At 38.8% G+C, this 271,763-nt stretch overlaps 10 protein-coding genes across 16 annotated transcripts; 4 read left to right on the forward strand and 6 right to left on the reverse strand.

Annotated features, from left to right (window-relative positions):
* Positions 1-29,865: 29,865 nt before the first annotated feature.
* Positions 29,866-75,072, reverse strand: igsf9a (immunoglobulin superfamily, member 9a). The gene is made up of 21 exons (XM_088435829.1): positions 74,941-75,072; positions 66,863-66,957; positions 66,286-66,486; positions 59,983-60,129; positions 59,163-59,311; positions 58,903-59,014; positions 55,738-55,879; positions 52,507-52,652; positions 50,808-50,950; positions 48,904-49,044; positions 47,750-47,866; positions 45,842-45,992; positions 43,643-43,754; positions 41,611-41,801; positions 39,905-40,122; positions 37,565-37,649; positions 36,008-36,175; positions 35,700-35,736; positions 33,292-35,472; positions 33,082-33,152; positions 29,866-31,795 (listed from the first exon to the last, which is right to left on the reverse strand). The coding sequence occupies exons 2-21, from the start codon at positions 66,921-66,923 to the stop codon at positions 31,632-31,634; spliced, it is 4,737 nt and encodes a 1,578-aa protein (XP_088291955.1). The 5' UTR covers positions 66,924-66,957; positions 74,941-75,072; the 3' UTR covers positions 29,866-31,631.
* Positions 75,073-75,869: 797 nt separating this feature from the next.
* LOC148411679 (transmembrane protein 230-like) lies at positions 75,870-81,723 on the reverse strand. Of its 2 annotated transcripts, none has more exons than XM_088434098.1 (4): positions 81,629-81,723; positions 80,787-80,900; positions 79,562-79,684; positions 75,870-76,831 (listed from the first exon to the last, which is right to left on the reverse strand). In XM_088434098.1, exons 2-4 carry the CDS (start codon positions 80,883-80,885, stop codon positions 76,691-76,693), a joined length of 363 nt encoding a protein of 120 aa, XP_088290224.1. In that variant the 5' UTR covers positions 80,886-80,900; positions 81,629-81,723; the 3' UTR covers positions 75,870-76,690. The 2 variants fall into 2 exon arrangements, with proteins under 2 accessions (XP_088290224.1, XP_088290225.1); XM_088434099.1 differs by lacking the exon at positions 75,870-76,831 and adding an exon at positions 76,841-78,776.
* Positions 81,724-94,105: 12,382 nt separating this feature from the next.
* Positions 94,106-98,597, forward strand: LOC148411680 (alpha-1A adrenergic receptor-like). Its single transcript, XM_088435266.1, has 2 exons — positions 94,106-94,997; positions 98,137-98,597. The coding sequence occupies exons 1-2, from the start codon at positions 94,106-94,108 to the stop codon at positions 98,571-98,573; spliced, it is 1,329 nt and encodes a 442-aa protein (XP_088291392.1). The 3' UTR covers positions 98,574-98,597.
* Positions 98,598-107,487: 8,890 nt separating this feature from the next.
* On the reverse strand, positions 107,488-139,723 carry LOC148411681 (dihydropyrimidinase-related protein 2). 2 transcript variants are annotated; one of them, XM_088434832.1, is made up of 14 exons: positions 139,127-139,723; positions 123,393-123,481; positions 122,542-122,726; positions 121,136-121,300; positions 120,806-120,867; positions 120,195-120,275; positions 119,911-119,979; positions 118,461-118,581; positions 117,272-117,428; positions 117,060-117,201; positions 116,069-116,239; positions 112,550-112,729; positions 112,264-112,432; positions 107,488-111,111 (listed from the first exon to the last, which is right to left on the reverse strand). In XM_088434832.1, exons 1-14 carry the CDS (start codon positions 139,400-139,402, stop codon positions 111,020-111,022), a joined length of 1,959 nt encoding a protein of 652 aa, XP_088290958.1. In that variant the 5' UTR covers positions 139,403-139,723; the 3' UTR covers positions 107,488-111,019. The 2 variants fall into 2 exon arrangements, with proteins under 2 accessions (XP_088290958.1, XP_088290959.1); XM_088434833.1 differs by lacking the exon at positions 139,127-139,723 and adding an exon at positions 137,002-137,276.
* A 3,448-nt stretch (positions 139,724-143,171) lies between these two features.
* On the reverse strand, positions 143,172-151,252 carry bnip3lb (BCL2 interacting protein 3 like b). Of its 2 annotated transcripts, none has more exons than XM_088435705.1 (6): positions 150,800-151,252; positions 147,944-148,175; positions 146,537-146,615; positions 146,181-146,284; positions 145,047-145,196; positions 143,172-144,748 (listed from the first exon to the last, which is right to left on the reverse strand). In XM_088435705.1, the coding sequence occupies exons 1-6, from the start codon at positions 150,852-150,854 to the stop codon at positions 144,700-144,702; spliced, it is 669 nt and encodes a 222-aa protein (XP_088291831.1). In that variant the 5' UTR covers positions 150,855-151,252; the 3' UTR covers positions 143,172-144,699. The 2 variants fall into 2 exon arrangements, with proteins under 2 accessions (XP_088291831.1, XP_088291832.1); XM_088435706.1 differs by lacking the exon at positions 150,800-151,252 and adding an exon at positions 150,361-150,473.
* A 297-nt stretch (positions 151,253-151,549) lies between these two features.
* ppp2r2ab (protein phosphatase 2, regulatory subunit B, alpha b) lies at positions 151,550-159,071 on the reverse strand. Its single transcript, XM_088435636.1, has 10 exons — positions 158,799-159,071; positions 157,428-157,496; positions 156,767-156,864; positions 156,428-156,593; positions 155,349-155,461; positions 154,547-154,724; positions 154,273-154,437; positions 153,409-153,578; positions 153,110-153,201; positions 151,550-152,975 (listed from the first exon to the last, which is right to left on the reverse strand). The coding sequence occupies exons 1-10, from the start codon at positions 158,803-158,805 to the stop codon at positions 152,696-152,698; spliced, it is 1,338 nt and encodes a 445-aa protein (XP_088291762.1). The 5' UTR covers positions 158,806-159,071; the 3' UTR covers positions 151,550-152,695.
* Positions 159,072-160,423: 1,352 nt separating this feature from the next.
* Positions 160,424-177,725, forward strand: gsna (gelsolin a). 2 transcript variants are annotated; one of them, XM_088434415.1, is made up of 17 exons: positions 160,424-160,599; positions 167,182-167,379; positions 167,926-168,080; positions 168,584-168,745; positions 168,857-169,006; positions 169,274-169,363; positions 170,902-171,034; positions 171,386-171,690; positions 172,474-172,607; positions 172,749-172,839; positions 173,038-173,064; positions 175,081-175,251; positions 175,361-175,535; positions 175,923-176,044; positions 176,366-176,443; positions 176,531-176,591; positions 177,088-177,725. In XM_088434415.1, the coding sequence occupies exons 2-17, from the start codon at positions 167,187-167,189 to the stop codon at positions 177,255-177,257; spliced, it is 2,217 nt and encodes a 738-aa protein (XP_088290541.1). In that variant the 5' UTR covers positions 160,424-160,599; positions 167,182-167,186; the 3' UTR covers positions 177,258-177,725. The 2 variants fall into 2 exon arrangements, with proteins under 2 accessions (XP_088290541.1, XP_088290542.1); XM_088434416.1 differs by lacking the exon at positions 173,038-173,064 and having other exon boundaries at positions 160,425-160,599.
* A 37-nt stretch (positions 177,726-177,762) lies between these two features.
* stom (stomatin) lies at positions 177,763-190,615 on the reverse strand. Of its 2 annotated transcripts, XM_088434417.1 has the most exons (8): positions 190,456-190,607; positions 189,203-189,232; positions 187,517-187,626; positions 187,305-187,377; positions 185,120-185,202; positions 183,825-184,028; positions 181,161-181,295; positions 177,763-180,283 (listed from the first exon to the last, which is right to left on the reverse strand). In XM_088434417.1, the coding sequence occupies exons 1-8, from the start codon at positions 190,508-190,510 to the stop codon at positions 180,095-180,097; spliced, it is 879 nt and encodes a 292-aa protein (XP_088290543.1). In that variant the 5' UTR covers positions 190,511-190,607; the 3' UTR covers positions 177,763-180,094. The 2 variants fall into 2 exon arrangements, with proteins under 2 accessions (XP_088290543.1, XP_088290544.1); XM_088434418.1 differs by lacking the exon at positions 189,203-189,232 and having other exon boundaries at positions 190,456-190,615.
* Positions 190,616-227,895: 37,280 nt separating this feature from the next.
* barhl1b (BarH like homeobox 1b) lies at positions 227,896-233,229 on the forward strand. The gene is made up of 3 exons (XM_088434120.1): positions 227,896-228,766; positions 230,925-231,147; positions 231,911-233,229. The coding sequence occupies exons 1-3, from the start codon at positions 228,307-228,309 to the stop codon at positions 232,209-232,211; spliced, it is 984 nt and encodes a 327-aa protein (XP_088290246.1). The 5' UTR covers positions 227,896-228,306; the 3' UTR covers positions 232,212-233,229.
* Positions 233,230-267,504: 34,275 nt separating this feature from the next.
* On the forward strand, positions 267,505-271,478 carry gtf3c4 (general transcription factor IIIC, polypeptide 4). Of its 2 annotated transcripts, XM_088435186.1 has the most exons (6): positions 267,522-267,594; positions 267,685-267,819; positions 268,782-270,473; positions 270,668-270,798; positions 270,894-270,982; positions 271,289-271,478. In XM_088435186.1, the coding sequence occupies exons 1-6, from the start codon at positions 267,568-267,570 to the stop codon at positions 271,357-271,359; spliced, it is 2,145 nt and encodes a 714-aa protein (XP_088291312.1). In that variant the 5' UTR covers positions 267,522-267,567; the 3' UTR covers positions 271,360-271,478. The 2 variants fall into 2 exon arrangements, with proteins under 2 accessions (XP_088291311.1, XP_088291312.1); XM_088435185.1 differs by having other exon boundaries at positions 267,505-267,819.
* Positions 271,479-271,763: the final 285 nt, after the last annotated feature.

Below are 271,763 nucleotides of genomic sequence, written 5' to 3' on the forward strand. Positions count from 1 at the left end.
GGGCTGCTATTGGTCAGACTCACTTGTTTAAAAATGGTGGAACGGTAAAGTTTTGTTCTATCATGAGAGGTTACAAAACCGTATAGCACTTACTATACTATTTTGGAACCAATTTTTAATATGTATGTACAATGTTGATGTTTTTACCTGGGGTTCGAAACGCATTAGCTATTTAACATAGGCTTGGATTGCCCGCCATACGGTGAATTTGATTTTTGAGCCCAACCGTGAAATTGATTCTCGTAACATGGGGGCCCACTGTATAGTTAAGTCAAGATTATGCTATTTAAGTCACAACTTGTGACTCACGCACAGCAAGAGATTGTGCTGTGCAGGGATGAAAAATATGGTGACACAAAAATCTCAAAAAATCTCATCCAATCCCTGATGGACACAACAAGTCAAAAATGTTGATCCCCACATCTGATTTCATGACAAAATGTAGTTCAAGCAGTGGGAAAATGGATTTTGAGTGAATTTTGATCATTTTGTAAAGACATTTTTACCACGTCATAAGCAGCCACTTGCTAGCTGCAATTCATAGCATATTCTCTGACAAAGTGACCATTCATATAAAAAAAAAATGTTATGATAGTGGTGACGCTTGTTATGATATGGCAAGAACTACTGTGTTTGGAAGTTTCCACTTGGCTTAGTCCTCATTTTGCCTCAGTGAACGCAGGTGTGACGCACGCTCACAGAGCTGTTGGTTGCGTGACAGCTTTTTACAGACAGTAGGCCACAATTCCACTTTGACTCATTTTGTATATTTAATAATCTGATAAAAAGACAGCCTTGATCTTTTTCAGACCAGCAGAATCAATAACATACGACTTTCAGTTTCAAAACAAGCATGTGAGCAGAATAATTAAATGATTGCAACCATTGGGCTGGTCTACATCATTCTATCAAAGATATGTGACATCCAAAATAGGACTAAAGAAAATTATTTGTCATCAGCAAGCAGGTGCCAATTTGCACTGTGAACAAAACGAAAAAAAAACAAGCAGAAAAAAGGTTTGGCACCAATGCTGTTTTAAAGTACATTTTTGGGGGCCTAGAATCGTATCCCAAATCCAAAATGATGTTCACTGACCAATAAACCTGGGAACCCAAAATCCATTCAAATCAGAGTACTATAGCCAAAAAACATGACATGGGACCAAAAATGAAAAATCCAACTTGATCATACCAACACCAGCCAATACACTTATGTAGCTAAGTCAACCTATGGAAATGCTTCCATTTTTTTTTTTTTTCTAATTTATAGTCACTTACTTGAACATACAGGTCCCCTTGGTGAACACTGGGTACCTGCAGAACCCAGTATGGTTTGCACTTTAAGTAAACCTTTATATCGATCCCTGTTGTGTGCGTCTTGTAAGTTGGCTGGCGCTAGCTAACAAACGAGCGTCCAGCATCCAACTTTGAAAGCTCCCTTTTTGCAAGAACATCAGAGGCCAACTTTTAAGTAACGTGAAAGTTGTTGATACACTGCCAAGATGGGCTTCATTGACTAATTGCTTAACATATAGTGCTCATTGGCTTAAAATTCCAAGGCTTGTACAAAAACCTCGAAGTGTCTAGTGTCCTACTCAGAGGAGCATACGTGTCACAAGACGCAGTGCCTTCATTTGTCACACATGATGCCATCCAAACATTCCGTCCTGACAAGAAATTGCTTTGACGCATTTGGCACGAATGAAAACATTCTGATATGGCGTTCATTCCCCATAATCAATTTGCTTCCTGGTTCTAGTTAGTGCCGATTTGTCCCATTAATAATTGTGTGTGTTGATGTGTTGTGTGTCAAAAATTTCCCTGCATTTAATTGTAATACATAGTTATAAAGTATAAAAGTATCCAATCTATACTCAGAACAGATTTTGTGGAAATAAAAGCTGCTAAAATACGTTAATGTTGAAGATGCCAAATTTAGTCTAGATTTTTTGAACAAAAGGAAAACACCAAATCTATTTCATAATAATCATGAACCTGATGCACTTTACTTTGTTTAACGGGCCACATAAAATAATGTGGCAGGCAAGAGTGCTGCGGGGTTCTGAGGCTTGAGTTTGACACCACAATAGTGCCCTTGAGCTTTGAGTGAGTTTTTGAATTATGAAGCTATGAATGTAGAAGATATTCCATGTGTTGCCTCTGGATCAGGGTTTCATGATTCTGCTGTGTTTGATATATATATATACTGTGAGTTGCGATCACATTTTCAGGTCATTTATGCATGTGGCAGGCAAGCTTTGGTTCATGATTGGCAGGTAGCCAAAGGCTGAATTACAATACAGGCATGCAAATGGAAGCAATCAAGTAGGATTTATTTAACCCAAAGAGCACAAGAGCACGAAGCAAAACAATCAACTAACTAAACTAAAAAAATGAATGCATTGGTTGTACTATGTAAAAAAGAACCAAAATAGGGACTCAGTTTCAAGTATAAATACAAAAACGGAAGCTGCCTAATTAGATCATGGAACGAATTGGTGTTGACTCGAATGAAGTAAGGAAAACAGAATCACAATTTTCTGACTCAAATGCGTCATGGCATGTTATCTTTGTCAGGGAAGAAGTGCTTGTACACATTCAATCTGGCTAACGGGCAATATAACAAACTGTTAAGCACTCAGTGAAGGCCTTGTCGTTGCTTTGCCCTTGGCCTCTTTTGACAAACTACTCGAAGAGTATTCGCAAATTTGGACTCAGGACTGTACTGTAAAATTCTTCTTCTGTTAGCTTAGTGCTAAGATAGCTAGTATGATGGACAACACTCTGATGGATTTAGAAGTTTATTCGAAGCAAAAATTTACTCTGGGTTCTAGTGGTGGTCTATATGCGGCGGGGGGGATGTTAAAGTAAGTGAATTTAAATTAAAAGTGAAACCTTTTCAAATGTTGACATTAGCGCTTGGCCCGTGTTACACTACGAATATGTTTTCAAAACATGAAGATGATGGCATCCAAAATGCTTGAAACAACATTTGGTGTAAATGAAGCGCATTATTTATGAGTGGTTTTTGTTGTTGGATATTGATGTGTTTTTCGGAAAAAGTACACAGATTGAAATTGTTTCAAGATTTGTTAGTTAAATGGTAAGCCAGTCCCAAAGAGGCTTTGGAAACAAGCAAAAATGACTTCACCAATTATTAATTTAAAATTAATAACATATGAGCATGATAGGGCAGCTCGGTGGGGCAGTGGTTACCACATCCGCCTCACAGTTCAGGATGCTGAGTTCAAATCCACCTCTTGCTGGCCTTCCTGTGTGGAGTTTGCATGTTCTCCGCAAGCCCGTGTGTAAGGCAGGTGAAATGGACATACTGGGCATCCTTAAGTGGGATTGGGTGCTTGAATATTGTTCGTCTCTGTGTGCCCTGCAATTGGCTGGCAACCAGTTCAGGGTGTCCCCCTCCTACTGCCCGTAGTCTGCTGCGATAGGCACCAGCAAGCCTGCGAACCTTGTGAGTCTAAGTGCCTCTAGAAGGATGGATGGATGGATGAGCATTGCAGTACATATTTCTTTTGCCTGTGATTCCCATATCCAAATAGTATTATGGCTTTTCTTTCCTTTTAATTACCATAATGTAAGTATTTTTAAAGCATACTGACCATTAGACAACTTTTACTTATTCATAATGCATTTAACTTTCCATCAATAATAATTTGGAGAAAGTTCAATATCGGGAAGAACATAGTTTTGTTTTAATTTTTTTTTTTTTAATAAACGTCAAAATCGACTTTTAATTAGTTGGACATATGAGTTCATGTTGGATAAAATACTGCGTGGCACCTCGAGAAGTTGATCATTTGTTCTTGTCGGCATTATGCTAATTTCTTTAAACTATAAATGCAATTAAGGCAAAGTCAGTCAATGGAGCTGTGCCGTTCTTGAACCAAAATGACTCATGTATCTGGCTGGTTCTCCAGGGAGAAAGTATGTGATCTCAGCTGCGACTGATTTGATAACTCTATTATATACTCTAGCACACATACTCCATCCTTGTAAAACGATTTAGAAAGGCTTCTCTCTGCACAATGGAAGTTTTGTGGAATTTGTTTTAGTGATGAGAATCTCAGCACACCACAAAACACACTACAATTTTTCCATTCATTAAATTGCTCCTGATTGTTGCTGCTGAAAAAAGATGTAAATAGAACAAGCCTGGAAAGCACTCATCCTTCCAGTTAACTTCGTTCTAGCGTTTCTTTACATAGTAAATGCAAATACATCCTCCTGCTGAGTGATAATGACTGAGTCAATCAAACATGGTTCAACATAATAGCTTGTGATCTTGTCAATCGTCAGCTTCATTTATAGTGCAAGGTAGTTGGCAGTGAGTAATGAACTACTCACGAGGCTTCAAAGAAATAAAAGATTTTTATTACATGCGGATCTAGAGACAATGTTCCTCTTTTGTGTCATTGCCATCATTTCATGTTCCCCTCACTGCTCCAATACATTTGGAGAATAGTTTATTCTGAGGCCTAAAATGAATACAGCCTGGTTCCTATGCACGACGTCGCATTCTTAATCCCCCCAATCCAACAATGTCTCCATTCTGAAATTTGTTGCATAAATGTTCCAATGCATAGCATAATCTGCTGCAGCCACAAAACTGATTAAATGTCTACCGTATGTTAGCAAATACTGTATCTAAACCAATTCATACAGATAGCAGGATCAACAACCTCTCATGTGCATATTAATGTGAAATGCAGCAGAAATGTCTGCCACATTTTCACTTTGCTAGATGGTTACTATCGATCATCTCTTGAAAGGTTTGCATATGGATGTGTCCTCCGTGACTCATGCAAAAAGTCACCGTATCCCATTACCCCAGATTTGCTGAGTTCAATATTAAAGAGGTGATATCATGGAAAATTGAAATAAAAAGTGCTGTTCTTTTATTACAGTTCATTTTGTCTTGAGAAAAGGCAGATTGTACATTGCATGTTTTTTCCTCTGTGCTACCAATGTAAACATTGTAGACTTACAAACTCATTTGACCGTGCTTTCAAGTACGTTCAAACAATTAAAGTAAAATAAAATCATGGAAAAAGTTTAATTTTGAGAATATTTTGGCATGAATGCGAAAAACGTTTAATGTTTTTCCATAATTCTATGGGGTGTCAAATGAGCAATGCCTTTAGCATTGTGGGGAAAAAATAGTATGTTTTCAGTGCAATGGTGCAAAAGTATTGAGAAAAAATATAAAATTTTAACCATTAGTACCCATATCTAGATGTGTTGGAATTACAGTAAAAGCTTCTAGGACAGTAAACTTTTGGTTTCAGTATTAGTAAAAAGCTCTTAAGGCATTTTTTTTGCCTGTAACTCCATGTCTTTAATGCCCCCCACGAGCTTAGTAAGTAATGGCCCACCCATTTCTCAGCACACAAACACACTACTCATCGCTGTCTGTCCCTGATGGCTGATTCAGAAGTGCACAATGCCTACTTCGTTAGATCAGCCATATTTTCCATGATCAAAAACCAAGTAATAAAATCACATAGGTAAGCTAACACACACACACATAGATAGATAGATAGATAGATAGATAGATAGATAGATAGATAGATAGATAGATAGATAGATAGATAGATAGATAGATAGATAGATAGATAGATAGATAGATAGATAGATAGATAGATAGATAGATAGATAGATAGATAGATAGATAGATAGATAGATATGTTATTATTTTTTTTTAGGATTCAGGCAAGATCGGTAAAATAATATGGAAAATAAATAGTCTTTTTGGATTTCTTTATAGTTGAATCTTCAGAGACACAACTTTTAACAGAGCAGTTGATCAATTATTCTTTCTATTAGTAATTGGATGCAGTTTTACTTTTCATAAAATCTGTATTTGAAAACATTTTTCTCCTAGATTACTGTTTATTTACTAATTATTGGTGTTGATTCAGTTGTGGCAAAAACGGTGAAAGAGAGGTTAGCATGTCCACCTCAGTTCCGTGTTCACTTCCAGTTTGCTCCTGCCTTGCTGTGTGGCGTTTTCATGTTCTTTCCTTGGGTTCTTTCTGAGGATCATTCCATATTCTCAAAACATGCATGGTAGATGTGTTGGACACACTTATTTGGATCCTTGGGTGTGTCTAAATAATAATAATAATAATAATAATAATAATAATAATAATATTAATAATGATTCAAACAAACCAAGCTATATTCTACTCGTTTTTTGTTGTTTTTTGGACTAACTCTCAGGATGCTACCAAAATGCAAGACCATTTTGTCTCTTCAATAGCAGAAGGAACATGCAGCTGTACAAAAATTGCAACCTTGCTTAATAAGACAAATGAGTGGTGTTGGTACGAATGCCATAGCAACACGAATGGGTGTGGATATTGCCTTCGGCGGTGATAGAATAAACAGAAAAAGGCTTAAGCTCAGCTAGGGAAATTTGAAATAAATGTAAACAGCCACATGGCTAATGAGAGAATACTGTACGTTTAAAAAGCCTAATAGGGTTCTGTTTTAATTTGAATCTGTTAGCCATCCTTCTGCAGCCATGAATATTCTTGTGAATACAGCTGTCTGTTCCTTGGAGAAAGCAGCCACTGTTTATCTGCATCTCAGTGGAGGAGGCAAGTTACTGTCAGCTTTCTAATACCTGCCAAAGAGTATCGAGCGCTGACGAATTAATGCAACCCAAGAACCAATTAGTAGGAGGCATAGGTTAATATTGACTCTCGCAAAGGGCCAACATGTAAACGGAAGCAAATGTCCTCCTGATTTTCGAATAAAATTCTGCCCTTTAGAAGGGGATGACATGACATTTAAGGCTAGAAATGGAAACCCATCATGCCGGTGTTTTGGTAATTGTGTCGACCCAAGCTGAGTAAAGGAACGCAAACATGACAAGAAGGAAATGATGTACGAAAAAAATGATTCTGTTTTTATTTTATTACAGGTGAATTTAACTAGGTGGCTCGGTAGCGCAGTGGTTAGCACGTCCACCTCACAGTTCAGAGACCCGAGTTCAAATCCACCTTGCTCTTGTGTGGAGTTTGCATGTTCTCCCTGAGCCTGTGTGGGTTCTCTCAGGGTACTGTGGCTTCCTCTCGCATGCCAAAAACATGCACGACAGTTGTATTGGACATACTAAATTGTCCTTACGTGTGATTGGTTCGTGAATGGTTGTTTTGTCTCTGTGTGGAGTTAATCGCTTGATAAAATAAGACCCCCACTTGCCAACAGCTTTCCAAATTGGAGATAAATGACCAACTCAACCTTTGATGCTTTTTGGGAGACTCTATGTTGTTTGTCTTTTTGGGAGATGCCAGTACTTTATTTTATTTTTATTTTTTTATTTTTACATTATTCAATGTTTTAACCCGCATTTACCATGAGTAATTATGGCACAGGAGAAAGTCACAAACAATTTGTCTGAGTTACTTCATCTTCAAATTCAATTAGCATAACACAAAGCCTGTGAGCTTGTTTCCACACTTACATCACTGCATTATGCATGACAATTACTGGTTTCTATAAATTAAATGTGAAGGCATTATGCTTTACTCGCAGGGCAAACTGGGGGTGGGGGGCAAAAATATTACACAAAATTGCAACCCCTTTAGAATTAAAGGAACTATTTCAATTCTACTACAATACTTAGAGGTCACAGTTTTGTTTTTTTGTATTGTTTTTTAACCCTTGTTTGGTATTTTGTCCAATTCTTTGGTTTTTACATCAAATGCATTTCAGATCAAAAGGAAAAAAAAAAAAAAGAAAACACCAGGGAGCTGAAAATTCACCCAGATGGTCATAACATGTCTAAATTCAACATAGAAGGACCACTTGGTCATCTGACAACCAGAAGTATGTCAACCCTTGGCTAAAATACTGGGAGAATGCTGTGGAAGAAAATGATCCCAAAATAGCTTAAAAAAAAAAAAAACTGTGCAAGGCTTTAACTGAGAAATACTGTGTGTACTTCCTAGGTGCTGATTAATGTGAAGGGCAATCAGTGTGATACACACATCTGAAATAACTAATTTACTAAATTGATCATATTATTAATGATAATTTTGGTTCATTATTATGAGGACAAATAAGAGAAATATTTTATTTATTTATTGAACCAACGGCCTGCTATGTGATATAAACTGAGCTAACAACCTGCGGATAATACTATCTTCCATCTACCTGCAGGAACGAATGTCGGCGAATATTCTCTATTCCCAAAGCCGTTACGACATGATATTGGTTTGCTGGTGGTTTTAGCTATGCTCTAGCTAGCTGAGGTTAATCCTTTCAGGCTTAAATTAAGTTTCTTTTTTTTTTTTCAAACTTTTAAAAAAAAAAAAAAAGCCTTAATCAATATTAATGTGGAATACTGAGGGGCAAATTTGCAACGCCTGCCTGTAGAAGGTAATCAGTGACGTTGGCATGTGACTTTTCAAAGACTTTTCAGAGACGTCCTTGTTACAAAGGAGTGGGAAGAAAAATGTAAAGTTGTAGACACCAGCACCAGCAAGGGGTGAAATGGGGGCTAAACTAATGCGTCATAAATTATGAACATCCTTTTTAAAAATACGTTTTCCAACATTATTTTGAATGAATAGAATCTGCCTAACCTTCACAAGTTTTTTTGTTAGATATTCGCTAAATATGGGATGTAGATTGGAGGGTTGCCAATGTTTTGTGGTTACATTTTTGTTTCATTTACTTCCCATTAGTTCGTAGAAGACTGTCTGTCCGTAGTCATTGCCGAGTGTAATGTATTCATATTTTGAATCAATCAAGCATGATGCAGATTTTTTTTCTAAGCGTGTTTTCAGAAAAAGATTTTGTTGCCTTTATTTCCGGAGCAAAGCAAATAAGCGTAAGAGCAGCAGCTGGATCACAAAAGTCTCATCATGAAGTGAGAGGAAGCTTTGCTTCACAGGCCACAATTTATACAATACATTCCCCAATGAAGTCAACACAAATATTTTTTGTCACAGATGCTCATGCCGCTGGCTTGCAGCTCCAGCTCGTTGCTAGCTTGACGTCCCTGGTTGCCGCTGGCTTGCAACCAATCATATAAATAAAATTTGATTGATTGATTGATTGATAGTGCGACAAAGATATAGCAATCAGCTATAAACCTGAGGAACTGCACTCAGTCATTCCTTCTAAGGTCTTTAGGTACATGAATTGATATGCAGATACGTATTCTTATGTGATTTTAATAGGATGTAGGACGAGATATGTTTTGTATATCTATCTTCCTACCACTTTTGAAAATAAAAGTTGTACTCAACTCTAAGTAATTAGACTGTCACTATCAGATATTTTTAGAATCAAATATTCTATTGATTATTCCAATGCTTAAATGAATAAGCTGAAAAAAAATGTTTTTCATTAAAGTGTACTACAAAATGTTTTTTTTTCCCAGTTTACCAGTTCATTTAATGATTATATTTTATGAAAATGATTATACAGTACTAACAAATGTGCCACCAATTACTAACCTAAGAAAAAAAAAAATATTTAAGGTGTATGACGAAATAATTGCCTTGTTTACCCATCATTTCTTGTTTTTGAGTGTTATTTAGTGATTATATTTTCTAAATGAATCTACTATTATATTATTACAACAGTCACTTGAATAATATAATTTAATTTTAATTTTCTTTAATGTGTGTAACATTTGTCTTATAGTTTACTTATTAATTATGGTCGTTGAATTTTTTGTGAGAAATATATATATATATATATATATATATATATATATATATTTTTTTTTTTTTTAAAGCTGAACTCTCAAGCTGTTGAGAAACTTTTTCATCTTTTGTATTTTGAATGGCACATTGATTTTCGATCAATGCGAAACCTAAAGGAGGAAAAAGGTTAACGTTTTCCCTCGTATTAATCTATGGAACACCTGCTGATGGTCGAGACAGGGATAATTTAGCCACCATTGAGTCTCTCTGCATGTCTGTAGTGTGACACACACTGCGGACTGTGGAGAACCGTTATCCCAGATTTTTTACAGCTTGTGACAGCTTTCACTCGTTTGTCTGTTGACAGTCTATTCTTTCTCAGGAAGGAATGAATAGAGTCTACTGCAGCTTTCACCTCCTCCATCTAAACCTGCATTATGGGACATCATCAAATATGTCAATCTCATCATGTGTTTGGTTGTATCCCCCGGAAATCTGGACCATATATTGCATACATGAGTAATGAGTGATATATCCTTTTTGTTACACATTATATAAAAATACCACATCATAGCCAATCCACCGCCATGGTTTGTTTGGTTTATTAGTCAAACATGTCATTCTCAAATAACATAAAAGTTCAATTTTCATGGTTTGCTTTGTTTCAAAATGTCGCAAGAAGGTTATAGGAGTGGACCTTGCGCTTTTTCACCTCACGGATCGTTTCAGAAAAGTACATGCTTTTTGATTTATGAGGGTGTAAAAAAATGTTTGGAAATTAATTTTTTTTGTGATTTAAATATGCAAGTACATTGAATCTAACCAAATGTTTCTAATTTGGGCACTATATCAGGATAAGTAACGTACATTTTTTATTGGAAAAATACATTTTAGAGGCATTATTGGTTTATTCACAGTACTGACAAGTTCCTTCGAATTTAAAATGAAAAAAAAAAACATCCCCTCTTGATCAAAATCATACCATATTGAATCGAATCGAGCCAAACTCAATCCTTCTTTGTGAAATTGCACACCTCTAGCCGACTGCCAACCATTCACTGAATTTTTTGTTTTGTTTTTTTTCGTCGGAAGCACAAAAAAAACGTGCTGTGATGTCAGTCATAAGTCAAACTGAAGGGATGCTTATTTTCCGAGATCAAACTTAAGGAAACCATCAGGATGTGTGTGCATATCACTAGCTAAAATATCAGCACAAATGTGGATGCTTTAGATAAAATAGTTTGAAAATTGTTTAAATAATTTTTATTCTTATTCTTTATTTTTATTCATTCTGAAAAAAATCCTACGTTAAATGGCGTTTGTGTAAACTATTTCAAATCAAATCCAAATCAAAGTTTCAATAATTTAAAAGTAGCATAAAAAGATTATTAAAACGGTTAGTCCAAAATCCAAATACTTATGGGCCTTTCTCTATTTACCTGCAATGAAAGAATATGCTTAACACCTTCTTTTGTTGAAAACAATAGACTTGGCGCAGCCCCCACAATGTTCCACCTGCCGCCATTGCTCATAACCATTATCATTGAGTTTCACTCAGGGCCATAGTTTTCAGAAAATATCTTGTGAAAAGCTTTCTTCTTTTGCTGGCACTAATGCCCCAGCATTTAGTTTTTTTCAAGCTCAGAATATTTTGGGATCCCACAATTAAGTGCCATGGGTTTGATGCTCCGCTCAGAGCATTTTGTAAAGAATTTGAAGTAAATGGAGTAAATGATCAGTTGTCAAGCATGACTGCTTTCAATTTACATTCTTAGGTATTCATTTTGACAGTGCAGCCTTAGTGCAAAACTGTGATGAAAATGATTTGATACAGAACACTGACAGCAAGAAGAAGAAAAAAGACTTTAGAGATCTCTAAGCTGGGATTTTGAATCATTTGAGTTGACAGACTGAGGTTCAGGTTGAAACTGGACAATCTCAGTAAACCTGCATATTCCCAGAGCAGATGGGATCTGCTTCCGGAGCCTTCCAAATCTTTGTTTTCCTGATCCCCCTCCTAACCTGATGGTGTTATGGACATGATGGTGATGGTTCTTTAATAAGAAACTGAGTTGACAAAATCTGCAGGTCTCAAGAGGTGTGAAGAAGTAGGGCCATGTTGATTGGAAGTTGGACAGGGATCAAATTTCATTGTAAAACCTGAAACTTTGAAAACCTTGTTATGTCCATAGATTACATTTCCACTCATCTGATGGAGTTCTGCTCTAGGCTAGTCAGTCCCAAACAAGCCTTCTAGTATGAACTGATGAATGATTCTTGGAGAAGCAAAACATCTTCTGTGAAAACCAGATCCGTTAGAATCAAACTCCTCCTGTACAGTACTTTTTTGTAGCTCCTCGATTCAGGATCACTCAAGGGTTTGTTTCTGGGAAACACTTCACCTCTATGGATGGCGCTGTGCTATCCACACACAAATTAATATAGTCGATGTGCACCATGTCAGATCCTTAATGTCATTCCAAAACCAAATCTTCATGATTTTTTTGCGTGACGTTTTTTTCTGCATCATGTACTGTATGTTGGTTGCAAAAGGACAATGTTTGATCAGCGTGTCCATGAGAGGAAAGTGGGACTGAATGCATGCATTAGCATATATTAGGTCCAGCGTTCAATCGGCTCTTTTGTGTGGCAAACCACATGCTGTGTGAAGCTGGGGAGATTGGCCGAGAGAGATGCAAGATTGAGGTTTCCAGATGTTCTTGCCTTTTTCTGCCAGTTTGAAGTCTGCACAAACAAGTTCCTGGTGTCTCCTGGTGCAGCCACGTCTCAGTGACACTTTCTTACTTCCTCCATACTCCCGCTGCAACTTGATAAATGCCGACAGCTCGTCTATCTTATCTGGCAGAGAGTGGATGATTCCTATAATAATAGTTTGCCGGCATGTAATACCTCCATGCTCTCTCTCGCGGCTTTACAATGCTCCTTATGTCCGCAGGGATCTCAGGTTCGCCGGCGTGGAGCTGTTCATTGTGTCTGAGAGCCAGTGGTCGCTCCTGAGACTGCGCAACAAAGCCGTGGTTGAAGCGGATGGCTCACAAAAGGCAAATTCAAAAAGCTCCAAAAGCATGGCATGTGGAAAAATATGGCAAGACTTGGCAGATTTGAACTTCTTGTTGCAGAAATATATAGCAGGTTAATAGGCAAGGAGATCTACAAATTGTTTATGTTTACATGAGATGCTTTTACAATTTACATGGAACAAATATTGGAAATACATTTGTAAAAGTATGCCAGTGTTTCTGATAGTGTTCTGATTGAAGTTCTGATAGTGTTTTGGTCCGCAGGGCCTTTCAGACGATGGCAACTGAACAACTGAAAAAATGCTATACGATTTAAGATCATTAGGGAATCTTTCAAAAGCATGCCACAGATGGGTTTGTGATACATCTAGGAAATAATTTAAAATGCATAATGTCTTTTTTGAGTGCACTGCGAGTTGCGTCATCTTCAGAATGATGCAAGTTACATTGCACTCGCTTTCACCTGATAGAATAGTTTGTTTTGATTTCTGTTTTCTCTGAGCAACTCTCAACAAAGGACTATATTTGATGCAGAGGAAAATGTCATTTTCCTGTGTCAGATCAATTGAAGCATTTCACGTATAGCTGTGAAATTTCCAACATCAGCATCGACTCATCTACAGTACTAAACCAAACGTCAAAGTATTCATCCTCCATACTGCACAGCCAATGATGTGGTGTTAAGCTACTAGAAAGCGTTTAAAGAGAAAGTAAAATGGAGTCATCAACACCACGATTTAGTTGAGTGGAGCCGCAGAGCAATGTTTTTTTTTTTTTTTTTTGAACTAGCTTTAAGTTAACACAGAACTTTGGCAAAGAAATTATTAACTCTGTGGCATTTTTTGTAGCCGGGGAACTCAAAGCTGCTCAAAAAGTAATGAACCCTGAGTGCATTGTCTTGTTGTGTCTGCCTCTTGTTGGGGTAAATCGATGCTCTCCATCGCTCATTCGGAATAAATCCGATCCCTTGTTTGTTTCTGTCAAGCACCATCAAAAACAACACTCACGCGTTGGCAGAATATAAACCCGCAATACTTGAAAGCTTCTACACTGGTTCATGTTTGTAATTTGGGAATTTTCTTTCAGGCGCAACCCTTCGTTACTTTCTCCAACCTGACGGTTACTGCCGTCTAAATATTGTAAGCAATTATCACAGTCAAGCAAGCAACATTAGGGTTGTCAATGTCATTTTTGTTGTTGTTATGCAGTTAATAATAAATAAATAAATGCAAAGTAAAATTTGTTTACTTGCACAGGTTCAAATATTAAGCAGTTTGAAAAGAAAGTTTCTTTTACATATACATTTGCTCACTAGCTTATTAATTTTGTTGCAGTCTGCTCAGTAAAACCAAAAATGTATTGAATAGGCGAACATTTGTTAGGCGTTATTTTATATTACATATCTTGCAAAAATGTCATCTCATCGCATTCTCATGATCCTGAAACAGAATGCTTCGTGGGATTTGTGTCTCGTCCCATCCCTACACCCTAGCATTGGCAGCGCTTCATAAAACACAGGGGGACATGAACTGTTTTTGAAAATCAATGTACAATATATAATATTAATTTTATAATCAATATATATATTATCCCTCTTTGGGTATTGCAGTTAAAAATGATACTAGTCTTCAAAAATAGATTTTGAATAGCTTTGGAATCACCGCACATTCGTTACCATTTCTACTCTTGACCACATTTACAGTATTTGCCAAAATGTACTTTTGTTCCCACCACACAAACATGTTTCCCGCAAACAGGAAACAAGTGCTGGCTCTTTGTTGTCTAAGAAACATAGCTAAATGCACAACAACCTCTCGTTCCCTTTGAATGTTAAGCCTGTTTACTTGGTGGCTCCAATTTTTCAAACAAAAGCTCTCCTACATGCAGCTCACATTTCCACATGAAAACCATAGGAGGCTTAACACATTTCCATGTATGTGTTTACCCCTTGTGATGTTCTTTGGAAAAAAATCAACTGAGGAGCAGAACTCCCAGTATTCTTGAGAGGATTTACGTACAGCTTGGCAGAGACACTTTCTTGGCTGAAAAAAAGTAAATAATCGTAGTATTACTACATGCTTTAATCCGAATGTCGTAATTTGGCCTGTGTGCAACAGGCCTTTTCCATCTTCAAAAGGTTGAATTATAGTCGCACTTGGTTATTTATGTACTTTTCATTGTTGTGTATTACACCAAATCTTTTCAATCTTACTCATCTTAATTATTTTGGGTGTTCTTAATCTTAAACTTTAATTTCACTGTCTGTGACTTTGATGCAATCACGCCATACTGAAGAGGCAACACATTTTCAGAATGACAGTCACAGAGGAAGAAGTATGTGACTGTTTATAACATAGGAGAAATTTGCCGTGTCAGGGGACAAACTTCAGCAGAGCACTTTACTGGGAGGATCATCCAAGGGACACGGCAAAAGCACTCATGAAGAGAGGTCAGGACATGGAAAGTGCTGCCTTAACAGGTTATGCCAAAATGTCAACTTCCGAAAATGTGACCAAGCCAGATGCTCCATTGCCGGGTGTGTCACGATATAGTATGCAACCCTCTTGAAACTTTGTCTATTTACTCAATAGAGGTGAAATGGCTTTATATACCAAGTCATTTTGAAATGTTTTCCAGAGATGGGTGTTTTACATTCTTTTCCTGAATTTGTTCAATGATTGCATTCCGTCCTTCTAACCACTTTTTTAACTGTTAAATAAAACAAAATTCACATTTTACCACATGTCAACTGTCACATGCACTACAAGTAAAAAGGAACGTGTTGTTCATCTTAATTTATTAGATATTGCCTTTTGGGGGTACTTTATAAATGTCTATCTATCTAGACTGCAATATCTACTTTGCTGTCACACATTTGCCTGCAGAAAGACATCCCAGACCGCTTTGGTCAACTAATTGCAAGGGATTTATTCATTCAAATCTGATTCAAAAAGCAAAATGACACAAAGATCTCTTATTACATCATTCTAAACATTGAGTTTTACTTTAGGTCTGAACAATAGATGCTCTCAGCAAGATTGTGTGTGGTATGCAGTTCAGTTCATGAACCCATGACTCTGAAACGCAGTGCAAACAATGACTTACAAGTCTGCTAAAATGACCACGTCATGCAATAGCCATTCAAATTATGACTTGGCCACACGTAAAATCTTGTGTTGAGTTTCAGCTCATTGCTAAGTGTGCGGCAGTCTTTTGGAGTTTACAAAGAACAGATAAAAAGAAAAGTGATTGCCATTGTCTAAATTGTGTTCAAAGTCAATTTCTCACAAAGGCCCGTTTTGAATCTGATTGTAATTGCAATAATGAAATGCAAGACACATTTTACTGTTTTGGCCACTCATTTTATTGACTATAGAGGGACACTATGAAGTCATAAAGTGTAACAGTATCAATATATGTTATTACATCAACTATAAAAAAATGATACAGTTCCCATCCCAACCGTTCTGTGTTGACAAAACGAGCTGAATAATAAGGGGCCGTTGTTAATTGTCTACTTTTAAATGTGTCATCATTCTTCACCACCGAAGGAGTAACAACAGTATGTTGAGTCAGCATATTCTGAGGAAGGTGACAAAGACATGAAAGTGATCGTTTGCGCCCTCTGATATTAGCAAAATTGTTCACTCATGCATTGCACATACATACAAGTGATGTGCTGCAAAATTGCTTCAGTAGGATAAGGCAAAACCTTCATTTTTATTTTTAACTTTTTCACTTCCATTGACAAGATAATTGTCAATTATGGTACATTATTTTTTCAAAGGAGATGGGTGGAGAGTATCTGATTCTGCTCCAGTGTAAATCTCTAACATGGAAACAACTCCATGCAGACCCACCAGTAGATGAAAACAATGCCCTGGTGTTAGATATAAAATCAACACAGTTTGAAACGCCTTTCGGAAAAAAAAATGGAAACCTACCTTCTTTCTACCGCTGATTATAAAAGAAGGGAATCAGGCAGAAAAGAGTCTAAGCTTTCATATGGTGGATTTGATGTATAATCACTCAACACAATATCTTGTGGATATGGAAAATGTCAAAATTCTCTGTGAATGCATTATTAAACGACCCGGAACAGGTTACACAACCTAAAAAAAGAAGAAATCAATAGATGGGTACTTTAATCTTAAGGCAGCCGAGAATCCTCAGATGCACTGAAAAAAGTAATTGGCGGTTTGTTTATTTCATCCATGAGTTAGAAAACGAGTGAGAATAGTGTGTTTCATGGATGTTTCACCAGTGCAAATGATACATTTGATGAAAAAAAGAAATCTTTTCAATTAGGTCATAAATTTTGACCATGGATAGATGACCCCTGCTGATCGATAAATTTCCTCTCCACATGGGCGCCCAGGCATGCTTTGTGTGTCTCAAGGCCTCCCACATCGCCGGCGAGTACATTTGTTTTGATTTTTTTTTTTTTTTTTACCAGTCGATTCTTGCAAACGGCACATTATGCACAAATAAAACAAGATGGATAAGCTCCAAGAAAGAGTTCAGGAAGAAAAACATTCCTGTGGTGGGCTTCTGCCTGAGAGCTGTATTAATGTATTAAGTATTAATTATTTTCCGAAAAGAAATTGTTAAAGAAATTCTTGTGTGAAGATCTAAGGGGCTGATTAAATTTTAATGAGCCCATTTGTGCATTAAAATGAAAAAAGGAAAACAAAAAGGACATGCGGTACTACTAACACATGCAGTTATGTGGGTGTTTTTGATTCCATATTTATGCAAAAGATGTTAGTAATGTCAAACATTGGGACTACTTTCAGATGTACCTGAGGTAAGGCCAAAGATAAAACGAAATCATTATTTTCCTCGATTTAACGTTGGTAAAAATGTAGCTTTCCAATTCTATTTCATCCAGTCTGCTGTAAGACCTGTACTTTTTTTTAAAATCACATCACATGAATACAAAAAAGTTGCCTTATTGGAATATAAAAAAAAAAAAACATTTTAATGATGCGCCTGTCAGCCCTCAGAGATCAAAAACTAAACAAGACTGAACTCATAACAGTTCAAAATGGTGGGATTTTATTTGGGCAAAAACATTTCAGAATCAAAAGAAAGAAACTCTTGTATTAAAGGGGAAGTCAACCTTTAGAATATTATATTCTATGCAGTCCCGCTGGTCTAAATATGTGATTTTGATTATTTTGCTTTTGTGGAACATGAATTAGACAGTTAAATCCATTCCAGGTGCCGGCCTTTTTGCCACTTGCTGTCAACTGACAATGACATCACTGTAAGTAACCAGGGAGGCTCAGGGTAACAGTTCAGGAACCCAAGTTCAAATCTACCTGTCTCCAACTTTTCTGTGTGGAGTTTGCATGTTCTCCCCGAGCCCGTGTGGGTTCTCTCCGGGCACTCCGACTTCCTCCCACAGTCCAAAATGCATGGCATATGAATTGGACATACTAAATTGTCCTTAGGTGTGATTGGATGCGTGAATGGTTGTTTGTCTCTGTGTGCCCTGCGATTGGCTGGCTACCAGTTCAGGGTGTCCCCCGCCTACTGCCCGAAGCCAGCTGAGCCTGCAACCTTTGTGATATACTACAAACAAAAAAACATTGAGAAAAAATAATGTTTCAAATTTGTGACAAAATACAAGAAAAATGAGGCATTAGAAAAATCCTTGTTGCTAGCTTGATGCTGAATTGACAGACCAACAGTACAATAAGTACAGAATATGGTTGGATGAATACATTTAATTATAGTGAAAGTTGCAAGTGACAATTAAGCTTATTATTTCATGCCATAATCCGGATGTCGCCGACGTGATTTGAGTACCAAACTGAGTATATCCATCTTCGACACATTTTACATTTAGCTTTTGCCCCTGTCTAGCAAATTGGGTTTTCGTGTCTTGCTCAAGGATGCTTAAACAAAGATTTAACGCCACATTGATTTTTGTGTGAATCAACTTGTGAGACACTGAGAAACAGCCACAAACTCTGCTGCCAATTGTTTTGGCTGTAAGGTAGATTTAATTTAAAGATTACTCTCACTGTTTATTTCTGGCACAATTAACATTATTGACCCTCATAGTGGACCGTGAGCTGATTGTTTTACACAGCCTATTGTGGTGTACATGATGCAATGTTGGCAGGAACAGTCTCTTACTAATAAAATGCAGTTATTATACTGGTAATTTTATTAAGAAGAAGAATATTCAATGCAATGTGACCCTGTGTGTGAATGTACTTGGCCCCTAACTGGTTGTGACACGCTCAGCAGCAACCTCCACATTTAAGTGTTTTATAAAACTGACATGCCGCTGTCACATCATTAGTCTGTCACATCAGTGTGGAGATATTTTGGCCAAATTTAATTCCGTAACTCTGGAAGATTTCTCGGCATGAACTTCCTTTTTAAAGTTAAACCATGCATTTTAATCCGTTCCAGACAAGTTCAGACTATGACGAGACCACTCCAAAGTTTGTTTACGTTTTGTTTGTAAGCCTTTCTGACATTGACTCGGTGTGTTTTAAAACATTTACTCCCTCATGGTTCTTTCAAAGTAAGTTGTCCAGGCCCTAAAGAAAGAAGCACACCCAGATTTTTTTCGAGGGTTGCTTAATGCAGTGTTTCTCAATTATATTTTGCAGAGCCTCCCCCAGGAAAGAGAACATGGAAAAAGATATATATATATATATATATATATATATATATATATATATATATATATATATATATATATATATATATATATAACTATTAACTACTTTTCTTTTTTTTTTTTTTACAGCAATTATATAGGTTTTTCCAAGCCAAACATATGGCCGGTTCTGTGTTTAATGTGTTTCATCTGGCCTGCAAGTATGAAAATGGGCTGAATTTTTTTAATAAATGACAAACCTGAAAGGTTTTATGATAATAAGTAATGTTGAAGTTTTATATGTTGTTGTGCTTTTGCTATTTTGGACAGTAATAAAATAGTACTAATAAATTTGAAGATGTTGTTTTAAAATTATATAAACTTATACCATGATTTTATTGGTCCAGCCCACTTGGGAATAGATTTTCCTCCATATGGCCCACAAGCTAAACCAAGTTTGACAACCCTTGTCTAAGCAGGAAACAAACCCCAAGTTCATCAAAGTGCCTGAAAAAAAGATGTCAATCCTTATTTTATCACAATTAAACACCACACCACTTTGGCATCAAAATTGTAAATTGTTTTTACTATAATCATGGCAAGTTTATTTTGTAAAAGCTTAAGATTTGTTCAAAAGTTTGTGCACCGTTGAGGATTTTAATATTGGCTTCCCCCAGCTAGTGGCAGTAATTCTTCGATAAATGTCCATTTTTTTTCCACCGACTTTTGCTCCGCATGCCCCAGACTCAATGAAGATATGACGTTCATGAGCATGCATCATGTCTTTAAAAAGAAGTCATTGTGTGTGTGAAGTCACAGCAGGATGGGCTAAGGGTATCTTGAAGGTGAAACTCTACTCAACTAATTACTTTGAAAATTCAAGCTTCCCATGGGAAAGGGGAAACAACCCGCACTTTTATGTAGACATTTATTAAACCGCTATAGCCAAAGGGTATAATTTCTTTCATTGTAATTTCTATCTAATGCGTCTTTCCTACGGCTAGGACTGAAAGCCGCATTCGTTTTTGTGTTCCTCCATTTGAAACAAACAAGAAACACATTGCATGAATAATAATAGTCTTTTAAGAACACAACAACAGCTTCTGCCTGTAACTGAAGTTCAACCTCCCATTCAAACTACAGAAGAAATAAGAAGACTTCAGTGTGCTCATTAGAGTCAAACCCATCAACTAAAGTTCAGTTATTAGTCATCTACTGCCAGCTTTTCTTAAATGATAGACTGCTATGTTCACAAAGTGAGGTGCCGCCATTGGCTGTTTGTGTCATGTGCAATATGGGCCATATTCTCTCGTTTGCACATGCAGCTGTGCGTTTTTTCGGGGGGGCTGAGCAAATGTTCTTGTCCTCTCAAATATGTAATCTACACAAAATCACACCAGTTATATATGCTGGATAGAACAAGCACGGGGCATGGGGAATCACATTTTGCAAGAAAGCTTGGTCCATATGATACCGCAACACCGTTGAAGAATAGTAATCGCCACATGTCTAGGAATATTATAAATCCCGAATTAAAAAACGCACCTGAGTTGGTGGATATACAGCATGTGTTCCCTATGCACATGAAACTCTAAAAATATCTAAAAATATTTTCAGTCGAGTTTAACACAAAGAAGTGAAACTCTATTGAACTTATGTTCAAAATCCAGAAATAAGGTTTACTTGTTTTGGGGAACTTTAATTTTAAGCATGCTTTATAGTTTGAAAAACATGATATCTTAGCCAAAGAGAGAGGATCTTGCACTTGATGCACTCAAGCCCTGTGAGTATTATCACTGGACAAAAGTTATTTATTTATTTATTTATTTTAGTTCCTTTGACATCAGACATTAATGTGTGAGAGAAAATTCATAAGAAATGCTCCATGCCATTTACTATGGTATCCTTTCGTGTGAGAATAAGTTCAAGGGCGAACTTTGTATCCAGAAAAACAATATCAAAAATATCATGTTTTATTTGGCCATAAAATTTTGAGTTATATAAACCTGCATCTTACAGTAACTCCAAGGTTAACATAAATTTCTTTAGAAATTGGAATGTCCAATTAAAAATGTATTCAATTTAAATTCTTTGAAAATATGAGCGACAGCCCAAAATGCTTTATGATTTCAATATCATTACATTCATCATAGGTTTCCTACTGTTTAGGTTGAAAGACTACATATTGTATGGTTCTTATTCATGTACACGCAAGGACTGGGTAATAAATGGAATTAGTTACGACATTTTAAAAACTGAAGATTTGAAAATTGCTGTATCATGAAATTGAGGTTTTACAAACGTATCAGGTTGCAAGCTCACAGAGCCCCTCTGGTTTCATGAAAAAAAAAAAAACACAAACATATTTGCACTAATCCATACCGTCCGTTGACTAATCTGTACCCTAATTGGTTCGCTCAGTTTAACAAACCTTACCCTCAGTGGACTAATCCGTACCCTTAGTTTAGTGATCTAAAGTAACCTTAGTTAAGTAAACCGTATGTATTGAATGGAGGAGCGTTTTGGAGTGAGCGTGGAATAAATGGGTGTCCGCTGTTCCGAAGTTTTTTGTGTTTCCTTCGCATCAAACGAAAAGTGTTTGGAACACCTCACGCGGGACACGCTACAATACGAATACTTCAGTAAAGATGGAATGATGGTGGCAGATTCACATTTTCATTCAATACATCTCAGTCAAAACGTTGTCTAACAACAATGATGGCTCACTCCCTCAACGACAACACGGACTACTAGCTGCAATGACAAAAACAACATTTGTAAAATATTTAAACCTTCCTCTTTACTGAGTAGACAACATTCAATGTGCAGCGGGAGCCAAAGTGCACGGGGACAGTCTGCAAATTGCAGGTTATTAATGATAAATAGGAATAAGGCTTCCCCCAAATAAAAATATATCCAAAAGAGATATTGTAATAATAATAATTTTTGATGTGTTCATTGACTTATTAGTCCCACAAAATGGTGTTATTTTTTTTGTTTGTTTGTTTTTTTACCTCTGAATCTTACAATTTGCAGACAATCCCTGCGCTTTCGATTAAAGATTTTGCTGTTCTTGTTTTGTGGTCACTTGTATCAGGTTTGACTAGAGTATTTTAAGAAATATTCTTTGGCCAAAGTCATTTAAAAGTATATATATATATATATATATATATATATATATATATATATATATATATATATATATATATATTAGTGACATATCTGCAAAAATTAATGTGACTTTTTTTTTGGGGGGGGGGGCATTTCACAAATATTTACTGGTGTCAAAAATCCGTTCTTTCTGTCACCTCATTTTTTTTGTGCCTCTGCATCATGGTTTTACACTGACGTTTGCACCTGCCTGTCAGATGAGCTATTAAAAGATGCACTAAAAGTCATCGCATTCCTGGTACATCCCATTGTGCATGCTAAACTCCCCTGTTTGAAAATAGTCCTCGCAAAATGTGCAAATACTTTAATGATGCGTGCCAGTTTTGGCAGACACAATCCTGGGTGCATTGTGATAGTGGGTTTAAGATGGGTTTAAGAAAAAAAAAACTAATAATACAATAATTCAATATTTCCCACAATGGGAAATGTGCAATGTAATCAAGGTTTTACTATAGGTAATTCAGTTTAATTAGAGAATGGCTTTCTTTTAGGGCTGCAATTAATTATTATTTTCATAATAATAATAATAATAATAATAATTTGCATCCGTTTGTTTAAAGACGGCATCGTTTCAAAATGAAAGTTCAGAAAATGTTGAAACCTTATGATTCAGTAGCTGGTTAACATTTTGGGAAAAAGGTAAAAATGTTGATTGTATTTTCCAAAGTAAAAATATTTTATTGTAAATTAGGAAAAACTAAGACAATCAGTTTGCTTTTTGTATGCTACAATTTGGGCATACAGTGTATTATTACCACTTGTTTTTGCTGTACAAGAGATATTCCTAGTAATAACAAGGCGTTACGAGACAATGCCTTAGGTGCTCTAAGAATATCCTCTGATCCACAACAAATAAACCCTATGTCTACGTGATAGTAGTATTTTGCCGGCAGCAGGTGATGGAAAACTTTAGTACCCTTCCACTTGAATGTCTCCTCACAGTCTTTCACCTTGGGCAATCCCTGAAAATGGAAACCAACCCTCTAGGAATAGAACCTGCTTTCAGAGATTGCTGAATTCCCACAGTCATATGTACTTCTTACCACTACACTTTCAGCATTGGAAAAAGTGTCATTCAATTCCATCATCCCAGAAAGTTGATTATGTCACAAGAACCTGTTTTGTTTGTACCCACGGTGCACGGTAGACGAGTTAGATTCATGAAAAAAATAGATACCATTCTTATTTTCGTGATGTACTTGGAGGATTTTCCAACAGTTTCAAGATCCAAAAAAAGGCTAAACTTTAATTTGACCTCTCCAAAGTTTGATTTTGTGTATGTGTTCATGTCTGTTACGGTGCACTGCTAATGTGTGAGCGACACAAAGAAGGACATTGACATTGTTGGAAGGACATTACTGTTTTTACTGAAAGAAAGGGTGCACACCCAATACTTGGTACTCATGTGAGTAACCCATGACAAGTGTTTTCATGCTGTGAGAGGCATATAGCCTAAATATTATAATGATATTACCAACATTTTCCTTGTTTTTACTAAACCGCAGCATTCCTAAAACCGCAACAAAAAGCTGTTTTTTTCCTATGTATTGTATTGTGCTGATTGATAGGGGAACAAACCCAATGACATTGAGTATGTTTACTTACATCCCGGTTTGGATTACAGACCTACAGAGGGCATTGCTAGCCTTTTTGTATCACAAAACATTCAGCACACCAACAGAGAATGAGTCGCTCTCCGCATTAGTAAGAGATTTTAAATTGATGTGTAAATGACTGCAAGAAAGCATCCTTATGTCAGCTTTCTGCTTGTTAACCAGCTTCTATAGCCGAACAACATGCACATTCTTGTAAGGAGCCTTCTCTTTCAGGAAAAGAATTTAAATGGAAGCCTGATATTGAGTGCATGCAATTTTAGTGCTTCTCATTTGAGCCAAGTTTAAAAATAAAAAAAAATGACAGGCTTTCTGTACCAAAGTACTTGAGTTGGTTGGAAAGCAGCGTTTTGAAAATGTTGCCTGTCGAGCCATGGAAAATGTTGAATGTGAGTAGTATACAATGCAATACAGACCTGAAAGCTTCTTGTTCTGCATGGTAATTGAACATCCATGCACTCAGTGAAAATGTCAGTCTATGAGCAAATGGGACATGGAACCTCAAATTAAAAACAGCCCTAACAACATACGAGTAGGGAAAGGGCAGTATTTTTTTTTCCAAAAGGATCTTGTCTTGTTTTTTTCAAAAGTTGTTAAGTTTAAAGCTGCAATGATTGACTTAGAGTGTGGAGTTTGCGTGTTCTCCCTGAGCCTGTGTGGGTTCTCTCTGGGCACTTTGGTTTCCTCCCACACTCCAAAAACATGCATGGCAGGTGTATTGGACACTCTCAAGTATCCTTAGTTGTTATTGGGTGCATGAAAGGTTGTTCGTCTCTGTGTGCCCTGCAATTGGCCTGAAATGCAATACTCTTTTTTGTGTAACTATTCCCTGTACAGATGCTTTTTTCATACCCCCCCCTTCAAGACAGACAACTTAAACAACTGGTCCCTAATTTTTGCTCAAACGCCTTCAAACTCTTGTGGCACAACCTACACATTTGTGCCCACATCTGAGTCAATATTCTCTCCGCAAAAAAGAGCATAGCATCCCACCCAAACACATGAGACATATCAAGTCAAGTTTATTTGGGTAGCCTTGAATCACCAGTCTCAAAAGGCTTCACAGCCGAACAGAAATCACAGCCAGCTATTATAAAGATATCTGTAAAGTATGTAAAATATAAGATATATAAAGACAGATGATAGCATAACCCAGACCATCATAAAAACTGTACACCACATCCCCTGAACAAAGCTCCCAGAAGAGGAAGGAGAAATTCAAAACCCCCATCTAGGGAAAATAAGAAACCTTCAGAAGGTACCGCAACTTGGAGGAGCCCTTTTCCAGACTCGACAGGTTGAACTCTAAACTGTCTTCTTGATTCGTTAAAACATTCTTGGCAAATCTTTTATCGAGTGCCAAAATAGCACATTGTGCTATATTAAGTAATTACTAGTAGTAAGTGAAGGTCCAGTGGGAAGATGCCATGGTGCCCGGAGATGCCATCGAATCAGAATCTCCTCATAATTTGGCTCAGTGAGTCCATCCCAATAAAAGCGCCTCATTGGAGGTGGCCCATCTGAAAACGTGCACCGGTCAATTTCCATTGATTGCTCTATTTCCAATGAGACATCATTGGAAAAGTCAGGATGTCCTCTACCAAGCACACTAGGACTTTGTAGCATAGCCCGAATAAGTCAAAAGGTATAGTGCAGGGTTGTCAAACTTCTTCTCATTAAGGGAACACATGGAGCAAAATATATGGAAAATCATGGTATGTAGGCTACTGTTCTTTTTTTTCTTTTACTATTAATACTACTTTTGTTTTGGTTTTTGTTTTTGTTTTATTTGGGCTTTACAAATCATCTTGTGAGTTGGATGAAGCCTCATTGTGGGGCAGAATCTGCTGTACATTTGGCACCCCTTGTATAGAGCAAAAAAAAAAAAGTCCTCTACAGCGGATACAAATAAATAGGTTGGGTCTCAGGAAATGACCCTTCAACGGTGTGAATGCTAAAGGAATGATGAAGGGCTAAACCTGAAATTCAAAACACAGAAATAGATTTTGTCAAGCTCAGAGTACCAAACAGTTGTTAACACAACCCTCTTAAAATTATTCAGTGATGCAAAAGACCGATGACAAAAGAATGTTTGACTAACTTGGCTATGTGCATCAAGTTCAAAAAATATCCCTGCGCGTTTTGAGTCTGCATGCCCTTGATGAATTTCTTCTGGTTCCTGAAATCCCATTCAGATGCCCAATGGAGTTCTAATAATTAATTCTGTCTCAATAAGCTCGTACCTAATAGATGATGCAACTTCTGACTGAATGGGCTCCAAAGCAAGGCCAACCACTCTTCACTGATTTACATTTTATCCTTGTCTTACAGATAGATATAATTTAGTGTTGTGTAAGATCCAAAGATGTGAAAAGGTAATTAAATGGTTAATGCTCCCCAAACTCATCTATTAATTATATGCTAATTGCTCATATCTCAAGGTCATTTCCACAATAGCATTTAATTAGTCATCTGCCCACTTTTATTAGTGGATCCTGATTGGAAACTTATATCGATGCACCAGATGAATAATTTTGATGCCGTGCAAAATGGTTTGTGTTCCTGTTTCAATGAGAAGCTAAGTGCCACCTTGCTACAATATCCCATGAAGAAAGCCTGGAGGGGGGTGAAGTTAACTGGAAGCTTTCAGACTCTCATGAGCACTTTTTTACCGAAATAATAGACGTTTCTTTGAATTTACAATCGCCTAATAGAGATTACACACATTTCCAATGACCACTGAATCCAGACTTATAGTTTATAAAATGTTGACGTTGAACTAACTGTGTTTTGATGCTGTGGTCCCCACGCCAAATCCCAGCATCCCCATGGTGTCATTTACCTTCCGAGAGGTAATGTTGGGATGACTGGAGGATAACATGATTGCGAGTTGTGATATTATTACATGTCCCGCTGTGAGCATATTTTCTTGTACTTAGACACGGCTTAAATGCGTGTGACTGCAAGTCAATTTCCTTCCGACGTTCATTTGCAGAATCTGCTTAAAAGAAACGAAAGACGCAGTGAGCAAAAAGTAGTAACAGTAATTGAACGTGCAGCTGTTGGCCTGTCATGACGTGCCATCATCCTCGGAAGATGATGCCATTTTGGTGAGTGCCTATCCCTCGTTTGTGTGGCAACATCTCCAGAGCAATGAAGTTGTTGTGCAAAGGCATATCAAAAACAAGGCAAGAAATTTGAACAAGTAGCACCCAAGTGGAAATCATGAAAATGCAAGCAGGGCTTGCGCACCTTTTTTCCGTGTTGGTTAATTTTTTACGCTCTCTTCTATGGAATTCGCTTTTGTGAAGTTTGAAATACTTTCTCAAAATAGCATTTTGATCATTTAGATTTGCAGTAGCACAGAGGTTAATGCCGTATGTCAGAGCATAACTTAAAAATATATTTTATGCTGTATTTATTATCTTGAGGGGTCTATTTTTAGTAGTTCTTTGTTTTTATTTATTAATATTACTTGTATTATTGAATATAAACTATTCCAATAATGAAATAAAAATGTACATTTTGTATAAATTTACTGCCTATGGTTATAAGAGGCTACATTAAATGATAAAAGGCAACATGTATTTGTTTGAGTTACTTATGTTTTAAATCTGGCAATTTAAAACCTATAATTGTTAGCTCTACGAAAAATGACCAGTTCATAGAATTGTTTCCTGTAAAGTAGGTGTGATATAAACAATACAGTAGGGTCAGCAACATGATCTCTTATTGCAAAATAGAACAAGGCAAAAATTGCATTAAAACAAGATTTTAATACAAGTTAAATTTGGTTGGTGCATTGCAGCCATTCTTGCCATTTTCAGTCTCAGCCATGTTCCAAGTATTAAAAAAAAAAAAAAAAAAAAAAAAAGTCAGACACAAAACTACCAGCTTTTGTTGTATATAAAATTGTTTGTGGGTTCATAAAACACAAAAGGTGCCTGAAAGGAATGACAGATATTGACAACTTGCATTGTACCAGCAAATACTAAAAACAACCTTGCCTGTCAAATTTTTTTCCACTTAAAAGCAACAAATACTGCTGCAGGAATCGAAGTGTATGGGCATCACTCCCACTGTGAGCCCTCACCAATGGAAAACAAAAGAAGCCTGAGCCAGACAGAAGAAAGACATCCAGACATCCCTCCCAATCGTTGCTCAAGTGCGATAAAAGGTAAAAGAAATTGAATTGCAGAGAATTAAAATAGATGACTGTGACATTCCCTCACTTTTTTTTTTTTAAACGGCGGGTGTCTTTTGCTGCACTTTTAATACCATTAGTATGGTTGGGCGCTTGACCAAGTGTAAGACAAGTATTTTATAAGACAATGAACTCAGTTGCCCACTTTCTGTCAACAAAGAAAAAAAAAAAGAGTTGAGCTGTATATCGAGACACCATCACAGTTAGCAATGGAGATAAAAGAAACATTGCTGCACAAAAAAAAAGAAGTAAAATAAGCGTTTGTAGCCTGAAAACGCAATTCGCGATGTTTGGTTTTAGGCACTCAACAATGGTGAACAGTGCTGACAATTAAAAATGGATTTTAAAAACAACCTTTTTGAAAAGTGTGAAATCAGTGCATCCCAACTGCAACCCTAAGAGCCACATGAAATACTGCAGCGAGGCAAAGAAACAAAAATATTTTTTTAGGCTGTCGTCGCATACATAAAATATGCTTTTCAATCAATTATTTTTCAAAAGCCATCTGTTCAAATATGAAAATGCATAAAAGGATGATTGTCAAGATGGCTGTAAACTACTAAAGTGGAACCATTGTCCCATGCTAGTAAACTAGTAAAAGAAAAACATTTAAAAAAAATGCTCAGTTTGTATTCTTGGAAAACACACATTATTCTTTGTTATGTGTTTTGGACACTCAGGGTTTGGATTATAAACTTAAGTAGTGCTGACTACAAATCCCCAGAGTACCACATGTGGTTTTCTCTTTTATAGACTTGTAATATGTGAACAGCAGAAAATGAAAATACTCCACAGGAGGGAAACAATGCATTGCAGCAAATGTATCCAATGTCATTTTCAATTAGAGGAGGCACACCCAACAATGTTCTTCCACAAAATGGCATTCTGGTCTTAATTATTTGGTTGACTAATGTAAAGACCCACAGCTATATAGCAGGATGCCAACCGCTATCCACCCATTTCACTTGGAAAGTTAATTTTCTACATTGCGCACACGCAAACCGAATGCACCACTACTACGCTCTAACACCATTACAACAATATCCTCCAAACCTTGTCGCCGCAGTAAAATATTTCACATTTAAAAACGTCGTGAAGGTGTTAACATATTGAATAATAATAATAATACCCCACAAGACACACTCAATTAAATTGAGACAAGAAGATTTCGCAAAACTGTGTTGAAAAGTCGGATATTTGTCAAACCTTTGCACTAATATTTGTGATGTCCCTCCAAAGTAATTGTTTATCAAAAACCCTGAAAAAAGCATGTTTTTTCAACTATTAAAATTGTGTGTAGATGAAAAAATAAAATACGACCTATATGTTGCCTGACATATAGCAAAACGTTTGGAAACATATCATGCAAACTTGCACATGACTTCTTTTTTAATCATTCTACAAATGCGACTTTAGCTATTAACACTGCTTGCAATACAACAGAGTGTCACGGGGGAGTACGGCGGTTGAGGAGGCCGGCATGGTTGCAGAGGAGGAGGACCCAAAAGCAGGGGAGCGTCGGGACAGGGGGTTGATTAAATCCATTTATTTATAAACGAACGGGAACAAAAGCGAGAAAAACAGGACGGCAAAAAACTCGAACTAAGGGCGCAGGCAGGCTGGCAAAACAGAAAGCAAAACACTATGGACAGGCTGGCAGGAAAACACGGAGCTGAGGGACTCGGGGCAAGACGGGACTACGAGACAACAATACGATAGAGACAATATGACATGACGTGACAGAGACAATTTTCCGACGCGGGCTGTAACGAAAACCAGGTTTAAATACATACAGCTCTAATCAAACAAACACACGGCAGCTGGGCAGGGACAACAGGCAAAGGGAGCGGATTGGAGGACACGAGGGGCGGGTAACACGGACAGGTGGACTACATCAAAACTAAACGCAGAAAGACGCAACCGGAGCGGGAACAGGAACTATATACGGAAACAAAGGAACAGAACCCCTCAAAATAAACCCACAACCCAAAATCCATGACACAGAGGGATTTGTGATCTTAAGGGTTAAGATGCATCAATGGCTTTTTTTATTCACATCACAACAGACAGCAAAACATATAAAGTTATTTTATGTATGAATTTGTGAAAGTTTCAGAATGACAGAGCAACGCGTCAATTGTGCATGTTTGTCCAAAATTAAGCCACCTGAAGACAGCCACAACAAACAGCTACAACAAAAACATACATATTCTCCAAATATATTTACATGAACATTAATCTGATAGGCACTGCCAATCTTTTACTTAATGCTCAGATGAAGAGTAAAATGTGGCCCTTCTTACAGGAATAAAATGACATCAGTTTAGATGGGAACGCTTGATAATAATCTCTAAAAGGCATTAATTTCTTTCACTAAAACTAAATCATTCTGCTATCCATAACCGTAATTATATACTGTATTAAAAGTTTTATAAAGACAATTCACAGGTTTTTGGTGATCTTCATGCTGGATTTACATTATCTACAGCAAGAGTCCTTTTCTGATTTAGTACCGACACCCATTTTTTAAAATCTTTTTATATTGACTTTCAAATGACCCATGTCAGCATCATCGTGCTTTCATTTACTGTACACATAAACACTTTGCATGTCACACATCAGGTAGCAACAACACAGAAGGAATAACAAATAACGACAAGAATAAATGTTACAATCTGTTTAGTTACCCTGGGATCAAAAGAGGTAAGGATGGTTAAATACATCAATAAGAACCCACTGGCTGCGTCGACAATTGATTTTCCTATTTATTTTGCTCCTTTTGGGTAATCGGGTGTGTGTCTGTGTTGTAACAGTCAAAATAGCAGACAAATGATTCTTACTTGATTATCATTCACCTCTGGAAGAGGCCTGAATCATATCTGAGGATATCAATTTTCACGCAATTTAACCCATATCACAAATGTGCCACTTGGAAAGAAGCAATCCGACTTTTGTCCCTTGAACTATGGAGTGTTTGAAATCGTTTTTACAGACCACTTTACAGCACAGCCAGAAACCCAAGATGATGATTGATATATTTTTGACTGGCATCTGGTCAATGTGGAACGATATTGTCAATGCACACTAAGGACGTGATGGATCAGCCAGCACAGTAAACTGTTTAGAAATTTATGGCGTGGCAGATTGTTTGAACCCAAAACAAAACAGGTAGTCCTCAGTCCCAAACAAAAACAATGTAAAAAATAAAAATAAAAATACACAAGATGAATCAGGTCAACTCTCGTGGCGCAATCAATAATTGAATGGCATCACCTATTGAGACATGGGATGGCGTTTTCAGAAAAGCACGGCGTCAGGCTGAGGCAATGCAGAGCGGCTGCTTTGATGGCCCTCAAGGAAAGAGTTTTGACTGAAGTTTGTCAGCGCCTGAGTTGAAAACGTCATGCTGGGAGCGCTACAAAGTGCTGCAGCGTTCTGTCGGTTCAATGAAGGAAGAAGCCCTGTGGGTAGCGAGACGTCAGATATTATCTCTCACTTAATGACACTTTCCTTAACACGCAACATCATTAACTGTATTTCATCCAGAATTTCCACTGATGAAAAGCTTTTAGAGCGTAAGGGCTAGGTTTGTACATTAAATCAAATAATCAAGAGTAAACTATCAGGCTTTTAATGTGATTCTGACCAGCAAAAATTACACTTTATTTCATACTGACCATAGTCAATAGTCATATAAAAGTCATTTATAATTCAAAAATTTTGGGCTACAAAACAAAAAGAAATATTTGCGAGTATTGTCAAATGCACTTGTAACCTAAATCTTGAAAACAAAATGTATTCCCAAAATGCCACAGGGTATTAAGGTTACAATGTACTTGCAAATACATTTGAACCTATGTATACGTTTGAATGTATTTGAAAATACAATGAAACATTTACAAGTATTTCTAAACTAATATGTCATTCAAACGTATGTGAAAGTATGTTCATAAATATTTACGAGTACAATCAAATGTATTTGAAGGCTCAATGATGAAAAGGCATTTTTTCCCCATAATGTCACACTGTATTGATGTTCCAATGTACTATGAACTACATTGAAAGATATTTAGATACGTTCAAATGTATTTGTAAGGATGTTCAAACGTATTTGAAAGTAAACTCAGATGTACTTTCTGGCTACATGCGACAAAACAATTTTTTCCAATAATGCCACGGGGTACAGACTTTTCAACAAATACGTTCAAATAGATTTGTAAGTATATTTGAACATGTTACAGTACATTCAAAGATATTTGCAAATACGTTCAAGTGTGTTAGTAGGCCTGTTGATGAAAAAAAAAAAAATCACTTAACCCGGTATTGATATGTGAACATACTTTCAAACACTTTTTATAAACATCTAAATACTTTCAAATAGATTTGCAAATATAGTCAAATGTATTTACATGTTCAAACGTACATACAAGTACGTTCAAACATATTTGTAGGTATGTTCGGATGTACTTCTAGACTAAATGCTAAAAACAGAATTTTTTGCTAATGTTGTTTACCATAAAAGTGCGCATAGTTATTGTTTTTCTGGATAATTGTCTCATAATCTTTTGAAAGCATTCATATTTTCTTATTTCATTTTCGTCTTTACAATTCCTTCTGGTTTTTATGCCAATAATCCAAAACGTCTTTCATTAGTTGATTATTTTGAAAAAGACTTTTTTTTTCTACAATAGATATTGTACACAGACAAAAAAGAACAAAGAAAAATAAAAGTTGAAAAATGACCCACCATGGTGGTCTGCTGATTGTGAACAGATATCGGCCTCATCCCACTCATAGTTCTCATCAACTGAGGGCTTTCTGCCATAGAGAGAGAGAGCATAGAATCTTCTCAAACTCATAATTGTTGCACTACATTTGAACTTGTACTGAACATTTGAACTTGTACTGAGTATGTTTCCAGTATTTTTTTCCAACCATATCATTTAGTAGGCTTTACCTTTGAGCTTTTTTGATTTGTTGACCGTACATAGCCACTGTGCTAGATGATCCATCCTCCTGTACAGTTTCAGGTGAACTGTTAGTGTTTGTGGACAAATGACACAACGACAAGCGTCCATTTGCGGGCTCCATGCTCCCTCGGCCACTGCTTGCAAAACTACTGTAGCTGCTTCCACAATCAGGCACTTCCTCGTAGACATCTGCCTCAAACTCCTGCGTGCTTTGCTTATTGTGGGGTTTGTTGTCACCAGATAGTAAGCTTCTGGAAGAGTCCATAGCAGGCCCCGAGTAACCCGCTGCATTTTTCATGCTGCCCTGGTACTCATCTGGACATTTGGCTGGAGTGGGAAAGATCGAAATGTATCTTCTCAGCTTTTGGTCAGTAGGTTTCTGTATAGGCTTGCTCATGGGGGAGTACATACCAGGGGGTAAATCGCGAGCAGGAACATTCCCAGGGGGTGAACTTTGGTTATCTGTGCTCCAAGAGTCTGGATTAAAGGAGGAGGAATCCAAGTGTTTTTCTTGTCTTAAAGAATCTATCCATGCTTCAGGGGTCAGGAACTCTTTGTCGTTTTGTCTTCTCGCTTTGTGAGCCTGCTTTTGCTGCTTGGAGTCCCCCAGTTTTGAACCTTGGCTCATAGCTCTTCGCAGTTGCGGCTCTGAAGCTGTATCTTGGTAGTAAAAGCTTGTGCTCCTCCTCATTTCTTCATAGCGGCCTTTGCGAGGGCATCTTTCTTTAACAGGAGACGCGATTCTGTGTCGTTGCGATGGCTTTTTTTCAGCCTCTGGGACACATGTTTCAAAGAGTGGCTCATCCACACTCATCTCAATCCCCACATTTTGCTTAGTGGGCTCGGGGAACTCGTCCTCCGCATCTTTGCAGCCTGGCTCCGCATCAAGAGTCAAATTGGATCTTTTGCCATTTATCTGGCAATGAATAGAGGCATTGCTTTGTCTTGGTACCTTAGAGCGAGATATATTTGTTTGCATTTTGAAGAATGTGGCTTGCAGTACATCATCGTAGCCCTGTGGTGTTTCCTGTATGCTTTCATGTCTCATTGTCGGGGAGAGATGTGTGGGTGTTAATCTGTTATTGGAAGAACCGTCTGCTCCCTCATATTTGAGGGGGATCTCTCCGGTTAAGGATCGAGTAGGATGTTGGTTAGGAGCTTTTACAAAAAAGGAATTTGGAGGGCAGGAAGGACTAAAGCAAGTCCTGTCTGTGATCATCGTGGGAAAATCATTCCAGTGAACAGAAGATGACAAGAAAGGACTTGGCGACTGACCAAAGTTCTCCCTGTAGCTCGGTCGGTGTCTGCATGGCAAGGTGTGGCTTTTATATCCCTGAAAAAGCTCATTATCATCATTCTCTCTTTTCTCAGACACTGGCTTCTCTCTTATTATTTCTTCTTCAGAGCATCTGTACAGTCTGTATTTCTGGAGTTCCTTTGCCAGCGCTTCCCTTTCCTTAGCCAATTTTAGGCAGCGATTCAGGTTTCCCCTTTCTCGCTCGTGCTCCATTTGGAGGACCAGAGTGCTGGCTGTCGTCGAAGGCAGGCCGAGGCCTGACCGTATATGTGGCAGCACTGGGAAAGTGGGCGAGATTGCACTCTTGTGATGACAAACACTGGATGAACGACTGTGAGAGTACATACTGCTCAAGTCAAGAAAGTCATCATAATTTCCCTCTTGATCTGAGAGGTCTCCATCCTGATGCCGGGTGATGTCACCGGTTTGCCTGGATGTATTATATTCAGATTGTTTGCAGGGTGGAAGATCCACAGAGAGAACGAATGGTACATTTCTACTGCCTCGCGGCTCTGAGCAGAATGACGCAGACTTTCGGACTGTTAAAGGAGAGTTGTGTTTTGTGCTTTTCTCGCTTTGAACATTCAGCGTGTCATATGGCGGGATTACAAAGCGCCCATCTGGACCTCTGGTGATCAACTCAACAGAAGGAGAAACGGGACATGATTTTAGATACTGGAATTGATTTTGACTTCTTCTGTGGTTAGAGAGGAGATGCTCTTTATTATGTCGATTCTCATTGTGGAAGGAGGAACAATCCATCTTTGAAGAGGAGGAGGAGGTGGTAGAGGAAGTGGTAGGATACAGGGCACTGGCTGGAAGTAGACTTTTCTTCAACACACTGTCTGTACTGCCGGAGTCTGAAATCTTTCTGTGAGTGAGAGCAGGAACGAGGGGTGGAAAAAAAAAACAGTTAGAAAATGCGGAGGTGTCAGATGCAGAGAAAATAACGAGGTGAGAGGAAATAAGTCGAATAATAGTGGATATAAAATCAAATGTGCTGAAGCTGTGAACATATATTTTTAGTTGAAGAAACAAGCAAAAAAAAAATGGAAAGGTCAATCGGGGGAAAATTTAGGATATGATTGATGTACTTACATTGATGGGGAGAGCTTATAGATGGCAGGTGGGGGTTCTGGAAGGGACAGAAAGGGGAGAATGGTATCTAACTTATTAGAGGGTACACTCATACTGACCAAAGTATAAACACAGTTCTTCCTAAAATTATATAATTTGTTACCTACACTACATTTTTTACAGAGCATTGCAAGATAGCATACACACCCTTTATGGTATTGGAATAGAGCCACTGTAAGGAGCTATGATTCAATATTTTTTTTGTTTTTATTGAATTCACAATAATACTTATGACGCACTTAATGAACAACTGAAGAGAAATGGTTTACCATTCTGCTTCTTTTGGCTTCGTAGGTTCCTCTTGTAACTGATGAGGCAGGCCGTTCCCAAAAGCAAGACCAGTGCCAAACACATAAAACCAACTCCACCTAGAATACCGGCCAGTAATGGTTCTCGAGCCTCAAGCAGTCTGGATGAAGAAGGGTAGCTCTCCATTCCTGTCAGGGCGCATTAATTGGGAAATGCAGATCAGAGCGAGTTTATATCGATAGTACTCTTCTGAAACCTGGTTAGACAGTTTGTAAATCTATCTTGCTATGCTTTGAATTGCTACGATTGTGGTTGATCAAAACCTGATCAGACAAATCCATTTCCTTTGAAGGATTAGAGGTAACAGCTACAAACACTGTTTCAATGTATCGATGTCAAAAAGGAAATTAGTGTGGAAGATGGTGTCGCAGAAAAAAGAACTGAGCAAAGCTTTACTTGATGAAAAGTACGTTTGGACAGCAAATACGATTTAGTTTATGTAAATTGGGCTTTTCAAACTTGAGCACAAGTTGGTCAACTCACTTTTTTTATTCTGGGTCAATAAAAAGAATGCTACTCTTCTAATAGTAAGCTATTAGTTTGAGGTTTTAAAACAAAATAGCATCCAGATGAATTCTGGTTGTCGGGCGATTGTTTCATATATATTTATATACTTCATACATAGATATAGATCCCAATAGTTATTGATTTTTGCAACGGAAAGCAAACTTGTTGTGTTTGTACAATTGATTGGTCTGGATATTAAAATAAAAAACAACAACAACTAAAAAAAATCACAGGTTAAAACAAGAAAAAATATGTTGCTTGACAACTGTGATACTGTACGTTTGTCAACACACCAATTGTTGCCACTTTTGGCGCAATGTTCTCTCAATAGTTTGTTTTCCTTTTGCACCACTATTCAGGGGTATAGTTTTTTCTCTTTTCAGTAAAATGCTCAAATGCTCATGTTTGTCACAGAGCAGGGCTTTCCCAGCTGTATCCCAGCTCTATATATATATATATATATATATATATATATATATATATATATATATATATATATATATATATATATATATATATATATATATATATATACCAGGAGACAGCAATGCACATAACATAGGCTCACATATCAAGAGCTTGGTCATCATCTTTACTGTGAGTCTAATCAACAATCCATATCCTTGAGGATGATTATCAGCAAATCTCTCCTCATCCAAAATGAAACAGATGAGCCGCTATGTTAAATAATGTAACATACAAGTTATGGTTCTGATGAAACAAGTGGGAATGTGTCAATCACTCCAGTTTTGATCTCTGAAACATGTATAATGAAACATTGATGGCACACGAACACCAAGATATGCACCAAAGCGGCAGAAACACTTGATTCAGTAAGTTATTAGCATCACAATTTCTATCGTTGAAGCTTCTAATGGGCAACATTCCCTGGAGCCTTGCTCCAATTTCTAAGGAACATAGGGACAGGAATAGAAATTGAACTTGATTGAGTGGATTAAAACACGAGGTGGGAACGAGAATGTGAGGGGCAAGGTTGCTCCAACACCTACCCATGGTGGAGACAGTGAGTGATGGACTGGGCTCGCTCAGCAGCTCACCGCATCGACTTAGCAGCCTCAGCTCATACACGGAGTCCTGAGATCAACACACACACGCACATACACACACGGGATGAAACCTCACTTTGTCAACACAACTGTGCTTGCAATGCTAATGAAGTTGATTTGAATTTGACTAGGGCTATATAAGAGCGCAATAGAAGGCGGCACAGAGAGGAAAAAACGGTGCACAAAGATTCATAGAAGACAGAATAGTGATTGATGCCTCCTTGTGTTGATAATTGAGAGACTAAAAATGAAAAATCCACAGCAGGACTATGATACAATACATCAAGGAAAGAATTGTGTCCAAGTACTTTTGCTTCCAAGTAGTTCACTGTCAACCAGTCAGAGATGGCCAATAGCAGCATAATTGGTTAAACAGAAATGTTGGTTTTGGTGAGGTGACAATTATCGTTGCTACAGTTTATACTATTCTTATGATGGGGAAAAGATATACAAATGCTGTATAATTAAGTCTGATGAGGAACATTCCTTTAAAAATTTGAATTTCACTCAATATACTGTTACCAAACTTTTAGCCTGCAATTTATTGTCCTAATTGTATGCAGGATTCTATGCTGTGTATAATTTACAACCATTTAAATTTCATGTGGATGTACCTTCCTTACCATATTTCTTCGAGTTCAAGTCGACCTCGCTTATAAGTCGACCCCCCCTTTTTTTTCTTCAATTGTCGTATATTTTACAAAAACACGATTAAAGTCTACCCCTGAGTCTTTTCCTTTTCATAATGCATCAAGGCAATGTTCTGTGCAAACACTTTAAAATGGATGCAGACTATATCGAATTAGAGGTATATATAATAATTTAAAGCTTTGTAACTGAAATTTTACTTGTTTTGCATTTGAAATAATGTTATTCAAAAATTGGTCTGTATAGAGTTATGCGATTTTAAGTCCCTAATATGGGGGTTGAAAATTAGGGGAAAAACTCAACTTGTACTCTGAGAAATATGGTACCTTATTTTGATAAAAATGGGCTATTGACATGATTTAAAACAACACTTAAGAACCCTTAGTTTTCATTGACTTTCGTCATAAAGGCAAAGGCGGTATGGTTTTGAGTAATCGAAGACTACATTTCCCGTGAGGATCAGCGAATAGAGTTGTGAAATGCCGAGCTTCAAGAAGAAGAATGAATGAGATCATGAACCTAATCGTGTCTAAACAATGTCATACATATGAGTTTGTTGCGTGGCTGGTTGTGTCAGTATGGAATTGCAAAGTATCAAGATGATTACTATTTATTGTTATCACACAAATTTCTGATATCTAACGTTAGCATGAGCATTTTGTTTTGAATAGCTTTCAAGCTATTCACTGATCCGCTGATCCACTATGAAAAAAACCAGGGCAGTTTCAGTTGGAAATCCATCCTCATCTTTGTACTCAAGCCAGTGAGTGAAAGCCCGGCCAATGATGACGTATGACTTAATCTGGGTGACCTCTTTTTGTTTTTTTTGTCTGCTTAGGCAAAACTTTTTGTTTGTTTGATTGTTGTAACAGCTTTTGTCATTACAGCAGTCAACACTTGGTATTTTATTTTTTATTTTTTGCGGCTGGGTTCTTGTCACCCTTGCACTCCTTACTTAGTGCTAGTAATAAAAATTAAAATTTAAAATACAGGAACCCTCACACATGCCAACAGGAATAATCAACCAGTTATGTGTCTATGCTTAATCGAAAATTATGAAGATAGTTTATGAAGGTTGAAAAGTTCTTTAGCATTGAATAAAAGATGAAAATATTGATAGTTTAGTTTGAAAACTTTGGTGTGTGTGTGTGTGTATCATTTAAAAGTTTTTAAAAGTTTTTCATATCGTTTTGATAATTGACAGCATGGTGTGGCTTTTTGATATACATATTTAATTGTATTTAATGCGCCACGATCTTTGTGGGTGTGTTAAACTGAGAAAACCATGGAGTGGCACTGCATCTTTATTTGTTCTATTCAAAGTCAAAGTCAAAGAGAATTATTATCCACTCATTAGTTTTTTAATTAACCAGTGAAAATGTTGAATAATTTAGAAGATAACTATGGAACCAACAAGAGTATGAGATTTTTATTTTTTTTTTTTGCTGTTACCATGGATGAGGAGAGAATGATTAGTTTGGTGTACTATGTATTCATTAATAAGTAACTTCCACATTTATTTGCTAGTTTCAGCAAAAATAAATTCATTCATCAAAATAAAAACTCGCTTTAATTCGAAACATGAAACTATCAATTTTTAAAAAATGAAAAAAAGAGACAGACATTTGTTTTTACCTTGTGCAGACCTGGAACAATTATTTTGCTACAGTTGGCACGAATATCTTCATCCAAATTGATCCACTCCCCTTGCTTGACGCGAGACTGAAGAACAAACCCTGTGATGGCTCGGGGTCGGATTTGTGGAAGGGACCATTGTAGAACAACCCCTGCCGAGCCCAAAGAGGCTGACAGCGAGGAAGGGGGCTCTGGCTGACCAGTGTTTGGTGCAGGATCTGATAAACGGAATGTTACAACACAAGAGCTGCTGATTAGCTGGATGCACATGGCGGTAAATCTTAATCAGGGAACAGGAAATTGCCCTGATGTGAAATGTTGGGTTTTTCAGCTACAGGCTTCCAATAAAAAGCTAAAACAGATCCATTCATTTAAAAAGTGATAATTGGATGATGATTGATCATGAAGTTGTCCATACTAATTACTGAAGACTGTAGCCCAATATTCCATTCAATAAGCCAACTGCAGAACTGCACTTCATCATACTGAGAGCTGTTTGTGCCTTTTTCGTTACCCCATGAGCATATTTAAGCAGGAGACAAATTACAACTACAATGACATGCACAATGGCTGGAAAAAAAAATACTGAAACGCTGGCAAATTGAGGCTAAAATAATGTCAGGGAATGTGACGCCAGCAAGAAAGGAATGTGAATTGACTGACAATGAGGGAGAAGGAAAAGCCCAAAGCACCGGTGAGCTAAAAAACATCTGACACGATCATTCGCCTTTGTTGTTGTTGTTGGCAGTGTTAGCTAACAGTCACACCAGAGTCCACTGCATCACCGTCACAGGAGAGATGCAAATGTGTTGTACACGTGGAAACACAAGGCCAGCATTTTCGAATGTTTTCATTCTTGAACCCAGTTATAAAACTGATTATGTTCGGTCCACAAAAATGCTTGTTTTATGTGAACTAAATGTTAATCATTCAGAATTTTCATGACTAGAGTGGAATTAATTGTGAGAATCATATTTTCTAAAACAATTGTCAAAGGGTTTTCCATAGTTTATCGGGTTCTGTGACTTATACTCATACTACAAAATTAAAGCTTGGACCATTATTCCATTAATGAGAAAAAAAAGCATGCAACGCTGTTAGTTTAACCAAGTGCTTCTTAATTATACTTTGCAAAAATAATCAACATAAAGCATCATACCTGTTCTCCAAAAAAAAACATATAATGCGTCTTTACATTGGGATTACATTGGAGATCTGTTAAAAAAAATTAATCATAAACTTAAATATTAATAAATATTTGTCCACATAAAATAATCGACAAAGTGTCAGACCCATTCTCAAAAATAAATAATTATAAATATTTGGGAACAGAAAAATATAAAATATGAAGCATCCTCTTTTGCATTTACAGCAGGGATCTGTTCACAAAAACAAATCAGCAACGTAATTATTAATAAATATTTGTGCCACAAAGAATAAGTGTCAAACCTGTTCTCAAAAAAAATTAAAAAAGAAAGAAAAAAATTAATATATATATATATATATATATATATATATATATATATATATATATATATATATATATATATATATATATATATATATATACACACACACACACACACACACACATGGTCACGAATTTAAGACCAAACAAGACGCTATGCAACCTTTTTCCAGCACAGACTCAGAAAATCTGTTAGAATTATGCTATAAAAAGACAAAAAGATGAAGAGGATACTGACCCAACGTTCGCACCGTGACAATTTCACTAAAAGGTCCTGTCCCAACTTTGTTGTGAGACAGGATGCTGAACTGATAGTCAGTAGCAGGAGACAGGCCTGTCACCAACAAGGTGGTGCCGGAGATAGAGGGAACAGGCACGGAGAACCACTCCTGCTTCCCTTCATTATCACCCGCTGAAATCTTTTTTACCCTGCAGAAGGAACAAGAGCGAAGAGGCGAGATGTGAAAACAAAAAAGGGGAGGGGAATTCTGGGAATCTGCTTTTATGAAACATGACAGAAAAGTGGGTTTCGTTAATCATTCATATTCATCACCAGCTCAAAATTTTGTTTCAAAGACAGCACTGATGTATCCGACTAATGCACAAGGAGCGTGCCACTCCAATTAGAGTGATTGTCGTTATCTTCGGCAGAGCAGAGGTCCTGCATATCTATTTTATACAGAGCAAATTTTTTGACTCCCGGGGCAAAAAAAATGAAGATCATTCACCTATCCACAGCTCAAAGAACTTTTGAAAATTATTCATGTAAGTCTGGAAATAAGGTTTGAAGCTCCTGGCTTAAGTGTCATCTTCGTTCATCAAAATATTCATTTATTAATGTGGTGGAGTTAATTGTACCGCCTTGGTTTAAGTGAGAAAAACCGGATGGATTGCCATTAACTGCCACAGAGCTCCCACGACTACACATTCATTAATATTTAATTTCTCCGACATTGGCATTATCTCGACACATCCATTTTATGGCTGCAACGCAGCTCTATTTTAGGCGGGTCTTATCTTCATGGCGCATGATCGCAGTCATATGTTCACATTTAAATACGTAAAACCCAACATCCATTTTATGCGTGACTTATCATTTGGGTCATGAATCTATTGGGCTTATCCATAACCAATCAGTCGGCCAAGACCGTATCAACCCAGTGGATCGTCATTCACGTCATATCATCCTCACAGTTAGCACTTACTAATTGTTTTAATAATCATTGTACAGTAGCTGTTAATTACTTAGTCAATTATTCAATTAATCATTATTTTTTAATTAAGATTCACTTATTATTTATTATCATTGCCATGATCTACTCTAGTCTGCTTTGCAAGACACAATGACAAATGTTTCGATTCGTTAAGATACCGCCCACTAGAATGGAGGCTTAGTTATTTGAAGTATTGTAAGTATCGTAAACCTAGGTTGATGGACCATTTAATGTGATCAAGTAATATATCCAAGTAAATTCACCCCATTATTCTTCTTAACATATGTCAGCTTTTATAGATTGATAGAAAACCCACATTTAGACTTTTGCTATCTCATGTTGAATGCATCAAATGACCTTTTTTGTCTGAGTTTGAAAATATCCACTTGCATTTGCACATTAGCGGCTAGCACTGACAATCCACTATTGGTTTTTTATCGTCCTTAAACAGCAATTTAATATGATTCTTTTTTTTTTTCTTTTTTTTAATGGTGGTGCAAACACAATAAAAACAAGTCACGAGGAGGAGTAATGCTAGCTGGTAGCAACCACCATCAATGTGAAGGCTAATTTCAGAATAAAAGAATACTAATGCCATTATATTGACACCACTGTTATTTGGAATGTTTCTTTTGAAGTTGGCATTTGTAACACACCATTTATGTATGACCTAATATTGTTATTTCTTCCTTGGCAATGTGCATCCAGTGTAGTTACACAATTGCCAAAAGAAGCAGATTTGTTTTATTTTATTTTTCTTATGCATAAAATCAATTTGGCGAGACGGTGGACTGTAAATGAATTTTTTTTATTCTTTTGTGAATTAATTCCATTTTTTTTTCATTCTCATAGAATCATTCTCTTTTCAGAACCCTCTTAACATTGTTACAGTACTACCACTGATTTATAAAACTATGCTCCGCACACACTGTAGCCGCTGTGACGTTAGAATGAATAAATGAATTCATCATCGGAAAGATCAATAGAGTAATACCAGAGCTGTCAATAGCTGCCATGGTTACGGCCCGACCAGAAAGTAGAAGGATTTACACATACCAAACTGAAAATGTCTGTGCTGAACCGCCATCAAAGCCTGCCTCCCAGGATATATTGGCCTGCTTCACCCCTGGAGAGACGGACAAGGATGTAGCTACATGGGGGCTGGTTCCTGTAATGTGAAGAACAGAGAGTTCATGTAAATTGAGGAGAAAAAGCCCATCTCAGACTGGACCCTGTTTACCATCTGGAGGCAGAGTTAAGGCGCAGGCACTCGGCTTGAGAAGTGCTTTCATAGGCATGTGCCCTCACAAAAAAAAAAAAGTCATTATATCTAATACAGCGGAACCTATAAGTCTAAAGTCCCTGAGGTTATACGAGAAAAATATGTCTTTAAGTCTCACAGAACTTAGAGGAAAATTGCCATCATGTACAGTACTGTACAGCATACCTCACAACAGCTCAGTTCAGTGATCATCAAACGTTATACATTTTGTTTTTGCTTTTGAAGCAGGTTTTCGGGAGGTCTCATGGCATGTATTCTGAAACATAGACCAGCCTCAACAGTGATGTTAAGAGAAGGACAATTTGAGAAATACCTGATGCCAATGTAGTAAAGAAAACCAGGTTCATCACATATAATGGCTCTTGGTATTTAATGTGAAAGAAAGACTTAAATGACATGCCCAGAGTTCGAATGGTGTGCAAAAATTATAGGCCATAAATAGAATGCCTTCTAGTCAGCAATATTAGCTTGGTTCCTCGATGAACAGCGGCCTGAAAGCATCACCTAGCAACTACAACGTGAAACCAAACCCATGCTGGAAATCGCTAGTCAACATAAACCAACTACCGGTAGTAATTGCATTTTATTGCTTTGATGCTTTAGAATACAGGAAGAGAAATATTTAAACATTCTTGCTTGGCTACATTGGGAGTGACTTTCACACATGCGCATCTGCAGTTAGCTTTTAGCCCTGTTGCTTGTACCTGTGTTTTTGTTGCGTGATGTCTTGCAATTTACTAATACGAACTTTGCGATCGACCGGTCCACCGCAATTGACGCATTCAGCATCCATGGTTATAGGTTAAAGCAGGGGTCCCCAACTATTTATCAGCACGGACCGGTCAACGCTTGAGATTTTTGTTGTGGACGGGTGGGAGGGAGTTAATCAACACTTAGCAATTTTATCATCGATGAGGGGCAAATGAAGAACATAAAGTGCACATAAAATATGAACTCACCATTAACGGCAAACTAACGGGAGCCCTCAGCTTGTTTCTCATTTCACACAGATGGGACGTCGGGAGTAACAAAAATACTTTTGAGGCTGCCGCCATCTGCGAGCTCATCCATTCCATGTCAGTTTGTCCTTCCTTTTTGGACCAAGTAGAGCTTACCATGAGAAGTCATTATTTCAAGTCAGACTCCTGCTATTGCCTGTTACAAGCTTTCTTTTTTTCGAAGTTGTGGGCTCGTCACCTGTCTCTTGACTGAGCCTTTTCCTGTTCCCAAAAACTTCTGTTTCTTACTCATTTAACTTACCAGTATTTATGAGTGAAATTTTGGCGCTAGTTTTAAGACTCGGATAATACATAAGATGGAAATAGTTCATTATTTTGGGTGCGGCCCATACGGCCTGGTACCAGTTGATCCACGGACTGTGGATGGGCGGTTGGGGACCTCTTAGCTGGAGGTTTCATATTGGTACCTTGAGTCCAAAACGAATTAATTGACTGCACTCGCTTTGATTTCACTATGTATGTTTGTGTATGTAAAGATGCTGGTAGTTGGTTAAAAAATGTCTATCACACTGTCGACTGAAAAAAATATAACAAGCTGAAAGCTCATTTAGCAACCAACAAGAACTTATTTTGTTAATGTCACAGGGCCAACGTATTTTTAAATGTAAAAAAATGTACATAAAAAAAGAAATTATCAATATCATTGTAGACCAAATTTTACTGCTGAAGAAGGGCAAATATACTATCCCTGTGGGTACACTTAGCACTAACACACACACCTACACACACTGCCACATTCAGCTTTCTGCCTCTGTTGCACATTTTGGCCAGTCACTTCACTGGTAAACTGTATTATTGAGGTTGTAATCTGCAGTGATGCTGAACTGCATTCCATTGTTGGAAGGTAGCATCTATCCTGAGCATGATAAGAAACAATGCCATTTATATATATATATATATATATATATATATATATATATATATATATATATATATATATATATATGCACTCACCCAAAACAAAGATCTGAGTGAAGGCTTTTACAACAGCTACACGGTTTGAAACACTGCATTCCCAAATCCCATGGTGGTCCTTAGCAAGCGGCCGCAGCAACAGCGAACCATTGGGTGTGACAGAATAGGTTACACGGCGAGCGAGGTCAACCTTAAAAAAAAAAAAAAGAAGCAATTGAGGAATGAAAGACCAATCCAGTACAATTTTTAGTAACCTAAAACTGCTGTAAGTTATTGTTTAACCAATTTGATCCGGATAAAGAACTATTAGTGATTTGTGATTTGAAATAAACCTCTCTTGTTTCAGGTAGAATGATGGCTTCACCATGACCAGAATTTGAATGGCCTGACCAGAGCCTTGACATTAACACCTATCGGATGAACTACAACTGAGACTGTGAGTCATTAGTGACTTCTCACCCCAGAAATCTTCTTCTGGGTGAATGGATCTAGACATCCAGAGTTTGTATCACCAAGAATGGCACAAAATGTTTGGATAAGGCAGACAGGTCTCTCTACTAACCAAGGATCCATGGTACCCCAAACAGCAAGAGAAAATACATTTCTGACAATATATAGATTTTGATATTTTCTAGAAGACACAGAAATTGTTCCAGCAATGTTTTTGGAGCCTAATTTCCAGGAACATAATTATGGGTCATTAGTTTTGTGGGGGGGACTTATGTTAACACCAGTACATTATGACATAAAAATCTGAAACATCACATTAATAAAAGTTGTACATAAATAAAGGTAATACACGAATAAACATGGTTGTGAAAAGGCTGTATTACCTTTATTTATAAATGTAATACAGCCTTTTCACAACCCCTTGGTGTTTGTAAAAGTCTAAGCAATGTGACGTTAAATGTTTTTTCCCCAAACCCAAATAAGCTACCGCTGCCTCAATGTTTTATTAAAACATCCACATCCTATTAAGAGATGAACATTGTCGAAGGTAGAAGCTCTTTTGACTTTGTTCAAATGTTCAAATGGTCTTGATTTTCTTTGAAAAGATTGATGGTCTTTGATCGTGTTCATAACATCCAGACAGCATGAAAATCATTTAAGACCAGTCCAGAATGTCTTAAAAATGTCATAAAAACAATTGCAAGATTGCGAGAACTCTGACGAATGCCTGACATGAACGTGTGTTCACTGCCTTTTCAAAACTTGCTAAAAATGTTTGCATCTGAGTGGGATAGGGGTTTAAGACTGTTTCAGAACGTCTAAAGAACAATCGCGACTTTAAACAAAGCTTGACGAATCCCTGACGTGAAGACGCATTCACTTTGTCCAAACTCGCTGCATCTCAATAGCATAGTGTCTTACAAAAAGTGTGTTATTCGTGAGCGATGATTCTGCTGAAGCAATAGCTAATAGTATCAACAATCTTATTTACTATGAGCACCAGACTGGATTGCCATCGGGTCATGAGATTCATAAATGATAACTATCATCGAAGCCCTTCTACCTCATGCACTAAATTCCAATATGATCACTTTGTTACAATGGCTATTAAATTCACTCCCCGTAGCATGTGTTAATTAGCGCAAGGCAGATTCTGGCGAAAGTGGAACGTCGAGTGCTTGTAATGTGCCGAGTTCTATTATGGCAAATTGACTTTTTAATTCTTTGTATCCAAATATTTAGGTCTCAGAGTGTCTGCCCACCCATCAAGTGGGAAATTAAACAACCCAGTTAGTCTTTCGTTATCCGCCTGTTTCAGAAAATTTGTCTGTGAGCAAGAGATTTTTGCCTCATTACATTCAAATTTATATAGTCCCTGCCTCCATACCAAGTTTCTCTTTTGATGGATGAATGTCAGAGACCTTTTCTTAAGACCTGGGAGTCAGCATATTATGTCCGTTTTGAAATATGTCTATTGCCTTTTCAGTTTCAGTTTACCTTGGCCCAGCTGACTTTAACTGTGGAGTCGTCGTTGCCTTCACACGGGATGAGCAAGGTTCTACCAACCTTTTGTTTGTACTGCTTCTCTGGAGTGATGCTGAACGCTGGTGGGTCCTGTGAATTGTCAAGGCAATACTTCTGAATCAAGGCATTTTGCGCCAATGCCAACGAAGACTATGAAGATAGAATTAATGCCTCATTGGACGAGATTATCTTAATAACAGAAGGATTAGCCACACAATTAACTCTGTAATAGTGCCACTATTGTTCTGATTCAGAGTCGGCTTCCGTTAATCGCAGAGGGCACCAATGTTAAAGTGACAAAGTCAATAAAATGTCGGTGACAGATGCCATTTAGGCTGATTACAGTTCAAATGGGCAACGAGATCAAATTTGTAAAAATATAGGGACGCATTCACTGCAACAATATACTGTCATTATTTCATCCCCTATTTTAAAACTACATATACTGCACTAAAGACTTATTACATGGTGATCCGTGGTCTTTTTCTTTGCACACATCACTTGAAAATAAACTAGTTGAATATTCTTACACGAATCCCTCTTTTCAGTCCAACTGATCACGCTCATGCGGTAAACTGAAGATCACCAGCAAAATGTTGATTTTACAATGAAATGCTCCATGCATCCCCATTAGTCGAAACACAGTATTATGATTAATATAGTCGTCTATTTGAATTCTGCAAAAAAAATCCACTCATTTTTATCCATCTTAGAATGAACGGCATTCATTTTACCTCTTGCTGTTAACTGAAAATGACATCACGGTTGCTCAGGTAACAACCAATGACTCAGTCACTGCCACATGACCAAAACTAATGAGCAGTGAATGGTTGTTAGCCAGTCCCTGAGCAGCTGAAATTTTCATTAGACAGCAAGTGGTAAAATGGCTGTCCACCTGAGATGAATAAAATCAGGACTTTGTTGCTTAATTTCTATTCCACAGATGCAATATTAATCAAAATTCCATATTAAATCTAATGCTTGCACATAGAATATATTATAATAAAGAACATTTCTGTTGACTGTTATATTGAGTCATCACTCAGGAAAGAGATGGTCACACATTCATATTCAAAAATGCAAATGTCTAAATACAGCCATTATAACACCCTAGTGTGTACACTAACCTGCAAAATGACCTGGGTTGGTCCAGATTGTCCCATGCTGCCATATCTATTGAATGGGGTGCACATATATAATCCCTCCACATCATCATTGACTGTGGCCATTAGTAAATGGCCTTCCGGTGTAAGAGTCCATCCTGGATACTGTGTGGTGAAAAAAAATATCAATGGAAGGTTTTTTTTTTTTTTTTTTGGTAAACATTCAAAGGGTTCTCTTTGTCAAACATCTATTCATGAAAATATATATACTCATCAAAACTAAAGCGTGCAAACAATTTACGAGATCACACACAAATTGACACATCATCCAAATTTGACAATACATTTATTCTTATATAGAATATATAAGTATATAATATATATATAATATATATATATATATATATATATATATATATATATATATAAGTGCAAAATATATAGAATATACTGAATCTGTTAATATTAGCTTCATATCGTAATTATTGCTTGGTATTATCATTTGGATAAGTACATCAATTTGATGCGAATTCATTGTTGTTTAATGGCCTTGTGTCTTTGGATAGAAAACGAAAGACTGAAAAAGCTAGTTTGTGATTATGATTATTTAAACACAACAATTCAGGGAAGGGTTGAGTTTCACTTTCACTAAGTCATTTTTGTTGTTGAGTGAACTACTGACATCACTGTGCTAATACAGCATTATATGGCCGTCAGAATATGCCTTTCACAGTGTGTTACTGTGAAGGTGAGCATTTGTGAGAACAGTGCCAGTGAAATAATTGGCATAAGTATGACCCAGTATGCCTCCTTTCCACACTGCAGGAAAAACATTAAATTTTATGTGGAAAGTTGTCCGTTGACATGAGGCTTTGTACAAAATATGAGCTTGATTTACTAAAATGCTTGCAAACTTGATTGCGAGCGCAAACGGATGAAAAAGCTGATCTACTAATAGAGGCAACCAGGACTAGGTCTGCCAAATGCACTAAATTTCTGTGCAGTTTGTTTTGTTTTGTGATGGGAGTATACAGTATGTGCAAATACATTAATTTAGCATCCGCAATGTGATATCAAAACTGAGATTAACAAGAATCTTTTGCATATATCAACAAAGCCAGTGAATTTTAGGGCTGCAACATTTTGGAAAAAGAAGAAAAATAATGAATTCTTTCAAAAAAAAATCTTGCAAACCTTTCTTCACATATTATTCCACTCGTAATATCGGTATTGCTCACATTTAAAATGTGCTAAAGTTACACCTATGCCAAATATATTATTCTTCTGCCATGATTTACAATGATTTGGAGCTTCTGGTACCTCCTGGTAAATAAGACTTTCAAGGCGCACCTTCAAAGCAACACTGAAGGCAAACTCATTGCTGAACAAGAAACAAGTGGTAATGCCATTTATCTAGTCTGTGACCAAACATCATCCATCGAAGTGACAGCACTCACCCCCACAGATTGGTGTTTAATTTGGGAGGTGAGGGGAAAAAAATGGAGTCGCTTGACCAGTGTGGGCGTGTTGCCCCTGCTCTTGTGCGCAACATACGGTTGGCTGACATCTGATGCCTCCTGTTTGAGGGGTGGAATGTCATCCCACAGCAGTGTGTGACCAAGATGGTGACGAGCATGAGGAGGATGTGCCAGTGGGTTGTGGCTATTTGTGGTTCTTCCATATGCTACCGAGGCTCTAGGCAGTTAAATTGTAACAATTTCCAATGTTTTATTTTTTTATTAGATTACTTCAATCATTCTAGCTAGTAAAGACAATTGGCAAGTGCTTGAAATCTGCTCAACAAACCAATGCATGCCAGTCTCCATTTTAATGTATAGGTGTTCCAATAGTATATAATGTATTGGTAAACTGTATAGGTCAGAAACTGTAGAAATAGAGCTTTCAGGAATAAATTTGTTATCCCTTACCAAGGACAGGTCAAGTGGCTCTCCATCCTTGAACCATTCCACACGGAGAAGAGGAGGCTGAGCTATTGTGGAGCAGTTAACCATGCCGTCCATGCCCGTGGGGAGATAGGTTTCCTTAGGCATGGGAAGAGCTTGTGCAGGATCTGAGAAAAAGAAAGCATCGAAATGGCATTCATGATTTTTTAATAACCTCAGCAGGCCGGTTCGTCCACACAGGAAGTCACACATACTGGTGAGACGCCGCTGTGACTTTCTGATTAATTTGTGGAACAGATTGTTTAGTCACACTCCAATTTTACAAGTGTTATAGTAACTTCCCACAGGAGGTTTCAACAGGTCCAAATAAAAATACGATCTATTTAGGCCAAGAGCATCTCAGAACAGAATAACTATGCCATTAAATATACATGTGTTTTTCCTTTCCGTTGGCTTTTTTTTCTGGTCGTAAAAAAAAGGACAAGCCTCAACAAGGCATTAAAAACGCAATGGGGAGAAAATAAAAAGGATCATACAAAAGCTACATGATTGAATGTGATTCTCATATCACAGCAATACTATTCCAGCATCACCATATTCTACTTAAGTATTTTTGTCTAAAACCTCAGTTTATTTTTACTAAAGATATTGATTCTCGAAACAATTTAAAAGTTGGTCTTTCATAAGTAAATAGAAATGTATTAATTGATCTTCTGTGTTTTGTTTTCCACCAAGCAAAAATATATGAACGTTTATTTCATTTAGTTAGTATCTAAAGTGTCAATATCTGCAGTCCTACAGGAGAAATGCAGAGTTCTACGATTATTTTCAAATCAGCTGTGGCAATATTTTGCTTGTGCATTTGAAGAAAAGATTGTTAAATATTGGCAGATATGGCAACGGTGGCTGCCAAAAAAAGGCAATGCACTGCAGCTAACAGCAGTAGTGTGCTTTATGTTATTTAAAATTCGGAAAGATCTTAGCCGTAGCTCTTGAGAGAAAAATTTAGATTTGCACATGAGATTTTTTTTTTTTTTTGTAGATGGAGCACATTGAAATGAGTCCCACGAGGCGTTGTGTGAAATAAGTTATTTTTTTCCGGTGTTTTGGTTTTTTTCCGGTGTTTTGGTTTTTGGCCAAGCGTTTTTCATTTTTGGTTTTGTCCAAACATTTTGATTTTATTGCATCCCTATTAATGAGTACACATTGAGTGCTTTTATTTATACCCACCTTGACATTACAGTGTTTCCTCACCACATTGTGGTTCAGTTGTTACATCTTCATTCAATTGACTATTAGGTCAGACCCGTTAAAAATGGCAATTTTATTCATAAAAAAAAAGAAATCACCTTTACTACACGGATTTTCTTTTACCAATTCTTTTGCAGTTTTACCTTTTTGTTTTTCTTGATATTTTATTTTGGACCAGGCAAAAAGGATTATACATTCTATGTATTTGTTTATTTTTTAACAGAAGGGCAAAATAAACCAACAAAAGAGGAACGAAGCAAAAAAAAAAAAAAAAAGATCAATCTACTTTGCAGATTTGGATTTCTGTGGGCATTTGGGGTAATGTAACTCACACGATAAATGAGGGAACAGTTATTTTAAATCAATTATTTAATAATACTAGGTTTAAAGTGTTGTTTAAAATTCAGTGGAATAAATGAGATTTCAAAGTTTTCAATGACAAGTTACAAAACCTACAACAACATAGACTTACGCATGACCGTAAGGATGGCAGAGGCAGTGGGCGGTGTTAGCAGGCCATTAGTGGGCGCGCAGGTGTAGTTCCCAGAATCCTCTGGGATGAGACTTGAGATGAGGAGAGTTCCATCAACCATGATCTTCACGCGCGATTTCAGTGACCTTCAGTAGGAAAAACACACTTCAATATGCAAAGGACATAGCAGCTGCTTCAGAATCACAATGAGAAACAATGCTTGTGTGTGTTAGCCAAGGTTCTCAACAATGTAGTTTTTATACTAACATGACACTTATATAAGGTACACACAACAGCTTTTTAGCATCATTTCACAACAAAATGAATGTATGATTCTGACTGGGTGCTCACATCAAAATGGTATCTAGCGTCAGAAATCTGTTTCCATGCTATAATCTCTGATAACGTCTCTGTGCACAAACAATTCCAGCACAGGAGCACAGGAAAATGTAATGAAAAAATGTCACTATGTGGTTAAGTAATTCTGAATGTGCAGATATAGGAGTGTGTTGGAATTATGTTATGTTATGAATCATATTATGTTACTTTCATTTCTTCTTTTTCTCTAATTGCTTCGCAATAGTACACATACAAAAGTGTGAGCAAGTATGTGAAATGAAGCTTTATTGGAATAACTGTAGCGAGATACTACAACTGTGAACAAAGGAACAGAGTGAACCCCAAAAAAAATCATGGATTACAACTTTTTTCCAGTTTAAAATGTTTACCGGTTTCTTCCAACCATTTTGTTGACTACAAACGTTATTGTAAACTGTTTAAATTCATTTCGCCGTAAAGTGATTGTGATATATGTGAGCTGATCTGGTTAAATGCAGTTTACATTTGATTAAGTGAGAAACAACCACTTTAAATTTTGAGATTTGCCAAATCCCCCTCCCGAGTCGCTTTTTTTCCCCAGCACCCCAAAAGTTGAAAGTTATAGTCAAAGTGTATGAAAATAAGTGACTAGTGAACAATGTTGTTGTAGTGCATGTTAGTCTAATTCAGTGCTTCTCAATTCATTTTTGCAGGGCTCGCATGACGCACTGCATCACTCCCACGCTCAATTGTAATGTGGAGTCAGAAGCAGTCTAACAGCCCTACTACACAATCTTGTGCAGATGAAGGCACTGCCAGCAGGTACAAGCTTAAAAGGTAAAAGCAAAATTTAACAAGAGATATTGTTGTAAATTTTAGATATGATTTGAATGAACCGTTCTTTGTAGAATGCAAAATTGAATCAGTGCGTGAGGAATACACTATGAGTTTGTTTATAGTGGATACTGTAAGTGAAGCAATCGTGAAAGAAAGTGCTATTATCGAGTGTATTATCTATTAAAGCTCAGCTAAAAGATGCTTATTGCTTGTAGGTGAATTTTATTCGACGAAAACCCTGACTTTGGATGATTTGATAAAGAATGACACATGCATACTGTGGTGTTATGTCACCCGGTCCACCCCACTGAAAATTGTCTCACCGTGCTCCTGTGTGAATTTTTGTCCACATACAGAAATATACGCAATTTCCGTTCAAAAAAAGCTGCTTTTCTCCCCAAATCCTCCTCCCAAAAAGGAACCTCCTTCTTCGCAAGAGATTTTATCCCAACCCCAGCCATCACTTTGTGGAAAACTGGTAGGTAGGTAGGTGCTGTGCTAGCAATCATGCAGAATGCCAAGGATCTTTTTCATGGCACTTAAAAGGGCTATTGTGAAGAAGAAAAAAAAAAAAAAAGCTGCCCTATGTGTAGTTTGGTCCACTGTGATTTTAAGCCAATTTGGTTTCATGCTTTTGATGTGACATGAGCCAATGACATTTTGGTTGTATTTTGTGTTGTAGGAGAGTGTTTGGTGGGAGTGCCTGCTTGTCACAATCATTTGGAGTGTGTGCACTTAACCACAACAACCTGACACACACACAATAGAACACAACTATCTGTTGATACACAGGCAAACACATACGCATGCGTATGCACGCAGTTGCTAGAAAACACAAAAAATATAACTGCCTGGTTAAAAATCTGTGTTTAAATGATGTTCACTGAAATGCATTGGAATTATTTCTGTTGTTTTTGCACTGATAAACATCCAATGTGCTGTTTTCACAGAAAAGAGATGCCCCCCAACTGTAGTAGAGGAGACATAACATTGTTATTTTACTATAACAATACGACCAAATCATTCATTACACAGTGAAGTAACTACCTCTAATATATATATATATATATATATATATATATATATATATATATATATATATATATATATATATATATATGTGTGTGTCATATGCCTTTCTCTTTTTGTAAAGCCACACGCTGTTATAATCATGTTTTTGTTGAATATATAAATTGTGACATGGTGGTATTAAGAGGTGGATTAGGTCAGTTAAATCCAAAATGTACCACCTCCCACTGGTATGTTTAGTTTTCATAATTTACTCTCATCATTGGGAGACAAATGTCATAATCCCTGAAATATTACTTATACACATCCCGCTCTTGGACCCACACTGAAAGATTAAAGCATCCTCTCATCCCTTACTTGATTACAGCAAAGTGTTTTGTGGTCTCGCCCAGGCAATTTAGTCTGCAGTTGCACCATCAATTGACTGTGGGGTGTTTTTGTACATCTAAATTTATCAAAGCGCTTGTCATTTACTTCAATTTATGCAGCTCAGTCCTGAAATGTTTTGTTGCTACACTGCGCCAACTAAAGCATGAAAGACTCACAGGAACACAGGCATAGGTACACACATACACACACAGTAACCCTTGAGTGAAACGGAATACATGATACATTGAATCAGGCCTTGAATTTTTTTTTTTTTTTTTGCTTACTAGCCACAGTGGCTAGCAGTTTTCTAGGAGAAGCAACTCAGCATTTTCACCAGCCACAATTCTCTTGTCGGATAATAGGCGTACACAAATTTGATTTGATTTCTATGTTAGCCTTAAAAATAAAATTAACCCACACTTGGCATATTGGTAAGTGTGATAGCCAAAACCAACAAAGTCTTCTGACACCTAGCCTATGTATTTGCACCAACTGTAGTGAACATTTGTTTACGGTTTACGGTTTCCCTACTAAGTCTCGTGTGATCTTGTGCAATGCAATTAAAACAGTAGTGGTAATTTGCATTGTTGCAAAAACGTGCTTTTCTTAATACCGCAGAGAAAATAAAGAATACAAAGTAAAACTGTACACTCAATGAAATGTGATTTGAAAACTTACTCTAAGTGGTAGACGTTGTCTCCTCCTTTCAGCCAAACATACGTCATATTTGAGGGGTCAGCAACTGCCTGGCAGTGAAGAAGTGCATCCTGAGATACATTGAGAGAGGTGCTTTGGGGAGGTACAATGATGACAGGGGGTCCTAGAGAAAGGCAAAAGCGTCACATACAGTGCATTAGAGTCACTGAAGAAATTTGTCACAGTTGTAATTAAGTTCCATTTAAACCTGTGTCATGCATTAGTTCAATTGGTGGCTGTACTTCTACTCTATTACACTAATAAATTGCACTTTTTATCAACATAAGAAACATTAAGACATTACAGTTCAAGAAAATCTCCAAAATATATTTTTAAAAAATTCCATTTGAATGCTAAGTGCTACTGCCAAAGTGAAATACAATTGAAGTAAATGAACGGAGCACTACATGACACTATACTTTGCAGATGTTGCAATTCCTAGATACCATGAATATAGAGAAGCTGTGAACAGTAGAGGAATATGTTGAAAATTTAAACCACATAAAGGAAGTGAAACATTTATAATAATGTAATGCAATATTTAGCATTACATTATTGTTAACACTAGAACAGATAATATGAAATAATTGAAATCACTGAAAAATCGCAAAATATACAATACACACACACACACACACACACACACACACATATATATATATATATATATATATATATATATATATATATATATATATATATATATATGTATATATATATATATATATATATATATATATATATATATATATATATATATATATATATATATATATATATATATATATACAGACTGACCATATACTGTAGCTCGTGTTTAAATATATCCATCAAAAGCACAGCAGTCATCAAGTATTAGTTTTATACCCTAAATGCTTGATGGCTGTACGCATACGTTTTGATTTAGTAGTTGCTTAAGGCTTAAAGACTCGCTGATCAGCTCATCAAGCAAACATAATCCATTCCTGTGGCAGCACTCCTAAATCAAGCATCATAAGCACAGATGATATAACTTAGCCTACATTTCAGACAGGATATAAGCGGTTACATTTGGCAGACAACTATCACTCAAACGGTGATTTGAAATACAAATGGTGAAATGAACTTGACTGAACTATTCCAGTGCCCACCAGCTCGAGCACAAGAAGCCTCATGTCATGTAAAATACTTAGGTTGTGTGCCAGTGACAAGAATTCAACTAGATGTTTTTTTTTATTTTTTTTTATGAATGCATAGATGACACTCATGGCCAGCCCTCCTCTTATTATCAAGCCAATCAAGCACTGTCGTACTGTACTTTTACACAGACACGCACACACACACATGCACACACACGCACATACATATACAAATATATACACACACACACATATATATATACATATAAACATTTTTTCACCAAAAGCTCATTTTCTCCTTTAGTCCAAAATACAGGTATAGGTATAGTACTGAAGTAGATGATTACTTTAAGTAATTATGTATTTTATTAAAAACATTTAATAATTATTTTAGAACTTTAGTTAGCTAAAGTTTATTTCTTAAAGTAATTGATTACTTTATTACTTCATTGTGCAATGAGTTACTTTAGTACATTCATTTGGAATTATCCATTTTTAGACTCTTCTTTAACCAAAGCATGAAAAAAAGTGCCTGGGATTGAAAGTCTGGACCTCATAAAAAATATATTTGGGATATATTCAATTGGACTTTATAGTGTTGACAGGACAGTGTATGTAATAGAAGAAATTTCAATCGCCATAGCAAGCCTAACACTTAACACAATAACACAATACACAATAAAACAATTAGAGCCACAAAATGCATGTTGTTACACCATGTGTGCATGCAGGCCCTTCACCAGTGCCCATATAATCTTACTTGAGCAAGTGTACAATGTACGCAGGGATGATAGAATTTTTAAACATTTTATGCAGTAATCCATTTATATGGAATGCACCATAAAATGTTATGGTGAAAATCTTCTCTACGATACTACGTTATTGCAAATCTGAAACATTTCAAGACATTTGGCAGCAAGTCAGCGTTTAGCAAAGCATCTTGAGCGACTGCAGCCAGACCCAGCACACAAGCGGCAGAGCTACCAAAGCACTTGATAAGCCAACTGGGCCTTCCAATGTTCTCAGAAGATTTTTGGGAAATTGTGGCAGGTAGCAGATGGAGGAAGAAGCCTGCAGTGACTGAATCAGACCACCTAATGTATACAGTACATGACAGCGTCTAAGTGCTAAACAATTCAAAAAAGATTTTCATTTGATACTTCTTCTTGCCAGCAAGATGGATGGATGGATGGATGGATGGATGGATGGATGGATGGATAGATACAATCACAAACTCATTGTTCTTCTTTCAAATTATTCTTTGTTAAGTTTACAAATTTACCTGTAAATATGAATTCATAACGATTAGTTCTGCTATTTAAAGTCATACTTAAATTGTGGTTAGCGGCTCGGTGAAAAAGTGGTTAGTACATGTGCCTCACATTTCATAGTACCCAATGTCAAATCCACCTCGCTCCATGTCGCCCTCCTATGTGGAGTTAGCATTTTCTCCCCAAGCCCGCATGGGTTCTCGTGGGCGCGCCAACTTCCTACGACACTCGACAATATGCATTACAGGCGTACTGGACACTCTAAATTGGCCTTAGTTGTGATTGGGTGCAATAATTCTTGTTTGTCCCTCTGTGCCCTTTGGTTGGCTGGCTATCAGATCAAGGTGTCCACCACCTACTGCCCAATGAAAGCTGGTATAGGCACTGGCAAGTTTGTGAGCCTATTGAGGATAAGCGACTAGAAATTGGATGGATGGATAAATTGTGGTTAACTGGCTTTTTTTCAGCAGTGAGAGTAAAACATTTAAAAAAAAAAAAGATTTTCTTTGGTTAAAATAATGACGCCAGGTAACTGATGACAGCTTGTGAGATATTGTGCTATCAATGTCGGATACTAATAAGACTAGTGTTCAGCTTTAGCTCCTCTATGATGATGCAATAGAGGGAAACTTCAAATTGCCTTGGCTCACAGCCGCTCGAGTAGAGCCGTGAGACGTCCCAAAATAAAGTGACGCACAAACATGAAGAAAGACAGATAGACAGGCGACAAAGTGACTGACAGACAGGGTGTTACCGACCTTTGATCTTTACTTTTGTCTCGAGAGTGGCGTTTCCCTCAGAGTTGGAAGCGTGACAGGTATACTGTCCTGCTGACTGCACGCTTAGTGCTGTCAGAGATAAGGCTTTCTCCTGGTAAATGTGACATGACAGATACAGTACATAGCGGTGTATCATGCAAGCACATTCAAGCAAATAAGTAGATGGTTGGTATACACAAAACTGAACTGATGGCGGAAGAATAAAAACACAGAGAGAAAATTCTTCTGCGTGTGTGTACCTGATCATTTCCTATTTGAATCACACTGCCATCCTTCAGCCAGGTGATGGTTGGAAGAGGGTTGCCGACGGCAGCACAGGCAAGAGATAGCTGACCTCCAACCATACCCTCCAGGGCAGGAGGTGGGGTTTGGGTGAAAGTAGGGGCCGCTGGAGAACAAAACATCAACTTTAAAGTTCACTTAAAAACGAAATGAAACTGGAAAAAAAAAAGGATAAAACGTATTCCTTGATTTTAATTGTTTATAGATGCATATATTAGACTTGAATATACTCATGTATGCATGCATGTTCTCAAAGCCAACATTCAGCCTGTTTTCCATGTAACCCACCTTCAAGAAACAATTCAAATCAGACTTGAGCGAAGATTTGAGAATTGAGCGATATTGAGACTGTTCATTAGTCATTTTGTTTTTTTCTGCATGGTGAAAAACAAATATAAACACAGAAGATCAAATAGCACATTTCCAATTAATTATGAACCAACTTTGAAATTATTTTTGATAATTAACTTCTTTTGACAAATATATAACGAGATTTTCGATAAATCTCTCTCCATACATTTTGGCCAAGGCAAATTGACTTCAGAACCACAAAACACATATTTGAGTCAGCCTATGTGCCTACATACGGCAAATGTCAGGCTTGTCAGCATCAAAGCAAGTAAAATTTTCTTACATATATATATATATATATATATATATATATATATATATATATATATATATATATATATATATATATGAGATCTCATCCCATCCCTAGTAACCACTACGATTGAGCAGCCAGTAGTGACATGAAAATAATAACAACAGCCTCACCAATTACAGAAAGCATAATCCAGGTGCCGTTTTGACGCTCCTTTGTGGGTTTATCTAAAAAAAGGATCCGGCACTCATACGAGCCCTGGTCATCCAGTTGCAGACCCTCCAGCTTTAGATTTGTGACATCCACTAGTGACACGCGCCCTGCAGAGACATGAGTTCAGGTAAATAGAAGAGAACAGCAAGTGGCAGCATGCAACATTGGTGTCACTGACCTCCAAGGTCTGAGGATTGTCAAAATGTAACTGAAATTGGTGCTATTTGTGTTAAAACACCATTATGTTCTGAGACATTGTGTTTAACTGACAAATACACAGACACTGTATGTGCAAAACAACACGTACACATCTGATCTCACGGTTGCCAGGTGATGGATCCCTCGACTAGTTAAGTCAGCACCAATGCGTGTTCTTTTTTTTTTTTTTTTAACTCCGCTTAATGTCGCAGTGCATGCTGTATAGAAAGCAAGAGGTGCACTCTTTGAAACATCCCCACAAAACACAGACAAAAGATGTGAAGGTCAATAAAGCATTGGTGCGTGATCCATAAAAAAAGGTTCAAAGTTCTTGTGACTGCACAAAGTGTTGGGCCTGACTGTGAGAGAAAAGCAGGAAGTTAAGTATGTTATTGGCGATAACACACCCTATTTACTTTTCCAGGCTGCCAAAGGGGACTAAATCCACAGGGAATAGAAGAGAGGGCTGAAGTTAAAACTGTGTAGTCACAGACAGGATTTCAAAATCCAACCTTTCGACACATGCCAGTTGACAAGCCTCTCATGTTTAGTAGCTCAGTGTGATAAATAGGTCACCATAGCACCAGAGTGGAAAGGTTGGGCTAGGGCAACAAACGTGACTGGGAGTTGTGTGATAAAAGGAGAGGAAGTAGGGAGGTGCCACACAGTCAGGACCTAGGAGGAAAGCCGTCATTCGAAAAATGTATTATTGCGAGAGATTTGAATCAAAGGTCGATTGAGAATGAAGTAGGTTAACAGAAACACGAGAGATACAGGTCAACAAATGCATAATTGATTATAGTTGTTTACTGTATTTTACTTTATGTTTCTTTTTAAAACATCAAATATATACCGGACTCTGTACCGGTCTGTCGTGGGGAAGGAAGTGCTCTCTATTTAAATAATGAGATTCCGGATACAAGCGGCCGAAATGAGTTTCTTCCGCAGGGTGTTCGGGCTCTCTCTTAGAGATGGGGCGAGAAGCTCGGTCATCCGGGAGGGACTCCGTGTCAAGCCGCTGCTCCTCCGTGTTGAGAGGGGTCAGTTGAGGTGGTTTGAGCATCTGGTTAGGATGCCTCCCGGACGCCTCCTTGTGAGGCCCCGGGGACGAGCCAGGGCACGCTGGAAAGACTATGTCTCCTGGCTGGCCTGGGAACCCCTGAGGATCCCCTCGGAGGAGCTAGACAAAGTGGCCGGGGAGAGGGAAGTGTGGACTTCCCTCCCGAGGCTCCCGCCCTGTGACCTGACTCTGGATAATGGATGAACGGGTGGATGATAAGGCGCTATAGGATTTTGTGTGCTTTCCAGTTTGAAAAATACAGTACAAGAACATTCTGTATAAATCTACTTTTCCAAAGGAAATGCAGATGTTTGCAATTGTTTTATTCTGATTCAACACAAGAAACTTGAGAATATTTTTAGTAGAGGGACTGAAATTCTGAGTGGACAATTTTAGGTTAATGAATGTTTAATTGATTTCTGAAAGTAATTGTTCTATTTAAAAAAAAACGTGTTGCAAGGAGTTAAGCTAGGAAGAGGCAACCACAGCTGTGAAGGTCAACTCCAAAATTAAAGCATAATGTGACAGTTGGTTTGACGTTCATGTGTTTATTTTGAAGTTGGCTTTTGCATCATGTCATTGGCGTGAGATGTAATGTTGTCTCTTCCTTAATATTGCATGTCTGGATTAGATACACAGATATGGACAAGAAGCAAATTTATATATTTATTTTAATTTATTAATGATTTTTGGGAAATTTTATTAGATTCTGATACATCCTGAATGAGAATCTTGATTCTCTATTGTGGAAGCTTGACTATTCAGAAAATAGTTCTGGACCAGTACATTCAACGAGCAAACATTGCCTGTCAATGTAAAAAATTCATCAGAACCTTTTTGTCTGCACTGTTTACTACAAGAAGACAAGAAAACCGATTTAAAGTCTTCAACAAAGAATCATTCAATTTCAGCCCTGCTGTCTTCTTGTCTTCCATTTCCCTCCTGCTCACTGGCGCCATTCAATTAGCTGACTGGTTGAAAACAATGTCTTCCATCAGGTGAATTCATGCGTGTGCACACGAGCCCCACATAGCCTAAAGCATTTATTTTCCGCACTCTTTCCAACTGGGGGTTTCTTTTTTCTTATATTCTTTTCAATACTCTCAGTTGAAAGTTTATTTTGTTGATAAAGGACAATTCTTAGTTCTGGCTTTCATTTACAGATAGGAACTATTGATTGATGCACATGTAGGTTTAGGTTTCAACGACACAAAAGCATCACACCATTCCGCTGTTAAACTGCTCTACGTTGACCATTTGGCATTTAAATCAAGCCACTCGCCGAGGTGGGCTGAAATAAAATAAACATGAGTCATCCCAGCGCATACACTCATGTGTGTTCGTGTCAGAGAGGAAGCATATTAGCCCACAGTCTGTTCTCGCTGATTGTGATGAGATTTTAACAGGAAGAGTTGACTAAAAGCACAGATATACAGCTGTATTTATTTTTCATCAAGTGTGGATGCAGGGGGACTCGGTCCTGTTCACACAGCTGACACTAATCCTCCATTTTTTTGCAGCTCTATCAAAACAAATACACAATCTTTTGGGGCTTTTGTGAGCAATGAGTTATAAATCTGTGTAATCCTACTCACTGGCAGGTTTAAATAGCTAACACAAAGATTAATAATGGACGTGATGAAAAGCAATACCAGCCATTTATTTATGTATTTATTATGAGGCGACGTAATAAATAAATAAATAAATAAATAAATAAATAAATAAATAAAACAGTTGCACAGTGGATCCCCAGGCCAAACCCCTTACGACACATGAGTACATGACCTGAGGTGAAATCCACACTTGTTGTTGTTTAAAGCGTCAGTTTCCCATGATGCACCTGTTACTCCCACAGACAAGTGGCTGTGTGAAGCAGCAGATTACAAAGCAACCCTTTCAAACCTTTTGTGTGGCTACAGGAGAGTCGTTTTTGTAGTCACTGGAGCCCAGGGAGATAAGTTTACTGTTTTTTTTCTTGTTTTTTTTTCTGGATGATTTACGGCTGGTGCAGCGGTAGACGAGCGTTGCAAAGTAAATTACAAGACAAAGGTTAAAGAAATTTAGGGGGTCCTGAGTAACCGCATGTTTCCCAGCTTTATCTGACACTGTAACATCTACGGATATAAAATGTGACCTCAAAGTATTTTTGATGGATTGTCCTCAGAGAGCCAAAAAAGGGTGACTGTCCTTTACTGGCCTTGGCTGGAACTGAATTCAGCTGCACCCCCACGTTCAGTGATTTATCAGTCAAAGTCCATGCTGATTTTATTGCTATGTAAATGACCGTGTCATATTTCCTGGTCAAGTAAAGTGAGGGAGCGGCATCTCACTCGGATGAGAAAGGAGCTGATCCTTGGACAAACACAAAATTCCCCTATTGTTGTTTTGGTGCAGCCTATGCACTCATCCATCCATTTTGCATAGCAGCTTATCTTCACTAGGGTCGCAATTTCTTTTAAATTAATGTCATGCTGATGTAGTAATTTCAAATAACAATAACTTCGAATACAGCATTTATTATATATTTTTTTAAACCTGAGCAGTTTACTCCATGGTATTTAAAAACACCCGTTACAAAAACCACACCGAGATTGCAAAAGCATATCATTTTGACTCATTCCAACATTCCCTCGGGAAATCTCTATCTGACATTTAAATGTGCCACCCAACGCTTTCTCTTCGTTTCCTCAAAGGTGTTGACAGACACAGCGAATACACTCATGTCGCACCAGCATGGAAAATATTTCAGTCTTATCACGAAGATGGAAAACATCGCTTCCATATGTGTTGAGCAGCAGTGGCATACAAAAACAATAAATCTCCAGACCTCAGGGAAAACACTTAGGAAGACCAAGCTACAATTCAACTATAGAATACAAATATAAACCTGAGTATCTCATCGATTAATCTTTTTTTTGGCAGTCCGTTAAGTGTGGCGGAAGATGCTGGCCGCTATAGTAATAATTGTTTCTAGTAATAAAAATAAATAAATATCTAGCATTTTTGTTATAGACTGGCAAACAATGCTCATGCAGTCAACAAAATCTGTGAACTTAATGGCACTTTTTGCCTGATGCTCGCTTTAATTTTGCAGATGGTAGGCCTTCACTTAGCAACATGTTTCAGCTAGCAAGCTGGCTGTGTGCTGTTTAACAAATATACAGTGCACTCAAAAACCAGTTGGGTTAAAAATGACTCAATTTGTGAGTCAAAAAAGGACCAATTGGGGTGTTTTTGACCAAACGTTTTGGGTTGCTTTTTTGTATAAAATGACCCAATGACCCAAAACAAAGCAGATATTTGCAGACCCAAGTATTGGGTCAAATCTTTTTGATCCATTTTTGGGTTATTTTAAACCCATCTGTATGGCTTGAAATTGACTGATTCACTGCCAGCTAAGTAAAAATGGATATTTGACATCTATAACCAACAACGGTAGTGAGTGAGTCAAAGAATCGATTGGTATGATAAGTGTGCAACTGCTATGTGAGCAATTGTTTGGCCACTTACAATAAGACCTCGGAGTTACATTAATCTGCCAAATTTTCATGAACACTGATTCTAACGAGAACAGTATTATGATGGTATCAAATGTTTAAATGTGTCCGTGAGTGAGGCGTTCTGCACAACTGCACACTCCACTGTTAGGACAGAGTGGAGCTAATTACCATAATAACTGCAATCACTGTGAGACTCTTAGCCAGTGACTTGGCAGCTAGGCTGTCTGAAGTTCCAGCCTTGTCACTCTAACAAGGGCTGGACTCATCATAGTACATATGGAGTAAGAGAACATCTGGTGAATAGAGTTTTGCTATCTGCCTTTGAGGTACTCAAAAGGCACTTGGACACCCTCTCCTCATTAACTTACCAAAAACACAGCAACAGGAGCAATTGGGGGTTAAGTATTTTATATTGCTCAAGGGTACATTTCTGTGCCATGCTGCGCAGTGTGTGTGTGGGAATGTGTGCGTTTGTGTGAGAGAGAAGGGAATTTGCAAGGGCGTATATGTGTTTATGCGTAGACGGGAGTTGTGAGTTCTTGTATATTTGTTGCATTAAATCTGTTTGAGCCAGAGCTTCTCAGTTATATTTTGCAAAGCCCCCTCAAGGAAAAACAAAAGTTCGCACACTCCACTTGCCACGCTGACCATAAATAAGATTGTTATCTATAAATATTGTTTATATAAAACGGTATCTTTTTTAACACAATAAAAAACACAATAAAGAAATACCCCCCCCCAAAAAAACTGTTAACTACTTTTTTTTACTGCATTTTTACTGGTTAAAGGTCAACGTTCCTGGAAAAAAAAAAGATGCAAATCCTTACTTTATCAGAATTACACAAGTCAAATGCAAATCATTTTCCCTGTAGTCATCTCCACCCACCCACCCACCATTGCCTTGCGCCCCCCCGGTCCGATGATAAATTTAAACATTGGAAATGTTGTACATCCATTTTTGATCTACCACAATAACGCAAACTAAATTAACTAATTTAATTATTTAAAGAAAACTGAATGAGGGTTCTTCTCAGTTTTTTTTCAGGCGAGATAGAAATGAGATTGTTTTGATTAATTAATTACAGATCTTAATTATTGTCATTTTAGAAATCTTTTGACAGCAGGACTTACACAGACTTTCCAACAGGGATCCAAATATGTGCTCAGAGGAAATTCATGTAGCAAGGTGGCAAAGAGAACTACTCAAACAAAAGGCATATCTGAAACACGCAGTCATGATTTTCTTTTGTCCATTCATCGCTGGTGAATTTAACGGATAACTACAGCTACACAAAAGTACTCCCAGTGTATTGATAATCTCCGGAGAAGACATTCTTTGTTTTCAAGGCTGTGGGCACAAAAAACGATGCTGCACCGAAAGGAGGATTTTTAGAAAAGTTGCTCCTACAGAGGCTTGGTTTTGAAATGCCAGGAAGGTGCGCTTGTGTCTTTTGCCTAAGAACGGCATTTTGTACATGGAAGAGTTCAGCTGCAAATTTGCTCACCCTCATATTGCGGATGAACACGGGGCGCGTGGGATCCAAATTTGATCAATACGGAGATGTCGAGGCCTTGTCGCACCCATTCAACCACGTGAGGGGACCCAGATGACACATCCGCTGAGTAGGATGGACGTACACTGCAAATCAACTCCACCTCGCCATTGACCTTTCCACGCACTTCCGGCATTTCCCCATCAATAGTCCCTGTTGAGTTATGAGAAGTAAATTAACACGCGCAGTATGTTAATGCTTTAAACCTCGAGAGACCCAACCTATTTATTCATGTCCACTGTTGTGTCTATTTTGTCACAGCAAGACAGCAAAATTAGTAACATTCCACCCAAACACATGATACTTCATTGGAAAGGCCAGGATATCCTCAATTGAGCACACTAGGACGTAGTAGGGAAGCTTGAATAAGTCAAAAGATGTAGACCAATTTTTAATATCCACTACAATGGACATAAATGAATAGGCTGGGTCTCAGGATGGAATCTTTCTAAATATAAATACGCAGTATTCAATAGCCGCAAAAAAAAAAAAAAAAAAAACACAGACATAAAGTTGCAAATGTACTCACAGACTAAGCCAAAAAGAGTCACCACTGACAGGGTCTGCAAATAAGATCTTCTTGACCCCATATCTGTCGTTCAAGCAACCTGAAGCATCCTCAATCTGTTGGCAAAAATCACACAATTGTCACACTCACATTAATAACTTGGCAGCAGATACGCAAAACGGCCATCTGGAATACCACTACAGCTTGAGGTCCTATTTCTGTCATGATTTTACAGACACCGGGAAGGAACGTTTTGATTTTTTATATAGCTTTCAATGATTGGACCTCATCCCATATCATTACACAAATGGGAATAGTGGCCTCCGTAGCCAGAAAGCACCCCAGCCTTATATCTTCCTGTGAAAGTAAATGTCATAAATGTCATGTAAATCTTCCGAGAGTCATGTGCATAATGGCATCTTAGTGTTTTATTTAGAGCGCATCAATGAAGGCATTTGGCCCATGCGGCACTCAAAGATGAAGATAAGCTGAGCTCTTTGTGCCTGATACGAAAGCATCAACAGTTAAGTTCACACTCCCACTCCCAGTGTTCAACTGGGACTTCTTTGTGTGCATTGTATGCACTTGCACTTGAGTATAGCTGTGATATATTAATTATTCACATCCAACCTGCATGTGTATGAGGGTGACAACGTTGTCACTTCAACACAAAAGCCGAAGGGGATTGAGTGAAGTCGGTTCATGTGCATTGTTTCAAAGCATCGCAAGTAATGCAGGCAATGTAAGGCAATAGAGATACAGCTACAGTTTGCAAATCGTTTCTGAGTGAGTGAGTGAGTGAGTGAGTGAGTGAGTGAGTGAGTGAGTGAGTGAGTGAGTGAGTGAGTGAGTGAGTGAGTGAGTGAGCGAGCGAGCGAGCGAGTGAGTTTGAAAGTTTTTTCCCCCCAAGATCCTTTGTATTTGAAAGACGTTTCCCTCAAAGATCCCTGGCATTTCCCGCATCATTTGAAGGGCAGCGATAGAACGATGAGAAACAATATAAGAGGGCTTTCACCGCATTTTTCTAACCCAACTCTAAGCAAAGGTTCGAGCCACTAAGCTATTGTCACAGCTCTTTGTAAATGAAAGTCATATAGAGCAAAGCCCCACAAAGAATAATCTCAGATCAAGAGACATCCTCCCCTGACGAGTGCGATTCCCATAGGATTGACACTTTGCTGACAATATTGTCATTCTACAGCTGGTAAACAAAATAACCTTTTCACAAAGTTTAATATAGTCCAATCCTTGCTTGAACAAAAGGGCATTGACTTTATGCTGCCAATAGCATTCAAATGCAAAGGTTCCGTAACCCAACAGATATAATGTCAGCTGGGTTTTTCATCAAAGCAATAAGGGCAAAGAGAGAGATCCTGAGTGACACGCTCGTGGCCAATGTTTAGAAGACCTAAATTGATACTTGTGTTGTTTTTCAACAGCTGAGTTAGCAGATCAATCCAAGCCAACTTCACACATTGCAGTAGATTTCACCACCCAGTGTCCCATGGCGATTGTCAAGCTTAGGGCCAAATTGACTTTATTGATGTAGTGACATGTCACGACCGTAATATAAAAACAGCTAGGAACTTTTGTAGTTTTACGCTAATGATACGTATTTGTAGGTAACTTTGAAAACATATGAGTTGAGTACATTGTTCTGTTCATCTGCAAGAATCTGCTTTCATAGGTTGAGAAAAGTCAAAATACTACGTAAAAGGTGGCCCATCCCTCAGAGCTTTCCTGAAAGAAGGGTAGCAGCGTCAATGTTTGCTTTGACTGTCAGAGCTACTCTCATCTTATGTGACCCGAAAAAGAGCAAAATGTTCTTCCAAAAGAGCATTGAGCATAAAAGGAAATAACCAGATGAGAAAATACCGAACGACAGCCGTTGACACATGACTGCCTGACGGACCCTTGTCATTTCCCTCGACATCATCAAGTATATGACTGACTCCAAAGTCTCAACTAGGACAAGAACAATGTAAAACTCATGTCAGTTGATGATCTAAGATCATGGGTCATGGGCAGATGAAACCTCAAGGAAATCAACCATGGTAAATTTGTTTTAACACAGATGGCACATATACTTATGTAATTCATTTACAGGTAATGTTAGTCTGAAGTGTAAATAAAGTGATTAATTTGTAGTCAATTCTGCCGATTTAGGAATGCATGTTCAATGAGACAAAAATGGGTCGACTTATGACTCGGTAAAATAGTCAAGTCAAGTCTATTTGTATAACCCTGACTCACAGTAGTCTCAAAGGGCTTCACAGGTGAAAAAGAAGTCATACAGAACTAAATAAATACACAACAGCATCCCCTGAACAAAGCTACCAACTGGGGAAAATAAGAAACCTTCAGAAGCATCCGCAGGTGGGAGGAGCCCCCTTCCAGGCTCAACATTTTGCACTCAATGCCGAGTGCTAAAAATAACACATTGTGCCATATTAGGCAGTAAGTGACCAGTGCAAAGATGCCTTGACAGCAGGCGAGGCCATCGGGTTAGATCCTCTTCACATAAAATAGAGAAAAAGAAAGAAAAAAAGATTGTCCCTGGAGTGCTTCTAAGTCAATAGCAAGGCAAAAAAAAGGAAGAAAAAAGATCGTCCCTGGAGTGGCTTTGAGTCAATCGCAAGACATACATTAGCAATTATTTAAAACTCACTTTGACATCTTCCGTATGGGTAATTTCAAGTTTTCAGTTTACTTAATATGCATAATTTGGGCTTGTGGGAGGAAGTTAGTATACACGCGTCAGAAAAGTACTGGGAGAACATGCAAACCCCATGCAGGGTGCTGAAGCTGAGATTCAAATAACTATGTGGCAAACATGCCACCCACTGAACCGTCACCCTGTCCATGTAAACAGACGCCAAATGTTGGTGTGAATGTCAGACACAAGACTAGCATACTGTATTTTAAATGGAATGTACTTTTTACAGGATTTTCCTGCTACAACTTCTGCCAAGTGCTGTAGCCAGCCAAGACTTTCCATTTAGGCAAGGTGGCCATGTGGATAACCTGTGTGGGTGACGTAGTCTCGTCCATGAGGATGTGGGACGAGAGTTTATCGGTATGAGAAAAGTACAAGTATGAAATAATGAATAAGGAAGTCATCCAAACAGACTTGTGGCTGTTTTCACAGTGGAAAAGGGCAATCAAATCTCGAAGCATTAGAGATCTAATCTACAAAATTCCAATAATAACAGAAAAAAATGACTGCATGAACCAAAGATAAGGTGATTGTGAAAGTGCCTCAGCAGCATTAACACAGCATAGTGGCACACCCATATTATTTACCGCTGGCCAGTGAACGATACTCAAACCAGGCAAGTGCTGAAGCAGCAAGCCACACTATACAAGAAAAAGTAAACACCACAATAAAAAAAAAAATCCTCCATTAAAAGTTTGGATGTCAAAAAATACTGTTCCAGGCTTGCCATAAAACAAATGAATCCGCGAAATGGTGTTGTTTTTTTTCCCTCACAGTTACAGACTCTCCACATGGCAAGAGTTTGCTGAAATATCATAAGTCATTTTAGCAAAAAATTGAAGGTGAATTTGCCTGATAGCATACCCTTTTTTCTCTCTACCTCTATAGAATCAGTTGATAACAATCCTAAAGAGAACAGACTTTCCTACACTTTCTGACACAGCCAATATGCATAGCAATGATGTTTAATTTGTGAGCGTGATGTTGATGGACACTTTTATTCCACTCTGCGAGACATAGCGGAAATGAAAGAGTTTGCTTTTTGCAGCAGAAGTGAAAAAGTTGTCAGCAGAGGTAGTCCCTCCGAGAACAAGAGCAACTGGAGGAGGTTGGGTAAGTCATAAATCTTTGGGAAAATAATAACTCACTTTTTGTCAAATATGAATTAGGCAGTTGAAGTTAGATTAATGATGTGTGGCATATTTTCTTGATTGCAGGCTGCCACGGTGTCAGTGTGAAAAATATATCACAATCTGGTTGCAAACTTTCTGGAATCCTTCTCGAACTGCCTCTCACCATTTATGATGCACCGCAACATAATCATTTAAAGCCATGGTGACATGTAAATAAATAATAAGATCAAATGCAACAAGTCTCGATGTGCACATTGTGCATCCTTTAAAGTCGGATTTTGACGTATTGACCATTTCCAGACACTTGAATAAAGCTTATTTTCATTTTACAGGATATAAGTCTGAAAAATACAAAGAATTGGACTATAATGAACATACAGCACATTTGTAACGTCACATAATTTTCAGTGACGTCCAACAAAACACACTATATTGGTACCACGCTAATGCTGTATGCCCGTATTGTACTAAGTACTCCTTGAATGCTCCGATAGTACACATCTGTAGTGCATGACAGATGTACTGTATGTTTTACTCAGTGTTTTATGTTTAACAGACAAAAGTCTTCTATGTGTACAGCCGCCAATTCACACTTTTCTTCATCTTGTATTTCTTCTTCATCCCTTATCTACCATTTATTAAAATCATTGATAATTCTTGCCACAACTCTGTGCTAATGTTTTGTAACAACCTGTTTAATGTTTGGTCTTTGTTAGCTACCCCATAAAATCAAAACAACTTCAAACTAATCCTTCCTTTTCACAAGGCTCGGTTTTGATTGGATTGTAGAAAGGTATTCATTTAACAATATCTTGAAATAAAAGAGAACAAGACCGCATAGGCAGACAGGCAAAGTGAAATGCCAGTGATGTATCGTTATTTGGCCTGCAGTGGGACTGAAATTGTTCTGTTCAAACTGCAATTTCAAAGCCCAAGTCCTTATGGATGAGTGACTGCTGATGCTAATTATAACCGTAATGTACCATACGGAGAGTGGTTTCATATTGACCCCCCGCTCAAGTATCGAAATGGGTTAACCAAAACATGAGAACACATTCCACATAGCAGTATCAGAAAAACAGCAACGAAAAACATTTTACCTTCTTAAAACATCTCCGGCAATGCCAATCAAAGCTGACTATGTTTATTTTTGATCTTGTAGCGTAGCCATTTTCATTCTAATTTCTTCACACGTGAATTTGGTTATGCATTCGGAAACACTGTGACAACAGTGGGTTAACACAGATTCATTCATTAACTCGGACTGATGATAACCTTCTCCTCCTCTCAACCGATATACTTTGTGTGCTATATGTTATTTCGCAAATATGAAAAAAAGAAGGCTTTCATAAGTGTTTTCATTTCATGGCTGGGCCCCAGTCTGAAAGGATGAGAAACAATTACACAGGCTGTCAACAGCTGCAGAGTGTCTTCCCATACACTCCCATGGTTCAACAAGCAGCACAACATTCAAACATTTTCACAAAGTCAAAATGAATGTGAATGGTGAAAATCCACAGTAAAGCACCTGTTTATCGCTGTCTGACTTGAAATGCTGATGTTTCTATCTTCCCCGCATTCACCTTTGTACAAACATTTTGAAGTGTGTTCACAATTGCATAAATAGATCCAAATGGAGACTGTCTGTTGCAATGATTAAGCAGCCGGGACTTTTGTTATTGAGCACATAATGATGACTTGATTATGTAGTCCTTTCTAGTTGACTGCCCCTTGATAACTCATCAAAATGAAGTTGATTGGACGGGAATCGAGTAAGCCTGCAGAATACCTTCTTAAGACATCTTAAGATGCATGTTAGGGTGCGTGCTACAGGTAGACAAGATATTTTCCAAAAACAGCAAGAAGATGTAAGGAAAATTCATTATGTAGCAAGAAAATAATTAAATCAGAATTAATAGGTGTGAAACAAACCAATGTGACAAAGCGAAACACATGGCATGGCAACGTAGCCTAGCTGCTCCCTTGACATTTGCTTCGACAAGCTCTTACGCCCATGTTGACTAACACATGCATAAAAATAAACAGGGTGACAGCAACAAGAAAAACATCTCAAAGAATCATAAATGAGAATGTGGTACGCAAAAGAAAGCCTCCTGTCTCGTGTTGATTCATCAACTGGAACAAATAGGGCCGGTGACAGACAAGCGGCAGTAAAGCGCCAGTGTTGCCTTTTTAATCTACATAAAGAGAGAAATGGAGGGCCAGCTGATTGATCGTGGTTCTGAAACATCTATCAGCAGTTCTGGCTCCTATAACTGTGGTGGTGGCAATAAAGGGGATCCTACGTTTGTATTTTGATTAAATTCCATTTCCCCTAGTATGAATCTCGCCACTGTCGGTTCTTGTTTGAGTCAAAGCATACAAACGTCCTTTAATAATGTCCTAGGTATTGATTTAAACAGTGACTATAGTGTATTCTAAAGGGGAAATGAATCACAGTTTGTTCACTGACTTTGGACTTTTTTCAAGGCTGCTCCCGACAGCAAGTTCAATTGGACATTAACCCCTGAGTAAAGTGAAACGAGGAAAACAAGAGAAAAAAAAGAAAAAACCTGTATGTGATGGAACCAAAACAGAATCAACACTATTTGATAATCCTCTAATTGTCTTTTTTTTTTTTAACTCATCAAACACAACAAACTCAGGCATTGAAGCAATTGCTGCCTCTTAATTCATTTTGGCTTCTAAGCAGCATACAGACTTTAAATAGGAGTAAAAATTCATTCATGAAGAGAATGGGGTTTTTTTCCAGTTTAGGTACAAATATTTTATTTGCAACATATGAACAAAAGTTCAACAGTTTAAAAAAGGAAGTAGCAGACGTCATTTTAAGTGTATTGTGAGGGCTACTTAAGTATAGATGGTGGGCCGCAATTGGTCCCCAGGCCATATTTCCGACACCACTGCGCTATACTGACGATTTTCAAAAGCGAGTACGAGTATCCCTGGGGGTACATGAAGACACTACAGGGGGTGTGGGTTTCTGCAGGTAGCAGCAAATCGAATTGACTGCTTCCAATGCAGTGTCAGCAGATTTTTCCTTTCGGTTTAAGAGCAAATTCATTGGAACATGAAGCAATTTACTGCTCAACTGCGTTATATTGATTTACTTGCAAAAGGTAGTATGCACCAATTTTAGAGCATAGAAAAGATGTCTGCTTGAATAAAACTGAAATTTAAAAAGCTTCAATCAATTGTTTTGCTCAGTGTTCATGTTGCGAGTTTTGTTATGACTACTGACTCATGTTAATTGTAAATACTGCAAGTGAAACTACACACAATCAAATTAGCCTCCAAATAGAATTTAAGATTTTTAATTAAGATTAATTAATTTTTTAATTAACTTTTCAATGCAGTTTTGTGGGCAATGACAAGAGATGTCGGTGAGCACTCTCACAACTTTAAGTTCCTGCCACTTGAAAATAAGTCAGTTATCCCAATATCAGATAATATTTTCAGTGCTGATTAAAAATCCCATATTAAAAGTTCTTCGAGGGGGAAAAACCTGAGACGCTCCTTATGAAATCTCAAGCTTACAACTTACTTTAACTGTAACATATTGCACTGTCTCTACTGTTCCTCTTTTGGAGATTCTTTAATATCGACACAATTTAAATATTTCTGAAAGCTTAATTAAGTATGCGCCAGTTATACTGTTCACAACCAAAACAAATACAAGAAGGGTAGCCTATAACACAATCACTAAAAACTGCTTTTAGAGAGCTGCACAGAAAGGTTATTACTGTACATGGTTGAGACAGTCCAATTAAGGACAATTTTTTTCTCTGGACAATTACTCAATTACTTATCCTTTTTCCGGTTACACATTGTTCGAGTACATTTTGTTAAAGAACGTATTTCAAGCGGGTTCAGCATCTCGTGCAGCACTCATTTACTACCTGCACCGTATATGTAATCAAAAGGCATATTTTGACGTAAAAGAACAATTAAATTGAAATACAAAGAGGGCAAACACGTTTATATGTACTCTTTGTGTTTTACTGAGTAGTAACTGAGTTCTGTGCAGTATATGCATGTGAGTACATGTATGTTAGTAATGAAAGTGAACGTATAACAGGAAAAGAACGAGCGATACAGGTGTCTTGAATATATACCTTCCGATTTCCAAGCACTTTTCAAACTTTAAAAACATAACAAAAGTGAACATTTACAACAGAGAAAACTTCGTAAAACAAATATACTCCGGGATCGCAGGCATTTAAACGTACCTGCAGTTTGATAAGTGACGGCCTTCTTCCTTTTTTTTCTTTTTTTTTTTTTTTTTTAATGAATGTATCCTTCGTGTGTTCTGTTCAATCCAGGTGGAAGTGAGTCATCAGGAGCATCCAGCCTTGGGTTTTTGTTGCTCTGAGAAACCAGTTGGAACGTGATACCTGCGGTGAACAAGAGCAGGTAACAGGTGTCTGTTTCACATCCAGGTGCGGTTTCCACATTAGTGCTGCTCTTCTGTCCTCAATTCCTCCTACGGACATGCACGCCGCCCCTTTACCAGTATTCCAAAGTCCTCGTCTACATTTTCATTCAAAGCACGTCCAATTGACGAACCAGAGGGATACGCTTAGCTTGTGTGCACGAGTAATTAAAAAAAAAAAAAGGTTTTTTTTTTTTTTTTTTGCATTAAATCCCCCTGGATGGATGGCGTCCACTATAGTAGCCACCACAAGAGGGTGTCATTGCCCTTGCACTCATGGTCTAACTGGGTTGTGTCACACGTTGTCTGGGCAAAAGTATTGGTACACTTACCAGTGGTGATCTTGCACTGCACAAAGGGAGGGGGGAGGGGGCTGCATCATCTTCAGAGGCAGGAGATTCTCCAAAAAATTTGAGTGCTGCTGTCGACGTTTCATACAATTGTATGGGCCCGCAGGGAAAGATTGTGCAGTTTAACTATTAAATCGACTATCAACACAGGAATGCAATTAATAAAACAGTAAAATAAAGGCGCCATTTGAAATAAACTGTTGAACGTTGTCTTATTTTTACAAACACGATATCGATGCATAATATAGATAATACAGATACTGTATAGTATACGTCATATGTATGCTAAATCTATGTAATGAACCCATTTTATTATCTCCACAAGGGGGCGCAAATTCCCCTTTCCAATGATGACGCGACGATGTGTCAGTTTCTAGTCGATTCATTTTTTTAATCAAACAACTTTCCAACAAATCTTTTTCAGTTATACAAGGTAAAATACATAAAAATAATCCTCTACGTATTATATATAACAGCATCATAAAAATACATTACAATTTGCTCAAACATTGAAGCTTTGCATTGTGTAAATACTTTGTATATTCAGCTGCTCAACCAAAAGGGCAATCACAATTTCAGAACTTTTTCGGCAAAAACATAAATTCTAAAAACATATTGGAGCGACCCTCCTCTTTGTTTGTAGCTACTGTCAAGTTACCCTGAAGCAAGGCACTGAATTCCTACCAACCTGTATTTGACTTGATACTGTGTGGTCTCCAAAAAATAGCACAATGTAAATTGAATTACACAATTAAAATAATGAATTATAAAAAAATAAGAACAATCAACAATTGCCTTTACACCAGCAAGTTGTGTGTAACAGCGTGCAATCTAGATTTGCAGAAACAGAACAGCAGTATGAGTACAGTAAGTATTTCAAGTCATCTAAACATGCATTCAGTATTTATCCTGGATTTTGCGCTTTCTAGAGGCCGCGTTTTAATACAGCACATTGTTGCTGCTGTGATGCAGGCAAGAAGCTGTTCCTCTTTTGTTCACTCTCAGTACAGTTTTCCAAGCTTGTAAAGCAAAGCAGACAGAACCATAGAGATTAAGTTTAAATCTGGCGGAATCCACCTCAGGATAAACATGGAGTGCCACTTCTGAATTGCGTAATACTTTTCTCTTAAACATTACAAGCTTGAAAACAGCAGGCAATACTTTATGGATATGCATTTGGCAAGGGAGTCAATCCAATCAATCACCGAAATCTGGGATGTCATCAAAGGAGTAACCTCGGTATCCCTTGGCGGCGTAGTAGGCGATTCTCAAATGGTAAAATCCAGGAAGGAACACAAGAAGCCCGATGATGATGACAGGGACGGTGCGATCTGGGTGCTGAGGATTTGCAAAGAAAACAAAACAGACCATGCTTCAGTAACACAGTGGTTGGTGATCAGAGTAGCCCGCCGGGTTCCATTTATAGCCATTTTTCTGCTTGCCCAGAAAATGTAAGCCGCGAGGCTTAGCACAACTGGTTTGGTTTTGGTTTCGTGTTTACAATGTGAAACGACAAACCACAGGCAGTTGAGTGTTTTTCACCATCTGCAATCTCAGCTCAGTGGTTCTCAAATGGAGGTTTGAGTACACCTAGGGCTGGGTGAAGACACATCAGGGGGTACATGAGTTTCCAACAAGGTTTCTGCAGGTATCAGCAAATCTTTGTTTTTTTTGTTTTTTTTAACGTCGCAACAGGAACAGTAGCTCTCTTTTCAAGTTAATAGATAATTAATTGGAACATGAATCAACTTAATGCTGAATTGTTATATTTTGACTCAACTGCAAATCATTATATGCCTTTGTTTTATCAAGTTTCATACAAATGTGCATTGTCATTAAGTGCTTTTTTTTTGGCAACAAATAAATAATGATACATGATACATCTTTTGGAATTGCTGAGATGCAACTAAAACTACTTGGTTTTTTTTTGTAAATCAGGTGTGAAACTTTAAAAACTACTGCCTTATTTTGCTACTCTTCCCCAAAACTGTATGTCTTGCTTGACTTTTAGGGTTTTGATGTTGATTTTTTTTTGTCATAGTTGCTGGCGCATAGATTAGCATGAATGGCATCCATTTTCTAATGCCGCTTATCCTCACAAGGATAGTAGGCCGCGGACAGCCAATTGCAGGGCACACAGAGACGAACAACCATTCAAGCACCCAATCACACCTAAGGACAATTTAGTATGTATCTCCAATACACCTGCCATGCCTGGAGTGAACCCACGTGGGCGTGCTATTCACTGCGCCACCAAAGCGCCCCATTAGCACGAATGTTCTAAATTAAAATAAATTATTTATCATGTCAACATAATTGAGTGTAAAGCAATACCCTGTGTCACATTTAATGTTATTGCGTTACCCCTTTTTTGCCCTCGGTTGCAGTCAACTCTAAACACTTTCTCCCATAATCCATTGTCTAAACTCAAAGATATTGCTGATGTGTTTTTTAAATGGCTTTGCCTCCATGTCAGAGCACATTTTCTGCAAACACAATCTGCAGCCTGGAAAACAGTCACATGAACCTCCTACTGATAATTACAAATTTGATACGTTCCGACTGTTATCTCCCACACAGAGATGTGAATTTCGGAAGTGGAAGGCACAGTGGGGGATCCACATTGGTTGGCACCCTAGGGGATAAAACATCAGACTCATATTTTAACATACACTAAACTGTGTAGCCTAGAAAAGAACATCGACGAAAACTGGCAGGAGGACAATAAAACAGAGGCAACTTGTTAATTACATCTATTTTTGAAGCAGGATTAACTGTGGTGGGAGTATTTTAATTACCACCGTGTTTGAATTCTTGGATCACAACGTTGTAATTAACACTAAAATTAAAAATAATAATTGATAGAAAACATACATAGATCATTTTACAGACATCTATGGATGCTTCGATACACACTAAAACATAGATAGAGATAGATAGATAGAGATAGATAGATACTTTATTCATCCCCGTAGGGAAATTCACATTTCCAGCAGTATCCTCAAGTCGAGATATAAAATATGAGAAATAAAATACACAAGATACACATAAGTCCAGTACAGAAGTATACTTAAGGTGCTTGTTAACAGTGTAAACAGAATAGTGTGAATCGTTGGAGTCTAGTGCAAGTATAATTAAGGTGCTTGTATAAAGTGAATAGTGCAGTGCAGAGTATGAGGTTTTGAGTTTAATGTGAGCTTTTACTGCCCCGGGTGGAGTTGAAGAGCCTCATGGCATGGGGGAGGAATGATCTCCTCAGCCTGTCCGTGGAAATGAGGTGCTGCTGTAGAAAGTAGAAAGACGCAAAAAAAGTAAAATAATCTGACAGCACCTCCACCCTTATAAATAGGAAAAATAATCTGTGATTTGCTAACATGTCAAAACAATGAATATACTGTACAAATGGGCACAGTATTAATAACAAAATACACGTATGTTTTATTCTACACATACAACAAATATTCTAAAAACAGATGAGTTAAAACTAAATCAATTATGGGTCAATCAAGGACCAAGCCAATACATGGGTGAATTTGTCCCAACTCTCTGGGTTATTTTACCCTAACAACCCTTCAAAAGAGGTTGTTTTGTACAAAACCTCAAAAACTGAAAGTTGCGTCAAACGGACCCAAACATTGGATCACTCTTTTTCTGGCCAATACAACCAACTGTTTTTAGAGTAAAGGATTGGATTTTTTTGCTTCTGTCAATATTAAAATTTAGCATGCTTTACAGTATTAGTCAAAAGTTTGGAAACATCTTCAATTCTCTCAAAAAGCAACATATGACCACTGGAAAAATTCACAGTTGTGAACTGAAAGTCAAGCACCACATCATACAGCAAAAATCCATAATACACACATATCACATAATAATATGTGGGGGGAATTATAATTTATAAAAATATTCTGTTTGCTAAATATTTTTTACCATATAATCCCATTAAAATGTCATCACAATGTTAATGACATAAGTGATTAATTTACAAATCGTGACGCTTTTAAACAAAGAATAAAACCTCTAATTAAAAGATGTTTCAAAACTTTTGACTGGTAATATAGAACTCACCTCCACCTCAATGGTACCTGACAGGAGAAGGGCCCCAAAGATGATGAGTAAGGAGCCAACCAAAAACAGGAAAATTGCCAGTGCGATTGCCTTGTAGGGGACCTTTGGAGGACTTTTCTTAAACTATACAGGGAAAAAATCCAAGTGCATCACACACTTATCAGAACAAATTACTCCAGTCTGAAAGACTCACAGTCAGAAATGATTTTAACGTTTTTTCTACTAAATAAGAAATCACTGAATGGTTTGGCTAATGCTAATTGAATATAAAGTGCAATAGGGTGATGAGTTTTGAAAAATCCCAGGTTTTAAAGTAAACATGGTGAAGCTGCATTTCAGTGCAAATGGAATAGGTTGCCATCAGAAGTGGTCATTCTCTCGTATAAATGCTTTTAAAACCACACATGTTCAGAGCTGGAGCCTATTAAACTCAGTGCAAAAAAAAAAAAAAAACGCAAATGACTTATTGCCAGTTAGTCACAAAGCAATTACGACTGGGGCTCCACGACATCCACTCACCAATTTTTGAAATTACTACTTGTCTTTTTGAGGGTCTCGGGTGCACTAGAACACAGCGTATCTTAGAAATCCCTCGAAACCCTGAAAATATGCCCCGAGGAGCTGTAAAAGGTAAAGATATGAAATGAAAGCAACCTAAATTGATGTTATGTAGGTCATGATCTTCTAGTGGTACCATGACATCAGTGTGGCTTTATTGTCTATGATTGCGCCTATTTTACTGAGTGGGGAAATTATACCTCACTTTTACCAAATTAATCACATGCTGCTCTTTGACTGAGTCACGTTTGCTGATAATGGTGATGCTATTGTACAATTTTGCATCATTCACTATTATTGTTGTAAAACCACTGTGAATGCTGGATTCAGCATACAAATAATAATTACAGGCCAATTAACTGGCTGGAGGCAAGAGAGCACAAAATAAGGGAAGCTTGTTGCCCTATGTTTTATATTTCTGCTTTTAGACTACTTTTTGGTGAGCTGTTGACAAATGAGTGGTTGGTTTGTGAAGCAAGAATTTAGATTACGGTAGGCAAAAATCACAGGTTCTTTTTTGCAAATACAAGTTCAGATGATGCGTGACCACTTAAAGAACAAATAAAAACAGACGGCGGTAAAACTGAGAGGGAGCAACAAATATAATATGTCTAGAGGTCATAATTGATGAGAAGATTAAAAAAAAAAATGCAGCTCAGAATAATACCTGTAATTCAATGTATCCATCATCATCTGCTGCAAGACGGGAGTATTTGACCTTGTTGAACAAGCCAGCATCAACCGTGTTGCCTCTGCTTGCTTTCATTGTGGTGAAGAAATTCTATGGAGAAATGCACACAAAGAATTAACAACAACTTTGATTTATTCACGATCATACTATTTGTTGAGTATACTGAGATGAGGCGTGTAGGTGTGGATTATATTATTTTCTTCAGTGACTGATGGATGATAAATGTGATAAGGTCATTATTTTAAAAGTAAAACGAATATGCATTAAATTAAGTTTTTTTTCGTTGAGTCTTTTATTAGCTAGTTCTACATGTGCAAAATAATGGGAAAACATTAGGATTATTTTTATTTAATTAATCAATTGTGTTACGTTCTCCTTTTGCAGAATCATCAACACGTGTGAGTGCTACTTTGGCAAAAAAAATGTTTGGGGGGACAAGACAAAAAAGGGGGAGGCGAAAGGGACCTTAGATAAAAAAAAAAAGTTCAAAAAGAGTAAACATTTTACTTTGAAAGTTCATTACAAAAACACGGGCTCGCCTTTTATAATATTGTTGTGCTTTTTCACTCTCACACCTTGAACTTAATGTCTCCGTTTACTTTCTGATGGTTACACGATTTGCCATACCGACCAGAAATTTAATTTATACTCATAAAGATGCTTATATCATCACCGTTGAGTTAGGAAATAATTACTCATACCTTGAAATTGACGATACATTTACGCCATCACTTTAAGTAACGCTAATTTGTAAGTTAAAAAAAATAACTTTTATTTGTCAACATTTGGACATACTGACTTTTGTTTTTCTTTCATACCTTTCAGTTGCGGTACATGGGCCGTCATATACTCAGCTATATTTGTAGCACCATGTTGACAATCCTGAGATTGAGGTCCACTTCCTGATTGTCCCAGTGCGCATGCGCGAGAAGCATATGCGCGTTGATTCTGGATGTTAAAAAAACATACTGAAGAAATTGATGAAATCATTATCTACCGTGAAGATACATTGTTAGAAAAACATGAATGCTAATAGTTTTTGTGATGCTAAGCATGTATTGAACGATTTACATACAGACTTCCATTTAAACTGGTTTTCCACAGGTTTTATTTATATCATCCAAAACCCCCGTTTGTTTTCATAAAATCTGTATTTTTAAATCACACATCAGTACCTCCTTGAAAAATAAAAAAGAAATGACCAAATAAATAATGTTATGGAAAAAATAAATAAACAAAATCTGCAGTGGCCTCCAGTTCAAACAAATGTAGGAAACCAAAATGCTTCAAGCACTGAGAAATTATTCAAGTTTGGTAACTGAGTCAGGCGTATAATTGCATGCTTTGGGCACACTTTTTGTCCTTGCTCTTCCTAACTGATGATTCATTGATTTTGTTTTAGGGGGTGATTTTAATGAAAGAAAAGTAATCTTTTCAAATGTGATTTGTTCATATGTAAATCCATTTGACGATTAATCCGATAGCCATCCTCCCCCACCACCACCGCAAGGCCTCCAGTGCTGATGAACTGGACCAAGTTTTCTGAAAATTCGAGTTATTTTTCTCTTTTTCTCTCTTGGTAGCCGCATAACATTGTTCAGATAATGGATGGATGAATGATGAGACTGCTTTAGAGAAGCGACATGCAGCTGTGTCCTAAAAGTATGACAATTCCTCTAACACCAGGTAATTACGACTAATATTTGACATGCAGAAAACGCATACCTTTACCTTCTAAATTAAGTCAAGCCCTTTGAGACTGCGGTGATTCAGGGCTATACAAATACACTTGACTTGACAAGAACAACCTATTAAAAGGCAAGGTGCACTCAGTCATTACAGAACTCTCATGACAGCAATCAGTTTTTGTTTAGATGTTCTCATTAAATAGACTTGCTTGTGAAGCTTTATAATTAGTTACTATTTCTTGCACAAACGCATCACTCTAGATCTTGCCATACAGTACATTAAATGGAATGCAGCTAAGGACATACAAAGGTGAGTTATAATTCTCTGATGGCACAAGCAGTTAATTCCACATGCAGTATATTTTAGCTTGAGCTGGCATAGATACAACTGCGGTAATGCCTCTAATTTTTGGTTTTGTGAACTGAACATTTGAAAGGTGACCTACCGAAATGGCATGAGGGCAGTTACAGCTGACCAAGCTGAACCTTCACTGTTTAAGTATAGTCCATTCTTCCATTAAATTGGAAGCTGGCGCCTGAGTGGAAAGTGGCACATATAGTGTATCATGGAAGGATTGCCATATCGCAACATTTAAACACTTTGCAATTTCTTGTTCCATGAGTCTCCGAGTGCAGGGTTTATGAATGTGATTTGAGTGAAATAAGTAAAAAAGCAAGGGGATCAAAGTTATTGTTTCTGGGGATTTAAAAACTGGTTAATTGGTTTGCTAAACATGCATGAGGCTAAAGTGGTAAGAAATTATTTAAATGTATTTTGACTTTATGTGATTATGTAATTAAAAAAAAAAAATTAAACTTGTTTTAAGATATAGTTTAAAAAAAGCTCAGTTTATTTCCAAATAATACGCTTCATTATCTCATCATACTAAAATGGCATTCATCCTCACAACTACAATTTAGGAGTCAACCAGTTCAACAATTAAAAAGCCTAATCTCACAAGTAGTTAACTAACCATGAATAATTTAACATTTAAGCAACCAAAGCTTATAAGAGCAAAATGCAATTCACCCCAACAAATGGATTTGGGGTGCCTCGTGTGCTTGCATTTCTACGGCAGAGAAAATTTAAGAAGGTCTTCCCAAATAATTATCAATGCAATTCACATCAACAAATGGATTTGGGGTGTCTCGTGTGCTTGCATTTTTACTGCAGAGAAAACTTAAGAAGGTTTTCCCAAATAATTATCAGCGCAATATAAAAACTAGGCAAATGCAAGAGAACATGAGGTATGAGATGATGCCTGAAGAATAATGCAATTTTGGAAGCTATTGAAGCATTTGTTCCATAACCTTGAGATCCATGTGAAGATCTCTAAACTACTATTTCCCTTCTCTTCACAGGTGAGCCAATTCAACACAGTAGCAAACCATAGCAATAGTTGTGGGTGAACAAAAAAAAAGTAAAACACAGTCTAGTACACCCGAATCATTTGAACTGTCTTACTAGCGATGACAAATTACATATTAGCATATGGACCACGCCATCATACTTTACTTTATGTACCATTCTAAAGTAAGTCTTAAAATGTGTTATTTTTTTTAGTTTTCAGTTATAAATCAGGTAATACACGCATCTAACTATATAAAATGTGTCAATAAAATGTTTAAATGTAGTGATATTTCCGACACTCAGGCTTTCACGGCACTATGTGTTGGCCCTCACTGGAAATGTAGTCTTCTATTACTCAAAACACTACCGATTTTGTCCATGTGGTGCCACCATAATCAGTCAAACATGAAAGTTCTTAAATGTTGCTTTAAACTTGCACAGAATTCATGTGAGGCCATAAAACCTTCACCCTTCAGCAAAGTGCCTCAACTTGCCAATTGCATCATTAAATGTTCATATGCAAAATATGAGCTGGTTTTGACCTGTGCACTTGCCAAAAACTAAAATTTGTGTTGTGTCCCCATATTGGACTGAGCAATGAAGTACAGTACATACTTTTATGTTTTATTTCTCCTCTATATTTATAGTTTTTAATTACTGATATATCCAGTTTGGCTTCATTACAGCCCTTGCAATTAAACACTGGCAATGATGGTGTATGCTACTTCCAATGTTCGAGCTCTTTAATGTTTTTATGTTTCGTTACTTAAAATAGTTATCGCAGTTTTAATGGTTTGATATTTCAAAACAAATAAAACCATATGTGGCCGTTGAGCAAAAAAACATAATGTTAAGCCCTCATGAGCCGGAAATGTTAAAATAAACGCTTCATTTGTTTCGATGAGATGTGTTTATTGTCCACCAGTTGTACATTAGATTAACAACACAAAATATTAAGTTGATCTAACATTACCATAATTTTTCATGTTTATCTAGCATAATCCAGTTGTTTGGAGGCAGTTGACAAGAAGGAATTAATTAAAGTAACTGTATTTGTTTTGAGTGATCAGTCCAATATTTGTGTAGACCGAACCCAGAGGCTTTTCAGTGGTCGGTCTAGTGGGTTTTGTCTTGAATTCGGCTTGCCTACCAAGACAAGCTTCATAAGTTAAAAACAATGGGTTTCAAATGTGTGAAGTGTGCTCGAATTAGTTTTGAAAACAGATGTACGTTTGTAAATATGAAAAGTTATGGTTTAAATGTCTTCCTCATTGGCGTAATCCTACCAATAATAAGGTACTTTGACAATTTACTGAATACAGGGTTCCATTATGAAAGATATTATAGTTCTACAAGATTGCTTAACATGTTGTTTTTGCATTTTCAGCTCAAATCAAAAAATAAAACCACGTAAAACCACCCCCGCATATATATATATATATATATATATATATATATATATATATATATATATATATATATATATATATATATATATATATATATATATATATATATATATATATATATATATATATATAGTTGTTGTTGTTTTTACACCTTGCACAGCCTCTGCACTATGAGCTTTACAGACAGATGCGCAGGACGGCAGATGAGTGCAAAAAACATACAGCCAAAATGTGGTCAGTATAGAAAAGAAGCATGCAGGCAAGGGGCGGGGCTTGCTAGGTCAGGTGGGTTTGTCCACAGAGGTTCCCTCATCAGCAGTATGGCAGGATAGAAACACTCTTCTCCGTCAGTGGTGGACAGGATAGCGCAGGAGAGCTGAAAGTTGCAGCAGCGAGACATGTGCCCCATGAGGAAGGTAAGACTGTTTCTTCTCCCTCCATCCACCCCACTTCTGACATTCCTGGCATAGTGGTATCTCATTGACAATATTTGAATTTTTCTTCCTCCCATGGGCACACTATGAATGCAACTACAGGCTATTTACACAATCAGTCCATACTATTAATTTCTGCATTCATCTTCAGTATGTAATACAATTATCTCATTTAAGTCAAGTCATATTTGGCTTGCTAATACACATTAGGCATGCTGCTTTTTGTAGCCTCATTTGAAAATGTAATTAGAACATTTTTTTTAAACTCAAACTGAGCACCATTTTAATGATGATTGAAAATGATTTTAGCAAGGTTTGAAATGCAAAAGCTTAATTAATTTATTTAGCTTGTCAAGACACGTTTGCCATTTTGGGACATTTCCTGAGATCAGTGAAGGAATACGGGCGAGAAGGTCATCAACTAACTGGTGATCAGTTCAGGAAATCGTCCGCATATCACCAAGAGTTTACTGTGATAACCCTGAAAATGATACACAGTATAGGAAATGGATGGATGGATGGATGGCTCAAAGTACGCATTGCGCTACAGAAGTGGACAAAAGAGGCAAATGTTCAAGGTTGATGAAACTTAATGATTACAATCATTGCAGAGTTGAATTATGACCCAAGGCAAGGACTTCCTCCCGCGGAGAGAGCCGCATTCCTCAAACGGACCTCAAATATGAAGCAATTCATCACACTTTAGTTGGCAGAGGGTGTGTGTGTGTGTGTGTGTGTGTGTGTGTGTGTAAAAAAATAAAATAAAATAAAATGGAAGACTTCATTGGACCATGAATATAGGATTATAATGCAGCACTGTAATAATTCAACATTGTGAATGATGTTATTATTTCTTTAGTGTTGCTAAATCAGAAAAATCTCCCCAAAACTTGATCTGCCTAGAGTGTAACTGAATAATTCATGAGATATTTGAAGCAAAGTCAATATTCACCAAGGGAAAACAAGCAGATGTTTGTTTGTTTAGGACTACCGTATTCATATTTTGTTACTGTATAATTTGACCGCAAAGATCTAACGCAGTATACAATACTGCTTATAAACACACTATAGAACATCATAGGTGGCAAAAGGAACCCTGATGTCTTCAGAATCGTTTCTAGTCCATTAAACTGCAGTTGATTAATTAGGCACAAGATCGGCCACATTGCGATTCAGAGCATAGATTATTAGGCTATCAGCGAGACACAGAGCTTTTGTTTGGAAGATATGAAATCTTTGAATCTTAATGAAAAATGCATGAATCTGAATTTAAGTGCAGGAGGTAAATTAAGGTACTTATCCAAAAGAGGACTTTTTTCAGCTTTGTTGCCATTCTGCACTCTCCTGAGGCCCATTATAACGTTCATGAAGTCACCATGTTATATAAATAAGCACTTTGGCACTCCAACACGTTACATCAACGGTTTAATATTCTTCTAGCATGGATAACGTTTCTATGATATGCCACCTTTCCAAACTAGCTTTCTACCTAGCTACCTGTCTACCAACTTACCTATCTATTAGATCATTTACTGAATATGAGTAGCAAAATGACCGGGAAAACAAGCCCCATATCTGAATTTTCCCATTCCACTGAAATGAAAAGTGTTTTAGCTTAGTAATGTGCATTATATTACATTATAACAGCTAGTATGACACGTATGGCATGGAATAAAAAAAAAAAAAAACCTGTATGTGATTTTAAATTAAAAATTAAAACATTTCTATACGTTAATATAATCTCTCTCTCACCCCCCCCCCCCAAAAAAAAAGGCCACTAACTACAAAAGATTAAAAAGTAATTTTACCATTGATCAATTCTGTCACTTTGCTCCCGTTGCATTTCTGCTGTATTAAACATGAGCGTGAATGAAACGTGAAATGGAAAGTCATGTGCCAGAAATTTTATGACTCCCGGATGGCAAGAGTTGCATTCTCTCACCTTGAGGCACTGACTTTATATGGGTCTTATGCATCCACTTTGGCCTCTCATACAGTGCCCTCAAAAATTGGAACATATCCCATAAACGCATTAGTAGGTGATTATAAGCGGTCATAATTACGGATAGAATTATAGGTCAAAGGTTCAAATTTGGCCTTCATTATGCAGAGAGGACACTCCAATATTTTCTCTTTTTTATTATTTTGTCAAATATATAATTTAACAGTGTGATGCAGTGCAATGCATTTGAAATAACCACAGTGAAACAAAAATTGAGTGATACTGTCAGGAGGAATGGTGCTGTTTTCCTTTGTCAATCAGCAAATAATTCGAAATAAACATTTAAAAAAAAATCTTCTATCTGACCATTCCAGACTTTGTCATCTTTGCTGCTTTCATTAATTCGCTGAGGCTGCAGTCTTAGCTGAATACATTGCATTTATGGCGGAGGCAAAACTTAAACTGTTGAGTGCAATGTAGACTCACACTTGCAGACCACAGTCAAATAATACTTTTTAAAGATGGAGTCAAGAAATAAACCTTTCAGAGGCTGACAATATCTTCTGTAACTTGTTTTTCGATGCTATAAAATCCCATTATCTTAAATATCCCTGATTTTCGATCTTCCTCAGAAACAATACAAAATAGTGCATCAGTTCACTTCCTGTTTTTGCCCTTCGGCAACAAAGACGGAAATCCTAGCATCAAGTGTTTATGTGGGAGAATTTTGTTCAAGCGCTTGGTGGGATGCTCAGTGAGCAAATTCCTTTGATGTGCACAAACATGTGACAAGCATGACTCTGCCATCCGCCTGCCTTATCTCCAACGCTCTCTCATTCGTCTTGCCTCACCGCCATTTATCTTGCCCTGTGATGTCGCAGATCGCCAGTCGAGTGAGACTAAGTGAGAAAAGCATCTGCTAGTGGATTATAGTAGTGGTCTCCTCTTAACGATTTCTTTACACGTCTTAGGAATGTTTTAAAAATACTGGTACTGTACTTTTTTTTCTGTAGGGACATATGCAAGAGTGAAGTCAAGTTTACGTACGAGTTCTTGAAATTATTAATTGTGGAAGCCAAGTTGACCATATCAGTAAGGAATATGATTTTTTTGCGAGATGTACTGGGAGGCTTTTTTTTTGGGGTGGGGGGGGTATCTTGTTTGTTTCACTTAATTTACTTAATAAATAAGCATATTCATGAACAAAAAAATCTGAAAATAGTTAAGAAAATGAAAATGAACTGTCACTATCATCATATATCATATATCATATGATATATGATACATGATATATATATACATACTAATCAAAACTAACTCTAGTTATGGCAATAGTAAGTAATGCAAAAGAAATGTCAGCTTTTTTTTTAATTTACTCTTATGACACAATACGTCATGACATTTTTTTGCACTTGAGAAATACACTATACATTAAAGGGACGAACGGTATCTACAAATGCAAAATGAACCTTGCAAAGAGGTTTCTGACCGCCAACAGCAGTCCTTGGGTGCAATCACCCTCATCAATATTCCATCCAGCTGAATGAAGCAAAGCATACAGTAACCTCAAGGGAAATGAGGTGTATGTAGGATATCCTTTTTTTTTTCTCTCATTCCACGTTCAAAGATCACTTTCCTGTCCAGAACACAGTATACATTTTTTTTTTTCCTCAAAGGAGTCAGACTGCACTTTGAGGTAAAGGTACACAGCTGCACCTTGAACTGAAGACTTTTATGAATGACATTTTTTCCCACACAGTCTAAAGTTCAATTTTCAGCCCGTCATCTTATGCTCGAGTTAGAGCTTCGCTTGCAGACATAAAACGGTCAAAAAGGCAATCACACAGAGCGACTGTACGTCTGCTCTTAAAGCAAATGATATCACGCTCACATCTGTCTTTTTTACAGCCTGTTTGGGTGATGTGGGTCCTAAGACGAAAGTGGTTTATTTTTTTTTAACCTCCAAGAATCACTGCCACTTTTCTGGTGTCCGTGTTTATCCACACTGACTAAATATTGCACATAAAGTGCAAACAGCTAGTTAAATTGGAAAAAAAAAATCATACACAATATGAGCAATAGCTTCTTCATATTGTGGCCAACAGGATCATTATCCTCCTACATGTTGTTGTTTGATGAGCCTCCTTCCAACTGATGTGTTCAATGAGGCTCAGATTTAGCACTTTCCTGCATAACAAAACCAAAGTAGGACAATTTCAGCTGAACTGATATTGTGCAGTGGAAAGGAGGCTGAAAAATGACAATTCTGCAAAGTAGCTGTAAAACTTTTCATTATTAATTAGATGTTTTGTTGCTGAAATATAATATTTGATCTTCTTAGCTTTTTAAATTACGAATCGTTTACAATTTAGGCGGCTCGATGGCGCAATCGTTAGCACGTCCGCCTCATAGTTCTGGGACCCAAATTCAAATCCACCTTATTCCGGCCTTCCTGTGTGAGGTTTGCGTCTTCTCCACGAGTCCGCATTGGCTCTCTCCAGGCATTCCAGCTTTAAAATTATCTTTAGGTGTGATTGGATGCGTGAATGGTGGTTTGTCTCTGTGTGCCCTGCAATTGGCTGGCAACCAGCTCAGGGTGTCCCCCGTCGAATGCCCATAGTCAGCTGGGATAGGCACCAGCAGGCCCACAATGATAAGTGGCTCTATAAAATGGATGAATGGATGGATCATTTACACTTTGTCAAGTTCAGTGAAAATATTATTCTCCAATGATGTGTGATTGTCTGCTCCTTCAATGACTACTACATATTTTTCCACACTGGTGAAAAACAAAGAACATTTAAAATCCATATTAATATGCAGGAGGGGGACCAGGAGCAGACTATTAGGACAAAAGCTGAGGAGATAAAGTTATGATGGATGAAAATCAGAAGAAACTTTATTTCGCAATACTATATATGCGGTTATTCTAAATGTCACCATGATTGACGATTCTACTTTTTTCGTACTTATTTTTCATCTCTTAATGAAACCTGATCCGAATGTCCCACAAACATATAATAAAGATTTCATTTATTACTGCAGTGCAGCCGCACTCATTCAGCAGATGGTGCACTGCACCCCACAGGATTTTTATGGGCCATGATATGATGAACACGGTTTCATCCTCACCCTGTTGGCCAATCAAAAAAGCAGATTTTTATGCAATTATAAAACACCAAAACAACATATTAACGTTGCTGTACTACAAAATATGCAGACACTAAACTGAATGCTTATAGAAAAAATAAATCTCTTTCTCTCGCTCTCTCTCTCTCTTTCTCACTCTCTCTCTCACTCATCACAATATTAGGCATGCCTGTACTATTTATACCTATAATTTTATTTAAAAGTGTGTGTGTGTATGTACAGTATATACATACATGTATAGATGTACTGTATATACATATGCATCCACTGTATATAATAGTTTAGTAAAGCAATTACACATTGTATATATTAGTATAGTCAAGCAATTACATTTTTTTTCCTAATTCATCAAAATATTATCCATAATTAACCATGTATAAATCCCATTCGTTTTTCAACAACTATTGTGTATGGCGTATGATCGCTGTCAAAAACATGTACGCGTGTTTAACCATCTGTCTTCGTTAAAGTTATAACTTGTGACTACAACTGTAAATTGTGTGTCTATGAATGGTTTTCGTGTGAGTATGACTCTTTTTTTTTTTTTTTACCGGGACGATAGATCAAAACCCTGGGAGTGCAAAATCTTTTGAATCCAACTTTCATTTACAGGACTACAACTTTTCACTGAACACGACTTCACGTCTTGTGCACAAATCTCGTTTGGATTTCCGTCTGTGGAAACGACTCTCTGTTCTGGGCACGAAGCTATCATTTATAACATTTACATGACATATTACACTTGATTTACATATTTACTACAGAAATTTAATTATCGTGAGAAATAATTGTCATGATCATGTCTTCACATAAAGGATGTAACATTAATTAACATGTAATAATAACATTATGACAGACACTTGGACAAAATTAGTCATTTCAGAAGTCTGTATCAAAACTGGTAGCCCTTCGTATTACTCAGAACCAAAGATGTAGCTCTCAGTCTCAAAAATGTTGGTAATACCTTGAGTTATATCAACAATTGTACTTGGCAAGGATTTGGGCCTAACCTTAACCCTAAGGTCTCAAATACTGACTAAATTAAACTGCTAGCTGTGTTGCGAGATACAAGTCCCTGCTGTGTATGTGAGGGCAGGCAGACAACTCCAATTTTGAGGTTGAGATGGGTTCAATGAAAACCGCAGCACAGTAAAAGAGGATAAATGTCACAGCTGCTTCCACACTGGCTTCCTGCTAAATTGACGTATCATAGGAGTAACATTTGATTTATTCACCTATTCTTTTCAGAGAACTCAGCAGGATTTTAGTCTTGTTCGAAGTGTGTGATCACACATCTGATGCGAATCTGTGCAATGAAATAATGAGATGTGCAGTGTAGAAGTTTTAACTTGCTTATTTTAGGATTTGGGACTTGTTCGATTCAAACTTTACAGATGGAACATGACTTTTGACAAGTCTTGTCTGTTTGCATTTTAAACTCTGCATTTTCAGGGGAACAATTGGTTTTATTTTTAAATTAAGTAACTTTGTGTCCTCTCGTCACTCATCCAAACTGAGTAAACAAGATTAAGACAGAATAACCTAATCATAAACCACGTCTAGTGTGTGTTTCCTATACTTCCACCCTTGGGTGCCGTGCCACGTAACAATAACAATGAAAAAAACCTACGTAACCATGGGGTGTATAAATGTACAGTATATGCAACTGTGATTTTAAAATGTCAAGAAAGTGGATGTAAACGGTACTTCATAAGGGAACGTAAGAAGGTAGTAGCAGAAGAAAAATGCCACATCAATGAAGTTTTTATGGAGTATGAATAAATTCTGTATAAATTTCTCCTATGCACATGGTTCATTTCCATACAGAGAAGCTAATGTGTTCTTAGTGCTATAGCCTCTCCATGAGGTGCAATTGTGCAAAATGTGCCAGCTTTTGTTAGCAATTTTAATCCATTCTTGTATAAGCAAGTTGGACCATGCATTTCTCCATGAAATTATGACAACAATAAACACCTGCTGGTTGTTTGGCCGTGTGCTCCTAACCACCCATTTGGCCCATTTGGGATGTTCTACAGTTAAAAAATAAACAACAATAAGTAAATAAATAAATGAAATGTTGGTGTTTACTTGTCCAACTATGCAAAATCTCTTGGAAGTAAAAATTGGCATCAGATAAAGGTTGTGTTTTTATTCTGCATGGGCAGTACGGAGGTGGTGTTAGACAGTATGTGGGACCTTCGTCTTCATTGTGATGTTACATAGAAACTCAAGGATGGAAGTCGCTTATTTTCTGCTTTTCAGCTGTGAATAAGTAAATCATTCTTAGAAATGCAGCAATGAAGGAAAATAACACTTTGGGGGTGTAACATGGACATTGTAACATGGACAAAAGCTCCAAAAGTTGAATTTCCATAATAGAGGCTATTTATAATAAATTCAAATATTATATTGTCAAATCAGGAAAAAGAGAATGACAATAACTTAATGTTTGATACTCTAACATGGGAGACACAAAAATGATATGTACATTTTTGGTCACTCTATGTAAAACCAGCAATGCAACAATAAGTGTACAGTTTAGCTAACTGGTAAAATTTGAACTAAGTTTCATGTCAGTTATGCATTTAAATGGGACTATAATAGAGAAAATCACATTTTTGAGTATTTTTTTCATGTCCAGAGAAGAGGATTAAAAAAATCTTGACTCAGTCTTTCATAATCCATTCACTAGAGCTCAATAAAACCATGTTGCCTCCGCATCATTAGCCCTGCACGTTATTGTATTTTTTTTTCCTATTATTCTAACAACTATCCTTTTTTAACAACCATCCTTAATGGTGATTGTCGAAATGTCATTAAAAAATGCTGTTATTGCACAAGTGGGTCAATCGCAGTCCAGCCTGCAGCTCCCACTTGACTTGTTTTCAAGCATTTGTCATTTCTATGTTCATTTAATCCATGAAAACGTTGTTACATTTACTTTATGTCTTCTTCTCTGTTGTTTGAACAGGTCTCTTGCCTCTAACTCTTGTCAGCATGGATGCACACAAGATGCAAAAGCCACCGGTGATTGCCTCGTAAAGTACGAATATTTGTCATTTCTACACTGCCGCCACTGGAAGGATTATGACAAGCCATGGCTGCGTTTGTCTCCAAATATGACAGTCTGCCAGGAGGAAAAACCTCCAGTTCTGCATTGTGATGAAAGCAGCTGCATCTGCAACTTCATTAGAGGGACAAGATGAAAAGCTTGAGCCACTGCATTAAGTGGAGCAGGTGGGTACAGGTGGAATATTTATGGCACCAATTTGATATGACCTTTTCAAGCAAAAACTAAAGAACCCAAAAGCTGGCCAGAGTATGAGTGTTTTTTCTCCCGAAGAGACTTGTCATAATTGTAGTTCCACCGCAGAGCCAAAGGTGGATGTGGCCAAAGTGGTATCATTGGGAATAGTGCTGGTGGTCTTTGTTCTGTTCGGCGTCCTGGGCAACATTCTGGTCATCCTCTCTGTGGTGTGCCATCACCACTGGCGCTCTGTGACTCATTACTTCATTGCTAACCTGGCGGCGGCCGACCTACTGCTCAGCGCCGCCGTCCTGCCTTTCTCTGCCACCTCAGAGGCTCTTGGTAGGTGGGTGTTCGGCCGCTCTTTCTGCAACGTATGGGCGGCACTGGATGTCCTCTGTTGCACCGCCTCCATCCTCAGTCTGTGTGTGATCTCCATTGACCGCTACGTCGCCGTTAGCTACCCTCTGCGCTACCCGGCCATGGCTACTGGCCGACGAGGCTTGGCTGCAGTGGCTGCTCTCTGGGGACTCTCGGCAGCCATATCTGTGGGCCCTCTGTTTGGCTGGAAGGAACCTGACCCAGAAGACGAGACAGTGTGCCGAATCACGGAGGAGCCGGGCTATGCCTTGTTCTCAGCCTTGGGATCTTTCTACATACCGCTGGCAATCATTCTTTCGATGTATTGCCGCGTGTATAGCGTGGCCAAGAGGGAGACGGAAACCCTCAAGAAGGGTAGTGATGGAGTTGAGACCGAAGGGGTCGTTCTGAGAGTGCACAGAGGGAACGCCACTCAAACGAGTAAGCAGGAAGAGGACAACGGCACCGGAAGGCACAAGCACATCACCAGCGCTCTTCCGAAGATGCTCAAGCTGCCAAGAGAGGAAAAAGCAGCCAAGACCCTTGGGGTTGTCGTCGGGTGCTTCATTCTGTGTTGGCTCCCTTTTTTCCTGGTTTTACCAATTGGTAAGTAACTCCTAACACAGCGGTGCCTCTCTTAAATAAATTCTGCAAACTGAATCAGTTGAAGTGTTATCCGAAACTGTGCTATGAAATGCAGTTACACAAAGGCGAGATTTTAACAGGATTCTCCAGGTATTATCATAACTGCTTCTTGATAGGGTCCGACCAATCACTAAGCTGGTTGATTAAATCAGCCGATTATGGCCCTTCAAATCTGAAAATAATCGGCAAACACAGACAGGTAAACACAATCACGTTTTCAAGGACAGACACAAGGGGAACAAAAGAGGAAAAAAACACATGAACCAAAAAGCCCACAACTTGAAAATACAAAAAAAAAAAAAAAAACTGAAAAAAACAACACCAACCCACAACAAACAATAACAGAAATATGATCGCAAGCAGATACCTCTACGACTGCAGTTCCAAAGTTTACCAAATCTAACAGGTGCTGCATAATATTGTTTTAAGTCTTCTTTTTTTTTTCTCATTCAAACATTTGCGCTGGTTAGGAAAAACTTGGCTAAAAATAGATATATTTTACAGGGGGTGCATAGTAGAGCAGGACAAAACTTCAAATTAATTAAATAATGTCATCATTTTAGAAGATCCATCCATCAATTTTCTAGAGCTGTTTATCTTCAGAAGGGTCGCTGAAAGGTAAAAATGTGCCAAATCATGAAAATGAGTTCTACACATGCAGCATAATATTGATTTGGTGCAGGGTTTACAAAACTTAGTTTTTTAGTCCCTTACTTAATTGTAGCATTTAACCAGGAGCCATGAATAGGTTTTATTTTGCCAATGCTATGAATGCAAAATAATGTTAAAACTGAATTAAAATCAAAATACATTATTGTTGTCAGAACGTTTTGAGGGAATTTATTATTTTACAAAATCAAACCTTTAAATAACTTTTTATTGGGTTTATTACTCAGATTTATTATCACTTTGACTAAAACCGATTAAAATCGTCATTGCCCAGAATGACAAAAAAAAAGATCTTAGAACATAATTGAAAAAAATTGAAAACAACTGATCTAAACCACAGAAGCTCGTTGGCCAAGGGTCACATTATTAGCTAATCTTATTCTCCCATAAAGCTATTAAATCCAAGGCCCATCCAGCACAAAAAAATGATGCATAAGCATTAACACGATTGTCAAACATCAGTAGCTCGATCTTGTTGGAGATTACAATTAGAATCTTAACTGAAGTTTAATTCGAATGTGCTTCGCTATCTTTGAGATTAATCAGATAATGTCGCTAAGAAGTTGCTTTGATTTCTGCAGTACTTTTATCACGATGTTGTCATTTATGTTAAAAGCGAGTTAATTATAGAATTCTTGAAGTGGTGCTGCTAGAGTCGGTCATGTTTAGTTAACATCTCCATTCAAATACTGTTAATCAATCTGTTAAGAAAAGATTGTCCAAGGGAACACTATTTTTACTATGATTTCAGATGTTACCCAAAAAGGAATGTACAAAATCAGTCGTTCATATGAAGGCGGTAATAAGAACGGACGTAAGTTGTCGTAGCCCCTATGGACAATTATAATGGGAAAATTGTCAGTCACTGTTGATCCATGAACTATTTGCATAATAATTCATGTTTCTTCTGTCATGCGAACCCACCATCATGTTTAACCTTGCCCGATATGGCACCCCTTTTTCCAAGAAGACCCATCAAGAATTCAATCACAAGCAGTCAACTAACTAAATAAAAAAGCACATTGGAGCAGAATGGACTTTGACTGCGAGATGAAATTGAATGAGCGTCTCTCCAATGAAAGCTATTACAGATAACAAGCATGAGGTTTAATGGGCTGTAATGCTCATAGGCATCCTCAGTCACCGGCTAGCCTCTCAAGGCAGTAACGTCATCACAGACAAACTTATGCATTTCAATCGAGGCAAACCTTCACGGCTCACAGCACTGCGCTCATTCCAGCTCCCAGGCAATGATAGCCCGGCATTCCCAGTATGACAGTTTTGAAAAGTGCTGAAGTTTTGAATTTATTCCTAAACGCACCATGGGGAGGCTTTTTGTTTGCCTGCCTGTCACCGCAAACGATCACTGGCAACTCTCATAGGTGAAATGACTCATCACCATGAGTAGACTGGAACGCTTGAGGTAAAAGCCTCTTTTATTTTTAACATGAAAACTTGAACAACAGCACTTTTGATTTAGTAACATATAAACCACATACAGATTTGACTTTTGTGACCGTTGTGATATCAGTTGCAATGTCACTTTTTGTCATTTTTATGTATTTAGCACTTTTTTCATATCCTTCTGAGACCCATCTTAAATCCACTATTGTGTCCATTTTGTTTCAGCAAGACAGCAAAGTTAATTGCATCCCACCCAAACATATGAGATACCATTGGAAAGGCCAATATGTCCTCTACTGAGCACAGTAGGACTCCAAATCAGTCAAAAGTTGTAGAGCAAAAACGAATGCCTAACTCTGCCTCTGGGTCCAAATTCGCTCCTCATGTGACACAACCAAACCATTGGTTCTTTTAAAATGCTGTTTTAGTCTATAATTATTACATGAAAAATAAAGCACCAAAAAGATCAGGCAATGATGGAAAAATATACAAGCTATCTTTTTATAACACTCATTGGATAAAAACTGTGCATTCTATTATCAAAATTTGCTCAAGGGATGGTAAATATATTGGAACGTTGACTGTATATGAGGTGGCCTCTTATTGAACCAAAGGTAGACACACTTCTCTAGAGAGTTGGGGAGATGAATAATCTGCCTGCAGGCAAACTTCACGGGACTAAGGTTGTAAACCGCACCCTTCTAGAGAAAGAAATAAAAAGCCAAAGGAGGGAAATGATCCTCAGAACTAACTTATGTGAAAAGGCAAAGCCCTTCTCCTTTTATAAAAAACAATTTGACTCCGGTTGTATTATTTGGCCTCCAGTCTCTCTTATTGATAACTCTGACAATTAGTCAAAAGGCACCAAATGTGAGCTACTGATTATGTACATACATTGCATGTACATTAAGAATTTAGCAAGATGTTAATTTATTTTTTTTATGCAATTTTTATCTTGTACATTTATGGATATTTGTGAATCTCTGAGTAACTATCAAATGTTGATGTATGTTTGGGAATGTTGTAGGATCAATCTTCCCATCCTTCAAGCCTCCAGAGACGGTATTTAAGATAACCTTCTGGCTGGGGTACTTCAACAGCTGCATTAACCCCATCATCTACCCATGCTTCAGTCAGGAGTTCAAGAAAGCCTTCCTCAATGTGCTCCATGGACACTGCTTGAGAAATACCAAAAGCCAAGGACCTCACAACACCACCCACTCCACTATTCCTGGCCCAGTATCTAACACCCCTGATTTCTTTAACCCCAATGGTGTTTCTTCATGGGGCTGCTGCAGGGCATTGTGTACATCCTCTGCAGGTTTTTCAGATGATGCAAGATCAGCAATCCAAAGGAAGAGTCTAAGATCATGGTGCTTCTCAACTCGTCAAACTCCGATACCGAAGAACTCATCTGCAAAGGTCTTACACCTTTCCCTTAATGTTGTGGGAGAGGCTGTTTGACTAGTACCTTTAACAATACTTGACCAATCACAGGTACTGTTTGTATATTTTGATGAATCACACAAATAAGTGACAGGTAAAAAGTAGTTGAAACTAGATTGAGGACAGAAGTAAGTATTTATTAACTACAAAATGGTGTCAAGTCTAAGAGTACTTGAGATGAGTTATTTCCTTTGAGGGTGTTGAATTTGAGCATGGGAACTGATCCTGAATTTTTTCCAGTTTCCTCTCCTCGACACACTTGATTCAAATAACTCGCTTATAAGCAAGCTCTGCAAACTTGTAAATGATTCTCAACATTTTAGTTTGGTGTGTTTGAGAGAGAAGTTTCGAAAACATGCAGGATACCGGCCCTCGAGGAATGGAGATTGACACTGGTGAATTAGAGAGAAAGACGACCTGTAGAAAGCCTATTTACTTAAATTCAACATTCCAGAGCAAATAAATCTTTGGTCTCAAACTCCAGTTCTCGAGGGCCGCAATCTTGCATATTTTTGATGTTGCTCTCTTGAACACACTTGATTCAAACGATTAAGATCATTTTCAAGCTCCTGCAAACCTTGCTGATGAACTATTCATTTGAATCAGGTGTGTTTAAGACAGAAGCATCGAAAACATGCAGGATTGCCGACCTCGAGTTTGAGACCTTTGAGAAAAATGTATATCGATAGAAAAAAAAAAAAAAGTCGATGAGTATGGAGCTTACGGGAAAGCCAGCAACATGATGACTTCAGAGAAGGGTGATGAATGAGTGAGAGAAGACATGAGGGCAGTTGGTGCTACAGAGGTAAAGATAAGGATACAGAAGATAGACTAATGGAAAACAATGGCGCACTGGTGATCCCTAACAGGACAAGCTGAAGGGAAAAGAAGAAGATGGTGTGTGTATTTTCCTTCGTATTTCAACTGATACAATAACAGCTCCAATTACTATTACTACCTATATTTTTGCAACTGGCCCTTAATGAAATTCAACTATTTACTGCATTCCTGTACAAGCACATTGGGCCTGGCCACTCCTACATCACCACAATTGTTGCAGAATTAATACTTTGAAAATTAACCAAAACCTTCATCAAGACAGAAAATTGAAGAATATCAAACTTACTGGACAAAGACGCATACTTTCTTACTCATCTGTCATACTTACAAGTGCGATGGCACCCTAAAATCATGGAACTAGGAATATTGATCTCTTGATTTAAAGAATTTCCAAGAGACAAGAACATGGTATTTGATGCTTGGTATTTACTCTGTCGTAATCAAGATTCAATGCAAGTTCCATTGCACAGTATAAGCACGTGTTGTATTGATGATCCCTTTGACACACTGGCATTCAAAAATTGTACAATAGAGCAGGTTTCCAAGCCACTGTACCACGGTCATGGTCCACAAAACCGAAATGAACCACATCAGTGTTTTTGTTATACATAATCACAATGGGTGGAAACAGAGGCAGGCAAGTCCTGCAGCAGGAAAAAAAACATGTGATCAGGCAACAAAAACTACAGAACATGGCATTATACAAAAGAACCAAATGCCACTGAGGATAAAGTACGATTATATGCAGTGGTGCACATAATTGTTTTTGTGGGTTACTCACATTAGTACTAGAAGATAGTGTTCAATATGCATCCTTTGTCTCATTAGAAACAGTTTTCTTCAATGTCCTGCTTGTTGTTGCTCCTACAGCAGCACCATCTGTGTGCACAAAACAACCAGCTTTGCGGTTGAGTAATTCAAGCCTGAGTCCTTGAAAAGTTTCTGTTAGAATAATTGTATATAAAGTAGGTTATCCCATATTTGTTTTTTGCAACAAGTATATTGGTAGATTAGTATGAATGGATATTTTCTATTGTTTTTTATTTTTTGTGAAGGTGTGAGAAGGTGACACAACCCCACCAAAGGGTGGAGCATCATGGGGTCGCTCTTGATGTTCCTGGGAAAGAAGATAGCTGCTTGGCACATTAGCCAAGCTACATTCGCACTATCACAAACTGATTGTTTGCATTGTTCCTACATGTCTCCCCCAACCCTTAAGGGCAGCACTAGTAACTAGGGCCAACCCAAATGAATAAATGAGGATCAGACGAGATGTGCAGTTAGAGTGAAAGGAGATCTGAAAAGGTACAGGATCTTATCCGCTCTCCTCACGAGAAAAAACCCTAGTTGTCTTCCTTCCTGTTTGTTGTTTATTAAATGTTCTAGGTTGCCTGACACTGGCATTGACATAGGTACACCAGTTATGGTTTGCGCGGTTCGTTCGGGGCCCAGTTTAATTAGTCCAAGGAAGTCAGTGATAAATTCTCTGTCACTGTAAACAGACACAGCGTAAATGATCTCCTTCAAAATAATGCTACACAGCCTCAACAACCAATCCAAGCAGCTTTAGTAAACAAATATTCTCAGAATAGAAGCCATAAGATGCTTGTGCATAGCTTTATGAAATGCGAGAAGAAAACTATTACACGGAGCTAGCCATTGTTCCTGCTGTTTACCTTGCCACCCTAGCAAGAGGGTGATTAGCTATTGCTTTTCGGCTAGCTTGTTTTTTAATAATAACATTCACATGCTCTTTTCATACTTGTCAAAAAATGGATGACTGAAATTTGTTCACCTTATATCAAACGCTCTTGTGTTGTCCGGTAGCTGAGGATATGAGCGGTAAATCTTGCATCACAGTTAAGTGTGCTTCTAGCCATGGCAAATCTTGGAGCTGCTTTTCAGACAAGCTGAAAACATTTGTTCAGCCTAGGCTCAGTTGTCATTGATATAAGTCGGTAGGTAAGCAAATGTGCGAAGAGATGCAAGCGACGTTATGCATCAGTGATTTCTGTCACACATGCGTATCTGCTTGCCAGTTATGTGCACCCCTGCATATATAGCACAGCCAACTGCAAACCAGGAAACACATACAGCCCCAAGAAGGCAGTGAGGATTTTATTTTTTCTTGTAAGGTTCACACCAAGCTATGGGTTAGACCAACACATTGCCGAACTTTAATATACCTCTACTCCTTCCACATGAACTAAGCTAACACTGTTAGCTAAATCTTCTAATATGTCCATCGAACAAAATTAAGTGACATTTTTGATACACCACTTTTGCAACTCTGTGCATACTGTGATCATAAGAAGGGACCTGCTCGACTTGCACAATTTAGATCACAAAAATCATTTGTGGCTGATAAGAATTATACATCCATCTAGCCTTCACTAACATGTTTACCCTAAGTGGAATCAGGGGCTTAAGAAAAAAAAATCGGGCATCATGGTGCTCGACTGGTTAGCATATCCGCCACACAGTTCTGTAGTTTTACACCAAAACATGCACGTTAAACTCATATCCCACTATTGAGCGAACATTCAGTGGAACAAGCGGTTCTTTTGATCGCGACAGTGTTTTGATCGCAAATGTTTGCCAATCATTTGCCGGATGTTCACCTACACAGCTCTTGTCGCGAGGAAATTTAGCACATTCCCTCTGGAAAATGATTGTGATCTCGGACGAACCCTGACAAGATCAAAAGAGCTGCTAGTTTTACGGACACAAGCCAAACTCCTCTCAGTGGGGGCTGTGGGTTAATTGAAAACTAAATTGTCTATATGTGTGAACGTGAGTGTCAGACGCCAATGTTTGTTTTCATGTGGCTTGCAAATGGCTGTCCAGTGCAGGGAAATACCCCACCACCAGCCAGAAGTCCACTGGGATAAGCTCAAGCACATAAGCTGTGTAGCAAACGGATGAATGGATGCTGAACAAAAGCCATTGTTTCTACTTTTCCACCAGCAAACGACATGAAAATTAATTGATGAAAAGCTTTAAAAGCATGTTCCAGCGTTTTCTTTTTGTCCATTTAAGACTACAGTATTTCCTTTGCCTCATTTTGAAAGTAGCAGAAGGAAAAAAAGGCCTTTTTCTAACTTGCAAGCAGGCGGTGGAGCAGTGATGATACATGGACAGGCTTATCTTCCATGTGCAGGACCATGAAGGGAATTTCTCAAACAAATAATTTGGCATTTCCTAGTCACCTGAAAAGAGAACACAAGAGAGCGTCCTGCAAATGTTCTGTTTTTACTTTAATGTTTGTACTTTTTAACACTAGCGTTGTATGTTTTAAGTATATTGGCCCAACCTCAAACGTTTTATATTCTAAAGTGTCCAGAATATGCTTTCTAATTAAGAAATTATGCAACAAGCCTTCTGAAACAGGGTACATTAGCATTTTAAAAGGAGCGTGACAGAATTTTGAATGACTATACATATACATGTATATACATATATTTTGTGTTTATTAAATGCTTGGACTTGGAATGCCCCCCGCTGCTTATGTGAATCCAAAGCTGTTGTGCTCTGTTAACTTGAACATTTCTGTAATGTTTGTTGTGATTCGAATCTTTGCATGCACTGGAGATGGGGCATTCAAGCAGAGTTCCCTTTGTGAAAATAAAATGCGCAAACCTTAAAAATGAATAATTCAGAGTATATTTATCGAATCCATGTTTGCCTCCTCTGCGTCTCCTTACCAAAGCGAACCACCTGCATATGTTATCTTCTCTGTGTGTGTGGGAGTGTGTCAGATTTATATTTTAGCAGCTCTCGTTTAAAAAGCAGTATGCAGCTGAAACGAAGTCCAAGCATATAGATCCTGCAAATATGATGCTATGACTAATTTAACATTTCCCCCCTGTGATTCAGGACAAGGACGAGGGGTTACCCCACCTCCCACCTGAGGTCATCTGGCTCCAGGAAAAGTGATATAGAATATGGATTGGTGGATGGATAATTGTTTATTAATGGTGTCCATATCCACACACCTTAATCAGTGACCGAAACAACTTGCACATCATGAGTCAAATAGTTGTCAAACTAAATACTGTGTTTCTGACGTCTCGCAGAATGCTGGTAAACCATATTCACAATAGTGACTATACCTCATTTTCCATTACCCATATGCAAATTTAAACAAGTAATGAATGAGCGATGAATAGCTATTTTTATAGTTTTGCAATAGCTATGAAGTTTAACTTTAAAACTGACTTAAAATCAGTATACATTATTATCCCAACATTTTGCACAGGATTTACAGAACAAGACTTTTGAGTTCATCTAACACTGTTTAAATAAACTATTTTTGGATTTAAAATTGTAATAATTCGGAAAGCTGGTAAAAAATCTCAATATATTAATTTTTTCAGCCATATCACCCAACCTTAGCAGTTACACCTTTGGAAATTTCCAAAACTACACACATTCATTGAGACAGCACCTTATAATCAACTGCACGTTATGGTCGAAAAAATACAGAACCCTTTTGTTGTGGCCAATTTAAGAGACATCTGTACAATAATGATGCTGCCCAATCAGCATCATTTTAATCAACGATGAATTTACTGCAATGTTGAACTCAGAAAGCGATGGCGAGTGAATATTTGTCGTGAGATGTTCACTAAAGTCAAATCTGCGGCCTGCACTTCACCCTGAAGCAGATTGTTCAATTAAAAACACTCTAGGGGGAAAAAAAGACCATAGAACGGTCCTGTCTGTATTCAGTATCATTCCCATGGAGCAGGACATCATATCAGGAGGAGGTGAGTAACCTATGGAATGCACTTGTGCTGCTACTGATGATTATTGCTCTTTAGATAAGTCTCTGAGCAAGATGTGGGGTATGCCCTCAACTGATCGCTAAGTGTTGCAGATATATGAAGTACTTTGTTGTGGCACCCACTTGGAATGTTTAGTAGAATATCAAAGAGAAGGGTTTAACTGACCGACATTTTTCTGTCCAATTTATACAGAATGATCAAAGATGTATGTGAATGTTAAAAATAGTGAATTTCTGAACATTTTGTCACTATTTCACTTTGTGTTTATGAACGTAAAATCCAATTCAAACCAATTGGAATTATACTACTCTACATCTTACTGCTGTCTCATACTTCTTTTCTCAAAAAGCGTGCTTACTCCTTAAAGAAACTACCCTGATTTTGGCAGCAGTTATTATAAATTAATTAGAAAATGTAATCTTTGTCAGGAAATGAATTTTTAGATTATAATGCTGGGACCAAAACCAATAGTTTAAGAACAAATATAACAGCTGTAAAATTATTAACATGAGCCCATTACTTGTGAAAACATGTGAAGTGTGCAATTGAGTAAATATCTGGATGTTATCCATGATGCCAGAGGGCATAAAATAGGTCTGGAATTCACACACACAGAAAAAAAAAAGTACTCATGGGCAATAGTTCATTGGTGTGTAATCTATAAAGGTCAGGGTACTTAAAAATGTTGAGGTATGAACCTAAAAAATCAGGGCTGTGTGGCTGAAATTTCTTTTAATCTGAAAATTGTGTGAAAATAATTAGTACCTGCAGTAGGAGACCTTTTCATTGCTCAGAAATAACATCCTTGAGAAACAAAAAGAAAGGTTACCTGATGATGTAGGCGGCTACATTGAATTCAGTTAAGAGTGAGCAACTATCTTCTTTTCCTCACTCTTTTGACCATGGATTTTTGTACATTTCAATATATAATCATAGTGATTGTAATTAGGGCTGGAAAAAAGTTGACCAAGTTGGGTCAATTGACTCTAAAAATAGTTAGACTAAAATATCCGACTCAAAGCTCTGGCAGAGCCATGTTTGCTTCACCGTATTCAGCACGCAGTGTTACATTGGTGGCCACGGAGATCAATCCCCTCTCTTCAAAAAAAAAAAAAACAGGATATCTCAAGTTTGGGATGATTTCCAATTAAAAAAACGGACTAAAATAAAGTAATATTAAATTATTGCAAAGTGGACCAGGCACACAGCAGAACCGTACTTCAACTGTTGTCACACTTATACAAAAACACCCGTATGCAAAGACCACCTTGACAAGTTGATATGTGTCCATAAGTGACTTTGACTTGTCTATAAGTGACTTTGAAGACACTAATGTACATACAACATTCTGCAGGTGTGAACTGAATGGTGGTTAGTGTGTGTTGACCTTAATTGATTCACTAGCCTTCTAATATTAAACATGATTGCTAACCGTTTAGCAAATTTTGTTGGAGTCTAATAATTGCATATTATTTATTATATCAAATAGATTTTACAACTCAATAGCAAAAGCCCTAATTGTAATTTAACAACACTCACAGGCATACAGTACAATATTTATTTCCTGTTAAGAACTTCTAATATTACTGAGGCTTACTAGGCAAATATTACAGAGTGCAATAAACATTTGGAAAACAAATTAAGAACTGAGTTGTATTTTGGTGAAAGGCAAGAAGAGATTGTCATTTGTAATTGTCACGTTGATGTTTTGCGATTTTAGTGTTTTAGGTTATTTTCAATTTGTATCTCTACACGTCACTTTTTATTCTTTAAAGTATTCTTTAAAGAGTCAGGTCTCTCTAGAGATGTTCAATCGGATTCAAGTCTGGGCTCTTCCTGGGCGACACCTGAATATTCACATATTCAGTAGTTCTTAAGCCCATCCTTTGAGATCTTGGCCATGTGCTTCAGGTCGATGTCCTGCTGAAAAAATCCTCTCTGAAAGCAGGATTTCATCCAAAATATCTGTATTTCATCGCATTCATTTTTCCTTCCATCCTCACTAGTCTACCAGTTCCAGCTGCTGAAAAACATTCCCATAGCATGATGCTGCCACCACCATGCTCCACTGTAGGGATTGTATTGGCCCGGTGATAAGGTGTGCGTGGTTTCCTTTTAACATGACATCTGGCATTCACAATCTTTGTCTTGCCAGACCAGAGAATTCTGTTTTTTATGATTTGAGAGTCATTCAGGTACCTTTTGGAAAAATCCAGATGGGCTTTCATGTTCTTTTCACTAAAGCGTGCCTTTCGCCTGACCACTCCACAATACAGGCCTGATTACTGCTTAAGCAGCAGTGGAGCATATAGCAAAGCTGTACTTTCCAATACTTTGCTAAAAGAACTTTGTTTTCATTTTCTTTACGGGGAATTGATTGAGAATAATAAATTATCTTTGTTCTTGGGAATAGAAAGGAGCGAAAGCAATTTCATGACGTTTGTTTCATGCCATAAATAATTTAATTATAGAAGAAAATCGACGGAAGCACAATCTTTGCTTATCCTTCAATCAAGCTTTGCTACGGCTCAACTTTTTAACTTAAAAATATAGGCTACACTGCCATCTAGCGTTATGGAACACATGGCAAGAAGGGGGCTCAGCATTCATGAACATGGGGAGTTATGAATAGAATTTAATATTGAGTGATTCTCATTTCGCTGCGGGTGAATTGTAATTTTATTTAGTTTTCATATATTTTCAAGATTTTCAAAAAAGAGTTCAGAACACCTACTGATTGTTAAATATCCTTGCATGTTTAAATTTAAACGTACCAACAAAAAGTAAGAAAAATCCAAGCTTTTGTATGATCGCAGGGACAGCATGACAGCATGGATGTACTCAAACAAATGCACGCGAGAACCGGTCACGTGACGTGCGGAATATCACTCAACCCTGTGTACACGCTTGACAAAGAGCGACACTGTCCTCTGCCGTATACATTTAGTAGTGCAGTTACACATGGCAAAAAAAAAAAAAAAACTGTCCCCCGGTTCACACGCGTCCCGGTTAAAAAAAAAAATCAAAAGCTAAAACGATTTCCTGAGGACAACTGTAAATTACATTGTAATATTATATAAACAAATAATATTGAATTAATTGATTTACTTGCTTTAATCGATCTTTTAAAAGTGTGGGTGTCCATTAATCTTAGGTATTTTTTTAATTTTGTTGTTATTCCAGCATTTAATAAAACATGGCACTAAAGAAACAAGCTTGACCCTTTTTTTCAACTGTTTTAATTCTTTGAAGTCCTTGTTGCCCCCCCCCCCCCTTTTTTTTTTTTGTTCAAACATTACCAGCCATTGAATTTGACATTTTATTTCCCGTAGTGAGCAAGCATCCCAGAATACCCCAAAGCCACCGGAACAAACACCATCACACAGTTTCATCACTTTCACAAAAAGGAAAGAGGGAAATGGGGTGTGGGACTTGAGGGGGTGGGGTCCGCGTATACATCATCCCCGCTCAGTCTGCAGCACATTGCGAACATACATATCACTTATACTGTATATGATTAGCATAATAGGGCATAACATTAGAACTCAGGCAGACGGGGCGTTTTAGAAGAGTACAGCTGTGTGGTTTACATGTATGGGGCAGGATGGGACCGACGCACACGCATTGTTGCGAATGGTCAATTCCAGGCAGCAGTTCATGAGAATGGAGTGCTCTGTCGGCATGACAACTGCTGCAAACAAGCCAAAAATGTAGAAGGGTGAAAAAAATAAGGGGGGGGGGGGGCGATCTGACAGTTGGAACCAAACTGGATTAGTGTGTGAGGAGGTTCTCGATGTGGTTTGGCATGGTAGAGCCTGACTTGCCTTGAGATGTTATCGGTGTCAGACAACATTTTCATATTGTATAACATGAAACCTCTCTGAGGTTTGATTTTTTTTTTTTTTTGGGGGGGGGGGGGCTTTCCCCCGCTAAAATAGATCTGCCCTTGCTCTGAGCAGGTTTCCACATTAACTTGAAACCGTGCATCAATTCTGATTCTGGTCTGTCAAAAAGATAAAAGGTTTCCACAAATCCTTTGCAATATGCTCATGGACTATTCACTGTTGTTTGGTGCATTAAATATTTGGTTCAATCAGGGGTGTCCAAACTACGGCCCATTTTTACGTGGCCCACGGTGTATACAAAAGATGGCATATGCAAGTTGCAACTCATAAACGTGTTGTACATATTTGAAGTGCTTCTCTAAATATGCAAAGATGAAAATTAAGTGCAACTGAGCTAACAGCATTTTCTCTTCATAAACCAACGGTGAATAAGAAAGAATTTTTAATTGGCGAAAAATCATTTAATCCACTTTGTGGATTGTGTCTCTGTGTTAAAGTACGAATTGTGATGACTTCCTAAGTAACTGCTTTAAAAATGTTAATCTTACAACAGATTGTTGTTTTAGGTTATGATTATACCCTAGGGATAGGATTCAGTTTATGTTAAATGTAGGTGCAAAACATTTGTAATGTATAACAAGTCTAGTATAACCTGCCCAAAATTTTGTAGAATCCTAAAGAATTTGCTGAGTAAAAAGCTTGTTCAAATAGTTTATTTTTTTTCAGAGAAAAGCACCGTTCTATATGTCTATATGCAGTTGCAAAATTTATTTTGGCCTGATTGATCCATTTTTAAAAAGTAAAAAAAAATAAAATAAAATACATCTGTTGATATTTCTATATGTGGATTTTTGAGGAAAGTTTGGACACCCCTGGTTTAGATGTTTGAGATGTCCTACGGTGTAACTGGTTTTGAACACATCTCCAGTCTATACTCAACTATCGATAGTTGAGTGCAAGCTTTTTTTGTCTTTCCCCAAAACGGGTTAATAAAACTGCAAATCAACTGGTACAACTTACCTCACAGTCCCACCTACCACTAGAAAGTTCAGCTCCCTACAGTCTAACATCATTTCCCATGATCTTCACCACTTTTTTACTTAGGTTTAGGCCAATCTGCTCCCACCTCAAATGCTAAAGCTATCCACTGGAAAATGTAAGACTAAAAGGGAGAAAAGCTAATGTAAAGAAGTATTTTTAAAACAATGCCTAGGAATGTTATAAGACTGAAGGAAAAGGTAACACGAAGAGTTTCCGTAATGTCGATGAGCACTTTCAATAGTCAGCAGATAGGTGGGCAGTTACCAAACCACATCCATAATAATAATTAAAAAAAAATAGATAATGTTCAAAAAATAAAATGGTAGTTTAGGATGACTATTCAAGTGCTGCCGGGGTCCATTCTTCTAACACATGGTGTCCAAACTACGGCCCGGGGGTCAAATGTGTCCCACCATCTTAAGTGACGTGTGACTGACAAATTTTGTCGCATAATTTTTTACGTGCAAGACTGTTTTCCATTTTCTGCTTTGTGTCACGGTATAAATTGTGACAGTCACATAAATAATTTCAAAATAACCACTCAAAAAGATGGGACAGCTTTTAACAGATTGCTCCTGTTTTGGTATTAAATATAGAAACAGGATTTCGTTGCTGTTTGGCGCAGGAACTGATAGTTTCTGGACTGATATTTACAAGGTCACAACAAAATCTTGTAAAATCCTAAACTATCAGAAAGCTGCTCAGCTTTAAAACCATTATTATAAATAAACAATGTGTGATCGCTTGTTTGACAAATGTTGGTTTGCTATACAAGTCAAAAAAATTTCAACGTGACCCTTGCATCCTTCAGTTTTTCCCTTATATGTCCCCCCAAGGAAAAAGTTTGGACACACATGTTGTAACATGTACACCGCACACGAGCCACACATGCAGTACATGACATCATCAGCTCGCCGCCACTTTCAAGCGCAAAACAACGTGCTCAGCCGTTCAGCTACTAGTTACAAATTGACACTTAATAGCGGTTTAACCACAAAGTTAAAAAAAAAAAATCAAGATTATGAGCTCTTTTCATCTTTACAGGGGCTCAAGAGGCCCAAATGAAAGCCCAAAATCTGGCACCTTTGAATCGGTTTATCCATACTATTTTACATCTTCTTTTTTTTTCTTTATCTTACATCCCTCTCGTAAAGAATAGTAACACAATTATGTATACACCTTCTGTGGATTCAGGCACAAAGAGTAAGAACAGAAAGCAGAATCACTGATGAGTCTGGAAACATTCAGTGCGATGGGCGGCTTCAAAAGTTTGGAAAATGGACAGCTGCTGTGTGAATGAGATGATGTGGCGCAACAATAAGGCATTTTGTTGGCCCTCCATTTATTCTTCTCTTAATTAGCCTTCATCCCACTTGGAAAGGGTGAGATATGTGGCGAGATGTGGCATAAAGCTACATGTACAACTTTAGACTTACTGAATGCCAGCTAAACTAGAAATCACGAGTGTGAGAATGAAGAACTTTGGGTTGTTTGTTTTGTTGAACTTAAGACAGCCGTGTGGGTGAATTATCGATTAAATGTGATGAAGTACACATGCTGCTCTCAACTTGGAAACTACAGTACATTTGACCTCTTGCACTAACGTACCCAAGCTACTTGACAATGTGAAATCATCCCACTCACAAAGTGAAAGGGACAAAGAACAGTATAAAACAAAATGAAAAGTGCACAAATGAGTGTTTTTGTTTCCTTTGTGTGAGGCAGAGCTTTTTTTTTGTTTTGAATTGTGTCCTCAAGAGTTGGTTTGAGGGCAAAAATGGGAAGGTGAGTGTGAATGTGAGGTGAAAAAAGCAGGAGGTGGTGGAGAGATCGCGGATAGCAAAATGCCAAATAGGTCATCAGAAGAAGTTCCAGGCGTGGAACCCTCAGCACCTATCGGGCGCCCTCCTCAGATCCTTTACCCTCCCTTCCGCTCCTCGGATGGAATGTTCTAACCCAGGCTGGTGATGTTAGCCTTGCCACCCGGGGGCGCCACAATGCGCTGGGTGTTGCGGCGAGGAATGTTGTCGTCAATCTGAGCACCTGTGGAGCCCAAAAAATAATAATGGGAAGATTTTGACACTTTTTAATGGGAAGAGTGAAACACAAAAACATTTGATCAACACAGTGGTTGTCAAACGTTTTAGATCAGTAAATGTATTTACAGAAGCTCTCCAAGTAGCACCATATTAAGCAACTTTAGAAAACAGTTACATGGCAAGCATCGGTGTCCATAAAAAAAAATATACCTAAGCTAATATGACATTATGCAATGTTTGATGGAAAAAAAGTGGACTTAAATAATGTTTAAATTCAAATATCAAATGGAATTTTTCGAGGATGTGACACACACAAACGAAAAAAAAAAAACATTGTTTCTTAAAAAGACAATATGAGTGGCTTCTACTAAGATGAAAATGCACATTTCTGATCTTGTGTTTTCTGGAAACGTAAATCTCACATTGATTGATTGGCAGTAATTATTCATTATAAGGTTTGAGTGTGTGTGTTCAATTCATATTTTGTTGTTTTTTATATTAAGACATTTGTGTGTAATAAGAACTTAATAAAATATGTACTAAATTTTGAAGTAAAAAAAATAAAAAATTCCATTGTACGTGTTTCCTTTAGAATTATGTAATAGACCCGGTCTTCTCAAATGGTGGGTGTGGGAAGGGGAATATGATCCAGTCTTTGTTTTTGCCGTGTGAAGTGTAATTGCACATCCCCGGCACCAGGTGGTGCACTGATGCTCTCATTGTCAAAGTCTGTGAGTGAGTTAGACACTTAGTTTTGATATTGCAGTCCACATTTTTTTTCTAAATCACTTTGATTATTATAATACGGTGAGTGGAGGGGGATGTTTTCTCCTTCCTGAGGGCCTTTGCTAAAAAAAAATAAATAAATTGAGAAGCACTGAACGAACTAAAATGTCAGTCCTGTTAAAATCATATTTTTAATATTAGAAGGGCTCTACTGATTAATCAGAAAACTGAATTGAATCAGATGATTTTAGACTAAATATTATTTAATAATATGCTGTACATTTCTGAGATTTTTTTTAAACACATTATAAATGACAAAGATAGTATATTCAAGGATTACCACTAGTCTAGGTTGTACCTTCAATAGGATGGATGATCAAAGATTTCTTTTTGGTTTAGTCAAACTTAAGAATTTTTGAGTTTTACTAACCAGAGAGGCTGAAGCCGGATTGATGCAAGTTCCTGACTGGTTGCTGGTTGGGTTGCTTTGCAGGTGACGTCTTGGCAGATGAGGCCGGCGTCATGGCTTTAGGGGTGACCGACACCTCACAAACCGGGCCGTCATACAGTCCTCTGGGTACACCCCTTAACTCAGCCAGCTGCAATTTGAGAAATATAGTTCAGATAATTATAAAAAAAAATTAAAAATTGGCATTAGTGTTGTACCCTGTTCAGATAATTATAAAAAAAATAAAAAATTGCCATTTGTGTTGTACCCTGCTGCGAGCTTTTATCCTCTTGTAGACGTAGTCTGGGAAAGGTTTGCGGGGCACGTAGCGTCCGGAACCTTCCGTGGCGTGCAGGGTTCCTTCCTCCAAGACAATCTTACCCTGGCTGATCACCACCAAAGGCCCACCACGCACTTCTGTCCCTTCAAAGATGTTATACTCCACTGTCTGAGGGACAAGGAAAGAAATCAACGCGTTCTTACAGTATTTAGCTTTGAGTTTATGCAATGATCAGCAATAAATCAGCTTCATTATAGACGTACGTCAAAAAAAGGTTATGCAAGGGATCAGCAATTTTACTTAAACATTTCGGTATTTTCTGTCTTTTACAGGATTGTTTTATCCACAATCACTCTTGTTTTTTGTGGGAAGCATACAATGAATGTTGATCAAGCATTCCCTGAAGATTTTTAGGGGTTTGTAAAAAAATAACATCAATAACAATCAATTACTTTAGGTAGTAGAGTAATTGATTAATTTCGGTTACTTTAGTAATAAATTATGCTCTAAAAACAGTTCAGTTAAAAATAACCCATTTATAGGTCGTTTTGTTCAAAACAATCTAAAAAATTCGCTGTTTTGTATAACACTAAATCCAAGTTGGGTCGTACTGGGTCGGTATTTTATGACCCATAATTTGGTTATTTTAACCCAACTGTTCTTAGAGTGCAAGATATGCAAGAGCTGCCTACTCTGAAAAATCTAAAATACATTTTGGACCAAAAACATTTTTAACTTCAGTAAATTATTCCTTTTATAGCTGCATGACTAGATGACTTCAGCATTAATTTAATAAGTAAGGGAAAAAAAAGGATATGAAGGTGTTTCCAAATTTTTGACTGGTCAAAAATGTGTGCGCATTGTGATTGGCTGGGAACCACTCTTTGTTATCTACCATTCTTCGCCTCCAGCTAGCCCCCACTTAAATGACGAAAATCATTTTTTTTAAGATGGGCAAACCAGTTTTCTTTAACGAAATGTCTTTTGAACCGGACTAAAAAATGTAATAAGAAATTAGCAATAACCACATTAAACATTCAAAACAAAACGTGTTGTAACTCTGACAAAGCAGCTGCGTTAATTCATTGCCATTTCTTTAAAGTCCAACTAAATGGATGTCAATTTTAAACTCTTCACTCTAAACTCTAAAAATCTATTCTAAACTTGACTTCCTGTATGAGGTTCACCGGGTTGTCTTACAGTATAAATATGTAAAAAAAAGAGATTTTCATAAAACAGCTCCCGGCTGAGTTAGACTGTCTTATTACAGCTACATGGACTTATGACAAAAATACCAGTTTATTGCATCAAAATAACTTCAAAGCAGGAACACATTAATTTCGTTCCGTCAACATGATTCTGTCAACAGCCATGATGCGAACTCCCTATAGACAGAGCCACACGCACAGATTTACGAAAATCCTAGCAAGGAAGCTGTCGATGTCCTATTTGGAGTAACAGGCAAGCAAGTAAAATTAGAACGGTATGAAAAGAGCTTATGCGATTTAACCCGCATTGACCCAAAAATGTTCTCGGTAAAAACTGCTATGGCAACAAAACAAATGATGAGACACACAAACCCTCAGGGAAGAACAACAATCGGGGTCAATCAAGGAAAGCTACTAAATGCTGAGGTCATCCATTTGCTGGATTTAGACCGGTGGAAATGAGATCACTGGTGCACTACACCAAGCCCTACCACGAACATAACTTCATCATTTTCCAGCCAGGCGGAATACATTAAAAAGAAAAAAGTACAGTGCAGACACACACAAATGCATTCAGACACAGTTCTGCCTGCTAACAATCAAAACCAAAGCTTTCCAATTCCTTGGCGATTTTTAAGGATGACATCAGCCCCCTGCTGCTGCGGAGGTCCACGCCCTGCTCAAGCCAGACGGCTATAAAACGTCCTCTGACAGAATGAAAACGTTTGCCTGTAAACTAACTCTTCTGGCTTCATTAATCACATGAACTCAACTGTGATTTAATGCATCTTGGGACAGTTTTATGGTCTGTATTGTAAATGGAGTGTCACTATTCCACTACTGACCTTTGTATAATCATTTTTTCCCTTGTTCGCTAATACATAATCAGGGAAAAGCCTGAGGGGGAGTCGAGACATCTACATAATGACGCTATATAACTTGGGAGTAATTCAGTGGAGCACACTGCTCAACCGTCAATGATCAGAATCTTTGGTTTAATCAATCTATTAAGATAGGCGGAAGCAATCGAAATGAAGCCTTTGGTACCTTTGCGACAGGTAATTCAAGAGACTGAGTTAGATTTGTTCATCTTACAAGCAACGCAGTTTGTGAAGCATTTAAATGAGAAAGAAGAAAAATGACAAATTAGAGTTTGTTCAAAACACTTTTGGGGCCTTAGCAGTATGCCCCCCCCCCGAAAAAAAAAAATCACAAATCAATCAAGATTCTCATTTACTATGATTCAACATGTTTGTAAAAATAGATTTTATAAAAAATAATAAAAAATAACATGAATCTGCTTCATTGATGCGCTGAGAAGGCTAACTTCAAAATAAACAACCAAATAAAACCTGGATATCAATACATCAACTTTAGTTAGGGCGAAGTGATATGGCCCAAAAATAAAATCTTGATTTTTGTTCTGTCAATCCAGATGCTTATCATTTGAATCATTTTTAATCAAAGCAATAATCCCCAACAAACATTTATTTAAAGAGGGTTTGATTTATTTTTAAAAAATGGTTTAAAATCGAGTGCAAAATGTTCAGACAATAAGCTATACTGATTTAAAAATCAGTTTTAAGAATCTTATTTATAAGCAAAAAAAAAATATCAAATCATAGCTTGTGCATAATTTGCTTAAATGCCATTATTAAGTATGTAATTACCATTGTTAACCTTTGTGCAAAACCTTGATTTCATGGTTTAGCTAAATCTCAAATTGGCATTTTTTTTAAAAAGATGAATAAATTGTATTAATTTGATTAATAGCCCTCAGGTACCTTTTACTTTGAAGTTGGCCTTTACACAAACTAGCTTTTTCCTCCTTGTGATCATTATTATTATTATTATTATTATTGCCATCAGATCACGCCTCTACCAACATCAACACACTGGCATAGAAAAATTAATATTCAATCACTTTAAAACGCTAAGAAAGCGCTGGCCAGTTACACTGTCATTTTTTAATACAGCCAAGTTTCCAGCATTAGCGCTAGCTATTAAGTAGGTGGTGCATTCAATTGCAGCCAGTTATTTCACACTCACAATAAAATTACAATAAATGGTCCATCCTATAATTTCTGTTTAACATACCTCATCAAATGACAAGGCTTCCATTTTCTATTCTAGTGGCTGGTATGTCAATAGATCAAAATAAATAGTAGCAGTTGTGGCCCAAATAACATTTTTATGGAAAAAGGAACATTCCTAACAATACAAAACTCAACAAATGTAAAAAAAAAAAAAAAAAAGTAATCAAATTATCACCTAACACACATGCAAGAGTTTCACATACCGAATTGTGGCTCTTGGCAGAGATGATCTTCGTGACGTCAGGATCCCAGAGCACCAGATCTGCATCAGAGCCCACAGAAATACGACCCTTGCGCGGGTACAGGTTAAAGATCTTGGCCGCATTGGTGCTGGTTACTGCCACAAACTGGTTTTCATCCATCTTGCCGGTCACCTAAAAGGAATCCACCGTGAGAATGACCTCAATTTCGTGGGATACAGCCCGCTCAATAAGACTGCTTGGGGAGCTGCTTTTATCAAGAAAATGACAATGACAATTATTTGAATGACATCTACTTGACATGATTATCTTATTAGTAGTTAGCAATTGTTACATTACAAAGTGTTGATTCTATGTGCTAATATGAGCGCTTATCGTTGCTACTCTTAGCTTGTGCAGGATTGTCTCCATGTACTGGATAAAAATGTTAACATGCTTAATTTGTTAAAGTGAAACTAAAACCCCGTATATTCATTTTCAGCAGAAAAAAACATTGATAGTTTTTCTGTAATTGTGGTATTATATTCCATTTATAATTCATTTTGTTCATTTCAGTTGTTTGAAAATGTTTTCAAATGTACTTGGAGTTCAGCTAGTTTTTAAATCAGAGGCCGTAAAAACGATTCAAAAGAGAGATTGGGAAATGGGTGTGTTTACCCCCAAAAAACTTTTAAAAGTTCAAGACAACGTGCAGGTTTGATATTGTAGCCTGAAAGTTCAAATCAGCATTTCGCAGACCACACACCTGTGGAAAATATTAACTACCTAATGCTGAAAATGGCAAAAGTTTAATTTCCGTTTAACCAGCAAAAAGGTTGTGGAAGTAGCTTTTTTTTTTCATTTCATTTTCCACGGAAAGTTAAAGAATTCCACTATGGTGAGTAGAAGTAAGCAGCACTTATTAAATAAATGTCAATGGGATGGGCAAAAAGCTCATTTCCTCTATTGCTTTTATGATCCCCAGTTCATATGAAGTACATGTAAGACGACGCACCACACACTTGTCCCAGATAATCGACATCCTCTCTTCTGTCCCGTTGACACCTTCAGGAATCAGGCTGAAGTCATCTTTTCCCACAGCGCGTTGGGCAGTGTTGAAGGAACAATGCGCACTTCCTGTCACCTGCAGGTCACCGCTGCAAGAAAAGGAAGCCAAAATAGAAAGTCCGGATATCTCCACTTGGAATGTTTTGATTGCGCCGTTACCAAGAGAGCAGCGAGTTGAGATAGTCCGGCGTGGTCGGGTCGGGGCTCAGCGGTGGCGAGGTGACGTAAGCTGCTGCTTTGGCCCAGTTCTTGCTCCAGTAGTGGGAGCCGTCTGTTCCCAGGCTTGCTGTGATTGGCTCTCCATAGACAACAGTGCCTGCACAAAACACTTTGATATCAATATAAACTCGAGAAATCAAGATTTTGCAAAAGTGGCGAGATTCTCAATGGGTGGTTGACAACAGCTACTAACAACTTAATTATGCCATTGAAAGGCATAGTCCACTTATTTAGCCATTTTTAGCAGTAAAAAAAAAAAATATATATAGTTAGTCTATAAGAGACAGTTTTGAAAAGAAAAAAAACATATTTGACGAGAATTAGATTTTTCATTATTGTCATTACCCTTTTGAAAAAAATGAGAATTCTTGTCCATGGCACTGAAAGAGTTAATGACCAGTCAATCACAGTTCAGCTTATGAATGTCACATGACAAACGGCTGAACCATTATTGGTTGTTACCCAAGTCTTGACAAAAGGTGATGTCATTTTCAGTTTACAACAAGTAGAAAAATGTGTTTTCAAAGGTATTAATCGTGCGTGAAAACTAATTTAGTTATCAAACTTAATACAGGACAAAATATTAACTTTTTATTGCTAAAAGTGAAAAAATGAAGTGGCAAAATTCCCACAGCATTTTTTTTTACAAATTAATCAAGCCTTTTTTGTTGGATTAATTTTTCTTACATTAAAATTGATTAAAATCATAATACTCCAGAATGACAGAGGAGAATCTAAATTTCATATTTTGGTCATATTGCTCAGCCCTCAGTACAACATTAAAATAAATAAATATTTGATTTTGGAAAAAAAGTGTGCCCAAAGTGTTTGAGGACATTATGCAAGAACACTCTCCATCACAACCCAGGCAATCAATGAACAATGGAATCACTATCTTATTTAGATATGGCTTTGGTGCCATATAGGTGGATTCTCTGCATGTGCCAGAAATATCATATTTCAGTAAAAAGTTCCAAAATGTGCAGAAGCTTGACACAACTTTCATTCCAGAATGGCTTTGCAATGAGATCCTTTGATTTATATCGACTGAATATACAGTATGGATAATTATGAAACTTTTCAACCAAAGACAGCAAGTGACAGCATCTCTGCTATTTTCGAGTCTTACCCTTCTTCCTGGCTTGAGCGATGATATCAGCAGCACTCTTGCTCATCACTTTGGTGATGTACAAAGGGCAGTTGGTCTGATTGGCCACAGTCACAGAGCGATTTACAGCCTCCGCCTCCACCTGGACAAAAAAAATATAAATTGATACATGCGATCAAACAATAATGGCAATATGCAATATATATATATGCAATATAATATATATGCAATATGGAAAATGCAGACATCGTGAGTGATTAATTACGCCGTGAATAAAAATTGAATGCCAACAGAAAAACAAATGATGCCATATCGAACGATTTACAACAATAACATGGTTATGGGTTTTTTCCAGGAATGGCATCTGGTACCCATAATTGCTGATGGGAGGAGCTAAACTGATAGTCATAATCATTCATTAGACCATCTGTTTTATTACAAAAATTGAATAAAAAGATCAACTGTATGCTTTATCGCGCTATACAAGGCATTAAAATTATTAGAAACAAATCTCTATATTACTTCAGTGCGGTTCTACACCATTATATTCACAGTAATGAAAATGTCCTAAATGAATTACAATAAAAACTGAGCCAAGTAAACTTTGCCAATTCAAATTTTTCTACATCTTTAAGAATCCCAAAGGCATGTTTGTAGTTAAGGCCTACAACTAATGATTATTTTAAAAATGGAATACTCTGTTAATTTTGTTGATCAATTAATATGATATTAAAAAAAAAATAGGTTTTCAATTCCATCCCGTTGTTAAAAAAATATCGCCCCCTCCATCTGAATTGATGTTTTCAAATAATGTTTTCATTATTTCATGATTTCTTTGCTGTTTTACAGTATTTTGTAACATGTCAGAAAACTGGCAAAAATACTGATAACTGTTTTCCAAAGTAAAAACAGATCTCAGTCTCTTTTTGAATATCTTGCACTAACCATATGATCAGCTTTATATAATATCAAGCAATGTGGCTGATGTCCTCTGCCTTAATCATTCTGTAACTTGTGCTTGATGTTTTCTATGGTAGATAAATATGTTTAGGTTACCTTATGTCTGCATAGCTACTAAATCATAAACTTACCATCCATATTATAGCCAACTTCTTCCCACTATTCTTTTCCAGTTTTGAGTGGAGACTTGATTTCATGACAGTAGGAATATGATAACACGAAGAGGGAATTGGAGATAATAGGCAATGTGTTTTGGTATTTGTGCTGAGGCCAGCTCGCTTTACAGACTTAATCTTGCTTGTTTCCATTGTTTTCACCAAAAAGGATGTGCTGTCAGCATCAAACTCTTTCAACACATGACACCGCACATGGATTTGATCATGAAAATGGATCCAAATGTGATATTTCCAAGGCCGAAATCTAACATGGCTCCATTCTCTACTGCAGGCTTTCTAAAAATGCAACATGAAACAATCCAACATTCAATACAGATTTTAAAAATGTTTCTTGCCTCCTCAGGACGGCTCAACACGTGGCCCTCGGGACCAGTGATGCCCTGCTCCAGGATCCTGCGCTGTTCCTGAAACACACACATGACAGGATGCCTAGGAAACCACATACGTTCCACAAGACTGGGATTACAAACACAAACTAAACACAAATATGCTCTCAATGCATATTCATCATAATTTGAGAGTGACAAATGTTAATTAAATTTGTGCCATGACATAATAGCTATAACTGAAGAACATATAATTCATATTAATCTGTCTATCCTAATTTTGTTGGTCATACCTCAGCAACAATGTCTCCATTTTCAGCATGCACCTGAGCGATGGCTCCAAGATCACGGATCACACTGAACACTTCGTACACCTATGGGAAATAGAAGAAATTGGGGAAATAATGGCAAACAATTAAAAAAGATAATGAATGAAAAGAAAAACAGAATCACAAAACAACACTGCATTAAAAATTGCAAAAATAAACAGTATAAGAAACACAAAAGCAAACAAAAAGACAAAGGAAAAAACAAACAAAACGACCAACAGGACACTCAATGATAAGCAATGGCAAACCATTATAAAATATATAATTTAAAAAAAAATAAACTATATATGAAACAAAAACACAAAAAAACAAAGACCAAAAGTATACTGAATGAAAAAAAGACAATAGTTATAATAAAAAGTAAGAAGAAAAATAATGAATAGATAAAAAAACAAACAAGAAAACCAAAAGAAACAACAAAACAAACAAAAAAGTACAAAAAAATGACAAAGAAACAAACAAAGAAAATAAAACAATCTAACTCAATTTTACTTACTGGGCATATTTTTGGGAATGTAACCATAAAAAAGAGATAACAGTGTACACAGAAAAATATGAAATAAAAAAATATTTACCTGAGTGTCAGTTAGCTGGAAAAGATCTTTATAAGCCAGATAGACCAGGAAGGAGTTGATACCTAAGAAGTTGAAGAATGCAGAGAACTACTTTAATTTCAACACCATTATAATAAAAACATATGACATATCAATGCCACAAACACCCAGAACAAAATGCATTACATTGTCAGTAAAATGCGCCGTGTTGGTTTACACGTGAGACTCCTCAAGAGGCCGCTAGGGAGTTTAGTAGTGCTTTTTCATTGGTAAGGATAAAGATATCGAAAAAAAAACCAAGTATGGTTTAAAGTTAGCTGTTTTGTGAGTAGCCCATTGTATTAGTCATACCGTGATCCTTCACAAGGGACTCCATTTCTTCCTGCATCCCTCTGTGCCACTCAGTGATGTCCATATGCAGCGAGTAGTCGCAGCACGACTTGCTGTCGGCCCATTCGCGCCACTGCTCGAAGGCCGAGATGAGACTGACGCCTGGCTCGGGTACCACATGGTCGACTGGATACAAATATAAACAAAACAAATCATTCTCTTTCCTCTGCATTGTGTTACTATTGGCGACATCCAGACTGAGATCACAACCTGGCAGCGGAATGTTGGAGGTTGATCTGAAATGTTAGGATGAATCATCACCAACGATGTTAAGCAGACAAGGAATGACAGCAAAAGCTGTTAGCAGTATTTGGGGTCCAGCTTTTTTGCAATTGACAAATCTTTAGTCTCTTTCATTTATAAGCCAATTTTCAACTCATAATACTTTTCTCTTTGGCTTTAAAACTGCTTTGTAACAATTTTTAATAATATATTTTTTAAGTTGACCAAGTCGGGTAAATTGACATCCGCCTTCAAGATTACATGTTTTTTTACCCGAACCTTTCCTACGCAATGTTGCAATGGCAGCAAGGAAACTGAACATCTCCCCCCCCAAAATCAGAGTGGAACTGGCATACGTCAGCAGTACTTCAACTTTTGCCATAACAAAATACATCTGTAAACAAAGACAGTCTTGACATATGCCTACATTTGTCATGTTGGTGCACCACCTAGTGGATGAATGGTATATCCTACTTGTGCATTTAAAAACACATTTAATTCAGTGGTTAGCAGGCTTTCATTAAAGCATGTGGAGTTTCCAAAAAGAATGGGAAGAAAGTTGTGAGTTTTCCAAAAAGCACTAGGGCTGCATTATCCTAGAATATAATGTGTCGCTGAAAACAATTTGTAGCAGCAGCTCGGTTTCAGGCTCAAAACGAGGAAGCAGCGGGAGAAGAAGACTAACAGGAAGTTATTGCCATCATAACAGCTAACAGGCACACTTTCAAGTTCACTCATGGAATATTTGTGAAACTTCAACTGTATTGGACTTTAAGGACATTATGTCATGTGTAATGTAGATATAATACTGTGTAGGTGTCAATGTAATGGTTGGTGTTGACCTTAAATGGTAATCACTAGTGTGCCAATGCGAATTGTGACTGCAAAGTATTCAACGTGTAAATTTTGTCAATTTTGATGGAGTTTAACAATTCATGTATATTTATATGAACTCACTTCAACTCACATTCAAACTTAGGAAGTTATTATAAAAAATATTTTTTTTCCTTTAAATATTTGGGGAGACGTGTGTCAGGAGGCTCGGTTAGTTGATTATTTGAAAGAATCGGATAATCGATTTTAAAAGACTCTAATAGCAACATTTGTAATTGTAGTGGAGTAAGTCAAGCCGGATGATAACTTACTGATCATCGTGGTTCCTCCCGCCAGTGCCGCTTTGGTGCCCTGGTAAAAATCATCCGCAGATGTCATGCCTCGATCGGGCATCTGGAAGCGTGTGTGCACATCGATCCCGCCTGGCATCAACATGCGCCCATGGGCATCGATTGTTTTCACCCCACCGGGCACGATGAGGTTTTCACCAATTTGTCTGAAGAAATTCCATAAAGTCAATTGTTATTGTAGAGTACAATATTCTGAAAGTTTCAAGCCTCAAAATGAATGTGTTTAACTCTTTATTATGGTTATTTAAGAAAAAGGAAATGTTTACAATAAAACATTCTATGCGCTCCCACAAGCCTTAAGACGGGTTTCTGATCAGTGTTGTGTTTGTGGCATATTGTTATGCTATGTTGTGTTATGCTATGCATGTTGTTATATACCTGTTTTATCCATTTCAGGGGCGGCCATTTTGTTACTTGCTGTCGGCTGAAAATGACATCACAGTTACTCAGGGTTCAGGAAATTGTGGCATGTTTTGAGATTTAACAAACTCACAAAAGGATAAGCTGTGATTGGTTGATACCTGAGCATCTATGATGTCATTTTTAGTCGACAGAAAGTGGAAAAATGGCCGACCCGAGGACAATAAAAACAGGGGGATTTTGCTGCTTGATTAATATTCCACAAATAATATTAATGAGAATGAGATGAAGGACATATTGCAAAGATTTTTGGGGAGTTGGCTTACCCTTTATAGTAAAACATTTTTTCATACTTTGAAGCTTATCACAATGCGTGTTGTCTCGCTCGAATTGTGCAAAAGATCACATCGAGCTCAATTTGGCTTTCAACACTGAACAAACATGAAGCTCACTTGATAACTCCATCCTCCATATAAATGTCAGCGCAGAAGGACTGGTCATCATTGACGATCTTTGCGCCTTTGATGAGGAGACGGTCACTCTGGAAGAGATAGTTCAGGATCACTCAGCTAAATCTTGGATTACATTTTGTTCAAGTTGAGCTGCTACTAAACTAAACATACTCTCATCAGTCTGGCCTTTTACAGATTACCGCGGTAAAATTACAAATGCAATAGCTCAATTTGTCAAGAGATTTAGTGTAAGGAAGTTGATTGACGCTCCTTTGAAGAAACCGAACGGGCAATATCTGCTTGACTGTCTCAGATGGCAGTCTGATAAGAAACATAACTGACTTTCTTCTTCCAATGAAACACTTTGAAACATGAATGCTACTATTGTGTGTATTGTAGTGTTTTTTTAATGCTGTCATTGCTGGATATCTCTACATGAAAAATATCTGACATGTTGAAAGTAAAAAAAAAAAAAAACTATTTCACATGTCACACTTTTATAAGAGGTACCATTTCTTGTCCTTAAGGATTGAAACATTCAGCAAAAATGTCTCAAAGATTAATTACTGTATGATGACCTTAAAATGTTAACATTGCAATGCTGAAAAAGGACATCTCCAATAATGATTCAATCAAACTAAAGCAGACACACAATGAAAGCACTTGTTCGGCGTACCAGGGAGAAAAAAAAAAAAAAAATGCATGAGAATTAATTTCTGAGACAATGAGAATAGCGGCCCATCTCCTGACACACCCCTCAATCCTTTTTACCGATTCAGAGCAAGCACACATGGGGTGGACCAATCACAGGTCCAAGTGTGAAATCAATCATTGTTCTACGCCCACTGCGGGGCAACTGGCCAAACTGTGCAAGAGGAATGGGTGGAAGGGGGTGGTCTTCCCCTGCTACCCCCCCCCCCCCCCCCCCCCCCCTCTCGAGTCACCCTGCTGTTCTGGCACATTGTACAAAAAGGGGGTGGCGGCTCTGGTCACATGAACTTTAGCATCCTACGCTAACAAAGGATGCCTTATTTGAACTACTGTTGTTAGTGTCAGTTCTGGTCCCAAGCAGCCGATTGTAACCCTGCCCTGCATCGGTCCGTTGCAGACCTGCGAAGCATCCAATCACAGACTTGTCAAGCAGAAATGCACTGATGTAACCAGTGCAAAGAAGTCGGTTTATATTTCTAAATCTTCACAGTACGGGTGTCCAAAATTTTCCGTCAAGGGAGTGCGCTGTAGTGCATTAACAGCACAAAGCTCAGACAGGCATAAGGAACTACAAAGCAATTGTTTGCTATGCAATAATTCATCATAAATTGGCGTGAATCAAAAGAGGAGGTTACGTGGACTCTTTCGTAAAACAGAATCACTATTGACTTAAGTAGATCGAGAATATGTTGGCCATCTGGTCTGGGAGTGCCTTGGGGCTCTGTTGATAGTGCGGTAAGATTAGATCATGTTCTACTGAATAAAGGAGGGACTTCCAGCGAACTCTTGGCCTGCTTGTATCCCATTGAGCACATTACCTTACTAACAAGTTACAACAATTTACTTCATGGGTCCACACATCTCTGAAATCTTAAGAAAACTCTCTTCTCATTGTGTTTAAGCTACTTAGCAAAAAAGAGTCTGCAAATTCCCACAAAAAAATTATTTGTTAAGTAACTTGGAACCTATTCGGTCAAACTACAGCCAAGAATTCAGACATTGTATAATCACCTAATTGATGTCAGCTCACAAGGGCTGCAGAATGTTCACGTGTGATTGTACTGGATCTGTGCCAAGCATGACAATGACCTTCATATCATGAGAACATCTGACAGGATGTGGACGGAGCTCAATCGCATAAATGCTATTTTGCAACATCTACAAATCAATTTCACAGACATGTGGCGCTAAACTCTAGCCATGATGAAAGCCTCTTATCTGAACAAAGAAAACAGTAAGTGGTGCATGCACGAAAATAGAAAGAAAATCTAAACATTCATTTGCTGCTAGCTGTGCAATCAAAACAATGTGGTGAAAGTTGTTGCGGCTCACTGAAAGCACATCCTTCAAAAGATAAGATAAAGCTTTGGTAATAACCAGAGGGAAAATTCACGTGCCCTACCAATATGTTATAGGGTGGAATAAATTAAAACATAAAAGGAAAAATGAAAAAAAAATGTAAAAATGTTATTCCTCATCAACCCTGTTTTTTGCAATATACCCTCTGTAATTGGTGTCACAGAACTGTGTTGGGATGAGTCGAGGAGCTTCAAGAAGTGTTTTGCTGCCATCTTGTGGAATTTTTATGTCTCAATGTCTGCTATCCCAAAATAAACAAGCGTGACAGCCACCGCAGTAATCCCAGTAAAAATTCAAAATGCTGCCAACAGCACCTATGTTGCTATGAAAACGACTGCTAGCATTTGTCATTGCCCAGCAACACTTTGTTTTTTTATCCAAAAGGAAAATATCCTAGTAACGCGAGTGAAGTCAGATGGAGAACGCTGCCAGTTATGACATTCAACACCATGATTTAATAAACGGCTATTTTGACTTCTTCCGCAACCCTCCAAATGTATGTCTGCACATGGTCTGCAAAAACAAATCATCACTATATTTAATATGCATGGTAATATTGATTGTCCAAAACTTATTGTCAAATTAGAAATTAATCTTCATTGAGTATTGTCATAAAGACACCAAGTGTAAATGGACAGTAAAATACAATAAGATAAATGTGTTTTCACAAAACCAGGCTTATTTTGCTGAAAATAATTTCAATTATTGATAATCACATGATTAGATCGAATTAATGATACAATTATTAGATACAATTTGCAAATATAGTGTCCATTTTGGAATTTCTACAAAAACAACTCCTTGAAGGTCTCAAATTTCCTTTCCCAGGCGTCAAAAGGTTCAAATTGTAACAGAAGTATATGAACATAGGGTTATAGTAGATGACACGCACCACTGAAAAATAAATGTGCCAAAACTTGAAGTGTGTTTAATGTGTCAATATGGCAAAATTCAAATTGCTGTAACCTCATCAATGTTTGACCTAACTCCATGTTCAATATATCATGTTAAAGGGAATTAAGAGTAGAATTAATTTGTATCAATATCTCAATTTTCATTTTCACCAACATAGGTACGATTTTGTGAAAACACATCACATTTATTGGTTCATAAACAAGAGCTACTACACAAGCGAAAGCAGTGGGATTCAAAAGAAACCCTGATTAGCAAACATGGTATATTAATTTAATGTACACGCTGGACTTGAACTGTGAGGTATATGCACTCACCATTAAGTCACCCAAGACTACACTCCTATAGTTAAAAACACTTTTAAATGATTTTTCTAGCTGTGAACTGAATTTTGTGTTCTTCTGTTACCAAATAAATAAATAAATAAACTAATACTCCCGCTGACCCGCTCACTTGAGGACATGGAGCAACCAGAGTCGCTGTGGTCTTGTTACTGACTTTGCAACACAATGGTCTGCATTGTGCTCACTAATGAAAAATGTTCCATTTCTATCCACCTTTGTCTGGTGTTTGACTTTAGGGGAACTTTCTGATGATGCGCCAGCATTTGCAGAGCAGCGTGCTGCGTAATATGTGAACAGACAGCGCCCCAGGTCACTGTGTGATAAAATGAATGTGGTGTAGGGGTCCTTGATAAAGTAAGGGGTCAAGTGCAATCCTGCAGGTGCACACTTTAATATTAGCTCATCTGTTTAAGACTGTAGCGACAGAGCTTTTAATCCAGGCAATTCTTATAATAGTGTCTTTCTTTTTGTGTCTTTTAAAAATAGTCTTCACTTTGTGTAGTTTTTATTTGTTGCCGTCATCCACATCATTAAGCTTATTGAGAAAACATCAAGATGGGCAAAAGCTATTATCTGACTCAAAATGATAAAACATTTTTTTTCCATCATCATTTTTTTTTTGTTTAGCAAATAATTCCGTTAGTATTTCTCCTCAATGTCGTAGAATGAAGTTGGGCTGGGGAATACATCAAATTCATTCATTAAATTTGTCATTTTATTAATCAAAGATTGCCTAACATTAATGATTATTAATAAGTATTAATCTACAAGTCATTATTTTTTTAAGTAATGCAAAAAAAAATGAATTGTGGGTTGTTTACACACTTTTTGCTGGTACTTATTTTGATTTTAATATTAAAACCTGGGGAAACCTACTAAAGTACTCAAATTGTACATTTCTACGTCGCCCTGTGTAATTAACGGGAAAACAATGACCAGTTGCAGATTCTTCTAATATTCACTATTCACTTTAGTTGTAAATCTTTCATCTCCAGTGATCTTTCCGCTTGAAAGAGAATTCACCAACAGTGATTAGTAATGATGCGCCCAACTCCCTTCCCAGGAGAGCAAATTGCCTACGCTCATGTTTAATTGATGAGAAATGCTGTGAGCAGCTAAGTACTGTACCAGCTGCACAGCCAAGACTGTATTGAACACAGCAGTTATTGTTATGTGAAAAGAACAATATAACTGCAGAGAGCACGTATCTAAACAAAATCATTCAAATCAATCATGTGACTAAAAATAGGGAAATAAGTCACGTTTGGCCCATGCATTTAAAAAATCACAGCAAAAGGCCTTGACTTCTTTGTCTTTCCTGCAGAATTCGGAAATAGCCCCTCAATTCAGGAATAGCCCCTCTATCCATTTATGTTCGACCTAATTAGTATAAGGACTACAACGCCAGCTAATCCTCTGATCTCTGCGCCACCAACTGGCTGCTTCAAACGCCTTAAATGAGAATCTGTGAACCCTTTTTTCACTGAAGTACACTTTGTGTAATTTTTTTCAGTCAACCCTGACCGGAAAAGCATTTTTGGACAACATAAAAATACAAGACGTAAAACAGATTGCTGTACCACCCATGCCGGACTTATGAAACAGTCGAACTGCATTTGTAGTGGTATATCTAGGCAAATTTTATTCAGCAATTCGTAAAAAAAGATAGTGTAGCATAAGATGTTTAATTTCTGGCTCTAAAATTGCATCACTAATAACAATGTGCATTCATATAAAAGGTAACAAAATAAAGGTACACAACATTTTGCAAACGTCGCCATAGGAATTTTGTGTTACAATTAATTTGCTCTCAATTTGAAATTGTGCTATTCTTTTCACAGCATTAAAAAGTGTCAGATACCTGCAGAAACAGTCAAATTCTCACGAAGAACCGTCATGTACCCTGATTTGAGAACCACTGCCTTAAATCAACCATTCCCTCATTTATTGATGGACTACATTCACAAGTTGCAAGAAAAGTAAGGATGTAAACCTGCATTAGAAAAAGTTATGGTCATAAATCAAAATCAGCAAAAGCATGAAGCCGCAATGACCGAACCGCAATGTAGCAAGGGAACACTGTAGCAGCATCATCGACTCTATTGATCGCGTAATCAATAGTATGTCAAAGAATTAGTTGAATCATCACTGAGGTACAGTTGGAAACAAGTGTCTTTGACCATTGATACATGAATTATTGTGAGGGGATATAAAGCTCACAAGCCACAGCTTTGGGGACTGTCAACATAAAACATTCAAAAGAAGGCATCATAACTAGCCTTTCCCAATAAAATTTATAATTTTGTAGCATTGAACTGTAAGTGGGGATAAACATATAGTTAATTCTAATCAAAACTGAGTTTGATTCTTTGATTTGGCTCTGCACGCAATCCCTTGCCAGCCACTCCATTCTAGCCCACTTCCTTTATTCCTTTTTAGTGCTTAAAGCTCCTCCTGTGCATCCCTTCCTCACTCAGAGGGCAGAAGAAACATGCAAGGAAATAGAAGCCACTGCCCCCTCCCTTCCCCCTCCCTATTCACTCATTTACATCCTTCTTGCATGCTCAAAAACGATTTGAGAGGGAAAATAATAAACGCTATCGACTTTCATCAGTCTCGCCAGTCTTGAAAATGAATAAATGTGCATGTAAGGCGAGTCAATGCTGGGTTACAAGAAGCATACGTTTATAACAAAGGGCACAAGCGTACTTAAGTAAAGTTGGCAAGATATTGGCAGATTCGGACTTTCGCGATCAATACCTCTCAGAAAAAACGTCGTCGAAACACCAAAGTCGCCTTTATACCTCCTTCATAACACGGACTACCAGCTACAATGTCAAAAAAAGACATTTGTAAAATATTTAAACCGTTTCTTTCGGTGAAAAGACGCAATTGATCTCTATGAGCAGCAGAGGCTGGGTGAGCGCGCAAGGGACCGTCTGCAAAATACTAGATGAGGAGGGGGAAAAAACAATAACGCCACAATTTGTGATTATGAATTCAACGAACACATCAAAGACATTAACATAATCATATTGAGACAGTGCTTTTGGATAAAAAAAAGCGTTTGTTTAATTTTGGACAATGTTTGTACTTAAAAATCATTAATAAACTGAATATCCATCTATAGCTCCAATATTGTTTAATATAAGGAGTCCAAAATCACTGGGCACATTCATGACATTTTCATGATCACACTACAACACTCGTTTTTTAAATAAATTATTTTGATAAATTTGGGGGATTTATTTTAAATGCTTGTTAATCATTTATACCCTCAAATGAATCAGTGGCTCCCCTTTTTGAGTTGGGGTAAACACTCCTAAATCACTACACCATCAATGAAGTACTCCCAATTATCCAACAACTGCTGGTTTTCTAATAAATTCCTTTGCCTAATTTTAAGAATTTTTTTAAATGCATATTGACCATAATTTGCCAATATATTGATCAATAGCTCTGCTGTTGGTTGAGTTAGAGACTCCAAAATTACCACACAAATCAGTGACATCCCTCCCCTTATGCTACATCCTCTAGTTTTCAAATAAATCCCTCTGCCCAATTTTAAGGATTTTATTTATGATTATTGTTCAATATTTAACCATATATTGATCAATAGCTCTGCTGTTGGTTGTGTTAGGGACTCCAAAATCACCACACACATCAGTGGCATCCCTCCCCTTAGGCTACATTTACTGATTTTGAAATAAAGCCCTCTTCCCATTTTTAAGAATTTTTTTTAATTTATTGATCAATATGTATCAATATATTGATCAATAGCTCTGCTGTTGGTTGGGTTAGGGACTCCAAAATGACCACACACATCAGTGGCATCCCTACCCTTAGGCTACATTCTCTGGTTTTTAAATAAATCTCTTTGCCTAATTTTAAGGAATATTTTATCATTATTGATCAATATTTACCCATAAATTGATCAATAACTCGGCTGTTGATTGATTTAGGGACTCCAAAATCACCAAATACATCAGTGACATCCCTTCCCTTATGCTACATCCTCTGGATTTCAAATAAATCCCTTTGCTTGATTTTAAGGAATATTTTATCATTATTGATCAATATTTAACCATATATTGATCAATAGCTCTGCTGTTGGTTGGGTTAGGGATTCCAAAATCACCACACACATCAGTGACATCTTTCTTCTTACGCTACATTGCCTGGTTTTCAAATAAGTCCCTCTGCCTAATTTTAAGGATTTTTTTATGATTACTGATCAATATATACACATATATTGATCAATAGCTCTGAGTTTGGTAGGGTTAAAGACTCCAAAGTCACCCCAAACATCAGTGACATCCCTCCCCTTATGCTACATCCTCTGGTTTTCAAATAAATCCCTCTGCCTAATTTTATGGATTTTATTTATGATTATTGATCAATATTTAACCATATATTGATCAATAGCTCTGCTGTTGGTTGTGTTAGGGACTCCAAAATCACCACACACATCAGTGGCATCCCTCCCCTTAGGCTACATTTACTGATTTTGAAATAAAGCCCTCTTCCTATTTTTAAGAATTTTTTAAAATTTATTGATCAATATGTATCAATATATTGATCAATAGCTCTGCTGTTGGTTGTTTTAGGGACTCCAAACTGACCACACACATCAGTGACACCCCTCCCCCTATGCTACATTTGCTGGTTTTCTAATAAATCCCTCTGCCAAATTTTAAGGATTTTATTTATGATTATTGATCAATATTTAACCATATATTGATCAATAGCTCTGCTGTTGGTTGGGTTAGGGACTCCAAAATCACCACACACATCAGTGGCATCCCTACCCTTAGGCTACATTCTCTGGTTTTCAAATAATTCCCTTTGCCTAATTTTAAGGAATATTTTGTCATTATTGATCAATATTTACCCATATATTGATCAATAGCTCGGCTGTTAATTGGGTTAGGGACTCCAAAATCACCACACACATCAGTGACACCCCTCCCCCTATGCTACATTCGCTGGTTTTCTAAGAAATCCCTCTGCCAAATTTTAAGGATTTTTTTATGATTACTGATCAATATTTACCAATATATTGATCAATAGCTCTGAGTTTGGTTGCGTTAAAGACTCCAAAATCACCCCACACATCAGTGACATCCCTCCCCTTATGCTACATCCTCTTGTTTTCAAATAAATCCCTCTGCCTAATTTTAAGGATTTTTTTATGATTATTGATCAATAATTAACCATATATTGATCAATAGCTCTGCTGTTGGTTGGGCTAGGGACTCCAAAATCACCACACACATCAGTGGCATCCCTCCCATTAGGCTACATTTCCTGGTTTTGAAAATAGACCCTCTGCCTAATTTTAAGGAATATTTTATCATTATTGGTCAATATTTACCCATATATTGATCAATAGCTCTGCTGTTGGTTGGATTAGGGACTCCAAAGTCACCCCACACATCAATGACATCCCTCTCCTTATGCTACATTCTCTGGTTTTCAAATATATCCCTCTGCCTAATTTTAAGGATTTTTTTTATGATTATTGATCAATAATTACCCATATATTGATCAATAGCTCTGCTGTTGGTTGGGTTAGGGACTCCAAAATCACCAAACACATCGGTGGTATCCCATCCCTTATGCTACATTCCCTGGTTTTCAGATTAATCTCTTTGCCTAATTTTAAGATTTTTTTTTACTATTATTGATCAATATTTACAAATATATTGATCAGTAGCTCTGAGTTTGGTTGAGTTAAGGACCCCAAAATCACCACACACATCGATGACATCCCTCTCCTTATGCTACATCCTCTGGTTTTCATATATATATCCCTCTGCCTAATTTTAAGATATTTTTTATGATTAATGATCAATATTTACCCATATATTGATCAATAGCTCTGCTGTCGATTTGGTTAGGGACTCCAAACTCACCAAACACATTAGTGACATCCCTCCCCCTATGCTACATTCGCTGGTTTAAAAAAAAAAAAACCTCTGCCAAATTTTAAGGATTTTTTTATGATTACTGATCAATATTTACCAATATATTGATCAATAGCTCTGAGTTTGGTTTGGTTAGGGACTCCAAAATCACCACACACATCAGTGGCATCTCTCCCATTAGGCTACATTCTCTGGTTTTCAAATAAATCTCTTTGCCTATTTTTAAAGAATATTTTATTATTATTAATCAATATTTACACATATATTGATCAATAGCTCGGCTGTTGGTTGGGTTAGGGACTACAAAATCACCACACACATCAGTGGCATCCCTCCCATTAGGCTACATTACCTGGTTTTGAAATAAGTCCCTCTGCCTAATTTTAAGGATTTTTTTATGATTATGGATCAATATTTACCCATATATTGATCAATAGCTCTGCTGTTGAGTGGGTTAGGGACTCCAAAATCACCAAGCACATTAGGGACATCCCTACCCTTATGCTACAACCTCTGGTTTTCAAATAAATCCCTCTGCCTAATTTTAAGGATTTTTTTATGATTATTGATCAATATGTATCAATATATTGATCAATAACTTTGCTGTTAGTTGAGTTAGAGACTCCAAATTCCCCAAAAACATCAATGACGTTCCTCCCTTCATGCTACATTCTTTGGTTTTCAAATAAATCCCTCTGCCTAATTTTAAGGATTTTTTTTTTTTTATTAATATTGAGCAATATTTACTCATATACTGATCAATAGCTTTGCTGTTGGTTGGGTTAGGGACTCCAAAAACACCAAACACATCGGTGGTATCCCACCCCTTTATGCTACATTCCCCGGTTTTAAGATTAATCTCTTTGTCTAATTTTAAGGAATTATTTACTATTATTGATCAATATTTACTAATATATTGATCAATAGCTCTGAGTTTGGTGGGGTAAGGGACCCCAAAATCATCACACACATCAGTGACACCCCTCCCCTTATGCTACATTCTTTGGTTTTCAAATAAATCCCTCTGCCTAATTTTAAGAGTTTTATTTATGATTATTGATCAATATTTACCCATCCTTAAAATCCTTAAAATTAGGCAGAGGGATTTATTTGAAAACCAGAGGTTGTAGCATAAGGGTAGGGATGTCACTAATGTGTTTTGTGATTTTGGAGTCCCTAACCCAACCAACAGCAGAGCTATTGATCAATATATGGGTAAATATTGATCAATAATGATAAAATATTCCTTAAAATTAGGCAAAGGGATTTATTTGAAAACCAGAGGATGTAGCATAAGAGGAGTGATGTCACTAATGTGTTAGGTGAGTTTGGAGTCCCTAACCCAATCAACAACAGAGCTATTGATCAATATATGGATAAATATTGATCAATAACCATAAAAAAAATCCTTAAAACTTGGAAAAGAGATTTATTTGAAAACCAGAGAATGTAGCATAAGGGGAAGGTCGTCACCGAGTTGTGTGGTGTTTTTGGAATCTCTAACCCAACCAACAGCAGAGCTATTGATCAATATATGGGTAATTATTGATCAAGAATCATAAAAAAATCCTTAAAATTAGGCAGAGGGATTTTTTTTGTAAACCAGAGGATGTAGCATAAGGGGAGGGATGTCGCTGATGTGTGGGGTGACTTTGGAGTCCCTAACCCAACCAACAGCAGAGCTATTGATCAATATATGGGTAAATATTGATCAATAACCATAAAAAATTCCTTAAAATTAGGCAGAGGGATTTTTTTTGAAAACCAGAAATTGTAGCCTAAGGGTAAGGATGCCACTAATGTGTTTGGTGATTTTGGAATCCCTAACCCAATCAACAGCAGAGCTATTGATCAATATATGGGTAATTATTGATCAATAACTATAAAAAATTCCTTAAAATTAGGCAGAGGGCTTTATTTGAAAACCAGAGGATGTAGCCTAAGGGTAAGGATGCCACTGATGTGTGTGGTGATTTTGGAGTCCCTAACCCAACCAACAGCAGAGCTATTGATCAATATATGGGTCATTATTGATCAATAATCATAAAAAAATCCTTAAAATTAGGAAGAGGGATTTATTTGAAAACCAGAGGTTGTAGCATAAGGGTAGGAATGTCACTAATGTGTTTGGTGAGTTTGGAGTCCCTAACCCAATCAACAGCAGAGCTATTGATCAATATATGGGTAATTATTGATCAATAACTATAAAAAATTCCTTAAAATTAGGCAGAGGGCTTTATTTGAAAACCAGAGGATGTAGCCTAAGGGTAAGGATGCCACTGATGTGTGTGGTGATTTTGGAGTCCCTAACCCAACCAACAGCAGAGCTATTGATCAATATATGGGTCATTATTGATCAATAATCATAAAAAAATCCTTAAAATTAGGAAGAGGGATTTATTTGAAAACCAGAGGTTGTAGCATAAGGGTAGGAATGTCACTAATGTGTTTGGTGAGTTTGGAGTCCCTAACCCAATCAACAGCAGAGCTATTGATCAATATATGGGTAATTATTGATCAATAACTATAAAAAATTCCTTAAAATTAGGCAGAGGGCTTTATTTGAAAACCAGAGGATGTAGCCTAAGGGTAAGGATGCCACTGATGTGTGTGGTGATTTTGGAGTCCCTAACCCAACCAACAGCAGAGCTATTGATCAATATATGGGTCATTATTGATCAATAATCATAAAAAAATCCTTAAAATTAGGAAGAGGGATTTATTTGAAAACCAGAGGTTGTAGCATAAGGGTAGGAATGTCACTAATGTGTTTGGTGAGTTTGGAGTCCCTAACCCAATCAACAGCAGAGCTATTGATCAATATATGGGTAATTATTGATCAATAACTATAAAAAATTCCTTAAAATTAGGCAGAGGGCTTTATTTGAAAACCAGAGGATGTAGCCTAAGGGTAAGGATGCCACTGATGTGTGTGGTGATTTTGGAGTCCCTAACCCAACCAACAGCAGAGCTATTGATCAATATATGGGTAATTATTGATCAATAATCATAAAAAACATCCTTAAAATTAGGCAGAGGGATTTTTTTGAAAATCAGAGGATGTAGCATAAGGGGAGGGGTGTCACTGATGTGTGGGGTGACTTTGGAGTCTTTAACCCAACCAAACTCAGAGCTATTGATCAATATATTGGTAAATATTGATCAGTAATCATAAAAAAATCCTTAAAATTTTGCAGAGGGATTTATTTGAAAACCAAAGAATGTAGCATAAGGCGAGGGGTGTCACTGTTGTCTGTGGTGATTTTGGAGTCCCTAACTCAACCAACAGCAGAGCTATTAATCAATATATTGGTAAATTATGGTCAATATGCATTTAAAAAATCCTTAAAATTAGGCAAAGGAATTTATTAGAAAACCAGCAGTTGTTGCATAATTGGGAGTACTTCATTGATGGTTGTAGTGATTTAGGAGGGTTTACCCCAACTCAAAAAGGGGAGGCACTGATTCTTTTTGAGGGTATAAATGATTAACAAGCATTTAAAATAAAGCCCCAAAATTTATCAAAATAATTCATTTAAAAAACGAGTGTTGTAGTGCGATCATGAAAATGTCATGAATGCCCAGTGATTTTGGACTCCTTATATTAAACAATATTGGAGCTATAGATGAATATACAGTTTATTAATGATTTTTAAGTACACAAATTATCCAAAATTAAACAAACGCTTTTTTTATTCAAAAGCACTGTCCCAATATGATTATGTTAATGTCTTTGGTTTGTTCGTTGAATTCATAATCACAAATTGTGGCGTTATTGTTTTTTTCCCCCTCCTCATCTAGTAATTTGCAGACTGTCCCTTGCGCGCTCGCCCAGCCTCTGCTGCTCATAGAGCTCAATTGCGTCTTTTCACCGAAAGAAACGGTTTAAATATTTTACAAATGTCTTTTTTTGACATTGTAGCTGGTAGTCTGTGTTACGAAGGGGGCATAAAGGCGACTTTGGTGTTTCGACGACGTTTTATCTGAGAGGTATTGATCGCGAAAGTCCGAATCTGCCAATATCTTGCCAACTTTACTTAAGTCACAAGCGTAAAGCTTACTCGGAATAGCACAGTGCATCCAAAGCTGCATTACAGCAATATTTAGTGCGCAAAGCTCCAAGTTGACACTTCATCCGTCTCTGGTTCAAAATCCCGTAAAAGTAACGAGCATCCGCTGTAATGTGATAAGACACGATGCAGCTTTCCCGGTTCAGATTGAAGATTTTTTTTTTTTTGAGTGGAGGGTGAGACCACAGCGCTACAGATGACATCCTGTAATCGCAGCCGCAGGCCCACGCGACCACCCAGCAGCCCACCAGGCCGCCTTCCACGCTCCATTTCCTCGCGAACTCACTGTGATGCGAGGGATGTTCTTCTTGCCCTGGTAGCCAGACATCTTCTCCGCCTTGCTTTCCGCCGGGGACCGCAACGACCGCGAACCGAATGAGGGGAGGGAAGGAGGATGAGTTGAGGAAAAAAAAAGCAGGAGCACGATTGTTCCTCGGGAAGCTCCCCCAAGCTAAAATAAAGCGAAATGTGTGAAGCTGAAAGTCAGGATGGAGTCCTTGGCAGCCTCCAGGTCTCCGCCGATGCACCGAGCCGTACCGAGCCAGACAAGAGGGGCGGGGCCGAGGCCAGCCTAGTCCCCAAAAGAATAGGAACTCCACTGCGCATGCGCTAAGCCTCGCCCTGCTCCATTGACAAGAGTGCAACACTAGCATTCGGTCTCCTTGGATGACAAGTAAACTACAAAATACTTCGTTACTGCTTTATTATGTGTCTGCACTTTGAGTATTTTTTTCTTCCACATCTTTTTACGTTCCATTTAGTTAAAAACGGTACTTTTTCCTATTCATCAAACTACTGTAGGCTTGTTACTTTGCATACTCTGCAGATGACAATATGACGCATAGGAAGGGAAATAGAGAGGTAAAGTCAACCGTGGTCGGGCAGCAACATGGAATAACGTAAATCACAAAGCACAAAAGTATGGATGAATAAAAAAATAGGATAGTGGACCAGTGGTTAGTTGGCCACATTTATGATATTCAGGATTTTAATTTCAAGCAGCTATTTTCATGTGTACCGTGTACTGTCAAAAAAACTCATATTTTGGGGGAGTTAAAACAGTAATTCAAGTTGGATAAAAATTAAAATACAAATTATGGACATTTATGGCAACAATGTTTGTTAATTAACAAAGCAAGGAAGTTATTTGCTCCAAAACCATTTGCTGAGTTGTTATTCCATATGTGCAAGTTGATAGTTACTTTTGTAAGGTGGGAAATGCCATTTTCACATTAGATATACTGTATAGTATACTGTTTTGTTGGGTCGCCCGACTTAAAATGTTTTTGAAGTTTGATGCTTTGTCAGTTTTTTTGCAGAATTACTGTCTATTTCTGATATTGTAAAGGAAATTAGATAATTAAATCGAAGCCTCTCACCAGGGGAAAATCCCTCCAGAATGAAGAAAATCTAATCAAACTTAATAGATGTTGATTTAATGGAGATATTTATGGCTGCTAATGAACTTTATGTGGAAATGTTTTACTGCAGCTGTAGTCAGGCTTTGTTGTCATTGAACTATAGTCTGAGTACATGCATATTTGTCTTGTTCTAATCATGGACTGATCATTTAGTGTGCACAAGGAAATAAGAACAAACTAACTCATTCAGTGCCATTGATGAATATATTTATTTAAAAAAAAAGTTTTACTGCATACCATTGATAGTTAGGTATAATAATCGAAGATGGATTTTAACTGGGCTGGCAATGAACGAGATACAGTACCAAATATTTTGACTTTATGTTTAAAAATGCAAACGGCTCTTCATTGCATCTCACTTAAATGCTTTTTATGATATATATTTTTTACTTCATCTGGCTAGAGAAGGTCTACAATTATATTTGAGTGAGTGTTGATAGATGATGAACTGATCATCATCTTCATGTCAATGTTTGAGAGCCAGTGAAGACTAGCTTAGCTTCCAATCAATATGCAACATGAAACCCGAGCTCAACACCACCACTAAAAGCTTTCAACAGCATCCGGAGTGCTTAAAAACAACATAAAGGATGCATTGACATGAATGGTGCTACACAATGAATTAGCAGGAGCAGCAAAAAAAAAAAAGTTGATAGATTTTCCTGCTAATGTACCACATCCCCATACACTCTCATCTCCTGCTAGTAAATCTAAATTAAGCAAGCGTGCATGTAGGGTTGTATTAGATAAACGCATTGTAATGCCGGCTGATTGAACAATGATGTAAGCAGCAGCCACTCCCTCTAGCAACTCTGCATACCCTCATCTACCACAAGGCTTTCTGGGAAATTGAGTCAGGGTAAGTTTTCCAGTGACCAGTGAAATCATGTAAAAAAATTGACATGGCATATAAATTATACATGCGATGTCATTTTTAGAGCTCAATGCGGAGCACGATTGAAAATGAATTTTATTGGAGGGGAAAATTACCTTTCCATTATCCAGATTCTGCAGAGCCTCCTTCCCTGTGCTCTCCCTGATCTCCACCTTCTTGGGTTGGGAGATGTCGCTCTGCCGGTCAATGACTCGACTGTCTCGCTTGCCTCTGCAGGCGGAGAGCGCATCGAAGTCCAAAGTCTTGCTGTCCAAGGAGCCTTCCACCGGGCAGAACATGCCACAAAACTGCTGCCTCGGCCTGGCGGGGCTGTCGGATCCCATGTTCTTAAAAAAGCCGCCCGCTGCTGGCACTTCCCCGGTGGTCGACATGCCTTGCAAACGTTGTCGCAGCTACACAAGAGGAGAAAGGGGGGAGGAAAGCTTCTTCTTTATCGCAGCTCTGCTTTCCTGTGCGGACACCGCCTTGAGATGGGATCAGTTGCAGGTGGTGGCAGCGTGACTGAAGCGGGCAAATAAAAAGGACAATACAGAATGAAAGCAGCCCCACCCTTATGAAAATGTCTTAAAGTGATGGGAAAACGAGAAAATGTTGACGCGATTGGACTTTTATATACAAGCTTATTTTCAAAGCTTTTTTTTTTTTTTTATAACGTGCGACCACCTAGTGACAAGTTCCCTAATGTTAGGGACACACCGAGAGCCAAGTCTATCAAAATAAAAGCGCAGGAAGTTTACCTGTCGCCTTTGTTGAAGCTGTCAAAATGTATCGAATACCCGAGCACAATATCTCCTTCATCCTTGGAAAAATGATAAGCGAAAGAATGAGGTACGAATCACAGGTGAAGGCTCAAAGGAAAGCGTTGTAAAATGAGAACGTACTTCGTGAATGAAGGGCATTTCCGGTCAAAGTTAAAGGTCATGTCAAACCTTGGAGAGTTCCCAACAGTCACGTTCAGTCCAATAAATGAGAGGCGCTGTCCTTTCAGCACTTATCTGTCAGTCTATCATTTCATCATCCATCCATTCATCCATCAACTTAGTAAGATATCAAGTTAGCTAGCCGTCGTTGTGGATTAACTGAAGCAAGTGTTCTCCAACTCTTTTGGGCCATTATTTCACAATAACAATTATTTTTAGAGGAACAGACTCATTTTTTTCAAGATAAAAGGTGTTAGTTTAAAAGAATGAATTTGTATTTAAAATGACAGTCGTAATATTATGGTTTTACAGTCAATTTACCAAGATGATTTAGAAGAAGGTTTACGTTCATATTATTACACTACACACATTTATTCGTGCTTTCAAAACTTCATGCGCAGATGTATATAATACAGGACAAAGGTTATATGTTAGTGAGGAGTATTGCATGTTTTTTTTTTTATTAGCGTGACAGTATATGCTGCTGTATATATGCAGATATGTTGTTGTTTTAATCATGCAACATAATTCATTATACATTTCTTTGAGGAACCCAAAGCCATTGCTCGTGGAACATATTTTGTTTCCAAATACAAACGTTGCTTGAATGTTTGGCAATGTGTCTGTTGCTTGCTTTTGAGTGAAGAGCAGCTTCCACAAATAAAAGTACAATTAATACTTCTACTTCTTCTTCTTCAATAAGTGCCTACGTTACTTTTTTAAAGCAAAAATTGGTCTCAAAAACTAAGATCTTCCCCTGGTCCCCATAGTAACTTTGGCAGCAACTTCGGCTTAACAAACCCTGACTCGCATTTAGACAAAACCTTGACTGCAGAAGCGACTGTGGAATACATTTCAGCACGTCAACACAGTTTCCATAACAACGTGTTGGGCACTGAATGGTTTAGTTTCTACTATACTTCCTCTCCAGAGGGCTGGGAGGGCACCACTGTGTGTGCGTGGGTGGTGATCAGACCAGCAAGGGAGAAAGTATGAAGGTCATGCGATAGGTTTGGAAAATAATGGTGGACTCACCCAAACAGAAACAACTCTCTTCACGTACACACAGATCTGTGTGATGCACAACGAGAGGCTGAGTGGAAATGGGGACGAGTGTTGGATAATTAGTGAGGAAAATTGGCAGCACGCCTGATAAACAGTTGGACTGGGTGGAGGGGGAGCGGGCTCTCTGGAGAGGAAGGGCACGGTCCTGGCATCCATGAACAGATGTACAACAAGTCGAGAGCGCGCTGACTCCTATACATCGTTGTGTAAACCAATTTATTTTTATAGAAGACCTGTTCAGTTAGGTTTACACTGCAGTTCATCAAACTGGAGAAACAAGCATGCTGTTGTGTAAGCAAGATTCAGCTTCTGGCAATACCTTTGATGGCCCGTGCTAAAGCAGACACAAAAGCAGCCATCTTATTTGTGGTTGCTTCTGGCTGCTGTTCTCTGCCACTTGTTGATTTTATGCATTAGTTTGCGGTCGGTAGTCACCACACATACATTATATTATAACATAACTTATGCCCTGCTTTGAGAGAAGACTAAGATGTGATCAGACAAAGTATTAAAGTGTTAGATTCATGTGACAAATTGTGACAGATTGCGCGAGTGTACCTGAAATATACTTCAAAATGCATAGTACTTTTTAAGTAAGTTTCATAGAAAATGTTTATATATTTGATTCTATTTGCTGTAAATATATCTAATTACATGAAGGCTACCATGATTGATCCGTATTTTACCCTTTTCTAAACACATATATATATATATATATATATATATATATATATATATATATATATATATATATATATATATATATATGATGTATACATACACACAGAGTGTAAGGGGTTGGTGCATCTTGAGGGGGTTTCCTTCCAGATAAATAAATAAATAAATATGCCAGATGCTCCTCACCAACGCAAAGATACAAGACAAGCCACCACCCACGGTAACCCATGGTAACACCATCGGCTGCATTGGGAGGAGCTGTGGTTATAGCTGTGTCGGGATTGGTCAATAACAGGTGTGCTGATGGCAGAGGAGGAGAAAGGATGTGCGTGATACCGATAAATCAATCAGGCACGGATTAGCTAATTAAAACGGTGCTGTAACACACTACATTAGGACTGGCTTGACTAATATCTGTTGCTATGGGTGTATCATAATAAAAAAAATAAAAATAAAACTGCAATAAACAAAAAAGAATAGGAAAATAAAACAAATAGAATTTATTGTTCATTTTGGTTAGCATATTTTTTAACAGTAAATGACATTTAATGCACAGCGTAGGTGCCTTAACAGAATTACATTGGGTCAAATCAAATGATCTCACGCAGAATACTTTGTCCGTAAATAACTTAAAATTATTTTAATTACTCTGTGCTTTGATTGAGAGCATGACTAGGCAATTCACAGTTCGTGTGTGGGGCCAAACATAGCAGCACTGCAGAATAGTGACCACTGGAGAGCAGTGCTGATGTAGTTTGATGAGAAAGGCATGTCGGGAGGGGGGCTGGGCATTGGTTGAGTAGTTGCAAATGTGAGGAATGTGGAGGTCACGGAACTGATAAAGGGCAAGTTTCAGGCAAAGAATAAAAATAATTAATGGGCTACTTGTGTGGTAAAAGCAGCCAATGCGCTGCCGCCACCCCCCACCCCCCCTCTCATAGAGATCAGACTGTTGTGACTGTAACACTCACAGGAATTTTGAGCAAGTTATGAAACATGGGACTCAGGTCTCAGCTATGCCAAAGCAGGCACGCAGAAAGCTGTGGATTTGAATGGGGTCCAAAACAACAGTTGTGGACTGTGACAGCTGCCAAAGGGCGACACAGTTTCCTGAACACAAGAGGAGGGAGGAACAACACAAGGTCTCGCCACAAGTTTTAGGAGTGGTCCTTAACTCTCGTAATTCCAGCAATTCATTAAAAAAAAAAAAAAAAAGAGAACCTGCAAGTTAGTTTCAAGCAATCTGACAGAACATATTCAGCGTTTTTTATTCCCCCCCACCCCCAAAAAAAAAAAAAAAATGACGGCATTTGACGTTGTTGGCACTCCTCAGGAGTCTTCTGCTGATTTCCTTTCACGTCAATGATGCTGAAAGTGCGAAGGAGCAGTGCAAAAAATATTCCAAATATCCACTCTTGACTGTGACTTGTTTGAAAAAATATAACAAAGAAATAACGTCGACCAAAACTCTCAAAAATGTATTCAGGTTATCTTTAATGACAACATTTTTTTTTTATCAACTGTTGAATGGAATAGGAGAAGAAAAATACATTAAATGTAATACAACAAATTCTTGTCAGACCATCTCAGTGTGAGAACATGCTCCAAGTTCCATCACACATAAGGACCAGTCCATTTTATTTTATGTATTTATTTATTTTCTTGGAACACATTCAAGGCGACTCATGCTCTGTGCATTCACAATCTTTTTTTTTTTTTGTTTTGTTTTTTTTTGTTAAAAGGGAGGCATCATGAGTTTGTTTTTTTTTTTAACTCCTGCTCTTATGGAGCAGGAATAGTAAAAACTTTAAAAAGAAAAACGGCGGAGTACATCCGCAGCACGCTCATGGTAATACGGTGATAGCTAAATCAAAATCACCACTCTGCTAACTACATAGTTGTTAATTTTTTAATGTAAAAAATGATTTACCTGGTGGGACATCATTGTTATGAAAACTAAAGAAATGACAGGAATATTTTTTACGCCTCACATGTGCCTTCAGGGAGTCATCCAAATGCTACACTATATTTCCATATGTGACATTTCGCATTTAGTCAAAGTTCAGTACTGGGCAAGACCCAAGCGGACTCCCACTTTAATATGATAGCAGATAAAGTTTTGTGCTGCCGTTGAACACAGTCAGTCAAATGTCTGCAATCAATGGGGCCTTAAATTAAATAGTAGTCAGTGTACGTCAATGTAGGTCAGGCAGGTTAAAAACTGAAAACTATTTCCCCAGCTCGGAAAGGCTTTGGTGCTCTTTTTTTGAAATTACAAGTTTAAGTAGGTCTTAAAAACGTTTTTATATATTAAAGAGAAGCATCAAGTTTTTTGAAACGGTCTTTACAGGAAATGAACAAGATGTTCATATCTCAACTCTGACCTACATTTTTGGCAAAACATTGATAGAAAATCTTTTAAGGTAAGTTAAAATGGGACATTTTAAAAATGACAAAAAAGAAAACAACAGCATAGTGCCGTGTACCATTCAGGACCCTGTTGACTTTTACGATATGTCGCAGAAAAAGATGTTCAACTGAAAAAAAAAACAAAACACTGAGACTGTCTGAACCTTTCTGGACCCCCGCAACACTGTTGCCCAAGACCAAACCTTGAAATACTGTCAGCACACATGTGGCTTGCACACACTTGCCAACACCCTGTTTGTCATTTACTGTCTTTTCTGAACAAATGTCACCCATTTTGACATCAAAATAAGCCTATGAATATAGCCTTTGCACTCTTTTTAAGAAGCTTTTACAAATGAGAGTATATAAGGGGGTAAAACGAGTATCGGGAAAGCCAGTCAAGAAAGCGAGAGGGCAGGGCTGAGGAGGCCGATGCATTTCTCCTGAGAACATGTCATATCTCAGCGAGGAGTGGAGGGAAGGAGGGGGCAAGCGGGGGGGGGGGGGGGGGGGGGGGGGGGGGGGGCTCTTCAAATGACAGCAACACTTTCTCTGACTCCAAGCTACTTCTCAGGCACTTTTCTTCAGTTTCAGCTTCAGAAGGAGCTGGTGGGGGGCGTGGTTAACCTCTTCCCAATGTACACTCTGTTGAGGATAGGGCCAGATGCAGGTCACGTATCAAAATGCAGCACGGGAAAGAATCGATGGTTAAAATGGTGGAAGCTGACAGCTGACATGTGACGAAGCAGCGCCCTCTTGTGGAGATAATGAACACTTTTGAAAACTCGCCTCAAAAATGAATTGTGAACGCTATAAACCAGGGATGGGCAATGGGAGGCCCACTCTGAGAGGCACCTTCTATATGCGTTACAGCTTTTGCTACACTTAACACTGACAAGAATAGAACTGATGGATCAACAGGTATAATCTTGGTGTTTCTTACCCGAGTCCGAGGGCGAGGATGTGTGAAATCAGCAGCGATGGGATGAAGACTTTGAGGAACTCGGCAGAGAAGAAGCCCCCCTTTTTCATGGCACCAGTCTTCCTCATGCTGAGCGTCACAGAGCGTCGAGGGTGGCAAAAATTAAACTCCCTAGGGGAGAGGAGCTCAGTTACAAAACTACACATTGGCATTTTTCAATAAAATTATATTTTTTGCTGGCAAATGTTTGTTGAAGTTACACTTCTTAATTGAGGACCTTAATAATGAAAAATATGTTGTCTGTAAAAAAAAATTAAGCAACATATTGAAACATTTTCAAATGTGTCAGACAGGCACGTTCGAAATTCCTACACTTAATTTAAAACTTATTTTTTGGTTACTAAACTAATTAAACCTCAGCATAATGACCCTTGCCATCCCTTTAAAAGGTTAACAGTGATTAAGTACAGACTAAATATTGATTGATGAATACATGCATTTATGTCTACCAGAAACCAGCAGTTTGGCAGATATTCAAAAACTCTTCAACTGTTTATTGCCACTCCCGGTTTGAGTAAACAACTCTTCAGGAAGAGACCGCAAATTGTTTATTCCCACTCCCAGTTGGCGTGAAACTTGCATAATTTGGATTTATAACAACCACATAATATTGCCCAGTAGTTTAATGCTAACATACAAAGCAAAACGCCATTCACTGGCTTTAAACCTTTTAAGATACATTTAAATACAATTTGTGTAGCTAAATACGTAGTAAAACAATACCATCTTTGTCCTTTATAGCTATAGTAAACTGCCCCCTGGTGGCGCACACGAGAAGGGCTGAGCTTGGCGTATAACAGGCATTTGCATTCATTTCCATGAGGACAGATGATGTGAAGAATTAAGTGCTTTGCGTTCAGAGCATGGGCATGGAATAAATTAAAGTCATAAGTCAATGCATCACTTGGTTTGTGAGTCACAGCCCCATATATACTAAAGTCAAGCAGCAAGGTAATTTTAGCATCTGGGTGTCACACCAACCTCATTGCTCTAATGACTAACCTCTTTCTCAGTAAAACAAGCAGGTGTGTGTGTGTGTGTGTGTGTGTGTGTGTGTGTGTGTGGCGAGGGAATGTTTACACAGCTAAGACTTACTTAGGAGGAATGTTTTCCGGTCGACTTGACCAGTCAGCAACCCAATCCGCGTCCTTCATCAGGATGTCCATGTCCCTCTCCTTGTCCAAGACATCCTCTTCTGTCTAAAGACATAAACATTGTGTTATCATCGATAAACCCAACAAACAAAATATGCTTGTGGCTACAGAATAAAAAAAGAAGCTATTTGTCACATCGATGCGTTTGTGAACCCTTGTAAAAAAAAAAAAATCATGTTACGTTTGTTAATAATTAGGTGAGCCGAAGTAACAATTTTTCTGAATGACCCAGTCTGGGGATTGAAGTTGTTATGACAACGCCTCAAGAGAACGTCAGAGGCCCACTTGAGCTCTTACTTGACTGTCTCGTCTGCTGGTCACGTCCACATCAAAGATGATCTGCCCTTCATCTTGCGGAGTGTGGGGCCGTGGAGGGCTGAGGAGAGCAAAACAACAAATGAAAAATCTTCACTCGGGGTACGAAACCTAAGAGTCCTCAAAACATTGTGTATTACTGAAAATTCCGCAGTTAGAAAAAAACATTTGGGATTAGCTATATACTTTCTAATATATTGTACAAAGCAAGTTTTTAATGCATAACATAATTAAAACATGTGAATATACCCAAAATGTAAGAGTCCCAAGCATCCACGAGCTGCTCTAATTAAAAAACCACGAACAAAATAATGAATTAGCCGAATTTTAAACGTCTATATCAACCAAAAGCTTTGAATGAATAATGCTGGGGAAAATCACAAGACAACAAAAAAATTAGCCTGTGCTAACTGGTGGGCTAATCACGACTAGGACGAGATAATTTTAAACATGCTACTCTTAAAGTCAACTTACCTGATTCAGCTCACTGACATGCACAATGTAGCTCAAAAACGTATTCAAGTTCTTCCCAGGCTACTCCTAAGAACAATGTTGCATTCATGTAATGTTCCTACAGGCAATTTTGTTTGTGGCTGTTTATCTTAAGTATCTTGACAAAAAATAAAATGAATTCATTATTCTCAGTTGAACCTCAACGATGGCTAATGGAGGTTAAAGTGCACACAGGAGTCACAAACAAGAGATGATCTATACTCAAGCGGATCAGGGGAACAAAAAAAATGTTAAATAGTTACAGGCTCAGCTGACTTGATTTCCTCACACTCAATCAGGCTTGGAGAGGCTAAAAGTCAAAAAGAACTTTAGACAAAAGCCAAACACGATGATGAAATCCCAGAATGCGATGAACCCGGAAGCTTGGGACTTTCCGTGAACTTTGCCAAAGAAAATTCTTGGGCTATAACCTACTGTGTATTCTCTGTAAGGGAGAAAGGATATGCTATGGCGATTTGAACTTGATAAAATAAAGCAAAATCAAAACCATACTGTTCTATAGGTCAAAAAATCTGCGTGAAGGCTGAAGGCTTCATCAATAGGGCGGCTATTTGGTGAAACCTTTAGGTACGTACATCCTGAATTCTTGTGTATTTTTCAGAAAAACTCAAGTGCTGCGCCATTAGTGACAGCTTTGAAAGTACACTTATGTTATATCTAACTGTATATTATTCAGCAACTCCACTTTGAAAATGGCATCAATAATGATATTCACTATAAAACAATTTAGCAATAAGTTGCTTTATGTTCCAATTAATTTGCTCTTAATTCAAAAAGACTATACTAATACTTCTTCTTTTCAACACATCTTTTTCAAGCATCAGATACTCCCTGTTGAGAAGCAGGAATTAAATTTAAGGTGAATGTTAAGGCCACCTGTCACAAGAGGAATTGCTCCGGCTGGATTCATGCTGGGCATCCAACAGGATCTTCTCCATGTCACCATTGTGGATGGAGGACGAGGATGGGACATGCTCCAGTGCCCCCACCATGGCCTCCTCTTCCTCCACTTGAGGAAGAGGCAACAGGCCAGAAACAGGGCTGACGGCGGAGGAGGACTGGGTTGACCCTGTAGCACCCCTGTTCATCTCCAACTCCACCCAAGACCCTGTGGAGAGAAACATGCACATTATACAATTGCTTGCACTAGCGCTGATGTTATTACTATACGCTACTATGTATAACTTCAGATAACCGGGCTTGATCACATTCTGCACGATGAAACGAGTGTGGATTAATTGCATCCATAATTCAGTAATGCCAATGAATTAGGAGTTATGAACACTGCTAAAAACAGCATTTAGAAACAACAGTTCATTGACTAATAGATATCCCATCAAGGACATTAATTTTGTGAAATAGACATTTATCAGAAAAGCAATCACAAAATTGTGTTTTATTTTTTTATATACCGTATAAATTTTAAAAGCACACTCGCTACATTCATGTGACTTGCACAGGAAGAAAAAAAACAACATTATTAAAGTCATTAAATCATAAGAATTTATCACAGTCAACAAGGCCTGCAGAATGATTGGCCCACCTGTTGTTCGAGATCACATTACATCAGGCGTGGTACATAAATACATTGCTTCCAGGTATACTTCTGTTGTGATATTTAGCTAAAAAAAAACTTGCATTTTGACTTCAACAACTATTTGTACTGCTACAATTTCATTTCACTTTCATATATAATGCTTTTGAACTGAAGTCATGTAAGTGAAATTTACTCCTATATTCAAGCAAACATAAAAAAAAAAGTTGATATTACTTTTTCAGAATAAAACCTCTGTCTTTATTACAATATTTTCGCATTGATCAATACGGTGGTACTTTGTGAGAGCTACATTGTTTTTAGGCAGTACTTGCTGAAAAAATGTTTGCCAATATTGAGCTCAACTATCCCCTAACCTAATTTGAACTCGCAAGCTGTCAGGGTTCAAAGAAGAACCCGAGCTGCACTTTCACTCAGACAAACAAGTGGACTGACTGTCTGAGAGTGTCAATCAAATGTTGATGAGGAAAGCACTATTTCCTGCAGTGATGATGACAGAGCAGTAAATGCCTTCCTGTGGGTTCTTGTGAAGCTTCCATGTGATATATGACGCTCCCGCTCTGTGTATGCGAGTTTTGCATGGGCGGGCAGCTGAACAGGCCTGACTGCGTAAAGTTGTATTACAGACGAAGAGGTTTCTGGTGCTGATAAATTAAAAAAAATAATCCATTATCATCAAGAATATTAAAAAAATAAAATAAAAAAGATTCTCACAATAGACACTGGATAATTCCCGCTGAGGTCCTATTATCCCATAACAGTAGAAGAGAGTTAACGCAGTCAATTGCAAAACCCGTCCTGTCTAGTTCCACCCACTGACCCAATATGTCACCCGTCCCTCCCCCTAAAACTAAGGATTCATTCTCATCCTGTGGATTACATAGTAGCCTATGAGCAAAGCTGCTGTTGACAGAGCATTGTTTCTGCTCTGTGGTCCGTGATTTGAAGCCACGTTGCCATGGTGTCAAAGCTGGCGAACATTCTGGCTTCCGACCCTCTATCACCTGTCAAATGGATTAGGAGAGTGAACACAAAGTGACTTTTTTTTTGGTTTACTGATATCAAGGATCAGACACAGGAGAGAGTGCTGCAGGATCTTGCCTTGGAGAGCATATGTAATAGATAAATATGTTTATGACCGGCCGTGAGAGCTCCAGGAAAGTCCAAAAATAGTCTACTGGCTCAGATAACAGTGCCGCCCTATCTTGCTGATAACCCGGGTTAGACATCTCTATACAGCTTCACTATAACGTGTACAGTGACAGTCCGGTATATCTCAAACCTTCATTGGTGAGCCAAAGTGACAAACAAAAGCTAGACACACAGTATTAAACCCATAGTTAAGTAAAGAAGACTTAATGGAACCACTTAAAAAGACAGACAATTTTGATTAAGAGTTTTTAGACTTTTTTCCTAAACGGATGAGAAAAGTGTGGTTATTTCAATCTCAACAAAATGCGCTTTATCCAATACAGTCAAGAAGGCAGAAACATTTGAACCCAATGCCCACTTTCTGACGTCTCAACTGTCTGTCGCTGGCCCTTGTCGGTGTAGCCGTAAATAGAACGCCCCGTCATGCACTCCATAGTGATGGGAAACAAATCACCACAGCAATTTAATAAACATTCTTTGTTCGCACAGACATATTATTTACATTTGTATTAACCGGTTGATTTAAACTTGGCTTGCTGAGCTAAGGTTGACCCCGAAGTAAAAACGAAAACGGCGATTACTGTACCTTAGAAATGTTTCAACTAGGCAAAAAAAAAAACTAAAAAAAACTGCAAGAAACTTAACTACAACGATAATGAGAGCTTTGGTGAAACCTCTGCACCTTTTTTTTTTTTTCTTTTTTGGCATCTTTAAATATTCGTCTTGTTGACAAAATTTTGTCCCACCTCCACAACACCGCGTGGCTTTCTGATTGGCTGACAGGACCATCAACCAAAATACTCTAAGCAACCATTGGCTGGTACGTTGTCAATAAACGGAACATGGCGCTCTTCACGCCTCCTCTTTATAGACGTAGCTTCGCGATGGAAAAAAAAGATATGCACAACAATTTTAAAGAAATGTAAAATAGATTACACAGCAGATAACGCACAGTCCCAGACTGCGCCCGGTGTTGAATTGGTAAAAAAACACAATTAAATCCCAAAATGTAGCCGATTACTCACCGTTTAGACCAGAGTCTCCGTTGTTGTCTGTAGCAGTGTTACTAGCGTCGGACATCGTTGAGCCTGACAACAACCGATGTGGGTTGTATAAAAAGCTCGTTAGTGGAAAACGGGTGCGACTTTTTCTTCATACATTCAGACGAGTGACAACACAAATGTATCGCCTCGCCGTCAAATGCTTTTGTTGGCGAGGAGCAACCTAAGCTAAGGCAGTAGTGCGATTTGTTTTTATGGGTTACAGCTGAGGCGGTAGCCGCCTTGAGGCTCGCAGATCCTCCCGGAGCTGACTGATGACGTAGCACAAGGCAAACGACAGCAATTATATAACGCTCGAAAAAGACATATTTTAATTGAGCTAATTACAGCAATGATGCGTGCCCAATTTAGATATTTGAAGAACAAAAATCCAAAATTTCCAACATTTTTGGCTTTTTGAGCTGGAACTCGGCCCCCATAATAAGCGCGCGTACACTCACGTACACAGACAGGCACTGCCTAAACTCGTGATTATTGATTTCGCGGTCACTAAAGTTTTTTTTTTTATTATTTCTATTGGAAAATAATTGTCCAGTGGCCTCTGTAAACAAGTATGTTAACCAGTAAAAACATCAATTCGTTTATGTAAATCACATAAGCAAGCTATCAAAAATGTGCATAAAATGTTTTCGTCGGCCTACCACTGTTTCGGAATTAAGAGATTAGATGGTCGTGGTGTGACAAAAACCTGCTCATCACAAACACCCAAGAGACTACAAAAAGTAGTTCCTTTATTACGGTCACTGTCATAGATTAAAAATTGTAGTCACATTGACAGAGACATCAAATAGTTTGACTGAACCACGTGTGTTAACTGTGGCGACAACACGCATAAATTCTCTTGCAGCCCATTGCACCAACACATATATTAGCAGTAATGTTTGAATTTAATTAACTGGATGCATTGAAATGCCGCAAATAAAAAGGATCAGTTTTAAACGGTTGCCCATAACCAAACATGTACAATTAACGTAGTCGGAGCAAGTCCAGTGTCATTGCAAACAATTCCCTTATGTAGTAATGCTTCAGGTTTGTAGAACACCATGGGAAGACAACATAAGAGATGATGGTAGCCCCAAAGTAAAAATGCTTAAGGTCCAGTTTAAAAAATATTACAACGGAGGACGGAAAACACTTTTTAAAGATAACCCGACAACCATTATGTTAGAATCAACTCTCGGGACGCTAATGTTTACCACAAAATACAGAAAAATGTGACCATAACTATTTTGGAACATATTGGCCTTTTAAAGCCTTGGTGAGCAATACAGTAACTAGGCTTGAGAAGACCAGAGATTTGCTTTTGGCCACAATCACTGATCATACCATTCTGAATTTTTGTGTGTGTGATTAAGATATGGAAGGAGACTCAAAATAATACTCTGACAGCATTACACATAATTAACAGGTGTATGCACACACTATAAAAAATAAAATCAAATAAAACAGACTGGCATTTTTCTCTTAAAAAAAATTAAACACTACTATGGCACGGGACACACTAATAAAATTTTTCACAAAGCCATGGGAGAAGGTTATAAAAATAAATTTGTACTCATAAAATTTTGGATATCAATCCATTATACCCATGTTACCTCAGGAAAGGTGGGCAGGCCAAAAACAAAAAAACAAAACCAAAGAAATGGCACGTCACTTAAACAACAAGGCATGTGTCACTGTCACAGACAGGTTGATGATGGGCAAGAGCGAGAGTTCCTCTGTGTCCAACTGGAACAAAGGCCAATCACCAAGCAGTGACAACCAGGGGACGCCGGTTGTCAGCGTTACCACCCTGGCCGAGGCCGCGATGCGGCTAGGTGGCGCGTCACGACGTCTCATACACACCAGGGCTTGTGCACGTTAATTGACTTTATCCTGGAATATGTAAAGGTTGTTGGTCGTCGCAACCGCGATGATGTTGTCCTGCGGGTGCCAAGCAGTGTGCAGGATCTTCTTGTTAAAGTCCAAACTGTCTACGCTGATCTCGTCCTTCTTGCGCTTTCCCCCTACGCAGACCTTGCGGGGTTTCAGGACCTGCATGGGCTTGATGTTTTCGCGGGAAGCCTCCAAAGTGACGTCGCGCCTCTGACCCCGGTCAAACATCCGGAAGAAATTGTTGTACGAGCCTGTCATTACCACGCTGGCAGAAGAATGGAGGGAAACAGTGAACATTTTAATATTCACAATTTAAAACAAATAACACTGCTGGCAAAAAAACAAACAAAAAAAAACTATCAGAAATTACCCAAAGTTACTCATTTATTTCTCTCTTACCTGTCACTGCCATTCCAGCAACACTCAAACTTGTCAAAGATGCAGTCATTTTCATAAAGCGAGCACAGTTTGCTCCTCAGGTGCTCGTGAACCTGCAAAAAAGGAACAGATTAGAGGCAGGAAGTCCTTCACATGCCGGCGTATGTCTATGTTCAAACAAACACAATTTCAGACACTAACGCAGTTGGATAATATTAGATGAATCAATACGAGTCTACAACATTGACAAACTGTCCACAAGATGACATTTCAAACTCGCACATCAAAAATGGAGAAAAGAGAAGAGCTAAAGGACCCACCTGATAGGTCTCCACTGGCCTGTTCTCCATGTTCAAGTCCCAAATCTTTACGGACAAGTAGTCCCTGGTCATCATGTAGCGCCCGTTGTGGCTGAATTTCACATCCGAGATGGACGAGATAATCTCGGAGAAGAAAGAGCGATTACTGGGATCTTCTGGCTCTTCAAACACTAGAGATTAGAAACAAACGTTTTGTTTTATTTATACAAAACCTTTGCATCTTGGTTACCCCCCAGTCACAGGCCAAACAAATAACAACCATTCACACTCACACCTAAGAACAAGTCAGAGTGTCCAAAATAGGTACATGCATGTTTTTGGAATGGGAGGAAAGTGGAGTACCTGGAGAAAACCCATGCAGGCACAAGGAGAACATGTAAACAACACACAGGAAGTGAACCCACGGCTGTGCTAACTTCCCTTCATCTGTGCTGCGCCCTAATCTCAAATATGTGGACATGAATATAGAGTGAAGCAATAATCCCACAACTAATCGATTACCAAATTCATGTTTAATAACCGAAGAATCGTTTAGATAGTTTTTCAATTCAAACTGTCAAACACTCAGAATTTCAGCATCTCAAAGATACATATCTTTGTCATCCTTCACAAAAGTCTGTGGAATTAAAAAAAAAAAGTTTTACAATTAAAAACTTTATCTTTTTTTGCCTATTTTAACCTGCAAGGCTTGAGTTGAAACACGAATAGGAATTGTGTCTATTTGAGTCATGTGAATAGGGATGAATAACCAGCCAACCACACACTGCTACTCACAATTTTATTTCGATTTGGGGAGGAAAAAAAAATAAAAAACAACCTTTCTAGTGGCACATATGGCGACTAAGTGTGGGTGTCGTTACTCACGTTTGGAGTGCTTGTCACAAAGTGCAGACATCCTCATATCACACAGACGGATGGTTCCTTTGCTGCTGCTGTACACAAAAGTGTTACACTGGTGAGGATGGAACTCGGCTGCTGTGATCACTTCCGTTAGCTCCTCCATGTTGGCGGGTTTGATGTCAACAATATCTGAAAGATGTTGGGTTAAGAGAAATACATTCTTTCAATGGTGAGTTGTCTTTATACTCCTGCGCTGAAGATGATTCATCTATGTCCGACAATGACTGAAAAAAGATACTGAAGCTGCGATCAGTGATCTCAAGGTGCCAAAGGTTAATGCGGAGGTCATCTGCAGACAAGTAAGTCTCATTGTCGCTGTTGACCGAGATTGAGTTGATGTGGTAGGTGTGAGCATTGGCGAAAACCCTGCGTGGGCTGGCTTCCACCATGAGGTCCATAGGTATCAAAACTGGCACCTGAGAAAAAAGATGAACAACCAAGGGTTAGAAATTGAAACTTCGGGCACTTAAACTAGTCATAAAAATCTGCCTCAATTTATATTACAAGCATCCCAATCCTGCCCTCTGGAGACTGATATTGGTAAGACAACACACATGGATGGAATTGCTAGTTAGGTCAGGGACTCAGATCTTTTACCATCCCTAACATGTTTTTTTTTTTTTTTTTTAATATACCAAGAGTAGAAATCCTTCCTTTGGCTCATTCACTTTTAGCCAAGTTAAAATGTTTTTTTTTTTTTTTTTTTTAAAAAAAACACACGTCGCTGTCAATGGCAATGGATGAGTTAACTTATCCACTTTCAGCCCTGTAAAAACAAACATTTGACATCTAAAGGTTGCAAAGGCATTGAATGAGTGAAAAAACTTTAAATGGATAAAAACTTTGAATATCCACATTGAGTGCAAAACCTCTGAGCAAAATAAACTGAGCTGTTTCAGAATTATTATGCTGATAATAAGGTGGAAGTTTGTTACCATTTATGAGTTATTAACACTTGCTGTAAGCCCTGACAATGGTATATTCCGACACTCATGATGTCATACTTGTGTTTTCAGTATGCATATGACTTGTGTGCTTACCCGTAATGAGGTGATAGTGTTGGGATCCTTATAGCGTCCATCTTCCTCTTTAAGATTGTAGCCCTCAGGTCTCCTGTCTCGTTCACTGATTTTCCACAACTTAATGGTTTTATCTGTCCAAGCCAAAATATACACAAGGTAAACATCAGATGAACTGAATTTGGACTACTACGATGATTGGTGTTCTTATTGCATCTGTGGCCAGGTTCATACTGCAGGCCTTTATGCTCAATTCAGATTTTTTGTGAAATCTGATTTTTGCATTCAGATTTTTTGTGAAATCTGATTTTTCGGGAGGTTGTTCACATTTCCACTCCTAGACCGCAGGTACAAAGTGCAAAGCCTTCTATGGCTTTTGCACTGTCACCAATGGATTATCTGGTGTGCTCATTATGAAGTTGGCCTTTGCAGCACGCCATTGGGGTTGATGGTGTTCACCTTCCTATGTGGGCTTTTTTTTTTTTTTTTGGCTTGCCTGTAGTCCCAGAAATGCAAAAGCTTGAGGGTACTCTTTTCTTGATGTGCTGCAATGCTTTACAATAGTTGCCTATAAGCGACACCCCTCTCCCTCTCCTGTGTGCTCGTGTGAAACTCAACGCTTGCTGGTTTTTGCATCACATCCATTTTCTGATGTTTTGTATTGGACTTAATCGACTTTTGTCTGCAAACCAAAAATGCATGTTTTGCCATTCTCAGTGGCTGAAAATGTGGTATCCCTAGCATACAGTATGAAAGGATGATGAGGAACTTTACATTAGAAATTACACCTCTGAAATGAACATGGAGAAGCACTGCTTCATTGTCAAAGGAGAACATGACTAGATTGCATTTTGAGCAACTTATTTGGTTTGTTTAGCTATTTAAGTAATGTTATGAGCCAATGCCAACCCAAATGTTTCATAAAAAAATTGTCCAGTAAGAACATTCCTAAATTACCTTCCTCGATCATTCTATTCCTACACAGTACATTGCTGTTAGATGACAAGGTTTGGATAGCTAGTCGTTGTCAAAACTATTGGACTGTACCAGCATTGGCAGATGCATCAATAGGATTCTCGTACTACTACAGTGTAATTTACCATTGGTTGACAGCAGGAACTGAGCAGCATTCTTCTGAGGAAGCCAACGGATCTTGTTGATCTTTTCTTCAATCTCCAAACTCTTCAAGTAGTCAAACTCCGGCTCGTGGCTCTGGAAAGTGCTATAGACGTTGTACTCGCTCCGGAACTGGGGCATACTTTTATTCTGTGGGAATATCAGACAACACTTAGATAAAAAAAAAAAAAAAAACAGGACCAAACAACCATGACAGAAATTATTGTTATCAAAAAGAAAAACAAACTTGTTTCAAAAACATTAATACTATTGCAATTCCCAATGTAATATTTCTATAAGTGTTAAGTGTGTTAGAGTCATACCTCAATTTCCTGTTGGAATATGACCACACGCCCACCTTTGTCACCCGTGGCCAGTAGCTCACCAGTGTGGTTAAATTCAACGGTGGAGATGATGTCAGCTAGGGAAAAAAAAAAAAACAAACGAACAAAAACAAAACAAAACACTATGAACAACTTTTGATTAGCATAATACAGTTTGCATTATTCTACAGTCATTTGACAGGTCAGCGTGTTATAGAGGGCAATTATCTTGCCTTTTTGAGCACACACTCAAAAAAAAAAGTCAGCTTGATGCACCACATTGAAGGTAGCCCAGAAGAGAAAGAAAGATGTAGAGCAGATGGGATAAGAGCATAGCACTTTTCCTATATATTGTTACTTAACCCATTCCTGCTCGACGAAGCAGAAAGCCAGGGACACAAAAGACTGTAGAATGTCTACGAGAATGTCTTGAGAAGGGGGGCCCACGTTAAGAGTGATCTGGATGTAATGACTCATCGAGATTAACATTTGTGTACCGTGGCAAAAGAATGATGCATTTTGCTAGTAGCTGACAACATACAATGAATGAGTTGCATTCAAGGGTATTTGCACTGTTCCGTTACGTGTGTCACAAAACTGCTGTGAGCGCTTGGTAACCGATACAAACTGGACAAAAGAAAAAAATTTGTTTTGCTCATACCTTCGGCCACATCGTCATCAATGGCTCCTTTCACCTGAGAGAAGCACCACTGCATGTCACCTCCAGCTCCTGTAAGTTAAAATTAACAAAGAACTGAATCCAGCAAAACAGACAGTCATATAAATTACACACATACAATAAATTGTTCAGTCACATAAAACTGAAAAGTCTGAGGAAAAAAATAAAAGAAATTCATCATTCACCAGCAATTATCTGAATCATTAGTATTTATTGTTACTTTTGCCAGTTTCAATAGGTTTTGAGGTTACCAATATTTAATTTGTTCAAAACCTCTCAAATGGTTTCAGAATACAGAATCCTTACTCATGCAAAACAACGATTGTCTAAATACCACTAAGTACATTATTTTACAAGAAAAATGGTTAGATACCGCGATGGGACTAACCAGTCAGTCATTTATGAGTCATCATAGTGCCCATATTCACATATTCGAATGAGTCGTGACTAAAAACATTGATGAACACAAAAGGATCCTGAGTGGGGGGAATAAAATTACAGCAGGACATATTAACTTGTAAATAACGTCAAAGAATATAGGCAATCTGGCGAGCATATTGAGAGATGATCGCAAAGCAATGCATGTGCCCGTGGATCCGTCTTACTTCCCCGCCCAAAACGAAAATTCATCGTTAACAATACACCTTAAGTAACCTTTCTTTTGGCTTAACGCCTAAATAGTCCTTCTGCAAAAATCGGTCTAGACTGTCAAATGACACAACTCATTATGAAGGATTTCAAAATTCAACGGAAGTCGTGACGTTAACAGCTAATGAATGAAAAGTAGAATAGTAAAACATCTAGCTGTACTGTATACACCTATAACAAGAGCAGGGCATTCTGCATAAGTACGTTCTGCGATTTTATCTTTAGTCAGATGCAAAACCTCTCGAGCATTTAAGCGCTAGCTCTGCGACGATAGCATGTGGTCAATGTCAAAGTTTGAGCTAATGTTAGCTTGCAGGCTTCTCTTGCCAAGACAGTTACAGCATGTGTACATGAGATTATTTCTTTATTTTATTGTCAGATGTCGCTTTGCTAATTCAGTGGCAGTGTGGTTGATGACAAAAATTGTTAGCTTTGACGTGCCACGAATATGCCCTCGCTGCAGAGCAGCGAAGTTAGCGTTACCACTCAGGCCAGACGCGTGATGACACTGGAGTTTGCTGACTAGCTAGCGTTAGCATTAGCATCGGCTAAGTTGCGTTAGCCTTGCTACCGTTAGCCAAACTGCCAGTTGGGCGTACACAGAATCGGGCAGCCATCGAGGCAGGGGTCTTGTGCATCCCGGGCCGAGTCGCCACAACCTCGGCGTTTTTGCAGTTTCCATGTGGAACGGGTGAAATAAATTACCTGCCATGACGAGACAGACTGGGGGCTCGCCTCACTCAAACACGATCCTTCCTCCCACTCCCACTCCCACGCGTTGTTGCTTCGTGGTGGGTAACTGAACTTTGTCTTGTGATGGAGCTCCAGTATCCCCAAAATCGAATCTGAACGTCGGGGCGTTAAGGTGAAGCGTTTTCAACAATGCTCGCTTCTATTTCCCGCTCCCGAGACTGTTTCTCTAGTTGGCATCCCACAAGTCACTTCTCCACCCCGCTACAGCCTCCTTCCGCACCTCCACTCAAATGCTTTTTTACAATGCGCGCGCACGCTGCAAGGCAGATGCTCAGATGCGCGCGCATGAACGCGCATAATTGTGGAGAAAATTTTGAATGAAATCAGAAGCAATGGAGACACTTTGGTTTGAACTATTTCACCGTCTTACTTCAATATAATACCCGACCCATCAACACCTCAGTGACATTATACTTATTTAGCCATTTTCAACACTAAAAAGTTATATTTTTGTCTGTAATTAATTTAATCACGACATTATTTTTACGTTTTGAAAACGCATTTTGACACTTGGCGTCGACAGGAAATGACATCACATGTGCTCAGAGCTCAGTCAGACCAGTCACGGCTCACCTGTCTTCTGGATTTGACCCCGTGTCATTTTCAAACTGAGCCGTGATTGTTTTTTTGTTTTTTTTTTTTACCTGAGTCTTGAGTACACCTGATATCAATTTAGCCAATAAATAATTTAGTTCAATGATTAATTTCATAAAGCATTTTTGTCTGGTCTGACTTAAGATGTAGAGAAAAAAAACAATTGAAAAACGTAAGCATATAAATGAAAAGCTACTTAGCCGAACCTCGATGCAGTAAGGGAACACTGCACTCCTTTAACATTCAGTTAACTTAGGACTTGTACAGAAGTATTGGTCACATTACCTGAATTTATTATTTTTCCCTCTATGCATTATAAAAATGAAAAGAAACTGTATTTTATTTCATATTCTTCCTCTTTCCTACGCTATAATGAATAAAAATCGGTTTATTGACTCATTACCGGTCCGTCCATCCATTTTCTAGAGCCGCCTATCCACACAAGGGTCGCAGGCTTGCTGGTGCCAATCCCAGCTGGGTTCGGGCAGTAGGCGAGGGACATCCCGAACTGGTTGCCAGCCAGTCGCAGCTCATTAAAACCATTCTTTTAAAATATTCAACTCATTCAGTACATATATGGAAAAATTGATCACGTCCTTCAATTCCTTCACAAAATGCATTCTTTAGTTTCCTGTATCGTAGTAATTGGATCTAACCTAAGAGGGTTTTACCGTGAATGGTCACGTGGCAACCACTTCAATGGATCTCCGTGGTCGATCTTTTTTCATCTCACCAGTGGATGGCAGCATAGATCAAAATTAACTGTTTATCCTAGACCGGAAGTAGCAAGATTTTTTACTTCAATTACATACAGTACAATGAAAAATGAGATTTCCTCATGCCTGTCTTCAGATTCAAAAAACAAAACAACAGTTTCAAGCATGAAAGATGATCACAATCAATTTCGAAACGGGTTGCGGATGTTGGACTCAATGCATATGCGCACGCACTCGACCTCCGCTTTGTGCAGGGCAGGCCAAGCTGCAATAACTGGGTGTGTCGTAACGGGGAGTGTCCCGGGACAGGCTCAAAAGTAGCGGCTTTGCGCTCAGCTGCCCCGCTGTCTCGACGCCTCACTGCTTCCAGCCTGCAGCACGAAGCGCTCATCGCGGCTCCTCTTTTGTTCTCCGTTTTTTTTCTCTAACGCAGGATCTGTCAGGTATGGCAAATTTGACTTTCCTGCTAAAGCATTCCAGTCCGTGGGCCAGATTGTTGAATTCTTCCGTGAACGATGATATAACTTCTTTGCCTAACAACACAGACTAACCGGGCCTTATTTTTGCATGGCGCTTTACTTGGGCTTTCCCTTGTAATGAACAGCAGTAGCAATGCCGTAGTAACGACCTTATTCTGTATTGCAGGCAATGCCATATAAGGGCATAACCCTTGCTTCCATGCAGTCAGAAAATTATGCGGTTTCACTTGTATACACTTTGGCAGCACAGTGGACAAGTGGATAGTGTTTCAACATCTGCTTAGCAGCTCTGAGGTTCAGGGTTCCAATCTCGCCCCTGGCCCACTGTATGGTGTCCCAATATTTGTGTAGATTTTCTTAATTCATCCCACATTCCCCAAACTTGCTGCAGTCAATTAAAGACTGAAATGTCCTTGTAACCGTGAATTTGTTTGTCTATACTATATATGACCCGCAACTAGTCCAGGGTGAACCAAAGTCAAATGAGAAAGCCTACAGGTCCCAAAAGAAAGATGTGTGGTTTGGAAAAAAATATAATAATAATAATATTCACTTTGGCACAATTTCGGACACTTAAAGAGCAGTTCATGAATCAGAAATGGTGTGGCAGTCCTGACCAATTGTATGCCATCCACAAGAGAAGACATCTGTTTCCATAGAAACGTCTAAGCAAATAGTGAGACGGAGGAAGTCGTGTCAGCGACCACAAAATGAGTGTGTCATTGTTGTGTGGAGGCGATATATAGACAGTTGCTAACCAATGAGAATAGACTCCATCAAATCCTCACTCAGCTCAGCTGTGAGTCCAGGAAGCCTGCATCCTCGCTAATCCACGCCCTGCAGATTTCGATGGAAGCCTCAAACAACTGCAGACTTTCTTTGTGTGCATCTTGTGTGAGATTTCGATGTTTACTTGTGATCGAAGAAGGATACAAAGAAAAGAAATATAAGTTTTACTTGACAAACAAACTTTTTTTTGATTCTTGAAGGATTGTCAAAAAAGTTCCGAGGTGTGTTAGACACAACGGAAATAGAAAGAAAATGAGTACTATTACAAAGTAATTAATACTTTATATCATTTCAAAACTTTTACTAGCTAGCGATGATGATCTTTAGTAACATAATTAATTAAACTAGCATACATTTATTTATGTATTATGCCCTGATTTGATCACTTGATACAATGCATAAGAACAATATGGTTTAGTCATATTAGTATTGGTTAACTGTTCTGATGTGATGACGGTTAAGAACATAAAAGTGTTCCATCAAATATTGTCTATGCAATTAATACATGTGTTATAATAGTGACAACTGGATATTTTTAAATGTTTTAAAATACCAACAAAAAGGGTTGAATAGCACATACCAGACGAGAAAGTGTTAAAATTTAGAGGTTCCACATCAGTATTGGCATGAAAAAAAAAAAAAAAAAAACAGGGATTGGCCATTGTGACTCCCGAAAAATGCTGTAGAAGTGATCATTTGGAAATGTAAACGCTTGCAAGGATGAATGGAGCTAAAAGTTCTTTTCAAAATAGAGCAAAGAGATTTGAACATGAAGCAACCGATTGTTAATTATGTAATAGTGACTCCTCTGCACAACATTGTGTGCTTTTATTTTGGTAAATTTTATATGGGTGGATACACATTGTCATTAATAATACAGTAATTTGGCAAATTAGCCAAAAACAAAACAGATTACCGGCATGTTACATAATCTATTTCCTGGAGTAAAATATAAAGTAAAATCTGCCTCGAAATACCAGTGCAAATTTAGTTAAGAAATTGTAAAAGGTTTAAAGTCTTTTTTTTTTTTTTTTTTAACTACTAATGTACCTGGAATTGAGTGTCTGGACTGACTCAATAATGATGTATAAATGCGTCTTTGGCAGTGAATAAGTTAATTTTCAATAATTAAATATAATTTAAAAAATTTGAGCAAATTAGTTATTTCAGAAGCCTGTTTCTAAAATTCTGTTTCATGACTATGCCAAAATCCACAAAGCAAAGTACATTGCAGGGGGTTGTGGGAAAACTGAAGGAGTTATGCCTCGTTTAGCTAAAATACCAACACAAGCCCGTGTATTTTACAAATAAAACTGTGAATTATTGGTTTGTTTTTTCAGCTGGGACACCAGCTGACAAATCACAAGGGTTTGATACCCACGCTGTTTTGTGTGACATATGAGGCTACCGTTTGTGCTGCACCAGGCCTGCAGCAAGGCCTGTCCAAAAAGAGGCCATGGTGAGCTAACTATGGGGGAGGGGGCCACATAATTGTGTTGGGAGCCAAAAAGAAGAGTGATATGGCATTCGAGAGTTCAGTGCAGTTTGACAAGTTTTAGATAGTAGTTCGCTTGTCTTAATCATGTGACTTTATGTTGACAGAATTTTATGCGAAGCTGTAATTAAAACAAATTGGATCCTGGATAATACTTTACTTAATCTGCCATTGCAAAACAGGTTTAGTGCTTTAATGAACTCTTTTGGTTTATTTTGGCATTTTAAGGCAAGGGGGTAGGGAAATGGTTCAGAGAACCTCACAGGTCAGTGGTTCTGGGTTTGAACCTCAGGCTTTCCATAGAAGTCTCCCCTTTAACCCAAAATCAGCTGGGCTAGGCTTCAGCTCACCCAGTTTCAGAGTTCAGACATATTTTTCATTCTTAGCTAGTTTTTTGAGTTCCTCGGGCATGACGAATCCCCCTTAATATTTGCTTTATTACGACTGACAAAGCCTACCTGGAGGAAAAAAAAAGTTTGCTCCATGGTGTACAATCGCAATGAAAAGCTGCCATAGAGATGTTTGTAGTTTATTCTGAAGGCCCTCAAAACCTGAAGCTGGGAAAAAGATATGTGAAAGTAAATTTTTGGTAGTCTCTAAAATTTTTAAGAATTCTATTTTTAACCATGCAGTGACATGTGCCAGCAAATTTGAAGACTCTCCAGTGGTGCTTTTTGTGATTTCTGCAATGCAGATTTCACAGAAACAACAAGAGTATGAAACTTGTGTTTACAGTTTTTGATTGTTCTTCCTTTGACATCAACCTAAAGATTCTCTGCCAAACTACAGCCCTCACGTCCAACAAGGATTCCATGGTTGTACTCAGATCTTTGCTTTCATGTGGTAATCAGATTGTTGGGTGCGTCACTTGGCGACTTTTATAGCCAGTCAAGCAGAAGTTGATGATTTATAACCAGTAGTTTCTTGTTGTTCCTCATATGTTTAGGAAGTATCAGTTCACTGGTTCTGGGATCAGTTTGCCCATCACTACACTAGTTAAAGGAGAGGTGAAGTAAGAAAAATGTTCTTTGCTATAATATGTCCGATGCGAACATGATTAATATTGTATTTGTGGAATTTGAATTAAGCATCGACTCAAATCAACTATCTAATTAATCGACAGGTTTATTGAACTTAAAAATGTCCAAATCCTCCAATTTCAGCCTCTCAATAGTCATTATTCTGATTTCTGTAGCCCTTCTTGAAAGCAGGCAGATTATCTTATCATTCAAAATAAAATACGGTATGTCCAAAGAATTGCTTCAAGTTTGGGAAAACGATGACCAAACGAGTAATTTAATCAGTTTTGAAAAGGTTTTGTTGAGTACAACGTCAATACCTCTGTGTGGTATTGCTTATATATTTTTAGTTTTTCATCACCAAACAATACAAAATGAACAATGGTTGTCAACTAAACTCTATTTGGGAAAAAATGGTTTTGCAATTCTTTTAGTTTTTTTTTTCTATTCGATCAATCAATAGAATATTCAATAGAATAATTTCTAAATATATTCAATTGTGACCGCCCATCTTGTAACACTCAATTTCTACCATGAAAATGAATAAACAAGTGACATTTTAATTCAACTTTAATATTATAGTGATTTAAAAAAATGTATCTAATATCCAGCTACTGTTACATTTTTAGTATGCTCTTTTAACCAATTAGCACTTTATTGTAACCTAACTTTTTAGTATTTGTTTTAATCAATAAATAATACTAAATAAACAACAATAATTGTTACGTACTTGGGGAAAAATATTTTGTCATGCATTTCAATGAAAAATGAAATTTTATTCAATTGGAGAGCTCACACTACCAAGAGAGCGTCTGAATTACACGAAGAAAAAACATGACTTGAATTCCTCTTTCTACTCACTGCCTTTTAGTGTTGCAACATTCCATGGAGAAATTGCTGCACATGCAGTAATTCCTGACTATTACACAATAAAAGCAGAAATAATGAATACAAAAAAAAAAAGATGACCGAGCTGAAGCCCCCCACTATCTTACTTCCACTTTTGTCTTTAGAGTCAACAGTCGATGCTTGCCACGCTTGAACACACTCACACGCACACAAGGATATGCCGGGGTGGGGTGGGGTGGGGTGGGATTAGTTATTTTTTTCAGTTTTAGACTAACTTGTAACAATGCTGCATAAGTGTTGTAAAAATAGCTAACAGTTGTTGAAAGTTGCTTTATATTGCTTTTTCTTCTCGTCAATGTTAAAAAGGATACAGTTTTAGGAATACTTATACAATTTTTATCGATGATAACCTTATTTATGGTCGGTGTGGCAAGTGTACAAAATTATCCTTTTTGTGTGCTTCCCAGAAAGTTGAATCCAACTGACCCAATTTGTTCCTTCTTTGACCCATAATGGGTTATTTTAACCCAACTGTTTTTAGAGCATAATCATCTAAAGTAATCGTTTATTTTTGGACTTAATTACCAAAACAACTTAATTACTTTAGTATTTAATAACTTAATGTAACTGATTACTTCAGTACTTAATTTCTTTAGTACCAGCTGTTTTAGACCCACTCTTAGCCAAACACTGACAATAAGAAAGAAAACAAACTGGTATTGATTATCTGGAAAAAAAAAACAAAAAACATTAAAAAAATGTCTCAGGGATTGAGTGTGTTAATTAAATAGAGTTTGGATTATATAAGAAATAACAAGTGCTCATAATATTTGAGATTCGCTGTGTACTTTGAGTGTTATGACGACATCTTTGATAAATAAATAAAGTGAAACATGCTGCTGAAATTTGGTAGGACAGCAGAAAAAAGTCAAATCAAATTTGCTAACACTGCTTCAATTCAGAGAACATGTTTACACTCTGTCTTGTTTACGCTGCCAGTGAATCAAGCTAGTCTGCTGAAAACATTTTTTTGACCGGTGAATTATGTAATCATAACGTAACCACTTGGTTTGTTATAGCTAGAAGCTGTTAAACGTTCAAGCAATATTAAGTGTTCATGGACAACATGTTCCTGGTAGATTTACGTTTTTTTCATGTTTTTTAAAAACATATTTTTGGTTTAATGACTTGGACCCTTGGTGGTCACAAAGTTAAATGGGACTTTCCAACTGATTACTCCTCTTGAGATCGTGTTTTCTTCTGCAAAAGTACTAGAAAACACTCAAGTGCTTGTTTTCATGAAGCTTAAAGGGCGACTGCAGCAAAAGGAATGAAGGAAATAGTGTTTTTTTTTGTGTGTGTGCGTTTATTTTCAGTCTTCGATTTATATGACACATCCCTTGTTATTTGCCTTCAAAAACTGGAACCTAGCAAAATAATGCCTTTGTAGCAGCTCAGAAAATGTTTACGATTTTTTTAGAGTGCTTTTTTAACTATTGTTATTACAGAACAAGCAATAACCTCATTACTTTATTTAGTTTGCTCGCAATGATTCGTTAGTCAGAGAAACAACACCGAAACACTAAAACGAGGCCTCATTTTGCACATTTTAAACATCACATGCCGTTGAGAGGCACCTACTTGAAACCCTTGACAAGACTGGCGCCATGTGTATTTATACTCTTTCACAAATGGGCCAGGAAAAAGCGCATGTTTTTAGGTGACCATTTAGCTGAGGTAATACACAGTAGTACTTAATGACATTTTCCATTTCTTTATTTTTTATACTGTGTATCCTTATCATATTCATGAATGAACTGGAGCCTATCCCAAGCTGATTTGGGTGTTTTAAGAGTTTTAGGCTCCCAACAGTTCAGGTGAAATAAGAAATGAAGTCTGAGCATTGCTGTACTCAATCTGTTTTATTCTGTCACCACATTTTTTCACTAATGTGTGGTGCAGATGTGCAAATTTGGAATGTGCTGAGGAGAAAATATACATATGAGGGCTAAAGTCAGACCCATATGGTGTTTAGAACTTCTCTGTCAGACTGTCTGAGTCATAATATCCAAAGCGTCCTTCCACAACGGGAAACACCCAAGCACAGGGCACCCGTGATTCACGATGCTCATGTGTACTAATATCTAACTATAGCGCAAAGCAAACTGTATCTTTGTATCCATGGTAACAGCTCAGCCTTAAGGGGCGTAGCTTGATGTTTCCAAGAGCATGTGGCTCATAAAAAGGGAGGCGCCAAGCTTCACTTATCACAGTGTCTACTGTTACATCTGTTTGCCCACAGCGTCACATACATATGCAGAAATCTGCAAAGGAGCAAAAAGAACCCAACTGTGAGAAAGTTGTCTGATTTTTTTTTTTTTTTTTTTTTTTTAGGCAGAATGGCACAGCACCCAGAGTTTGAGCGGGCTGGAAAGAAGCAGGGCCTCCAGGTGTGGAGAGTGGAGAACTTTGACCTGGTGCCTGTTCCTGAGAATCTTTATGGAGGATTTTACACAGGAGATGCTTACATCATTCTCAACACCATCAAGCAACGTTCAGGAAACCTGCAATATGACCTCCATTTCTGGTTGGGTGAGTGCAGTGAGATGAACACTTTTCCCAATGTGGAATTAACCCTCCTATTATGTTTTGGGTCAAATTGTAGTTAATATTGAATGTGATTTTTCAGTCAGTCATATCATACTGGATTTCGATTACACACATTTCGGACGAGTTTGGGTGATTAAATATGCCCTGGATCAAAGTGACCCAGGGTCGATATTGCTGCTTCTTGCAAACAAATTAACAGGAATGTTAAAGAGGACATCCGCGCTGAATCATTTGGTCCAACAAACAGGACGTGCTGGCTCTATATGAGTAATTGTTCCTACATTTAGACCAAAACAGCTTCCGTAAAACATGATATTGGTTTAATTACAATAAAATGTTTTATGTTGTCCCACTAATCTAATAGCATTCTGATTAATAATACCATGTTTCTTTAATATGAATTAATCTCAGGAGGTCAGAATTCGTTGTTAGAACTAGTGGGGGAGCATAGAAAATGCTATTGTGCAAATCGTTTGGGTTGACTTCGCTTTAATACCATGTGGTCTGCATGTTATTGTCCTCATACAGGTGATTTCTGCACCCAGGATGAGAGAGGCTCGGCGGCCATTTTTACAGTCCAAATGGATGACTACCTTGGAGGAAAACCCATCCAGTACCGGGAAGTCCAGGGACATGAGTCCAAAACCTTCCTTGGCTACTTTAAGACCGGAATCAAGTATATGGTGAGATTTGAACAAATCTTTACATGGCAACTTGCAAGTTTATTATATTTTGTTTTCTGTATGTTGAAAGCTTTGATATGATGGTATTAACCCTTGTGCAGTATTTGAACCATTTTGGGGTCCTTTTCTTTCCCATCTGGTAATTTAGACAAGGGATGGGACTGTCCTGTTAGTGTGATAATTAATTGGTGGTGCCATGTTGAACTTTGACATGTTGTCACCATCTGGGTAAAATTTCAGCTCCCTCCTTTCTTCTTTTAATGTTTCCCCTTTGATGTGAAATTGGACAATATAGTATTGCAATATGTGTATTAAGCCCTTCTTGAAAAATAAATTGGCCTTTTTTTTCTTTATTTTTTAATAACAATTAATCCTCTGTCAGACACTAACAATATTCATTCAAAACCTCTTTCATTATCGATATGATTACCGGTACTTATTTTTAGAAAACTTGCTATGCATAGGCAGTCATTAACTTTAAAATTGTATCTTATATTAACCAGAAAGGAGGCGTGGCATCAGGGTTCAAGCATGTCGTCACCAACGAGGTGGTTGTACAGCGAGTGCTCCAGGTTAAAGGTCGTCGCGTTGTCAGGGCAACAGAGGTGCCCGTCAGCTGGGATAGCTTCAACCAAGGAGACTGCTTCATATTGGACTTGGGAAATGTGAGTCACTTGAGGGTCCCACTTTTGAACCATATGACATTATGACTAAAACGATAAAGGACTGTTTGGTTCCATTTGTGTCAACTTACTTATTTTCTTCATGATTCCCAGGAGATTTATCAGTGGTGTGGTTCCCAGAGTAACCGCTTTGAAAAGCTGAAGGCCACACAGGTAGCTAAGGGGATCCGTGACAATGAGCGCAGTGGCAGGGCCCGTGTCTATGTCTGTGATGAGGGGATGGAAAGAGAGAAGATGATTGAGGTGAGATTATTTATACAGCATGTATTGCACTGTAATAATTTATACACAGTGAAATACAAGAACCAAATGCTTCATAGATATTAGCATGAACTACCCACATCGACATTCCAAACTGAGCTCATGTTTTCAAAGGCATAATTTTTCAAACTATATACTGTGTATATCTTTTTGTGTCAGATGTTACCGATGTAATTGCATACCTTATCTGACCAGTGAGTGCATATTTCATAATAAAATCAGATTTGATACAGTCAATTTTATGCTTAGGTCTTAGGAGAAAAACCAGAGCTGCCTCTCGGAGCTTCTGATGACATCAAGGCGGACGCTTCCAACAGGAAGAGGGCTAAACTTTACAAGGTACTTCTGTTTTCTTTTTCCAGACACTGAAATGGTTTTAGTAATGTAGCATTTTGGTGGAGTGGAGTGGACTGAAATACTATGCAGATTCTGAATTAAGTAAGAGTAGCAAGAGCAGTTTAAGTACAAGTACCATATGTCAGAATAATCAGGGTTAGGCCAATTATCGGCTTTACTTTATAAGTGATTCTGCTAACACGTTACACTTTTTATATTAATATGTTTATAAACAAAGAAGAAGAAAAAAATAACATTCTGTTTGTGTGAAATTTGGGAGAAATTGGGAAAATATAAGAAGCTGTTTACATGTTTAAGTTTTCAATTAACGTGCATGCTAATGACCCCGTGAGAACTCTGCTTGAAACCTTTTGCTTGAATTTCGCAACTAAGACGTATGTTGTCTAAAATAATAATAATAATAATAATAATAATAATAATAATAATAATAATAATAATAATAATAATAATAAAACAAAAAACAGAAACAAAGCACAAATCAACATTTTGCAAATCTGAAAAGTTGCTTCATAAAAATAAGTGTGAAATTTCAACAAACTTAACAGTTGAAGTTTGCATGTACAGTATGCATCATTGTAAAATATTAAAGCTAATGTTTTTTTTAATTACTAAAAATGAAAATTGACTCTAAATCCCATTTATTCCCATAGATTATTCCCATAGATCCCATAGATCCCAATAATTGTCATCTGTATCAATCTTGATAAAAAAAAAAATATTGGTCTATCTCTAATAATAGATTGGATTGTTTCAGAGAGTGTTATATGTTATATAAAACAGGAAAAAGGATGCAGCAAGTACCAATTGTAATAAGTACTTAAATGCTATTGTATTGTATTACAAAGGTTTAAACTGTAGAGCTGTCACTATTGAATCTTTTAGATCTATTGATTACTCCATCGAATAATTGAGTAATAGCGCTTTCTAATAGCGCTCTCTAGAACAGTGGGCTTCTAATCTAATGTTCTTTTTGTGGTCAGCAGTAAATGATCACATCACATCCATTTAGGTTGGCAACAATATGCTAAACTGACACAATGGGTTTCCATTGACGTCAAGGAATGAGGCACATGGGCCAAGGTGCGTGGGAATATATGAAGGTGTACAGTTTGATACTGAACAAGATAAGGGTTCCATTGCAATCAAGGGTTCCATTGTATATCATTTTTTCCTTTGTTTGTGGCCACTGAACTATTTTTGCAAACATAAATATGTATTTGTAATCAGCAAATTGATCTTTCACTTAGAAGCAAACACTTTATACCAGGTGTGGAACCAGGTAAGATTATTAGATCCAACACACAATGAAGTTCTTAGAACAAAAAAAAAAAAAATCTCAGGAACTGTTAAAAAAAAAAGCCTCAAAATAACAAACCCACAAAATAATGAACAATTGTTTGATTGTTGCATTTTAAAATCAATTTCATATGGCCTTCCAAAAATGTTCAAAAACAGGATATAGATTTTCTATCCCTGTTCCATAAAGTACCAAACATATCCCATGTCACCTCCTTTGTTAGGTGTCCAATGCCAGCGGTGGTATGACTATTGCACTAGTGGCTGAAGAGAACCCATTCCCCCAAAGTGCCTTGGAGACTGGTGACTGTTTCATTCTGGATCATGGCTCTGACGGCAAGATATATGTATGGAAAGGTAAGGTAATCTCAACGCCATGAGCTGTTTTGATGACATGAAGTAATAATTCACTGAGATGAAAAATTATTTGTGTTCGATCTGAAATTTTCTGCACATAATGGCTCTGAAACCCAATCCATTGTTGAAGTGATACATCTCAACTGAGAGATAAGCCTTTTATATTGGGGAGTAGTCAAGATTAGTTTGGGTTGTTTTCGGAAAGTCTTTTTTCCTCTCAGCCATTTATTTTAAAAGGTAATGTGAGATGGATCCGCAATGATATTTGAGTATTTTAGAAGGATCACAATGCACGATTTTAAAGGGGCATCAATTGGGTACTCAGCGAATAGTTTTGTCTTCACATTTCAGGTCAAGGTGCCAATATGGATGAGCGAAAGGCATCGATGAATGCTGCGGAGGAGTTCATCAAAAAGATGGGGTACCCCAAGCACACCGAAGTGCAGATATTGCCCGAGATGGGCGAGACTCCGCTCTTCAAGCAGTTCTTCAAGAACTGGAGGGACAGAGATCAGACCGTGGGTCTGGGCGTGGCCTACATTGCGAACAGCATCGCCAAAATCGAGAAGGTGCCTTTCGACGCAGCCAGTCTGCACGACTCCCCCGCCATGGCCGCCCAGCACGGCATGGTGGATGATGGCAGCGGAGAGAAAAAGGTGGGACATAGGGTGGCCTCTTTTTGAGTTGTATTTGAATATTTAAAGTACTGTTCTAATAAAACCATCTATGATGACACTATTAAACGCAAAAAAAGCTTCTAAGCTTGTTTACAATTGAAAATAATTGAGTATTCTGCTCACCTCCTGCAGATGTGAAGTAAGGGTTGTTTAAATTTTGGCCATTGTGCTAAAATCAAGCTGCAAAACTAATGAATTCAATGAATTCAATGTGATGCCATTTTCAGTTGCTAGCAAGTGGAAAAATGTGTTTTCTAAAGGTATTAATTGTACATGAAGAATCATTTAGTTGTCACATTAATTATACACACAGCTTGCAAATATCACATGACCTAAAATTGGTGGGACTTGATTGGTTGTTTACTTGAGCACTGAGCAACTGTGATATCATTTTCATTCAAAAGTCAGTGACAACATGACCACGCCCTAAAATGGAAAAAAACCCTGTGATATTTTACTGCCTAGTTCGGAATCTGCATATACCATTTTAAGTTAGATGTCATGTTTAGACAAGTGAGGGCGCATAGAATATATTATTATAAAGAAACTATTAGCTTGACTTCCCCTTGAACTCATTCACTGCCATTAATGACTATAGACGTCAAAGATGCAACGGGCTGGCAGTGAATGAGTTAAGTCATTAACATTGTGAAGGCACGATATTTTAATCTCCTCTTTTAAATGCTTGTTATTAGACTGCACTGGTGTACCTAATAAAATGTCCTGAGGGATTGAATGGACTCAATGTGTTTTTCCAACCAGATCTGGCGTGTTGAGGGCTCTGACAAGGTGCCAGTTGACCCATCTACATACGGCCAGTTCTACGGCGGAGACAGTTACATCATCCAGTATAATTATCATCATGGAGGGCGTCATGGACATATCATCTACATGTGGTGAGAATGATTGAACTTGGAAACCCTGTAAACAGAAAGCCCCTTCACCTCTGATATCTTTTTTTACCATGTTATGGGGAGAGGGCCTCATAGTGTGTTTGTACCGAACAGTATGTAATGGTTGTATTTCTTCCCCCCCAGGCAGGGCATGGACTCCAGCCAGGACGAAATTGGGGCCTGTGCTATCCTCAGCGCCCAGCTGGATGACGAGCTTGGCGGCGGTCCTGTGCAGGTAGCACACGTCATACTCTTACTAACTTTGAATAAAGGGCTTTTTATTTTCATGACCTTTAACCCATTGAATCACTCACATTGTCAAGCGCTCCTTTTTTTGCCTTCCTATAAGCCTACTCTCCTCATCTGATTTCTATATCCTTTTGCCTTCTTTCTCCCTCGCTCCTTCGCTTTTACGCTGCGTCTTTTTCCTCAGGTTGTCGGTGCTCCTATAACCACTCAGGTATTCTTCTTTTCAAACTGAGTGTTGTATTTTTATTTTTGTCCAGAGCCAGTGACAAACAATCAATGCATCTGAACGAGGATGTTGTGTGACGCAAAAACCTTTCTGTATTTCACACGAGCAAACCTCTGTTGCCCTGACAACACCTAATCAACATCGACACAGGCTGATTAAAGATACCAAGAAACTGCTAATCAATTATGCTGTCATTGTATGATACAGCACAAGTCTTCAGCGTTAGCACTAGCTGTTGACTATGCGTGAGATGCATTCACACACAGTTGGACATTTTCAACTTGGGCAGAAAAAAAGTCTATCAATGCATTAAAATTGTTAAAAGTTGTTGTTGAGACCCGCAAATTATGAAATTATGCGGGCTTCCTATCAATTTATAAAAGCTGAAATATTTGAAGACGAGTAATGAGGTGTAATTACTTTTATTTATTTTATTTTTCTTAATTACAATCAAAAGTCCATCTTGTCACCCAATTTTCCAATACCAACTCAAATCACACCTAGACTTCTGTCTTGTTAATGTTACATTTACCCCAATAAAAACTGGAGCATGTGAAAATGAGCCCCTTTTAAACTAAATAAACAAGAATAACATTCAGATCTACAGCATGCAATTTTCCTTCATTTTCATCAATCATTTACAGACCTGTGCAGGCGCCGCTTTTGACATTTTCTGTCTCATCATTTTCATTACGGTGCATGCCTAATAATATTATTGATTAGTTCATTAATAAGACTGTTCCTTGTTATCCCCTTTTACTATTAGATCTTGTTTTACAAATACAGTAGATCCTTTAAGTGCTGCCTTTAAGGTTTGAATACACATAGGCAAAAGTGTACATACATCTTGCATATGGTTCTAAATGAAGACACAGTCAACATTAGCAACACTGTCCTGGCTCTGTACATCATTTCACCTCACTTTGTACGTGTCATTTCCATGTGCATGCTTCATGTATGCGTTCACAAAATTGCACCACAAATGCATGCAGTGTAGTGTTTCTATTCATTTATAGCGAACTACCAGATTTGGTTTCTAATCCTATAAAGAGATATAACCGATATTAAGTGTCCTGTAAATGTCTCGTAATCCCCGTCTAGACTAAAATTAGATGTACAGCCTCACAGAGCATAACACAGTTTGTAGATTGTTCATCGACTAGAAAGTATTAGATGTAATCAATTCAGGCTTTTGTATCATCACTGGGCAAATCCGCAGAGATCCATGTTCTCCTAAAAGGTTTTCCACAGGATGGCAACAATTTTTTTTTTTTTTATTACAAGACAAGGCTGAAGCTCCATTACTCAGTTCATCATAATTGCTTGGAACCAAAATGCCACTGGATGATAAAGCATTTTTATAAAAATCAATTAAATAAAACAGAAAAAAATGCTGTCTTTAGCTTGCAAGAAATATGAGCAGATGTTTTTATTTTTAAATGTAATTTAATCAATTATTTCATTATAAAAAATGTAATAAAATGAAAAATATTAAATTCCACATGTATCGATAAGCTTTGTAAATATTTATATAGTTATTTATTTGGCATTTATTCCACAATTTCTGTTTTGATATAAATAAGTCAGAAAGTATACCAAATTTAAAAAGCGTTAATTAAATACAAAAAACATAAAATGTAAATAAACAAGAATAAGCAAGATTCGTATTTATTAATTTTTTACTTAGTTTTTTACTCAAATTTTTATAATCGTTTTTACTTTCAGTTTTATTTGCTTATTTTTAATTTGGGTAATTTTGAGTCTCCATCGCATAAGCTAAAGAGTGAATTGTAGATAAGCCTGATGTTCCTCCTTTTTGGCCAAACTGTGTCATTGCTGGATATTAGGTTTCACAACGAGGAACCATAAGTTTGCTACATTTGGCAACACGGGACAATCATTCTGCAAGTAACTAACATTAAAGCATGAGATTGTGCAAATGAAATCAACGTATGAGCAAGGAACATGCTAAAAAGCCTTTTGCTGTTGGTTTTATGTCAGGTGAGGGTGGTGCAGGGTAAGGAGCCGGCCCACCTGATGAGTCTCTTTGGAGGACAGCCCATGGTTGTCTACAAGGGTGGAACGTCCAGGGAAGGAGGCCAGTCGGCTCCCGCTGAGACTCGCCTCTTCCAGGTGCGCTCCAACTCGGCGGGACACACCAGAGCTGTGGAGGTAAGACATCAGAAGCAATCACTAAATGACCCCAATTATTTGTCATACATGCTAAACCTGAACAATGTTCTCAATAACAGTTGTAACACCCTTCTTCGTTTTGGTATAGGTTGATGCAGTGGCAGCCAACCTGAACTCCAATGACGCTTTTATTCTGGTGAGCCCTGGAGGTTCCTTTTTGTGGGTAGGAGTGGGCGCCAGTGACACGGAGAAGGCAGGAGCCCAGCAGTTGTGCGGCATCCTGGGTGTGTCTCCCTCTGAGCTTCCTGAGGGAGGAGAGACAGGTAATCATCAGAACATTTGTGTTAACTAAATTCACTGTAACTCGCCTGAAATTCACTATTTTTATTTACTACATACATATCTTTGTCTCTGCTGGTGTAGCATTGTAAAAGGCAGAACGATGCAATTTTCTTCCACTAGATGGCAGAAAATACCACAAGTTGCCGTTTAAAAATCACATATTACCTTTTAGTTTTCACATTTTCTGTAACTTAAAACAACATCCCCTTTACGTCAATACTGTTACGACTTTTTTTTTTTTGGGGGGGGGGGGGGGGGTCTGTAAAATATGTGCTCTGCATCAGTAAAGGTTAATGAATCATGTGAAGTGAACAGAGTAACCGCTTTTTATCCAGCACAATAATGTAAAGCGTATTTTCAATTGACAGGCCAGTTTTGGGATGCTCTCGGAGGAAAGGCAGAATATCGCACTTCTACCAGGCTTAGGGACAAAATGGACGCCCATCCTCCCAGACTCTTTGCCTGCTCTAACAAGACTGGAAACTTCATCGTAAGTCATTAGCATCATTATGTAGATTCACATTGTCTGATGAGATCCAATACGAGATCCCAATCAATATATTGCCTGATAAGGTTAACTGTTTATGGTTCGAACTGCGGAGTATAATAGTTGTTTGATCTCATTATGTAGAAGTGGTAAAATTATGGCAAAAACAATATTTGTACAGTAATGTTCTTGCATTGACTTTAATGTTCAATTATTCACTTGTTCAGTTATTCACTCTTGAAAAATATGGAAGTGACCAACCAAAAATTGTGACACACATGAGTCCGTCTTGTATGCTAACCTAATTTCAATCAATACTTCCAGATTGAAGAGGTACCTGGAGAGATGACTCAGGATGACCTGGCCACCGATGATGTCATGATCCTCGACACCTGGGAGCAGGTTGGAAAAGCAGAACAATCTGTTTGACATACAAATGTAAAAGCTTTCAAGGGCAATGTGAATGAGTACTTCTTACCTTTTGTGAAGGTGTTTGTCTGGATTGGCAACGAGGCCCAAGAGGAAGAGAAGACAGAGGCAATGGCATCTGGTAATATAATATAATATAATGTAATGTAATATGATATGATATGATATGATATGATATGATATGATATGATATGATAGAAATGTATGCACATAGTATATATAAATATACAGTATGTATTAAATAACTAATATTGTAATATTCTTATTGCATTATAATAAGCTTTTTTTTTTTCTTTAACCCTGCCTTGGTTGTATGTGGTTGTCTAACATGGTTGGTGATGTGGGGAGTTTGATATATATACACACACACAGACACACACATATACTTACCCATACACACCCATTTATACACTGAAAAAATCGTTTGTAAGTTATTTTTATTTTATTTTTGTTTATTTTATACTATTTATTAATTACTTAAAGTACAGGCAACTATATTATATTAAGTGCATCGATTAATTGCTTTTAGCAGTTTCTCTGTATTAGTAATTTTTTTACACAGGTAAGCCAAGTAATCGGACACCATTAAAGTAATAATAACATATCTTGCCTTTCAGCGGTGCGTTACATTGAGACAGACCCCGCTAACAGAGATCGCAGGACGCCCATCGTCAAGATCAAGCAGAGCTTCGAGCCGCCCACCTTCACCGGTTGGTTCTTGGGCTGGGACCACGACTACTGGACCAGCGACCCCCTGGAGCGGGCCATGGCCGAACTGGCCATGTGAGCTTACACCTGCCCTTCCTCGTTCCTTCACATTATACCATCAAACCAGCACCTGACACTTAGCAGGCTCTATTTTTTTTTTATTTTTTTTATTTAACCTGCTAGCCTTGAGACTTATGTAGCGATGTCAACAAACAAAACTAGTTGTTGCCTCACTGCTGCCTTCGCTTTTACTGGCTGGCTTTAAGCAGGGTTTTTGTTAAAATAAAATCTCTTTGTTTTTTTTAATGTATTTTATATTTGGACATATGCCTAAACACAGCCAGCAAGGTAACACAATGCCTTAACATTGTAGTTTTCTCCATTTAGATTTTAATGGTACTGTGCCTGTTGTTTAGAATGCTAGATGTTTTTTATGCAGGAGTGGCGTGCATGCGATAGTCATAATTTGTCAAGCTCTGCTGCATTTGATCTTGTTCACAGTTTCGCAACAACTTGCCATCACCTAATAAAATTACATTAAAAGCTGTGTGGGTCTTTAAAAAAAGTGTAGATCCAAATCTCGATTCAAATTTTTAAAGCTTTTAATAATGTTTTCAATGTACTGTACTGCATACATAGGGTGCAATAGAAGCGTAACAAAAAACAGTCTTGCATTTAATTTCCAGCTATGGGATCAAAACAGTGTTCAATCATTAATACAATACACTAGAAACAAACAAACAAAATCACACACGTTTCCCTCCTGAACACAACAATTTGATGTTTGATGACATTGAAAATAAAGGATCATTTTACAGTATTTAGCATGTTAATTCAGTCAGCATCTAAGCATTTTCTTTGTCGATAGTTCTTCATAAGGACAATTGCTGAAAAAAAAGGTTTCCCCCCTGAACACAACAATCAATGGCCATAATTGTTTTCCTTTTTGAGTAAATGGTCATTTTACAGTGTTTAGCTTAATGTTAATTAAGTCTACAGCAGATTTTTTGTTTGTTTATCAATAGTGCTTCATAAGGACAATTGCTGAGGCAAAATACAAATGAATGGAACCCCCCCCCGTAACTTTTATGTAACATATGTAGTGTGATAACATGGTGGTGGTTACTACAGCAACGTGTATGTATACACTAATATAATTTCTCAAAGCGAAACAGCAAAATACACTTGTGTGGAAGTACACATGCGCACACACCTGAATGGTTTAGTAAAGCTTATGAGCTATTAATTCACTCCATAATCGTAACAGCTACTGATCACATCACATTTAATAACCTTAAAGACAGACCGATTAAAAAGCTCTTTTGACTATTTGGCTAACTTGTACACCGCCTCAAGAGGAACTGAGTGACTAAATACTTCTTGTTTTTTGTTTTTGTTTTTTTTTTTAACAAAAAAATAGAACACTGAAAAATAACTAAAATCTCTGAAGATAATGTTAAACTGCATAGAAACGTGTCAACAAAAATCCATGGCAGTAAGTTAAGGCTTTATGCTTTGAAGCTAGCATTTGAGGGACCCATTCGACCCCTATACCCACAAAGCAATACTCTCTTGCACATTTATGGCTTGGCTAAGTTGCAGGGAATCCACTATTCCCTTTTTTTTTTTTTACTTCGCACAATGACATTTGCTTAAAAAAAAGATTACAGAAACATTAGCAGCATATATGATTTTGTATACAGATTAACTAATTCAATGCCAGAGACATATTTTCACATTTTTTAAGAGTTCAAACATTCAATCCCAGATACTTAAGTATTGATTAAATACTTAAGTATCTGGAAACTAATGTCCTTAATGTACTAAAGTATCGATTTAATACTTAAGTATCTGGGATTTTTAAAAAAAAAAAGTGGAAATACGTCCCTGGCATTGAATGAGTAAATATATATATATATGGGTTTCAATTCAAGTTAGTTTTTAGTGTGGCTTACAAATGAGAAAAACGTATATCCATCTTATACTTTTTTTTAATAATTTTATGGCACTTTTAAAGTTCTGAATGTCTAAAATGTCTGTTCCACTTATATTGTAATACTTCATGCAGGTTAGTATGACCTTTTTGGGTGTTACATGAATGCGATGTGGCTCTAATATACTCAAGAGGTGGTACGATCATTCATTTGTGATAGTCATCGTATAAGGCTGAAGGAAATCCAGCTGGTGGCACTCTGGTGTAAAAAGCTTATGTTAATCGTCATTATAAACTACTTTTATATTCACTAATTGCAAAAGAGTGTTAAAAAATACTTTAGTGATTCCCTTAGGGTGTGGCGTGCCTTCGTGTTGTCTCGTTTTCTTGTGCAGCACTTTCTGGCCCAAGTTGCTACCAGTGAAATTTCAGCTCATTTGGTAAGCGTTATGATTCACATAGACCATTTTTTTTTCTTGTCTGTGAGTTATGATTCAGTGAGAAGAAATTAGACATTTAAAAAGACCAGAAGACTAACACTAGAGCAGGGGTAGCCAAGTCCGGTCCTGGACAGCCACAAACCGGTCTGTCTCGATTTGTTATCAAGCTTCTTCAAACCTTGCTGATGACCTGATCATTTCAATAAGGTGTGTTGGTTTGTGGGGGTTTGATTGTGGCTCTCCAGGAACGGACGTTGCCACTCCTGCACTAGAGAAACTAGAGTAGTATTTTCTCTGGCAAGTAGCCATACGCATATGGATGAAAGTGAGTATATGATAACACGTTAGTAAAAACATGCAATGACATAGACAGTGCATGTACAAATGTATAAGCTGAAAAAAATAGTAACTGAAATATAAGATGGCAGTGGATGCAGCAAATCTGAAGCATTACATATGAAATATGTGTATGAGTGTAAGGTCACTTTCACATGTTTTCAATGTGAATGCTTGTTGCATGAAAGTTTTGAACGTGATGGGCGCTTAGTGTTTGTTGAAGCCCTGCATCATCTCCAAAGGCAGAGGGAAGATGATGGTGGAGTTCTTCTCTGCGGCAATGGTGTTGAGGGTCTGCAGGTAGCGCAGCTGCAGGGCGGACGGGGACTCGGCGATCACCAGCGACGCCTCTTTTAGCGCCCTTGAGGCGTTCATCTCGCCCTCTGCGGCGATAACCTTGGTGGGCACAATAACATGATGAACGTGAATGTTTGGGCGCTCCTGATTTACAGTGCTGCAAAGAAGTATTTCCCCCTTCCTGTAAGTTCAATTTCACAACCTGACTGCCCTGGCCTCAACTTTTTTGATTGAAGAAGTTCCTCCAAAAAAGCATCTTGATCTTCTAATTTTTGGAGAAATATTCTGTGGACTGATGAGTCAAAAACTGAACTGAAGATGTGCAACCTGATACCGTCTTGTGTAAAGATGGTCGGGGGCTACTTTGCTTCCTCAGGATCAGGACAACTTGTTGATCGACGGAAAAATTAATTATGCGGTTTAACAGATGATGCTGAAGGAGAACTTCGGGCCATCAATTTGTGCGCTCAAATGAAAGGGGCACAAATTGAATAGCTCAGAATAGCTCAAAATAAAAAAAGCTTCAGAGCGCTCAAGTCAAAGTTCGGATTTGGAATTGAGACCTTAAACATAAGGTTAATGCTTGAGAACCCTCCAATATGGCATAACTTAAACATTTATGCTAACAAGAGCGGTCCAAATTTACTCCACAGCTGTGGTTTAAACTCATCACCAATTATCGCCAATGTTTAATTTCAGTTATTGCTACCAAAGTTGGCACAACTCGCTTTTAGGGTCAGGGGGCAACTACATTTTGGTACAGGGTCAGATAGGTTTGAATCAATCCCCCATAATTTAGAAACTACATCTTCTATAACCTTGGGTTGTCTCCGTGTGATATCGAGATTGGTTTGAAGGATAGAATGGTTTGTGAGTTTAAGTATGGGGGAAAAAAAAACAACCTCTAGAGGGGGCAAATACTTTTTCAAAGCAATGTAGATCATCCCTCTTACTGTGTGTTAGCAGTGTAGCATACCTTAGCTCTGGCCTCCCGGGTGGCCTCAGCTTCGGCCGCCATGGCTCTTTGGAGCTGCAGGGGTAGCTTGACGTCCTTGATTTCCACCCGTTCCACCTTGATACCCCAGTCATCGGTAGCATCATCGAGGGTGGACTGATATATCACAAGGAGATATTAAGTTGGGTTTTTAATATTGTTGGTAAAAAATAGGGAATGTAATTTCTGGAGGAATCACATATGCAGGCTGAATAAAAGTGAGGAATGATTCTAATGACATTCAATGACATGGAATGAATGACTGTATCTTGTAGTCAGATATCCTTGGGAAAATTCTTTTTGTGTATTGAGTATTCAAAAAAAGAAAAAAAAATATATAAAATTTTTGCTTTGTGAAAAATAATTAAAACACTGAAGACTAACTACCAATTTCCAGTTCATTACGAATGACCAAATAGTATAAATCTTTGACTAACAGCACTATTTAAAATCTAAATGGTGTTTGGCAGTACACTACTTTCTTCTTGAGAAACAAATTTTAGACAAATTTCTCCCCACAATGGAAGCGCCGTTGTCTGAATTTTATTTACATTATTTGACGTTGGAATAGTGAAAAACGTGAAAAGAGTAGCATGTCAACAAGTGAGAGGAATAAAATAGGGAAGTAACAACAACAATAAAATTAATGGTGTCGAAAAAAAGAGTGAAAACCCCAGCTTTGAGAAAATATTGCGATCTTCTTGAGCTCTCAAATCTTTTGTCCACATGATGGCAGCAAAGGGCAAACTTAAAAAAAAATCAATTTTTAGAGCACGCTCATAGTATAACAGTGGCTGATGTCAGCTCTTCAAATAATGAACAATACATTTTGAAGCAACACTATTTGACTCACACAAATGACACTTGACGTGATAATGATAGTAATTTGTGGCTCACATAAAGCCTCAACCTGCCGCCTCTGACAACAAACATTCAATCGTTCAGTTAATGGATGAATAAATGATAACAATCATTTGCAAACCGACAGCTGCGCTCTACATGCAGTATCACCTGCTGTTTCGCTGCAGTTTATTAACTTTAAAATTGACACATGCAGCTGAATAATAATGTTCGAAAATATAGTTTGCAAGCAAAGGGCCACTTGAATCCTCAGTTCGCTTTTCTATAGGCTCCTTGTGTTTATTTGTTGTGCTATGTGGCGCAACAGCTGCTTCACGAACTTCACTACCACAAGCACACATTAAATACAGGTTATTCTGAGAGCAGGTCCCAGGACTCCCTTGATATAAAACAGCATGTGATGTTTGGGTTTGCTATTTGGTCATCAGTACCCTGCGCCTTTACTGACCCCCCACGTGTGATGACAGTAACAAATATGGTGAGGGGGATTATTCAGTTATGGATGAGTTTATTTTCTAATTTGGTGAGGGTAACAGCAGTCCAATTACAAAATACCACTGGGGTTCAAATGGGGTGGGTCAGTCCTCATGAGGCTCTAAATGAGCATGGTGCCTTTATGGATGTCAGTGTGACACAGTACAAAGATGACTGCAGTTAGCCTTTAGCACTGGGGATTTCAGGAAATAAAAAACTGACAGACGAAAAAAGACGTTTTCGCTCACATCACAGTTTTTGCTCAGAATTTGTGGTCAGGTATAGTATATTTGTGTATCGATGTGTAGTTACATATATCTATCAATATAGATAATATAGTGTATCTGCGTTTTTTTTAAGACCTCAATATAGCCATCCATTCCAGAAATGCCATTTTGGTCAGGATATGCTTACAATGCTTGAAAAGCAAGAATGTTGGGAAGGAAAGGGAGTAGACCTGAGCTGAATTTATGTGTAATCTATTAAGTCCACAAAATGAAAGGGCTCTACAGTAAGTCATTCCAGTTAGAATTCAGATAACAGCTGACTGCAGGAGGTATTCAGACATATGCTAAAATTAGTGTCGGGGTAGAGTTTCCATTAGGTAAAAACTGAGAATTGCACTGGGCCCAGAGATTTCTAGGGGCCTCCATATGGCTCAGGAAAACTGATCAATAAAGGTTTTTTTTTTTTTTTTTTTTTTTAGTCTTAATACACACACATAAAAGTCATTAAAATGCTTGATCGATCAAGATTATTTCGACGCTACCCCTTTCCTTCTCAAATTTTGGACTGCTCAGCTTCTGAACATGTGCAAACGGGATTCAGTAAACTGGCAGCAGAAAAACTATTTTGCAATGTTAAGGCCCTGTTCAGACTACCAGCCAAAATGTTTCATGAACCAAAACCAGAACAGCTGCTTGTAAACTGCAGAAAATAAATGTTCACACGGGTAACCAACCGTATTAGCACATTGGTGTCATACAAGCTCCGACACAATGTGCTAGTGCATTAACTCAAGAAAGGCTGTTACGATCATATTTTTAAAGAAAGATTATCCTATCCTATTTCAATGAGTAACTGAGTAGCAACTCATTTTTTCCCCCAGCCCTAGTTTGAAGATAAGACTGTACTCCTCAAGAAGGATTTTTTGACAAATATTCTTAAATCCACACTTTTAATGCTAAGTGGTTGTTGTTGGGAGGGAGGGGTAACATTTAAAAGTGGTTATGTAACCATGAATTTATGACGTTAGATAAATCTAAAACATTGGTGCATTTATCCTGTTGGCAAGGCTGAAATGAACCCTACCTGCATGCTGTGAGCAATTTCTTCCCGATCAGAAAGGATCTCAGCCAAGTTCTTGGTACCGAGAACATTCCTCAGTGTGGTCTGGGCCAACAGGCGTGTTGCGGCGTCGGCGTTGGTGATGTTGGCCACGGCCAGAGTAGCATTTTGAACCCGGTAGTACACCACACCATCCACGCTCACTGTCACAGAGTCTTTCGTCAAAACCTGCAATGGGGTTGAACCAAACAGGAAACATGCAAGAAGATATTGTTAAATGTGAGGAGGATGCAGAGATGGCTTTTTTATTGTTCACATCAGGATACAAAAATAGAGTTTTGACTTCCTCATCCTCCAGGATTTTCCTGACATTTTTAGGAACACATTCATACTTAGTGTTTACTGTATATATAGTACTTATCACAGAAAAAGCAACAAATTGAAAATCACTTACCGTATTTTTCGACTAATTTATGACATGGATTGGAGCTGCAGAACCACTTAGCAAATGAAAGGAAACGAGAAGTCCATTTTTTTGTTCCTTTCCTTTCTTGAGTATCAGGAAAATAATACATTCATTTGATCAATTTAGATAGAAAATTGACATCTTGGGTCAACAGTACACATTCATAAGACTTTCCCATTTAAAGTGGAAATAGGGTGAGTCTAAAACCACGAAGCAATCAGAACAGTGACACTGCACGTGCATATAAAAACATATAGCCCCTGCCTACCAAAGACATGTTTATAATTTTTCAAGCGTGTACAGGAGAGTCTGATGCAACTTCCAATTGAAGGTTCGCGCTTGACTGAAATTTAATTATAAAAAAAATAAAAATCAGCAGGTAGCAGCAATGGCTTTGTTCAAAATCAAGTAATCTTTTAGAGCCATTTTAATATCTCCAAGAAAAAAAAAGATTTTGGAATGAATTTCAATGCATTTTTTAAATCTGATTATTCGTTGCAGTAATATAATGATCTACTCGAAAAATATCCATCAGTGACAGCCCGAGGCACTACTCATTTGGGTTTGTTGTGTTTTGTAAACCCTAACTGCTGATTATGACCACTGCTCGTGCTGTTAATACGTTCTCTGATTTTGAAATTTAAATCCTCAAAATGTTGTGCCCGCAGCAATCCAACGCCCACAGGGTATGCGGCACGGTGTGATAAATTACAGTTGTCTGCAACCATGCATTTCAAGTTTATAGTGTTTTATATTCTTGGACTAAAGGAGGAATTTTCCAAATGTGTTTTGACAGACTTTGAGTCTCGGCGGATGTATTTGTTTAACGTCAACACAATGGTGGGTGTCGTACCTCTTGCGGCGGGATGTCGAAGGTGATGGTGCGCATGTCCACGTTAATAAAGCTGTCAGTGCACGGCAAGATGAAGAACAAACCTGTGGAATCACAAGAATGCAAATAGTCTTAGCGAAGACTACATCCGTGGTAAACACAATAATAAGCGAACGTCTTCACGAATGTTTGAAGCCGGCGGGGATGAATGAAATCTTGGCAAGGGGCCAAGTCAAGCAGGCTTTATAAGACTGCAGCTGTGCTGACAGTCGGGCAAAGCTGTGAATATTTGCAGCTTTCAAGAAGCCCGTTTCAAGTCACAAGCATCCAGCGGGGGCACGGAACAATACTTGGCACGTGCCGGAGAGAAACGCAAACATTTAGCTTTCATGCATTTTCAATTATGAAGGTGCATGTTTAACTGGGCAACGGCAAATAGCAACCACGGCTCTCCTCAGGCCAAGTTGAGACTAAACAAGAAGGCTTTTGGGTGACCTTTAGAAAACGCGAGCGTGTGATGAGTGAAATTCCAGTGGTAAAAAATAACCAAAAGTGTTTCCTTATCAGGCACACCAAATGTTTCGTAAGCAAACTGGCTACACAAGCCTCCACACATTAAAAAAAAACAACAAACAACAACAACATTACAAGGAAGCAAGTGCTGGACTTAGTTAGGGCATAAATACCACAAGACCCTCTGGAATGTGAGATTTGCTGCCAGACAGCTATTATTACTCCAACCCGTCACAAAAGGTGTCCCCTGGCGCTTCAGGGAGTCCAATTTCGCCATTTTTTAAGAGGACACTCCCAGTTTTTTTTTTTTTTTTTTTTTTTTATTAGCTGCTGTAAAATAACAAATCAAAGATGAAGAGACGGTGAGCTATGAGATGTATGCAAATTGTTTCTCATGGGAGCCCGGATTTTTCCTCGACAAATACCTCGTCTTACAGGAAAAAATAGACAGTCCCATCCCTGCTTTCAGATTTATTACAGCATCTATAAGTCAAACAGCACTGGCAGACATATGGCAAGACATAAATGAGGCCCTGGTGAATGTCAGTGCAGGAAGCACTTTGAGGCGGGGCATATTTTCATTTCTGATTTGTGCCATGCTTGCGTCTAACCAGATTCCATTGTTTTTTGTTTTTGTTTTTATGCTTACTCTGTCTTATTATTGATTTTACTGGACAATTGCATCCTTTACTGTACTAACACTTCCTGTGTTCTTTGAGTACATTTTTATACTAAATCGACTCCTCATTGTGACATTTGTTACATTTATATTATTGTTATTACTACAAGCCAACTCAAAAAGTGCATGTTGTCTGTATTTCAAGTTACCGAGCTTCTGGTTCCATCTTTTATGGGTTTACAAAGTCATGATCTGCGCATGTCTGCGAGTAACTAGGCAACCGTTGCTATACAAGCCTATTTATGTCAGAAACTAAACCAACCTGACCAGTGACATACAGTATAAACAGTTTGCCGCAGACTGAGCAGATCTGGTTTGGTCCTGCATGCAGTCAGCAGCCAACTCCATCTTTTAAATCATGAAGATGTTTTTTTACTACTTTTTATGACTATCATCATTATTTTATGTTGAGTATATGTCAGCTTTAAAAGACTGAAAGAAAGCCCACATTATTTAGACACCTGCAGTATGATTATGTTGGAGGGTCTGTGATTTGAAGGCTATGACAATGGAATTGCGAAGACTCAAGCTAACCCCCCGGCTAACAAAGGAACGAAGACCAACTTCAAAATAAAACTTTTTACAGCTATTGCATTATCGCCCCTGTATTATTTGATGTGTTTAGTCTGAAGTTAGCTTTTGCAAATTGCCAGTGGAATTGTGACGTGAGTGACGTTGTTTCTCTTTCTTGCCAAGTCTTTTTTTTTTTCTTGGCTTGCTCGTAGGCCCAGGGTAGAAGTGAAATGCCCGTAGGCCCAGGGTAGAAGTGAAAGCTTGGCAGTGCTTTTCTCTATCCGCTGAAATGCTACAGTAGTTGCTTATCAAGGGACACCTTCTGTGCGCTTGTGTGCAATTCAGACAGAGTTGCTGTTTTTTTGCGTCATCACAATATTTGTTTTTGGACTTATTGTTTTGCTTTAGATTGTTTTTTGTACAACTATACAGATAGATGGATAGATATCTGGATAGCAAGATAGCTAGAGAGATAGATGTGCAGAAGTTTTAGTTTCCAACCTGGTCCTTTGGCTCCTCCTCGTAGAAGTCGTCCCAGGCGGAAAATAATGGCTCGCTCATACTCCTTCACAATCTGTGTGCGGAGGCAGAACACACAGTCAGCTTGTATATCTTCCTTTAACGGCTCTTAATTGACATCCAAATGACATCCTGTAATTGGATCTGAGAAACACATAAAAACAGCCTAATGCATGCGGTGAAACAAACTTGACCTTGATGCACATCCAAATGGAGAGAGGCAATGTGACCACCATGAGTAGAAGAGACATGCCCACTAACAGCCAGCCGCAGAAGCCGATATCAGAGTCTCCAGTCTCCAATGCTAGAAAAAAAAAAATGATACACAGCTGTCATTTTTCCTCACATGTTGTGTAGATAGGTGGGGCCCTTGTTTTACGATTGTCCTGTAATACAAGTTTGCGGTTATAGTGCGAATGGTAAGAATTTGCCATCGCGTGGCATATGGAGGCTCGCTTCATTACTGCCCTATGTAATGACTGTTTTATATTTATATTCGACGTGTTTTGCATACAAACACTTAAAGTACTCATTTTGACTTTATGAATGGTATGCTAGAAACTTCTTTGTGTAGCAGTGGAAGATTGTTCCGTCATCATAACACAAAGTAGTTTGCTTACTTACCGCCGGATACATTGGTTTTCATTTGGTTGTTGGAAAAACATTACCAAGAAGTGTTGTCCTTGCATTTAATTATCATAATTATGACTTGAATAACGTGTCAGAAGTATGTAAATTGCACCAGTACCGTTGAAATGGGACTCAGTCGTAAACAGAGGACATCTTGAATTCAAAAAGTCTTTATGTGAAAATCTCAAGAGCTCCATTGGGATGACCGCTTCATTCTCAAGGCCTTCAACCAATCACATCAAAGAAACAGCATCTGGTTTTTGATGACTGTTGTAGTACGTTTATGTAAGGCACAAAACCTGATGATATTGTGTGGGGATGACATTTCGATTTTGGCGTAACCATGAGATTATTCAGGAAATCAATTTCTGCTTATGCCATGTCAAATATAATGAGCCTCTAGAATGCTGAACTTAAATGGAATAAGAGCTTATATCGGCTGCAAAGCGAGTCGTGTGTTCACACCCACAACAATCCACTCATCTTTAATCATGCACATCTGAGAAAATACCAAAATATAGGAGCCCCCACACACTTGAAACAAATAGAGGCCTATGTGCTTCTTCAGATTATGTTACAAAATAAAACTCAGAGGAAAATTGCCTAAAACTGTAACCATTCATGGTGTTAAAGTATTTCTACATAATTTACATGACCCCAACATGGAAAGTATGTGTCAGGTTGGTCGTATGGTAAATGTGCATTGAAAAATGTTTAATACCACGTACTATCCAGATGTGCAGAGATTCTATGATAAATGTGCCATTTTCAGGTAACACACAGCATGCAATCTACTTGTTTATGCCCTCGAAGTGATTTTCAAACACATACTACAACACAATGACTTATTGAGTTAACTAATAATTAGTACATTAATAATAGTTTGGTGATGGATTAGTTGTTGAATCATCTTGTTGAACCTCTATTATGACTATATTATGAGTATGTTCATGAGTAAGACGTGACTAGTGCATTAGCTTAGGTTAACGATGGACGAAAGAGCCATAGAAAATGAAATATTATTTCATATACATAGGATTGCCATTGGTGCGTTACTCTTCCTTTTTTTTTTTAAACATGATTCCAGTGTCATAAATTAGAGCAGCCATTATTCTACATGTTCCAAATCACTGGTCATTCACTCAAATGTGTTAACCACTGGGCTAAATGCAAAGCGGTTACACAGTAGCATCTGCCCTACAAAATTTAATGACATGCAATGATTCAAAAGGTGTGATCGGCTGCAATACCTTCTGCATCATGTAAAGTGCTGCATGGACCTACAGACAAAGTTAAAAGGTCAAAACACCATTGATCCAAGTAAACAATAGGAATATACTGTACAGTAAACCCTGGCTATTCACAGGGCTATTGGGACAGAGTCCTGCAGAGCAGCAAAAAATGCAGAGTAACTAAGACTCCCAATCCCAATTGTTTTTGGCCATATGAACATGTTAACTAACCCTTGAGCAGTATTTTGACCATTTGGGGGTTATATTCTTCCACATCACTCTTGCAGTATTTCACCCAAGAGATGGCACAGTCCTGGTAGAGTGATAACTAAGTGGTGAACTGTGCCATGTTGTCACCATCTGGGTGAAGTTTCAGCTCCCTACTGCCTTCTATCAAGGCTTTCCCATAAACTGTACTGCATGTGGTCCATAATTGTGCTCCTATGATATCATTTTGTTCTAGTTACTTTGTAATGAAGTTTTCTTCCTCCACGCTGTTAAACGAGGCGATTGAATAACTTGTGAGTAGTTCTTTCCTTATTGCAGCAACATATTATCGGTTTGTTGATCGTGGAAAACATTGGACGCGATATTACTCCTGTTTACTCTACCACTGCCAACAGGTTGAGGGGGGGGGGGGGGGGGGGGGGGGGCTGAATAGGCTTGGGTTCACTGTACTGTATACCGAAAGACTACCTGTCCGACACAGTATCATGCAAACGATGAGGAACAAATGACATCAGTAATCATAACCTGCTGAACGTGGACACGATGCAAAATTAAAAATAACTGCAACAAAAAGCAACAGCAGCCGCTACCCCCCCCCCCCAAAAAAAAATAAAATAATAATAATGATAATACAATGAGTACATGCAGTGATCGTAAAGTTTGTGTGCGATTCACTCACTCGCTCACACAAAGCATCTTTTGATTTTTTTAAACTCCCAACAAATGTGACATAACAATTTGTACTTGGGAGTGGTAACATGGAAGCTGAGAACAATTCCCCTGCTCAGCTAACTTTCGCATGACATCGTTAGCCTGCAGCTAGCCTTCGTTTGCCTGGGTTTTGCTAGTTTTTGGAAACCTCAATTCAAATTCAACCTATTTCATCATACCAGTCGCACAAGTTGCAAAAAGACAAGGAGTTGTGATCTATTGCAAATAACAGATATTTAGCTTTTCTGCGCTCAAACAATTGATACACTGTGACGCTCCAGCTGCACAAACACAAGCGAAAATAAGGCTAGTAAATAGTCCAAGATTGTTACCTGATTGGCGTTCTCGCCTTTTTGCAGCTTTCAATGCCATATCTTCGTTTTCCATTGTGAATATTATAAATCTATATAATAAGAGGAGAGGAGAGAGAATTTCGCGATGCACGGGCGGTGGTTTTAGTCGTATGTTTTTCAGTTTTCCCTCCCCGAGGTCTTGAAGGTGTTGTGACGCACGATTTAAACCGTAAGCGCCAAAGACAAATACTGTAATGCTGTTTAACCCATCTGGACAAAAGATAGCATGATAATAAGATGTTTGGAAACTTAAATTCTCATTAGTCTGAAATTTTTGACATTATTTATTACCTCAAAATTCCGTGATTATGGCTCAACAATATAAACATGGTTCCCTGTGGAGGTTTAAGTCTAATATACACTAATATACACTACGTCAAAATACATGCTTTCGCAATGCGCCCCCTTCAGTTTACATTTTTATGAGAAGTTGAAAAGTAAGCGTGACATAACGAGTTATGAAACGGTATGTATTAAACGGTAGGGAATAGGCATGTTTCCTGAAAGCCATAATGCAGGATACAATAGTCGAGTGATTTCTTTCCTTTTTTGTTTTCTGCATGTACTGTACCTATTGTATCAATTTTCATTGATTACCGTATTGCATTTCTGTCACTTTCCCCAAATCCGTTCCGTGGTTATGTTTGTAGACAGATGAAGGCTATGTATTTAGGTTCAGAACTCCCATCGCATCTAATCATATTTACTTATGACGTGGGATGAGTTTTTTGGAGTATTTGTCACACATTCAGAAAACCCTCATCGGGGATCCATTTTTTTGGACTGATTTTCAATGAGTGACTCATATGGTACAGTATTTTAAGACGTGTTATCTTTTTTTTTTCTCTAATCCCATTGGGTTTGTTGTCTTCCTGCATGCGTACTCTATACATAATTATTTACTGTCACCTGATCGCTACATCAAAGTGAAAGTTTACTATTGTCACCAGCATATTTATGCAGTAGGTCAAACCTGAAATGAGAGAATATCATTTTAAATATTCAACTCGAAAACAGGCCTAACTTATTTTATTTGTGTTTTGTATTTTGGAGGGCATTCTGTAAGTTACCTTGTGCATTTAACTTCAACATGGAAGTAAGTTTTCAATATAATTCTAATGTTTGTGCTCACGGAAATTTACTGTATGTCAGATGGCCACTAGAGGTCAATGCGGAGGTGCTAATAGGTTCCCTAGTTAAATATTTCCATGGCATTGCAAGTAGTGTCAATAGTTATCGTTGTAACTTAGGCTGCAGTGACAAGTTAACATCTGTAACGACAACAACACACACACAAAAGAAACAACACACTGACCAAATTTCCTCTCCAAATTTAGAATCAACCCTCCCCCCAAGAAAAAAACACTGATCACACACATTTCTTCTCCACATTTAGGATGAACCCTCCCAGAGTGAACAAATATCTTACGCCATTAGAAAACTAAACTTGGATTTTATAAGCTCTTGCCACATTCCAGTAAAACATTTGTCAAGCAGCAGCAGCATGTTTTAAAGGACTGTCTCTCTTTTGATGGGCCAGGGAAAAAAAAAAAACAAGAGTGTTGCACAAGAGTGTTACGAGAAAAGAATGCAACTGAGCCAAAAACAGGGCACAAGAGAAATCAGAAATTGATTGTGGTTGGTGGATACAAAACACTCTAGGATTTGTAAATGTTTACAATGCTATTTTACATATAAAATTAGTCATACTGTACAATAATCATCATATCCTTGAGAAACAATTAGTACATTTCCAACTTTAAAGTATCTCATGTTAAAATTCAATGTTAAGTGATTTTAATGACTAGTTTTGACTTACAACCGACAACCCACTTGCACTCACTATTTAAATATGTTATTGACTAAATAACTGGAAGTAATGTGAAAAAGCCTTCAAATAACAGACGATCGAATGTGGAAGCAAAGATCAGTCAGCAACCTCTTCTAAAGTAATGAGATCCATATAGGACCAGCAGGGAGTTCACATCCCCATTACAACTGAACCAAAACCTGGAGCAACCCTCTCAAAACGACAATAAATGCTTCTTCTAAATTGTGGGTGACTCTTTTTAGGTAAAATACAGAAAAATAATGAATAAATTGGACTGCATTAGCCCCAAAAGACACCTACCCTGGATCGACACAATCTGAACAATATCATCAATATTGTGGGTAGGGATGATAAGGTGATGGCAATAAATCCGCGAATGACAGTGTTTGACGTTACAAACATTTGGAAAAAACCAACACTAAAAAAAAATCTGGTAAAATGCGATCTCCTGTTTGTATCTCGTTTCAAGTTTGATGAGTGTCCTTGAGGAGGAGGATGCACATGGATGACTGTCACTTCCTTTGCTCACTGGCTGGAGGTGGACACAATTGTCTATCCCTCGTATAAGGGACTTTATTGTTTCAATAATCCCATGTTAGCTTTTACCAGACCAAGTTTTAGGAGAGTCAATTGTTCCTTGATTGTTTTGGGCGATGACTCACCCTGGCTTGTGGACTGGGAGAGAATCAAATATATAATAAAATACACAAGTCATAGCTAGAAAAACAACTTGACTCTTACAGAAAGAATTTGGAGGCTGGAAAAACACTGGGTTGACCCTTGAGCAAGGCGTGACATATAAAAAAAAAGTCAACACTCTTTATCTTGATATTTTTCCCCTCCAATTTCCACATTTTTAGACCCAAATAAACAACAAACAGATTTTTCATCTTTCCAAATGGTGTGTTTTCAAAATCATTCTACTATTTTCCATGATTCCAAAGCATTCTATGTCCTTCCACATGCTTCCATAACTTTCATTCAGCTTGCCGTATTCACATACAATTTCTCCAGAAATTGCTCCACCTATTTTCTCAAAATATGTACTGTTAAAAAAAAAATGTCAGTGTTACTGGACTTATTTGCAATCAACCAAAATTTACGAGGCACTACAAACAAGGTGGAGACGTTTAAATGCTGCACGGTAATGCCTTACTTTGTGGCTAATGTTTCTTATCCTAATTAAATATCCTGATGAACGAATGAAACATTTTAAGGCATTTTTCTCTTTGCATTGCAAAACCTCATCCAAACCCGTACTAAATTCTTGTGTCAAGTGAAAAAACACATGTAAAATGTGCAAACTTTAAAGGCTACAGGATGTAAATATTGAGAATGCTTGAATAAAATAGAATATGAGCATGCTAGATCCACCTTAAAATTATTTTTAAAACTCATATATCATTGAATATGAATGAATGAAGGAATTTTATTCATATATAACTCAGAATGGGTCTGAAGGGGAGACTTGCCACAAGCAAATCATTATTTTTTCATGATTTCTATCGTTTCAGTGAATATTCAATGGGAGTTCAATGAATGAATAAGCATGGCTGCATTTGCTTCATATCTTATTATTGTAATGTATTGTAATGTATAAGGATCCAGCTATGTTAACATTTTATTATAGTGTACCATTATCTTCTATTTGTATTTAAATCCAGTCCCTGAAAAAAGGAAAAAGATTAGCAACAAAAAGGAACCATATATAAACTCCTGTTGTTTATCAATGAAGTACTTTCCATTCTGACGCGTAAAGACACTACAGACTTATTTTTATTCTGTGGTGGTTTCTGAATTATTATTCCTGAAGGAGGTTGCCCCTCACCGTTTTAAATCTGCTTTTATTACAATATGGAAGTGTATCATATTGCAACAGTCACAGCTTGAAGGATTTATCAACTTTGGATGGGAGAGCAAGTAGGGTCAATTATAAAATCACACTTTGGAGTCTTGATCGGTGTACAGTTCCACAGAATCAAGTGCGACATTGTGAGAGAATTATCTATTTGCATTATTATAGACAATACCAGATTACGGCGGAGAAGTTTGCAAAAATAAGCCCACCCCCGAGAAGTTGACAGCCAGGATGGAGGTCACGGAGGTCAAGGCGAAGAAAAAGGTGCAAACTTGTAAATCCCGTCAATCTGTTTTCAAATTACAGCGTGCGAGGTGTTGTTTCCGTGTATTATGGAAATGTAATAGCTGAGGCGGGCCTCGCTGGCTCCCTGGCAGGTAGCGCGCTAGCCACGTTTGGCATTCTGCTCCAGTTCTCCCACTGAAATGAGTTCTTCCTCTGCCTCTAAACTTGCAGAGGATGCAGCGCCCACACAGCTGTTCTCCCCTGAGCTGGCGTACATAAAACATAAAAGGTAAGCCTATATGAAAAATGCACAGAGCGCTGGAATATAATGTGCTTGATACCCTACTGCTGTCGGGCAGGGGGGAGATAAAGAGAGAGGCCTGCCCTGGTTAGATTCCTTTTTTTTGCAGGATTCGTTTGACTGCGGGCTTGGATGGCTTCCTGCGCAAACATTTACTCACCGTGCTCAATCCGTGGATCCCATTACAAAGATTGATTGTTCACTTGCCTCTCACCCTCCACTGTTTCATTGGCCGATATGAAATTAAATGGGATTCTTCAAAGGGAGGGCTGGACTGGTTATGCATAGAATCAGTGACTTTGCCTCTCAAGCAGATGTGAACAAGCGGATCGGGTGTGCGCGCGCGTGGAGAAAATGCCTCCATTGTTCTTGTGCATTTGAGATGAAGCGAAATCTTCAAGACAAGGCGGCCAAAACAAATTCAAATGATTGTCACGGTTGAAAGAGTGGCACATTGTAGTGTGTCCTAATCTTGCGAGGCAATTAATTTGTGACACACAGGTGTCTCGCCAACCGGTGACCTATTGACAAAGCTCATAAAAGGAAAATTTCTCGCTTTATGTTTGCATTCTCCATAACGGCTTTGGATTTGATTGCACCCCACACAGTAGTGCCCCCTAAAAAAAGTTGATTATTTCAGATGTGGAAATTGACAGATATTTTCTCATTGGTTCTTATGGGACCTCTGCAGAAGTGTGTAGCTGCTAAAGTGGAGTAAACATATTTGACTGCCAAACCAATTGAGAGGTATTTACAAATAAATTTGAATGAGTATGCTGGTACATTTGAATGCATTTGAAGCACATCTCAATAATTTCCAATCTATTTTTAAATACGCTTTGCCATAATAAGGGCTTTGCCAGTACAGCCATATGTATTTTGATTTTATCAGAATACATTTGAATGTAATTGCAAATTTATGTGGACATTGTTTGAGGCTTGAAGATAAAAATAATAGCATTTTTTTCCATTATGCGTTTCCATTTTTTGGCACAGGCCTGTTTGAATGTATTTAAAAATGTATTGGAACTTACTGAATTGTGTTCAAATGTGCGGGCAAATTCATTCAAGCATATCTAGCCTACATGTACATATGAAAATCTTTCAAATACATTCAAAGGTGTATCACTGCCTTTGTAGAAATAAAAAAAACAAATAAAAATCCCTAGCAAAAACGACATTCAAACATTGCTGCAAATATATCCAAATGTAATTTCAAATACCTTTCAACATTTTTGCAAATACATTGAAACAAATTGGTCAGTCAAAAATGTTTACTCATCATTGGTGTAAACAAATCAAACTCTTATTGAAAGAAATAAAACTCACAAAATAAAACTAAAGTACTTGCAATTACATACATAGAATACATACAGGAACATAATTTCAAGTACTGTACTTTCAGATTTGTTTCCAAAAGCAGTACATTTGGACTAGTTTGCCATCCGAAAATATTTTCTCCACATTGGCAGTCACACTCTTTCGTAGATTACTAGTTACACAATAAAAAAGTCTCACAAAAAAAGTTCATTTGAACATTGGCTGCATATATTTTGGAACATATATTCAAATATATTCAGAAATATTTTCAAGTCTGCTGGCCATATTTACTCCATATTGGCAGTTCAATGTTTCATTGGAAAACAGTTGTCAGTCAAAACTGAGTAACAGTCTTAAAAAAAAAAAAAACAAACGATTGGTATGGTACCAAGAAGCTAGAACCCATAACAATGTGATACTGTCACAAGCCTCTGCTTGGGCCAGCAGACATGACACAAACTGTAAATTCAAGGTGACCTGCAGCTTTTCCAAGCAAGTACACTAGTCAAAGAAAATCAAACCTGCAACATGTCATTTTGTGCAACAAGTGGAAATGCTCCATTCACACTTTAATCAATAAAAAGAAGGTAAAACCAAAACAATAAAAAAGAGACAATTGTCAAGCCGCCCGGCTGGAAGAAAAGAGCCAAACCCAGATGTTTTGACCTTGAAGACCGGGGGTCAACACAAACCATGCCGGGCTTTCTTCTCCGCGAGAAGCTTTGGAAAAAAACGCCAATCTGCTCCCGGTGAGGCCGAGAGCGAGGCGAGCCTAGCCCCTCCCTCGCCTCGGCTGCCGCATCCATTCCATTTCCCTCTCTGTATCTTCCTCCCATCATCATTTTCCTCACCCTCGCCCCCTCACATCGTTAGCATTTAGATAGTTGAGAGCAGAGGAGCTTGGGTAATAGGCTTTTCCCTCCCCGCCGTCCCTCCTTGCTCAAATCAGCTGAAGTAAGAGGGATTAAATCAAAAGAACAACAATGATGATGAGAGCGAGTGCGAATGAAAGAAAAGGAGCAGCGCTGGGGGTGTCGGTGCATAACGCTTGATCGGGCTGTGAGCTCATTAACCCGGGCCTTGACTGAATTGATGTTAGAGGTGATTGGAGATTATCACATTTAGGAGATACTTCTTCTGGCTCCCTTTTCCCCCTCCGTGGGTTTCTTTCTCTCAATTTCATCCAGGTCAGCTGTCCCTCCCTGCTCGGATCCCTCAGGGTGCGAGGAGAGGGGGAAGCATCAACACCGGCTCCCGTGTTCGCTTGATCTCCTAATTCTGCTTCATTTAAACTTCATCAACTCTTCCACTGGACCGGAAGCGGAGAAGAATGAGAACAGCTTGGCTGGAAACAGCTTTTTCTCCCTTGCTCCTCTTTTGTTGTGTGTGATCTGATATGATACCCCGAAAGCAGCTGGAGTTAGCCCCATCCATCGCACGCACGCACGCACGCGCAAATTTGCAGCCAACTAAACTATACTTTACTGTCGTGGTGTTGTTAGAGTAAGTTCCTGTTTTCCAAAACTTTCATGAAATTGGTCAATTATAATAACAGAAATGAACAAAAAATGTTTCACGGGTACAACGAATGCCCACACAAGTGTGATTGAGATGACTTCGTTTGCATTACAACTGTATTCCATCATACAACAATGATGTCCCGCTCTGCAAATTATGTCAACAATAAACATATTGTATTGTGAGATTTTAACAGGGTTTTTTTTAGGCATCACCAATTCTAGTTTAATACTACTTAGTGCTGTGGCAGGAGCAGTAAATTTTCAAATTAAGTGCAAATTAATTGAAACATATAGCTCAAACAAACTATAGTGACTCATATGTCCTTATTTTGTAAAGTATTATATAAATTCACATTGTCACATGTCAGTAATGTAATTTTATGGCAGATAGGCCAGGAATCAACTAAATGTGATGCAATCAGCCTTTGACAGCTACTAAATAAGAAAACGCCTAAAGATACTGCAATGGTAATTATAAGGTTTATTTACAGCAGATGGGCTAGAAATCAAATAATTGTTACAAAATCTGTCCTCGAGAGTGATTGAATAAAATACACCTAAGGATACTGCAATGCTAATTCTAAAGTTTATTACAACAGACACGGACAAAAATGCACAATTTAAATTATTTTTTTTCATCCAAAAATCGTCCGTATTTAGGGGTACCTGGCAAAAAAAAATATTTCACATAGGGTACAAAATTGAAAAAAGCTTGAGGACCACTGGTGTAATATATCAGGTTGGAGAATCATTGTAGAAACATTATTTGGGTACGGGGACAACTTGATGAAATGTTCAATTTTTAATTTTGGTGCTTTTTTGGTTTATTGTACATAGAGAAAAAATGTGGTCAAAACCTTAGATTGAAATCTCATTTTTTCAATTATGCCCAAAACGAGGGATATTCCTATCCAAAGATCGTAAATTGGGCCCAAATACATAATTTTCAACAAACTGGAATAGGGTTTTATATTGTTTATTTTTTTATTTTTAAGGAGTAAAAAAGTACTCTGACATTGCCGAATGGAGGCAAAATGTCTGAACTACAAGGAGCATGGCAACATATTCGTAAACAGTGGAAGTAAATACAGCCAGCGGTGGAAAGTTTAAATATTTTAGGCTACTTGGTTTAAACCAGTTACAGGTGTGGATGTTTTTCTTTTCTTTTCCATTCTTATTGCCAAGTGTTTAAAGTGGTTTAACATAGAAGAACCAGACCTAAACTGGAAGTAGATTACTTTGTTACCCTGAATGCATAAGCTAAAATTATCACATTTTAACTCGTGGGAAATTTTGACCTAACTTAGGCTTTTATATGTTTTGGATGTGTGATACAAATGATATTGCATAGATTATCAAAACATGTCGACTTTCAATATGGCGTCCTGCCGTCCCTTCTAATTGCTTGCAAATGGAAGGTCGAGAGGTACACCCTGCATTAAAAATTGGAAATACAGTAAATTTTTGGCATATTAAAAACCCAATGTTTTATATATTTCCACCAATTTTTGCATTAATCCTTTCAATGGCTATATCTAACACATTAAAATATTTGATGTAACTTATATGTAACTCCTCCCTGATCTATCCAACAAATGATTTTCTAAATGTTCAACATTATTCATAATACAGTTTAAAAATTTGCGTTTTACAGATAATTAGCACATAAAGTATCAATTACATACACAGGTTGCACATCCCCTCACACACACACACATACACACACTAGACAGAAAGATCACTAATCCGGTATGCCTCGGACACGGCGCATATATTTCCCTCCTCCCTTCACTTAGAAAATTTAGCATGCCCCCTCGACTGAGGCAGAAAATGAGATTACTGTATTTAAATGACTATGGTAATAGAGAGCATGCTGCCGGGCCCCCGTCGGATAAAGGATTTCTCCTGTGCTCGTTGTTAGCAGTTTTGCAAAGTACTATCGTCTTGCTCCTGCTCACAATGGGGATGTCATTTAAAAGACATTTCTCTTTCTTTTCCTCCCCCCTTAGTTCCTCGTCAGGCCCATGTACCAGTCCCCAGGAGGGCCCGCTAGCCGAGGTTGTGTGTGTGTGTGTGTGTGTGTGTGTCAACCTCGCTAAGCCAGCAGTCCAGACACAAGGAGAATATTCTTCATTCAAAGCCGTTACAGAGTGATTGGACACAGTCGGTCTGTTTTGGAAGCTATAATCCAATCTATGATTTTAATGGAGTGTACTCTCCAAGGATGAACACCATGTGTCCAATGGAGAATGTCGAGGCCAGGTGGTCAAAAGTGGGGGTGTTTTGGGGTGACGGGATCCATCATCTAACCTTCCATCCATTCGTCCGTCCGTCCATCCATCCATCCATCCATCCATCCATCCATCCATCCATCCATCCAACTGTTCTTCCTTCCTTCCTAGAAGTTCTTTCCATCCTTCCTAATCTCATCCATGTACCATGATTTCATCCATCAATTCGTCCACCAGCAACAATGCATCCTTCCTTCCTTCCTTCCTTCCTTCCTTCCTTCCTTCCTTCCTTCCTTCCTTCCTTTGTTCCTTCCTTCTTTATTATTCATTCATCCTTCTTTCTTTCTTTCTTTCTTTCTTTCTTTCTTTCTTTCTTTCTTTCTTTCTTTCTTTCTTTCTTTCTTTCTTTCTCTTTCTTTCTTTCTTTCCTTCCTAAATCCATCCATATACCTTCCTTCCTTCCATCCAATCATGTGCCAGCATCCTTTCCTATCTCCTTCATATGTGCCTTTCTTCCTTTTTGTCTTTCGTCTTCCTAGACCCTTTCTTCCTTCCTTCCTTGCTTCCTTCTATCCTCTAATTGGAGCTCAACAGAGTCTTGTTTTTTCCCCAATATGCGCTCAACAGACTCATGAACTCAGCCTGATTGAGAAGCTGTGGCTTCATTTCAAGAGCAATTCACACCAGACAACTAGCGCAGTAATTTTTCTGAACTCCAAATTTTTCAGAAAGAAGAATTGTCCAAATTCGTCCTGACCAAAATCAAATAATGAAAACTAACTATGCAAATTATAGGTTAATTCCTGGTTGATTCGATCGCATTCATACTAATCGGGTTTGTATCATGACCATGAATTCACCCCATTAGCAGGCTAATTAGATAGATAACCCTTGACATTAAGACCCTTAAGTACAGTCACGGAAAAAAAAAAGAGCGGGAACGTGCACCTGAGGATGACTGGATGCCAACAGCGAGCGCCAATGATGCTTTCCCTTCCATCTGCATCACACAGTACTTCATCATCGATGGATTTTTCTCCCGGTCCCAATCGGCGCCACAGTCTCGCTCTTGCCTCTCGAGCCCCCTGCCGCAAGCCTGATCTATTGGTTTTCAACCGCTATAAATCACGGCAATGGGGACCGTCGATGATTAGGTTACGAGGTGCGGGAAGAGAGGGAGGAAAGAAAAGAGGGGACATAATAGAGGAGGGGTGAAGGTGGGCCCGGCAACCTGGTGCACGGCAGACAGGTTACTGATGGTGTTTGTTTCTCTCAGGCATGTACCTGCGCGGGGGGCACGTTCTCCTGGGTGTTACATAAAGGAGCGATGGCTCTGCTGGGGCCCGACGCAGCCTCTCGGATACATATAGCGAGCAGAATTACCCAGGTGCTGAGATATACAGTATATACATATATATAGAGATATATATAGATATAATATGAATGCAGCATTGCTTATTCTGACTCATAATATCAGTGGTCCCCTAGAGAGGAAAAAAAAGAGAGGAGGAGCAGAGGGAGCCCATGGGAGGAGAACTATTGATTAATTTCCTAACATATTGTACTGCAATTAAAACTTCATTTGTTTAAAATGTAGGCTTTAGCCTCGTTTAAGCTTTGGTAGAAGTTTCTTTCTTTCTTTTTTTTAAGTAAGATTAATCAAACTGCATTTGCAGAAAGTATGGTTTAAATTCAGTAATAACGTAGAGAAGTTATATCAGTTGTCCGTAAAATGTTTTAATAATGTGTTGAGGTACGAGATTAAAAACAAATAATGGGGCAGGAAAATAAGAACCCTATATATGTTTTTTAAAATTTATTTTTGTTTTTTTATTCTTAGTTACAGTTGGCTTCAGGCAGTTTTTTTTTAAACTATTCAAAAACTGACCACTAGTAGTTGCAGTGGCGCTGTATTGTTTTTTTTTTTCACAGATTGGCAAAATGCAATAAAAGTCATAAAAAGCCATCTTTAATGGTTTTAAGCAAAAGCACGTCCTAATTCATGTTTGCATGAGTTTTTAAATAATATTATTTTCAGGCAAAAGATGTAAACAGAAACTTAAGTGTGGTTGTGCATCTGACACTTTAAAGAGTAAATGTTTGCTGGAGACTGTTTAATTTTGTTGAATTTTGGGTTATTAGACATACTGTACTTTGATCACTCAGATTATAGGTATGTTTTGAAAAACAAAATAAAAACCGATGGCCTATTGGTTCCTTTCTTTTATAGAGACCTGAAGTTTGTCTTGACAAGAGGTAGAATAAACATTCTTCCCGTGATGTCAATGTGTGCCTGTCCTATTCTCACCGCAGCATTTCACCACACGTTGAGCCATCATCAGGAACAACCCAAGTACCCTTCTAGCTACCAAGGCAAAACTGGGCAACAATAGAATATCGCTTGTTTTGGAAATTATGATCCCTGTCAATTATTGATACCCCCTTCAACTCTGATTAGATACTCATGGAGCGGGATGTCTATTTGTCTGGAAGTTGACCTTAATGCCTCATTGGCAGAGATTTGCCAGTGGAGACACCACTGGCATGACACTTTTCCTCAGGTAACAAATCTTCCTCAATGCACCCAGCTGCCAAATCTTCAGCCGAGAAGTCAAATAGCACAAACATGAGCGGGGATGATAATGAACAAGCTTCATGTGCGTGACTGAGAGCCACATACACCCCCCTCCACACACACGCGCGCTCATATTGTACGATTCTGTTTCACTTGTTCGCCCATTTAATGGCTGTTCTGTGTTACTGTATGTTTCATCAGCATCAGGGTGGCAGGTGGGAGGGATCCTGCCTTTGGAGGAGCGGAGAGGGGCTTTGTTTGCTTTAGTTTACACGCTCGCTCGTTGTTTGTTGCGTGTTGGCGTGCCAGCTCTCTGCTGTCAGCCTCCGTATCAACGAGCATGACAGCTCGGCGGCCATGTTTTGAAGGGAGAGGAGGAATTAAAAGATGAGACGGGACTGCAGAAGAGAAGAAAGGAAGAAGCAGGTGGTTGAACTTCACCTGCAGAACAGATTGTTCCTGGGTGGAGGTTGAGGATGAGGCTACATAAGGCATCTTTGGAGCTAATGTGGGTGATTGTCTTCATTTTCTGGGGTGCAGGCGGCGGCGGAGGGAGGCCAGGGATTACAGGGATGATCCTGCCATTCAAACTAGCTCAAAACAGAGCCCGCTCTTCCCTCCCCAAACCCAGCTAATTCCCTTTTGATGAGGCGTGCTAAATAAATCCTATTTCCACGCCTTTATTCCCAACCGACTCCTGGAGCGGAGATCAGGGGACGCGGATCTCACAGGCTTCTGCCGCCATTTGGGACCCACAATGGCTGTGGCGGCCCGCTCGGTCCAGTCGGCCTCATTATGCTCCCGTAACTCCGGCAGAGTGACACATTTACAAGTGTGCTTCTTCTCAAATGTGCCATCATGGCTTTGCGCAATTGCTGGGACAAATGCAGGACATCGTGTCACGTACTTGAAATTTGTTGTCGGGGATACTCCAGGTGTGTTACACAACCGTCCTGTCGGCTCTTGCGCTCGAACATGCCGAGCCCCTGCGCTCGCCTATGACGCTAACAAGCTCCTCCGTCCTTTTTGCTCTGTCTACAACAGGGCCGGGTTATTAATGGGGACCAGCTGGGAGTGGTGCAGGTACATGCGCAGCCAGACAAAGGCCCATATATAATCATAAAGTCATAACAAACGACCTGATGTAAATGAGGATGGGTGCATTGGTATAGAAAGAATAAGGCCGTGGCTCTTGAGGTGAAGCGAAAAAAAAAACAGAAGGAGAAAAAAGATCATCTTTGTCATGTGACATCGAAATGGCTCGTGCCCACTTAGCCAGCTGGTAAAGAACCGCCTATCAGACCTTCGACCTCCCTCTGGACACGGCAGGCGCGGGGTCAAGACTTGTGAGTGGCTCCTCGACTTCTCATTTCTCTACTGATGGGGCAGTTAGGCCGAGAAAAATGTTTCGTGCGTACGTGTCCAGGCAAACAAAAGACAGATTTTCAGACGCTCTGCAATTGTGGCCTGGCCTCTTTGACATATGGCGACGCTATATTGCAGCCTTCACGACCTGACAGCTTGCATATTCAATGAAAAGAAAATATTTTGTGTTTTTAATATGTAAGATGAAATGGAGGATCCCAGCCTGCTCATCTGCAGCGTGTCTGCATTGGTGAGGCTTATCAAGACACATGCTTCCAATTAGCTGGGCTTCTTCATGTAAATGCTTCATAAATTATCCTCCCTACCTCGGGATTAAGAGCGTTAGCGTCGCCACAGTCAGCAAAGGTTGTGCTTGGAAATTAAAAGGACATTGGTGGGGCTGAGGTGGGTGGAGGATTTTGTTGGGGGTAAAGACTGAGGTGGAAGCAAGGTGAGTGAGTGATACAGCTGACAGTTGGTGCTCGTGTTGTTTGGGTGCATTGAGCAAAATGATAATGAAACACGGCATAAGATTGGGCTCCATTAGGTCAATTCCTAAGGTGTCATATCACAGAAAAAGTTGAGGAACTTTCAGGGGGGTAGCAAGTGTTACTTTTTATTTAATTTCCTTTTTAAATTATTTCCACGAGGCAACATTTTTACTGCTGATTAGTCATGTGATTTGATCAAATATATTCAAAATTATTTTAATATTGAGTGGCGCCCCTCATGTATGATAATTCAATGATAACTAGACCTACGATTATATTTAAAACATATTTAAAACATGGTCATTGAGAACACATTTATTCGCAAGTTTTTGAAATTTATATTCATGTAATTTATTCCTTTTTAATGAAAAAGGGTCTAAATCTCTAAAAATTGAGTTTTAATAAACACCAAACAATACAAAATAAACAAGAATTTTTAAATATTCTCTAAATGAGAAAAAGTTTTATAATACACTTTAGTCATTTCAACAATGGAGTACCTATCTATCTATCTATCTATCTATCTATCTATCTATCTATCTATCTATCTATCTATCTATCTATCTATCTATCTATCTATCTATCTATCTATCTATCTATCTATCTATCTATCTATCTATCTATCTATCTATCTATCTATCTATCTATCCATCCATCCATCCATCCATCCATCCATCCATCCATCCATCCATATCTATCTATCTATCTATCTATCTATCTATCTATCTATCTATCTATCTATCTATCTATCTATCTATCTATCTATCTATCTATCTATCTATCTATCTATCTATCTATCTATCTATCTATCTATCTATCTATCTATCTATCTATCTAAATACGTATATATGTATACTGTTTTTGGCTGATGTGAAGTTGTTTCTTTTTTTATTTAAGTGTTGAAAAACACAAAATTAAATAAAACAGAACAGTCCGTCATCTAAGTCTTTCCCCTAAATGGCACAAGTTGTCTAGAATATCAGATGGGAGACTTTAATAAATCTCCATGATCGCATTCATTTAAAAGGGAAAAAAAAAGCTTTTGGTATTATGAGATAGGCTTCTCCGTTTCAGCAAAGGTGTCGAGCAGTTTGAGGGGCTTTTGAATCCTGCTGGGAACGTAAAGCGTCTGTAAACACAAGGCACAAAGAGCGCCGTAAGGCCCTAAAGCTCAGGCCGCAGTGGCCATACAATGGACCGTCGTCGTGAATTGGCCCCGAGCTGTGGGAGAGAGCCTGTTTAAGAAGACGCAGGGTGGGAGTTAAGCCCAACCAGAGCCCGGCACGACAGACACTTGTCCATATAAGTGCGCTTGGTGAATCTCAAAAACACTCTGTTTTACTGTCGCTCACCAAGGCACTCTGCAACACCAGCTGTCACCCATACATGTAATATAAACGCAATCTCATTTTTTTTCCCCGTGATATCAGTCGAGCATCTCAGAGGAGCACGCGCACACATGCTCACGCACGCTCACTTTTGCATACAGCATCATGCAGACAGTCAATAACAGAACGGGGTGTGAGATTAAGCCTAAAGCCACCTCCTTTTCATGTGGCAGAGCAGCCGTTGCCCCGAGATCTGGCACCAGATGGCGCTGTGCCGGTTGCTGCCAGGAGATAATCGGGACAGATCGGGCGGCATTACTACCCATTATCTTGTAATTATTCTTGTGTGGAGCGCTGATCCTGCCGTTTGTGTAAGTGGATGGCACAGAGAGCCCGTCGCCCCCGGCAGCAACGAAATCCTCCCCGCTTCCCTCAAGCCCCTCTTGGGGACGCGGGGAGAGATCAGCGCGGGGGCCTTTGTGAGATACAACACAGCACCTGACATAAAGTCATTCTAGTGACTGGCGATGAAATCTCTGAAATCCAGCTGACCTCTGACCTTTCGCACCGATGTCACACAAGGTGCCATTTCAACAAGAAGGGCATCACTTGCCTCTGATGGCTCTATAAAAGCGTGATAAGGATACAGTACAACTCTCCGTGGCTCCATTTGCACAGAGCTGCTGGTGTATCACCCCCCCCCCCACACACACACACACACACACACACTTCTTCTACCCCTAAGGATGGCGCTGACTGCACAGAGGCATATGGCTTACCATGTGCTGAGTCCCACGTGCACACTCTAAAGCGCGACTCTACCCGGAACATCTTCGCTTAATTATCGGTATTTTGTTCTGCATCCTCCTGTTTTGCATATCAATATCTGTCAGCTCACTATGTAATATGAGGCTGTGAAGGCTTAGGCTATGTTCAAATACCTCAATGAAAATGCAGGCTTCACCGCGCAAGAATATACACGGACTCCCGTGGGGTGCTTGGTCCGAGATTATGTGCATGCTTTCAGTGCCGTTTTAACCAGGTCTCAGGTGTACACGTACGCATAGACAGGATGTGTATGTGCGATATCAGAGTGTGGCCATGAATTATGAACTGTGTATCAATCAATGCACAATACCTACCGTAGCTTGATATAACGGCCTTACAACTGGCGTGTTTAAAACCTTGTTGATCAATCTTGCAGACCCAGGGGCCGCGCAGTGAGGGCATGTGGATGCAAATGAGAATAGGTAAATGCCAGTGAGGGGCGGGAGAGGAAAGCAATCACTTCACTTGATAAATTCCATAGGAAGGATGGCGCTGGAAAGAGATGTGGGGAAAGGGGGGTGGCAGACTTGATATACAGCAAAGATGGGGTTCTTAATGCTGGTGATCCAAGAGAAGTAAAGACAGAAGGCATAATTACAGTGAGCACACCAGGGAAAGATTGCAGATTGATGTTATGTTCCAGAAAACTAGGAAATTGGAAATTTAACGCTTCTTTGAGGGAAAAGTGCAATGGAATGGTTTCACTCAAAAAGTCTACACACCACTAATTCTCATTATAATCATTCTGATTGAAAATCTGAGGTGTAGGGTTGAAGTTGTTAATGTCGGTGTGATTGTTAAATGCCACAATTATATAAAGTACGATGGACACTTTAAAATCAAATGTCCCCGAAGTCCTTCAATACAAATCAGCATTTCATAACCCACATTTTGTCAACTCTCAAATATCTCAGAAGTCTAGTAGTGGAATCTAAAGCATGCCTACAGAGAGTATTCATTTTCCATCATGAAAATAATTTTTAAAGAAAAACAAAATGAGGTCAACCGGCATGCAGAAGAGGATTTTGTTAGACATACAAATTGATCAGCAGCGATTGCATTAAAAATCTTCATTTAATGGAGTAGGGGTAATGTCCACAACCATGTATTTAGGTTGGGAGTACCCCGGGGAGCTAGAATAACGGATGGCGAGAACAGCTTAGCACCACAAGTAAGTAGCATGCATGCTAATTGGCTAGTTAGCAATATTAGCTTAGTCCATCCACTGACACCAGAACATAACATGAAGTCAAAAAATATTCCTAAGCCTAAAAATAATAGAAGCGCTTTTGGTGGAATTTAGTATACTATATACTCCGTTACAGATTTGCATCTTCAATTAGCTTTTAGCCACTTTGTTTGTGTCTTTATTTTTTTTCTTGCATGGTGCAAAATGTCATGCAATCCGCCAACACCAAGTTCATAATCAACCAATTGATTGCAATTGCCGCAATGAGCGCCACTGAACAAGAGGATTTGCATTGGTGCTTTGCCAGGAAGCAAGCTAGCATCCCTCAAAAAAAAAAACGTTGTCATTTTTACATCTTTGTCCACAGTTGGACGCGTTTCCAGACCTGAAGTCCTTTCGAGTGCACCTTATAGCTCTTAAAATCATGCTAATGCTCTTAGGTTTCTATGCCAACATATCAAGGTTGTCTCATTTGGCATACTTGGTGGTTGGATGTTAAAAAGTACCAAGTGGGATCATTTCAAACTCCCAGTTTCATTGAACGTAGCATAAAAACAACTGTGATCCATTCCGATGTCTACTGGGCTAATAATTAAGTGCGTGCTTGGTGAAAACAAAATGTTCAGCGTGTGCATTCTGTGTGTGGCATCAACGTACAAACCCAGGGACATGATTAAGATGTAAGAAAGCCCGCTGCTCAGAAACAACCTTTTTTCTGCCGAGCCGGGGGGTCAGGTCAACTGATTCGGGGGCCACTTGGGCAAATCCTAAACACAAACACGACAGACGAAAAGACCAGAAAAGCCCAAGGAGGCTGGCGCTAAAAAGGACTGCTAGAACTTATCCATGGGAAGATGAACAGCCAAGGAGATCATGAAGCGAGAGCTGATTAACTGGCTTTTAGATCTCTGGGAAACATCCAAAGGATTGTGCCTGCAGCTCCACAAATCCTGACCCTTAACGCTGAATCTATCAACCCTGGGAGTCTGTGGCCAACAATGAGAAGTCTATAAGCTTGGCCAAGCTGCTCCATTGATGGTTCATTAGGCAACAATGAGCACAGATTACCGCCGTGTTGCTGCGTTGGTGGCTTTCTCTTTACGCTAAGAAAGAGTGCTTAGCTTACGTCGCCCCAGCTTTGAAGCCCTTGCAAGAAACTACCATTGAATCAGGTGCTTTTGTCTTCTTATAATTACTGCTTTGCACATAGATATCAAAGGGACTATTATCTGCCATTTTTATCGTCCTACGGTGATTACATGTTTGCACCACATGGAAGTTTGCGCCTGTAGTGCATACACATACTGCACAGGGTCTTCCTGTGAAAGGGTTGTCTAGTATGAAAGCTGCCAAACTGTGTCGGCATTTGCGCCATATACCATTTTCATGCCAGCCATTTAAAAAAAAAAAAAAAAAAAATCCTGCCAGCCATTTTAAAAAAAATGCCAGCGAATGATCAAATAAGAGTTGCTAAAACCTATTCCAAACCCATTTCAAACTAGTTGATGTCAATTTACATCGATAGCGCTCTTCGATTGGATTCCTAGTGATGTTCTTTCATGTCAAAGGCAATCAGAGTTCCCGGTAAGTAGTCAAGTTATGTTGACCACACGTCCCATTTCAAGCAAGAGAGCCACGGTTTTGTGCTTTTTGAGTTCCCCTGCCCCATTGTGAGCACATTGTGGGGGTTATGTGGAAACATTTTATTATTTATTCGACACTCAAATCAGAATTTCCTCCAGTTAACTCATGTTGCAGAAGATAAACATTCTACTTCACTGGCACAAGACTGGGACCAAGTAAAAAAGGTTGGACCATGGTAAGAGAGAAAGCATTTGGTTGTAGCTCATATAATAACAAACCCAGTGGTCATAGGGATTGACTAGCAATTACATTTGTTCTAATTAGAATGTATTGCATTATTCATTTTCAGCGAACTTCTCGTGTTCCACTTTTTTGTTTCTGAAAATCTGGTCACCGTAAGTCAAGTACGGCATGTTGCATTATGATTAACTATACACGATACCTTGTGACCTGCCTTCATTTTTCCTCCCGCATATATTGGCGCGAAGTACCATTTGGATTCTAACGTGAGTAATATGTCTTTACAACAATGACAACATGAGGCGTAATCAATACATGAATCAATGATAATAAAAGGAGCATGAGCACCGCCACAAAAGGTTTGGACATGTGTCACCTGCAAAATCAATAAGCATATCGTGTTGGGATTTTGTTCTGTGGAAACTGCAGAACATCTGGATAAAACGTTAACTGCTTTTAGGTATTAAAATCCTGCAAAAGCGCAACAAGTTAGAATCTTATTTAATTGGAATTGACTACGATATAAGACTCTGAAACTCTAACCTGAAACATTTATGACTTTTTACAATTGTACCAACACTGCACATATTTCTGAGAAGCAATAATTCAACTGGAATCTCCACCACAAGGAAAGATATCATGAGCAGAGGAAAGATTACAGACTTTTAAAAGCAGAATAAGATTGGTGACTTGCAATGTACTGCCATGAGTGAAGTTGAATCATTTTCCTACTTAAAGGGTCACTTTAAATTTTTCACTCATCTGGATAAAAAAAAAAAAAAAAAAGGACCCTGAAGATGAAAATATAAAGCTGGTGTTCCTTATTCATTTACATTTTCATTTTTTGTGTTATTTGGTATTACAAAAATGTTTTTAGGGCTATACAGATAATGGTATAGTTCAAGAATAATAAAATGAACATTTGTTACATCAACATTTTTTCTTGCTTGCCAAACAGCCGAAAAAAGCAGATATACAAATTTGGTATTTTCCCAACTATAAAATGCACTTACCCATAAATCGCAACAGTAATTTCTTTTACAAAAAATAAAAGAAAGAAGATCCACATAAACTAATTAAACTAAACTAGGAAAAAGATCCACATAAACTAACTGTAATGATGACTTTCAGGTGAATAAGAAACATTCTCTCCCAACGATGTAATTTTTTTTTCTTTTTGTTTAAAATGTCTTTCCCTAACTAGAATCCTGCATTGCGTCGTGGTGAAAAGTAAAAATTCTAGTTAGTAGCTGGAATAGTAAATACCTTTTTTTACGCTAAACTAGCAAGCTAGCTTGAGAGATGTTTATTTGTGCTCCCATAAAATGAGTGCTGGATCAGGATTTTCATTTTACAACCTTAATAAATCATCAATCATTCTATTAATTCACATACTTCCATTTTAAAAGGTGGAAATGCACCAAAATTAATAAAAGAAGATGAAGAATGTAGAAAACAGATATGAGAAAATAGTAGAAGTCATGGCAAGTAATATTTGACTTTCATTGGTTGGCTGCTGCTTCTCATTGCAACCAAAAAGGGAGAATTTTTTTTTGCTAGCTTAGCATGTAGCATCTGCCACAATGGCAATCTTTGTTATCAATTTTAACCCTTGTACAGTATTTTGTCAATCCTTTAATCTTCACATCAAAGGCATTTCACTGCAAAGGCAAAACATTGAAACAAGGCAGAAGGGGTCTGAAATTTCACCCAGATGGTGACAGCATATTAAAGTTCAAAATGAGGATGAGCACTTAGACCACTGACTACCAGAAGTGTGCAATCCCTTGGCTAGAATACCGTGAGCATGATGTGAAGGAAAATGACCCCAAAATTATTAAAAAAAGAAAAAAAATACTGCACACGGGTTAAACTTGAAAGACAAACTTCGATACTCAGAAGTAGGAATTTCAAAACCAGAGCTAGCAACTTGATTAGCGAACGGTCTTTTGGGTGCGGGTGAGAGCGCAAGTATTAATATGTATAAGTCACACCTGCATATAAGTCACAAGTCCAAACCAACTATAAAAAAAAAAGGTGTGACTTATCGTCCAAAAAATACGGTGCGTCGTCCTTGAGAATGGAGCTGCTTTTTATTCCCCTCTGATCCATTCTTTCACCTCGAGACACCAACACATGTATGTGCATTGTCACCTGAGCGACTCAACACTTCCCATGAGTCTTTTCATTTGCTCCCCAGAGCAGCACATCACCGACACCAACAGGGTTGACCCCCCCTACGAGAAATGTTAAGTTATGACCTGTGAGTCAGTGATCAAAGTAAACGAAGGAACGAGCTGAATGGCAATTTTGTCGCGTTGGCTGCACAGGAGACTTTAGCCTGTTGATCACTTATGTATAATTGAATACAATCCGCGCATGCATTATGAAGGAGAAAGGTTCGCAAAGAAGCGAAATGAGCGAAATTAATGTCACAGAGAGATAGTCACATACTGGAATGAGGCTTTTTAAAAAAAAATCTAGCTCTTTATTTTAATCACCCCTTTCTTCTTTTTCCTTATACCCAGATGTCAGCTCCCCACATTCTTTCTCTGGGAATCAACTTTATAAAGGAGTCTGAGCGAGAGCGAGCGAGCACTCGGGAGGCAGTCAATACCTTATCAACTCCTGCCGAACGCTGACACCTTGACGTCCTTGACAGCAAATTATTACTTTTTCATGACGCAACCAGGTGCAATTACAGCAACATCTTTGCGCCGTATCCTGCTGCTCCTGCAACTGTCAAAAGACATTCCTGGTGGGATCGACGAGGAGCTGAGACATCAGTCTCCCGATCCCTCCTAAGGTTCGCGCTTATAGACGCACTGACAGATGGAAAAGTCAGGTAGGTGTGTACGTGTGCGTCGGTGGGGGCAGATTGCAAAGGGAGAAAATGCAGGGATTAGTTCTATTCAACTCCAATGACTTTTCAGGCCGGTTTTATTTGTTTCTGTTGACTGACAGAGCGGCTGCATGGCGGTTTTGTTGTTCAGTCGCTGCCGAAGTGGCTGCTGCTACATTTGCAAACAACCAATGTTTGTTACGGCATCACACGCTTCTTCTCGCCGCGCGCCGCATTCGAGACCCTGTAGGCTTGATTATAAAGTTTAACCACACTTTAGCACACAACAACAATGGGTGGGGGGGGGCAAAACAGCAGGTGAGGCACAATTAAGACTTCAGAGTGTCACTTTTTCCCCTTAGTGCTGCAGCTGAAGAGAACACAAAGAGCGCGCCAGCCTGTGATGGCACACTTGAGTGTGAGGATGCCGGCTGGTGGGGAAGAAACTTTGCCATCCTGGAGGTGGATGTTGCCTCATGTCTCTTTGTGTGTGTGTGTCCTTTGGTTGAGGTGAGGGGGAGATGTGAGGGTGCCGGTGGCATCGGTGTGTGTTTGCCGCCTTCTATATGTGCGCCACTGAGAAGAAGGGCAGATTAGAAAAAGAGAAGAAGCCATGAACGCACAACAGAGACACCGGAGTCTTAGCTTTCATCTTGTCTCTTCTTTCCTCACTTAGACAATTTCTGAACTTTCCCATTAACATTTGATATGCCAAGAATGAATATCTACGATATACTTAACCCTTCTGCGCACACTTTGCAAACTCTACGCATTGCATTTTTTCCCCTAATTTTGTAAATGCTTCTATAGGCGTAATAATTAAAGTTTTTAGGATTTTTTTTCACCCACTCAAATTGTTCTGTGGCATCAGTTCTATCCATACATTTGTACCGGTACCCACAAAAAATTGAAAAATGGTTTAGTTTGTCTTTGTAGCCAGTGAAGTGATGATGACGCTTTAAGACATAGCCATTAACTGGTCTGTACCGCCACCTACTGTCTTGAGGTGAAACATAGGTCAACAAAGTTTTTTTTTGTTTTTGTTTTTTTTTGCTGACATAGTTTGACTGCCGCTCAATGGAATGTTGCAAAAATTGCACGAAAATAAATGGAATAAACCCTTCAAAAATGCATCTCAAAAATTGTAATTAGAATGGTTTTATTACGGTCCAAAATTTGGGCAGTGATGGTTTTTGGACATAAAATCTCACACATCCAGCTGCAATCACATAAAAATGTGAGAATCATTGTATTTTGAAATTTTACATGTTTTAATCATCTGCTGGAAATTTCAGCTCCCTAGTGTTTTTTCCCCAATGATTTTTTTTTTTTGTGATATCATTTAAAAAAAAAAAATCAAAGGAATTTCCACGATTTGTAACATAATGCCACAAGGGTTAAACTGTCAACGAGGATTGTGTAATCATTGGTGATTACAATTGGGATTTGGGTAGGTGTGGAAAAGGGATCAGAATGATCATTTTCTGACTAAGCGCGTGATTTTTCAGACTATAAGTTGCATTTTTTACAAAATTTGTTTGGTTTTACATTTTATACTCAAATGAGGCTTGCAGTTATAAAAATGAGAACTCACACTGGCAACCAAAATCCCTGTTCCCCAGGGGATGTTCACAAATTCACACTCTTAAAAAAAGTCAACACAAGATTCCTATCTTGGTGCTGTTAATCCAGTTTTGAAACTGATCACAAGTCGACTGATTTAGTTTTAAGACAGGGTTGATTTCATGTTAGTTGGCGTAATGTAATGGAGTAATATTCATGGATATTTATTAAAATGTATTGGGTTGTTATTTATACATTACCTTTACACAAAAGATTTGCAATTTCGTGCAAATCTGCTCATTTTTATATAATCCCTTTCAATGAATAAACTAATTAACTAAATCCAAAACCAATATTTATCCTACACTCGGTTGAGTTACAAAAAAAACAAAAAACACACGACTAGCCGTACGTGTGTAATAACATCTTAGTGAGGTGTTGGTTTTTCTTAGCCCTGTGTGTGTTTTTCTCCCCTCCTGTCATCCCACCTCCCGTCCTCCCCCAATCTCTCTTAAAGCACTACCTTCTCCCTTCTTACTCTCCCAGGCCTCACCCCCACTCGCCTCGGCCACCTCCGCTCACTTTTTTTCTTTTCTGCCAGACACAGATTTATTCTGCTTGTGATGCGTGTAGAGCACAGGAGTGTGAGCGGGTGGAGGGTGGACGACGGTGGTGTGTGTGTATCAGTGAGGGGAGCAGGTCAGTGGTGAGGAGGGAGGAGTGTATGTGTGTACAATAAGAGATAAGATCATGGCTCCCCAGGGGCTTGTTTGGCCCTGTACCCGATCCATCAAACGCCCGCTCCGAGTGTCAAGGTCAACTCTAATGAGCATTTTCTGGAGTCTTATTCTGTGCGCTGAACACCTCCACTGTCGGCACACGCGCACACATACACACACAACGAGTACACTTTGGACATACTATAGCCTACCTGTTCAGATGTACGATGGATGCTTGTGACAGGAAATCTAACGCGCTCGCATTCATCCAAACAGGTATGAACTGGAGCCTTCATGTGGAACCTGAAAATGACAAGGCGAAATATGAACGTTGACTTGCTCGGTGATATGGATTACCTCTGTTATAGCTAAATAGTCCATTTAAAATAAGAAGGGGTGTTAGTTTTAAAGACAACATAAAATAAACAAATGAGGGGAAAAAGAAAGGGAAACAGCGGTTCTCAAATGTGGTTCCAGGTTCCCGACGGGTACGCAAAGACACTTCAGGAGCTATGTGAGATATTAACAGTAGACTTTACATAATCAAGATTTTCTGGGCCAGTCTCGATCGTAGGATGTGGCAATATGTCTATTTAAATAAAATATCTACCTAGTGCATCTACATGTATACTGTTTATAGAATATCAACAAACATATTTATATCATCTTTATACAACACGGCATCTTTACCATCTTCAAACTAACAGAGATGCACAGTTTAAAAACAACAATGATCTCTAGCAAGCATTCAAGAATGGGTCAGACATAAAGTAAAAGGTCTGTCAGGTCAAACAAAAACAAATTGAGACACAAATAATTGCTGCAACAACTAACAGTTATTATATTAGTATTTTAGTATATTTTAATTAAATGACTTAAATACCGTAAATGAAGAACTTGTCATGGTTTGTTGGGTTGTGGGTTTATTTTGAGGGGTTCTGTTTCTGTTTACGTTTATAGTTCCGGTTTCTGCCCCTGTCGCGTCTGCCTGCGTTAGTTTTGATTTAGTCCACCTGTCTGTTACCTGCGCCTCGTGTCCTCCAATCTGCTCCCTTTGCCTGTTGTCCCTGCCCAGCTGCCATGTGTTAGTTTGATTAGTTTGTGAATGTATTTAAGCCTAGTGTCTGTTACAGCCCGTGTCGGATCATTGTCTCTGTCGTGTCAGGTCATTGTCGTCTTGTAGTCCCGTCTCGTCTCGCCCATCAGTTTCGTGTATTCCTGCCAGCCTGCCAGTAGTGTTTGTTTTCCGTTTTTCCAGCTTGCCTGCGCCCTTAGTTTTTGCCGTCCTGTTTTTCCCGCTTTTTGTTCCCGTTCGTTGTATTAATAAACATGGATTTCATCAACCCCCTGTCCCAAGCTCCTGTCGCGTCTGTACCACCGGTCTCTGTTCCCCAAACTTCCTGCCGGCGGGCTGAAGCGGCTACCCGTACCTGTCCCAGCGCCAAGGCGGCTACCCGTACCTGTCCCAGCGCCAAGGCGGCTACCCGTACCTGTCCCAGCGCCAAGGCGGCTACCCGTACCTGTCCCTGCGCCAAGGCGGCTACCTGTCCCTGCGCCAAGGCGGCTACCTGTCCCTGCGCCAAGGCGGCTACCCGTCCCTGTCCTTGCGCCAAGGCGGCAGACCGCCCCTGTCCCAGCGCCAAGGCGGCAGACCGCCCCTGTCCCAGCGAGCCGGCGCCCGGCCTCTGCGAACCCTGCGAGCCGGTCCCCGGTCTCTGCGAACCCTGCGAGCCGGTCCCCGGCCTCTGCGAACCCTGCGAGCCGGTCCCCGGCCTCTGTGAACCCTGCGAGCCGGCGCCCGGCCTCTGTGACCCCTGCGAGCCGGCGCCCGGCCTCTGTGACCCCTGCGAGCCGGCGCCCGGCCTCTGTGACCCCTGCGAGCTGGCCCCCGGTCTCTGTGAACCCTGCGAGCCAGTCCCCGGCCTCTGTGACCCCTGCAAGCCGGTCCCCGGCCTCTGTGACCCCTGCGAGCCGGACCCCGGCCTCTGTGACCCCTGCGAGCCGGACCCCGGCCTCTGTGACCCCTGCGAGCCGGACCCCGGCCTCTGTGACCCCTGCGAGCCGGACCCCGGCCTCTGTGACCCCTGCGAGCCGGACCCCGGCCTCTGTGACCCCTGCGAGCCGGACCCCGGCCTCTGTGACCCCTGCGAGCCGGACCCCGGCCTCTGTGACCCCTGCGAGCCGGACCCCGGCCTCTGTGACCCCTGCGAGCCGGACCCCGGCCTCTGTGACCCCTGCGAGCCGGACCCCGGCCTCTGTGACCCCTGCGAGCCGGACCCCGGCCTCTGTGCACCCTGCGAGCCGGACCCCGGCCTCTGTGCACCCTGCGAGCCGGACCCCGGCCTCTGTGCACCCTGCGAGCCGGACCCCGGCCTCTGTGCACCCTGCGAGCCGGACCCCAGGCTCTGTGAACCCTGCCCGTCTGCCTCCCAAGCCAGTCGCCCGTCTGCCTCCCAAGCCAGTCGCCCGTCTGCCTCCCAAGCCAGTCGCCCGTCTGCCTCCAAAGCCAGTCGCCCGTCTGACTCCAAAGCCAGTCGCCCGTCTGCCTCAGTCATCCCAAGTCAGTCTCCTGGCATCCCCGCCGTTTCTGATTGGCCCCCAGTGGCTGTCTCTGTCCAGCCTGCCGTTCCCAGTGCTGCCAGCCACGGTGCCGCAGCCTCAGCCTGTTGAGCCACCAGCCACGGCGCCTCAGCCTCCTGAGCCGCCAGCCTCTGCGCCGCTGCCACAGCCTCCTGAGCCGCCAGCCTCGGCGCGGCAGTCGCCTGAGCTGTCAGCCATGCCACCATTGCCGCAGACGACAGAGATGCCAGACGGTTCCCTGTGGTCGCCCCTGTCCCAGGTCAGTCTTGTGCTCTCACTCGTGTCTGTGGTCTGCACCCAGTGGCTGTTCCCTGATGGCACCCCGACGACGCCTCCGCACCTGCCTGACGGCGTCCAGCCGACGCCTCCGCACCTGCCTGACGGCGTCCAGCCGACGCCTCCGCACCTGCCTGACGGCGTCCAGCCGACGCCTCCGCACCGGCCTGACGGCGTCCAGCCGACGCCTCCGCACCGGCCTGACGGCGTCCAGCCGACGCCTCCGCACCGGCCTGACGGCGTCCAGCCGACGCCTCCGCACCGGCCTGACGGCGTCCAGCCGACGCCTCCGCACCGGCCTGACGGCGTCCAGCCGACGCCTCCGCACCGGCCTGACGGCGTCCAGCCGACGCCTCCGCTCTGGCCTGACTGCGTCCAGCCGACGCCTCCGCTCTCGCCTGACGGCGTCCAGCCGACGTCTCCGCTCTCGCCTGACGCCGCCCTGCTGACGTCTCCGCTCTCGCCTGACGCCCCGCCTGCCGATCTTCAGGGGCAACCGGGATACAAGCCTACCTGGGGTGGCTTGCTGTTCGCCATCGGGCGCCCAGGTCGCTCGCCTGACTCGGCCCGCCGGGCACATCTGCTCTGGCGTCCTGGCCGCCCGCCTGATTCGCCTCGCCGGGCGCCTCTTGTCTGGCGTCCGGGCCGCCCACCTGACTCGGCCCGCCGGGCACATCTGCTCTGGCGTCCTGGCCGCCCGCCTGATTCGCCTCGCCGGGCGCCTCTTGTCTGGCGTCCGGGCCGCCCACCTGACTCGCCCCGCAGGGCACCTTTCGTCTGGCGACCGGGTCGCCCGCCTGACTCGCTCTGGCGACCGGGTCGTCCTCTGGACTTTCCCCCTCGGGTGCATCCCGTTTGGCACCAGGGGTGCCTTTGGACTGTTTTTGTTTTTCTCCTGTGCCCTCCTCCGGTCCCCCTTCCGCCCACCCTGCCTCGGTTTTGTTTGCTTGTCGGTTTGTTTTGGGACGTCTGGGATCCGTCCCTTGAGAGGGGGGTTCTGTCATGGTTTGTTGGGTTGTGGGTTTATTTTGAGGGGTTCTGTTTCTGTTTACGTTTATAGTTCCGGTTTCTGCCCCTGTCGCGTCTGCCTGCGTTAGTTTTGATTTAGTCCACCTGTCTGTTACCTGCGCCTCGTGTCCTCCAATCTGCTCCCTTTGCCTGTTGTCCCTGCCCAGCTGCCATGTGTTAGTTTGATTAGTTTGTGAATGTATTTAAGCCTAGTGTCTGTTACAGCCCGTGTCGGATCATTGTCTCTGTCGTGTCAGGTCATTGTCGTCTTGTAGTCCCGTCTCGTCTCGCCCATCAGTTTCGTGTATTCCTGCCAGCCTGCCAGTAGTGTTTGTTTTCCGTTTTTCCAGCTTGCCTGCGCCCTTAGTTTTTGCCGTCCTGTTTTTCCCGCTTTTTGTTCCCGTTCGTTGTATTAATAAACATGGATTTCATCAACCCCCTGTCCCGACGCTCCCCTGCTTTTGGGTCCTCCGCAACCACGCCGGCGTTCACACCCGCCGTGCACCCCCGTGACAGAACTGATGCAAGACAAATAATACTGTAGCATCTAATTCTAAACGATTAATGACATCATTGATCATTCAGCACATTATGGACCAATCTTGCATGAAATGGCAAATAATGTTACAATCAAGCTGATCAGATCACAATGAAGTCCAATTAACAGTTGTTGTTGTTTTGTTTTTTTTGCTGGCATCAATAAATCTAATTTAATGGTGTTCTTTTTCAATCAAAAGCAAATTAATTGAAACATGATGCAACATTACTGTTATGTGACTCCTCTGCAGAATGCTGTATGCCTTTATGTTACGATATATACAGATTCATAGCAGTGATGCTCATTTCTGATCTGACAGTTAGAAATAACTGCAAAAACCTTTTGTTGAGGTGTGAACTTAGACCTTCCAAAAAAAAAAAAAAAAAAATCCCAAGCGTCACTAACCTAGATGGGCTTTAAGTATCGAGAGTCCCTCCTCGTCCCTTCACACTCTGAGCTGCCAAAAGTTGTTAAGGTTTGAAGGCTTGCAGAGTGTGGGTGTGTGCCGTGGCATGTGGAGCATACTAATGAAGCAATAAAAGTCACGGCGGGAGGGGTGCAGGCGGGGGCTGGAGGCTGGGTGGAGGGGAGGATCCACTGACAGGCGGTGTGATAATTAAGATGTTGCGACCCCACATATTACCTGCATATTGGCCAAATTAGAACACGGGGAGTTTAAGGCCAGAAAGCAACGATGGGATCCTGGTGTGCGCGTGTGTGTGTATGTCAGTGTGATCGGTTCCAAAAAAAAAAAAAAAGGAAATAACCTATGTAAAGAGGGAGGGGGGGCTGAAACAGTGTCAATAGTTAAATATTTGGCCACTTTTACTTCAGTATCTGAGTCGCCTCTTTCTCTGTTTTATTTTTGAAATTAGGACATTTATGTTCTGAAAAATTGTGAAGAAAACCAACTGGAGTTTCAACATTTTTAATAATAATTGACAACTTATCTAATACTATACAGTATTTACAATGATTAAATAAAATGTAATACTTAAAAAACAGTACATGAATCCTGTTTACTTTAAAAATGTCCAATTTCATGCAATTTTAACCTGTCAAGAGTGAATATTCTTCTATTTCTGCAGTCCTCCATGTAAGTAGGCTTATTAAATTCATATTGAATCAATTTGCTTTTACCTTAGAAAACAATTATCAACATTCTTGCCATTTCTCTGACCTTTATGACGCATATATATATATATATATATATATATATATATATATATATATATATATATATATATATATATATATATATATATATATATACAGTACATACGATCTTTAGCATAACAAGGGTTAAAGAAATACTGGTAATCACTGATTGCTCAGGATGTGAAATGTATTTTGATGCTAAAGAAATACCAACGAAATGTCTTTGTTGTTCTTTTTGGTGAGTCTTAGGTCCGAGCTTGATGGTTTAAAATGAGCCCCCATCTTCCCACGTTAGGAGAAAAGGCCGGGGCCAAGCTTGTCACTGTCCACTGTCTCCCCACGGCAGGTAAAAGGGAAGGTCTGGAAGTGAACTTTGAACCTCTGGCACCATTGTAAGAAGCCCAATTTCCACTGTGTTTACCAGCTTGTGTGCATCTCCCTTTGGCAGCTGCGGGGGGGCCAAAGCGAACCCGCTCATACTGTACATCATCACTCAGGAAAAGCGGGCGGAGGGGGTTGCCATGACAGGTTAACATTGAACTTTGACCTGGACCATGACATAAATTAATCTGTATGGGGAAATAGATCCTAAAGCTAAGTGGCAATAAAAGCATGTACTCAATAATGCTGTTTGGTCAATAAACTACATCAGTGATTTTTTTTTTTTTCGAAGTACATCATGTACAATATTTTTTCAGCCAAGTAACGACAACCCAAATTGTGTCACTGACGACAACGTACTCCCATATTATAGATAAAGGCAGACATTTTGCAAAGGAGTCAATGTAACAAGCAATAAATTCAGTTCACATTCCAACTGATTTGCTCTTGATTTGAAAAGTAAAACAAATCCCTGTTACTCTCAGGCCATCTAAAAGTATTAAATTACATTTGATGATACATGCAGAAACCCTGTTAAAACCTTACGTACCTCCATTTGAGTACTACTGACTTGTATTATAGTATGTAATATGTAATGTATGTAAAGTGGATGATAGGGAAAGACCTTGTGCATCTGCCGTGTATTGTAGAATGATTTTATGGTGTGTGTGCGTGTGTGTGTGTGTGTGTGTGTGTGTTTTTTTTAATATTATTGTTTCTAGACCTGTGAGAATTGGATTTGAACCTGCACTGCACTAAATAATGCACTGACCATCCAGTCTAGCCAAAAATCATTTCATCATGATTGGTCCAGCGATACGTCGGTTTCATCAGCTGTGTTTTGTTTCCATCTTGACAACCGCAGTCAAAGTAATACTTTACTCATTTTGACTTTCAGCAGTAATACCTTCATATTTGTCTATAAATAATTTGCTAACCATTACTTTTCATGTACAATTAATACATTTTACAAAGCTGTTTTGCTAATTGCTGTTAACTGAAAATTACATCACATGCTCAGGGCACAGAACCACCAATCACACCCTAGCGAAAAAAATGAGTTGTGACTTATTGTTACCAGAGCCTTGAGCACATTTGATGTCATTTTCAGAGATAATTGTACATGAAAAATTATCTATCCATCCATCCATCCATTTTCCAGAGCCGATTATCCTTACAAAGGTCACAGGCTTGCTGGTGCCTATCCCAGCTGACTTTGGGCAATAGGCGGGGGACATCCTGATCTAGTTGCCAGCCAAGTGCAGGGCACACAGCGCTATCTACTCTTTCAACTCTATTATTTGAAAAAAAAAAAAATCAGTAACTTGGAGTACATGTCTGGACACCGTAAATACGTATAAATACATTTTTGGGAGTGAATGAGTTACTTATAGACAAAATACTTCACTTCTCGGTTCATTTTGCAAAATCCAGCTAAATCTGTTCATGACATCTATTTCTTATATGTGAAAATCATTGCTGTGAAAGATCATCAAAACAACAAATCCAGCTGAGGCCTATGACTTTTTTCACCGAACTATATGTTTGACTATTTCCTGAAGTATGCAACAGATTGGGAAATCTATAATATATCATGTATAAACATTTGGCAGTTCAAGAGCCAACTGTTTGAATGTGTACCATCTGATTTGATGATAAAATCCGAATGTAGTTTTTGGAATTTAGATCTGGCTTCAGACAAACAAAAATACTATTCAGGAGAGTGGCATATTTTTTAATCAAAAGTGTTTTATGAAGTGCAATATTGCTTCAAGTCAATCAAGGCATGCAAATGAAAATAGATTGAAATGAGTTCTTACAGTATTGCCGGATCTCCTTGACTTCATTCCTGTTGGGCTCAAGTGGTTAAAGGTCAACCCCGGTTTGAGGGAGTTGGCATTCCTCATGAGGCCTGATGATGATGGATGTTTGCGGTTCTCGGTCCTCGGCGTTGCCACACCCTTCTCCATTGGCTCCTCACTCACCTCCGGGCCTCTTGGCACCCACCCCTGCGTCCCGCCTCATCCTGACCAGATGTGTTCGCTGAACTCTGTCAAGAATAATAAAACACCGGTTACAAAGGGCATGCGAGCGGTGCGGAATGGCGAAGTGGCCAGCGATCCTGTAGGCATGAAGGAAACTTTAATTATTATTTGCTCCGGCTGTGGAAACATTACTATTTTTAGCGCAGTGCACATGACAGTTGAAGCTGAACATGACAAATCAAAGTATGCAAGAATCCACAATCAAAAGTGAAATTATTGTTGATGACAGCGGCCGTGCTCACAGATTTCACTTCTTCTGTGACTTTAACTAAATTTGGGCATTTGAGTTTCTTGAAAGACAGGAAAGAAAGCCTAATGACTCTTTATCTCTGGTCTAATTCACCCCAAATTTGTTTAGTGATCAAGTACTATAACACTAAACTCATTGTCATAGTCCCATTGGAACAAAAAAGGTTGTTCTTTCCCCAATTCAGCAAAGAAATTAGTTATGAACAATGTATATTTGGAACAAGAATTTGAGCTGTAGTCCAATACTAACTTAAAGTGCTTTTTTTCCCAGTTTTTATCAACTGCTCCACTCAGATGTGAGCCCCCCCCTACCTGACATGCTGACTATAAATAAGATTATCATCTACAAAAAGTGTATAAGTATACGGGAGAAAAAAGCAATACAAATCAACTTTTAAGAACTGTTAATTATTTTTTACAGTGTTTATATGGGTTACAGCTTAGTCTAAAACAGAGTACATCAACGTGACTGAAACTAAAAAAAAGAAAGATGAAAATTCTTATTTTATTGCAACCACCTTTCACATGACAAAAACAAAGTCTTTTCCCTGGGGTGATCCGTACCTCCCTCCAGGGGGGCCCGCCCCACTATTGAGAAGCACTGCATTAAAATTAGAGCGCTATTCCCACACAAAATTAAAACAATGTATGCTTTAAAACTAGTTCAAATTACAATTGAAAATAGGGTGAGCAATGGATCAATTATAGACCTTTCAAACATTGGCCAATAAATATTGCTGTGTATCGCTGACATGAAATATCTTTACCAACTACTACTGTGGTCTGGTGAAGTGCTCTTGCATGATACCCATGTGGCATCTTAGTGCACATGTTGCACTAATGACTGAGCTTAACCTCAAACTTTTCACCACATTATCTTCTAGAAAGGATGGCATCAATATCAAAAGAGCACATTTGATGCTAAAAATGGGGCAAAGATTGAGGCTGGGTCAATACCAGCATGTCCTAGAACCGGCCCCAAAGTTGGCGCCGGCGTAGATGGAGGAAGGGCCAAACCGCATTGATGGTAAGAGTGATGATTTCCTTCACAAATACCCCCACTCATCTTTAGCGCTTTCTCCCGGCTCCCCATGGCCTTGGCCCCTGCAGGCAACACACATTGTCTCCTTCTCACACACACACATGATGGTTAGGCCTCCAATTAAATCAAAAGTGGTTTGTTTTTATTGGTCTTTTGCGCTGACAAGTGGGCTATCATTCTGACGGCTTTACCTGTCAGCGAGCAGCTGAAAATCCTCTGTTGACAATGCCCAATGCTTCCAATTAGAGGAGAATCACACTCCTGGTGTGCTCGCCATCCTTCCGCAAGCCCTACCCCCTCCTCCCTTGGCCACCTCCCCTCCCCTTTTTCCTCTCCCTCCCTCTCTCGCCTCCACCTCCTTTCGTCTACCTCTCCAGGAGAAGGGGCTCTGTCTCCGCCGCAAATTACCGACACAAAACGAAGGTGGTGGCGGCGCTGCCGGTCCAGGGCCCCGTCAGCATTAATGAGCCGATGAAGGTTTATTTGGTCCGCGCGCATGTGCTAAATTCTTTCTTGTGTGACAGCTGACTGGGAAATGTGACTGTTAACCTTATAAAAGATTCAGTGGGTTCTCATTATTTTTCTGTCAACTCCACTACCTGATGGCGTTCAGGTGCACCATTTGCATCCCTGACTGGTTCACGTTTACATCACCGCATCCGCATTGAACGCTTTTGTTTTTCCTTCCTAGTCTTATTTGTTTGTTGGAGGGAGTGTCTTTACACATGTTACTTGATGTTGTAGAAATGCCAAAGTTTATTCAAAGACGACAAACAATATTACAAACCCTACCTGGGAGCTGTTTTAACGGGAACAAGGGAATAAAACATCTCACTTGTTTTCCCACAAATGCAGCAAGCTGAGGAGGCCCAGCAGGCCTTATTAGAAAAGCTTATGGGCACGTTTCCAATAAGTGTGAGGAACAAAACAAAGTCTTGATAGGCTATCAAAACTGACAGTGCTTAAGGAAAAAATCCACCTGCTGCCTGATCTCGAGTTTGCTTCCAATATTGTAAATAATAACAATGGCTGTTAATACTTAGATATTAAATCTGTTCTTATAGCCAAAAGAGAAAAAATCCCAGCCAGAGTTAGAGTGCCAAAGGTATTCTTGCAAAAATCAAACAGTGCCAAAAATTTGCATTTATTTATTTTTTTCTCTATTTATTTATTTAGCGCACCAATTCTGAAGAGTCAATAAAGATTTGCTAATATTCAAGCGTTTGTTGGCTCTGATTGAAGCATGACTTGTTGTTTCCATGGATATTCATAGTATGAAAACAACAGATCAAGCAAGTTTTAAAAGATTAACATTTTAAAACTTTTACATCTATAAAGTAGTCAAATACTAAAAAAAGAGCTACAGATTGTTTGACAGAACTTCATATAACAGTAAATATAAAAATAGGGGTGCAACTCATGTTCTATTTTTAAATAGATTATTCTGTCGATTAAGTGATGAAACGGATGTTAAAATACAGGTTTTTGGTCAATAACCTACATCAGTGATTCAAGTTTTAATCTCCTCCCAGTTTTTCAAATATATGACATTTGTTTTCAAATTGTATTGGAAAATACACACATAATTTTGTTATGATACATTGATTATGATCATCATGTCAGAGATCCACTCCAAAAACTGTTGGGTTAAATATAACCTAATTATGAGTAAAAAAAAAAAAAAAAAAAAAAAAAACAAAGAAAGAAAAATTGGAACCAATATTCAGGTCAATATGCCACAAATTCTTGTATTGTTTGGCGGAAAACTACCCCCCACCCACCCTATAAATTTTTTAAAATTTGATTAAACAAGACAACCTAAAAAAAAAATGGGTTGTTTTCAATGAAACAATGCAGAACTGACCCAAATATTCAGTCACTCAATTGTTGACACAGTATTGCAGTATTTTTGACCCAATGTTTTTAAGAGTTCTTTATTTAAAAGAATAAGACCCTTATTTCAAATAGTGCAGAAAATGCAATAATGTTTTTCAAACCAAAAATTGTTTAAGGATCGACTCAATATTTGGGTGAATTTGAGCCAAATTTTTTAATTGTTTTGCACAAAACACCCACTCTTTTTTTATTTTATTTTTTACAAAAGATATCCCCCGAAAATTGGGTTGTTGTGTATGAAACAACTTGTAAATTTTTAGTTATTCTTATCAAAACTGTTTTCAGAGTGCTTTATTTAAGAGTCTGATTTTTTATTTCAAGTATAGCAGATGATGCATTAACAGTTTGGTTATGCTTTTGTAAGAAAAATCTAAAAACTGTTAGGTGAAAAATAACCAAATACGGGTCAAAAAAGGTTCGACCAAATATCTGGGTCAATTTGAGACAACCTTTTGGGTTTATTTATACAAAATAAAACTAATTTCTGATGTTGTCTTGTTCAAAACGAGACATTTGTGGAATTGGTTGGTGCAAAACAACCCAGTACATTGGGGCACCATGACCCGAATATTGGGTCAGTCCTTTTTCAAACCATAATTGCATTACTTTTAATCCCATCTCTTTTAACATGTTTGATCCTTGAGGAAAATACATGTTAATCACAGTTTTCCAGTTTGGAAGCAGACATGTTTAAGTTTTATTTTGATTATAATACAGAAATCTGATGATATAAATTGTTGAGAAGCTGTAATTTTAGGTTTTGAAAATATTAATTATCCAAAATAAGTATACGTATTTGATTATTGATTATCTGTTGACTAATCAAATCATCGTTGCAGATATATATATATATTTATAGAGCATGTTTTCGGTAATTCTGGCAAACGTGTTTTAGTTTTTTTCATCAGCTAAACAAATTTGGACTATTTAATTGGATTGGGAATAAAATGACACAATCAGTTTGATTTTCCTCTCAAGTTTAACAAACTATACTTCGGAGACGTACACTATAAGTTTCACACACATCATCAGACATTCACAAAAGGCAAGTGGTGTAGTTTAACCTCGTTCTAAAATATTTTAGACCCGACATTAAAGCTAAAATAAATAAAAAAAAGAGGTGCTACAATGGAAAAAAAAAGCACGATAAAACCACAGCTTCTATCTTCAGCCAAGGCTACTGGGTGTGCGTTGCCTGATATCAGGCTGGTCCCCGCCTCGCTTGTGACAGCTTGCAACCGTGATGGGACCCCATGGGAGCCAGGAGCGGATTCACTAACCTGCCGGTGTCTGGGACCGACGCGCGCCTCCAATCTGGTGGTCACATGGTGTGTGTGCGCGCGTGTGTGTGTGCGTGAAAGTGTGTGTGTTCGATTATTAGGGGGTGTCGGGGCCGTCGTGGGGCAAACTGTGCAGTTAAAAGTGCGCACAATGGTTTTGCATGCCTGTTAGGGTGAAAAGAGCACACAATGGCAACTCGCAAGCCTTGAAGTTGTGCTTCATGCTGGTGCTTATTGTTGACAATTACCAGGGACTATTAGAGCGTTATTGTGCTTTAAATGTTGACAGCGCGGAGGCGAGGCCTTTGTGGCTATTTGGAAAAAAATATAAACAAAAAAAAAGGAAAGGAAAACTTTAGTTTTGTGCGACCGTATTTTTAATGCAAAGAATAAACACACTAAACATTAAAGAAAATTCAAAATGCGAGTGAATTATTTAATGAAAATGTATCGAGACAAGTATGCATCGAGAAAACAATCCTCAGTCGGCATGAATAAATCAAATCAAAAAACGAATTTATTTCGGAGCTTCTTTGGAAGCTTTATTTCTGTCAACACTATTAAAATATGACGTTTCATCATAAATATATAGTTGGAAATGACGATAAAATGCCCAAATGTGATAAAGCCGCGGAGGATGCAAAAAACTAACAAACAAAACAAAAAACAATCCGTTGAAAGGAAGAAAAGCAGTTCCTCGTAATAACCCCATTAGAAGCCTCATCAATGATGTAATGAAAGCAAACAGTGTGAAAATTGCCTGTAAACACTCGGATCTGAGTCTCCTGATGAATCCACTGTCTCTTTTATCAAAGTGAGGATGAGCCCGGTAGGGGACGTCAGGGGGAGGGGCTGCTTGGAGGGAGGGGGGCGTGCGGGGAGGTCCGCCGTCAGCCAATCAAGTCGTGTCACAGGGGACTCACGTGGACGAGACCCTCTTAAAACCTATAGCTCCTGACTTTTCCTCAAGTTCCATTTTTTACCACTTCCTCCCTTCTCGCCGTTAGTTGGAACTGTTTAACCCACTTTACCGCAATCGCGCGCATCCGCGTGTTTCGCCTTGGCGCGCTCGCGATCCGGCTCGCTAAAGAATGAGACGACCAGGAGATCCAGCTGGTGGCTGTCCATGGTGCTGAACCGGTTTTTGCGTCAAATCGTCAGAGTTTCGCGAAGACATCCAAGTGGACGGTGGAACTGAATGGACGACTCCAGGGACTATCATATGATTATATTATTATAGTAAAAAATATATATTTCGTGCAAGGACATCTTCCGGACCAAGTATCAAACTTGCCGCAAATATCAAATGGTAGTTTGAGGAAGTCCCCCCCCCTCCTCCGCCCCCTCACCCCCGAGCGGTCAAAACAATGGAGGCGTCCGCGAACGGCTCCAGCTTCGGCATCGATTCGCTGCTGTCCCACAGACCCGGAAGTCCGCTCTCCAAGGCGGGAAGCCTGGCGGGGGAGTGCCGCTCGCCTCTGGAGTTCAGCCCCAGGTCGGACGCGGAAAGCGGCTGCTCCTCGCCGCCCTCGCCCCGGAGGGAGTGCGCCGACGAGCCGAGGCAGGGCCACGGCCACGGCCACGGGGTCGGCCTGCCGCCTCATCTGCAGCACGGCCCCGGGATCTCGGCCGCCTCCCAGCAGAGGACCATGACCTCGTCCTTCCTCATCAGAGACATTCTGGCGGACTGCAAACCTCTGGCCGCCTGTGCGCCTTACTCGAGTAACGGACAACCCACGCAGGAGGCCGGCAGGCTGGCCGCCAAGATTGCCGACGACTTTATGGAGAAAATACACAGTAACTCGTCTTCGGACAGCGAATATAAAGGTCAGAACGCATTCGTGCACAAACTGAAGACGGATTGGAATAGACCGCTGTTTTAATTTTCTGTCATTCAAATTAATTAAAAAAAACACGCTTACAAATAAATTTAACTGCAGTTAAATCGATGACTATATCAAAAAAAAATCGAGTTCATTTCGGACATAAAATTACGTGTTAAAAAAAACAGGTTAAAAGTTTAAAAACAGTTTTACTAACTGCACCACAGACAAGAGGTGATGCATTAATTTTAAAAAAAGGCAAATATACTTCAGAGAAATGTATTATTGAAATATTTAGGATACCAAATGTTGATTCAGGATTTTGATCAATCCTGCGCTTGCGGCACAGAATTAGAGTTGCATCTTCATCAAAAAGAATGCATGTCCCAAATAAAAAAAGAAATAAAATAGGAAAATGGCTCCTTGTAGCGTACTATATTTTTCAAACCATTAATTAATTTCAAACCATGCTACTGATCTTCAAGTAAAAACAACTCGTTTTTTTGCTATTGTGCTAATACGGTCGTTCTTATTTACAGTGTTTCATTTCTTCTAGGTTATATAGTGTCAGCCGAAAGTTTGAAACACTTGAAGTAAAAAAAAAAAAAAATCAAGTTATTTATTTTAAAAAATGCACAAAGCTGTGAGCGGAAGGTCCCATCCCATGTCGTAACCCATCCTTTTGCAAATCAAGCTGACTGAGAAAATAAAGGTGCAAAGCATTATTGAATCATCCAAATGATATTCCTTTTTTTAACATAATAAATATTTTTCTCCAAATATTTCTGGCAATATGTCCTCATAAGTTCGATAACTGTTTCCAAACTTTGGACTTTGTATTTCAAACAAATGACATGATGGGCAAAATAGGAGTTTGGGCATGTTCGTAGATAAAAGTCATGAAAGCTCGATCTGTTTCCAATCATGTCAGCCATAACAGACATGTCACCTGCACGCACTGACACTTCAATGAAACGGCTGGTGGAATGAAGTCCACTGCTGCAGGCTACGCCACAATTAGAACTACGCAGACACGCACGCACACACACACACACATACACACACAACACACACACACACGAAAAAAATGATGAAGAAAAACAAGGTCATCGACTTGAGCAAAAATATTAAGCTTATATGCATGCAAAAAAATAAAGCACGAACACGATGCAGTCGTCTGCGTCATATTGAGCGAACCTAGCTATAGTATTCACGGTCAAGTCTTGAGTGTGTTCTGTCTGCTGATTGATGTAAGAAGCCGCGGGGACCACGGCGAGCCTCTCCCCAGCTTTTGATTTCCCACCGAAACGTCCTCCTCCAATATATCAGCGAATTTGATGCAATTTGTCGGCACCACTAATCACATTTGCTGGCGCTCGAGGCCCGAGCGACTCGTGTGAAGTTCCTCGCGGTCGCTCGTCCTTTCCCTGGTGGCTCAATTAGGCGGATTATTGTGCTGCTGCTGCTTGCTTAAGAAACGACTAGTCCAAAAAAAGATTTCCCTCTCGTATTATTTTCTTTCTTTTTTTGTTTATTAAAACCGAATTGCTCGCCCTGACACGCATGAGGGGGAGCAAAAATCACACTGCTGGCATGCATTTGATTACACATTATGAAGTTAAATGCATTTGATAAAGAGCCCTTGCCAACATTACAAATTAAAAAAAAAAAAAAACAGTATTTCACACATTTCTTTAAATGTTAAAAGCCCCGAATTTTCGTGCAATTGCAAACGGTCAGAATCGTACATATGGAACATACGTATATACAATTGTAGTATGCGAAAACAAAATGTATTAAGCAGAGCAAAACCGCCATGATGCTTATAGAAAATAAGTATAATAATATTCATTCTCCTTTATACGCTGGATCCTTTTTTAATAAAATTTGAGTTTTGATATTTCAATGTCTTGAAAATGTTACGAAAAAAACCATAGTGTCCATATTGTTTGGTGCAATTTCGTACTTTGGATTTCAAAGGGTTAAGTCTAAATGTAGTAGACAAACGATAATGACGGTGCTGCAGTTTGTAAATAAATTGTAATCGGAAAAAAATACATATATCACCTTTCACTAAAGCGCAACAAAATCACCAAAACAGCTTTTCTGATACTATATTATTTTTTCTGACATTTTTTGATCTTCCAATTTGTTTTATTTAGTTAAAGAGGAGGGCGACAGAGAGATCTCCAGCAGCAGAGACAGTCCCCAGGTGCGGCTCAAGAAGCCCCGAAAGGCCCGGACGGCCTTCACGGACCACCAACTGGCTCAACTAGAGCGCAGCTTTGAGCGTCAAAAGTACTTGAGCGTCCAGGACCGCATGGAGCTGGCCGCCTCTCTCAACCTTACTGACACGCAGGTCAAGACCTGGTACCAGAACCGGAGGTATGAAAGAATCTAATTTATTCTAAAAATCAATACAAAACTATAATATAATATAATATATATATATATATATATATATATATATATATATATATATATATATATATATATATATATATATATATATATATATATATATATATATATATATATGCCTTTTTTGGGGGGGACGAATTTGAAATACTGTGGCAGGTTAGAGTAAACTTTCATTTTTTAAATTAAGGCAGGAAAACCAATTTACATAGTAAAATTCGACAAAGGCTTTGTCGATTGGTTTAACAAAGTTGTTTTTTTTTTATCGAAGTTTTTTTTTTTTTTTTTACGTCATTAACATGAGTGAGGCCGGTTATAATGTTTTTATAAATGGACATGTAATGCGGAAAATATATACGTTTTCAATTGCGTTAGCTAAGGATGAATTAGTTAGCAGCTTCGAACATTCGGGCATCTAAATGTCATCAATAAACACAAAAAAACAACACTTTGGGTCTTGAATTATGCATGGCTTGCATGTGTGTGTATCAATAATTCAAAGAAACCACTATATCTCCTCAATTATCTTTAATATGAATTATTCACCTGCGCGGAGTGCACGCCGTGTCTGGGTGTGAATACAAGAGACAACTCGAGACTATTAAAGATAAATAAATAAATATTTAAACATTAAATAAGTAAATAAATAAATAAATGGTCATTTCGGCATTTACTTAGGGAGATAAACACAAGGGTTAACGATGTGTAACTGTTGACGTCATCATTGAAGGACCAAGTGGAAGAGGCAGACCGCGGTGGGACTCGAACTCTTGGCTGAGGCTGGCAACTATTCGGCCCTGCAAAGGATGTTCCCGTCGCCCTACTTCTACCCGCAGAGCCTGGTGTCTAACCTGGACCCAGGGGCGGCCCTATACCTTTACAGGGGCCCATCTGCACCCCCGCCCAGCCTGCAGAGGCCCCTAGTACCCCGCATCCTCCTACACGGCCTGCAAGGAGGCAGCGAGCCGCCACCCCCGCCGCCGCTGCCCCCCATGTCCGGTGTCCTCTCCCGGCCCGCCCAGCAGCGGTGAGCCGGAACCCAGCATAGAACCATACAAGCAAAAGAAAGAAAAAAAAGAAAAACAAGTGAACTCGTAGGAGCTTTTATGGTGCGAACCAGAGACTTGAACATTGAGGAGGCAAGTTATCACCTCGTGCAATTTCACCCCTTTTTTTCAGACTTATTTATGGCTTATTTATATTTCTGTATAAATCAAAGGCTCTAAGTTATGTATTTATTTACATATTTTCGCACCATTATACACTGTTTTTTTCGTTCGATTAAATGACTCCAATATTATTATTGTAGTTGCTTTATAAAAAAAAATCATGCTTTTATTATTATTGCGACGACCTGAGTACATAATTTTAATTTGTATGATCCAAAAGCTACTTTTGCTTTCTTGTAAATTGCTAATTTGACTTGGCACTATGTTGAAATGTGAAAACATGTAAATAAGAATATTTTACATTGCATTGGACAGAGATTTTTCTTTCTTTCTAAAATCCATACGGTGTCTTTTTCAAACAATTGCAGTTAATCATTTAGGGTGTCGCCAATCCAAATATAATTTACAGCTGTTAAAGGATGAAAATCAATACATTCGAAATGTTTTCTTTTATAGTTGGGGTTTTAATTGCAGAAAAATGCCAATTAATTCAGTGACAATTCTTTTTTTTCTCACTTTAGCCATTTCCTCTTTATTTTATTTTATTTTCCTTATCCCTTTCTACGAAACAACAAAACTGCAAATGATGGGAGCAAGGTGCACCTGCTGGTACAAATAGCCTGTTGATTGCTTTTCATGTATTTGGAAAGACGATGTGATTTTTTTTCTTTTTCTTTAAGTTCACACAATACCGTACTTAACTGTTTTCCTCGCTTTTGGTGAAAAAATGTAACATTGCAGATGCAAGCTTGTGGAGTGGTTTTCGTTTCTCTTCCGTTTCTCGAGTTATTTTCTGGTGCAATTTACAGCAGACGGTACAGGATGGATTTGATGTAAAAAATACTTTTATAAATGTGGAAATAAAAGTCTTTGTTTTTAATCGTGTGACTATAGGGTTCTCAAGAGAGCATCAGTCAGAAACCCCCAAATTATATATATTCAACAACAAATTAGAACAAAGTTGTTTAAAAAGGAAACTGATATCTTAAAGCATAAACATTATTTACTCTTGTGTGTATTTAGGTATCACACGATTTGTGTTGGATGTTTGCAGGTGTGATTGTTTTTTTAAATAGTATAAAATAACGAAGCGTAATTTCCGTATAAGTAAAAACCATTTTGCAGTTATATAACTCGATATTACAGACGATAAACCACACGGTAAATATACAATGTCTATATTACATTTAGAAGACTGCACAGTAAGAGTTAATATTCATTTTTAATCAAGCCTTACACGTGTCATCAGTGTCAGTGAGAAAGGGAACAGTATTAATTAAACTTTGCAGGAATCAGTTCAAATAGAGGCAACAACTGTTTCGTTGCATTATTTGAGAGTTAATTTAGTTCGCTTTGGTGAGTACGAATAGGTTAAATAAAAGGGGCAACTTTTGCTTTTCCCAAAGTTGTTTGCATTTAATTTACGTACAGAATGTGTGTTTAAATTAAGGGTTATTTTCATTCGTTTTGAATTTTACATTACGGATATCAAATCGGACAAAGTGATCATTTGTCACGGGTGTCATATTTTTTTCTGAAAAAGGAAATTAAATCATATAGGGAGGTTGCAGGTTCTTACTCTTTAATATCAGCAATTTCCTAAATTAACAGCAGCACCAGCACTTAGTTTTCCATAAACAATGCACGAGATGAAATATTAATGCCATGTGCGCAATTGTTAAGTGTCCTAAATGATCCCATTTGGAAATTGATTGTTTCCATCCTCCCCTTCCTGGATGCTCGCTCCATGTTCCAAGCCCGGCCCAACAGCTGGTGAGCGGTCTTGGAGGAGCTGCAACTGCGGCCCGGGGATCAGCGTGCAGGGGACAGCTGGTCAGCGGTGCCGCAGTTGCGCCCCCCCCCCCTCCCCCTTTCCCGAGCCTACATACATATTCCCCCTCCCATTCGTGATGCACCCGACTTCTATTAGAGGTCAAATCAGTTCAGATTCTGCCGGGCGAGCCTCGCTGTTAACGATTAGAACAAAAGACTTTAATAGGTTTTAATTGAAAGTCGATAATGGCTTTGATAGGCAGCTCCCCCTGCTGTCGTCCGCGCATGGCACCTGTTCTGCGGGGCCCTCCACTTAGCGGTCGTCCGCGGACTCGCCACCGTGAAATATCAGACTGACGGCCTGATAACTGGCGCGTTTATGAAGCGGAAAATTGCATTAAAAATACAGTGACGGCTTGGCCTGCGAACAGGAGGGGGAATGAAACACCTCCCAACTTGCCAAAAGATCATTATAGTCCCATCATAGCGATCCGTGTCTGATTCACATAATGACCAGTAAAAGGTTATTCTTGAAAGTGCAGAGCCGAGAAAGAAAGAAAAAAAAACGGGTGACTTTATTTCCCCTCCTTTTTTTTGCATGTGAAAGGCTGGCGTTAAATCCCCACGCTCTTCCCACGGATTGTCCCCGGCTCAGGGTTAATGAAGTGCGGATGGAGTCTCGTTGAGCTCCCGACATGAAAAAAAAGGAGAATGAAAGAGCCAAAATGATCAGTGACTTTTCTTAATCCCGACGATAGCTAATCGTAATGATAAAACATACTATTTAAAGGACGCGTTCAAGAAAATAAAATCTGCTGATAACATGTTACAACATTGGCCCATTTAGACAAATTCAATGCAAATCAATTTTATTAGCACATGGATATTTTGAAGAGAGATCATTGTCAATAAATGGTAACTTTTTGTGGAAATTAATCAATTTACACCTGCACCTATTGAGAAAACAACGAACGTGCCTTTAACCCTTTAAATTATAGTGGACAGCTATATTCATTTTTATCTCTTTGAATTAATTTCAAAATGATCTATTTTATATAATATAAATAAAATACCAGTTAAACGTGTCAGGAAAATTGCTCACCCTCTCCACATCAGTAGTAAAGAAAATGTAGTGTTTTTGCAGGATGAATTCTGATTTGAATTGCAAATTTCCCAGGCGTGGATTATCTTTTTTGATAGTACACGAGTACCTAATTTGGTGATATTTGAATGCAACTTTACAATATGAGTCCAACCTGTAACCCTGTTTACAAAATGCACTTGACCTTTGACCCTAGGGTGAAGACATCAACAATCTCAAACACAAACCTTTGTTAAAAAAAAAAAGTTGGGTTATCAGTCATCATTCAGCATTTTTTACAACCTAAACTTTTTTGTGAGAAAGACTCGTATTTAGCTTCTAAACGGAGACACAGCTGCCAATAAAACTACACACTCCAGTTTGTTAAAAAAAAAAAATGAACCAAATGTCAGATCTCATTACAAAACCTGCGATCTTTATCTTAAACGGCTAAACTTTTTGCCATCACGCACTTTCCTAAATGCATTTGAAATATCTTCAAAAAGGTCCACCATGTTGTTTTTGAAGGCTTCAAACAAAAGTGCCAAAGCGGATCTGGTGATTCAGTTGTGAATTGAGAGCTTCGAGAAGATGAAGAACATGATGAAGTAGAAGCAAGTAGAAATGATGGCGTGAGCGAGAGAAGAGCAACCTTGCCTGGAGGTACATCGGGCCGCGAGGAGTAAGGCGAGACTTGCAGACTGTAGGCGAGATAACCCCACTAATCATTTGCCCAATATGACGGGCTACAACTACAACTTGGGTCAGGGGCGCAGGGATTGACATCCCAATCTGGGCAAATAATGAAAGCTTTCCTCTCGGATCAGACGGAGGGTTGAGGATGGAGAGGGGCGGGAGAGTAGGAATGGAGGAGGACCTGCTGCTTTGCAGGCCTGAAATCACCTTTTTTGAGATACAGTCATAGCGTAGCAAAGGTGACTTGAAGCATTATTAAAATGAATGGAAGACCACAAGCCAGCCATCTTAGAGGATCGAAAGTCTTTCATTCACAAGTGATATTGTGCAAACCACAGGTGTTTTGTTCAAAGTAGAAAATGAGTATGGCTAACCTATGAAAGCCAAACAGAAGCGTAGAAAGATATTGTACAAAAAATGCACTACAATGATGTTGTCTGGAATGAGCAGGGAAGCTCTAACTTACCTGTACGACTTTCAATATATTGGGTGAAACATGTTTCACGGACGGTTCATTTAAAAGTGGAACAATTCCATTATTTAAATAGTATATTAGGGCTGTATGATGGTGCCTGTTAAAAGGTGTTTCATTAAATCCCCAAATGTATTTACTTAAACCCAAACATGGATTGCATTTTTCATGTTTTAGTTCAGATAAATCACCAGAGGGTGGCAGTCCGTCAGGACATGAAAAAACAAAGAGAATGACAGGAAACCTAAAAAATGAGAAAAAAAATAGGCATTGGTGAAAAGTGGGTTTTTGTCCGTCATTGCATTCATCACTCGCCAAGAGTGGTGGGCAACCAGTCAGGAACGATGACGGAATGTCTGTTACTGTCAAGTGACTGACAGTTGCCCATTATGCCAACAAGCATGGATAGACAACAAATGACAGAGCAGCAAAAATGTGTAAAATGACCTACACTTGTGATGAATTTTGCTTCCTACCGGATATTAGCTAAAAGCAAGGTAATTTGCATTGATTGCAACACAATCAAATGGTGTATGTGTATATATATATATATATATATATATATATATATATATATATATATATATATATATATATATATATATATACACTAGATGTACACTAGATGTATGTAAGGTGTGTGCAAGATGATTTAAATACTCATTACATGGGTTGTAATTAAAACAACTCAAATAAGTGCATTTTAAAGGGGAACTTTTTAATTCAATTTAATTTGGTACACAAGATGATCTCATCTAAATTATTTGGAAATTGTTTCAATGTGAACTCTTGGCCTGTTTAACAGAACTCAAGAATTCTACACGTGGGCGACCATGACTTATTCTGTTGTATGAATGGCAACAGGTGGTCACACAGGTTCATTACCTCTCGCCATGTGAGCATTTCATTGTTTTGCCTGTCACTATATATCACTGCCATAGATACTGTAGGTATAAAATATATATGAATGAATGCATAGCATTTTATCATTGTGTCATGCATACAATAGTATGCCCAGCCCACCTGAGATTATAAAACACCAAACAATCAAACGATCCCGCCACCAGGACCAAACTGCGACAAAACACGTGTCAAATTTTCTTTTCAAGATTTGCAAATAGTAATATCAATTTCAATAACACCAAAATTAAACAGTGGTGCAAACCTTTACACAGGCAAACAAGGACTAAACTATTAAAATATGCAGCCGGTCAACAGGGTCACCAGATGTCTGACACGAAACATAAAGTCAGCACTTATATTCAAATGAGTCTTTGGCAAACTTTTATAAACTGACAGAGCACAGCACAGTGTAAAAAGAATCTCGAAAGAAACTGATTGAAAAACAGTCTTGACAGGATGTTTCCACCAGCAGTGGGTAATGAAAACTGTGTAGCGCGCAGCAGGGGTCCGGTGTAAGCTATATCCACATCAGATGACAGAGATTATTCAATCAATAAGTTGTTGTTACCACAGGCCTCACTGCTCATTCATTCTGGAACGTGACGAGCCTCTTGAACCAGATGACATTGCAAAAAAAAAAAATCCACCCCTGAGACCATGACCTTCCGTAACCAGCCAGCCATAGAAACGCCTCTGGGAGTAGACCACAACCCGAAACGAGGAATATTTTTGCACTAGTCTTCCTGTGACGTCTGGACAAAAGACATCCAGCACGAGTAAATATTCTTGACTGTTAAGTATTTTTCACTCAATTTCATTCAGAAGTCATAAAAGAAAAAATATTTGGACTATTTTAAATTTATTTCATGTTTTGATTTGCTGTGCAGCCTATAAATGCACCAAACCAGTTGCAACAGAAATGCCTTCTGCTAATTGCTGTCAAACGCACAACATGTACAAAATTCTTAATAAACAGAAATTGATAAACACCTTGGATGGGACAGACTTGAGCCTAAAATTTAGCCTCATTATGCACAATTAAAGGTAAATTAAAAAGTGCCTGAAATCATTAGGGATAAGACAGGCATTGCCAATGAGAAGCCATTCCAACTCAGTCAGTAAAAAGATTGCGCAATCCCAAGTGAGGCAGGCTGGTTATTGCCTTACTTGTCCTCTACCTTACTTGTCCTCTACCTTATGTATTTGAACTGAACTGGCTGAATATATATATATATTATATATATATATATATATATATATATATATATATATATATGCGCATTTGGCCATTTTGACTATGAGATTCAAACAGAAAATCAAGATGAAGAGCAAAGCGCTAAAATAGAAAAAGATCTTTAATCATTTTTGATCTTCATGAAACAGATGAAGCTGTGATTCACCCCCCCCCCGAGTGTACGTATGTCCTTATTGAATATTAATTGCCACGCATTTGGTGAATAGGTTGAAAAGCTTAATGCATCCAACTGGTCAGCCCTGAATCTATTTTTAAGTGTGCTAAATTAAAAGGGAAGAGGCAGTTTCTTGCCCAACCTCAGGGGTCACTGAGCGAAGCCACGGGGAGGCCTCTCACCTCATAAACATAAAGGCAGGAGAGGTCTTCAATAAATGATGAGGGGTGGTATACATGTATTTTTAACAGCGCTTTCGTGTGATGTCTGGCAGCCCTCTCATACTTTGTCTCCTGGTAGAGGGCAGAGAGCAGAAGAGGACCACGCATTTTTGAAACGGCCTCACTCCACCCGTTGAGGGGTGGGGTGGGGGTGGGGGGGTGTCAAGGCAGTGGGGTGGGGCCTGTTAGGTAGTTTGAGTAAAAGGATCAAATCAGTCATGTCAGTCAAGCAACAAGTTCTCACTTGTGATTCTATGTCAGAAGGAACGTGGGATTACATAGAACAAATTTAAAATGTGAACTGCTCTGATTTGCATACATATTTTATCAATGTGGTCATGCAGCAAACCGCCATAGTTTACACAGTCAAGTCCAGTTTATTTTAGCACTCAACTCAGCCTGCTTTGGAGAGTTAATTAGATGACTATTTCATGAGAGGAAATGTGGAATGTTTGACCGTGAGCTATGGGAAAATTCAAGTTAAGTTCCCAAATGTCAGAAACATGATGAAAAGTTAGTTAATCAACATGGTATAGCAAATTAGTTTCGACGCAATCCATGAAGTACTCAGGTCAAAAAGAAAGTCATGTCGATAGGGCAGGATTTTGGTTTCCGGCAGCAAGCTACAAGGTGGTGCACCTCAAACAGGACCCTAATGTGGATATGCGGCATAGAAAATGCATAGTTGGACTACCTAGTAGTCACTAGAGGTATCTCAGACCAGGCAGGAAATCATTTCAATGGGTTAGTGTTCTCTTGAATCATGTTACATCAATTTTAGAAATCGATGGATAACAGTAAAAACTTGATGATGCAATTTCTAGAAAAATTGCTGAATGGAAAAGTAGAAAAATGTGGAATCATATTGATTAAGGTGAAATGTTGCAGAAAATGTATGAAAGAATTTGGAATTTTGTGAAATAATACTGAGCAAATGTGGAATTGTATCAAATATTGAAAGACATGTAATGATGTGGAATTATATTGAATAACATTGAATGACCATAAATGATAATTGTGAAAATGTGCACAATGTTGGAAGAATATTAAATGATCTGGCATGGCAGTAAAACATATGAAATGAGGTGAAATTATATTGAAATGAAAAAACATAGGCGATATGCAATATGTTCATGAAAAATGTAGGATATTTGGTCATGTGGGAATTGTGGTGTTGTTGAAAATGATTCACTACGTAAATAAAATGAGATGACATTTTGTTCATCTAGAATGAGAATGGTTTGTTGAATATACTGTATCACTGGACATTTTTGGGGTTGTAAAATGCAGACTTGTGGGATTTTTTGTGTGGGTGAAAGCTACCAGATTAAACAGCAGGATGAATTGAACTAACTGAACTTCCCATTTTTAACGGGAACTAAAGCGCCATTTTGAATACACTGACCCTTTACCTCTAAATCAAACCCTTCCCATTGAAAATGATGGAGACATCTTTGGATAAAAAATGTGTAATTATGGGAAAACTGTGACTCTTTGGAATGAGAAAAACAATAACCCTCAAGGTATGAATGAAAATCGGATGGATTATGTGTAAGCAAATGCATGCCAAATTGATGGGAAAAAAAGTAGAAGAACATAAATATCTCGACATGTAAATAAAATATAGGACCATTATTATTAGAACACTGCCGTGTGCTGCTGTATACCACTACATTGGTGTGTGTGTTCTTGTGGGGTGTCAGGTGTGCTCTTCTTGGGGTTAGAGCCAGACACATTGAAGAATCAGTCAAAAGGACAGGTTGGGGACCTAAAGGGGGGCCAAAGATCCCCTAATTGGACAAGTGAGCCCGGTGGCGGTGAAGCCGAGTGCGACGGAGACAATCTACCTTGGTGACCACTCCTTGACATGCCATTTGCCTCCGAGGACCCCCAGGGCTGGCCGAAACAGCTGCCCGACACAGCTATAACTCCAGGCCAAGACGAAGACCTCGGGCTAACAAGCGGATAACGACAGACGGGCGGCGACAGAAAGGGAGCGGTGCAACAAAAGTAGCAATAGACCGAGAAGTCACAAGGAAGCGCTGATGTGCTCACGCTGGCACTCTTGCTTCGTCCCGGTTCAAACTCGCTTCACAAACGCAAGATCTCAGAACCTGCGTGGTTTTCCTGCCTTGCTCGCTATCCTATTGCTCATTTCATCATCAGACAAAGTGGCACCAATATATTTACATGTAGCAGCTCAGGAATTTGGAGGCATGTTGCCTGGGAGATCACAGGCCTGGTTTATAGAATCGAGGCAGCACAAACAAACAGCAGCCAAGGCCCTTGCCGCTGCACACACACCCACACACGCAAATGCGCACAAACACCGTGGCGATACACACCTGAGTGCAGGAATACACACACTCCCAGGTTTGAAGTTTGTCTGGAGTGGCAAGCCAAATAAAGAGCGTGAAGTGTGATGCCAGGAAGGAGAAAAAAGCATCTTCAAACGCTTATCAATACAATTGGCGGTGCCAGGCGCAGCAGTTTAACCTCTTTAGCGCGCCGGGTGTGTGTTCACTGAACGAGGCGCCTTCTCTGGAATCCGCCTTCTGTGCTTGTCGTCTTCACAGAAAGGCGCCGGGGCCTGATGGGTACTGAGAGTCCCGCTTTAACAGTCCCCAAAACCCAGAATAAGAACCTGAGAAAACACAGCAAATTCTCCCACTTGCCAGAGCCCCGTTTAAAAAAAAGACAAACAAAAAAACGCGCACACGCAAAAGTTATGATGTGCAGCAGAAATTTGCAAAGCGGTAAATAGTGATTCAAGTGCCTCTTCACAACAGATGTCCCAAGTTAGCCTCTTTATGGGAATCAACTTTTTCTGACTATTCTCATTCCTCCGGCATCCTCTTAGACGCTGAGAGGGACAAACACGAGCAGCCATACAGAATAATTCTAGCACATTTGTAAACACTGACACAAGTACAAAGATAAACAGGCAACCTATAAAAATCCACACTGTCAAACATGTTTATGCAGCGCTGTAGCAGGATTTATAATGTCCAATTCTATCCTGCCTGGTGAGTTCTCAAATCTGCTTTTACTTCTACTGTAGCCAAACTAATTCACAAGAAAGGGTAGATATGGTTTTAGCAAAACAATTTAAGGGGTTTGATTTTAAAGGGAAACAATTGGATTCCTTTCAACTAAGTGGAATCACGATTTTGGTATGGCGTGACTCAAGTCATCATGATGCAATGAACTTTTTTTGTTGTCATTTTACAGGCATGTGAATTAACTTGTCAGTATTGGAAAGGCAACATTTCCTTATAAGATAGTCCTCTCCATTAAAAGCAATTCAAAACATATATTGATGCAAAAAGTAGTACCTCTCAATTATTTCTGAGGTTATGCTCCAAAAAATGCCCGTAATAATTGAAATCCATGTAGAGGTAGAGTTTCTTAAGTATGTTTTTTTTTCATATATATTTTTTACATTTATGATGCATTTATTAAATACTGGATAGCTTTTTCTTTATTAAATATGTTTTAAGTCTAGATAAACCCTTCACTACCTACCCAATACACGTTTCTTAGGGATGCATTAACATTTTCTCACATCTCTCTCTGTTTAAACATTCTTAAAATTCACACCTTTGTAGAAGGTAGGCAAAAAAAACAGAATACCCAAACCCAAACCTTGGAAACAACTGAAAAATTCTTATGTGGAAAATGAAAAAATTCTTATGTGGAAAATGTGGGAAAATTCTGATTGGCATGGTGAAAACAATAGCCTGTAATGTGTGGATTTAAAAACATGTTACAATTTATATAAATTTGGCTGACTTATCTGAAAGTAAAAACAAGTAAACACAAAGAGGGGAGAAGAAAATATGGCATCTTGAAATTTGAATAAAATATAGGAATAGTAACATGAGAAGAAAGGTCAATTAAATGAACTGAAAACGGTGAATTTTGAATGTTAAGTAAATTACGTTAGATATCCTCACGCCTAAACCTGAACCCAAAACTTTCTCATTGGAAATGAGGGTCCACATTTGAAATTTCGTGGTAGAAAATGTACAATTGTGGGGAAACGGTGAATCTTTGGAATGAGGAAAACAATTGCCTTGCAGGCATGCATTTTTAGAATGTTTAAATTAAATGCATGTCAAAATAAGGTGGAGAATGAAAATGTCTTGAGATTTGAACAAAATATAGGAACATCATTAAAAAAACTGCACTGCCGTGTCTAACTGTATTCTAAATTGGTGTTTCTGTGTTGTTGTGGGATGTCAGGTGGACTCACTCTGTGAAAATCACTGATCTATACAATAAGGCACCCAATTTACCAAACCCTAACATCTTGTGTATCTATAGTCACATATCCAAAAAAGTGAAACAAAATCAGAGGAGGAAGCTTCCAAGCTCACCAATCAAGCATAGCCTGCCAGCGACGCGGCAGCGCCATCCAAGGCTTGAATATGGCGTGCAATCAGCGGCAGACTCTGGACCCCTTGATCCTGAGCAGAGGCGGGTCTCAGTGGACCCATGGGTGCCAAGGCGCTGCCATCCAAACCTGGATGCGTCAGACTCCAGGCGGCATATGTTTGCGCGACGCGCAGGCAAACTTCTCGCTATGACATTATCCGCCATAACTACAGGATGGCAATGTCAACACACACTTCTGCTTGCCTCACATCTTCTGTAATAATGAACTGCAGGCACTGAACCTTTTCGTCTTCTGCCTTTCTTTATGACAATTTGCAGCAGGCTTTTGGCTTCACACTGCATTGTGACCTCCAGTAGCAGAAAGTTGAAATGAGGGAAAAAAAAAACAATAGGTGAATATATATATTACACATGATAACACTGAATTATAACAAGGCAACTCAAACAAAACAGACAGAAATGCATACTAAAATGCATACTAGTATATTTCCAGAGCATGGTTGTATCGCTTACTTTGTTTGCAAAATAAACAATTTATGTAAGGTATTCTTGTTTATCCATTGTAAAAGTTTTTGTATGTGTCTGTTTCTTTTTAACGTATATTTTATGACATACGATACATAATGGATTTTTTGGGAACATGTTCCCGTAGAATGACTAGATTTGGCTCCATCCAGTCTAAACAAAGTAAAACTAAAATTTGAATTTACTCTGAAAAAACGTACACACTTCCAAATGTATGTTTTGATTTAACATTTCTGTTTGAACTGGGAACAACCTATACGGTACCTGTACGATATGTATGAATACACCCTTTTTGGTTCGATTTTTACTAATAAACCTTTCAACCTTCATAATATGTTTTTCTAATGCTGTTAAGTATTTAAGTGACTTGTAATTAATCATAACATTTTCCATATATGCGCTTAATCACATTTTTCAACAACTATTTTTCATGAAGCTTATGAAAATTACTGGGTATAATCATGGAATAAACATAACCGTCAAATAAAAAAAAAAAAAAAGTTTAAAAAACATTTATAATAGCTTCATTCGACCCATAATACAATGAAGGTTTTTTTTCTTTTCCCCAGGTAAAATACAACTTTTGAACAAAACAACCAAATCTGAAGCCTAGTAACAGACTTTTTTTTGTTTTGGTCACAGAAACAGGTAAAATACAACTTTTGAACAATACAACCAAATCTGAAGCCTAGTAACGGACTTTTTGTTTTTTTTTCAAAGAAACAATTCTCCGAACTTCTCATCTCTAGGTTTAGTTCTGACATTTGGGAGAAGCTGTGGAGATAACATAAGAAGAGAGTTTTGCTCTGAGATGGTACAGCAAAGAAGTACAACTAAATTGATGATTGAACTTGGCTTTGCAAAGTGCACTTTTTTTTTTCTTTTCAATGAGCCGTTGACCAACTTTTGAAAGTAAAACTACATAAATGTCCATCTGTCTGTGCCGGTGACTCCCTGAGTTTGGTTGCAAAGTTAGCACATTTTGGCTCCCACAGGAATAAAATATAACTGGGTTTCATTATTTTGTTAAGAGAATAAACTGCCTTCACAGTTAATTGAGGATTTTTTTAAACTTCTGAATTTAAATTTTGTATAAAAAAAAAAAAAAAAAGTTAACAGTTTAACTATGACAGTCCTTTTAGAAAAAAACCCATCAACCTACGATTATTTAAATAATACTTGGTTTTAGGGTATCCAAATGCGCCTGAATCCTATTTATGGAAATTTGTAAAAATAGGTCTGTTCATTGAGACTGCACCTTAGAAACTGGGGTGCCTTATTGTCCTACCAGTGATGGAGAACCAAAGCTTCATGAAGCGTTTGCGACTTTTTTTTAACGCCACTAGATGGTGCTCTTGGTTTAACATGCGGAGAAGTAAAACGATACTACAAGTAATATCTGCAGTAATATGACTTCATCTACTGCATGTGTTTTACAAAGTAGACTTTGAGGCAGTGAAAAAAATTCTGCGTTAACTGAGTGAGCTGGGACCAATCACTGGATGCAAAATGGAGCAAGAAAAGTGCTTTGCTCCAAACCAGAACGCTGAAATGTAACAATAATAGGACTATTTATACATCACCTTTAAAGACAAAGTGTTTACAAACTGTTTTGACAAGAAAGCAAGGCCGAAAGATGCACAATTAGGAATAAATAGTTGTCTAAGAGATAGTACCGCAGAACACAAAGCAACAAAACAAAATGTGGGTCAAAAAGAGCAAGCAAAGATAAAAGTATAAGAACAATGACTGAATAAAAGGCGATGAAATTTAAAATGCTCTGTAGAAGAGTGCTTCGAAATCTAGCCTAAAAGTGCTCTGGATAATGATAGATGATGAGTAACAGTTTTGTTCCCCTTTTTTTGGTAATGTTAGCCCATAGCTGCCTCCAATCTTGTGCTGGAATGATCTACAGCAATTTGTGTGGTTGACACAGCAATTGACATTGGGCTTACACATCTTTGTGATGGAAAGGCAAGAGCAAATCGGGGTCTACTGGTCCAAACTGCAAAATTGTGCATTAACTGTCAGTTGGTGAAAACCAAGTAGTGACCTCCATTGCAAACAAGGGAGCTGTAGCTTGTGGAGAAAAACAGAGCTAGCCGCTCTAAACATGATAAAAAAGATGATAGAGGAAGAAAAAGCCGCAAATTGTACAAAGTCCAGCTTCCATGTGCACACACAGTTGAATTATCCGCTAGGTCTTTTTTTTACTTTTGATGCTCTTATCACTTTAGATGAAGCTCCCCTCGAAGCTATTATTTCTAAGCCGTCAAGTTTACTGCCTGCACGCGCCTTCCTTTTTCCACTTTCACTCTTGGAAAGAAGGGTCGCCAAGGGGAAAAGGCAAAGAGTAACTTATTGTTTTTATATGAGATCTATTCCCCTGCTGTTCTGGTCAATAATGACTTGGTATATCAGTGACTGCCTTGCTATTTGCACTGTTTTCGCCGTGTTTTCTCTGCCTGTGATTGAGCGGAGCTATTTTCGTGCGCGAAGAGAGGCGGTAGAGGACCAACGAGGCTAACGTCTGTTTGATCAAAGTTTATGTGAAATTTCCCGAGGCCACTGGGGGAGCCGCTGTTTATGAACTGTAATAAAAAGAGTCATTTTGACAGTGTGACCCTGGCATACAGGAGGGGAGGGGGTGAGGATTTGGTTAGGTTTCTATCTTTGCAAGCAGGTGGAGCTCAGACAAGGAAGAAGGAGAAGAGTAAGGGAAACATGATGGCTCATATGGGTGAAATATTGCTAAATATAATTGCATCTGTAGTAGACTCTGGTAACAACACCTGAACCTTAACTAAATTGAAATTTGACGTGTGTGGCCCCCCAAAAAAGACCAAGGCACTCTTCAAAGCTTCTCATTTGAATTATGTAAATGAGAAATCTATCTATCTATCTATCTGCCTATCTATCTATCTAGCTATCTAATCACAAATTGCTCTCATGCAGTAGGATAAAAGAGAGAGCATGGATGCTAACGGTGTAGGATCAAGCAATTTAATGAAAAAGAAAGTGGAGTCAATAAATAGATGGGTATAAATATCAACCTTTGAGAGAATCAAATATTGTTGACCTTTTGCTAAGTCGATAGTGTAATCCTCGGTGCTCCCGGCAACCGACGCAGACATGTGAGCGCTATCACACATTTAATGAAGATGATTCGCTCTGGATGGAATGCCGACAGATGGACTAAAGTGAACTAAATGCTAGGTTAATGACAGCAAGTGACTGATTTCTAAATGAAACTAAAATGCTATTTCCACACAGATTACCTCAGATATTTAATGTTTAAAACTCAGTTTAGAAGGTCTGAGCTCCAACACAAAAACTTCTGTCAAAATCGAATTGTATTTAGGAGTTTTTAGGAAATAGTAGAAAGAGAAAAGAACATTTCCAGAGTCAAAGTATACTATAGTCATTATCATTAAACCTAAAGTATATTTACTCACTAAATCTGAAAGACATGCTTTACTTTTTTTTTTTTTTTTTAAAGAGTCAAAGCCATTCATATTCTAGGTATTTATTTTATTTATTTTTTAATTTTAATTTATGAGGCAAAAGGATGGTCCTAAAGCGCATCAGTTCCTGATAGCGTTCTTGGTAGGTTTAATACGAGCAAAGGAAAAAACGTTGTCAGGAATCTCACTTGTACCCCAGAATCTAGAAATTAAAAGGAGAATTCAGAGAATTAAGTGATTTTTTTTAATTTAGTCTCGGGAGTCTCACTGAATTTTGAGAGTAAACTAAGATTTAAATCAGACTTCTGACTTCAAAGTTCAATTCTGAAAAAAAAGGTCAATTCAGAAAATATTGTGAATTCTGGTTAAAGTTGGAATTTGCATAATCAAATCAGAATACTTAGAAAACATTTGGATTTTCAGTCTGTTTTTAGAATCAAGTCAGAATCCTAACTTCAAAGTGCAAATTCCAAGAAAAGTACAAATTCTCAAAGAAAATCAGATTTCTAAGAATTAAGTCAGAATTTATAGTCAGAAGTATGAGGACAGATATACAGTATAGTAAGAAAATTCTGAGAAAATTAAAATTCTGACTATGGAGAGACTTCTGAGAATAAAGTCGAAATTCTAAGTAAAAATTCAGAAGTCAAAGTCAGAATTTTGATAATAAAGACAGCATCTGAAGTAAAAATAAATATGAGGGAAAACGATATCTAAACTTTGAAAATTAAAGTCAGAATTCCGAGGATATTGTCAGAATTTTAAGGATCATCAGGATTTCCTTCTCAAAATTTGAGGATACATTTGGAATTCAAGTCAAAATTCTGGCTATAAAGTCTAAATTTGAATGATGAAAGTGCAAATCCTGACTTTAACGTAAGAATTGAGTGACAATTTTGAATTTTATTCAGAACTGAGAATACTTCTGACTTAAGTGAGAATTCTTAGAAAGAAGGCAGAATTCTGAGAATTATGAGACAAAATAATAATCCAGACTTGAAGACTTCTGAGAATTCTAAGTATATTCTCAGAATTTTGAGGGTAGTCAGAAATTTCTTGTCAAAATTTGAGGATAAAGACTGACTTCTGAGTATAAAAGTGCAAATTCTCACTTTGAAGAGAGAATTTGAGAAAAGTAAAAAACCTGAATTTATTCAGAATTCTGAGAATAGTCAGAATTATGACTAAAGCGAGAATTCTGATGATAAGTCAGGAAAAAAATTCATGGATAAAACGAAGAAACCAAACTTCTTTTTTTCTACATTGGCCCTGATTCTCTTCCGTATAAATGTGCAAAAATCTCAGAATTTCGATCTTTGTGGCAGATTCTGTCTGTTGTATGAATACATGCGACGTGCGCATCCTTCCAGTTAAGACTTTAGCATGCATCCCTCACACACTTAGGGTCTTCTGTGGCTGTCACGCACACACGCAAACATGCACACACAAACACACACATATGCACACACACACTTCACTCACGGGCAGGGAGCGGATTATTGAGGTTGTATCAAAAAGGAATAATAAAGTAGGTTCTTAAGATTTTAATAAGAATAAAATGAAACAGTAACCATCGAGGGGCCAGCAGGGTTAATCCTTTCTATATTACTGAAAATAAAAAAGGATAAAAACAGGCGTCAGGGCAGAGCTACAGCGAGGGGGGGTGGGTTGAGGGGGAGGAGTTTGGGACATGAAAGAGAATGAAAGCGGGAGATAGCGCTGGTCATCAGCTAAAAGTATAAGCAGTCAAAAGAATGACTGGGCTCGAGTTTAACGTGGTATAATGTAATCTAGCGTTTTACAAGCGGCACTTTTTTTTTTTTTTTTTTCTTCTGTCGCACATGGCCAACGATGACACTGTTTGACTGTGTTTAGAATTGATGAAAGCGCAACCCATTCAGGAGCATCCTCCCAATGTCAAAGCACGTGCGCCCGCAGCAGCAGATGGCATGAAACAGTTGGCAAGAGTGAGCGAGCGTGAATATCTGTTTACTAATAACCCTTTAATTACTTCAGATGGGCAACGGGATCAAACATCCCGAGCCACACAGGAATTAGCCTTAAATGAGACTGGACTGAGATGGTGGGCGAACTCCTTCTGTTGCCATAAAGACCTTTGCAGGGAGAAAAAGCGCTTAGGAAAACAGTTCTAGGCCGAAAGTTGATTAAATATTCTCTTTTTCCCTGCTAAGAACGATTTTTGCGTAATCAAACAACATGGAGTATGATTTAATATTAACCCTGAGAGAGTGCAATTAATGGCAAAGGATGGTATTCAGTGAAATGATCTGATTTTTTTGAATAGCTATCATCGACTGCAACACTAAATTAATGCGTCTTCAAATCGATAAAAGAAAAGTGTATTGTATGACATAAGTAACTCTGTCACGAGATTAACGAATGATTAGTCGCTTTTGAAAACCACCGCAACTATTGAGAAAAACCCTCAACCTTTTTTTTTTTTTTACATTCAGATACATCACCACAGATGAACCGATTACTATACAAAAATGTGGCTTCAATCATTTTTTTTTTTTTTTTAAACTCATTGAATCCCAAAGACTTAGTTTTACGTTTTTTTCCTTGCGTAAATGTTTGGCTCATGGAAGGTCTAAAAATTATTGGTAAATGATGACTAAACTAATGCGTACTAACCTATGACTTTAGATACCTTAAGTACAAAAGTAATTCATTAATTTAAACATTAAAGTAATCAATTACTTTAAGTACTTCAGTATTATCGTACTTTAAGGAATAAGGTGATTGGTTATTATAGTAATTACGTATGGAAAGTAAGCTAAGCAATACAAACTAAACATATAAAATGAGATGGAAACAGTCTTTCATTTCAATTTTATTAGGCATTGATGCCCAATCGTTACCCGTGTATAAAACTCATCCGAAAGCACATTTTAATCCTGTGGCTGTTGACTCCGCGTGAGACTCGGTAATGTTTTGTAGTGTTGGAATTGGTTATGGAATTTAATTTTAACTGCCTTTGTTATCGTACGACTATTTTCTACCCCATGTAAAACACTTTGTATGCAGCAATGGTTGTTTTTATCATGCTGTATGAATAAATTTAAGTTGAATATAATACTGGTAATGCTATTGTTATTGACAGTGTACATATGTAAGTGACTGTCTAAATTATATAGCATCAGAACAACATAACTTCTACATGTACATTTCTAGAAACACTTATTTTTAAAGTCCTCATTTTGTGAGTTTATTTAGTCCGGAACAGCAGCGCAAAATTCATTGTCTTCCATATTTAAAATTCAAGTAACACATTTACTGGTGCGAAGAGGCATATTTTGTACACTTAATACATATACGGCAGAGCTCATCTACTGCCTGGTTGAATGTTATGAAGCTGCTCCGGGAGCTAAATCCCAGCTGTGTGTATAAATGTCATGAAAAATTCCTTAGTCTGCAACAATAACGCTCTGCCTCTCCATTTTGTTCTGCTCAAACCCACCTTTTGGGGCGAGCATGCTCCAAAGATGCGCAGCAGCCAACCCCGCGCCTCCTTTCCGCCTTTCATTACGTGAACGGTGGCGCGCACGCCGTTCGTCTGCTGCTGCCCTTTTCCTGCGTGAATGCATCGGGAGAGCATACATTTTAATGACGGGACCTTTACTTTCCAACAGCGGTGAGGTGGGAGGAAAATAAATTGCTGTTCAAAAGGAGATAATACTCCTGGCATTGCGGGATGGGGCAGCTGCGTGGCGATCACTGCTAAGCTGAGCCCAACCTGTATAAATTAAGATATAAATAGCCTCATCTTGGGTTGTGCTTGAGTGCTATAGAACATGCCTAATGCATGCATGTAGGTACGTGTGCGTGAGTGCGTGTGTGTGTGTCCACTCGGGGAAAAGGAGCAATCGCATGTCCAGAGTCCAATCTGGTTAAGGACAGTCCTACTACGTGCGAATGTGTGTGTGGCCCTGTGTGCACACACACTTGCGACAGAGCGCTCTGCAAAGCTAAATCCCACTCAAGTGTAAGGCAAACAGTGGTGCTGGTGTGTGGTTATTGTATTTTCTTTGCTGGGATCCCAGTAAAGATCTCCAGGCCTGCGCTGCCTGTCATCACGGCCATAACGCCATCAGGGGCCAGCTTCGCTCTGCAGCCAGAGCCTTGGCGCAGGCCCCACAAGGAAATTAAAAGGGGATTAAGGCTGGCCGACACTTTGTGGCCGCTTACTTATTTTTTTATGTGTGTGGGTGTGTGCGTGGGGGTGGAGCTTGGTAAAAGGACTTTGGATGTGAGTACAACAAAGGCCATGAAAGGTTGAAAATTATGTTGAATAATTTATCAAGGTTTTTATATTTTGATTGTTGTGATATCAATTGCTATGGCATGGCTAGGGTCATGTATTTGTCACCTTACAATTGTCAGCAATTTATTACCTTTGTCCTATACTATTTAATGTTGCGACGGTTTTGTTTCTTGATATATCAGTTGTCATGCAAATGTTATGGTTCACTCTAAAAACAGGTGGGCTAAAACTGATCCAAATATGGGTCGAAAAAGGACCGACCCAATATTGGGAATAATTTCTGGATTGTTTTGCACAAAACAACCCTAAAAATGTTTTTTTTTTTTTTTTTGTAAACAATACAACTTCAAAAACTGGGTTGTTTTCTATAAAACACCTCTGAAAGTTGGGTAAAATTGGGTTATTTTTTACCCAACTGTGTAGATATTGTGATACAAGTTATACAAGCAGTGGTTCTCAAATTGGGGTGTGTGAAAGCAGTTCAGGTTGGTACTGAGATATTAACGGTTATCAGCAAATCTAATATCATGCTTTTTAATACCCTTTTCAAATTAAGAGCAGAGTAATTGGAACACAAAACACACAATTGCTAAATTATCTTATAGTGACTCTTTTGTAGAACATTGTGTACCTTCATTTTGTTGTTTTATACTGATGTACATTGTCTTTAGTGACACAATTTTTTAGTGCATAAGTCAGAAAAAAACAAGCTACACTATCTTCTGGAGTTACTGAAAAAAAAATGCAAGTCACAAAGTTTAATAAATCAGTTATGGATGGCATAGCACTACTAAGTTTTTATTTTTTATTTTTCATCCAAAAAGGCTTTCATGTCAAGCTGTCTTATTTAATTAAAATCTACTTCTCCGAATCAAGTTTTCCTCTAGTGTCGAAATCTGTTGTTTTTTTGTTTAGTTTCTAAGTCGAGTTTCTGATGTTTGCAATGCATAAAAATCCACCTCTTTTCCAAACCACTTATCCGGGGTACTGGAGCCTACAACAGCTCGCCTACTAAATGCGGTAAAATGTTTGTACACTATACGACATCACGCACATTATAACTTCAGATAAGAACAAATCAAAAACATGAAACACATATAATCTTCACAAATTAATTAACAAAATCTTGGTCCTGTCTCTAGACACTTGATTTGCTCTTTATTTGATCTGTATTGCATGATGCTGGCATGGGTGCATGCGCCGCAGCAAGGTGTCTGTTATTGTGATGCACATCAGGCAGCTTGGGTTTACTGTCTCTTTGTGTTAGAACTCAATATAATTGCTGCAGGGGAAACAAACTGTATGGACGCCAGTGTTTGGTCTGCTAATTAGCAGTTTGTATCTGTAATTAATAGGCATTACCAGTCAACAGGGCTCCCGCTCACAGGCCCCCACCAGCCTGTGACAGGAATCCAGGCGGCGTGCCTCCCCCGCAGTATCACACTGCTGAGGCGCCACGAGACTATATTTCACTCACACATGCAGCGGAAATCATTGGACGTAATCTTTGTGCTTTTCTATTTGACAGAAGGTAGTGGTTTTCAAATGGACTATGCAACAGTCACATAGAGGGAAATTTTATTTAATGGATAGGCAGTATAAAGGATGGCTGGTTGCTAGATGGATGGATGGATGGATGGATGGATGGATGGATAAGCATACTTTTATTGTACTTAACTGTGACTGCCAGCACCATTGTAAAGAAAACAATTCAACAGATAATAATCAGACATGCTCTGCGAAACAATCCTTTTTTTTTTTTTCAGAAATGAGAGCACTTACAGTACATATTGGTACTGATACCTGATGCCAGTACTCACCCATCCCTTCTTTCACTGTGAGTTAGTTTTGAATGGACAGGATCCAATTCCATACTATACTATAAACATATATAACGATACCATAATATAAACAGTATAAACTATACTGTAAACAATTTGGTCACAAATAATCTTAACTGGATTAAACAGGAACTTAGTCAATATTTTGGATGGTAAATTTTACAAAAGTTTGAGTCATAGGACTAAAACGATACAATTTCGGGATTGTTTTGCTCGAAAATTGGTTTATTTGTATAGGACAACCTAAATTGGGGTATAGCTTAATTCCTTATTTTGACCTAACCGTAATAAAAGTGTATGCATAGTAATAAAATACTCCCCCCCCCCCCCTCCAAGATAAAAAAAAGTAAAAAACAACTCCAATTTTGATTTGTTTGTGGGTTATTTTATTCCTTTTGACATGACAGAAATGAGTAACCCACAAAACAACAAAGTTTTGGTTATTTTGTAACCAAAAACAACCAGAATATTTGGGTTGTTTTCTGGGTTATTCCTGAGACCCAATTTTTGTGTTAAATGGAAAAACCCCCACAGTGCCATTTTACAACACAAAATCATAGGTTTTTTGCCTTGTATCTGAAAGTAGAAAATGGCTACAAGTACCAATGTCCACAAAGTGTTGTGTCCGCGATTGCGAGCACAAGGTAGGACGAGGTGTGTCCTAATGGCAACAATATCAATTATCCAGAGCACAGTGGCACTCTGGCTTCCTCCAGGTCTGGTGTTAAATAGACTTGTCAGCACTGTCTCTCCGATTTCCCCACTTCACATGAGCAGCCAGTGATAGCGAACGTTGGCCGCTCCTCGCCGGCTGCCGGCCTGCATCTTGCATGCAATTCATCAGCTACGGAGCACATTGGCCCAGTCTCGGTTGAGCGCCCGCCGCGTTGCGGCGGAGTCAGCCAGCCGCCGAGGAAGAGACAGAAAAAAAGGATTCAAATCACCTTCCAAAAGTCTGCTGCAGAGGACGGAGGAGTGGGCCAGAATTTTACCTGAACGCCTTGGGCAGGAATGCACGTTTGAACTTGAGGGTGTTTGTGTGGGTGTGTTTGTTGTGTTTGTGGAAAAATAGAAGGAAAAAGATGTAAGAGGATTTCAGGTGGAAGGGTGTCATCCTGGGGAGCACAACAAAGGCTCTGTTGGGCTTCAGGTGAGGGCAGAGAATTTGGGACACATGGTAGGGAGCCTTGGCACACGGGCACGAGCCACTGGCTAGCTTCTAGCGCTCCACTGAGTTGAAGGGCAACGCTGACGGGAATGAGGGACAGTAAGGGGAGGAAGACCGAAAAGGGGACAACCAGGTTACTTGAAAAAATAAAAGTCAGTCAGTAAAGCAGCAGGGTGCTAAGCTTGGAGTGCTTATGTATTTATTTGTAATGAATAATAACCATGGCATACTAACAAAGCACTTGTTTAATATGAAGGGGCCTCCAGGGGAGCGAACATCATTCCAACGGACTTTTAACGGGGCGCCGGCCTACGGGAAATGCCAAGGCGCCATAAACTTTCCACCTCCCATCTGCATTGAAAAACACTTTCCGTCCCTTTACACTGTCCGTGCTGTCTCTGTGCTGAATAAAACATTAAACGCCATTCTGAGATATTAACCCACTTAATTAAAAAAAATGAAGCGCTCCACGATGTATGTCTATTTGGTTGGTGTTCAATGCTGCCCAGCTGTCACCACCAAGCCTGTAACCTAAATTATCCAGCGATGCACTTTCACTCCAGTTAAGGGAATAAGCACTCCTTAAACACTTCAAAAGGCTCCAGTTTTAATTCCCTACACTTCTTAAGTTCAGTAATTATTCAATCTGGGTGATAATGAGTGCCTGTTCGACCTTGAGGATAATAATATTTCCCTTTTATGTGGGTGTTTCAAGTTTTCCAGGCTAATTTAGGAAAACAGTGCTTAATCTTTCAGCAAAACTAGCAAAACAATGAGCTCAGAAAGCTTTAAACTCAGTGGTACTACCTCCAGGTAATTAGAAAAAAAAACAAAAACACCTTCCATTGTATGGGATTCCATAACCATAGATATCGAGGTGCAATGATTAATCAATTAACAAATAATCAAACATTATCTATAGGATGTCAGATTAACAGATGAATTGTGATCAGTTAATTACATTCATAGTTAAAGCTGTGTTTTTTTTTTTCATTTGCGTGAATATAATTTTTAATCTCTAATGTTATACTTCGTTTATGCTGATTAGATCTGTTTTTATGCATTGCACTTCTTGTGCTTGAGTTATCGGTAGCTGGAAAATGCAGGTCAATGGTGGGTGGGAGAGCAAGTTTCATGAGCACGAGTAAGATGTGAAAATAGAAGAACCTGTGAGGGTGGTTGGTCCGATGAACAGTAAATATAACTTCCCCGATAGCACCTTTGAAATCCCCGATAGCACCTTTGAAAAAGATACAATGATATGCAATCTCAGTAAGAATGACTTTGTTTACCACAGAAACAGCTCAAGTTTAACCTACCACATAAATGCATGCATAAAAGTAGCCAGCTGCTACTGCAGCCACAGATAATGATAGCAACAAACACACTCATGTAGCGTGGCATAGCAAAGCTCTTTGCAAAAATAACTCGAGAACACCTTGCCTTTGAGCAAGTCTACAACAAACAGGATGGCTGTTTTATTTTAATGTCTTTTCATCAGACACAATCGAATATATTTAAATTTTAAATACAACTTTGATTGAGGAGTTTCCTCAGTGATTTTTATGCAAGCATTAAATGAGATTAATTATATCAATTAATTATAGATATTAATTCACCTCACATTTTTTTAAAAATATCTGCATTAATTAATTATTATTTATGATGGATTAAATGTTTGGGGAACTTTTATCATTTAAAATTGTCCAACTGCTCAAAATCCCAACTCCTCAACAATAAACACTATCCAATTTCGGTAGTCCTCCATGAGAGTGGACTGCTAATCTTTGTGTTGAATCAAAATAAAACATTTGCTTTTACTTTGGAAAACAACATCCAACATATTTTGCTATTTTCTGTCAGACCATAATTTACGTCAAATTGAAATAATGATTTTTTTTCACTGATATGAAAATTAAAATTTGAAGATTCAATTTGTTGTTTAATCGATAATAATCCACATATTAATCGATTATCACAAATTACAGCCTAGAATCTAACAGTCAAAACCTCCTGTTCTTAAGATAAGATTCATTCAGATCAGTGAGGGTGTTTCACGGAAAATATTTGCTTGGGAAAAAGCAGGACAGACGGAGGAAGTGAGCATGAAAAGGAATAACGCGATGGGAGGTAATGTGGACCTAAATGAGTGTTTGAGTGTGTGTGTATGTGGCAGCATGCTCATTGGTGATGGGCCTGAACGGAACCCAGACGGGTGGCCGGACTGAGACCCCACGCTTAATTGGCCACTCAAATGTTAGCAGGTCCCTTCCCAAAACGACTTGGAGGTGACACATGGCCAAAGAGCAGGAGTAGAAAAGAGCTCGTAGGGAGTGGAAATGGAGCAGAGGGTTTAGCACCTCCTGCGGCCAAGTATTTTCCCTCCCTTAAGGGTTTTCAGGTCGGATGTGATGACCAAGCAAAAAGCAAGCCCTCAGGTAGTTTTATGCCCAGTGGATAGACACGTGTGATTGTTCTCCTGATCGTACTGAGAGAAACGCGAGACAAATTCATGCCAACCCCTCCGCACTCAATTTGGAGGCAGCGCTCTCCATTTACAAAGGCGATGAATTCAAACGTGCACCAGAGCAAGACGGTAGCAAATTCATGATTTTTTCCACTTCATCAAAGCCTCCACCAGCTAATCCCTTTCTTATATAAATAGCTCATTTGGTGGAGAGATAGCTGCCACATAGAGCTCTAACCCTTCTGTCCGTGAAACTACAGCCAGGATAAGCTGTGTGTTGGATTGGCATGCGGGCAGCCTGGGGCCTGCTGCTGCGCTGGCCGCCAGTACAGATGGAGGGCAGGGCTGGGCAATGCCAGCTTGTCAGTCGGATTAAAACGACTCATTTATTCACTGAAGTATCGTGCAAAGCGACCGGGCCAAACTGGGGTGAGGGAAAAGGGGGGAGCCGAGGGTCGGACAGCGGCGAAATGGGGGCATCTTGGATGCGAGCTCGCGTCTCTTCATCCCTCCCGCGGTTCTTCCTTTTGCCTGTTACTTATCTTTCTTGGGCTGCCAGAAGCCATTACCGCAGTGTACGGAAGGCAACCGGCGGGGTGGCATCTCCTAGTGCCCGGTGACAGATTGCCGCTCGGCCGTGGTGGCGGAGAAGGTGAGGGGTGGGACAACGATTGGCTCCGTTGGTCAGGAAGTGAACACTGAGCCTTGGAGGCGGTCGAGTGGATGACAAGACCTGGCTGCGTGACCTTTCTGGTATAGCGTAAGTTACTTAAAGGGGCACGGGCCCTATCTTGAAGAGCGTGCTTGGCAGCGACTGTCGCTGTGGGTGGTTGCAGGCCCAACACGATGCCGGGGCAAGAGAAGGTGGCCCCTGATGCAGAGTTACCTGGTCGTGCCCAGAATCCTGCTGGCCGCACAGAACTTGAGTGAGGATAGGTCGAGGACAACTACTCATGTTTAATAACCCCTCCAACTTGAGGGGAGCTTTAAACATCTATCTTAGACTTTTCAAAGTCATCACAGACTTTGAGGAAGATGCTCAGGCCCAGGCCCAAAATAAGAGGGCAGATTGGCTAAAGGTCAAAAACTTCAGACATTTCTACATAACTATGTAGAGGAATTCGGAATGGGCCAAGGAGCACTAAGTCATGAAGCAGACCCGTGATTATATTCATTTGTATTTTGAAAATGTTACTTTACCCTCAAAAGCTTTTCACAAATATGCAAATTTAAGTTGAGCATAAAATACATACATCTGATGCAAATTCCAAGACATCAGGCAACAATTGCACATGTTTCAAATTCAAATATAGTGATTATTTTGTTAATGTAAAAAGGTCATAACTGCTACACTATTATAAAAAGCTACTAAGAGCCATTGAAACTCATACATTAGACACAAATTTACATTTATTACCACTCAGTTTGACTGGCCTCTCAGTGTGCAGAGTGAGCAAATTACTTCAAGAAGGCATTGGGCCAACTTTCACAAATTAGTACCATACAAATGTCAAATACCTTCAAAAATGCTTGTCACTGGCACTGTACCTCCTCCTAGCAACACAAATATGCACGTTTGCGGTCCAAAAATGGCAGCACAGTATGAGATGGCCTTAGTGGTCCAAAAAAAGGATGTAGTATCCCACCGACCGGAAATGAGAGAAAATAATGCAAAACATTCCTAGTGTGGCGTTGGTAATAAATCAACCAGAGCGGTAATTGGAGCAGACTGTCCAAACAAAAGAGCCATGTAAAAATATTGCGCAACAACATCCTTAAATAATTTTCTTCGATTATGATAATAGGGAAACAAGTCATCAAGCTAGTCTGAAATCAATAAACAGTCTAAATGGACAGGGTAGAAATGTTCCAAGATTGATTGAAATGCAAAAACACAAAAAAACCTGACACACATTTTGAATTATTTACTCACAGAGCTCAAAACTGCATAAATCTGAACCACTGACCATCCAGAACTATGCGCCCATCTACGAGGTCATCAAAGGGAAGGGTTTTATCGGGTTTAATTACTCCCGATAGCTGTAATTTACAGGTTCGCGGGAGACAAAAGTCGGCGAGATTCACACTTCTGCGGATCAGCATCTGTCGCCATTACCGCGCAGTGCATGCAGCCGGCCAGTCGGAGCGCGAGAGGAAGCGATAAACAACCAGCGGCGTGTGACGGATTAGCGGTGCGGCTAAAGGACCTTCCACTGACACATCATTTCTCTTGCTAAGCGAGTTTATTTTGCGGCAGATGTCACCAATAAAAACAGAAAGGCGGGAGACTAGAAGGGGAGGCGGTGACACGAGAGGTGGCTTTTGTTCCCGATCCAAAGAGGAGGGCGGCGAGTAAAAGGTTGAGGGCTACTCAGTAGTTAGAGGGACCAGCTTAAAAGTCTGCCTCACTTTTTAATTGAGCATTAACAGGAAAGCCAAGGCAGGCCAACTTCATGGTTGTGCTGACTGTAATTATCCTCACTGTTTTCATTTTTAGCACTGCAGGACAAATTGCCAGTGTCACCCTGAAATGGTAATTTCAGTGCCATTTGCATCAGCCTGTGTAGTACATTTGACAGCGAGATATTGCAGAGGCTAAGCATTTTCTTATTGTATGTGTGAGTATTTTGTTTTACCACCGCACTGTAAATGGGTTCCACGTATTTTGCTTACTCCCCTCTTTCCTTGCGTTTCTCCTTGTCTGGTCCTAAGCAGCTCATTGGCGAGTCGGGTCAAATCAGGCAAATCCCAAGCAGCTAGTTTTGTATTTTATGCATTTGCCTCGTTGCCTAATGCTCACATTATCTGGCTCGCTATTTTCTCTGGGCTTTGATGCTAGACCTCCTGGCAAGGTCCTATACCCTTGACCTCCAAAAAGAGGATAAGATGGTCATTTGTGATGCATGAGGTCAGGGTCACACTCATCCAACAGTGCCCTTGCACACCATGTTTCGTGTCATGCTAAACCAGAAAATAGTCTTCTCGTAGAGGGCCTGGTGTTACGACTGTAGTGTGGTTTTTGTTGTCTCGAATTTCACTGGACTTGCAAAATACTTTTTTGGACTCAACCCAACTATTTTTTTCTCTTCAAAAGGAAACTTAAAATTATATTCTTCAAATTCCCAAAATAGTTAACTGATTTATTAACCACAAGCACCAAAGCATCTTGTTTTTCCTCTTTCAGCCATGTCAGCCAACAACATTGGAATAAAGTTTGGTTTAACCAAACATGAGAATGAACTAGCCATTTAAAAAAAAAAAAAATAAGTGAAGCAAACTGTGGATTCTGTAAGAAGACAATTTTGGACATAAGGTACCACAACAAATGTCTGTTTTGCTTTTGAAACGATCATTGTTTATCGACATATGCGATTGATAAAGCAAACACTTTATCAAAAACTAAGACGTATACGAAGAGTGTTTTGCTCTCAAGGTTTATTCTTGATCTTATCTGGACTCAGACCTTGTGGACTTCAACTTGACTTGGATTTGCACCTCATGGATTCACATTTGAACTCAGGCCTTTGTGAATAACTTGTCTTGGAATTGATAAAGGTGGTGTGGTAAGATTCTTAAGAGCTGGAGCTAAATTCCACCTCCACTCTAATAGATTGCTTAGATGAACAAGGATTACAATTTTCTACTGAAATCCCAAATCATAGGCACTAAATTCTTCTAACACACAGACTGTAAAGGTATGTACACACTGATGACAACACATGTCAAAGTGATTAAGTCATCCAAAGTGACAAGAGGGTTTAACTTGAAGTTTGAAGTGATAGAATTGGAAGTGTTAATGGAAGAGACAAAAAATAACTATACAGTCACAGCAAGAAAAGATGCTGCATGACACCTTGTGGCTGGCTCACTTTCAGCCCATCAAAAAGTCTCAAACACCAAAATTGCATTGCTTCAATGGTTTGGGGATTTCAATGATGTTTTAACTATCAGAAAAATTATTATACAACTTTTGTTATGCTGCCACTACTATTTGTGCTGGTTTGCACTTACCTTCCAGACGAGGTATTAAAAAATGCACAATCGTCATTCGTCTCAGGTTTAATAGACCACATTGCACATGCTAAATTAATCTATTTGCATATACTCCTCCCAGAACCTCTTCCTTCTGCCAAACACAAAAAATTGCTGCACAGTTTATTTTGTGTGTTTGGCAGAAGCAATCTGGGTGCACACGGTTAGTAGATCAGCATTCACATCTGTTGGTGTGAGCAATCACGTCTGTGCCAGTTTTGGGTGCACAAACCTTATGAAGATTAGGCTTTAAGTTCAAAGAATGAAATTTAAATTAATATTTTTTCACATAAGTATGAATCTAAGGTCTGTGACCCGTCATCGGCTTACAACAGCTTGGCCAATCACACATTTTGAATTACAGGACGGCTGTGGCTCTCCTACCTGGGCTGAACTGCAGAGGCCATCCACCAGACAGTTTGAACTAAAGGAACATAGAAACAAAAAAAAGAACAAGATATTAGAGAAGATTCACATCACAGTAGCTAAATAAAAACATACAATATAGCGTTATCAAAACAGTTATTGTTTTGGTAGCCCAGCGGTGCAGGTGTACAACTAGGAGCCAGTTGGTGTTGTAAGGTCTGGTCCTGTCCTCTTCAATATCTAACGGGAGACTGCCTGGTGGCTGTACACTGCCAACCTTCAGAATCTTCTTCCACTTCTACTCACAAGTGCCATATGGACGAGTAAGCCCCATTCCATTAGCATGAGGCGAACAGAGATTGGGAGCAGGCCGGGGCCTCAGCCCTCCTGGCCTTCCCCTGGCACTGCCACGGGGCATGCCCTGCCCACCGCCAGCTGCCCGCACTGGGTCAAAAGACACAACAGCCCGCTGGCTACCTGAGTTTGGCAGCAACCTGCCGCTCACTACACCGAGATGCAATCCATCAACGTAGACGAAGTTCAAACAACAGATTGTTGTCGGACAGTTTATTCAATAGTGGTGGGCTACATTAAAATCGGGCTTACACTTACAATTGCACTTAGCGCACGCTGTAACTGTACCAACCAAATACCTGCATGCCCCTAAACTTATCAGTTAGGGCTTGAACATACTTTCAAAAACATACATTTCCTGCTGAGACCCAGCCGGTTCATTTGTGTCCACGGTTGTGTCTGTTTTGTCTCATTGACAGCAAATTTAACTGCATCCTACAAAAAAACACGACCTCGCAGGAAAGGCCAGGTCGTTCCCTGCTGGGCACACTTGGACTTTGTAGAGTAGCTCTAATGAGTCAAAAGATAAAGATGGAAAACAAATGAGTGAGGGACATTATAAAACAAAAAGGCCCGATCATATCCACACAGAGAGCACACACTCATGATCTGTTCAACACTAAAGATAATGCACATTAAACCCCAAAGGTTTTCAAGATGGATTAATGGAGATGATTACCGGCCCTTTATTACATTAAATAATTCATCGCATCACTGATTTGAATGCATTTTTGTTTTTGGACCAATGACATTGTTTTCAAACAAAACACACTGCAACCATAAATGGTCCCTAATAATTAATACATTATAATATTTTATCTTTTGCTTTCAATACCAAGTCTTTTCAATAACAACTGATCTAACTGTGGGTATAAACTTGGTAACAATTTTTTTTTTATGTGTTTTGCTGTTTTGGCACAAAAACAGCTGTTTTTCAAGGGACATACACAAAATACGCCTTACTTCCCTCCCAAAAAATTTCAAAGTGAAACAATTGAAATGACTATATTGGGGCCTTTGGTAGGTCAACAATTCACAACATCACTGATTTTAATACACTTTAAAAAACAATGTTCTCAAGCAGCAAACATTGTAAACCTTTTTTAAATGTTCCAATCACATGTATCTTTCAGTTATTGGATTACGCGTTCGTTCAATGGTTGACACAGGTGCTAAGACAGTTAGTAACTGGTAAATATTAGCTTCTATCTAGCCTGCAGTGTTATGGCAATTTTCGGCGTGTTATTCCTTCACGGCAGCTTTTCCCTCTAATCCCGCCATCGCATCACCTTGACCTTTAGCAGGTGACTGAACATCCCTGAGGGAAGCTAAACAAAAGGCCATCGCTGTGCTTCCTACTGATATCACTGATGTGATATCAATTGGTATCTTGTAGAGAGGGGGATTTGCTGCACTGCTGCATGAAGCTCTCTTCATCTCGGAGCACGGCTGCTTAGAGGCCGTCACAGTGTGTAAAAAAAGAAGGCGGGGGCGTGGGGGGCTTAACCAGCAGCCATCACCCCAAGGGCCACATGGGAGGAGAGCGAGATTGAGAGCAGCACATGTCAGGTGAGTTGTTGGCAACTGACGGTGTAGAAGGAGCATGGAGTGGACCGCTCATCTCTCATGTGGCGACCTGCTGGGCTCCCGTGAGGGTGGACGCAGTCCCTGGACAACATCTCTGCTAATATCTCAGAATGAATCTCGCTGATATGCTCTAAATACATTTCATTATCATCATCATGATTCTATCGCTAATTCTGTGTTGTGGATAATGTGCTGCAGCGGCGCCCTCCTGGGACATGTCTGAGAGACTGAATGATTAAAACATGTATGATGAAGCATGCACCAAAACGTCCCTGCAGACTTGCGCGCAAGATACATGTAAGCAGCTCCACTGACACTTGGACTCAGGCAACAGCGGAGGAGGTGCTCCTGTGAGCCTGATGAAGAAGCTCCTGGTAATCACTAGCATGCAGTTTGATATGCCGTGGATTGACCTGAGGTGACCTCATCTGAATCCATAAATCCGTATTCTACCTTCGCTCATGACTTGAGTGACGGAAATTTTCCCTTTGAATCTTCTCTGGCCTCTCTGTAGGCATTGGCCTGCTTCTGAGTGGCTGGAAAGGCGAGGATAAAGTTTTGTGACAGCATTTGATGAATGTTTAATCCAACATTCATACTGGAAAACTGGGATTTGGTCCCCAGTCAAAAGACACACAGCAGGTGTGTGAAATATTCATTCACTACACGCTTCATTAACAATGAAACATACCGTGGTGGCCCTTCATGTATTCATTTCGATTATTGAAACAAAAGACAGAAAAATGGGCGATTAAAACATAGTGGGCGTGCTATGCTATATTTGTCTTACAGATTTGTAACCATTTGTTTTGTGACAAATAACTCCGCTGAAATCCCGCTGTCATCTCGCTGCGAGTCAGACAGCATTCGTGTTCTGGGATGTGACAAATGCCTGCCTGCGACTCTTCGGCTCGGCGTGCCACCGCGGCAGTTTGACCTCTGACCTGCCCAGAAACATCTGCTTAATCATGGCATATAGCATTCTGATGAATGTCCGAGTACTGATTACTGTTCATATTTGCATTAATTATCGCTATAAAATGACAGTGGACGATTTGTCATCGTGCTGACTGACGGTAGACAAATAAAATGACAGATGTCATGCCTTCCAGGGATGAAATCTGTTATTTTTCCCCCACAAAGTGACGGCTATGCCAGTATGGAGCTTCAGTGCCTTTTTAGTACAGGCTCCGCCTCTTTGAATGGATGTGTCATGTAGATTACCAAATTTCCCAGTGGATATCATTAAAGATTTATCTAATCTCATTTAATTAAAACAAGAATGTGCAAGTCTTTGACACACTGTCCAAAGCAATATTGTTCGGCCTCTTCAGGGCTCTGGTAAAGTCATAAAACAAACAAAATGTAGCCATGTGACATTTTAAGACACAGTTTTAAGGTCAATGCACCTTTTTAGAAAAGCCCACATATGTGGCGTATCACATGATTGCGAAACACCATTTCACACATTTGCTTTATCACACACACACACACACACACACACACACACACACACACACACACACACACATATACACTGTCTGCATTTTCCTGGTCGTTGGTGAAAAAATAACACCGCAAAATACTGCGTAGGTGTCAAACGCCGGTCCTCGAGGGCCGGTATTCTGTATGTTTTCCAGGATTCTCACCCTGACACACCTGATTCAAATGATGAGCTCACCAGCAAGCTCCGCAGGAGCATGAAAATGATCCTAATAATTTAAACCAGGTGTGTTTGAGAGAGAAGCATTGAAAACACGCAGGATACCGGACATCGAGGACTGGAGTTTGACAACTATGGTTTTGAGCAAAAGTGAAATTGTCATCACTTGCTTTGCCATTTGATTATCTTGTTTACATGATAAACAGTAAGTACAAGAACGAGGTGTGTCCCATGATCCAAAGAAAAACCTCAGTGGAATTTACTGAGTCACAAGAAATCAGTGGAACTGTTTTATTTAAAGGAATAGTAAGCACCGCAACATTTATTTTATAATAATATTCTATGTGGTCTCTCTAAGTACAGTAACTCCGATTTTGTATTTGTGGAACATGAAACAAGGAGCAAAAACCAGCCCTTTTAATCTATCTCAGCATGCAGCCATTTTGTCACTTGCTGGCCGCTGAAAATGACAAAGTAAACTATTAAAGTAATAGATTACTTTTGAGGTCATGAAGTGCTAAGGATTACTATAGGTAACTAAGCACAAAAATCAATTGCTTCAGGTAATAACGTGTTAAATAATCAATTACTTTGGGTAATTAAGTACTAACGTAACAGACTACTTGGAAAGCTTTGAAAAAAATATGTGAATAAGCACCTGTCTGCAAACCTTTGGTGAATCAGGCCCTCTGCGGGGTAATGTGATTGACATTCAAGTGGTGCGACGAGTTCAAAGGACAACATCTCAGAGATCAGGCATGTGTTTTCCACATTTGATCAGTGCCAGCTCTGACAGCTGGCGGGTCAAAACTCCGCAACAATCACCTTGTGCATAAAAACGATACATCTGTTTTACATTTTCACATTAAAGTGCCTACACCTTTTCTTCCTCGCAGAGACACATGAAGGCGTCGCCATGCACATTTGTCTTCTCCTTCCCGCTTCTGTTTATGGCTCCTAGATGTACTCACCACCACTGTTATTTGGAATATTTATTTTAGGTATTTGACGTATATTCAGCTATGACAGCTGTGACATAAAATGAATTGGATGTTTACAACCTTTGTCCTTTATCCTCACAAAACCATCTGGGAAGAAGTTGATAAAACCTGTTTGGAAAAGGGCAGGCATTTTCAATTGGCCTGTTTTGTTTGAAGCTTAGTTCCCACCCAAGGTTATTTACATAAAGTCTATTTTTGAAAGCCCATTGCAAATTAAGACCTACATAGGAACAAGGGTAGTGAGGATTGAAGATAAGAAGTGATATTGTTTTGGGGTAGCCTTGACAGTTCTGACTGTGCGCCTCCGGTAAATAAATGAAAATAGATAATGTGAACGAATAGAAACAAATAACGTATGTGCAATATTTAGGCTTCGTGTACTCTACTTGTCAGGCAGTGTTTCAGAGTTTGCAGCATTCTTATTTACAGCAGCCTTTAGTAATATATCAGTGGAATTTTCACTCGATTTCAATTTGATGAACATGTTTGTACAATCTGTGTGTGTTTTTATAATCCTACTTTGAGCCGAGGATCTGTGCCAATAGGCATTTTCCAACATATTTTCAGTTGTCTTATTTTATTTAGCAAGCAATGTTAGAGGCCTATGAAGACCAACTATAGATTACACTAAATTTTGTGAGTGTACCATGGATAAGCACACCCCATTGTCAGGTTTTTGCGATATAAAACAATGAAAGCATTATAAATAAGTTGGATACAATAACAGTAATTAATGTGACCTTCAACCTGAACATCTCACATGAGGACAAAAAAAATAGAGCATAACAAATTCTCATGTGGAAAAATGTGTTACGGGCAAATGAAACTGAGGTTGAAATATTTGTCCAAAATTCTTAAAGTTACGGTCTGTTTTTAAACCAAAACACAATATTGCTAATCACAACAAGAAAAATTCATCCATTAACTGTCGCTTTATTGGGGGTCAGGTCAAAAATGGGGGAAAAAAAATAAAACAAAAAACACATACCTACAGTGAAGCGATAGACTCTATAGCTTGTGTTCAATTTAAAATGGCATTTTAAATTGGAAAAGGAGTGCGCAAACTCATATTTCCATGAGATTACTTTAAGGTCTCAGTCAAGTGAATGTGCACAGTCACCTTTATCCAACCTAGATTATAGAGCACATCACATTAAGGCACGGTGTTGCTGGGTCTATTTTATTCTTCTATCAGAAAAAAAAAAAAAAGGAATTTGAACAAGCTAACCCTACAGCAGGTTTGTAATTAAGTAGTACTAATACTAATACTAATACTTTTAGTCTAATTATATATACCAAAAATATAAAGGGCGCGAGTAACAGGCAACGGAAAACAGATTAAATATTTAAACGGGGAAAAAATATTTTTTTATTTAAATTAGGAAAAAGCTTTTTGTAACCCCCGAAAGAGTGACGTTGCAGTGACGTCACGTCCGATAAACAACAAATATGGCGGCCCCCGTCGAGCCATGTCTTTTTGTGGATGCTCAGCCCACAATTGAAATTATTGAGATGGAGCCAGAATCCGCCGATGGGGTCGTAAGTACGGGAGACGTACCGGTGAAACGGGATCCGGCAATCCCGCTTTTATCTCCTCTGACCGGTCTGCAGCCACTGGTTTGGTCGCAGGATCACCGACTAGCAGTGTGTACCACCAACTCGTTAGCAGTCATGGAGCTCGTTTGCGACATTCACAGCAGCAGACAAGAGCTGATACTCAACAGGACTTCAATTCCCGTCCCCAAGAAGAGTTACGAAATTCAGGTAATTCTACTCCCGATTCCGATCACGTTAAACACCACGTCAACGATCTCAGACATGTGGGGGTTACAGTCAAAGGTATTTGAAGTACACTTAGTAGCAGTAGAAGCACTCATACGTGCGTAAAAACTGGCTCAGGAAGAACAGAGGTAACTTGAGTGGACTCCCCAGGTAAAATAATATCAAAATAATGCCAAGAATGGATTTCTCAATGCTGTGTTTTACTAATAAATTAGCTAATGATAATATCTATACCAGGTTGCCAAAACAACAAAAAATATCTATACCAGGTCGCCAAAAACAACAAAAAAGGTCAGATGGGGAACATCTTTCACTCCACCAAAGCTGCTGGATTTTACCTGTAATTACCTCATATAAGCCATCACGTTGATCCAATTTAAATGTGATGCTAATTTGACAATTTTTAGCAGTAGAAGGTTACTATGGTCTATCATTAATACAATATTTTTCATGTATAATAAATGCCTTTAAAAACACCTTTTGCCTCTTGCTGTCTACCAATAATGACATCATATATGCTCTGAGCGCTTGCAACCACAATCAGAGCTCAGCTAGTGAATGTCACATGACCAAACACAGAAAACAAGCTAGTTGTATGTTTTATATATTTATAGGGTTAATTATGAATAAAATCATGCACCAAAATTTTATCCCAGCACACCGAAAATTTCACAAGCTAGAGTGGTAAACACGCCGTTCTTTGTTGTAATGTGATATTTTAAATGACAAATTTACAATAATGTAGCATCTATCAATCCATTATCTTGACCACCTATCCTCACAAGGGTTGTGGGCATGCTGCAACCTATCTCAGCAACCTATGACAGGTATCTACTTGTAAATGTATCGAGTTAAAGTTAAAATGTTTAAGTAATTTAGTAACTAGTGAATTGTATTTTATGGCCTTGGATTTTCTTCTTTTTTTGTGTGTGGTAAATGTATAGGTTGGACCCCCAAAAGAAAAGGTCAAAGCCATGAAGCACTTTACTGTTCATCCCGACTGGACAACTAAGCAAGAATTTCTGCTAGATGGAGTCATCAATCCCACGGAAGTACACAAAGGAATTAAATATGCTAGTTGGTCGCCGTTCGGCTGCGATTCCAACGGCCGCTGCTTGCTCGCGTGCCTAACTCTTGACCACAGACTCACCATCCATCATAGTCTTAAGAGTCTAGCATGGAGTACGCTGGTCAATCTCACCGATAAGTACGGTGAGATGCTGCAAGAACAAGGCTATGGCGAGCAAGATGATAACCTGCCTGAGAAAAATATCTTGGACTATAACGAGCTGCAGCGGCGGTATCAAATGCAAACGGCAGTGAGGATGGAGTGGTCAAGCGTTTACACGCTAAAACAGGTGCAGCCTGACAACTCCTGCCTGAATGTGGAGATGGTCCTCCTCGCCGTCCTAATGGAAAACGGTGATATTGTTTTGTGGAAGTTTATGTTGCCCTTTGAGAATGGCACAGATGTTGTTTTTTACGATACCATCCAGTCTGGTTTGAGCAGTCCCAGCGATATGGCGTGGTGGGAGTACGAAAATGCAGATCGGCGAATGAGCGGCTTGATAGTGGGCAGCGAGTTGGGCCAAGTGAAGATATTGCCGGTTAGCTTGGAGGGCGTTAATGGTTACTTCACCCTGCGACACCCCATCATCCTCTGGAAGGATTGTGACCGTATAACCGTTCAGAACATTAAATGTGTTTCGTTGGTGCACCCGATTAAAAAAAACAGCTGCAACCTCATCGTGGCGTCTCGCGGTTGCTACATCTTCTGGTGTTTGCTCATGATTTCCCCGGCCGGACTGAACGTGTACAACTCTCACGTGGTGGGTCTCCACTCCCTCCCCGTGATGTCGCTAGCAGTCAGCCGGCAGGGCGCGGTGTACTCGTGCTCCACTGACGGCTGGATCAAAAAGCTGATGCCAAATTTCACGGAAAGCAGTCTGACTTTCAAACAAGAGAACATGCCGTGCCCTGAAGGTCTGACCAACAGGCGTCTGCATGGGCTTGCGCTAAGCCACAACGGAGCGTATATTGTGCTGGTCAGCACACAAGGTTGTGTTGACACATTTCATCCAATTCTCAGGACCTACCATTTGCACTTTATTGCTTTAAAATCACCAGAAACAGCAGCTGAACTCCTGCTAAAATCCACCACAGAGAACTTGTACAAGCAGGCTGACCTGCTGGACCTTGTGAGGTGGAGCATCTTGAAAAACAAAAACATTCCTCAAGCCTTGCAGCAGCAGCTGGACCAGAAGATCCGGGAGGTGGACTCCCCCTACTTATGGCGTTTTAAGCTGTTCTTGGTTCGGTTTCTCTACCAGTCACTTCAGACACCTCTGACGGACCACCATTGGAAACCTTCTGACGAGCTCATGAGTGTGCTCATACAGGACAAAGATGGAGACTTGGACGGAGAGTCCGAGGCCGAAAAGCGTGAGAATCCAGAAGAGCAGATGGAGCAGGTGCAGACGTGGATCACACTGGTGGAGACCCATCTTGTGAAAGAGAACATGAAGAAGTTACTTGGCGAAGTGTACCTCAACACTCAGAAAACGGAGAAGACGTGTATTCCCACTAGCGGCTTGGCTGAACACCTCTCCAAGGACTCTGATGACAAAAATGCACAGGTATATTCTTGATTTTACGAAAGACAAAGAGCCTTCTTAAGCTCTCGACTTCCATTTCCCAGCAGCCAAAAGGTTCAAATTGCGATCAAAGTGTAACAATAAAGGATAAGTTGCAGAATAAGCCATTTTTGAGCTGCAGGGTACCTCCATGTGTTATATCATGTATAAACTGTTCTTAATCTATGTGTTGTTAGGTCCTGATCGGTCACATCAAGAAAAAGATGAACAAGCAGACGTTCCCGGAGTGCTGCAGTTTGTGTCAAGAAGTGTTGCCTTTCACGGACCACAAACAAGCAGTGTGCCAAAACGGTCACATATGGTTCAGGTAACTGACTTGTCAGACCACTTGACACTTTTTTGAAAGTTACACATGCAGCATCCTAACCATCAGCTCTCGTTTTTCTCCTGGTTTTGTTGCAGGTGCGTTTTGTCCTATCAGGCGTGCCAGGCCCTGACGTTCAGACGCTGCCTCTTGCAGGACAGCATCTCGGGAATCCCACAGCCTGATGGTTAGCTCCACTTCAAATCTCATTCCATTTTTATATGCTTTCCTTGTGAGGATAAGCAGCTAAGATTGTGGATGGATGGATAAATAGGTGGGATTGAATATCTGGACTCAAAGAAAAAAACTTTGAAATGTCTTTGGGATTGAAGAATTAATAGAATAATACATTTTCAGGGTGAAAAAAAATGTAATTAATGTAGCAACTCAATATAGCTCATTAGTTGGCCCTACTGCCTTTTTGATCATGGAAATGTTTTATTGGAACGTCACTTTTTACATTGTTCGTTAATAGTGTTTTCTTTTTTCCTAGACCCACAGTGGATAAAGAAGATACTCCAGACGTCGTGCTCACTGTGTGACTCGCCAATGATCTCGCGCTAAAAAGCCAGCGCAATATCAGCAAATTCCCACAACCGCCTCAGTTTTACAATCACTGGAACGTGTCTCTTAATTATATCATGTTTATATTTAAGTCTTAAAATTGGAAATAAAAGTCTTTGAAGATATGTTGACGTTTGTAGTTCTTCACCAGTTGAGGACTGTAAATGAAGCTGCTGAGGCTTTGAATTAGTATTTTAATGAGGTAAAAGTGAACTCAAACTTTACACTCTTTTTTCCTGCCCCCCCCCCCCCAAAAAAAAAAAAAGACGACTCAGTGTTTGCTCAGGGATACAAAGCCAAGTTTGAAATGTGGTTATATCTGGAGGCTTTCATTATTCAGTAGAACTTGAGGGCACCATAAATAAGTTGCCTCGGTTTTTTTTCTCCCACATTTCTCCTGTATT

The sequence above is a fragment of the Hippichthys cyanospilos genome, chromosome 15, assembly GCF_059441005.1.
Source record: "Hippichthys cyanospilos isolate Australia breed blue-spotted pipefish chromosome 15, RoL_Hcya_1.0, whole genome shotgun sequence".
Lineage (NCBI taxonomy): Eukaryota > Metazoa > Chordata > Actinopteri > Syngnathiformes > Syngnathidae > Hippichthys > Hippichthys cyanospilos.

What these genes read in the sequence shown, in the direction of transcription:
- igsf9a (XM_088435829.1), bottom strand. Translation starts at nt 66,923, where the DNA reads ATGGGGTCAAGAAGATCTTATTTGCAGACCCTGTCAGTGGTGACTCTT. An exon ending in TTCAAATAGGAAATGATCAG is followed by an intron (nt 59,015 to 59,162) that starts GTACACACACGC and finishes CACATTTACCAG; the next exon opens with GAGAAAGCCTTATCTCTGAC. An exon ending in TGTCACGGTGCGAACGTTGG is followed by an intron (nt 40,123 to 41,610) that starts GTCAGTATCCTC and finishes TCCGTTTATCAG; the next exon opens with ATCCTGCACCAAACACTGGT.
- LOC148411679 (XM_088434098.1), bottom strand. Translation starts at nt 80,885, where the DNA reads ATGAAAGCAAGCAGAGGCAACACGGTTGATGCTGGCTTGTTCAACAAG. An exon ending in ATGGATACATTGAATTACAG is followed by an intron (nt 79,685 to 80,786) that starts GTATTATTCTGA and finishes TTCCCTGTATAG; the next exon opens with TTTAAGAAAAGTCCTCCAAA. An exon ending in CAGGTACCATTGAGGTGGAG is followed by an intron (nt 76,832 to 79,561) that starts GTGAGTTCTATA and finishes GCAAATCCTCAG; the next exon opens with CACCCAGATCGCACCGTCCC.
- LOC148411680 (XM_088435266.1), top strand. Translation starts at nt 94,106, where the DNA reads ATGAGTGTTTTTTCTCCCGAAGAGACTTGTCATAATTGTAGTTCCACC. An exon ending in TTTCCTGGTTTTACCAATTG is followed by an intron (nt 94,998 to 98,136) that starts GTAAGTAACTCC and finishes GGAATGTTGTAG; the next exon opens with GATCAATCTTCCCATCCTTC.
- LOC148411681 (XM_088434832.1), bottom strand. Translation starts at nt 139,402, where the DNA reads ATGTCGACCACCGGGGAAGTGCCAGCAGCGGGCGGCTTTTTTAAGAAC. An exon ending in GTCCCTTGTGAAGGATCACG is followed by an intron (nt 120,868 to 121,135) that starts GTATGACTAATA and finishes TCAACTTCTTAG; the next exon opens with GTATCAACTCCTTCCTGGTC. An exon ending in CGCTCAAGCCAGGAAGAAGG is followed by an intron (nt 117,429 to 118,460) that starts GTAAGACTCGAA and finishes TGTTTTGTGCAG; the next exon opens with GCACTGTTGTCTATGGAGAG.
- bnip3lb (XM_088435705.1), bottom strand. Translation starts at nt 150,854, where the DNA reads ATGTCCGACGCTAGTAACACTGCTACAGACAACAACGGAGACTCTGGT. An exon ending in CGGAGACTCTGGTCTAAACG is followed by an intron (nt 148,176 to 150,799) that starts GTGAGTAATCGG and finishes TTCTCTCCACAG; the next exon opens with GGTCTTGGGTGGAGTTGGAG. An exon ending in CCAGCAGACGAGACAGTCAA is followed by an intron (nt 146,285 to 146,536) that starts GTAAGAGCTCAA and finishes TTATGTCTTTAG; the next exon opens with ACAGAAGAGGATGTCTTGGA.
- ppp2r2ab (XM_088435636.1), bottom strand. An exon ending in ACACTATCACCTCATTACGG is followed by an intron (nt 154,725 to 155,348) that starts GTAAGCACACAA and finishes CTTTTTTCTCAG; the next exon opens with GTGCCAGTTTTGATACCTAT. An exon ending in TTGTGACAAGCACTCCAAAC is followed by an intron (nt 153,579 to 154,272) that starts GTGAGTAACGAC and finishes TCTAATCTCTAG; the next exon opens with TGTTTGAAGAGCCAGAAGAT.
- gsna (XM_088434415.1), top strand. Translation starts at nt 167,187, where the DNA reads ATGGCACAGCACCCAGAGTTTGAGCGGGCTGGAAAGAAGCAGGGCCTC. An exon ending in AAAGAGAGAAGATGATTGAG is followed by an intron (nt 169,007 to 169,273) that starts GTGAGATTATTT and finishes TTTTATGCTTAG; the next exon opens with GTCTTAGGAGAAAAACCAGA. An exon ending in CAAGATATATGTATGGAAAG is followed by an intron (nt 171,035 to 171,385) that starts GTAAGGTAATCT and finishes TTCACATTTCAG; the next exon opens with GTCAAGGTGCCAATATGGAT.
- stom (XM_088434417.1), bottom strand. Translation starts at nt 190,510, where the DNA reads ATGGAAAACGAAGATATGGCATTGAAAGCTGCAAAAAGGCGAGAACGC. An exon ending in AAGGCGAGAACGCCAATCAG is followed by an intron (nt 189,233 to 190,455) that starts GTAACAATCTTG and finishes CTTTGTCTGTAG; the next exon opens with GTCCATGCAGCACTTTACAT. An exon ending in TCGACATCCCGCCGCAAGAG is followed by an intron (nt 184,029 to 185,119) that starts GTACGACACCCA and finishes ACCCCATTGCAG; the next exon opens with GTTTTGACGAAAGACTCTGT.
- barhl1b (XM_088434120.1), top strand. Translation starts at nt 228,307, where the DNA reads ATGGAGGCGTCCGCGAACGGCTCCAGCTTCGGCATCGATTCGCTGCTG. An exon ending in TTCGGACAGCGAATATAAAG is followed by an intron (nt 228,767 to 230,924) that starts GTCAGAACGCAT and finishes TGTTTTATTTAG; the next exon opens with TTAAAGAGGAGGGCGACAGA. An exon ending in ACCTGGTACCAGAACCGGAG is followed by an intron (nt 231,148 to 231,910) that starts GTATGAAAGAAT and finishes TCATCATTGAAG; the next exon opens with GACCAAGTGGAAGAGGCAGA.
- gtf3c4 (XM_088435185.1), top strand. Translation starts at nt 267,505, where the DNA reads ATGGCGGCCCCCGTCGAGCCATGTCTTTTTGTGGATGCTCAGCCCACA. An exon ending in CTGATGACAAAAATGCACAG is followed by an intron (nt 270,474 to 270,667) that starts GTATATTCTTGA and finishes ATGTGTTGTTAG; the next exon opens with GTCCTGATCGGTCACATCAA. An exon ending in AACGGTCACATATGGTTCAG is followed by an intron (nt 270,799 to 270,893) that starts GTAACTGACTTG and finishes GTTTTGTTGCAG; the next exon opens with GTGCGTTTTGTCCTATCAGG.